The sequence below is a fragment of the Eretmochelys imbricata genome, chromosome 2, assembly GCF_965152235.1.
Source record: "Eretmochelys imbricata isolate rEreImb1 chromosome 2, rEreImb1.hap1, whole genome shotgun sequence".
Taxonomy (NCBI): domain Eukaryota; kingdom Metazoa; phylum Chordata; order Testudines; family Cheloniidae; genus Eretmochelys; species Eretmochelys imbricata.
The window spans coordinates 192,400,571-192,664,693 of record NC_135573.1 but is presented as its reverse complement, the minus strand read 5'-3'; the positions used below and the strand labels follow the sequence as shown (position 1 = coordinate 192,664,693).

General features: G+C 43.3%; 3 protein-coding genes and 2 pseudogenes across 6 annotated transcripts; 2 read left to right on the top strand and 3 right to left on the bottom strand.

Annotated features, from left to right (window-relative positions):
* Window positions 1-55,114: 55,114 nt before the first annotated feature.
* Window positions 55,115-71,400, top strand: GGCT (gamma-glutamylcyclotransferase). Its single transcript, XM_077811215.1, has 5 exons — window positions 55,115-55,209; window positions 55,936-56,103; window positions 62,207-62,352; window positions 66,136-66,271; window positions 69,345-71,400. Exons 2-5 carry the CDS (start codon window positions 55,936-55,938, stop codon window positions 69,492-69,494), a joined length of 600 nt encoding a protein of 199 aa, XP_077667341.1. The 5' UTR covers window positions 55,115-55,209; the 3' UTR covers window positions 69,495-71,400.
* Window positions 71,401-73,116: 1,716 nt separating this feature from the next.
* On the top strand, window positions 73,117-118,281 carry NOD1 (nucleotide binding oligomerization domain containing 1). Of its 4 annotated transcripts, XR_013345317.1 has the most exons (13): window positions 73,477-73,677; window positions 86,392-86,729; window positions 90,123-90,297; window positions 94,987-96,790; window positions 98,808-98,891; window positions 101,915-101,998; window positions 102,945-103,028; window positions 104,177-104,260; window positions 109,967-110,050; window positions 110,983-111,066; window positions 112,870-112,953; window positions 114,803-114,982; window positions 117,614-118,281. XR_013345317.1 is itself a non-coding variant. In XM_077811213.1 (12 exons), exons 2-12 carry the CDS (start codon window positions 86,514-86,516, stop codon window positions 114,873-114,875), a joined length of 2,856 nt encoding a protein of 951 aa, XP_077667339.1. In that variant the 5' UTR covers window positions 73,117-73,231; window positions 86,392-86,513; the 3' UTR covers window positions 114,876-118,281. The 4 variants fall into 4 exon arrangements, 2 of the variants coding, with proteins under 2 accessions (XP_077667339.1, XP_077667338.1); XM_077811213.1 differs by lacking the exon at window positions 73,477-73,677 and adding an exon at window positions 73,117-73,231 and having other exon boundaries at window positions 114,803-118,281; XM_077811212.1 differs by having other exon boundaries at window positions 114,803-118,281.
* A 10,668-nt stretch (window positions 118,282-128,949) lies between these two features.
* ZNRF2 (zinc and ring finger 2) lies at window positions 128,950-212,904 on the bottom strand. The gene is given in 6 exon segments (XM_077811211.1): window positions 128,950-134,878; window positions 136,448-136,530; window positions 137,330-137,435; window positions 157,116-157,211; window positions 212,326-212,754; window positions 212,757-212,904. Coding segments are annotated over 5 exon segments (837 nt in total). The 3' UTR covers window positions 128,950-134,878; window positions 136,448-136,472.
* Window positions 160,772-161,219, bottom strand: LOC144260616 (small ribosomal subunit protein uS13 pseudogene; annotated as a pseudogene).
* Window positions 212,905-246,367: 33,463 nt separating the features above from the next.
* Window positions 246,368-246,715, bottom strand: LOC144260615 (small nuclear ribonucleoprotein F pseudogene; annotated as a pseudogene).
* Between the last annotated feature and the right edge of the window lie 17,408 nt (window positions 246,716-264,123).

Genomic DNA, 264,123 nt, shown 5'->3' with positions numbered 1-264,123 from the left:
TCATCTGCTACCACTGAGAACAGTCTAGAGCCATCCTCTTTGGAACCCCCTTTCAGGTAGTTGAAAGCAGCTATCAAAGCCCCCCTCATTCTTCTCTTCTGAAGACTAAACGTCCCCAGTTCCCTCAGCCTCTCCTCATAAGTCATGTGTTCCAGTCCCCTAATCATTTTTGTTGCCTTCTGCTGGACTCTTTCCAATTTTTCCACATCCTTCAATCAGTAGTCCACATGGAAAAAACAGGAGAGTTGGTAGGTCTAGACATGTGCTAGGTAGGCGGGAGGAGGCTGCAAAGGGCTGGGTGGGCACCGTAGATACTAATATATCAATAATTATATTATCTTCTATAGTGAGTTCCACCCAAGAAGTGCAAAACACTTTACAATATTAATGGATTTAGCCTAAACACCACCCTGTGAAGTCAATATTATCCAGAGCTGGGTGGAAAATGTAGGTATGTTTCACAAAAAGACAAACAAAATGAAAGATTTTTGAAATTTTTTTTAAACTTTTCTTTTTGTAAAATTCAAGGCTCTCTTGTTTTAAAAAAAATCCCCCTTATTTATGGTTTAAAAATTAATGGAGGGGTGAATAAAAAAGTGAAAGGAAGTGGTTGTTGTCCCCCTCTTTCACTTCACTTTTTTCCATCTTTTTCCAATGTAAAAAGGGAGTTGGGAAGAGAGAGAGAAAATGGGATATTTCCCACAATTTCAAAAAGAAAACTTCTGAATATGTCTAAAAATTAATTTTTGTAGAAATGTTTCATTTTGAAATTCTAACAATGAAAAATTTCTGTCAAAACAAATTTTTTCTACGAAAGTTTCATTGGTGTCAAACCTCCATTCTTCATTGAAAAAATGTCAGCCAATTCTAGTATTATCCCCACTTTATAAATGGGGAACAGGCACAAAAGTTAACTCAACTGAGTGGGAAGTGACCTGCCCCAGGTCACACAGGAAGTCTACGGCAGAACAAAATTCAGAGAAGGGATTTTCCTCACTGCTCTGGCCCCTTTACATCTCATTCACTGCAGAACATGTACGCCGTGTAGCTCACATCGTCTATGTAAATAACTTCCATGAACTCTGTCTAGCATACACAGAGGAGTACACATTCTTGGAGAAACCACATTGTGCATCTAGGTTGCAAAAGAAAATGTACATCTGACAATCAGGGTCGAAGAACCCTCTCAGGAGAACGGAAGATGAAACCCCCAAAATAAGCAGTGAAACCAGCTGATTGTATACTATGTTATTTTACTGTAAGAGCATATCAAGTAAGATCTTTTATGAAAGCTTGTAATGCACTGAATTTAATAGTCCTTATGTGTCTACATAGTAAATTGTAATTGTAACTCTGGTGCAACTTCAGAAGCATCTCAAACAGGGCAGTGAAGCTATCAGGCAGGGAAGGCCTCCCTTCCCAACCAGATGTGACTGTCTTCAAGCACTTAACCTTTGTCCAGCCCAGGAAAAACAATGAGGAACCAACAAAACAAATGGCAACAGCTTGAAACTGAAAAGAAAACCTTTGGGAACTAAGCAAGGAGGGTGTTTTTCCCACTTTTCATATCTATAGTGACTAAAGAAAAAAAACTGCAAACCCTTTTAGACCATGTCTACACTGCAAAATTATGTCAACCTAACTTAGGTCGGCATATAGCCCCTGCAGTTGTTAAATTGCTTGTGTGTGCACGCTTGGCTCCTTGTGTCGGTGGTGTGTCCCCTCACCAGAAGTGCTTGTATCAATTGTATTGTCAGGGTGGGGCATTGTGGGACAGCTCCTGAAAGCCAGTATCAGTTGATGAAAGCACTGCAGTGTCTACACTGACACTGCATCAATCTAAAAAGAAAAGGAGTACTTATGGCACCTTAGAGACTAACCAATTTATTTGAGCATAAGCTTTCGTAAGCTCAAGCTGTAGCTCACGAAAGCTTATGCTCAAATAATTGGTTAGTCTCTAAGGTGCCACTAGTACTCCTTTTCTTTTTGCGAATACAGACTAACATGGCTGCTACTCTGAAACCTGTCATTACTGGTCTTAGTGGCCCTCATAACAGATAGTGGCCTCCATAACATCACAATATGCTATTGTTGTATTTGAGATACAGGATGTGATCATGTGGTTAAAAACTATATTGCAATGTCTGCACCTGGAGGTGGCAGAGTGAAGGTTGTGCACACAACTTTAAGTTGGCATTTCCAGATTTGTGAATGGTTAGCGGTGCAACCTCAACATTCTCTCGGGGTAGGTTTTCTATGGAGTTAGTTGTGATGTTTTTATCTGCTTATTTTTTCTAGTTACTTCCTTAATATCCTAGAATAAATCCTCATTTTGGTATCATTATTTTTGATCCTTCATCTTGGTTCCTCATGCTGAATTTTGGGAGAAATAGAACATGAATTGCATTTCCAGGCTGTAAAGTTGAGAGGAAGCAATAAGTTTATATAGCGTGCTATTTGTATACCACACAGCATGCATAGTTAGGAGACTTGATTTATACTTTATTACAACTATTCTCATCTACAGTTTTTCCTCCTTTCTTGGCTCATAAATCTACATATTAAAAGTGCTGAGCCTAGTGTTTTTAACTTATTAGAATCACATACAGTAGAGTGAATGTGTTAAGTGTATAGATGGTGTTCAAAGAGCTGCACTGAACTAATAGCCAGCAGGTGTGTTTCAACGTACATTTAAAATACAGGGTCTGCTTCTCATCATACTAAGGCCCTTTACGCTGCTATAGTAGTGTAAAGGGGCCTTAAAGTAATCTACTCCCACTTTAAGGTCCCTCCACATTTTTCCCTTTTAATATAAATAAGACTTGAGCCCCAGACATTTTACATTTGGAGAGCACCAGATGGTTTTACATCACAGCAACGCAGCCACGCAGAGGGCAAGTCAACCGATGTGCAGCACTCTGCACTATAAAGCAGGCATGAAAAGTTCTGCCCAATGACGCCAGGGCAAGTTCCCTTACAAAGAGCAGCCCTGGGACCTTTAATGTCCATGCAGAGGGACAGAACCTTGGTTTTTAAGTAAATTGCATGGAATTCAATTTACCTACATTCCCCGAGTGAGAAGCTGATTTAGCCCTGCCAAGAATTGAACCTTTAGTTCCACAGAGCCTAGGTCATTCAAATCTGCGGCTTCCGGCCCAGATTCAGCAAAGCACTTAAGCACGTGCTTAGCTTTCAGCACAAGTCCCATTAGGATTTACAGTTAAGTACATACTTAAGCGCTTTGCTGAAATGTCCTCTCCAGATGCCAAGGAGGACGAAGATATGACAAAGGGGAAGCAAATCATCCCCTCTCTTTGCTCTGCTATTTGTTTGCACATGCCAGAGAACAGCACAAACTGTTCAGCAAGCTGAACAGCATGACACAGCCTGTGGCAAAAATGCAGCCTCCCTAGAGGATTCCTAAGAAAACTGACCATGAACAATCCACACAGTTCAGATATTCCGGCTAACAATGCCCTTGAAATCCTCTGGGCCTGCTGCCACAAACATCAAACTTCTAGGGGCAAGAAACAGGGATGCATAGTGCATCTACAGCTAACAGAGGACAATCAACACCTGCACATTCAACACAGAAACAAAATGACTGCACTAAATCATAATGAACTAATACATTATTTGCGGTGATAAAAAAGAATCATGCTCTGAAGCACTTGAGATTGTAAGAGAAGACTTACAAAATGAGAGGTGGGTGCAGTGAGAGATCCTGTACTGAATCATTAGCCTTCCCTGAAGAGACATTGGAGAGAGATAGAGGGGAACTCGAGAATTAAGGCCAATGGCTGTTCTTGGAAGCTGACACAATAAATATATTGTTGATGAAACAAATTAAGTGGGAAGAGAAGAAATGCTGTGTGCCTGATGGAAAAGAAAAGCACGTTTGTGCCCAGCACACAGGATAAGTAGTTCCAAGAATAGCTCATCTGTGTGAGAATGCAACCCCTTACTGCTGCCAAGAGCAGTGAAACATGGTGATTTATGGATCAGCTTTCATTTAGGCCCCTAATATTTCCAAGATTAAAAAAGCCAGAGAGAATTTGGGTCAGTTACTTTGTTGCTCTTTTCTCCTCTTCTGAGAAATGCATGTCTCCATCCTTTGCTTTATACCTGGAAGCAATCCAATATGCTTACCACATGACCATGAGGAAGAATAGCAATTTTGCCTAATTTGAAGAAGGCAGCCACATACTGTCACTTCTTCCATTCAAACAGCATATAAAGTCAAAATCTGCAAGGCATAAAGAAGAAGAGAACCCTCAAAATTGCTTTACTAATATTTATTTACAATCATTGCTTGATTGTTTTCCGAAGCAAATTTACTTGACTTCCATGAATTTAGCATCCGTTTACAAATTATTCCATCAAAACACGGTATTAAAAAGATCCTTAGATATACTGGGGGAGGGGGAGCAAATTCTCTACAAAAATAACTCCACTGCTTTTAATGGAGTTATGCCAGTGGAGGCTTTATAAAATGAAATGTTGATACAACTTACAGCCATCTATTCTGTGTGAAGCATCCTCAGAAATTAAAATTAGCCATCTCAAGTAATTAGCTCATAAAACACATTAACACAATTATTTTCATGTTGTGATAGTTAAGTTTGCATCAGGACATGCCCCCATCTACTCAACACCTTAAAAGCAATGGAAATCAGAAGCTAACGGGAAACGTTTTCTGTATTTTTTGCCACCTGTACATTGCCTATAACACACTCCTACAACACCGTTGATAATACACACCAATGATCCATGAGTAGGGCTGTTGAAAATTTCCTGTCTAAACTGTTCTTAAGGGGAGCTTGGGTTTTCAACGATGGGACACCGGCGGGCCAGATGCCAGCTCTTCTCCAGGCTGCAGGCATTAGCTAAGGACTGACAAACTTACAGCTGAAGACCAGTCCAGTTCACCTGTATGCTAGTTTTGCTCAAAATAGGTATTAGTCTTATAAGAATGAATTTGGTGTTTAGGCTCTATGAAATGCTTGTAAGTTGCTGCACGAATTAATTTCACTTGCAATGTCTGTATTCCATGCTATAAGAAAATAGTTAAGTTTTGCTTTATAACTTTGAAAATGTTTGCTCTGAACTTGTGTACAGGAATCATCCCCCCCAACCCCCATCCAGAAGGACTATCAAAAGCAGATGGATGGGTCATCAAGGAATATCACAATACAAAGGATTGGTTAATGGCTCTATTGCACCTGGGAAATGCTACATGCAAGGAAGCTCATCCTGTGGACTTAAAAGCTGAATGAAATAAAACAAAGCCACAGGGAAATTTTCCATCTCTTTGGCTATTTGAACTTGGACATGGCCAGAGACTCTGAACTGAAACCAAAGATCCCCAGGCACAGCCTCCTGGGCAGAGGTGGCGCATTGAGCGGCAGGCAGGACCACATGCCCCCACAGATTGCTTGGTTACATGGTGCAACCAGGCCCCCTCCCTGCAGAGCAGCTGAGCTGGAGAGCTGCTCCTGGCAGGGAGAGAGGCAGAGGCAGGAGCAGAGAAACAGCTGGAAGCTGCTTGGATGTGCCACTGCTTTCCCAGAGGGGGGCTGCTTTCAGGAAGGGGGAAGGCTGTCAGGAGAAGGGGGCATGACTTGAGCTGTTATGGGGCTGTGCCCCCTCACTGTCAGCAGGCACCAGCCACATGGGTCATCTGTGCTCCTGGGTCTTCCCTGAAAGACACTTTGAATTGACAGATCACTTCAACTCTGTCACTCTTAGGATTTAGATGGTAACTCTTTTGTGTGTATATATTTGCTTACTTTAACCTGTAAATAACACATTTCTTTTTCCTACTTAATAAACCTTTAGATAGTTTATTACAGGATTGGCTTCAGGTGTAAGCGACTGGTCTTTTGGGACTGGAAGCAACCTGAATGTGGTGTGATCTTTGATGTAAGTGACCATTAATCACTAAGTCCAGTTTGTCTGGGTGGCAAGATAGACTGGAGAGTCCAGGGGACTGACTGTGACAGGTCCACCAACGAGGGCTGAGCAAAGGAGGCAATTGCCCAGGCGGGCTGTAGGGCACCAAGGCATGCGCAAAAGCTCTGGGGCCAGGCCCCACGTTTTGGGGGGCCCCACAGGCTGGCATGGGGTCAGTTCCAAAAGTGACAGATAGGCCCCGTCCCCCCTAAGAACGGCCTTGGCCCTGGGGCCCAGAATTCCTGTCAGCTGGCCTGGTCTGTGACTCCATGATAAGACTGTTTTAGTGATTCAGGAATTCAGGTTTGCTATTGGCTTGGTGAAATCTAACCAGTTTGGAGTGTGTCATAAATATAAAGGGAAGGGTAAACAGCTTTAAATCCCTTCTGGCCAGAGGAAAAACCCTTTCACCTGTAAAGGGTTAAGAAGCTAAGACAACCTCGCTGGCACCTGACCAAAATGACCAATGTAAGATACTTTCAAAGCTGGGGGGCCGGGGAGAAACAAAGCGTTCTCTCTCTGTGTTGTTTTTTTTTGCTGGTACCAGAGCAGGAATGCAGGTCAGAACTCCTGTAAAGGGTTAATAAGCAATCTAGTTAGATATGAGTTAGGTTCTGTTTTGTTTAAATGGCTGATAAAATAGCTGTGGAATGGAATGTATATTACTGTTTTTGTGTCTTTTTGTAACTTACGGTTTTGCCTAGAGGGATTCTCTCTGTTTTGAATCTGATTACCCTGTAAGGTATTTACCATCCTGATGTTACAGAGGTGATTCTTTTACTTTTTCTTTAATTAAAATTCTTCTTTTAAGAACTGGATTGCTTTTTCATTGTTCTTAAGATCCAAGGATTTGGGTCTGTGTTCACCTATGCAAATTGGTGAGGATTTTTATCAAGCCTTCCCCAGGAAAGGGGGTGTAGGGCTTGGGGGGATTTTGGGAGGAAAGATGTTTCCAAGTGGGCTCTTTCCCTGTTATTTTTGTTAGACACTTGGTAGTGGCAGCAATAAGGTCCAGGGACAAAAGGTAAAATAGTTTGTACCTTGGGGAAGTTTTAACCTAAGCTGGTAAAAATAAGCTTAGGGGGTTTTTCATGCAGGTCCCCACATCTATACCCTAGAGTTCAGAGTGGGAAAGGAACCTTAACAGGGTGTCTGACCTGTTTCTGACAGTCTGCCCTGAGGTAGGCACTCACAGTCATGAGCCACTCTCGACAGCATGACAGACTATATGAAATTTTCCACAAAAAGTGCCTTCTTATCTCCAACTTTTTGTTGAAAAACCGCACATCTGAAAATCAAAATATTTTCAGTCTAGGGCCAAAACCTGAAAGTTTCAATCTGGAAACTGTGAAACATTTTGAAACATTTTCAGTCAAAACTAAACATTTTGACATCATCAAATTGAAAGATTTAATTTAAGCTCAATTCAACATTGAACCACATCCTCCTGAACCACTGCAGCAGCTCATGGGAGTTGTCATTTTGGTGCCTGATGGCCCCCTACTTCTCTATAGGCTGGGCTCCCCAGCCAGACTACACCTCCCATGTTACACTATAGCCATGTGGTTCCCAGGATGCACTGCACGATGTCAGCAAGAGGGAAGGCCATGATGTGGCATGGGAGATGCAGTATGGCCAACCCATAGGGAAGAATGGGGGCATGAGCCATCTGAACTCCAACTTTCATGAGGAACCATGGCAGCACAGGTGGATGTAGTTAATGTCAAACTGACACGCAATTAAACATTTCTATTCAGTTTGATAAATTGTAATATTTTAATTTGGGTTGACCCCATCCGAAATAAAATATTTTGGTTCGATTTTCCCAACAAAAGCTTTCAGTTTTTGGCCAAAAGTTTTCAGTTTTCAAACAAAAGGTCAACATTTGCCCGCCTCCACCCCCCCTCCCTCAAAAATTCTGACCGGCTCTATCTGCAAGGCTTTCATTTGCATTGCCAACAAAAACTGAAAAGCAGCACAGACCCCAGTTTCGTCAGATTTGCACTCTGGCACAGAACCTTAACGGCAACCTCAAATGGTCTTTTAACTGATCGGTACCTCTGACTGTCACGCATTCCAAGTATTTGGGAAGTTAATCTGAGTTAAGGGGCTCCTGAACAGGCTGCCAGCTGCTGGTGTAGGCAACGTGGTCATGGCTACTGTCAAGAAGGGCAAGCCTGAGCTCAGGAAGAAGGTGCACCTGGCAAGGGTAATTCGGCAGTGGAAATCATACCGGAGAAAAGACGGGATGTTCCTGTTTTGAAGACAATGCGGGAGTGATAGTAAATAACAAAGGGGAAATGAAAGGCTCAGCAATCCCAGGCCCCGTGGCTAAGTAATGCGCAGATCTGTGGCCCAGAATAATCTCCTATGCTGGCAGCATTGCATAAACCTGCTCCATCCTCGTTGTAAAGATAAAATAAAAGTGGTTGCACCAAAAAAAAAAAAAGAAAAAGAAAAAGAAAAAGCCTGCTGTTAACCCATCATTCACGAAACCACCATGAAAAATTCAAACACTCAACGTTTACATCTCATGTTTTGGTGTTTGCCTTTTTTAATGAGATTTTTTCAAAATACCTGTTATACTGAAAGCTCTAACTCAGCCTAAACTATGTATCACGACCAGCTGCAATTTGATAATAAACTGTTTACTGGCATCAAAAGCAAATAAATAGTGCCTCCCCCTCAATCTCTGATGTCAATTAAAATCTTCACCCTGCACAAAATGTCCGGGAAAAGAGATGGCTCTTGCAGCACAAGTGGAATATTAAAATATAGGCTCTGGCAGACCCAGGGGTTGAGTGACCTCTAGAGCTGAAGGGTCTTCACAGAGAATCCCCTGCCAACCGTTATCTCCTCTGTATTGCAAGGGAGCTCCAGCTCAGGGACCTCTGGTGATCACAATGGTGGCAGTACGGCAGAGGCAGTCCCTCAAGTAATCAAATCCCAAACCATTTAGAGATTTAAAGGTTAAAAACAACACCTTGAATTGCACTTGGAAACGCATGGGTTCCCAGTACAGCAATCACAGCACCAGCGCAGTGTTTTGCCAGTGTGATACTCCACTGAAACAGGCCCACCATGTCCTGCTCCAGTTTCAATTTTCAAGTGGTTTCAAGATGTAGCTCCATGTAGGGTGAGTTACCATAACTTAATCTAGAAATGAGAAAGGTGCAGCTGAGCACAGCAAGGCTAGCATTTGAAAGAAATGGTCACACTGACAAGCACCAAAAGCCAATGGGAAAAAAGCCTTTTTGACTCCATCTGCTATTTACACATCCCCTAGCAGCCTTGGGTCTAACCAAATCCCTAAACTGTGACTAGTGGCACATTCACTCCCTCAGTCAGGGATGCTGATAAAATGTCTGCTACCTGTAGGCAGAAGCAGATTAAGGTTTCCTGGGATCGAGCAAGTGGGGGGCCCCTCCCCACCCCTTCCACCTGTGGCCCCGCCCATTCTGCCCCTTCCGCCTGCATCCCTGCCCACAGCCCCACCCTGTTCTGCCCCTTCCCTGGGCTGCCCCATTTTACCCAGGATCCCCCCCATTCCACTCCCCCACTTCAACCCCGCAACCCCTTTTGCTCCTTTCTGCCCTCGCCCCTACTCCCACCCCCCCATGGCCCCAGGACTGGAGAAGCTCTATCCCTGCACCACAGCCCGGGGCCTCAGTGGGGAGTGAGAGCTCCTCTAGTCTCAGGGCTGCAGCGGGGGTCTGGGTACTGGGGCTTCCCCCACCCCCCATGCTTCTGCAGGGGACCAGGGTCAGGATCGGGGGCTGATGGGGAGGGAGGGACTTCCCTCCAACTTGCCATCGTTATCTCCATCTTATCAGGAGGCCCTTATCCATGCCCCAGTTTCTAACAGACACTGAGTTACTCATTCCAAGGCCTCCACACGATGAGCTGAGTTCAAGACATTTAACTTAGAATCATCCACATACAGGCAAGACCTCACTGCATGTCTCCTTACTAACCCCATTTATATATGCCTTATATATGCATTGAACAAGAAAGGGGGCAGACTGGATCCCTGAGGTACCTTCCACAAGACAGCCCTTGATTTTGATGGACAACCAGCCACCACCCATATCTCCCTGCTGATTTCTCGCTGCCGAAATCAATTCACTCCAAGACAATTCCATCCACTCCCAGCAAGGATTGCAGATTTGCCAACAGCACTTCACTGTCAGTGGTATCGAAGGCAGCACTAATAATAAAAAAATCAGCATGGACCTCTTACATCTGTCCATTGCTAGGAAGAGGTCATCAACAGTGTCACCAATGTAGTTGTAGTCCCAGACACAGCTCCAAAACCAGACTGACGGACGTAAAACAAATCAAAACAAACAAAACACACCCAGAGGTTTCTAGGTTATGACAGATTTGTTTCACCACTATCTTCAGAACAGGCTTTCCCAGAAATGGGTTGTTTGATACCATTATTAGCTAGTAAGGTCATCAATATCCAGGTTACATTTTCTTGAGTAGAGGTCTTGTCAATGCGTCTTGGAGAACATCTGGCACCCTACCCTCCAGTAGAGAAGTATTAACAGCCTCAGAGGGCTTTGTGTGTCCCCAGTGGCTTTTGCCAGCCAGGAAAGACAAGGATCCAATGCAAGGACACTTCATCAACACATCTAGAACATCAAAAAGTGATACTAGCTAAAACGTAATCAGGGAAGACTTTGGGTTTATCCCATTATGATATGGGTCTGATCCTATGCACACTAACTCTTGGTCCTGACCTGAGTGATTTTAGCTGCAAAGTAATATGAAATTTTCTGGCAGCATGAAAGACTGGATTCTTTACCCCAGTGGTGACCCCAGGGGTTAGCCAGGCTGTCCCCACCTGCAACTGCTCTTCTGCAGTGGAGGCAAGAGAAGATTCTTTGGCTCTTACACAGCTGCAGTATAAGAGATTAAACATTCTTGATGTTGTCACCAGTCAGACTCGGCAAAAGACTTCAGTCACCCATGGTTTAGCCATCTCATTGCTTTGCCTTTCACTGATCTTCTGCAAACCAGAGTGATCTAAGAGAATGAAGCCAGAGGAAAGGACATTTAAGGGCCTCTGTATCATTGAAGGTCAAGGACTTACGACCATTATAAAGTCCCAAAAGAGCAGGTGTTGTTAAACTTTTCCATCATGTGGACCACATTTTAATATCGTGATTGTCTCATGGAAACCTCCCTTCCTATTCACATTCACTATACAATGCTTCTGTGGCAACTGCAGTAATCACTTACATGAACAAATAATATAAGGAAGTACTGAAAGTACTGGCTGTATTCACTGTTTAAACAGTTGGAAATGAGGAGAGACTGCACCTGGTGACCAGCCAGCTCTCCGTGGACAACCAGCAAGTGCTCTGCAGAGCATCCGTGGTTCATAGACCACAGTTTGGAAACTTCTGCACTACATTACCTCTACCAGCAGCTCCTTGGGGCAGGGATGGTCTTTTCGTTCTGTGTTTGTACAGAGTCTAGCACAACGGGATCCTGGTCCATGACTGGCGCAATGATATTAGTAATAATAAATAATACAAGAGTGGTGACTCTGTTGACATCATAGCAGATTTCTCAAAGTGCAGAAGGGGAGTATAAGCCCGGATGCCTGTGCTGTGGATACTGGTCATGGACCACATTTGTACAGCCTGTGGTAGCCCCTTGGTGAAGGGCAAGCCACATATGGTTGGAGTTGGACTCGGGAGGTGGCTTTATAGCAAATGAGGAAGAGACCTTCAAAATAAATTAAATTTATTTTTCCCCTTAATGAATGATAGTGAATTTTACCAGTGATTCTTTCTAGAGATGTCTTGTATATTTCATCTTTGCCTATCTTCACTTTTTTCAAATCAACAAGCAGTCTGAATGCAATCATGTATTGAACACAGGGACCCCCTGGTGGTGAATGGTTTAAAATCCTCTCCCGCAGATGCAATGCATCCGGAGTCTGTAAAATTGACACATTTTCCCTGCCCACCCTGCTGCTGGGACCATACTGTGTCAACAACACTGCTTATATGTCAATTTCACTGTACTGGGGACAGCTGATGGAAGTGAGGGAAGGGGACAAACAGTTGATGGATTTGGGAACAGGGGGCTGGAAAGACAAGACAAAATATAGCCAAAAAACCCCACCCCTGGAACCCATTTTTGTTGCTTTTTTGTTTAGCCATAGTTTATTTTTTTTATAGTGCAGTTTAGCTTATCGCCCCAGACTGACCAGTACCAGTTTGTAAAAATATCCATCTGAAATACTTCCAGCATGAAACATTTGCCCCAGGGGTGAGCAAAAGAGTATTAAACAGACATGTAGTTATTGAAGGATTGTTATTCCACAGGCAAAACATCTGCTTTTCAGAAGTATTATGAGCCACACAGAGATTGCTCCCATCTCAGTAAGGGAAATCATCCCAACCTACCTTTCAGTTCTGTGACAGAATTTTGGTAAGGGCTGCTACTAGAGTCCCAGCTAGTACCTCACTGTACATGTCACATTTGCCTTCATAAAGATTGTGTAGACAAGCATGTGGCTTTTTTTCACTTTGGTACTACTATACAATAGCCCAGTCAATGAGTCTCTGTCCATAAATATATGCTTGACACTAGAGCTGGCCAGAAAAATGGAACTCCCCTCCCATGAAAATTTTGATTTCTTTGGAAAAGTGTTCATGATGAAAAGACAAACATAAATTTTGCATGGGAGGAAACATTCAGAAAGATTCTATTTTTGGAAAATGGACACAAAAGACAGCTTTGCAACTAAGCGGGCAGCTGCTCCCTGGGTCTGCCCAATTCCTCAGGGACCTGGAGGATTGAGGAGTCAGGCAATCTCTGGAGGCAACTCCGTGGGAAGTCAGGCAGCATGGGAATGCAGCTCCCAGGGAGGCAGCTGCCCTGGGAGCCTAGGCTGGCAGGAAACCAGGCATGCAGGCACTCTGGCCAGCCTTCCAGGTTTCCATTTAAATTTTCAGTGGAATGGAGACTCTGACTGGTTCGGTCACAGAGACACCCTTGGGACTGTCACCTGATGTGCTGAATTTACCTCTGAGTTTTCTCTGCCAGCTTGGGACTTTAGAACCCTGTCTTGTTGATCCAGACGTGCCAGCCTGCTGCAGCACAGACCCAGGGTCTGAACCACACACCCAAAGCTGAAGACTTAACTGAAAACAGCTCAGCAAGTACTCCTATCTCCAGCACCCAGACACCTAGCTCCCAATGAAATCCAAGCCACAAATAAATCAGATTTACTCTGTATAAAGCTTATACAGGGTAAACTCATAAATTGCCCACCCTCTATAACACTGATAGAGAGATATGCACAGCTGTTTGCTCCCCCAGGTATTAATCACTTACTCTGGGTTAATAATGATTATTAAGTATAAAAAGTAGGATTTAATTGGTTTCAGGTAATAACAAAGACAGAACAAAGTAAGGTATCAAGCAAAATAAAACAAAACACACAAGTCTAAGCCTAATGCATTCAGAAACTGTTTACAGGTAAAATCTCACCTTCAGAGATTTTCCAATAAGCTTCTTTCACAGACTAGACTCCTTCCTAGTCTGGGCCCAATTCTTTCCTCTTGTACAGCCTTTGTTAGTTCCAGCTCAAGTGGTAACTCGGGGATTTCTCATGACTGGCAGCCCTCTTTGTTTTAGTTCCACCCCCTTTTATAGCTTTGGCACAATGCAGGAATCCTTTGTCTCTCTCTGGGTTCCCACCCCTCCTTTTAAATGGAAAAGCACCACGTTAAAGATTGATTCCAGTATCATGTGACATGTTCACATGTCCTGTGAGCCCCCCTCCATTCTTTCAGGACTGGCCCACAAGTATGTAATGGAGGTTTGCAGGTAAACAGAGACATCTACAGTCAATTGTCCTAGTCAATGGGAGTCATCAAGATTCCAAGCCACCATTAATGGCCCACACTTTGCATAGTTACAATAAGACTTCAGAGTCATACTTCATATTTCTAGTTTTAGATACAAGAATGATACATACATAAAATAGGATGAACACACTCCTTAGATTATAATCTTTGTATTGATACCTTACAAGAGACCTTTTGCATAAAGCATATTCCAGTTACATTATATTCACACTCATAAGCATATTTCCATCAACATATAGAGTGCAATGTCACAGAGACAGTCCCGCAGGATGTGTCAGTTCTGTGGAATCACCATCTTCTAACAGAAAAGTATTCCATCAGAAATTTTTTTGACCAGTGCTACTTAACACTGCTTTGTGTAGTTGCTTTCTCCAACATGCAAATGGATTCCTAGGAATTAAACTTGCACTCACACTGCTGCTTGCTCTGCAAACAGGAAAAAAATTAATGCTCTGGACTCATGCCAGCAGGCACCAAGCAGACTGGAAGTGGTAGGCACAGTAGCTAGTGAAAGAAACAGGTCATACTTTGCAGCAACAAATTAGCTAAATTAGGGTGACCAGATGTCCCGATTTTATAGGGACAGTCCCGATATTTGGGCTTTGTCTTATATAGGTGCTAATTACCCCCCATCCCCTGTCCCGATTTTTCACCCTTGCTATCTAGTCACCCTAAGCTAAATATAGGAGGCACACTGATGCTATTGAAAGATAGAGCTCCTTCTTTTATACCAATAAAATAAAAACCAGCAGGATCTTATTAAAGGGGAAAAGGCAAAATGCCACATTTATTGTGAATACAGAAAAAATCATAGAGAACAGTTAGTTATAGCTATAACATTCCATTCAATTTCATATTTATTCACACATTCATTCATACACACACACACAGGTTCTGCAAGGTTGTTATCATAGTTTCCAGTCTTAGAGTTGCTCGTGCCAAGCCACTGGCCAGGTGGCCTGGACACGAGGAAGGAGCAGGGCCTTGTCAGATGCACATCTGATGCTCCTGGAAGTTGGTTTGCAGAATCAGACTCCAAAGTTCTCAGTTTCTAGAGTCCATTTTTATAGGAATTTATTCCTATGCCAGTCTATGGGAATTGCTTCATCATGCTGTTGCTGAATCAATCAGCAGATGGCACATTCCTGATGGCTCCATACTGCCAGATGTTATCTTGTTCTTCGGTTCTCCTATCCTTGAGGCTGTTGGATGGATTCCAGTCCGCCCTCCGGGGGTTCTCTAGTTGTTTCCACTTGACGCCTTCTTCGGCCGATTGACACTGGATTCTTAGGCTGGCACCTCCCTGATCATTCATTTATTATCCACACCAAGCATCCATCCACATACATCCTCTATCTCTATTTTAATCACAATTGTTAACAAAGCGAGATAAATACAACAAAAGGGTGGGGAGTCTCTGTGCGCTGTTTCTGTTGTTACAAAGTGTCTCTTTGAGTCTCTCTCTGTGTGAGTAGTAGTTGTTACAAAGTATTGCTCTGAGAACAGACTCTGTTTTAGGATGTGCTAACACAATTAGCAGCCAAAAACCAAGAGACCTCCCTCTTAATTAGTAATACCCTGGAATTTAAACTATGGGGAATCAAACTCATTTGTGATTTTAATACAGAACTTCTTTAATATGATCCAACTCTTCTTCCTACCCCAGCAGGAAAAGGATTGTGGAGGATGCAGCAAAAGGAAAAGGGAGAACATTAGAAGACACAAATGGGAGGGGTCAAGAACAAATTGGGATTAAAAAATTTGCTTGAAGGGTTTTGCAATGAAAAGACAGAATCAAGAACTGCAGCCATTAACTAACACAGAGCTCTTTAAATTTCCCCCTGGAAATAAATGTGGTTTATTATGCAGTAGAACTATGAGCAAGATTCCCAGCTGCTGTAAATCGATGTAGTTCCAAACCAATAAGATAAATTGATTGACATAAGCTGAGAATATGGCCTGATGTATGGCTGTGGGCTGTTTTAAGGGAATACTGTGCAGATCCAGGAAAAGCAATCATTTATTTTTTCTTGTGCTATTTATGTATCTTCTAGACTTCCTCTGGAGTTTGGTGTTCTCCACATCCCCAGTAGATTTACATGTTATCCCTTAAATAATAATAAGTGTAATGATAATACTTGATGCAGGTGGAAAATGGGAGTTCAGTGGATGAGAGGGAGGCTGATTTGCCTATTTATTTATTTTTTTCATTTTGCTCATAGTGATGCTGTGACCACTTGTTAACACAATACCATATTTAGGTAGGAAAGTTCTCTCACAAACTCTTGTGAGCCTCTGCTAACCACATCAATTGCACTTTAAAGCAAACCAACCTATACCAGACACAAAAAAAGAAGGTTGACATCAGATTTGGACCTGTGGGTGGAGAAGGAAAAATGAAGAGTTAGGATGTACTGAGATAAATCTTTAGGATTGGCCCAGTATGACTAATAGAGGGCCTGATCCATAGCCACTTTCCCATTAATTTCAATGGGCTTTGGATGAGGCCCATACTGCACTTGCTATATATAGCTCCTTTCATCCTAGAATCTCAGAATGCTGAGCAAATATGAATTAATCCAATTTAAATGAAAAAACAGTTAAGGGCCCAAACCTGCATTCTTTGTTCCCAAAATCTGAATAGGAGTTTTAGATGTATAAGGAATGTAAGATCAGGGCTTTAATGTGGTTTTTTTGGAATTTGAGGAAACTTTAATGCTATATATATTGTATTCACTCTATTGCTCATATTTCAGTGCTCATTTGTCCAAAGTTTAAACAACAGCTAGATTTCCTTTGATCAGACTCTACAACCATTCAAGCAGTGAGTTGATCTATGGTATTCTTGGTAGAATAAATCTTATTTTTGTACATTGTTTTAAAAATACCCACTTCAGTGTGAAATTTCCCTTTCCAGACACTGGTTCAATGATAACAAAACTGAGCTATATGCACCACAGGAAAAGATAAAAAAGAATCAATGTCTAAGCAATTTCAACAGTATCTTTTGATTTTGATGTCTAGTTAATTAGTTTATATCATGATGGATCTGTGGTCCTATTTTAAAACATTCTCAGTGAGGTACATCCTCTCCCCAATTGAAACGCTTCCTAATTGGAAAGAAACCAATACCAAGAAGAGCACAATTTACCTTTCCAAAATTTAGTTATGCTCATCACGTGGATTATTAAAATATCACCATTAGCCTGAGGAAACCTTCTATAAAATGGAATGTTTTAAAAAGTCCAGTGCGGCAAGTGTAGTCTCTAACAATTCATCTAGAAAGACAGACATTACTTATTCAAAGGATGCGGGGGGACGCCCCAAAATTTAATCCAATTTTAAATTACTACCATAATCTGACTGTGAAAGTGATCTCCCGCATCTTCACAGATTTTAGATATCACCTTATGATTAACCAGCAAGAAGATTTTCTAGGACCCTTTCCCATGGGTCATGGAAGGAGACCAGCTGGCCAGAAGATAGTTTTCCAGCAGGGTGATGAAGAAAAATGCAGAGACAAGGGAAGCAAAACAAGGGCAACCTAGAAGAAAGATCTGGTATGAATCCAGGGAAGAACTAGGAAGAGCAACTTGGGGAAAGAGGAAAGTATGAGATAGTGGACTTGCGTTGTTGACTTGGATACCAACAATTAATACAGGTTTTTCAGCAACCGAGCTGCTAAAATAGAGATAATATACTATCCTTTAAATAATCCATTCAGACAAGTGTGGGATTCCCTGGTTTTGATCAATCATGGATGCTTTCTTCATTGAACTGAACCTGGGAAGCAGAAAAGAGGAGTACTGCATAAATTACCACATGTGATAGGGCTGGGGAACTCAGGATCATTGGTGCTAATAAATATTTTCAAAATTATATTTAGGATTAGTAAACTTGATTGTGGTTTTATTTGTTTTTAAATCAGTTTCCTCTGAAATCCTACATAGGTTTTATGGTGACCGCTACTCATTTTTGAGCCTCTGACCATCTGTTTAGAGCAAACATTTGGACAGAATGTTTGGTCCAGAACAAAAGGAAAGTTTCTCATTTCCTTTTTTGCCATTGGTGGTCAGAGAAGGTTCATGATGCCTCAAAGTTCAAAATGCTGATCAACTCCTTGAAATGCTATTCACTTGAGAGGTATGTTTCTGTGCCACATGAGAAATGATGAGTATGGAGCAGACTGTAAAAGGGGAAAGTCAGTAAAACTCAGAGAGAATGAAACTGCAGGTATAAAATAGAAGTCTCACATTTTCTCAGTGAATTGTAAGGTGCAAACTGCCATCCGGTTCCATTGTATCCTCAGCACGCAGAGCCGAATACTGAGGTCCTTGTGTGGTAGTCCGTACCCCTGTATTCACCCTTCACACTCCATTGTAAAAATCTTTGTACAAGGTATGACTTGTGAGGTATCACTTGAAAACTCATACTTTGCTGATCATTATTGTACTGGTAAAATATGTGTGGCAACATTGTATGTAAAGTTATAAGATTCCACTGTATGATGTTACTAAAACATGTTCCAAATCTGGGGAGTGGCCAAACAAGCTCCTCAGAGACAAAAGACAAGCTGATGCCTCAGACAGGTGTAAACAAGGTCAAATGTGTCATCACCTGCTAAGTGGCCATTCATTGGCAGGAAAAGGGACATGGGTGAAAATCATACATTTTAGCAAAGAAACAGCATGGAGTTCCTATCCACACAGTCTGCCTGTCACCATGTTCCCAGCTGGAGATGCTTCTCAAAGGAAGGAGAGGACTATACAAAGGAGGGGCAGCCATCCCAAATGATTTTTCTGTTTGTCTCTGCCCATGGCACTCATGACAGCTGAAGAACAAGGGAGGGAGGAGGGATCCTGACTGAAAGAAGTTTAGCCAGTAGAACTGCTGAAACATGTGGTAAGAGAGACTTTGCTTTGAATTTACCTCAGCTTTGTTAAGGGCACATCTACGCGTACAGAACTGCAGCTACACCAATGCAGCTGCGCCACTGCAGGGCACCTAGTGAAGACGCTTTATGCTGATGGGAGAGAGTCTCTTGCTGGCATAATAAAACCACCTCCACGAGCGGCAGAAGCTATGTCGGTGGGAGAAGCTCTCCTACCAACATAGTGTTATCCACACTGGCACTTATGTCAATGTAACATCTGTCATTCAGGAGGGTAGTTTATTCACCCCCCTGAGCGACATACATTCTGCCAACATAGGTTATAGCGTAGACATAGCCTAAGTTAGGAATTAGTTAGCATTAGACATAGCCTAAGCCCTGGTCTACACTAGGACTTTAGGTCGAATTTAGCAGCGTTAAATCGATGTAAACCTGCACTGGTCCACACAATGAAGCCCTTTATTTCGACTTAAAGGGCTCTTAAAATCGATTTCCTTACTCCACCCCTGACAAGTGGATTAGCGCTTAAATCGACGTTGCCGGCTCAAATTTGGGGTACTGTGGACACAATTCGATGGTATTGGCCTCCGGGAGCTATCCCAGAGTGCTCCATTATGACCGCTCTGGACAGCACTCTCAACTCAGATGCACTGGCCAGGTAGACAGGAAAAGAACCGCGAACTTTTGAATCTCATTTCCTGTTTGGCCGGCGTGGCAAGCTGCAGGTGACCATGCAGAGCTCATCAGCACAGGTGACCATGATGGAGTCCCAGAATCGCAAAAGAGCTCCAGCATGGACCGAACGGGAGGTACGGGATCTGATCGCTGTTTGGGGAGAGGAATCCGTGCTATCAGAACTCCGTTCCAGTTTTCGAAATGCCAAAACCTTTGTCAAAATCTCCCAGGGCATGAAGGACAGAGGCCATAACAGGGACCCGAAGCAGTGCCGCGTGAAACTGAAGGAGCTGAGGCAAGCCTACCAGAAAACCAGAGAGGCAAACAGCCGCTCTGGGTCAGAGCCCCAAACATGCCGCTTCTATGATGAGCTGCATGCCATTTTAGGGGGTTCAGCCACCACTACCCCAGCCGTGTTGTTTGACTCCTTCAATGGAGATGGAGGCAACACGGAAGCAGGTTTTGGGGACGAAGAAGATGATGATGATGAGGAGGTTGTAGATAGCTCACAGCAAGCAAGCGGAGAAACCGGTTTTCCCGACAGCCAGGAACTGTTTCTCACCCTAGACCTGGAGCCAGTACCCCCCGAACCCACCCAAGGCTGCCTCCTGGACCCAGCAGGTGGAGAAGGGACCTCCGGTGAGTGTACCTTTTAAAATACTATACATGGTTTAAAAGCAAGCATGTGAAAGGATTACTTTGCCCTGGCATTTGCGGTTCTCCTAGATGTAGTCCTAAAGCCTTTGCAAAAGGTTTCTGGGGAGGGCAGCCTTATTGCGTCCTTCATGGTAGGACACTTTACCACTCCAGGCCAGTAGCACGTACTCGGGAATCATTGTAGAACAAAGCATTGCAGTGTATGTTTGCTGGCATTCAAACAACATCCGTTCTTTATCTCTCTGTGTTATCCTCAGGAGAGTGAGATATAATTCATGGTCACCTGGTTGAAATAGAGTGCTTTTCTTCAGGGGACACTCTGAGGAGCCCATTCCTGCTGGGCTGTTTGCCTGTGGCTAAACAGAAATGTTCCCCGCTGTTAGCCACAGGGAGGGGGGAAGGTTGAGGGGGTAGTCACGCGGTGGGAGGAGGCAAAATGCGACCTTGTAACGAAAGCACATGTGCTATGTATGTAATGTTAACAGCAAGGTTTACCCTGAAAGAGTGTAGCCACTGTTTTATAAAATGTGTCTTTTTAAATACCGCTGTCCCTTTTTTTTTCTCCACCAGCTGCATGTGTTTCAATGATCACAGGATCTTCTCCTTCCCAGAGGCTAGTGAAGCTTAGAAAGAAAAAAAAACGCACTCGCGATGAAATGTTCTCCGAGCTCATGATGTCCTCCCACACTGACAGAGCACAGACGAATGCGTGGAGGCAAATAATGTCAGAGTGCAGGAAAGCACAAAATGACCGGGAGGAGAGGTGGCGGGCTGAAGAGAGTAAGTGGCGGGCTGAAGAGAGTAAGTGGTGGGCTGAAGACAGGGCTGAAGCTCAAATGTGGCGGCAGCGTGATGAGAGGAGGCAGGATTCAATGCTGAGGCTGCTGCAGGACCAAACCAGTATGCTCCAGTGTATGGTTGAGCTGCAGCAAAGGCAGCTGGAGCACAGACTGCCACTGCAGCCCCTCTATAACCAACCGCCCTCCTCCCCAAGTTCCATAGCCTCCACACCCAGACGCCCAAGAACGCGGTGGGGGGGCCTCCGGCCAACCAGCCACTCCACCACAGAGGATTGCCCAAAAAAAAGAAGGCTGTCATTCAATAAATTTTAAAATTGTAAACTTTTAAAGTGCTGTGCTTAAAGTGCTGTGTGGCATTTTCCTTCCCTCCTCCACCATCCCTCCTGGGCTACCTTGGTAGTCATCCCCCTATTTGTGTGATGAATGAATAAAGAATGCATGAATGTGAAGCAACAATGACTTTATTGCCTCTGCAAGCGGTGATTGAAGGGAGGAGGGGCAGGTGGTTAGCTTGCAGGGAAGTAGAGTGAACCAAGGGGCGGGGGGCTTCATCAAGGAGAAACAAACAGAACTTTCACACCGTAGCCTGGCCAGTCATGAAACTGGTTTTCAAAGCTTCTCTGATGCGTACCACGCCCTCCTGTGCTCTTCTAACCACCCTGGTGTCTGGCTGCGCGTAACCAGCAGCCAGGCGATTTGCCTCAACCTCCCACCCCGCCATAAACGTCTCCCCCTTACTCTCACAGATATTGTGGAGCACACAGCAAGCAGTAATAACACTGGGAATATTGGTTTTGCTGAGGTCTAAGCGAGTCAGTAAACTGCGCCAGCGGGCCTTTAAACGTCCAAATGCACATTCTACCACCATTCTGCACTTGCTCAGCCTGTAGTTGAACAGCTCCTGACTACTGTCCAGGCTGCCTGTGTACGGCTTCATGAGCCATGGCATTAAGGGGTAGGCTGGGTCCCCAAGGATACATATAGGCATTTCAACATCCCCAACAGTTATTTTCTGGTCTGGGAATAAAGTCCCTTCCTGCAGCTTTTGAAACAGACCAGAGTTCCTGAAGATGCGAGCATCATGCACCCTTCCCGGCCATCCCACGTTGATGTTGCTGAAACGTCCCTTGTGATCCACCAGAGCTTGCAGCACTATCGAAAAGTACCCCTTGCGGTTTATGTACTCGGCGGCTTGGTGCTCCGGTGCCAAGATAGGGATATGGATTCCGTCTATAGCCCCACCACAGTTAGGGAATCCCATTGCAGCAAAGCCATCCACTATGACCTGCACATTTCCCAGGGTCACTACCCTTGATATCAGCAGATCTTTGATTGTGTGGGCTACTTGCATCACAGCAGCCCCCACAGTAGATTTGCCCACTCCAAATTGATTCCCAACTGACCGGTAGCTGTCTGGCGTTGCAAGCTTCCACAGGGCTATCGCCACTCGCTTCTCAACTGTGAGGGCTGCTCTCATCTTGGTATTCATGCGCCTCAGGGCAGGGGAAAGCAAGTCACAAAGTTCCATGAAAGTGCCCTTCCGCATGCGAAAGTTTCGCAGCCACTGGGAATCGTCCCAGACCTGCAACACTATGCGGTCCCACCAGTCTGTGCTTGTTTCCTGAGCCCAGAATCGGCGTTCCACAGCATGAACCTGCCCCATTAGCACCATGATGCATGCATTGGCAGGGCCCATGCTTTCAGAGAAATCTGTGTCCATGTCCTGATCACTCACGTGACCGCGCTGACGTCGCCTCCTCGCCCGGTATCGCTTTGCCAGGTTCTGGTGCTGCATATACTGCTGGATAATGCGTGTGGTGTTTAATGTGCTCCTAATTGCCAAAGTGAGCTGATCGGCCTCCATGCTTGCCTTGGTATGGTGTCCGCACAGAAAAAAGGCGCGGAACGATTGTCTGCCGTTGCTCTGACGGAGGGAGGGGCGAGTGACGACACAGCTTACAGGGTTGGCTTCAGGGAGCTAAAATCAACAAAGGGGGTGGCTTTACATCAAGGAGTATTTCAGGCAGGACTTCACGGAGGGTTCCAATAAGAAATGGTGCACCTAAGTTATCGTTCTTATTGGAACAAGGAGGTTAGCCTGGCCTCTGATTGATACATGGCTAGATTTACCTCGCTGCACCTTCTCTGTGAGTGACTGCAGTGTGACCTAGAGGAATGAGTCCCCTAGACAGGGGAGGAGGCAAATGAGTACAAAACAAATCTGGTCTATTTCTTGTTTTGACCCACTCCATCTATCTTTTACATCTTTGGCTGGCAGCAGACGGTGCAGAAGGACTGCATGCCATCCACATCTCATGGCTGCTTGGCAGAAGATGGTACAGTACGACTGCTAGCCATCCTCATCTCTTGCCTGCCTGGCAGAAGATGGTACAATACGACTACTAGCAATCCTCATCTCTTGCCTGCCTGGCAGAAGATGGTACAATACGACTACTAGCAATCCTCATCTCTTGCCTGCCTGGCAGAAGATGGTACAGTACGACTGCTAGCCATCCTCATCTCTTGCCTGCCTGGCAGAAGATGGTACAATACGACTGCTAGCCATCCTCATCTCTTGCCTGCCTGGCAGAAGATGGTACAATACGACTACTAGCAATCCTCATCTCTTGCCTGCCTGGCAGAAGATGGTACAGTACGACTGCTAGCCATCCTCATCTCTTGCCTGCCTGGCAGAAGATGGTACAATACGACTGCTAGCAATCCTCATCTCTTGCCTGCCTGGCAGAAGATGGTACAGTACGACTGCTAGCAGTCCGTATCGCCTGCCCGCTCACCATAAGACGGTTCAATAGGACTGACTGCAGGACTAAAGAGAATGACCTGGTCAAGTCACTCCAAATTTAGTCCCTGCTCCCATGTCTGCCCAGGCGCTCCCAGCTGACGTGGCCAGGAGCACCTCGGACACGACGAGGACGACTACCAGTCGTATTGCACCGTCTGCTGCCAAAAGGCAATGGGTTGCTGCTACTGTTTAGCAATGCCGTACCGCGTCTGCCAGCACCCAGGAGACATAGGGTGACGGTTACCTGAGCGGGCTCCATGCTTGCCGTGGTATGGCGCCTGCACAGGTAACTCAGGAAAAAAGGCGCGAAATGATTGTCTGTCCTTGCTTTCACGGAGGGAGGGAGGGAACGGGGGCCTGACGATACGTACCCAGAACCACCCGCGACAATGTTTTAGCCCCATCAGAGTGCTCCATTGTGACTGCTCTGGACAGCACTCTCAGATGCCCGATTGTTTGCCATTGCTCTGACAGAGGGAGGGGCGACTGAGGACACGGCTTACAGGGTTGGCTTCAGGGAGCTAAAATCAACAAAGGGGGTGTCTTTACATCAAGGAGTATTTCAGTCAGGACTTCACGGAGGGTTCCAATAAGAAATGGTGCACCTAAGTTATCGTTCTTATTGGAACAAGAAGGTTAGCCTGGCCTCTGATTGATACATGGCTAGATTTACCTCGCTGCACCTTCTCTGTGAGTGACTGCAGTGTGACCTAGAAGAATGAGTCCCCTAGACAGGGGAGGGGGGGAAGCAAATGAGTACAAAACAAATCTGGTCTATTTCTTGTTTTGATCCACTCCATCTATCTTTTACATCTTTGGCTGGCAGCAGACGGTGCAGAAGGACTGCATGCCATCCACATCTCATGGCTGCTCGGCAGAAGATGGTGCAATAGGACTGCTAGCAGTCCGTATCGCCTGCCCGCTCACCATAAGACGGTTCAATAGGACTGACTGCAGGACTAAAGAGAATGACCTGGTCAAGTCACTCCAAATTTAGTCCCTGCGCCCATGTCTGCCCAGGCGCTCCTGATCGACCTCACAGAGGCGACCAGGAGCACCTCGGACATGACGATGACGGCTACCAGTCGTACTGTACCGTCTGCTACCACAAGGCAAGGGGTTGCTGCTACTGTGTAGCAATGCCGTACCGCGTCTGCCAGCACCCAGGAGACATAGGGTGACGGTTACCTGAGCGGGCTCCATGCTTGCCGTGGTATGGCATCTGCACAGGTAACTCAGGAAAAAAGGCGCGAAACGATTGTCTGCCCTTGCTTTCACGGAGGGAGGGAGGGAACGAGGGCCTGATGATATGTACCCAGAACCACCCGCGACAATGTTTTAGCCCCATCAGGCATTGGGATCTCAACCCAGAATTCCAATGGGCAGCGGAGACTGCGGGAACTGTGGGATAGCTACCCACAGTGCAACGCTCCGGAAGTCGACTCTAGCCTCGGTACTGTGGAAGCACTCCGCCGAGTTAATGCACTTAATGCACTTAGAGCATTTTCTGTGGGGACACACACACTCGAATATATAAAACCGATTTTAAAAAACCGACTTCTATAAATTCGACCTTATTCCGTAGTGTAGACATACCCTAAGTTAGGAATTAGCATTTGACTTTTATTTTTCTTGTAACCAATTTTGGCTTTTATTCCTCATTACCTGTATTCACTTAAAATCTCTCTCTTTGTAATTAATAAACTTGTTTTATTGTTTTATCTAATCCAGTGGGTTTAAACTGAAGTGTTTGGGAAAGTCCATTTGGGATAACAGAATTTGTGCATATTTTTTCTATTAATAAAACGACAGACTTTATATGAGCTTGTACTGTCCAGGAGAAGGCTGAGCAGTACAAAATACAAATTTCTGGTGGAAAATCTGGGACTGGAAGTGTGCTGGGGTCACCCTGAAGTGTGTTACAGGCTGGTAAAAGCCTGGGTGTGATTGGCAGGTTGCAAAGGCACAGAGACATAGCTGGGAGTGACTTATATGTTAGAGGCTGTTGTGAGCAGTCCAGGAGTGGAGGAAACAACAGCAAAGCGGTGTCAAGGGCACCCCAGATTAAACAGTAGGGGTGACACAGTTACTCACTAGTCTAGATTTTACCCTGGGTACATCACTCCTTGCATAGGGTCAGACTGAGGTGTTTAAGCCATGATACATGCAGGAGAAGACACAAGAGGGATCACACTGATTTGGCCTATATTCCTTTGGAAACCCCAGGGAAACAGGTCAACCCCACCACACACACACTTCCTCTCCCTGCACCCTTTTTAGGTAGCTGGTGCCCACAGCGGTGTTAGAACGGAACCGTGCCTGCTATTTCGACTGCCCCTGGCTCCTGCATCAGAGTGGTGGGGAAGGTTCCTTTTTGCCCTTTCCCACCCTTGCATATCTGTGCAGGGCCGGCTCCAATCAAGCTCTTAGTGGAAAGGCTCACTGGATTCAATAGGCGTTTGAGTGGAAACTGAGAAAAGATCTGGATTTAGCCAATGATTAAATTGTTGTGGGAAAATAACTTCACCCTCAGAGTTTCACTGTAAATACATTTTGGCATCAGTGAGCTATTTAAGGAATCAGAGCAAACATAACGTATTTCCTTTACTTAACAGTTTTGATGGCTCACTTCTATGTTGCAGCTGAGAAGCTACCAAAATGGGCTCAGTAACTTTTCATGCACAGCATTCTCCATTGAATTAAAATGCCCTTATTTGGGACAGCTATTTTACTGGGATATTTCTCAGAGAATCAATTCAGTCTAATGATATCGAATGGTAATGACTGCTGTTTAGTCAGAACAGTGTTAGGAAAAACTCTACTTCATGGGGACAAATTCAGCTAGTTATACCAAGACATTAAGGGAGATTTAACTAGTCCTTATGTAACCCTTCTGCCCATCAGAGTTGGCAGCAACAAGGGCCGGGTCCAGTATCTAGGGGTTCCATTTCAATAACACAGTGCAAAACCGGCTCAAGCCAGTGACATGGGGCACCTCTAAGAGGCAATACTTCCCCTCTCACAAGCACAGAGTCTGAGAGTAGCAAAAGCCTTTTAAGAAAGGAGGGAAACAATGCAGCATTATGTTGGGGAAACATCACAAACAAGATTCATAACACAAACCCTGAGCCAAAGACCCACGCCAAGTAAGTTTGGCAGTGTCCTGTTCCCCTCAGAGTCTTAAGTCTAGCAACCCAAAAGTCACACAACTCACAGATGCTGTCCTTGGTCAGTGCAGCCCCAGAGTTCAGAAGTTCATCTTTAGATTTCACCCTCCCGAGCCTGGGTGGAAATGGGGGAGGTATGGAGGCACCTTACACTCTCCACTGCTTGGGCCCTCAGCGGCTGATTGCCACACCTCTCTGTGGGGTTCTGCTCCAGTCCTCTCTGCTGGCCGCACCTCTCCACTAACCATCCCACTGGCTGCACCACTCCACCAACTGCTCACCAATATGTCTTCAGCCCCCCCCCGCCCCCCCCCCCCCACACACACACACAACTCAGCTCTCAGCTGTTAGTAGGGAAGCCTCACTGCTGGTGCACCTGGATAGTCTTCTTTCATCAGAACCACTAGCTCAGAGTAGGTCTAATGCTTAGACCAAGGTATTTCAGCTCTGCTGCACATAACAAGACTCCTATTTGAGTCTAAATTAGCTGTTATTACACAGTGGAGAGAGGCAGGGTCAAGGTGGCATTGAAGGGGTGGGTAGGGGCATACTACCAAATACAAATACTCATCTCCAACCTCTCTGAATTCACTGGGCTTTGGAACCCATGTCCCTTGCCTAGCAAGTGCTACTTAGTTGAGGGTGAGTCCCTCAGTCATAAAATGCCAAGTACAGTTCTACTGTCCTTGATTCACATAACCAGGATAACAACCCTTTATTACTCCTGCCCCAATAACAGGGAGACTGGGGATCCCACAGCAGCCAAAGTGACCATTTGGGCAAGCAGTCCCATCATGCTAGGCAGTGTGGGTGTGCCCAAGCAAAAGAGATCAGCCCCTGGAAGTCCTTTTCCACAGCTCACCGCCAGACGTCAGGGGAGAGATCATTCTGGCTGCTTAAACTTAAATGGGGTGAAATTCAAAGGTTTGGTCTTTTTGTAGAAACCATCTGATATTACCAGCTACAGTTAAAGGTACAAACTAACCATATGGGACTGATTTTTTTTTTTCTGTTTAATCTCTGTTTAAAGGTAATTTTTTTAAAAGGTTGTAGCAAAATTATTTTAGTGTTTTATGAGTTCACTGAACTAGGAGAAACAATGCACTTTTCCCAACTTCAAGAATCCTAACCACAGTCTCTGAGACAGGACTACAGCCAAGACGTCTATGGTTGAAACAAACATAGTTCTCAGTGAACACCAGGCCTTTCATAGGTTTTAATTAATCTGGTTTTGATTTACCAGACTTCTGGCCATTTAAAATGACTATGCATGGCTCATGAGCAGTAGACATTCCTATACAGGCCACTTTTATATTGCCCTTGTGTGGACAATATAAAAGTGGACTTTGTGGATGTTGTCTTTTTTTACATTCCCCACCTCTGAGTGCTTAGCTTTGGGATCTTAAGACTAGACTCTGATCCCCTTACTCGTGCTGAATACCACCGTATTCCATGAGCAGTGCCACTGACTTTGATGGGACTACCCATGGAGTAACATGATACTACGTGTGAGTACGTCTGCCCCTTAATGTTGCACTAGTGTAATTTTTAAAATTTAATCTCCTACTTTAAAAAAGGGGAGGGGGCAGGGTAATATGTAGGAAAAAAGAAAATACATAAGTTGTCTACCAAGCCAAGGACCACTGATACCAAATATTTTCATTAGACAACACCAGATTTGAGTACCAGCTAGCCAAATGAAAGTTACTTACCAGTGATTCTGTGCATCCTAATTTTCTTTTCTCTCTTCCTGGTAGGTGGCAGGCACCCTTTGTCCTTTACTGACAGTTCCTAGGGTGGGAGAGGAGAAAGAGATCTAAGTTAATCAATATCCTTAAAGATATTCTAAACTAAATTTCAGCCCAGTCCCTTATGAACTGACTAAAATTTTAACTTCTAATATTTAATTCATTAAACTAAGATGCAATTCATTTTAGACTATGAGCCTTATCCCAGTCAGAGTTTTGCCTGTGCAATGGATGTAGGATTGAGCCCTATAAAATGCAGGCGCTGTAAGGAACATGCTGACTATGCATCTACAATTGTTGACTATTGCATATTTTTTTCTCAGCAAAGTTGAATGAATGACCCTTTCAGTCACTCTGTTGCCTGCCTTTCTTTGATCACATTACAGGGGTTAAGCCAGATGACAGGTTCACATTAATAGCACATATTAAGCCTGCCCACTAAATCTTTAAGCATATGGAATGGGCTGCAACAGTGGCTCTCAACCTTTCCAGACTACTGTACCCCTTTCAGGAGGCAGATTTGTCTTGTGTACCCCCAAGTTTCAGCTCACTTAAAAACTACTTGCTTACAGAAGTGTCACAGCCCACTATTACTGAAATTTTAGTTTGTACTGACTTCACTAGTGCTTTTTATGTAGCTTGTTGTAAAACTAGGCAAATATCTAGATGAGTTGATGTACCCCCTGGAAAACCTCTGTGTAGCCCCAGGGGTATGCATACCCCTGACTGAGAACCACTGGGCTGGAGAATACACGATGTTGTCAGGGAGTTACAGGGGACGGAGGAATCCATAGAGGACGTTGAAGAATAAGAGTGTGATTTGTGCAAAGTTCTGAAGACTACTGTAGAGCTAGTCTGAAGCTAATAGAGACTTCTCAGAATGAGGCTCATTTGCTCCAGTCTCTAGGTACAGAGACAGCGTGGCTGTGATTCACCTCACTTACATTGGTGTAACTCCATTGACTTCATGGCTTACAGCTATGTAAGTGAGAGACTAATCAGGTCCCATGTCTTTGTGGCCCTCTTAAAGTATTTTTTTAATCTAGTTGCTTCCTGATTTACTCTCCATTAGTGATTATCATCGCTGTGGTAAGGATTTATAGTCCAGAATGAGGAAGTCTGTTTGCCATTGGGACTGTATTTTCATGTACCAAGGCCCTTTACTTTACTTGTCTGCTTTTCTAGAGACCAGACAGGGTAGTAAATTTACAGGAACCCGCTATGCTCTTAAAAGAGCATAAACATTTATTCAGGTCCCCTCAGAATCAAAAAGACCATTGGTTAGGACACCCGAGCCAGGAGCGAGACATTGACATGGATGTGCAAAAAACAGAGGCTCTCATTCTAGACCCTGGGTGGCATTTTAGCACTGGTAGCCATTGTTTCACACTTCTTTTATTCAGGAAAGATCACTTTGAATCTGACATACACTTTGCCACATCCTAACAGGAGCATGAATTCAGGAGAACAGTGTGATTTAGCAGCACAGACACAACAAGTGGGCAGTAGACGAAGTTTGACTCTGCAAATCAGCAGCAAACTCAGCTTCTTCTATGGAAGGTATTTAGAACAAGGGAAATGAAAACATGCTCACCAAAGTCTTAGCTGGGATAATTACTTTGCATTCTTGTTTCACTAAAGTCACCTGATGATCCTAATGTAATGCAGTTGCTTCCACTCCACTCTAGTAGCTTTAACCCCACCATCCCTGTTTAAAATGCACACTCACTATCTGAAGAATGGTGGTGAGCACACTCTGATAGCAGCCATTCTTCCACCCAGATATTTATATACAAATCTGGTTTGATCTGTTTTCTGATCTAATTTACATCCTATGCTTTAAAACAGTCACTAGTTAAAAAACAAAATTGCCAATGAGTACATCTGGAAGGCCTATTCAAGCAAAGGATTACAGTGGATGATATTAAAACAGGGCTTTTTGGGTGTTGGGAGGTTGATTTAAGAGGTTTACAGGAAGTTCAAGGCTCTAGATCTATTTTGAATGACTTCCCTGAGGCAATCCGGTAAGTGAAACATAATCACATAATGGAATTGTTCTGGAAAAACTACTGGCTCGGGAGGCTTGGAACACAGTAGGTCCAGACCTGTGACCTCATTTTTAACATCTTTATTAGTTATCTGGGAAAAACATAAACAACACACTCATTACACTGGCTGATAAGGGTCTTATGTTTAAGGCATAGATGGCATTATTTAGTCTAGAGGAGCGTTTCTCAACCCCTGAGTCGTGACCCAAAAGTGGGACGCAAGAATGTATGAAAGGGTTGAGAACAAACTTTAAAAACAGATCATATTTTGCATACCATGTTTTTAAATAGATGCCACTTAAACTTCACCTTCTGTTAACACTGTGGATACCAATCACGTTATTAGAACATGGAGGTGCCACCATTTAGCCAATTGAATGCAAGGTGTGAAGAGTTATGGGAAAGACTGAGCTAGGGAGAGGGGGTCTCATGTCCCAGCCCCCCCAGATGACTGCCTCGGGTAGGGATTATTGGCCTGCTAGCCTATTTCTGTGGCCTCTGCTGGCACCCACCTGCCTCACAAGCAGCCCACCGCGCTGCTTGGAGGACATGTAGCAACTCTGGGGAGGCAGGTGAGAGAGCAGGAGACGGAGACCTGTAGGCGAGGAAAGCAAGTGCAACCCAGCAGGAGGGAGTTGCCTGGGTCTCCTGCCCAGACCCAGCACTGTCCTTGGGTGCCGCTGAGTAATTTTTGGCACCCCAGGTTCATCACCCGGGTTTGAGCTGTAGCAGCCCCAAGAGGGAGGTCACCCCCAAGCAGCCCCTTTCCAATCCGGGGCAGCTGGTAAGCACTGGGGCGGATCAGAAGGGGGATTATTCCTGCCTCACAAAGCAGTGGCAGATAGTGGAGTCCCAGGGGGCTGGAGTCGCAGAGGAGGTGTAGGAAGGGGAGAGTCTCTGTGGGGTGCCTTTGCAGCCAGTGCACCTCGCACTCTGCAAGTGACCTGGCCCCGCGGTGCCCCACATGTGCCCATACAAACTTCCCCTGGTGCTCAGGTTGCTCGCGGTGGGGCTGGGGTTGGCCATGCACACTGTGGACACACGGGCCCTGCTGGTAGCGGCATGGGGGCTCGCTTGGGGGCTGAGCACACCACGTTCAGCCTTTCCCGAGAAGTTGACAGAGTTTGACAGCTCAAGGCAGCCAGGCCCAGCACCCTGCAGAGTGCTGGGGCAGTAGAAGGCAGAGGTAGAGGCTCCAGGGCTGCTCTCCACTGTGAGCTGGTACCCTGCTCCTGGGAAGGCTGCACGGAGCACCAAGGGGTGGGTGAGGAAATAAATTGGAGGGAGGCTACTGTGATTGCAGGGTCCAGGACAGAGCTAAGGCTTCATGTGCAAGACAGTGGGCGGGAGAGGATGATGGTGCTGCGTAGTGGGTAATAAGTATTTTGGGGGCAAAATACTTGTGTGTTTTCTCCTTAAGCTATTTCCTGGGTCAGGACTGGCTATCAATGTTTACACCATGGAACTCCTGGGGGAATTCTGCACCAAAAGATTAAAAATTCTGCACACAATATTTTAAAAATATTCTGCAAAATTCTGCAAATGTTATTTGTCAAAATAACACTATATAATCACACCAATTTCAATTATTTTGGTAATTTATTTCAAAATACCTGTCAGCAAGTAGGTCTGTAACAATACAGACACACAAAAAATTTCCCCCAGGAGCAGAAAGTTAAAGAAACCCCACGACAACCCAGTTCCTGTTTCTCTCCCCACCCCTGAGCCCAGCAAGGGGTCCAGACACTCACATCCACTTTCCCCTAGAGCCCAGCCTCATTCCCGCCCCCCCCCCACCCAAGACACTCACAAACCCTACCTTCCTAGAGCTCAGGGATCCAGAGGAAGAAACTGCCTGATGCTGGGTCCTGGGCTTGCACGGAGTTTCCTGTGATCTGCCGCCTCCTTCCTTCAGGGTGTGCTGTGAACCTTACAGTTCCCTCCCGCAACACCTGGCCTTGTCTGCTATTTGCGAGCTGGGCTCTGCTGGGTCCAGCAGCCCCTGGTGGCAACCAACATCTCTGCAGCCTATTTCTGTGTGGGGTGGAGGAAGAAAATTCTGCATACCCAACATTAATTTCTGCAAAATTCTGCATTGTGCAGTGGTGCAGAATTCCCCCAGGAGTAAAATGGGTCCTGGTTCAAAAAAGTTGAGAACCACTGGTCTAGAGAGAAGTCGGTTCAGTGACCTGGTGGGAGAATTCAGACTATATGGGTTAGTATGAAACTCAGCATGATACTCTATTTGAGGTAATTGAACAGATGAGAACTAAGGGCACAAGAACAAAGGGGCATAGGTTTAAGTTAAGGGAGAACAAAGAATTTAAGGGGATAATGGAGTTTATTAGTATTATTAGGTATGTGTTAAAAGTTCTCAAAACCCCAAACTCACCTGAAATCAGGAAGGTTGGATGTCCTGCTCAAACATCAGGTCAACAAAGCTTGGCAAACCTGGGCACAGGCTGTTTATACTGCCCTCCCTTCCCCACCCTATCTTCAGGTGTAAGGGATAATGCCATGTCCTTCCCTGTCCTTGATAGGGTCTAGTGGTAACATCAAAGAATCTTCATATGGCAACTCTCACTGTAGCAGGATCTTTGTGTGGCAGATGGGTAAGTGCTATTCCCCCATGGCTAATGCAAAGTGTTTTCATGGGCTGGGTTAGAAGGAGCCTGGCCCTGCAATATGGCCGCAGGAGGAGGGAGACTGACTGCGTCTTGGTCCTAATGGACCAAATAATTTGAAAGTTGTCCCATAGGACAGGACAAAGGCTAAGAGATCCAAGGGAACTGTGCCCCAACTGTCTTGCTTTCATAGTCTGGGACAGGCAGAGAAGTGTGCCCATAGGGTTGGGAAACTCAGGGAAGCTGAGCCGAGAAGACTAAGGCTAGATTAGTGGTCAAGGTCTAAGAGGTATGTATTCACTAACAATAACTACAAAGATGGTATTTAATAACAAAATGTGATGTTCATCCTTCTGAACCAAGGAAGAACAGGAGTTAGCATGTGTGAACCTTGCCCCTAGGTGACAAGGCCATTTTCTGTCTAGTTGCCTCCTAAGCTGATGGAAAATTCTCCCATAGAATGGAAATTTAGTCAGCACTTAGCAGTAGCGTGCAATTTTATGGAGCCTGGGAGATGCATTACTGGAAGAAGGGGAGCAATGAACAGCCCCAGTTACAGAAAGTGCTGCCCAGAAAAATAATAAATTCAGGACAAAAGAACTGTTCAGAAGATGCTCGCAGATCATGGTGATGAGTGCAGTATAAAAACCCTAGGTAGATTAGAGAGACAGAAACTCCTTTTTACTATGAACACATTCAGAATGTGCAGTCGTATTGGCTTTTCTTTAAAATTCAGCTTAGGAGCTACAGCTCGGCATCACATGTAATATATTCTTGGTGGAGTGAGAGTGGCACCCGGTGGCCACAGGGCTTCATCAGCAGCCATTGTCTTTGTGTTCCTTTTGCATGTGCAATACAGTAGACGTGACAATCTGTGGCACTTCTTACTGCAGTACTGATATAACTTGCTTGGCTAGATCAACAACTGCTGGCCACAATTATTAGTGTAACCTACACTTCTTCTGAGCCCCCCATCATGCTAATTATACCCTGTCAAGGTTCCTCCCCCACTCTGAACTCTAGGGTACAGATGTGGGGACCTGCATGAAAAACCTCCTAAGCTTATCTTTACCAGCTTAGGTCAAAACTTCCCCAAGGTACAAAGTATTCCACCCGTGGTCCTTGGAATGGCCGCTACCACCACCAAACTAATACTGGTTACTGGGGAAGAGCTGTTTGGACGCGTCTTTCCCCCCAAAATACTTCCCAAAACCCTGCACCCCACTTCCTGGACAAAGTTTGGTAAAAAGCCTCACCAATTTGCCTAGGAGACTACAGACCCAGACCCTTGGATCTTAAGAACAATGAACAATCCTCCCAACACTTGCACCCCCCCTTTCCTGGGAAATGTTGGATAAAAAGCCTCACCAATTTGCATAGGTGACCACAGACCCAAACCCTTGGATCTGAGAACAATGAAAAAGCATTCAGGTTTTTACAAGAAGACTTTTAATAGAAAATAGAAGTAAATAGAAATAAAGAAATCCCCCCTGTAAAATCAGGATGGTAGATATCTTACAGGGTAAATAGATTCAAAAACATAGAGAACCCCTCTAGGCAAAACCTTAAGTTACAAAAAAGATACACAGACAGAAATAGTTATTCTATTCAGCACAATTCTTTTCTCAGCCATTTAAAGAAATCATAATCTAACACATACCTAGCTAGATTACTTACTAAAAGTTCTAAGACTCCATTCCTGTTCTGTCCTTGGCAAAAGCAGCACACAGACAGACACAGACCCTTTGTTTCTCTCCCTCCTCCCAGCTTTTGAAAGTATCTTGTCTCCTCATTGGTCATTTTGGTCAGGTGCCAGCGAGGTTACCTTTAGCTTCTTAACCCTTTACAGGTGAGAGGAGCTTTCCCCTGGCCAGGAGGGATTTCAAAGGGGTTTACCCTTCCCTTTATATTTATGACACGCCCCCCAAATCTCAGCTAGGGTGAAACACTGGCTGGGATTTCTTCCTGGAGCTCTAGGAAAAACAGAGTTAATAAGACACATGCATCTCTAAATATACTACCAAGTACATAAAGACTAACAATATTTTCCACATCTCAAGGACGATTTTAACCAGTTGATTCTGGGAAACTTTCACGGGAGAGTGCATCAGCCACTTTGTTAGAAGCTCCTGAGATGTGTTGGATGTCGAAATCAAAATCTTGGAGAGCTAAACTCCACCGAAGAAGTTTTTTGTTAGTTTCCTTGACGGTGTAAAGCCACGTCAGTGCAGCATGGTCGGTTTGCAGGTGGAAACGCCGTCCCCAAACATATGGGCGTAGCTTTTCCAGAGCGTAGACAATGGCGTAACATTCTTTTTCAGTGACTGACCAGTTGCTTTCCCTCTCAGACAGTTTTTTGCTGAGAAACACTACAGGGTGGAATTCTTGATCAGGTCCTTTCTGCATTAAAACTGCTCCCACACCACGCTCGGATGCATCTGTGGTTACTAGGAACGGTTTGTCAAAGTCTGGGGCCCTTAGTACAGGGTCAGACATGAGTGTCGCTTTAAGCTTGTTAAACGCCTTCTGACACTTTCCGGTCCACTGAACAGCATTTGGCTGTTTCTTTTTGGTTAGGTCTGTCAGTGGGGCAGCGATTTGGCTGTAGTGTGGTACAAATCGTCTGTAATAACCGGCCAAGCCTAAGAAGGATTGAACCTGTTTCTTTGACTTTGGGACAGGCCACTTTTGGATAGCATCCACTTTGGCCTGTAGGGGGCTGATAGTTCCTTGACCCACCTGGTGTCCAAGGTAAGTCACTCTGTTTAGGCCTATTTGACACTTCTTAGCCTTAACAGTTAGTCCTGCCTCCCTTATGCGCTCAAGGACTTTTTGTAGATGTTCCAGGTGGTCTGCCCAGGAATCCGAAAATATGGCCACATCGTCAAGGTAGGCGACTGCATATTCTCCTAATCCCGCTAGGAGACCATCTACAAGTCTTTGGAAAGTGGCGGGTGCATTTCGCAGCCCGAAAGGGAGTACATTAAATTCATACAGCCCGAGATGTGTGATGAAGGCTGACCTTTCCTTGGCAGATTCATCTAGCGGTACCTGCCAGTACCCCTTGGTTAAGTCCAAGGTAGAGATGAACTGGGCCCGTCCCAGTTTCTCTAATAGTTCATCTGTGCGTGGCATTGGATAGTTGTCTGGGCGAGTTACAGCATTTAGCTTACGGTAGTCCACACAAAAACGTATTTCCCCATCTGGTTTGGGAACTAGAACCACTGGAGATGCCCATGCACTTTCAGAGGGGCGGATTACACCTATCTGTAACATATCCTGGATCTCCCGTTCTATAGCAGTTTTAGCTTGAGGAGACACCCGGTAAGGTTGGACCCTAATTGGGTGAGCATTACCTGTGTCAATGGAGTGGTATGCCCGTTCAGTCAGTCCTGGGGTGGCTGAGAACGTTGGCGCGTAGCTAGTGCACAGCTCCTGGATCTGCTGTCGCTGCATACGCCCAAGGGTCATGGAGAGGTTCACCTCTTCCACACCACCAGCACATTTCCCTTCGTAGTAGACACCTTCAGGCCACTCAGCATCATCTTCTCCCTGGGCTGTAAACTGACAAACCTTTAATTCTCTGGAATAAAAGGGCTTTAGAGAATTAATATGGTACACCTTAGGCTTTCGGTTGGAGGTGGGGAATGCTATGAGATAATTAACAGCTCCCAGGCGCTCCTGGACCGTGAATGGCCCTTCCCACGATGCTTCCATTTTATGGGCCTGGAGCGCCCTTAAGACCATGACCTGGTCTCCTACTTTGAAGGAACGCTCTCTGGCATGTTTATCATACCAGGCTTTTTGCTCTTTTTGAGCATCCTGTAAGTTTTCTCTAGCAAGGGCTAAAGAGGTTCGGAGGGTGTTTTGTAGGTTGGTTACAAAGTCCAGAATGTTAGTTCCTGGAGAAGGTGTAAATCCCTCCCATTGCTGCTTCACCAACTGCAATGGCCCCTTAACCTCACGGCCATATACAAGTTCAAATGGGGAAAACCCTAAACTGGGATGTGGTACAGTTCTGTAGGCAAAGAGCAACTGCTGCAACACTAGGTCCCAATCATTGGAGTGCTCATTTACGAATTTACATATCATGGCCCCCAAAGTTCCATTAAACTTCTCCACCATGCCATTTGTTTGATGGTGGTAAGGAGTGGCAACCAAGTGATTTACCCCATGAGCTTCCCAAAGGTTTTTCATAGTTCCTGCCAGGAAATTAGTCCCTGCATCTGTGAGGATGTCGGAGGGCCAACCTACCCTGGCAAAAATGTCGGCTAGTGCCTGGCACACACTTTTAGCCCTGGTGTTGCTTAGAGCTACTGCTTCCGGCCATCGGGTGGCAAAATCCATGAAAGTCAGTATGTACTGCTTTCCTCTGGGTGTCTTTTTCGGAAAAGGACCCAGAATATCCACAGCTACTCGCTGAAATGGAACTTCAATGATGGGGAGTGGTTGTAGAGGGGCTTTGACCTGGTCTTGGGGTTTTCCCACTCTTTGGCACACCTCACAAGACTGGACATAGGTAGAAACATCCTTGCCCATTCCCTCCCAGTGGAATGACCCCCCCCAAACGGTCTTTGGTCCTGTTCACCCCAGCATGGCCACTAGGGTGATCGTGGGCTAAGCTCAAGAGCTTGGCCCGGTATTTAGTTGGAACTACCAACTGTCTCTGAGGATGCCAGTCTTCCTGGTGTCCACCAGAAAGAGTTTCCTTGTATAAAAGTCCTCTTTCTACAACAAACCTGGATCGATTAGAAGAGCTGAGAGGCGGTGGGTTGCTCCGTGCCGCCGTCCAAGCTCTCTGGAGGCTTTCATCTGCTACCTGTTCGGTCTGGAACTGTTCCCTTGATGTTGGAGACATCAGTCCCTCATTGGATTGTGGACCTAGGCTTGGTCCCTCTGGAAGCGATATAGGGGATGGAGCTGTTTCTGTTGACTGTGAACCGCTCTCCGCTGGTGCACTATGTTGGGATTCAGGCTCCGGCTGAGCCTCTTGTGTAGGGTTATCGGCTGCTGCCAGTTCAGGTTCAGTGGAGCCCTCTGGTGTTGAGGTTGCAAGTACTGGATTCAGTGCTGGCACGGGGTCTGGTGTTGGTTGTTTGGCTGGTTCCGGTTCTGGGACTGGTTCCGTCTGGGTCTCTGGGACTGGATCCACTACTGCTGTTGCAGACATTGGCCTGAGGTCCAGGTCCATCACCTCTGACTGGGTCCTGATAGCAGTTTCCGGAACAGAGCTAGGCCTCATGGCTTGTTTAGCCTGGCTGCGGGTGACCATTCCCACCCTCTTGGCCTGCTTCACATGATTGGCCAAGTCTTCCCCCAACAGCATGGGGATGGGATAATCATCATAGACTGCAAAAGTCCACATTCCTGACCAGCCCTTGTACTGGACAGGCAACTTGGCTGTAGGCAAATTGAAAGAGTTGGACTTGAAGGGTTGAATCGTCACTTGGATCTCTGGGTTGATCAAACTGGGGTCCACTAAGGAAGCATGGATAGCTGACACTTGTGCTCCGGTGTCCCTCCATGCGGTGACCTTCTTCCCGCCTACACTCACAGTTTCCCTCCGCTCCAAGGGTATCTGGGAGGTATCTGGGCCTGTGGACCTCTGGTGTGATTCCGGTGCAATGAACTGTAATCTGTTGGGGTTCTTGGGGCAGTTGGCCTTTACATGCCCAGCTCGTTACACTTAAAACATCGTCCAGCTGACGGGTCACTGGGGCGAGGAGGGTTGCTGGAGAACGGGGTGGTGGGACGATAAGGGGTCTGGAGGGTTCTTTGGGAGGTAGGTGGGGCCTTGGGCGGCCCCCGGTAATAGGGTGTGGTCTGGGGTGGTCCCTTCTGGTCTCCGCTCCAACTGCGACCAGTTTTCTTCTTCTCTGCCACCTCCACCCATCTGGCTCCAATCTCTCCTGCCTCAATTACAGTTTTGGGTTTCCCATCTAGGATGTATCTTTCTATTTCCTCAGGAACACCCTCTAAGAATTGTTCCATTTGCATTAGGAAGGGCAAATTTACTGGAGATTCAACACTTGCTCCTGATATCCAGGCATCCCAATGTTTCACAATGTGGTAGGCATGTCGGGTAAATGGCACGTCTGGTTTCCACTTTAGGGCTCTGAACCTCTGACGAGACTGCTCGGGTGTTATCCCCATTCTGACTCTCGCCTTGGATTTAAACAGTTCATACTTGTTCATGTGTTCTTTAGGCATTTCAGCTGCCACCTCAGCTAAGGGTCCACTGAGCTGCGGCCTCAGCTCTACCATGTATTGGTCAGTAGGGATGTTGTACCCAAGGCAGGCCCTTTCGAAGTTTTCTAAGAAGGCCTCAGTATCATCACCTGCCTTGTAGGTGGGGAACTTTCTGGGATGGGAAGTGGTACCTGGAGAAGGATTGCTAGGGTTTGTTGGTATATTCTGCTGGGTCTTTATCCTCTCCACCTCCTCCACATGCTTCCTCTCTTTTTCCTTCTCCTCCTCCACATGATTCCTCTCTTTTTCCTTCTCCTCCTCCACATGATTCCTTGCCTCCATTTCCCTCTTGTGGGCAGCCTCCTGTACCTCCTTCTCCAGCCGCATGAGTTCTATCTGTCTTTCATGTTCCCTTTGTCTTTCCTCAGCCTGAAATTTGGCTAATTCCAGCTGTAGTCGAGCTGAGGATTTGGTCATTCTAACCTCTCTGTTTTTAACTAACTTTACACCCGAGGTTTAGAAATAAACAAACAAAACTTGGCTGTAAAATTTTGCTGTGCTGGAATAGAATACCTATTCTCTGATAGTGATTGTCAGCCTACAGAAAAAGACAATTCCCTTGTCTCTGCTCTGGGCCCAACTTAAAGCAAAAAACCTCCAACTACTTGGAAACCTGCTTACCCAGCCCAAAGAAAAAGCAAATGGGTAGAACACACACCCCCTATTTACTTTTAGGAAGAAAAGAAAAAAAAAAACCTCTGGGTTGGAAGACTGTGAATTTCCCTGCAGGAGTTAAGTACCCTGCCTCCAGGCAAAGAAAACCTGCAATTCACAAAGATAATCCCCTTTTGTCTCTGCTTGGCCACAGTTTCAGCTTTCAGTTTCAGCTGCTTTCCAAAGGAAAAAAAAATTTCCTTTTTAAAATTTGTATTTCTAGTTCAAAAAATCCCAACTGGATCTCAAAATGATTTCAGGTTAATCCCACCGCTGCCACCATGTCAAGGTTCCTCCCCCACTCTGAACTCTAGGGTACAGATGTGGGGACCTGCATGAAAAACCTCCTAAGCTTATCTTTACCAGCTTAGGTCAAAACTTCCCCAAGGTACAAAGTATTCCACCCGTGGTCCTTGGAATGGCCGCTACCACCACCAAACTAATACTGGTTACTGGGGAAGAGCTGTTTGGACGCGTCTTTCCCCCCAAAATACTTCCCAAAACCCTGCACCCCACTTCCTAGACAAGGTTTGGTAAAAAGCCTCACCAATTTGCCTAGGAGACTACAGACCCAGACCCTTGGATCTTAAGAACAATGAACAATCCTCCCAACACTTGCACCCCCCCTTTCCTGGGAAATGTTGGATAAAAAGCCTCACCAATTTGCATAGGTGACCACAGACCCAAACCCTTGGATCTGAGAACAATGAAAAAGCATTCAGGTTTTTACAAGAAGACTTTTAATAGAAAATAGAAGTAAATAGAAATAAAGAAATCCCCCCTGTAAAATCAGGATGGTAGATATCTTACAGGGTAAATAGATTCAAAAACATAGAGAACCCCTCTAGGCAAAACCTTAAGTTACAAAAAAGATACACAGACAGAAATAGTTATTCTATTCAGCACAATTCTTTTCTCAGCCATTTAAAGAAATCATAATCTAACACATACCTAGCTAGATTACTTACTAAAAGTTCTAAGACTCCATTCCTGTTCTGTCCTTGGCAAAAGCAGCATACAGACAGACACAGACCCTTTGTTTCTCTCCCTCCTCCCAGCTTTTGAAAGTATCTTGTCTCCTCATTGGTCATTTTGGTCAGGTGCCAGCGAGGTTAGCTTTAGCTTCTTAACCCTTTACAGGTGAGAGGAGCTTTCCCCTGGCCAGGAGGGATTTCAAAGGGGTTTACCCTTCCCTTTATATTTATGACATACCCAATTTAGACTTCCATTTAATATCAACTTGGAATTTGGCCATGAATGCCACTTAGTCATAGGGCAAGTCCATTGTACAGTATTTCCTATCCACACTCTTACAGGGGAATTCCTGTTTCACCCTATTGAAAACTTTATTTTAATCTTTTCTCCCACAAGGTTAAATGTATTTCATCAATGTTTGCCATTATGCCAGGGATAGTATGAATTTATTTAATCCGTTACCAAGGCCACAAAATGATCAAAGTCACAATTGTCTTGGAAGAAAAATATTTTATTCTCCCTCTGTATGTTTAGGAGATCTCCTCTCCTCCAGCAGGAAATGAATTCTGCATCTCTCTGAGCCTTGTGTGCCCCATGCATAATAAAATATTCTCTGAGGCAGAATTTCAGCCAGCAGTATTCCTCAGATCACTGGCTCTCGGAGAGGAGGAATTTTTGGTGTGGAAGGTCTCTGTGTGATAGAAAGAGAGAAAATAATAGCTGGTGATGCTAACCTCCAGTCCAGCTAACAGTGTCTTCTCATTGTCAGTGCAGAACACATATAATATATGATACAGTATAATAAATATCTGTAATATAATAAACAACTGTAATATATTAAACAACAACAACCAAGAGAGATCTTGCAGCACAGTCATTGGGTTAAAGAAGACTTTGAAGGGTCATCAGGGCAAGAATGAGCAAGATGTTGCTGTGTACCAACTTACCATGCTACGTGGATTTAAAGTAGACTTGTCCACTGGCATCCACTAAAATGAACAGAAGGCTAAGAAAGAGGGATTCTATTTTGTGTGAGCCTCTGTGAATCATCAGGCCATGGGGATCTACAGGAACAGCTCATACATGAAAGAGAAAGCAAAATAATGTTTCCTTGCCTTTTCCACTTGAAGTCTCCTGTGGCTTAGGACCTTGAGCCCTTCCATCTAGCAGAGGCGATCACAGAATTCACCCTGTAAAGCCCTCAACACCTCCTATGAAGAGCTGAGTGCTTGTAGTTAGAGCCCTGCAAATCTGCGGATACCCACGGACCCTGTTTGCGTATCAAATGAGAATATAAATGTTCTATCCACGCAGGGCTCTACTTGTAATGCTTGGCAGTACCAGGTCCCTTATGAGGAGTGGGGAACCATGCATTCAGTGAGGTAGTTGTTTGGCAGGCATCTGTAGCTGTCTGTGTGTGTGTGTGTGTGTGTGTGTGTGTGTGTGAAAATGGCATTGTTTGCGATGGATTGGCATGAGTTTGGTCTCCCATAGCACCCCTTTGGCGTGAGACAGGACCCTGCACTCACCTAGCCCCCGGCACTCAGTGTTAGGACAGCACAGAGCCAGATGTGGGAGACTCAGCTGAATCCCATGGGAGTCTCCCCTTCTGGGGCTAACAAAGGTCCAAGAAAGGGGGGGACCCCAAAACATCTAACTGCCAGAGGCAGGCCTCCCTCCTTTCCTTTGAGGACCCTCCAGCAGGCCATAGTCCAGTCCAGTGCCCTCAGGCACATCACTCATCAGTTCTAAAGTAACCATTCTGGGTCTGGCCCCCCACCCATCCCCTCAGGCATCTCAGGTAGACAGTGATCATGTAAGCAGTCATCATTCTCAGCCACACCCTTCTCCAGGAGTTGGATTTTGATGACGTTCTATTTCCTTCCTAGGGCAGCTGTTGACTGAACTGTGTTTCTGCTTTTCAGGCCCTACGCTTCAGGCCTGACCGTGCCTTGAAGATGTGGCGGGGCCAGGGCTGCGTGAGCTCATAACAGTTCCTTAACCTTCACCTGGCCGGTGTGGGATTTGTACACCCTGTCACATGACTAGATAAGGTAGTACCAATTTCTGATTTTCTCACTGATTGGAAGGGGGTGGGAGAATGACAGAGGTAAGGTCATTTGGACGTCTTGTTTGCAACAGTGCAGCCTTACCTCGGCTTTTCACACATTTCTAATTTTTTTTGTTATTATGGACGCTAACATTCTGGAAGGCAATAGAACTTTCAGACCATTCATATGTGCCTGCAGTCTTAACTTCCCCTTGATGAAGTTTGGATCTAGGACTTTAAACTTGATTCATGCTGAATGATTTTCATCCAGCATGTCCCATGGAACTATGTATAACTAAATGTACATTACATTTCACTGATTTTTTTTAAATTAGTGAAAATAGTGAAATCTGACAATTTTTTCAAAGGTTAGAATATTTCTTTAACCTTGCTGACATTGACTGAATGGCTTAGATCCCCAAAGGTATTTACAGTAACTCCTCACTTAAAGTCGTCCCAGTTAATGTTGTTACATTGCTGATCAATTAGGGAACATGCTTGTTTAAAGTTGTGCAATGCTCCCTTGTCGTTTGGCAGCCGCCTGCTTTGTCCACTGCTTGCAGGAAGAGCAGCTCTTTGCAGCTAGCTGGTGGGGGCTTGGAACCAGGGTGGATCGGCAGCCCCCCCATCAGCTCCCTGTTCTCCTAAATTCCCTGTGCGGCAGCCACCCAGCAGGCTATCAATTGCCGGCAGTTCAGCTGTCCCTGCCCCCACTGCCATGTGCTGCTCCTGCTCTCTGCCTTGGACCTGCTCCCTGGAGCCTCCTGCTTGCTGTGCGGGGTGGGGGGGGAAGAGGAGGGCTAATGTCAGGGTGTCCCCCTGCTCCTGCACCCCGCTTACCCCATCTTCCATAGAGCAGGGGGAACACACAACAGGGCTCAGGATGGAGGGAGCTTCCTGGCAGCAGCTGCCATCTCAGATTGCTGATTAACTTAACAAGACAGTGTACTTAGAGTGGGTCAGCATACTTAAAGCAGCAATGCGCATCCCTCTCACACACACAGGGTGTGTGTTTCTGTCTGCCATGCTGTCTCCCCTCCCTCTATTCGTGCTGCCTTGTAGAGAGTGAGGATACATTAACATCAATGAGTTAATCCTTGAGGGCTCAGCCAATTGCTAGTTCATCATTTAGCAGTAAGGCATCCCCTGGGAAATATCCCACCCTCTGACTTTACCACCTCAACCAAGCTTCACAATCATCATCACTGTGTGTCAGTATTAAATTGTTTGTTTAAAACTTGTACTCTGTGTGCGTGTGTGTGTGTGTATATATATATAGTCTTTTGTCTGATGAAAAAAATTTCCCTGGAACCTATCTGCCCCATTTACATTAATTCTTATGGGGAAAGTGGATTAGCTTAACATGGTTTCGCTTAAAGTCGCATTTTTTAGGAACATTACTACAACATTACGCGAGGAGTTACTGTATTTAGGTGCATTGATTTCAGTGGGAACTAGCACCTAAATGCCTTTGAGTATCTGAAACAACATCTTTCATGATGATAAACTGTGAAACTAATTGCTGAAGCACATAATTATAAAATGTTGTGACTCCTATTGATTCAAGTTAACAAACCAAATCATATTCTGATTCCGTCTAACTGATCAGCCACAGAGTCTGGGCCACAATAATTCAAAGAACTTGGATATGAAGGGGAAGAAAACCCTTTAAAAATTATATGCAGTTAGACAAGAAGCTAATGCAAAGACTTTAAGAAGAGAAGGAATGTGCTCAGACAAATACCTGTACGGATCCTAATTGTTGCATTCTGAACTAGTTTGGTATAAGTAAATGGTCCTGAAAACAAAGAATTTTCAGTAATTTAATAATGAAAAAACAGGCGTATTTGTCAAGTCTGTTTAGCTGAGCACTGGTCTCAACAAACTAAGGTTATGTCTACACTGCACTTTCGTCTGTAAAACTTTTGTCGGCCAGGAGTGTGAAAAAACACATCCCTGACGGACAAAAGTTTTACTGATGAAAAGTGCCGGTGTGGACAGGGCTGTGTCGGTGGAAGACGCTCTCCCACCAACAAAGCTACTGCCCCTCGATGCAGGCGGTTTTATTTTGTTGGCAAGAAAGCTCTCTCCTGTCGACAAAGAGCGGCCACACTGTGTACCTTACAGCGGCATGGCTGTAGCAACACAGCTGTGCTGCAGTAAGGTGCGCAGTGTAGACACCTAATGCTCCAGAGGTGGTAGAAAGGAGTTTTGATAAAGGACTCAAGATACCTGTCCATCAGAAGCAGTTGAGTGTTATAATGAAGTGCTAACAAAGTAACTAATCCTGGGAAATGCTTAGCACCTACAACTCACATTGCCTTCACTGGAAGCTGTGGTTCAAGCCCAAAGTGTGTAGAAAACAACTTGGGCTTTGTCTACATTTGATACTAAACTGGGAGGAGTGGTAGATACGCTGGAGGGGAGGGATAGGATACAGAAGGACCTAGACAAATTGGAGGATTGGGCCAAAAGAAATCTGATGAGGTTCAATAAGGATAAGTGCAGGGTCCTGCACTTAGGACAGAAGAATCCAATGCACCGCTACAGACTAGGGACCGAATGGCTAGGCAGCAGTTCTGCGGAAAAGGACCTAGGGGTGACAGTGGACGAGAAGCTGGATATGAGTCAGCAGTGTGCCCTTGTTGCCAAGAAGGCCAATGGCATTTTGGGATGTATAAGTAGGGGCATAGCGAGCAGATCGAGGGACGTGATCATTCCCCTCTATTCGACATTGGTGAGGCCTCATCTGGAGTACTGTGTCCAGTTTTGGGCCCCACACTACAAGAAGGATGTGGATAAATTGGAGAGAGTCCAGCGAAGAGCAACAAAAATGATTAGGGGTCTGGAACACATGACTTATGAGGAGAGGCTGAGGGAGCTAGGATTGTTTAGCCTGCAGAAGAGAAGAATGAGGGGGGATTTGATAGCTGCTTTCAACTACCTGAAAGGGGGTTCCAAAGAGGATGGCTCTAGACTGTTCTCAATGGTAGCAGATGACAGAACGAGGAGTAATGGTCTCAAGTTGCAGTGGGGGAGGTTTAGATTGGATATTAGGAAAAACTTTTTCACTAAAAGGGTGGTGAAACACTGGAATGCGTTACCTAGGGAGGTGGTAGAATCTCCTTCCTTAGAGGTTTTTAAGGTCAGGCTTGACAAAGCCTTGGCTGGGATCATTTAGCTGGGAATTGGTCCTGCTTCGAGCAGGGGGTTGGACTAGATGACCTTCAGGGGTCCCTTCCAACCCTGATATTCTATGATACATCAGCACTTTTGTTGGCAGAACTTTTGTCCGCCAGGGGTGTGTATAAAAACACATCCTGGACCGACATCAGTTTCACTGACAAAAGCACCGGTGTAGACAGTGTTGTGTTGGTGGGAGAGGGTCTCCCGCCAAAATAGCACTGCTGTTCCTTGGGGATGGATTAATTATGTCTCTCCTGCCAGCACAGAGCTTACCTGTGTCGCTGTAAGGTCTGTAGTGTACACATAGCCATAGAAATAGTGATGGTTATAGGATTCAGAATGCTACCAGTCAAACCACCACTGCGTGACACAGTCCAGTCCAGATTTAAGAGCACAGTGATATTGCAGGACTGGAGAACATAGACCATCTATAACTAACCTTATCTGATCATTTTTCTGTAATGAAAGATGACAGAGGGAAGAGAAAAGCATAGCAACCAACCTCGCACTGACCTACAGTCGCTAAGAGGATGTTGAGCAGACAAACATACACTAAAAAGAAATGGCAGAACTGCTTGGAGACAGCAGGATACATTAGTTTAATCTGTCCCCATGGATTCATTAGTAATTGTATTTACTCCAAAAATGCTAAAGTGTATTACAATACTAAAAGACAAACTGCCTGATCCACCATGACACAGCGGAAATGTCAAAGCCAGAGAATAGGCAGTGGTGTTGTAGCCATGTTGGTCCCAGGATATTAGAGAGACAAAGTAGGAGAGGTCATATTTTTTATTAGATCAACTTCAAAAGTAAGCCAGAGAAGAAAGACAACCAAAACTGATTATCTGAAAAGGAATAAATCCATTCTGTGGCAAGATATGCTAATGAGGAGAGGTTCTAAGACAACTCATGCTAAATATTGTCCTAATAAAATAACCTTGATGCACAGCAAACTAAAGTATCTCAGTAAGTGGGGAAACTAACTTTACAAAATCTTCAGTAACCATTTGCTTCTCACCATTAAGGAAATATTATCATTCAAAGGAGCTCAAAAAACAGAGAGGACAAAATACTGAGTTGCTCCCAATGTAAAATGAAAAGGAGCCAGATTCTGTATTTATTTACTCTGCAGTTCAATAGAATTACTTCTGATGATTTACACTGGTATAAATGAGATGAGAATCTGGCATTGGGTAGCAGCAGCTGGCATTCTTTCTTTGCAAACTAAGGTGATATAGGGCAACACTTTCAAAACTAGCCACCAAAGTCATTCTTGTGAGGTAGGAATGCCCGTGTTCAAATGAGTACTTTTGAGTGTAAAATATGCACTTATGTACCAAAATTGAATTACTGCGAGAAGAAATGGATAGTTTCATGTGTCAGTATCTATTTGCATGAGCAGTCACCTGTTTTACACACATGCAATTATCTGTTTGCATCTGCACTCACAAATTTTGGCAGATGCAATTTGAGCACTTATTGTTGAAAATTTGGCCCATAATGTCCTGGGCCTGTAAGAATTAGAGGAACTATGCAAAGTTTGCAGGCAGGGATCTAGTTGTTGTCTCTGAATCTGTGTTCTGTACAATAAAGGGCAGAATCAAAATGCAGTGATGCAGCCCCCTATTTTCAATACATTGTCCAGAGAGCCACTGGTATTCTAGTGTGGCATATAAAGGGGATACTCCTTCCCCTTCTGCTCCTTCTTCCCCATTGAATGGATCTTCCATCAAAGGCCAGATTGTGCAGATAAGGCACAGGATTGCACTGGGTGTGATGCAGAACCGGGGAAACTCTGGGAGGCCTATCCTTTAGGAGAATGCACCATGTGCTACTCCAAACAGGGCTAATGTAAGGGGAAGCACAGGAGACCACAGTTTCTCCTCTGCTGAAATCAGGGTGAGAGCTCCCGCTCTTCTTCCTCTCCCTGCCTTGGAGGCTTTCAATGAGAGCTGGTGAATCTGAAGTTGGGAAAAGTAGGAGTAGTAGTTAGTTGGCTGAGGAGTTTCTAGAACTTCCATCCTTCCCACCAGTACGTGGAGTAGCAGCAGTAACTGACAAGGGAAAAGGAGGTGTCCCAGCCAGATGTCCCTAAATAGATAGATTTTGCAATAAATCTCTCTTCTCAAAAGTCCAGATATGCAGGAAATTGCAGCAGGCTTTTCAAAAATTTCCAGAGAAGAACCATTCCAATTTTTATTTGTTTTTACAACAATATTGATTATCTATCCTGGCCGAAATTGGGTTGGGTAGTTCCAAGGATGTGGCTGGTTGGCTGTGGTTTAAAAGCACAGTATATAAAGCCATGGAAGCTCAGAATCAGTGAGTACACAATTTGTTTACTTTTTTTTCCAGACTTGATCTACTATATCCTAAATAACTGCACACTTTATTTGTGGAAAATTTTAAAATCAGAATACCTAAGCTAGAGATGTTTCAGTGGATTCACTGAATTACTCCAACGAGCCACTGAATATTTCCACTCAAAACAGATAAAGGGATTTAGTTTGCTCAGGATTTGAGTTCTCGTGTAGGCTTTGTGCTGGTCCTCCGCAGAGGGGTGAACTTCACCCAATGGGGCACAGCAACGTAATGACTCGCTGTAAAATAAGTTATGTTCATTTTACACAAGCATTAATTTTCTATAGATCCCAAGACCTAACATTGTATTAAGAAACTACCATCACTGTAACCATCTTATGGCATACATATGTAGCCTCAGCAGAATTCTGTTTTTAAAATTTTAACAAATAATATGTTTTAATCTATTTTTTATCAACTTAAATTTTCATAGTTGTGGGAAATTTATGGAGGGGTCCGACACAGGAGGTTCAGACAACAATTATTTAATGACAGGAGATGCTGAGATTCAAAGAGTTAAAGCTTTATAACCGTTAAAACACAAATCACATGACAAACTATACAAAGCAAGAATCCTTAAATCAGACTCTAAGTTCTGACACAAGGTTTTGCCTACTTTGCCTAGCTGTAAATTTCTATTATTGTTGATGGAAATATTTTTTATTGGTTTGTGAGTGTCTGGCTAAATCAATGTTCCAAGCGTACAAATATGTATCATTTTAATTAAGTAATAATGGCAAAGCACATCCTGATAGGAGTCTCTAGAGGGGAGGTATATATGGACATACTTAATTTAATTTGTTGCCCTTATTCGCCCGAGTATTATTTTTTTAAATGTAAGCCTCCTCTTTATAGCAGTCCCGGATGCGGAATTTTCCACCACTAGATGGCAGCCTTTAGCTGATCTAGCTGATCCCACTGCCTTGGCTTTTTGGCCTACCACAAAGCAGAAGAGAGAGCGCAGGCATATAATGTGTGGTGCATCTATATTCAGAATGATACTTCTGAATGAGATTACATTCTAATTTGTTTATATAAAAACCTATTTATTTTCCCCATTAATTAGCCATTATTAATTGTGCATATCAGAGCTCTTTTTGATATGAATCATCAGCCAATAAGATCTCAGTTGAGACAATAAGTATAAAGGATAGATTGTTTCTGTGTTATTGGAATGTTCTGTACTTACAAAGAGGATAAAAACGATTACTGTTTTAGGCGTCAAACAAGTGGACCATAGCACTGTGTCAGCTGTTCTGGCGATATTTTGAAACATCCAGAATTGATTTGCTTCTAAAAGCAGGTTTCATTTAACAGCCTAACCTCTAGGGGAAGTTAATGATCACTGACATGGTTTTGAATAAACCAAAAATATAAAATCCAATAACATCAACAAAGCAGAGGTTACTTAAGCTTAAATAATTATAGGAAAGGTTACTTTTATCATTCAGAAACTCTATTTCAAAGTAGGCTGCAGTCCAGAATGCTCATAGTCATCTTTTGCACTCTCAGATAATGCTTGGCAATTAACATGTAGTTTGTACCTGCTGAATCTAACTCCAGTTCTTGCATTTCTTACTCAAAGAATGGTTTCATCAGATAAAATATTCACCGTCAATGTGACATCAGCTACACAGAAATGAATCTTTCTCTAACCTGGATACCAGCATGTCTCAGGGTATATGAGAAATAGGATTAGATACTTAACCATGTTGATTTATTGCTCAATGCAGTGGGTTAAATGAATGCCCAAATTTGGGGATACTATTATTTATTTGTATTACAATAGTACCTAGAGACCCCAGAAAAGACTTTGTCCCAGGTTTTGTACATACAGCTGGTAAGAGACCTGAACAGGTCACAATCTAAATAGACAAAACAGACATAAGGGAGTTGGGACCAAATTGTTTTCTACTTCACATTGGCATGGGATGTAAGAAGTGTTCACCTTCCTATGGAAGGGTATCTGTCAGCAGGTGATTGAGCAGTGGTTTGGACATATTTCCTTCTTTTAAATGTAGGCCAAAGATATTTTTTGTTCAATTCAGGTCAGACAGTTCAAAAAACAAATGGTGCTTTGCTCCCTGGATCTATCCATGATCCAAGCTGCATTCCCTAATGATACTACTCATAGTACCTTCTCACAGTAGATTGTCACGTTCTTCATACTATGAGCATCACTCTTCTTTTATGTGTTTTGGTCAGTAATGAAACAGTTTTAAAAGTTGACATGTAAATTACTATCATAAGGCTGCAGAGCTACCATGTCACTGAAATGACCTAGGTACGTTACAGGCTCTCTGCACTCAGATTCCATGTTTCCATTAACCTTTTCTGTGAGCTGCTGAGCATCGCTCAAATAAATTTGTTAGTCTCTAAGGTGCCACAAGTACTCCTTTTATTTTTGCGAATACAGACTAACACGGCTGCTAGTCTGATACCTGAGCATCCCTTGTGAGTTACCCTCACCTCCTATTGGCTTAGAGTATCCACCACACATTTGAATGATATATAAAGAATATATATAATAAACATGATTAAGGGTTTCTTTGCACCCACAGGGACTAGATTTCTTTTTTAAATGAAAGCTTAGATTTTGGGCCACAAGATGGCAGTCACCAGCACCCTGCAAGCCAGTCCAATTCAGCCCCTGCTGCTACCACACTCATAAATATTTGAGATGCTAAATCACTGTTTGTAAATTGTCACAGGCCATGCATGGAATGAAATGGACTTCAGAAATGTAGTTTGATCAACTCATTTAAACTAAAAATTAATATGAATACTGTAAATCAAGCTTTCATTTATGTAGCATTTAAATTAGTATTATGATAAATCCAGAATAGGTAATGCCAGCAAATTTCACATATTACTGTGTGCAATACAAAAATGCTCTGGGGACTATTGAATACTGTTCCTTGGCTTTAAAACAGATGAATTCATCAGTTCATTGAGAACTGATTAACCCCATATATAGATAATACCAGACGAAAGGGACACCATGATAGAAACAGAGTTGTAAACTCCTCAATTGATTAAATAATTACAGTTTGAGGGGGAAGCAGTGTTTTAAATATATTCTGTTTCAGCTTTCACAAAATTGTCCCCAATCCTACCACCTATTCCACACAGGCAAAGGGGATTGCCTGCAAGGATCCAGCTGTAGGATCAGGGACTTGTTTTCCAAATCTCTCATTCATTTCACACTGTCCTTAACATTTGGTAACATCAAAATCTGACTCCCTGGGCTTAAATCTTGACTTCGGAACTCTTCTCTTAGTTAACTAATGCATATATCTAAAATGATACAAATACACTTTTTGACATTTCCCATTTATTTATTGCTTTTCCTTTCTTCTATATACCAACGTATAAGGATTTTCTGGGGAAAATCTTGTTTTATACTGGTCCTAAATAAAGTTTACAAGAGAGGCCTCTTAATGTACATGGTTAACGTGAAAACAAACCATTCCTCAGGTCAGTTTTAATTAAAAGGATACCCTCTGAATTTATTTGTCCCAAAATTCAAAGGGTGAAATCCTGGCCCCAATGAAGGCAATGGCCAAATTCCTATTGACTCACAGGGTTCCATCCAAAGATCATAAGAACAAAACTTCAATGAAAACTAGTTGTTGTTAAACAAATAAATATTCCTCTACAAAGCAATAAGCCAAAATACTGTATCAAAGGAACCTAAACGTGAAATTGTGACTATAAACAAAAGTGATACTGACTTCATTGATTTTCATCATCTAAGCTGAGAGAAATGCAAAAGGTAAACAAAGAGCATAAAAAGGATGAATATATTAGACTGGGATTCTGCACCGCTGAAGACTCAATGCAAGGGTGGCACTTGGAGGTATAAAATGTTGTATTTATCTCAATGTGCTGTTAAATCTCAAACCTAGCTATTACAATTAAATATCAATATATCTGAGTAAACTACTGATGGTTTTAGTAAAAACATCCAGCATGTGTGCTTATCCCACAATCCCAAACGTATACCATAGCTTCCTAGGTACTAGTAACCCAAATACTCAACTGTTAGACAATTTCTACAATACACTGACAATACCACCATCTGTGGCATGTTGAAAAGTGAAACTGTGAGGATAGCATAAAATACACTGAAATTAATAGAAAAATAAATAATATAGAGGCTCCTGTACTGCATGTATTTTTCATTTTCAAATCTCATGCATCTCAATTAAAATATAGGTTTTAGTGAAACTGTCGAAGAATTTCCTATCTTCTGCACCACAGTGCTGCAGAATCCAGAGATTTTGCTGCAGATTTTGAATCCAGCTTGCCACATTGTATGCTGCTTGCTATTTTGCATGAAGCTACTTGTGGAAGGAGATAGTCATAGGAAATGGAACTCTATTAGTTAATATTTTTTGTTAATAATATCTCTTGGGAATGTATTTTATATGCTTGTCAGCAATCTATATTATAGTTCTCAGTGGTACTTGGCAGATGTATCCTTCTGACAAAATCTATTAATGTATTATCTTATGAAAAATTTATTCTGTTGAATGAATAAAAAGCTTTGCTTAGTAATCGAATATTGACAAACAATGAACTAGGTTATGATGTGTCATAAATATGCTCCTTAAGTCAGCTTTCTGCTTACACTCAAGAAGAGTATTAATAACCTAAATAAAACATGCCCTAGAGTGCCTTTATACAAAAGTGAAACCTTTCTTTAATGGATCACCTAGGGGACCATCAAAAAATTGATTGCTTAATTGTGCTTAACAAATGGCTGATCCAAAGTTTACTGTAAAGTTGAAAACCTTGGAAATGCTCTAAAGCAGTGTCATCAAAAGCAGAGCTGCCCACTGGACATCTCGTTCCTCCAAGCAGGTTTCACTTCAATTACCCTCTCCCATTTAAGACACTACCAAATAACTTTTTGCCACTGAAACCCAGGTTGGGCCCCTAAGATCCAGCTGTGAATCATTTGTCCACACTTAATGAGCAAAAGTGATTAACTTAGAGAGATAGCAGTGGGTACAATATGGTCTTTTGGTTTTCCGGTAAATAGCTTATACTTCTCAAAAAATGGTCTGAAAATTGCAGGCAGAAATGCTGTCTGCCAGGTTCCCATGTAACAGTTATGCCAGTGCTACCATGACCCTCTGCCCTTTACAATAAGAACATAATGGCTATATTGGGTCAGACCAATGATCCATCTAGCCCTGTATCCTGTCTTGGACTGTGGCCAGAGCTTCAGGGGAAGTGTACAAAACAGGGCAATTTTGGAGAGATCCACCCATCCTCCCCTCCTGGCTTTGGCAGTCAGAGCTTTAGAGTTGCCCTAGGCATAGGGTTACATCCCTGATCATCTTGGCTAATAACTGTTGATTGACCTATTCTCAGTGACCTTATCTAGTTCTTTTTTTAACCCAGTTATTCTTTTGGCCACCAAACATCCCATGGCAATGAGTTCCACAGGTTAGTTGTGTGTTTGTGAAAAAGTAGTTCCTCTTGTTTGTATTCAATCTGCTTCCTGTTAATTTCAGCAAGTGACCCCTAGGTTTTGTATTATGGAATAGAGTAAATAACACTTATCTATTCACTTTTTCCACACCACTCATAATTTTATAGACCTCTAGCCTATGCCGTTCACCCCCTCCCCCATCTTCTCTTTTCTAAACTGAACAGCCCTTATCTTTTTAGTCTCTCCTTGTACGGAAGCCATTCCATGCCCTTTATCATCTGTGTTGCCCTTCTCTGTTCCTTGCCCAGTTATTGTTTTTGAGATGAGGTGAGCAGAACGGGTCACAGTATTCAAAGAGTGGGCACACCATGGCTTTATAGGGTGGCACTATGTTATTTTCTGCTTTATTTTCCATCCCTTTCCTAACACTGCCTAAGAGTGTTCGCCTTTTTGACCACTGCTGCGCATTGAGCTGAAATTTTTGGAGAACTATCCACGGCGATGCCAAGATCTCTCTGGAGCAGTGATGGTGAATTTACACCCCACCGTTCTACCTGGCATCATTTTTCCAGATGTGCATCACTTGGCAAGGCTCGCTGCTGGATTTCAATGGGGCCCAGGGGCCTGCCCTCAGCAGGGAGGTAACAGCAGCCCCCCCGCTCCTTGCACCAGGCCCCACTTCCCCCAGCGCCTCCCCTCCACCCGGCACCACCCCCCAACAGCCCATTGGCCTAGGCCAGCAGCCCACAGGGAGCAGGTCGGCAGGGGGCGGAGCGTCCTCTCGACGTCACTCCGTGCCGCTCCAACCAGCCAGCGGGTGTCCCCCCCTCCCCGCCCCGAGAGGGGAGTCGCTCCGGGGACGCCCTAGGCGGCGGCCAATGAGGAGCGGCGGCACGCCGGCAGGGCACGTGGCCAGTGGGGAGCGCTGTTACGTGGCTGCTGGCCGGCGGGCTGGGACCGCTCTCTCTGCTGCGGGATCCGTGGGGCCTGCTCGAGCGGCAGCCGCGCGGCGCCCTCCTGGCCGGGAGGTGAGGCTGGGACTCCCGGGCCGGCCGCGCTGGTCAAGGCGGGGGCGTCCTGGCTGCTCATCACGGGCACGCCGGAGTGCGGCTGCAGCGGGGCCCTGCGCCGGCCAGGGGGTGTCCCCCTGCAGTGCCCGGCCTCTCCTCCTCCTCCACCCTGGGGCTGCAGCGCCCCGGCGTAGCGCCGCGCTGCTGTGTGGGGAGCCACGGGCCTTGCGCCGCTCACCGTGGCTGCTGGGCGTGGGTCGCCTGCCGGAGCCGTGAAAGCCGCCTGGGCAGGGAGGCGCCCTGCACCGCGCTGGAACCGGCTGCCGGCTGTGCGGGCGCTGGAGCTCCCCTCTAGCCCTGGGGCGGAGATCGGAGACCCCTGGAGCCGGAGCAGGCACGTGGGCCTTCTGGCAGCGGCATTGACCCTGCCTGTTCTCCACAGCTCTGTCCCCAGCAGTGGGGTGGCCGCCCCCACCGCTCTCGGAGGCAGCGATGGAGCCGAGTACAGCGGAGTTAAGACTTTTCCAGCCTAAATATGCTTTTACTCCTCCATCCGCCCCAAGAGAGAGAACGGGAGCAAAGGGGAAGGGCAAATGGGGGTGTAGCTGGTGCAAGAAAGATGGTGAAGGAGCCACGGAAGCCACAAGGCCAGGGGGAGTGAGGAAGGGTATAAGTCATGTTCATCAGCAACCGCTGCTGAGATTTCCTTTAACACTTGCTTTCTTATTATTCTCTGTATGGTAGATGGAGACTCTCAGGAGCTGTGTGTGTACCAGGTCTGGTGGTGGTTTGGGACTGGGTACCTGTGGGGAGGACAGTTTCCTGTATTTTGCTTATGGCAGTAACCTGCTTCGGGAGAGGATCCTGCTAAAAAACCCATCTGCCACTTTCTATGCTGTAGCCAACTTGCAGGTCTGTATCTATGGGAGAGATGGAACCCTGTATTCCCCTATCCTTTAAGGCTACATTTCTTTGGCACATATAATTCTGTGTTTTAATTATGGTTTCAGGAATTTGGGGAGGAGGCATAGCAGCTACATTAGGGAAAATGTTTGTTACATTTCACTAACACTTTTAAGCCTGTAGAATATGGAAGTACGCTTTGTGAAGCTCTAAGCTCGTGTCTGAACGTGACCTGAGTAGAGCTGGTGCTGCCTTCATCCCACTGCTTCATAGGCTACCTGAATTGAAAATACTTTTGGCAGGGACACTGTGGGCACCAAACCTGAAAAAGTTCTGGGTGTTTAGAGCCCCTCCTAGATAGCCTTAAATGCTTTACACTTATACTGGCCACTGGAGGCTCTCAAAGCACTTGGCAAACATTACTGAATTAAGTCTCACATGTATGAGTGAGAGAAACATTATTATGCCGATGGTTACAGACGAGGAAACGGAGGCAGAAAGCCTTAAAGGGACTTACCCAAGGTCACCCAGGAAGCTCATGGCAGAGCCCGAATGTAAAACCTGGATCGCCTGACTTCATGTCCAGTGTTCTAATGAGATCATCCCTTACCCTTTATAATTCTGCTTATTTATCAGTTCTAATCTGTTTGACGTTTGGAATGTAACCCCATTGCCCCCAAAATCAAGTTTTCCAGTCATCTTGGCTATCATGAACTTGTCATCTTTTAAATGCATCTAAAACTGGGCATCCAGTTGATATCAGACCCAGAGTCAGGGTCATGTAGTTTATCCTCCAGTGGGCAGACTGGAATCAGTTTTGGTGAAGATCTTTGCATTAACCCTTTGAATGAATTTCAGAAATAATAATGGAAGGTGACTAAAACTTTACAAATCCTGATTGGCTAAGAGTTGCATCCATTTTTTTAAAAACAACCAGTGTTAGCAGATCAAATGTTGTTAAAACTATGAGGAAAATTGTGCTGAAGATGTACATTTAGCAGGTTCTAAACTATCAAACAGCATAAAGTATAATGCAATGAAGACTTCAAAGAGCTCCTTGGAAAAATATTTTGCTACATAAGGGCACTTCTTCCTGAGAGAAAACTCCCACTGAAACCAGTAAGAGTTTGGCTGAATTAAGAGTGCTGGTTAGGACTTCATATGCCAGGATAAAGAGTGCCAAAAGATGTAAATGAGACATCTGAAAAAGAGAGCTTATTAGACCAAAAATTTTCATTAAGAGCTAGATAAGTTCTCAGAATCAAGACATTTTTACTTTAGTCCATCAAGTTACTAACTTCTCATTTTTCTTATGCCTCAGTATTGGAATATGTCTGGTATTCTTTGAAGGTTCTGCCATTCAAATTGATGCTGCACACACATGTCAACAAATTGCACTGAGGCTGGAATTACTTACTCTGCAGTTTCGTCCTGGACAAACTGGTGGCTGAAAGGAAACTGGGACAACTCAGTTTTCTGGCAGATAAATAGACGGGAGCAAGTCTCTCCTTCCCCAGGGATAGGGTGGTTTTTAGTATCTCTTTCAGAGCCAGGCCTAGCACAGTTCAAGGCTTTTTATGCTGTCTTGTCTGGGCATAAAGGGAGCTTTTCGTCAGTGAATTGCAACTTCACGTTTCTTGCAAAAACATGGTTATTTTGCTGGCTTCACTGGAAGCGTGAGTGGATTATTTGTGCATCTTTGAAATGTACTGACAAAGCCTTGTTGGGAGAGCCTATTAACCTTAGCTGAAGCCAGTACTGCTATCACTATCTGACATCTGCAGGCAATACATTCGCTCATAAATGTGTCATAAAGTAAGAGTTACAATTTGTTTTGATTTTTAATGTTTCCACAATTTTTAAAAATACATTCCCGTGGAAATAGTTGCTTTAACAACAAATATACTTTCCCTTGCGCGTCTGAAACCCAGATGTTTGTAGCGCTAGGGATGTGAAAGTGACTGCACTCCAAACTGAGAGAGAGCCAAAAAGTAAACGGAACATAGTGACACGCGGGTATTTCTTATAATTTTTACTTTGACCTCAGATTTTACTAGTAATCTTGGTACTGAAATTGATTTGTTTACAATATCTGACTTAATCTGAAAGTATCACTTTAATGTTAATCACCAAAACTCAGGCCATGTCTACACTGACACTTGTGTCGGCATAACTTTTTTTGTTGCTCTGGAGTGTGGAAAAAAAACAGCCCCGTGAGCGACATAAGCACTTGTGCACAGCACTGTGTCGGCCAGAGACGCTCTTCTGTGGACAGAGCAACCGCTGCTCGTTGAGCTGGTTTTATTATGTTGGTGGGAGAGCTCTCTCCAATCGGCATAACACAGCTACACGAGCGCTCTTATAGTGGTACAGCTGTGCCACTGTAAGCTTGTAAGTGTAGAGGTGGTTTTAGTGACCATGCCTTCCATAATTTTGGGATGCAGTAATCTTAATGGTCTAGCAGCTGGGATGTATTACTAAATTTTCATTGAATTTGCTGAACAGCTATCAAATGTTAAATATTGTGTAAGAAAACTTTATATACTATTATTTAAAGCACCTTAGTGTAAGAATGTAATGTAAACTCCATGACAGTTAAATAAACTACCTTGCTCATTCAGATTTAAGCTACTGATCTAAAGATTTCCAGTATAAAAGATCTTAACAGTTGCATCCTTTGTTCATATCAACATATCTATTTGAATGACTTGTGCATGGTGGTCTAGTGCCAACTGGAGAGAAAGGTGAACTCTATCAGAGGGTGTCTGAAAGTTCCAAAGACTACTGTGATTAATATCAAATATATGGTCATAAGTGTACTCCTTCAACCACCAGTCTTCTGGCAATTAGAGCCTGATCATCTGAAGTGCTGAGCACTTTCAAATATCACTGATAAGTCAAAAATGCTCAGCACATCAGAGGCTTCTCAGCACCTGGCAGGATCAGGCCCTGAAGGAGAAGATGAAAGTAGCAAAGTGCAGTATCTCTAACAAAAGAATGTTGTGTGAAACTTTTTGCTGAGTTGCAACCTTCAGTTTGTTTACTGACTTTCAGGTTATGCAGTAAGTATGTTATGTAGCAATGCAAGTTAACTGTTCTGATCTGGCTCCCAATTTCTGGTTGTTTAGAACAGATCTATGAGCTGTGCAGTGTGCTAACACAGGCTGCTTTTGATCCATTGCTCCATTCTGATTGTTATACTGTGTTTCAAAAAGAACGGAGATCTCAGAATGAAAAGGCATTACACAGATTAACAGTTGACTTCTGATAATTTCTGTACAGTGAAACCGGGTAAGGCTGATGAGACAAAACTAGCCTTGGAATAAAAGGTTAAGAATGCTGACCAGGAGTGTTCTCTTTCACAGAGAGAAGTAAGATATCAGTGTGTAAAGTGAAGCAATCTGAACTTTGGGGGCGGGGCTGAGGGAGTGGAAATGAGTGGTTATGGTAAATGGACAAGAGAAAATAAGGAACACAAGCAAAAAAACAACTAAAATTGGATCAGCATTTAGGAGAGGGGCAAAAAAATTAAGGGCATGAGCCCAAGTCGTGCCCAGAGCCTTTATTGCTGTTAACGCCCATAGGCACAGGAGATGCTGAGCATCTTACAGAATGAAGTCCAAAGTGGTCTTAGAACAAAACAGGAAAAGCTTCAGAAAGGATCGAAAAATAATTAATTTTTCTTAGAGTATCATCAATGGGCTCAGTTCTGTACAAAACCAGAAAGACCACCTCTTTAAGGGAAGGAGGGCTCAATCCTGCAAACATTTGCCCATGTCTGTAACTTTATGCCTGTGACTTCAGTGGGATTACTGGCGTGCATGCAATTACTCATGCTTGAGAGTTTGCAGGATCTAGCCTGGAGTCTTGAATGATATACAAGAATCTGGTGACCCTTACACTCTGAAATCAATTTGTAGCAACTCATGGAATGGCTGAGGATTAGCATTCACGTAGGTATATTTCTGTTTTAGAGAGCATTTTGAGAAAAATTGCCTTTTGGAGGGTTTAGTTGCACCCTCTTATATATGGGGCATATTTTGTAAAACCACCTGTTGCATCCTCATGGCTTATTGAAGATCAGACAAGAACCTCCAAAGTGTAGAATTTATTTATTTTTAAGCCCTTCAAATTTCAGAAATATTTTTAAAGATTGAAAAACATATTTGAGCAGATCTGTAAGCGGTAGCTCACTTCAGAAATTAAAAACCTTAACAACTAAAAACACTTTAAAGGGACATCAATTTGAAATATAGTCACTTTAAATAAAGGAGGGGGTCGCAGCTTAAAAGTAGTTTAAAGAACTTTGCTTGTTCTTGAGTGACCTAGTCACTGGTGTTGGTACCATTATTTTTCTTACTTTTCTTTAGAACGTCTCTCTACACTGCTGCTGGATGAAAGGTCCACACAAACTGGAGACTGGCTGACAACTGATTAGTCACTCACCATTTCCATGATGTGCTGAGTGCTGTCTGATGCCCAAAGTAAAACTGAAAAAAATAGAAGAAAAAGTTTTTCCTGTATTTTATTTTACAGGAAACTTTATAGCAGGGGTCTCAAACTCCGTTTACCTTAGGGCCAGTGCCAGTCCTCAAATCCTCCCGGCGGGCCAATAATGTCACTGAAGATGGTGTTCAGAAAGAAAACGTTTATATTGTATTTTTTATTTCGAATTTCTTAGAAATAATAAAACTGTCCTACAAGTTTATACAATTCCTCACCTGCTAGAGAGTTTTTAGTGTTTGCCAGACACCTGGCAACACTTCAGTTCTGTCAGTTTGTTGATGTTTGGCCTTAGTGATTGAGCAGTTGAAACCTTCAGGATTGCAGAAAGGTGTGCATCAAATAGTTCCTTTCGGTATTTTGACTTGTTTATATTCACTGTGGGGGAAAAAAGTGACACTGCCTCCATGGCTGACTCTGCCTGGCAACTAGTGATGCTGCCTCCGTGGCTGACTCTGCCCGGAGACTAGTGATGGTATCTCTGTCCCTCTCCCCCAGCCAATAGGAGCTGCGAAGGGCAGTGCCTGCAGCAGACATTGCCGGCAGCGTGGCTGCATGTGTCTCCTCTGCGGGCTACAGTGGGGAGGTTCTCCGGCCACAGACGGCCCGTGGGCCAGGACTTTGAGACCCCTGCTCTATAGTAAAATTAGGTTTTACTTGTGAAAACAGGAGGTATGTGAGTTCTAAAAGAATCTCAATTTTGCACCTACAATGGGTTTAAAAAAAAAATCAGATGAAAATATCCCTTAGAAGTCTCTCACCTATTGTTCTTACAGGTAACACCCAAGAATATTCTAACTGAAGAATTAGAAACTTTTTTCAGTTTACTTCGTGCATTTGATAGCACTTTCTGCCTACTCGCTTTTGGTGGTCAGTTTCAGTTCCTTTCTTTTCTCATATGCTAGCATGATGACTTCTCACATGCTGGGGCAGCTCAGATGCATGCTCTTCCTTACGCCCTTCAAGAGGGTGTTCACAAGTAACAGCAGCACCAAAAGCTGAGAAGGAATAAGCAGGTGACAGGCATGTACACGGAGAGGAAGGGAACAAAGAGGAGTACTGGGCCCTAACAGGTTTGGTGCTGTAGCTCTCAGGCTCACCCAAAAAACCTTTCTAAACCTTTGATGGGCAGCAGAAAACCATTACAGAAACAGGATTTAACTTCAGAGAGTCACTGACATCCCTTTAACATTACTGTATTGTATTTAATGTAGAATGTATCTATTACATTGAGATGAGGTTGTGGCTCTTTCTCTGCCAGTCCCATTTTCTAGCAACTCTTGTTAGTTGTTTGGCCTAAAAAATAGAGAGATACCCAGATCTGGGCTCAAATTTCACAGTGCAGCTCCATCATCACTAATAATGAACCTACCATCCCTTTCTTCCTTCCTCAAACCCATTTTTTTTCTTGGGGCCTGATGAAACTCCCACTGAAGTCTGCAGAAAGTATCCAGTTGATCCCAGTCAGAGCTGGATCACATCCTTAATGAAGGAAAAGTAACTCTGCTGGCTCTTCTTGTAGACTTTGCTTAAGCTCGTAATTTGTGAAGAAAACCTATATCACTGAGTTTAAGTGGAAATTGATCATTTGTATTGATTTAATTTGCAGGATTTTAAACTTGTTTTCGGCAATCATCAAGGCAAACCAAGTTCTTACTGGCATGGAAGTACAGCTACCATTGTTCAAAGCCCTGGAGATGAAGTGTGGGGAGTAGTGTGGAAAATGAACACTAGCGATTTAAATTCGCTGGATAAGTAGGTGCATTCTAATGTCTTGTGTCACTTTAGAAAGCAAGCCAAATGCAATGGTTATTTTTCAGTAATCAATGTGGTGGGTTTGTGTTGGATCAGGGAGAACATTGGATTCTAAAACACAAATTTAACTCCAAAATTATCTCTAATGCTTTGGAAGCTGATAAACTTAACATTGCTTAAACTTGAGAAGCAAAAAAAACTTTAAAGAAGGGCTTTGATATGAGGAGAGGATTCTGAACTGTTGGATTGAACTTAAATTCATGTCAGTCACTAAAAAATTGTTGTAATCTCTTTCCATATTTGCTAATTATCAAAGCTCTTTGAGCAAGGTTTTCTGCCTTTGCAGCCCAATATCTGTTTTGTTCTGCAGTGGAGAGGAGATGATACTGAGTTTGACATTGTGATTTCTATGTCAGTAGACTGATATGAGCACCATATTGGGACTTCATCTTGGGCTCCAGCAGGAGGAAGATGAACTGGGCTGTGTAGTAGAGAACTAGCTCTCCCATGCTAGCAAAGGGAGCTCTTGGAAAAGCCACTAATACAGTAATTTTCTAAGTTTGCAACAGATTTCAAAATGTTCATTTTGAAGTTAGTCACAACTATAAAGTAACTAGGGAGCAGAATAGGAATCTCTTGTGGCAGTTAAATGAGGAGCATGGGAACTGTGACGATTCAGTTTTCCCTCCCAGCGCAAACCTGTCCTTCCCCTGTTCAGTGACAACTTAGATAGCTCTGTCACCTATCAAATTGCTTGCCTGCCTGCCTGCCTGCTGGAGAGCATTGAGGCAGTACATGGCTAAGAACCTCAGAAAATCATCCCTCTCTTTTGCAGATACCTTAATAAGGATTTAGGAGCCTAACTTTAGACACTGTTTGGAAACTTTGGCCAGAGTTCTGTACTTGTTTTATTACAGCTCTTAGTGGCCTAGTCTATAAAACTGAAATTTCAATTTGCACGTTAATGGTGTGTGAGTCTGAATCTGCACGGGGCTGAGTGCTCTCAGCCGCCATTGACTTCAGCACCTCACAGGATCAGGCCCATTGTGAATGCTTTCAGGATTTGAAGAATAAAATTCATGTTACAAAGTTTAGTTTGGAGACATTGGAATTAGATTAAATCTGAGCAGTAAATTACCTTGTGTACTTCTCACTGGGGAGAAGTCCTCACTCTTTCTCCTACCCAATTCTCTGCACCTTACTGCTCCCACTAGTGATCATACTATAGATCCTGTCTCTTTTCTACAACATCTTAACTTGCCATGCGTTCCTGAAACCTAAAATACTTCACAGAGCTAAAGATCCCACTATTCCTGTCTGTGAGGGAAGATACTGCCTTACCAGCACCGTCAGGAAAGAATAGGTTGATTAGTAAATAATTGTAATTTGTACTGTGGAGTTTTAAATCACTTTTAATGCTAGTGAAAGGTACCTGATTGGCAGCCCTGGAGACTCAACTGTTCTGACTCAACAAAAAAGTTACAGGATGGGCATTAGCATTGCTGGCTTGCTCCCCCAACAGTTCACGAATAGGTCCTAAAGGTGATCTTCGAAAGGAAAGAAACTGGATTTGTCCTCTTTGCTTCTTTATGACCTATAAAGAAAACATGATTTAAAAAAAAATCTAATGCTAGTCTTTTCACTCGATATTCAGGTTTGATCTACCCCGTCTTCCTAGTGATCTGGTATAATTATGATGGAGTAACTATGAAGTGAAAAGTGATAGGAAACTATTTTTATCAGATGTTAAAAATTTGCTTTTTGTGTGTTAATGTAAACTTTTTCCCTTTCTGCACTCCTTGCCCTCTAGAAATAATTACTAGGATTTCTACCTGTTAAAATGCTTATGTTCGCTTTTGTTCTGATAACATGGCACTGTTTGCAGGATTGGGGCCATAGTCCTTAAAGGCTTACATTATGTCTACACTATGGACCTTACAGCGGCACAGCTGTACCGCTACGGCTGTGCTGTTGTAAGGTCTCCTGTGTAGCTGCTCTTTGCTGACAGGAGAGAGCTCTCCTGCCAGCATAATTAAACCACCCCCAAGGAGCAGCGTTAGCAATGTTGGAAGGAGAGGCTCTCCTGCCGACATAGCACTGTCCACACCAGCACTTTTGTCGGTGAAACGTATGTTGATCAGGGGTGTGTTGTTTTTTTTCCACACCCCAGATCGACAAAAGTTTTGCTGACAAATGTGCTAGTGTAGACAAGGCCTTAAATGTGTAGAGTTAAGCACAGACATCAAATAGTCCTGCTGAAATCAGTGGGACTGTTTGCACTTTGTAGTTGCACACATTTGTAAGTGTCTGCAGGATTGGAACATAGTTATAACTCAAATAGATTAATTTTCCTTATATTATGTTGGATTATTAAACCTGAAAAATCCAGTTTTGCTTTTTACTGTGTGTGTTCACTTTTTCTCAGCATGGACAATGAAAGTAGTCTTTGTTACTTCTGTTTTTGGATAATGTGTAGTCAATTTCACTTTTAGCTAGTAAATGAGGAACTAAATCATACAATGCTTGGATTGCAAACAAAGGAGAGGGATCTTTGTGTCTTTGCTTTCCTTGGTATTAAACTTCTTGGAGGCACTTCTCTTGATTGTAAGTTTTTGGAGGTTTTGTCTTAGCCTAAAATTTACATTTCATAAAGTTTTTTTGACCTGACACTTTTTCTTTTAAATCCCAGCAAAAGACACTATTGGCCTTTCATCTTTTTCCCCCTGCGATGACCCAGCAATCTGTTTCTAAAGTTTACATTCTGTTTGTTTGTAGACTGCAATCATACTGTTAGTTTCATGCAGGCATATGGGTCTGCCTGCAGTGAGCCAGCTGGGGCCATACTCTGCTAGTATGTTAAATCACTTGTAAAAGTGAATAGATGTTTTCATTTGAAAATATAATTTGTCAGGTACTTGGATACCATTGTGATCAATACTGTTAAAATTTAGGGTATTCTAATTGGTCACATTTTTACCTGTCATGTTCAGCTAAGCAGTTAACTATCTTATCTAAATTCTGTCCCTGATCTCATGACACTTCAACTAAATTCACCTATTACTGTAGCCAATTTATTTAGATTTGTATTAGAAGCTAATTTTAACTCTTTAGCACTTTTTTTTTTTTAATCCGCTGTCCTCCCCTCGCCCTTGGGCAAATCTTTCTTTTGAAAGAAACTAGTTATGACAGGTCTTGATATAATCTTGTAGCTCATTACTATTGTGCAAGTTCTACATACAAATTATGAGGTCTGGGCATGTTATTGGCAGTGCTGGGTTGTTCACAAGGATGTGCTTTGCCCGAGAACTTTAGGAGTTTCCTCACTTTAGAATGATCTCTCTTTAAAAATAATTAAAGGGGCAAGGTAAAATTTTGCAATTGTTTCATTATCAAAGTGGAACTGACTGATCCTGGCATTGTCTTTAATTCTGATAATTTCATTGTGTGCATATTGTGGATTATCAAATTTTATTTATATAACAAACATTAACTGATTCACAGGAGGTGTAGAAAGTAATGTTACTGTTAACTTGCATGGTTTGCTGTTACACTATTTGTTCTGGATCTAAAAAATAAGCCAATGGTGGTATTCACTTTTTTATTTCAGTACTCCGAGATACAAGTACTGATCAAAATTATTGGAATACATTAATATTACTCAGTACTACAGCTGAAAAGCCACCTTGCATTTAACATGCTAAAACTCACCTATTCAAATACATGTTAGTTTTCTCCCCTGTATTGGTGGTTCAGAATGAAAAGAAATGTTTTGATTCTTTACAGGCAAGAAGGAGTTGAAGATGGTATTTACATTCCAATAGAAGTTAACCTTCCAACGCAAGAGGGAAAAGTACTGACCTGTCGAAGTTATCAGATGAATGATTGTGTTTGTGATCTCCCATCACCACAGTATAAAAAGGTAGGCATCATCTAAAAAGAGCATGAACTGAAGTGGATATTGTATTACTACTTGCCACTTAAAATAGTCTCTTACAACAGGATTTGCTACATAGCATAGTCCCTTAAAACAGCATTTCAGTTCTTTCCAAATGTATCAAACCAATACATCCCTAGTGTTAGTCTGCTGACTTTAGTGAAACTAAACCAAAGGTAAATCTGGCCTATTGTACATAAAGCATGTGCTCTCACCCATGAATTGCTTCATCCTCAACTCATTTGCAGCCACCTGGGAGGTGGCGTCAGTTGCTCAAAAGCACTCAGCAACTTTACAACATAGTTTGGGACAGAAAAGATCACTGTACTCAACTGAAGCCACAAAGGGAATTTCACTGGACAGAACTTAACGTCCTGACTTGGAATCTGGCAAGGACATAGATATTAGTATCTCCGCTCTTGTAGAAAGTGCCATAGAATCTTTAATGACTACAGGAAGTTAGTCTCTTGGCTTGACCCCTCCAACATCACAGGCCCTGTAACACTGTTCTGGGGCATTGGTCTAGTACTCCTTAGCATATGCACAGCGTGCTTCAAGTGGCATGTGACCAGGATTCATCACTGAATTTGGACTGCTGGTTGGATCATTCGCTTCCCTGGTTTGGGCCGGGAGCGTGACATGTACACTGATCTGTCCCCCCTGCTTTAGTACTGATTTGGAAGAAAAAGTTCCATGTGCGCAGTCACCAACACCACTCTGCAGCACACTGATGCTTTTTGGAGGTGTGCCTAAGCACTGAGCAGTCCTGACTTGCTTAGCTGGTGAGGTCTGAGGCCCTATCCAGAGATGGTGTGGCTACATGTCTAGAAATGTTTAGCTAATCAGAATTACAGATAAAATCAACAAGTTATCATAGTGACTTTCTACTGCAAATAACTAACTGGGCTTGATTCTTTAACCCCTATGCATATGTCACTCCTTTTGACCCAGGGGTCCGTCCATATGGATCAGCTTGCAGGATCAGAATCTGTTTTTTGTGAAAGAACGCTAACCCACGCACCGCTATTGTGCTGGCCAGCCATCGCTCCCCCTTATTTTTCTCCCAGATGGATCTTTTGGCCTATTTGAAGAAATACAACTATGCTAATACAAACATCAAGGTTGATAATTTATATATAGTCTGGGGCTCTCCTTGCCATACTGCATGTATACCAAGATAATGGAAAAACTGATCTTTTATTTGTCAAACAAAATTGCCCCTTACAAGTAAAACTTTACAAGGCAGTCATCTAACTGTACACACTGTAATATAATATAGTACTACATATGTACAGTTAGTCATGTATTTTTGTGACAAAACTGAAACAGTTACGGGAATTGTAACTTCCTGGCTTGTGTATTTAAATTCTCTGCCGTATGCTTGTTAACCTAGTCATTGTCATCACAATAGTATCTTGCTGCCTGAGCTTTTAAAACATGCATATATATCTGTTTATATTGGTAATTATATCTCACTGGCTCCCCTCTCTCAAAACAATTGTATTGTCCGGGGTTCAAACCAAATTTGACTCTTCGTTGTAGTCACATCAACTCTGACGCTGCCTTCTGTAAGGGAAGTGTTCTCTCGGTCTAATTTCTTAGTTTTTTTTATGGTTCTACCTTTTTCTTCTATATAAAAGGATTATATTTAAGAGGACGAGTAGGGCTGTTCATGTCATATGGCTGTGTCAGTGACTAAATGTGCTGTGTGTACATGTGTGTGTACCTGGGATAAGGGGTTTTTATTTTTGTAACTTCCACCCCAGTAATTTCCTGTATTTTTGTTTTCACTTCCCGTAAATAGTTTTGGCTTATACAACACACTTTCATTTATCTTATGTGGGGGAAGGAAAACTTCAGTAAAATAAACAGTAGAGAAACTGTCTTCACTTATGCCACATCTAAATGGCTTCTTTGCTACTGTAGTTCTTAGTCACATTCACCACCGTCCATTCAAATTAGAAAGACCCAGCAGCTGTTGGTGCATCATCTCAGGATTTTTTTAAATAACTCAAGCGTTCTAATTATTTCTCACTTAGAAGAACTTATGCTAAGGCTGGTTGAAGACTGAAATCCTATAACTTGAAGATGGAAATTAATTTACTCCTGGGGGAATTTTGCACCAAAATATTAAAATTTTTGTGCACAATATTTTAAAATTCTGCATATTTTATTTGTCAAAATAATGCAGTATAATCACTCTGGTTTCAATTATTTTGGTAATTTACAATGGATGGAAAATGGGAGTGGGGAGCATTGGAGGAAATCCCCAAACACCCTTGCCTAATAGTAATGTAACTAGGTTTCACGCTTTATTTTTAAAAAAGAAAAGGAGTACTTGTGGCACCTTAGAGACTAACCAATTTATTTGAGCATAAGCTTTCGTGAGCTACAGCTATGCTTAAATAAATTGGTTAGTCTCTAAGGTGCCACAAGTACTCCTTTTCTTTTTGCAAATACAGACTAACACGGCTGTTACTCTGAAACCTGGCTTTATTTCTAGTTACTAGTCAACAAATATGTGCAGCCATATGCTCAGTGTTACATCATAGGTAACTAAGGAGCAAGTGAGGACTGGGGAATCAAACTCTCAATTTATATTGGCTACTGACCATTTCCAGAAAAGGAAGTGGAAAACAATTCATGGAACACATTTTGATAAGAAATTTTTTCAGTCCAAAAAGTTAGACCAATTTTAATCACTAAAGGAACTTAAGCATTTATAAGGCCATACTGTCCTTTACACCACTCTGGCTATGTAAAGGAGTCTCTTAAAACTTTTACACCTGTTTTATATTCCTGGGGGAATTCACTAGGCAGGCAGGCTGCTACATTCTGCTCTGCTTGAGGGGACAGAGCCTGTCCCACATCTACCTCCTCAGAAACACTCTGAAGCCCTGCCCTTCCACGCATGCTACAATAGTGAGCGAGAGGCACAGAGTCTGTGTGTGTCTCTCTCTCCCATCACCTTAAATGGTACTATTTTTACACAAGTAGAGATTTGTGTGATCTAACTCTTTCATTGTAAAGTGATAAGTTTTTTTTCTTTTAATTGTAGGTCATCTGTATGGGTGCAAAACAGAATGGCTTGCCAACTGCCTATCAGAAGAAATTAGAAGCTATAGAAACAAACAACTATGCAGGACCAGTATCAGTCTTTGAAGAAATTGAAGCTGCTATTAAAGAGAAGGAAACAACAACTCAGTAGAAAAGTATCCCCAAAATATTTCGAGTTCCATTTCCTTGCCTGATTTAATTCTATGGCCTGTGTTATACAGGAGGTCAGATTAGATTATCACAGTGGTCCTTTCTTGTCTTGGAATATACGAATTTTTCATTTTGATTTAGGCATCTGTCCTCTCATTATACTGATTAGCAATAATTTCCTTCTTTGATAAAGAAGGGCAAACTTGACACATTTGTGTAGTTCAGTAAGGTATTGGATTGAATATGCAATTTAAAGTCCTGTTCTTGCAAAGACCTATATATATGGTTAAATGTATGTATCACATCTAAAGTTAAGCATGTGTAAATCTTTGCAAAGTTGAACTTAACTTTCTGTAGTTCTCATACAGTGCTGGCAAAGTTCATATAGTTCTTTAATGCATCTATAAGCAGAAAGAACTAAAGAGAAAAGCCAGCTTGATAGTCATGTGCACATGCTACTGTGTTCTAGGATTAAGAGTTGCAGGATCAAGCTACAGTTCTCCAAGCAGGTTTAAAAAAACTTTTTTTTTTTCCAAATGTACATAAGGTTCATTGGGATGCAAAGCTGGGAATTAAGCTGATACCAATTTGGATTTTTACATATCTAACTTCTGTAGCAGGGGTGCTGAGAGCCATTGAACCAAACTGTAAACCCTGTATATAATGGAAACCTCTTCAAGCTGAGGGATGCGGAAGCACCCCTTGCACCACTAGTTCCAGTACCTATGTTCTGTAGAGCAAGATTTTTTTTCTTTGTCCAAGAGGTGTATCCATTTGATTTTAAAAGTTAATCATTGGCTACTCTTTACCTTTTAGGTGTGCAATCACCCCCTGTGTACCAATATGTCATGCCACTGGATACTGGTCACTTAAAAGCCAGTTTAACCAAGAAAAGAAAGGAATTTAAAACACAAATATTTTCCAACACATGCCCTTAAGGAAGTTACCAGTGAAGCACAGCATCCTACCTGTAATGGTGTACTATTTTGTGGTATTGCTAGGAGTGGATGAACGAAGTCAGATAAAATAACTCTCCTGAATGGATTTTTTTAAAAATTCTAAAGAGTTGGCTAACTACTTAATTTTTTTCTTTAAATCATTGAATGCCTTGAACTTCCTGACTTCTGCAGGAAGCAGACCTAAGGCTTGATGAAAGCCCATAGGAATCTTTTCATTCACCTCACTGGGTTTGGATCAGGCCCCAATAAAGAAACACTGAAGTCTCTCTGAATTGTAGCTGCAGCTTAGCTGGAATCAGAATATTGTAAGTCTTGCACAAGTTCCTAACCTTGTGATACTTTCAGACTAAATTGAATGATTACTTCTGGGGAGAGGGGGCAATTGAACAACTTTGGGAAACACAACAACTGAATATTTTTTCTTTTGTATTTAAGATCTGTATGCAAAGGATTTGTCCTTGATATAAAGGGGATATGAGTTATCTTCAAAGTTACTATGTGATTGATTATGACATCTGACAATATGCACACAGGAACTGATAATTGACCTTGTCTTCCCCTCATAAACTTCCATATTGGACACGTGCCATAGCAGTGCACTTCACGTCCGCATGTCATGTGAACATCTCCAAAGTTTATGCATTTCATTTGGGCCCCATCTAATTCCCATGTTCTCTGTATGTAAAATATAAATATGTATGCACTGAAAGTTGGAGTAAATAAAAAAGATTGCAGTTGCCAGATTACTTCTGTGTCTATACAGTGCACGGAAAATGAAAATTCCTCTTGATTCAAGAATGCTCAGTGTAGCTTGTGTAGGCTAAAGCTGTTTGCATGAATGCGTAAGTGAAAGTTGCCATATTGGGCATTGTTTTTCAATGCAACTGTAAATTAATCTATGTGCACTCTGTTTTTTTAAATAAAGATTCTTCATAACTGTAAGAATCATTTTTGCTTAAGATTGTTTCATTTGAAATGTCCATCTTCAAAATTGTTACTTTAGTACAGGGGTGGGCAAACTTTTTGGCCTGAGAGCCACATCTGGGTATGGAAATTATATGGTGGGCCATGAATTGCTCATAAAATTGGGGCTTGGAGTTCGGGGGGGGATTCAGGCTCTGGGGTGGAGCTGGGAATGAGAGGTTTTGGGTGCAGGAGGGTGCTCTGGGAAGGGGGTTGGGGCATGGGAGGATGTCAGGTGCAGGCTCTGGGCAGCGCTTACCTAGAGCAGCTCCCAGAAGCAGTGGCATGTCCCCCCTCCAGCTCCTACGCAGCGGTGTGATGCTGGCCAGGCGGCTCTGTGTGCTGCCCTGTCCGCAGGTGCCACCCTTGCAGCTCCCATTAGCTGTGGTTCCTGGCCAATGGGAGCTGCAGAACCGGTGCTTGGGGTAGGGGCAGCGTGCAGAACCCCCTGGCTGCCCCTACATGTATGAGCTGGAGGGGGGAAATGCTGGTGCTTCCGGGAGCCACGTGGGGAGGGCAAGCCCCTGACCCTGCTCCCCAGTGGGAGCCTGAGGACTGGATTCAAAGGTCTGACAGGCAGGACACGGTCCAGGGGCTGTAGTTTACCCACCCCTGCTTTAGCAGCTCCAATTAAATGATTTTTTTAAAATGTACAACTTAAATTGTTTCCAAACAGTGTACCACCATATAGGATTAGCTTTATTACTAAAGATTAAGGCCAAAATAATTGTCAAGAGGAAGAAAAAGGAAACTTTCAAGGGACAATATAGTTGCAAATCATGTAGAAAAGGAGTAGTTATGCCACTGGCACAAGAGCTCAAAGATTTATATGGAAGCAAGGGCAAAAATGCAGTTATACCTCTACTATATTTGATTCAAGGAACATGCACTGACCTACCAGTGTCCTCATTTATTGATTTAACTTAGCCTAAACTGTGCTATATTATGAAAAATACTTTTTGAAATCTTTATTGTAAAAGTTTTACACTTCAAGCTTGTGTAACTTTTTTGTCTGTTCCCTGTCTTTAAAAGGCATGGGTTTTTTTGCAGGAAGAGCAGGACAGCTTGTAGGCTGATAGCTAAAGGTCCTGTTTTTGTGGTATCATCCCAACAGTTGTGATAGCTCTTCAATGTGGCAAATGCAAACCAGTGGCAGGGAAGTTACCACCTTCTGCATTGTAGATAATTGTAGGAACAACAGTATCAGGTTGCCCTGCGCTAAAATATATCATTCTTCTTGCAAGTCCAAGTGTATAAGCAAAAGTTGAGTAGTACTAATCAGCCCTATCTTCTTGCGGGCTCGTTTTTTTCCAGATCTTGGAAACGTTGGATGCAGTAAAGCTGCTTCAGCCATTATTGTCCTGTGTGCCTCCAGCCCTTCCAAACATCTGTTTCTGGTCACATCTCGTGACGCCAGACATAATGGCCTGGATACAAATATCTTCGAAACAGCTTTAAAAAGTGAAACAGTGTTTGTATGGAAAAGGACCTCGTGTCTCTCCCTCCAAAGCGAGCCAGCCCTCGCTGCTCTGCCCAGCTCAGGTACTCTTGCAGAATCCCGGAACCACGGAGTAGAAGAGACCACAAGGCTCCCGTAGGGTGACCCCCTGCCCAGCTGCAGGATGGGTGGTGGCTGGAAGGTGGGGGTAGCTCTTCCGTCCCGAGTTATCCCCGCAGGCTGCATGGCTCACGCCGCCCGCTGAACGTGTTCCGCCGCTGCTGGCCGCGGGGGCGGGGGAGCGCGGCCCGGGCTCCAATTTCAGGGGCCGCCGCGGGAGCGTGTCCCCAGCGCTGCCCGTCTCTCCGAGAAGCCGGCGTAGGTGATCTCCTCGCTCGCAGCCGGGCAGCGGCCAGGGCTGGCCGGACGCTAGGCACCGGCCAAGGGATGCGCTAGGGCCTGACCGTGCGCGGAGCTGAGCCCCGGCAGCAGCTCGCCCTGGCTGGAGCGCGGTGAGCCCGGGCAGAGTCCGCTCCGCCGCCGCCCTCGGGGGAGGGGGAGACGCCTTGGGGTTGCGACACCGTCTCGCCCTCGGCGGGGCAGCTCGCTGAGTCAGCGTCGGGCTCCCGCGTGGTGCAGCGAAGGGGAAGCGCCCGGCCGAGCCGCTCTTCCGGTTCCCGGCCGCACCGACCGACCGAGCAGCGCCGCGCTCCGGTCCCCGTGTCCGGCCCGCTCGGGGCGGCAGCAGCGCCGGGTCCCGGCCAGGCGGCCTCGCTCCTCCCCTTTCCCTCCGTGTCCCCGCGCGCGTCCTGCCCGCCGCCGCGGTGAGTCCTGCGCGAGCCGCGCTCACCCTGCCGCCCCTGGGGGCGGGGGGCTCGCAGTGCTGGGGGCGGGGCAGATGCGGGGGTCACAGTGTTGGGGGGGTCGCAGTGTTGGGGGCAGGACAGATGGGGGGGTCACAGTGCTGGGGGGGGGACTGTCTGGGGCAGGAGAGCGAGGGGGATCACAGTGCTGGGGGGCATGTCACACGGTTGTGGATGAGGCCTCGGTGAGGTGAATGAGGCCAATGGCTGCAAGGCTTCTACAGCTCAAGCCTCAGGGTGGCTGGCTGGGTTGTTCTGTGGCTGCCCCCTGCGTTTCCTTTCCAGAGATCTCATCCCTGTAGTAGGTTTTGAGATGCTGCTGCTTTATGCAAAATAAAGAGTTGAGCATCTGAAAACAAATGCAGTTCTTCTAAAACAGTGACGGGGCAGACTTCCTTGGCCAAGTGGGCCAATGGCCATTTGCAGAGTTGTCAATGAATGTAATTTGGATTTGGCATAGGTGTCCCTCAAAGTAGGGTTGCCATCCCTCCAGGATTGCTCTGGAGTCTCCAGGAATTAAAAATGAATATTTAATTAAAGATTTTGTCGTGATGAAACCTCCAGGAATACATCCAACCAAAACTGGCAACTCTACCTCAAAGATACCTATTAACTGCAAAGAGGTGGTTGACTTAAAACACGTTTCAGAGTAACAGCCGTGTTAGTCTGTATTCGCAAAAAGAAAAGGAGTACTTGTGGCACCTTAGAGACTAAAACACGTGACTCCAGGATTGAAAGCCCTCAGTTTAGGTTGCCGGCTGCCTGACGACTATGTGTGTGTGAGAAGTGGGAGAATTTTCTTTACCCCAGTCCAGTGGCCCACAAGTCTGGCCCGGTGCTGTGTTTCCCACTGTTAAGTATGTGCCTCTTTACTGTCTCTCTTTGCACGGCTTTACCAACATTGAATTGTTTTATTTGGGATGGTGGTGGAAGGAAAGAGAATGATTCAAAGATCCAGAGATGTAGGAGCAAAATATTTCAGGTAGCCCAGGTCTCAGAAATAAGGGGATATAAGAGGGAAAGGAGCAGGAAACCAAGGAGGTATCAGATAATGTGGGATTAATTTCTTGGGAGATGGTCCAGTGAAGCAAGTATGCAAGAGGGGAATAGTGGGACAAATGGGTTAGTGGAGTTGAGAGGAAAGGCAGAGAAATGTACAAGGTTTAATTAATGAAGTAAAGAAAAATTAACTAGCTGTAATTGAATTTTCCCTGACATTCTGGGAGGTGTATTGTGAAATCCTCTCATTCAGTCCAGATGTGTCCTCGTCTGGAGTTTGGTCTGTGAGATACAGCCAAACTCAAATTACTAGGTGACATGGAAACAGTAATGTTTTCTATAGCTATGGTGTACCGGCATTAAGTATTTATGATTCTTATTCTAGTTTTAAAAAAAATTTTTTTTTTTAGACTAGGCTTTGTTTGTTAATCTAATATTTGCACTTTGTAAATCTGTACTCAGGCTGTGTTCCTAAATTGCAAGGGTTGAGTTTCATGTTTCTTCAGTGAGAGACACTCCCATTCCTCAGAAATTTGGCAGAGGACACATCACATTAGGCAGGGCTTGAAAAGTGTGCTGAGCAACTTTTAGGTAGAGAATTAAACATAACAGCTAGAGGCTAATATGGGAACCCCACTAGCAAAGGCAGTAGGAAAACCCAAACCCAGCTGCTCCTCCCCAACGTCACCCCCTGCTGCTGGCAGAGGGAAGGTTCTGCGGGAAAACAGTACACCTACATTACCAATAGCAGATCCTGGGTTAACTCTTTTTCCTGCATACCAGTGGCAAAGCCAGAATGGTCAGGCCTTACACATGATCCCTGTAAAATGGAATATGACCATCAACAGCCTGACAAAGGAAATGCAAGAGGGCCCTATTGAGCTAGGTGTTGTGTACCCACTTAACAGTGAGATGATCCCTGGCAAGAATTAGTTTTACTCCAATCCTTAAGAGACCAAGCATGGAAAATTTCTAGGGCTGTCAATTAATCACAGTTTACTCACATGATTAATTCAAAACAAATTAACTTGATTAAAAAATTAATTGTGATTAATCGCACTTTAAATTGCACTGTCAATAATAGAATACCAATTTAAATTTTATTTAAATATTTTGGATGTTTTTCTACGTTTTCAAATGTATTGATTTCAGTTACAACACTGAATACAAAGTGTACAGTGCTCACTTTATATTATTTATTATTACAAATATTTGCACTAAAAAGCAAGAAATAGTATTTTTCAGTTCACCTCATACAAGTACTGTGGTGCAATCTCTTTATGGTGAAAGTGCAATTTACAAATGTAGATTTGTTTTTGTTACATAACTGCACTCAAAAAGATTTCATTTGAGAAGAGGATGGTGTTAGGAATAGCAAGATCAAAATAAGCAGAGGCTATATTATCAAGAACAACAAGCCAGTATTGAGAATCACTTGTATAATCGTGTGTAAAAGAGCTTGCCTTAAAAGAAACAAGAGCCATCAATATATCAGTTGGCACAAATAATATCTTCTCTCCTCTGCGTTCCTCCAGATCTATTGTTCTTCAAACTACCAGGAATAATTACCTAAACTTACTCTGATTTTAAAGTAGAGAGGGGAAAAAAACCCCAAGGTCAGATGCTGCTCTCAGTTACACTGGAGTGAAGCCAAAATAACTCCAGTGAAGCCACAGGAGGCACTTTCTGTCCCAGGCACTGCAACCTCTGGGGTCCCAGCACCACTCAGGTTTGACCCAGCCATCATGATGACGGGAGTCCAAGTACGCCAAATTTGAGTGAATGGCTCTGTAAGCCCATGAGCAGGGTCACAACTCCACTCTCACAAATTTGGTACAGTCAGAGGGGAGGGACCAAACCCAAGCCACACTGCAACCCCGGAGATTGCAACATTTGGAGCAGAGAGCCAAGCCCAGTCAGCCTCACAGCACAGGAGTTGCAGGAGCCGCCACTGTGGGGTGAATGCCAGGAAGGACCCCGTGGGGCGGGGGGCAGGATCTGACCGAAACCAGCCCAGGGCCTCCACCCTCAGACTTTACTGGGTCACGACAGGCCATAAACATTTATAAATGGGTCCTAAGCCCAAAAAGGTTGAGAACCATAGTTTTAGGGGAGGCTGAAATAAATATAAACTCTCATATCACCAAGGCAAGCCATTTCATTGGGATCCTGACTTTTAGTCATATTAGAACATATCTGTAGGAATTTTGCAGGACTGGATTATAACCGTATTTTATCTAGAAAATCTCTCCTCTCTCTATTGTCAGGGGGATATCCTTAATGTCAGACAATTCTAATACTCTAGTGGAGCAGTGGACATAAATTCTACCCCTTGTTAGCATGTAATGATTATGCTTTGGGTTTTTTGTTTGTTTGTTTTTCTTTATAGCACTGCTAAGCACAAATATAGTTATGTTGGAGGAGGCACTTTCATAAATCTGTGTTCAGGTTCTGGAAAATATTACCAGTATGCTGAAATGTCTCATGCTATATACACTGTGACAGGTTTCAGAGTGGTAGCCGTGTTAGTCTGTATCAGCAAAAATAACGAGGAGTCCTTGTGTTCTAGCCCACGAAAGTTTATGACCAAATAAATTCGTTAGTCTCTAAGGTGCCACAAGGATTCCTCGTTGTTTATGCTATACACTGTAGATTTTTTGTTTTGTTTTAAGACAATGGAGTGTAGTAAAATTCTGTGTGGATCTTTTGTATGAATTGTCAGTGTGGAAAAGAGTGGCCTTCACTTGTTAAAAATGTCTGCAAATGCTGCTGCTGCTTTTTCTGTCGGTCTTTCTTGGCATTGGGGTAATTAAAAAATTAGTTTTAAAATTCTCCATAGACTTAATCCTCAATAGTGGACAAGAGCCATTGACGTGTTGTGCTGAATAGGGAGGAATTTTTGCAAGTACTTAAGTGCTTTTTTGGATCAGGGCCTAAGTGCTAAGGGTTCTGAGACCTGAGTGGTGTTCCTGGCTCTGCTTCTGTCTTGCTATGTGACTGTGGGCAGTTACTTTACCTCTCTGTGCCTCAGATCCCCGTCTGTAAAATGGGGTGGGGTGTAAATGATGCTTATCACAAAGTGCATTTAGATCTATGGATGGAAAATGCTGTATGAGCACTAAGGATAGTATTGTACATTGGGCAGTTGTAAAACAGATTTGAGAATACTCCAGGGTTCTCGTCTGTTGGTGGGGCTTTGAAGTATTAATGGAGGTGATACTCTCTCTTCTCTTCCCGTGGGGTGGAAGTGGTGCAAAATTCCAGTGGTGACGGTGACAAACTTTTTAAATCTGGAATATGTATGTATACATACTATATAATTCTGAAGGGAAGCTTTTGTTGGATTGAGTAAAAGTCCATGTTGTTAAATGTTACTCCTGCTTTCACTGCTAGGTACATCTTATTTCTTTGGGGAAGATGGAAGAGAAAGCACACACCCATTATACACCATTTGTCATTCCCCTTGCCTCTTAAGTAGTCGTGAATATTCTGAATACAAAAGACAATCTAAATGCTGTTGAAGTACAGTATGCCTAAATGTAGCTGTGCAGGAAGGCAGAACTTTATTTGCTGTGGGGAACTATAACTACCTGAACAGCTTGACTCTTCATAATTTAAACACAACCATAGTGATGCATTAATAGATTTTTTGCTACTGTTTACTTGGTTTTAAAGAAAAAAACCAAAACCATATATTTAAATTGAAATACATACTTCATGGACTACGTGCGCTTGTCAGCGTTACCCTGTGAAATTATGGTATAAACATACTATGGGCCCAATCCTGTATGCCTAACTAAACCAAAAGCCCCATTGACTTGCACAGGAGTTTTGCCTGTGCTAGGAGTGAGGAATCAGTCCCTGTATGTAATTAACAGAACATCTAATCACTCAGATACATCTGTGTATGGAATGCCAGATATTTATAGACTGGTTACAGGTATGCAGTCTAGAAATCAACAGTACAGTATGTTTAAAAACATAAGGAAATATCATATACTATGAACTTGCCATGTGCAATTTTTAAACATTTACATCTCCTTTCAGAGAGTCAGTAGGAGTGGTTTGTTTTGGACAGTCAGAACAGAACTAATATGGGTTGGATTTTTCATTTGGTTTAATTCTTTAAAGAGAAACCATCTCAGTCCTAAATTAGTTTTTCCTTTACTTTAAAAACTAAGTGACCAAGGGAAAACCTGCTGTTCAGACTGGTTTTGCTTCCCCATCTTGTATACTCTCTGCCTGTGAATAGCCAGTTTAATCAGAAGCCAAACTTAATGGATTAAATACTTTTCATGCTCTTATTGCAGCCTTCACCCCTTTCCCTGTTGCATGTAAGTTAAGAGGCTCCAATAAGATCCTTTGGCAATAAGTATTTACAGTATTGATGAACCATTTACAGTATTGATGAATATTCTTCACTACCGGATTAGGTGAGCTTCTTGCATCACCAGGCAAGGGACTGGCAGGCATGAGCAGCAGTTGTGATGAGATTTGAGGGAAACACTTTGAGGAAAAAAGAGGGTGTGAACAGTAGAAAGCAGAGCCAATATTTTCTGGCTGCACAAAGATAACCATTTTAAAGAGCTGTTGTAATCAGCAGACTGACTACATCAAAATGGCATCATTTTACTCATCCTTGTGTGACTCCATCTCAGTGATTATACAGCACGTCCTCCTTGACCCATGTCCCCCTTTCATTTCTCTCTTGCCCCAGTCCCCTCCCATCTTTCATTATCCCCAGCAATTCATGCTCCTTTCCCTCTGTTTCCCCCTTTCCCTCTGTTTCCAGCATTGCTATTGTTTCCCCTGTCCTACAGATCCCTTCCACCTGCCTATTGCTCTAGTTCCCTTCTCTCCTTTGCTTTTAAACTCCTGGGATGAGCAGTCTTCTCCCTTGATTGCTCCTCCTCCAGTTTTTTGAGCTCATGCTTTCTGGCTTTTGCCCTGTTCAATCCACTGAAACTGCTGTCCTCAAACTAACAGCCTCTGCAGTCAGTTACTCCATCTTCCCCTCCTCCACAATCCTCATGGCTGTTCCATGGTTATGAGGCTACACATGCGTCATATCTACACCCAAGGCTCTCAAATCTCTCTCTCCATCTTTTTGGTAACCTGTACAGTCCCACATCTCTGTCTGTCTCTGGTTATTGTTACGAATTATACCTCACAGGTCACACATATAAACTGCTGCGAATTATACCTGATAGGTCACGCACAAGAACTGCTGCGAATTATACCTGATAGGTCACGCACAGTTTGAGTCTAGGCTGAGGCACACAAACAAAGTCCACAACTGCAGAGTTCCCAAAGACACTAAGTTTATTATGCTCGAGCGTGGTGCCCCCCTGCTAATCAGGAGGGGACCCCAAATGCAGGTTATACAGAGATTATATACTTTTTAGCAAAGCATGTTGCCCTCATGCATCGGAAACCTTAGTCAATAGACAAACCCTTCCTTTATCTACCACCTATTCCTGCTAAGTGCATCCCCTGTGCTAAACCAATACTTCAACTACACAAATGGTCCTAAAGCAATGCACCAGTAGCCTTTCTTATCAGGATGGGAGGTTCGCATCAAGGCCAAAAGGCAAGGAATTAAAAACAAACAAAGAACAGAAACCGGGAGTCGAGACAGGCTGAAAACAAGAGGGGGGTTTTCACAGGAATGCAGTATCTAAGGAACACTCCTCCTGGTGCATAATGTGTTTGCTTTTAGACAATGGTGGGCCCCAAACCAAAATAAAGTCACATGTGCACATACGCTAACTTTTCCTTAACATTATCTTCTTTCAGATGTTTCTATCCCACCTCAAGCTCTGTATGTCTCAAATCAAACATACGGTATTTTTTACCCATACCCTTGCCCCTCTGTCACTTCGTTACCCGGGTTTGTGGCTTTGTAAGCGAGTGGAAAGTTTAAGTCCAATAACAGTTCTAAAATCCACCCTTTCTTCTCCATCCTTGATAAAATCCTGCTCTTTGTCTTGGTTGTAATTCTACCTCCTCCTTTCTGGGTGTTTAGGCTACTCAGATCTAAGTATATATGTATCTCTGTTTTAGTTAGCCCATACTGATGTGTTCATCTACTTATCAGAGAAACACACGTTAGCTGTACTTGCAGGCTGTAGTGGTGGTGTTGCTCGAGGAGGAGTTCCATTTGAGTATCAACTGAGTGATGTCTTTCGATAGATGGATCCTAAAATAGCCACTACCGGTCACAAAACAATCCTGAGGTTCAGAGATCACGTGAAGATTGTTTGTATTCATTAACCCTGTCATAAATGCTACATCAGTTAACTAAAACATTTCTTGACTCCAAACATTTTTTAAAGCTATTCAATATACTAAAATACCTGCCATTGCTTTGTACCCCCAAACGTTTCCAGCAGAATTCCACATGCTGGAGAATTGCATTGGATCTGGAGCCAGCAACTGGAGTGGCTGAGATGGATGCACCTCTGAGCTTAGCAAGTGGATTCTTTCAGCACCTATTTCTAATCTGTAAAAAGATTCACACATCACCTTTAAATGTAGTGTGTGTGTAAATTTAATTAATAATAAAATGAATATTGCAAGCTTGTAATGACAAACACACAATACTTCATAACAATACAAGACAAAGTAAGACACATCTCAAAAGACGTAATGGTAGATCAACTGTGTCAGATACTGTTCCTTCTAAAGAAGCGGCCCATGGACTTGCAAACAAGTGTATAGGTACGATGATGTCTCCATACTAGCCTTGGGGTTTAAGCAATGGGTGAATAAAGGATTAGGTTAGCAAGAATTGTACTACCTAATTTCTAGTTGCAGGCTCTTCTGAACAGTGACTTTGTGTGTATAGCAACTGCCACAGTGGATTTCCAATTCTGACTGGGGCCTTTGGGGCATTATCACATCTTGAGGGTTCTGTTTTAGTAAGATTATATGGTCTGTTTTAGTAAGATTGTGCAGCTGCTTTAGTTTACGAATAGGACTGGAAGGTTCATTACACGCTAATACAATGCTCTGCAATACCTATTAGCTATTCCAAGAAGCAATAAGTTAAAGGTTAAACCTTGTCCTGATGTGACATTTGACCAGTTTATTGTGGTAGTTGAAGACATTCATTTTTACTGTTTAATTAGACTGATACCTGCTTTCCAGAAAACCCAGCACCTGCATTCTTTCAGGGTTAGCCTCACCACTGGACACATCAGGACTAATCAGTGTTGCCAACTCAAAATTTTTTCATTAGTCAGGGAAACTCAGGCTCCCCCACCTCCTGTGAATAATGGGATGGCTCTTCTCAGTCCCACTCCTCCCCTTTTCCTCCTTGCAGCACCCAACCTGGAAAGGGGGAGAAGAGGGACCCTGCTGCACCCCAGGCCTGAGAGATGGGTTGAAGAACCCCAGCAGTTGCAGGAGGAGCAGAGGTGGGGCTGGGGGGCCAGAACTGATTTAGGGGCTTGGGACAGATGTGGACACAAGGTTGATTTGGGATTGAGGGCAGAATTATTTGTTGCTGAACAGGGGAATGAGCAGACGTGGAGGTGAAAGAGCTGCAGTGGGACCTAAAATCACATTACTCTAATAACTTGGGAGAGTGGGCAGCACTAGTAGCACGTGTGCTGGAGTGGGCAGGCGAAGTTCAGAGGACCCAGCATAACCTCTTTTTAAAATGCCTCATGATTCTGGGACCAATCTCATGATGTTTTGGTGTCTGAGTTTTTTAACCTTTGGGGTTGTCACTACTGCTCCTGATTCCTTCAGCAACAAGTTACATCCAGTTGTCATATTCACAGAATGTTTATATGGCTAACTAGTCCTGGAGGGAGTCATAATTCATATTCCATGATTAATATCATTCAGCATCAGACCCACCCCTAAAACTTTGTGAGAAGAGTTTGCACGTAATCAGCCAAGTAATGAAGCTATTGATTTGAAATTTGTGCAGGCACTGGCTAATCCATTGCCCCATCCATTGTTAGCTGGAGACACAATGTGATCACTAATCCAGATGAGAGAATTGTATGCTAAGAAAAGGCCTGTTAAAGAATACAAATCTTGGTCTCATTGCTATAGCCAATGTGGCTTAAGGGAAAGTCAGAACTGTACATCACAGCATGCATTAAATCAGCCAGGCTCCATGCATTAATGTTCTATGTCCTTGTTGTCTTACACTGATGGCGATCAGAGGCCCTTTTCATCTGGATAAGCTAGTGACATTTCCTCGATCAATATGTATGGCTATGAGGTTAAAGATACCTCTGGGGAACAGGAATGAACTGCTCTTATTTAACCAAGGGCTGTGACTATATAATTGTATTTTTTGAATATCAAATATCAGCTATTGTATCCATCAGAGAACTGACAAAACTGGTTTGTAATTAATTGCAGTTACTTGAACTTAAATAGTAATATAATAAAATATATGTAATTACTATTTTGGTACAAGCACTGAACCTACATTTAATTTACTAGCTGAGAACCAGACTTCTTACAAGATCACGATCGGACCCATTCTAAATACCTTTTGAGAATTTGCAAATTGAACTTGAATTGCATTCCTGAAGTATGCCCTACAGGTCCAAGGTGGAAAATGATGGGTGAAACCTTGATGCAGCAGTTCCAGTGAGATTTTTGTGAACACTTTCAGTTTTCTAATTGTAGTAACAGTAGAAAACATCTCCCTCGCTTCTCTGCAAGAAAGCCAGTGTAGCTGCTTCAAAGTGGATATAATTCCCCAAGGCATTTACAATGCAGAAAAGCTTTCCACAGCCTTCTCACCCTCTTTCCCTTTCCAGCTATAAATAAGGCTTTATCCACTCTGAGGATTTCATCCGTAGCGACCAGACACCTGTGCAGGCTCTCAGCACTTTATGTATCCGCACTAGAAGCTGCAGTATGCACCAATGCAGCTTATCCTTGCTTGAAACTGGGGTAAGCTGTGATTTGCACTAGTGCGGTTTGTAGTGACTTTGCCTATCTACACTAAGAGCCAGATTCGCAGCTGGTGAAAATTTACATAGTTCCACTGTCCCCCAATATGCACCTCGCCAATTTACACCAGCTGAGAATGGGACAATACCACTTTGCACAAGTGCAGCTGTGATAGTGATTGGTCATTAATGGCTAAAACTGGGGCAAATCCCTAGCCTAGACAAGTTCTAAATATTGCACATTCCTTTAACTGAATGTAATGACACCTAAATAGCCTGACTAACATTTTCTGCCACAAGTAAGTGATCTGTGTCTATTAGATAAAACCATCTTCATTACACCAACCCCTGCAGCTGGGCTGGCTGGTTCCTGACTCATTTGGCTTCCTGGAAACCATGTTGCCATTTCTTTGTGTCAGAAGAATCTCATTGTGTAATAATATGAACCTTGATGACTAAACCATTTTTCAAACACCACTTCATTCTAAAGCTTTTGCAAGCTTTCTTTAAAGAGACACTATCATCATAAAATATGGTCAATAAAAACATCTGTAACTCTTCTAAGGTACTATGCCCACCCCTGAATCCCTAGGTCATTTTTCTTGTAATATTGTATTATTATTATTCTTTTGTATTGCTGTAGTGCCTTGGAGCCCCAGGCATGAACCAAGGACTCCATTGTGCTAGGCTGTACAAACACAAACCAAAATGACAATCCTTGCTCCAAAGAGCTTACAATGGAACCATATTTTTCCTATTGTGGGTTGTCTGGTTTTTTTTTTTTTCTTTTCCTGTTTCCTTGAAAGAATCACGCAAATGCTCATGGAAACTTATCAACTGAGTGTGTATACACAAGTGCTGTCACATGAGCAAAACAAAAGAACAGGGAGCGATGTGTTTTTCTTTAATCTCTTTCCGTTCTATTAAATTTAAGTGCTGCTTATAACAATAATAGGTAGAACATTTTCAGGCATAAGTGACCTTCTTTTAAAGAAAAGAAAATCTATAATGAGTAACTATTCATTCTAGAGGAAAAGGTGCACAGTTTACAATAGAAAGGGGAGAAGAAATACAGAAAGGAGAAAAGCTGTTGTTTTGTTTTAAAGGAAAAGAAAAGGGCTCAGGAGAGGAGAGAGACTGCATAATTTCTGCATGTGCCCACTTCCGTACAGAATATGGTCCGTGTCAGGAGATGGACATATACACGTATGGGTTTTCTCTCTCAATTCTCTCATCTTCCAGTTGGTGTCATGTGGAACTCGGCTGGTAGGTGGGGAACGGATAGAGAGGTCTGAGGAAAAAGTGGGAGGGGCTGAGAAAGGGACGAGAATTAAAATCAGATGATCAGCCTCCTCCAGCACTGGTTTGGTTTTCGCAGATTTCTTGGTATGGATGTATTGTTAGGATGGCAGACCCATGAATTACAAAGTATATGTACCAAGGAATGCTGCTTCACAGCCAGCAATCATGTGGTAGCCAAATGCTTCATTAAAGTGATAAGATCGCCAGTAACAGACATAAACTGAATATCCAGCCAGACCATCTTAAAGACCTAGCTAGAGACAGCTCTGGGTGGTGCTTGATCTATAAAAAGAGGCTACGTCAAGGGAACCAGAAGAGGGGGGCTATGCCCTCCCGCTTTTTACCTGCCCTAAGGGCGAGCAATGGTGGGGAGGGTGTGGAGATGAGCGAGCAGGGGATGAGGTCTGGGGGGTGGGGAGAGGCAGCGCGGGAGCAGGGCCCGGGGTTTGGGCTCTGGTGGGCCCCCTTCCCTTTTAGGAAGTTTCTGCCACTCCTGGCTATGTCCCTTTGGGATTTGCGGTGATGGTGATGTGCTCAATTAGAGGGCCTCAGTTTTTGTTGATCCTTATAGGTGGGATCTTTTGTGTATTCTGTGATTACACAGCTACTTTAGTCACCCCTGATCAGAACATTGTAATCCAGGATCTAAGCTACTGTGTTGTTAACCTATATGGTAACTTTGCAGAGGTAACTTTGAAAAAATGAACCAAGTCTAAACCAATGCAGTGATATTTCCCTGAGTCTGAGCACAGTGTGAAACAATAGTTCTAAGAGGCATGACCTGCCTCTTGCATCTCAATTGGGTGTTAATTCTGAAACCTACAGGAGATCATTTAATTGTCAACATTATTGTTTCACTGCTGATTGCTTTTGCAGAAACATCCAACACTGTGATCTTCCCACCCCAAGTTGCCTCCTAAATCTACCCAGATGCCAACTCCCCCATTTTTAATGTATCTGAAGCTGTCACAGGTTCACAAGGCCTTGTCTGTAGGCAAAATTTTAAACAGATTCTTAACTTTTTGTAGTAAAAGAGAACTGACCTGATCTGTACATTATGATGCAATATCACTTTGTTTCCTTTCTGTCCTTCCCAAAGACTTTTGGACAGATGCCCTGTCTTATCTGCTGAAGCATAAAAAGATAATATCAGATATTCTACCAAAGGACAGCAGATAAAACTGACAGCAATGCAGCGCAAGACAAAATACACTACACTCTTTATTATAGCCTGCTGTGTGTGCTTTTGTTAGTCTTGACCCTTCGGTAACCCTTTGCCAAGAGCAGTGTGAGTTTAGGTGCTGGGGTAGGAAGCCAGTGTTCTTGGAAGATGAGATTAGCAACTGTATTCTTGAAAGACTGGAAATGTTTTGTTTGATTGGTATTTGAGGAGTAAGTCTCTACAGTTGAATGTTCTTTTAATAGATATTCCTTACTGTTATCTGCACAGGTCCAATAGTGTGAAGAACAATCTTTGTTTCACTTGAATTAAACTCCATGCCGATTCCACGCTGCAAATCTCCAGTCGCTCAAAGATGACGTTAGAAGGAGCAGCCTCTTGCTATCTTAACAATGGAAGGTCAGTCTTGTGCTAATACAAAGATTATCCAGCAAGTACCCTCTGGATCAAGTCCTCCACCCTTCCTTAACTTGCTGAAAATACATCGAGAACTTTTAGTCAGCAAAATCCGAAACACCCAGTGTTTGATTGACAACTTGATCAAGAATGAATACTTCTCTACTGAAGATGCAGAGATTGCCGCACAGTTTCCTATTCAAGCCGACAAGGTATATCCTTATTTCACTAGACAGCTTGAACTTTTTATTAGCCATGTAAAACCCCACAAGTTGAAGTGTATCTGGTAACTTTAGCTCAACTATCTTTCAGACTTCTATTGTGTTTGATACACATTGGGCTAAGTTCCCATCTCAAGTATCACTGCCACTAGTTGGCACTCTAGAGGGTAGGCTCAGCACAGAGGCTGAGCATTGGCCTGCTAAACCCAGGGTTGTAAGTTCAATCCTTGAGGGGGCCATTTAGGGAACTGGGGCAAAAATTGGGGATTGGTCCTGCTTTGAGCAGGGGTTTGGACTAGATGACCTCCTGAGGTCCCTTCCAACCGTGTTATTCTATGATTCTGTGAATGGGTAGGGTGACTGAACAATTCTCTCACACCTAGAGGTGACCCTGCCAATGAGGAGGGTCATTGCTGAGACAATCTAAGGAAGTTTACACAGTTGCTATCTTTGCTCTGTGGATAACCAGAGAACACCAGGCAGCAAGGCTGCCAGTCCAGCACCTTTGACAAGCACTGGATTCACATGGAAAATAAATTAATGTTTCAAGACCATTATATAGGGTTGAAAATCATTGGTGTATTTGAGCAGTTAACAGCACGGGGGTGGGAATGGGGTAGCTAGACTACTCGGTTACCAACAAACCGAGGACGTGAATGTCAAACTACAAAAGCAAACCCTGTGGGATGGGACTTTCAAAAGCACTCAATGTCGTCCAACTCTGATTTTGTTTTCTTTACCATCAAGACCCAGTATTCATTTAGGGTTTGAGCCAACTCCCACTGAGGTCAATGGTAGCCTTTCTGCTGATTTTAGTGGGAGATGGATTGTGTCCTCATGCCCTGGCAATTAATCTCTGTAAACCTGTTTGTGTGCAGTTATAAGAAAAGCTCTAAGGACATAAATTTACCAAAAAATCGGTGATATGAGCATATTTTTAATTGTACACCTGTACTCTTTGGAGCATTGTTACCCTGCAAAATACTTAAGAGGGACGCAGAGTTTATTTCACTGTGACACAGGAGGGATCATAAATTGGTCCTAGTTTAAAGGGGGGAAAGGGTTCATTTTAAAATACTCTTCTCTTTAAAGACCTAAGTGCATTCTGTATCCTTCTTCATGAAATTGGAAAAAACCTTGATATCCTGACACATTTTGGTTTTAGATCTCTGTCTCTGGGAGCAAATATTAGCAAAAATTGCTTGGGTTTCCAATTCTTCCACAAGAGAAAATGTTCTAGGCATTTTTTCCTGTTATAGTGATTTAATAGACTACCTGACTCTGACTTCCCTTATGAACCAGTTATGCAGCTTTAGAGGTTTCAGATGTGTGTCACAGCTAGAGAAGAGTGAACGACAAAAGATGCAGAATCCTGGGCTTCATCAATGTGCAGATTTCCCTAGGATAATAACTCTTGTTGGTTAATGGACATTGTAACTGTGGTGCTTACTCTGTGTAGCTAGCCAAAGCTCGGAGTTGAAGGGTGGTGCATTGTATGATCATCTTGGGTTCTTTTTTTGTTCAGTAGTATAATAAAACAGTCAGTCATTTACAGAGGGGAGCTCTCAGCAGAGGCAACGTGTACTTCACAGGACCAGGGTGAAGTTCAGTTTTTGGGCCAGATCTCCCACAGAGAATCCTGCAGAAGGGGCCAGAAGTGACTGAAAACTCAGGGATGGAAAAACCCACAGGAGGCAGCTTGGAGGGAAGGATCCAGTGAAGCCCACCCCACCCGCTCCATATTATTTGTCAGGGGAGCAGGGTTTGACCCCAGAGAATGAGCTGCAGGACCATACCTAGACCCTGTGGTGTTCATGGGCATCTACAAGAGGCCCAGCCTGTCTGCATGGAGGACCCATGCATCCATTACCTCTCTGTGCCCATAGAAATTCCTGACAGTGCAGTTCCATTGGGCTAAACTATCAGGAACTCCTTCCCTATGGCTCCCTCTTACGCCCCGCTTCACCAGGATTTTCCTTAAAGGAGAATCCCCACTATCGAGGGGTCTTTGTGGAAGAGGCTAATGCAGCCCCTGGAGTTGTTTCCTGATGCGACCATCCACGTTTATGTTTACCAGGGCTCCATTCTTTGTTCCTTTTCTTTTTGAATTGAAACGATTTGTAACTGTAAGCTTTGTTCACATGGAATATCTCCTATTTACAGTTTTCTTATTGAATATCTGAGGTGGAAGGAAAAAACTGATTGTCTGAGGAATGTTTGCTGGCTACAAGTAGGTTTTATAGATGTTCTGTCATAAGAGAGTTGCCCCACTTTTGCAGATGCTGAACGAGAAGGTGCAGATTTCCAGACCAGAGGATTTGGGTGAAGGTCTCTAATATCTAAAAATCCTCTTTTTGCTGTGCTCTGGTATATTCTATCCTGCATTGTGGGCTCTCTAACTCATGAGAGGCCAGAGAAAAGTTGCCTCAGAGATTAAGGAATTTGGAAGTCCTTTGCCTACTGAAGAAATTGAGCTTGTGACTAGCAGGAATGGAATCCAGTCCATGGAGGAGTATCCTTAGAATGAAGGCTGTACTCTCTAGAAACACTTGCACTAAGGTTGTCACATGCTGATTGTACAAAAATCAAACTAGCCCTGGCCCTCTAGATCTACCCACCAAACCTAACCCCTTCCATCTAGTAGCTGGAGTCAAACTTTTGTTAGTGGGTGTGAACATTAACTCTCCTATGGCTGCGGAATGAGAGGGGCATAAAGCATTGCGTGCACACGCACGCTCTCTCTCACCCCCCACCCAATCCCCCATAGCATGAGCAGGGAGAGGTGACCTGGCAGAGTTAAACTGCTATGCTTAAAGAAGGAAGAGTGCTTGTTTGGTTCTGCATTCAAGTCCAGGGAGACATTCTGCTGTCCACACTGCTATTCAGGCTAGATTCTGATATAAAATTAAATAATGCAATTTAGCCTCAGAAATCAGAGGACCAGGCCAGGAGGTCAAAAATCAGTCCTCTGGTTTCATTTAATATGGGCAAGATTTGAAATCTCCTGCATGACTGTGGTGACCACCCAGACCAGGAATTTCCTTTGCATTCTACACTATGGAGCACTGTGTCCCTTATCTTTATGGCTGGTCTATGTACATACAGTAGCTGTAGTGTTGAGCCCAAATTAAAACCTCTGATCCAAACCAGATCAAACCAGAGTTGCAGATCCAGCCTCTTTGTAATGCCAGAATCCAAACAAACACACTGAAGTTTGGGATAGTTCAGGTTCAGATCCAGATTCTGACATCCCAGCTTGGGAAAGTAGACTCTAGGCTTTGATTGGGGTCCCATTTCCAATCCTGAAGCATCTCAAAGCATTTCATAAATGTAACTGATCCACAATCCTATGTATTGCTAACATTCTACATGGTATTTCTTCAGGTTCGTAAAATTCTGGATCTGGTTCAAAGCAAAGGAGAAGAAGTTTCAGAATATTTCATCTACATCCTGCAAGAGGTCTCTGATGCGTATTATGAACTACAGCCTTGGTTGGATGAAATAGATTTCCACCCTTCACAGAATATTCAAAATAAACCTGTTGTAAATACAGATCCAGGTAGGAAGAGGTGTAAGAGCCAATATGCAAGTCAATTCTCTGTAGAAAACATGTCTCCAGAGAAATGTGTGTTAATATTAACCAGGTTAATTTTGTCTATTGATTAGCCTCACTGTTTGTCCTGATTTTCCCAGCCTCAGGAATCAAGCTTTAAAAATATGTAACCAGGGATAAACCCTACATTGTGGTTCTTGTTTTCAGTCTGAGTAATATGGGGTGAGATTTTTATCCCCCCCTACTATTGTCTGTGGCAACATACAGGATCTGTAGAAACCAGAGCGCCAGCTAGGGAAAATACCATGGTGAATGCATTGTGTAGGGCAGCTGTAGGCTTCCTTATACAGGCCTCTTTACAAAGGTATATAGGGGGCAGAGCATCTAGAATGCAGCACTGTGGGGATCCTGCATGGTGCTGAGACAGGCTTCTGGAACTTAGAACAGCGCCCTCTGTTATCTAAGTAAGTTATGCTGAAGGCCATTTTAGACCCCAAAGCATGGCAGAATCATGAGGGAATACAGGTGGATTAAAGTCACCTTAGTCCTCCCCGCATAGCGCTGCAAGCAGTACAGTCATGTGTACCACTCCCATTTAAATATTTGAAATTAATTCACTCCAAAAGTACTCGGTTTTAGTGATCAGCTATGGGCAACTTTTAAATAAAAAATACTTAAAACAAAATAATGAGAGAGCTACCTTACTGAAGCCAGGAGGGGGGAAAAAGGAAACATTTCAAAAAGCTTACCAGGGAGTCAGATGAAACAGCTACACTGTGGTACGTCTGTGACAGGTTCCCTGCAGTGCAACCTGGAACTGGGATACCGCTGAGCCCTCTGTCCCACCAACCTGGATTCCCTCTCACACTGTGATGCTGTGACAAGCTGCAAACCGCTCCAGGTCCTGCATGTATACAGCTATCCACAGGCAGGGACACACCCAGCTGAGTTACATGAATGCTTTCCCCAGCCACTCATGAACTAACAATAGAGAGGCTCCAGCTAATTCCCCACAGCTCCCCAGCCTAGGACCCCAGAGCCGTACTGTCTTGCCCTTGTTAGAAGCCCGGCCAGTGTGAGTTTATTACCCAGTCTGCCCTTCCCTCAATGTGGAGAGGACATGCACCAGCTCTTTTTACTGAGCAAATTTCCCAAGCGCTTCATCCAAAACGCACTGGTTTAGATAGAATATAAAATAGATTTATTAATTACAGAAAGATAGATTTTAAGTGATTATGAATAGTGAGTGTACAGATCAAAGTTGGTCACCTAAGAAATAAAAGTAGAATCACAATCTGAGTTCTATAAGATAGACAGGATTTGAATCAATCAGTGTCTCACCCTAATGAGAGAGTTCCCTCATACACAGGCTGGGATTCCTCTTTTCAGCCTGGGACCACCTTCCCTGTTCAAAGTCTTTGTTCTCCAGATTTGTTTCCTGGTGTTGAGTTGTGGGAGGAGAGAGGCCAAGTACTGGTGTCACTTCCAGCTTGTTGGAAAGATCTTTTGCTATGATGTGAGTCAAGCAATCTCCATTGTCTATGTGCTTTCTCTGGGATGTCTCCGCTGTATACAGTTCTTGGTGTAGTCCTGATGAGTGTGGATTCCCCTTAATGGGCCATCATCAGTGTCTGGCTGCTCCATTGTTGTACCTGAAAGACTGGTTGTAGGTGTTTCCAATCTTACAACGTATTTAAGTAACACACACATAGCAAAACTTTGTAACTTCACATACAGTGATAGCACATACAATCCAACAGGATGTAATATTCAACAAATCAAGACTTTTAAAATGATATCACACAAGGCATACTTTGTGCAAAACCTATCACCATGATAAATATGGGGTGTTAGGGTGCTGCTTTGGGGTACAGAGTATCACAACATCAGATCAGCATTTTCAGGTTAACTGGAGCTTTCATTTTAACCATGTAACCTAATGACAGCAGTTTAAGCATCAGCATTAACTATTTCACTTTCAGTTGTTTTTGCAAAAACGTCCTGGGATTGTAGGTGGAGCTTGAGTAGTATGCCACCATGACTCCTGAATTACCCTTATAGATAAGAGGTTCTAACCAGGTAATCCTGTGATAAGAATGCAGTGAGCTGTGTATCTAGGATCATCTCTAAAAAGAGGCAAAGAGTCCTGTGGCACCTTGTAGACTAACAGATGTATTGGAGCATGAGCTTTCGTGGGTGAATACCCACTTTGCTGGATGCATGTAGTGGAAATTTCCAGAGGCAGGAATAAATATGCAAGCAAGAATCAGGCTAGGGATAACGAGGTTAGTTCAATCAGGGAGGATGAGGCCCTCTTCTAGCAGTTGAGGTGTGAACACCAAGGGAGAAGAAACTGCTTTTGTAGTTGGCTAGCCATTCACAGTCTTTGTGGGGGGAGGGATAGCTCAGTGGTTTGAGCAGTGGCTTGCTAAACCCAGGGTTGTGAGTTCAATCCTTGAGGGGGCCATTTGGGATCTGGGGCAAAAATTGGGGATTGGTCCTGCTTTGAGCAGGGGGTTGGACTAGATGACCTCCTGAGGTCCCTTCCAACCCTGATATTCTATGCTTCTATTGTGCATTAAATAACAAGAAACACATGCACTCTGTAGGGTTTGTGCAAAAGCAGCCAAAGAAAACGACTATGTAAACACTCAGCTGCTAGCTGAAATATCTTAACATTAAGTGTAGCCTGACAGCAGCCCAGCCACAATATTGGAATACAGCCCTGAGGGTTTAATTGAACGTGTATATTTTGTATACGTAGCTTTTATTTGTTTGTTTTTTATATATCCAATAGTGTTGCATCCCCGTCTCCGATCAGCCCTAGAACTGATTAGTCTTTAACACACGGCACAAAATAACTGCTCTGTGATTATCTTTGGCAAAGTGACAGTAGATTTTTAGTTATATTATTAAAGTTCAAATATCACATTTTTAGACAGCCCTTCATCTCAAAGGATGCCAAAGCATTTTCCAGACTATAAATACAAGACTCTTACCCCCCACCCCCTTCTGAAATGTAGACTCCTTTGCAATGAAAACACAGGAGCATTGCCCAGTGGTTATGGTTTTTATTATTCTATAAATTGTTTTTTAATCTGTTGAGGTGCCTAGAGCCTGGGATGATGATGATGATTATTAACAAACTAACAAATAGGCAAGGAGCAATGAGTGACAAAGATGCTCAAGGGGATGGAACTCAAGACATATGAGCAAAGGCTGAAGGAACTGGGTATGTTTAGTTTGAAAAAGAGGAGACTAAGCGGGGACATGATAGCAGTCTCCAAATACTTGAAATGTTGCCATAAAAAAGATGGAGAAAATTTGTTCTTTCTTGCCGTTGAGGGCAGGGCAAGAGGCAATGGGTTCAAATAGCATAGCATAGCAGGTTTAGATTAAATCTCAGGGAAAACTTCCAAACTGTAAGAACAGTAGGACAATGGAACAGACTGCCTAGGGAGGTTGTGGAAGCTCCTTCACTGGAGGTTTTCAAAAGGAGGCTGGGTTGACATCTGTCTTGGATGGTTTAGACACAACAAATCCTGCATCTTGGCAGGGGGTTAGACTAGATGACCCTTGCTGTCCCTTCTAACCCTGCAGCTCTAAGAACAACTCAGTTAACTGACAGGTTTCAGAGTAACAGCCGTATGCATCCGATGAAGTGAGCTGTAGCTCACGAAAGCTCATGCTCAAATAAATTGGTTAGTCTCTAAGGTGCCACAAGTCCTCCTTTTCTTTTTTCAGTTAACTGAAACTGCCAGGGAAACTTACAGGGAAGAGGGTAACCATCTAAATTGTCTATGGCTTGGACATCCTGACCTTTGAAGAAAGGGCGGTGGGGTCTTTAGGCCTCATCCAAAAGATGGCAGCATCAAGCAACACAGTGCCCCCTAATACAGTGCTGTGCCACTGGGTCAGTACTGTCCGCAAGGGAAGCGGGTTTCCAGCTGAATCACCAGCACCATGTCCTAGGCAGCATCCTATCAAAGTACTGGCAAAAAAGCCCTCTTGAGCCTGTAAAATGTAATTACACCAGGTCAAGACTGTGGGGAAAGCATTGTGAGCCAGGAATTCTAAAGGCACTCAGGAACAGCTAGCAATCAGATCTTTGCAATCGTCCTAATCTTTTAACTTGGCATGTAGAAAGTACCTGATGCTGTAAAAATAACTGCTCTTAGTTTGTTCCTTTGGACTGAGAAATCACACCCAAACCTGTTAGCCAATTCATGACTATCCAGAAAATAAAGCATGCAGTTGGAAAATGTTGCTAAGCAGAAATTATCTTTCTTATCCTGACAGGAGCTTTGCTAGTGCCTCTCTCTCAGATTTGTGCTGGACACATGCAAAGAAGAAAAAAAAAGTTGTTTCCCCTCCAGAGAAACACTACTTGTCATTGAAAAAACCCAAAGAGCCTCTCTGAGGGCCCTGACGTTGCCTCTCTAGAAACTGTACAATATCAAAAGTCTCACCATTTCCCCCCTGTTTCTAGAGAGGCAACTTCAAGACAGCATGTATTTGATAAAATGTAGGAAGGAGTTAGCTGTAGCCTAAAACTCTTATATACCTAAGAGCCACAGGCATAAGCGTTTGCATATAGCCAGTCATTCCTCCTTAGTTCCGAAGCATGGCAAGACTTTCTGTACTGTAGCCCTTATGTTAGAGTCGATCTCTTTTAATAATTAATTCTCTCTTTAGTCAGCAGGTACCGTCAGAAACTCAAATATGAATTGGCACGAGACACAAAGTTTGTTATGTCGTATGCTCAGAAGGAGGAAATGCTTCTCGAGGAAACCTATGCTGCTAGTCTTATAGAGCTGGTCAGTTATACCAATGAGAGCCTAGGCAAGGTGAGCCGCTTAGAAGATCTGTTTGATGATAGAATTGGGTTAATTAACGAAGATGGAGAGACGATCTACATCTTTGGTGATGCAGGTATTGGAAAATCCATTTTGCTACAAAAGATGCAAAATCTTTGGGCCAGAGGCGAATTGGATGTAGGTGCCAAATTTTTCTTCCGGTTCAGGTGCAGGATGTTTAGCTGTTTTAAGGAGAATGAAGCCATCTGTTTGAAGGATCTCCTGTTCAAATACAACTGTTACCCAGATCAGGACCCCGAGGAGGTATTCAACCACATCCTGCACTTCCCTCATACAGCCCTTTTCACATTTGATGGTTTTGATGAGATCCATTCCGACTTTGACCTGAGCAGCATCCCCGAGATCTGCTCACCCAATGAACCTACCCACCCTCTTGCCCTGTTGGTGAATCTTCTCAGCGGAAAGGTTCTTAAGGGATCCAGGAAAGTTCTGACAGCAAGGACAGGAACTGAGATCCATCAAAACATCATTAGGAAGAAAGTACTGCTCCGAGGGTTTTCCAGCAGTAACCTGAAGGAATACACTAAGAATTTCTTCAGAGATGAGGAGTGTCGGGTATTGATGTCGAACCAGCTGGAAGCAAACCCCAGTCTCTGCAGTTTGTGTTCAGTGCCTTTGTTTTGTTGGATTATCTTTAAATGTTTTGAACTCCTCCGTTCCATGTTCGACAGTCATGAGCTTCCAAACTACTCAGTTACACTCACAGATGTTTTTTTGCTCATGACTGAAGTTCACTTGAACCGAACTCTGAAAACAAATTTGCTGAAGAAGAACACCAGGAGCCAAGTGGAGACATTCAGGTCGAAAAAGGAAACTCTGTTCTCTTTGGGTACAATAGCACACATGGGGATGGAGAAGTCTCTCTTTATCTTTGACCAGGAGGAAGTCACATCCTTGAACGTGTCAGAGCAGGATTTGCACCTGGGATTCCTCAGGACGGTTCATGACTGTGGTGGCTATGGAGACCAGTCCTCCTGTGAGTTCTTGCACTTGACCCTGCAGTCTTTTTTCACAGCTTTGTTCCTAGTTACTGAAGAGAAATTGGGTACAAAGGAGTTACTGAAGTTTTTCTCAGAGTGCTCTTCCACTGACACTGCTCACTCTACTTGTCTCCCTATTTCCTGGTTGCGCAAATGCCCTATAGGAGAAGATCCTTTCCGAAATAAAGAACATTTTCACTTCACCAATCTTTTCCTCTGTGGTCTGCTTTCCAAAGACAAGGAGAAGCTCATCAGACATTTAGTTTCACCTGCAGCCATTAAGAGGAAAAGAAATGCGCTCATTACATATCTCTTAGAAAGCATGAAATTTCAAATGCAGAGCCTGATGCGGGCAAGACTTAAGGGTTATAAACAGATTCAGGTCATGCCCAATTTTGTTTGGATGCTGAGGTGCATTTATGAGACTCAAAGTGAAAAACTAGCCAAGCTGACTGTCAGGGGCATGAGGGCCAACTACATCAAACTCACCTATTGCAATGCGTATTCGGCAGACTGCAGCGCCATTTCCTTTGTGATGCAGCACTTTCAGAAGCATCTGGGTCTGGATCTAGACAACAATAATATCAATGACTATGGAGTAAAACAACTTCAACCTTGTTTTAACAAGCTTGCAGTGATCAGGTAGGATGTTGTGCCACGTGACTGTTTATCTTCGATTTATTACACAATATAAGCATTAAACTTACAGAAACTCTTTAGCGCTTGAGAGGGCTAAAGGCATCTTGTGCTCCTGGAAATAAACTGTGTTCGGCTTTTAAAGCCTTGTTTCAGAACGATCACCTCAGTAACTTAAGAGGAGGCAGCCCCAAGCAGCAAAATTTGCAGGGCTTTGGAGTTGTGCTCCGGCTCCGCTCCAGCTCCAGGCAAAAACCTGCAGCTCCACTGGTCCGGAGCTGCTCTGCTCCAAAGCCCTGAAAATTTGGATCAGAATTTTGAACGTTCCAGAGTTTGCCGATTTCAGATCTTTTTGGGTGGGGTGTGTGTGTGTGTAAGGTAGGATAGCAATAGGGAACAGCTGTGTGAATTTTGAATCCAGATTGCAAAAAATGCCACCAGAAGTTCGGGGTGTTTAGGTCTGTGGTCTTGATTTGGGTCCATCTCAGATTATGTCTTGAAAGTGGGCCAGGTTCTGTGAAGAAAACACAGGAGGTGGGGTGGGGGGAGCAGGGAAGGAGAAGTACTTGCTGGTAGTACTTCCCTTACATGAAAATTTGCTAGAGCCTGTCCTGGCTTCAAAATATGGCAGCGGGAGGAATCTGCCATTCAGAGCAACTGCTGATCAGAGCAGTGTGCCTTTTGTGTTAATATGGCTCATCCTGGCATGAGGACTATCATTTCCATTTGTTAATTCCTGTAGGACAGAAAATGACATTTGTAACAACCCAAACCTAATTTCACAGTGAGTAATTTGAAAAGAAGCAGACTCCTCTGATCTGTAGAAATTGAGCCAGATTCCCTCTACCGATCAATGCATCTCAGAGTGAGCAAGCTACCAATCTCCTGGAAAAAGCAGGAGTGGTTTGGCGGCAGGGTGTTCTTAAGGCTTGTCTGCATGGCACCACAGCGTGGACTCTGGGGTTGTGAATTGCATAGCATGCAAACAGGTTGTGCTGTAACTGCCCCGTGCAGACCCTGCTAGCATGAAAGCTACCTGCTTCTCATAATCTTTTAATTTATGTCAGCAGGATCTGCATGGGGCAGTTACAGCACAACCTGTTAGTGTGCTCTACAATTCACACCCCTAGGGCGTGCAGCTATGTAGACAAATCCTTGGCATTGGAGCTTGCTTCAGGAATGGCACTGGTCAAAAATTTTCCAGCGGATCAGTTTTATGTCAGAAAATGCGGATTGCTTGAAATCGAAATGTTTCACAGAAACATGTCGATTTTTGATTACGTTTAACAGAAAAACTTCTAAACTATTCATTTTGATTAGGTCAAAACAATTCATCTTTATTCCTTCAACTTTTGTATTATAAATTTATAATATAAAAAAAAAGTTTAAGATGTTCTGATTTTTCTGAAACAAAATATTTTGGAGTATTTTGTTTCATGAAAAAATTCAGTGTTTTGACTTTGTGTCACAATTCAGGGCAAAAAAGAAATTTCTAAATTTCCTATGGGATGGAAATTCTGTGTTTTGATCACAGTTCACTAGAGCATATATGTCATGGCTTTCAGAACGTGCTTCTATACTTGCCTGTTTTCTAGCCTTTCACTGAGTATGGGGAGGGATGGTGAGATGACTGGTGGCCCGTTGAGGAGCTGGGTTTTGCTGGAATAGGTATCGTTGTGGGGATGCCAAGTAGAACATCTCCTGTAATTATAATAAACTGTGGGAAAACGGGGATCTATCTGTGGTCTGTTGATCTACTGAATTTTTTTGTTTTTAATTCTGTGTACAGCATACAGAGCATTAGGTGGGAGCTCTATTTTTTTAAAGTGAAAGTTTTAAAAACTGAATTAACATTTCTGTTAATGGCCTTAATATATTAAGGTCTGATGCTCTGTTAAAATGTCAGAGGAAAATGTGTACATCTCCAGCAATCTATGAAGAGGAGGCCATAGAATATCCTGTGGCTGGTGAACCCTTCATAATCTGACCAATCAGCCATCGATTCCCTTCTTTCTTCTTTCAGGCTGAGTGTTAATCAGATCACAGATCATGGAGTAAGAGTACTATATGATGAGCTCTCCAAGTACAAAATTGTGACTTTCCTGGGGTATGTATCAGTTCGGAACAGCACAAGAGATAATTGTTACATTACAGCACCTTTCATCCTGAATGGTCCCTCAACACTAACAGTTGGAACACTAGCAAGTACAGGAAGGAAACCCAGGCCCCTTTAGGGTATGTCTACATTGCAGTAAAAGACCTGGGGCTGGCCCAGGTCAGCTGACTTGGGGTCGCAGGGCACCACCTGAGCCTGAATGTTTACACTGCAATTTTATAGCCCTGCAGCCTGAGCCCCTGGAGCGTGAGTCAGCTGACCCAGGCCAGCCACAACTGTGCCCACGGATCTTTTATCGCAATGTAGACATACCCTTAGTTTACTGAATCTGAACATGGCAGGTTTTGTAAGGCATCGTTTTGTGGCATAGTGTAGTGAGATGTGATGCAGGTATCTGTGTGACAGCACGGCCGGAGCGGGACAGGGACAGCCAGTCCCCCATACAACAGTTCTTCTCCTGTCATAGAATCATAGAATATCAGGGTTGGAAGGGACCTCAGGAGGTCATCTAGTCCAACCCCCTGCTCAAAGCAGGACCAATCCCCAATTAAATCATCCCAGCCAGGGCTTTGTCAAGCCTGACCTTAAAAACTTCTAAGGAAGGAGATTCTACCACCTCCCTAGGTAACGCATTCCAGTGTTTCACCACCCTCATAGTGAAAAAGTTTTTCCTAATATCCAACCTAAACCTCCCCCACTGCGACTTGAGACCATTACTCCTTGTCCTGTCCTCTTCTACCACTGAGAATAGTCTAGAACCATCCTCTCTGGAACCACCTCTCAGGTAGTTGAAAGCAGCTATCAAAGCCCCCCTCATTCTTCTCTTCTGCAGACTAAACAATCCCAGTTCCCTCGGCCTCTCCTCATAAGTCATGTGTTCTAGACCCCTAATCATCTTTGGTGCCCTTCGCTGGACTCTCTCCAATTTTTCCACATCCTTCTTGTAGTGTGGGGCCCAAAACTGGACACAGTTTTCCAGATGAGGCCTCACCAATGTCAAATAGAGGGGAACGATCACATCCCTCGATCTGCTGGCTATGCCCCTACTTATACATCCCAAAATGCCATTGGCCTTCTTGGCAACAAGGGCACACTGTTGACTCATATCCAGCTTCTCGTCCACTGTCACCCCTAGGTCCTTTTCCGCAGAACTGCTGCCTAGCCATTCGGTCCCTAGTCTGTAGCGGTGCATTGGATTCTTCCGTCCTAAGTGCAGGACCCTGCACTTATCCTTATTGAACCTCATCAGATTTCTTTTGGCCCAATCCTCCAATTTGTCTAGGTCCTTCTGTATCCTATCCCTCCCCTCCAGCGTATCTACCACTCCTCCCAGTTTAGTATCGTCCGCAAATTTGCTGAGAGTGCAATCCACACCATCCTCCAGATCATTTATGAAGATATTGAACAAAACCGGCCCCAGGACCGACCCTTGGGGCACTCCACTTGATACCGGCTGCCATCTAGACATGGAGCCATTGATCACTATCCGTTGAGCCCGACAATCTAGCCAACTTTCTACCCACCTTATAGTGCATTCATCCAGCCTATACTTCTTTAACTTGCTGACAAGAATACTGTGGGAGACCGTGTCAAAAGCTTTGCTAAAGTCAAGAAATGATACATCCACTGCTTTCCCTTCATCCACAGAACCAGTAATCTCATCATAGAAGGCGATTAGATTAGTCAGGCATGACCTTCCCTTGGTGAGTCCATGCTGACTGTTCCTGATCACTTTCCTCTCATGTAAGTGCTTCAAGATTGATTCCTTGAGGACCTGCTCCATGATTTTTCCGGGGACTGAGGTGAGGCTGACTGGCCTGTAGTTCCCAGGATCCTTCTTCTTCCCTTTTTTAAAGATGGGCACTACATTAGCCTTTTTCCAGTCGTCCGGGACTTCCCCCGATCGCCATGAGTTTTCAAAGTTAATGGCCAATGGCTCTGCAATCACAGCCGCCAACTCCTTTAGCACTCTCGGATGCAACGCATCCGGCCCCATGGACTTGTGCACGTCCAGCTTTTCTAAATAGTCCCAAACCACTTCTTTCTCCACAGAGGGCTGGCCACCTACTCCCCATGCTGTGTTGCCCAGCGCAGCAGTCTGGGAGCTGACCTTGTTCGTGAAGACAGAGGCAAAAAAAGCATTGAGTACATTAGCTTTTTCCACATCCTCTGTCACTAGGTTGCCTCCCTCATTCAGTAAGGGGCCCACACTTTCCTTGGCTTTCTTCTTGTTGCCAACATACCTGAAGAAACCCTTGTGTCCTTGATCACAGGATGGATTCCTACAAACGGCAAAGCTTGCTCATGTTGCAATGCTGATCAGATGTGTTCAATTTTGCAGCTCGTACCTGACCTCCTCTGTCTTTATCCACCTCTAGTTAAGTAATTTCTTTCTTCTATACAAAGTAAATATGGCTTACAAGAGAGAAGAGGAGTGGAAGGGTCAACTTTCAAGGGGTCATATTTATTGGATTCTTTTGTATAACCACACTTACCCATGCAGGAAGCAGCGATTTCCTTAAAGACCTAAAAGAAAATTAGTTTTTTGTCAAGTTTGGGGTGGTGGGCTTGTTAGCCTTTACTCGCTACTTTTGGTTAAATAGTGGCATAAAAATTACTTTATGAAAAATGAACTTAAGTCCCAAGAATTACCTCCTTCCACCAATGCCCTATTCCCAGTGTACCTACTCAATAATCTAACCTTGCAATGAAAGGAACAGGATGTGTTTCAGAGAGCTTTTATGAATCTAATAAAAGAATGAGCACATATTTTGCGTGGTTACTGGGTCATTAACTTTTACATAAAAGTATTTTCATATTGACACCAAAAAATGGCAGCTAGGTTTGCTGGAAGAGCTCATTTACTTCTTTTTAAATATAAAAATAAATATTTAAATCTTTGTACAGGACCCTCATAAAGATAGATACTCTGTGTGTATCAAAAATATCCAGGTTGTGTATATTCAGGTAACAGCAAAAATAATCTGTTTTTACTAATGTGATTTTTCTTTAAGCTTGTACAACAACCAAATTACTGATGTTGGAGCCAAATACGTTGCAAGACTCATTGAAGAATGTTCAAGCCTCACATATGTTAAGTATGTCCAGGATTTTTCCTTATTATGCTCCATGGTACCATAATTAGGGTACATCAACTTTAAAAGGGAGAAAGAGAAATGTTTCTTACGTGAATAAAAGAAAACACATGTAGATTGAACAAAAGGAGGTTTGCAAAGTTATGTACTTCCTTATAATACTCTGACAATGACTGCTCTGCTTGCATTCCTTTAATGCTTAATCTTTACTAAAGATTGCGTTGCCCAGTGGGATGCATTCACCCTGATGCAGAGGGTCAACACAAGACCTGTACTCTACTTATGTCCTATTTTGAGTGCTGGAGAGGAACTTTAGTAGCTCATAAACCTTGTGCTGGGGCCTCTGCATAAGGATACATTTCCCTCATTGTAACTAATCTCAGGTTTGTGTAGGCCTGACCTTTTCCTGAGTAAAGGGAAGGAATGTATGTCAGTATCGTATTTCAGTGAGGAATTACCAAAAGTCAGATGGTGAACCATTACCGTTGTTTACAGGGAACTTCCGCAAAGTTAGAGTGCCTAGCCATGCACAAGGCCAGTTTTCATCCTAAGGTTAAGCCACATTAACTTGTCGCTTAATTATTTTTACCACAGAAAGTGAAAAGAGGCAACAGAAGCCATGTGAGCTAGTGGAGTGAACACCGTACTGGGAGCCAAGGACTCTTGAATTCCGGTCATGGCTCTGCTGCTAACTTGTTGTGCAGCATCAGGCCTAAATTTTGCAGCCTAAAATGATTACTTTTGGTCCGATACCTTGTAACCAAAAGTTTAAATGTGTACAACATTTTAGTCCATGGAAATTTGCAATAGCCATAATTGACCACCATTCTCTTCCATAGGAGTTGGCTGCCTGGGTCAGTGTCTAAGCTGGAGTTCAAATATAGATGTCTAGATAAGTTGTGTGTTTTTTTAAGAGCTGCATTTTACAAGTGAATATATTTTTATGCAGAATAGGAGCAAACAAGATAACCACTGAAGGAGGGAAATGTCTTGCCCTTGCTATCCAGAGGAGCAAAACAATGTTTGAAATTGGGTAAGTAAAATTAGTTACTCCCTGGTGGAAGTCTAAACATGACGTCAGCTGGGGCTGGCAAAGGAGCTATGACAGTTTGCAGCAGCTGAAGGACTGGCCCCGAGTATAGAAATAGCAGCTTCCAGAGGGCCAGGGTCCGATTAATATATAGGCAAACTAGGCATGTGTCTGTGGCCTAAATTCACATGGAGGGCCCAGAATCATAGGCCAGTGTCCTTTGCTGCACCTGCCTCCTCCTTGACTTGCCCAGGGGGCATCGACCACCTGCAGCAGCACCCTCCATCTCAGCCTGGTGCGGAGGGGAGGCCCCAGAGTTGTGGGAGGGGATGAAGAGTGAGCCCCCTCTGTACTCACCCCACTGCAGCAGCTTCTGTCCCACAGGGCTGGGCCCAGCTCCCTGCTCTGGGCATTGTGACCTGATGTGCGGGGTTTGGCCCAGCCACAAGGAGGAGTTGTCATCTCAATAGCAGACTGCCAAGGGAGGTTCCCTGAGATTTTAGTCGCCCCAGTGGCAGTCTGCTGTTGAGATGCTAACCACTCCCCTGGGCTGGTGTGATAGAGAATTATCACCATTTTATCTTCACACGTTACTGAGGATGGAGAGCCTGTGGGGCTGGTTTAGTATCCGACTCCACTCGGGGCCTGGCCCGTGCACTGGCGTGGAGCTGGGTGGGCACAAGAAGCTTCTCCCTGCACACACATCCTGTGTGGGTTGGGTAAGGGCCAGGTACAGTGACAGTCTCTGCATGCAGGGTGATAGAGAGACTGCACTAAGCACCCCACAGGGGGCAGGGAAGAGACAGGACGATGGTCCCTCCACACACACCAGCTCAGAGCAGGATCAGCATGCATGGGAAAGTATCCCCTAAAGAGGCGTAGCTGCAGATGGCTCCCCAGTACAGTCCAAGAGACACTCCCACTGAGGCAAAGTATCTCCCAGTGCTCCCTTTGGCCTGTGCCTTTACAGCAGCATTGAACCCTCATGGCTCAGCCCTGCAAGCGGCTGGGAACGGAACCTGCAAGGGTCAATGGGAGTGAAGCTTGGATCCCTGATCAGTGGGGTACAGTCACTGGGGAGGGGGGAGAGTGTGACACAGGCGGCACTAGATCCTTGTTCCTTATTTCTCTCTGTTTTCTTTCCTTGCCAGGATGTGGGGTAACCAGGTTGGAGATGAAGGAGCGAAGGCGTTTGCAGAGGCACTGAGGAATCACCCCACCTTAACAAATGTGAGGTAATAAATCAGCTTTACAGAACACCTGCCTGTTTAACGGGCTTTGGAATGTGAGCTGATCTGGAGAGGCTTTGTCTGAGACGGCTGTTTGGTAAGGCAGCCTTTCCTCTGTAGGCTAACAGGACCCTGAGTCAAACAAGAGGCTAGCCTGAGGTCTGGCATCAGGTGGGATTTTCAGTCACAACACAGGTTGTCATTTGTAGGTCTGTCATTTTCTCTTTTTATAATGCTCCAAGTTACGGCCTAGGGCCTGCTTCTCTGTAACCTTGCACCATCAATGGTCCCTTAAACCCATTTACCATTCTCATTTGGTAGCACTTGGCACCTGCTTTGTAATGGTGCAAATGACTGCACAGGTCGCAGGGTGATGGGGAAATAGGCCCTTGGTGTGCTGAATATTAGTAAAGCATGCTCTCTTGAGGAGAAACAAGCAGCCTCTGTACTGTTTCTTAGGCTATGTCTACACTAGAGACCTTACAGTGGCACAGCTCTACTGATACATCTGTGCCGCTGTAAGATCTCCTGTGTAGCTGCTCTATGCCGACGGGAGAGAGCTCGCCCGTCCACATAATTAAACCGTCCCCAACGAGCGGCGGTAGCTATGTCGGTGGGAGAGCGTCCACACCAGTGCTTCTGTCGGTCACTTATGTCGGTCAGGCAGGTGTTTTTTTCACACCCCTGGGTGACATACATTTTACCAACAAAAGTGCTAGTGTAGACATAGCCTTAGACTGTAAACTCTACAGGGCAGGGATCATGTCTTGGTTAAGTGTTTGCACAACAGGGTTGCCACAATATAAGTAATAGTGATCCATTAGACAGTGTTTGTAATGAAGTTCAGCTTGAAACTAGTATCTGAAAGCACTAAAATGTTTGAAGTTGGCAATGTGGTATGAGGGGAAGCTGGCATTGTAAATCTCATGACTCAACTCATACCTCTTTGCTTTAATGTTTTCAATTCTTGCTGTGAATTTTAAAATCATTTTCGTGGCCACTTCCCAGTTTCAGTGCATGGTCCATACCTCCCCCCCCCTTTTTTTTTTTTGGCTCAGTTACTTTCATTTTGTCTCCCAGTTATACTAAACTCCATGACCCTCTCTTGAAAGAAAGAGCAAACACCCTTGCTTGCTTTCCCCACAAGATGGTGCACTTCACTAGTTTCTTCAGTAGAGAAACAGGGAGTGTGGCGAAGACATTCGGGCTCTCTGGAGAGCTCACGGCTGCTGTCTCAGACTATCAGTGATTTCATAGCTAGAGCTCGGCCCTGTTTTCTCTGGGCAGATGACTGCCTGAAACAAAACAAAATGATGAACAGCTGCATTTTTGTTCAAATGGAAAAGCTACCTGAGAGAGCCACCTTCTCCTCACTGCAGAATTCCTCTAGAAGTCTTATCTCAGGTGTGATCCACCTTGAGCCAGCACTAAGCTGGGTTATGCTTGCCTGGCCCTCTTGCTCAGGAACAAATTTGGTTTTGAATTTAGTGCTTGCCAAAGCAAATATGATGATGTGCACAGGCCAGCTCCAGTCATTGTGTGTATGCGTGTGCAGTCTGAATTCTGCCATTGCACCCGCACCTGCCTCGTTCTTAGAACCATGGGGCTAGAAGGGACCACAAGGGTCATCTAGTCTAACCCCTTGCCAAGATGCAGGATTTGGTGTGTCTAAACCAGCCAAGACAGACAGTGACTCAGCCTCCTTTTGAAAACCTCCACTGAAGGAGCTTCCACAAGCTCCATAGGCAGTCTGTTCCATTGTCCTACTGTTCTTACCGTTAGGAAGTTTTTCCTGAGATTTAATATAAATCTGCTATGCTGTCATTTGAACCCATTTCCTCTTGTCCTGCCCTCTGTGGCAAGAGGACAACTTTTCTCCAACTTTCAAGTATTTGAAGACCCCTATCCTGTCATCCCTTAATCTCCTTTTTTCCAAACTAAACATACTCAGTTCTTTCAGCCTTTGCTCATATGGCTTGCATTCCATCTCTTTGATCATCTTTGTCTCTGGCCTCTGGATCCTTTCCAGTTTCTCCACGTCCTTTCTATACATTGGTGACCAAAACTGGACACGCTACTCCAGCTGAGACCTTACCAGCACTGAGTAGAGCTGTACTATCACCTGCCATGATTGCATGCTATGCCTCTGTTAACGTAGTCTAAAGTTTCATTTGCTTTTTTTGCAACAGCATCACATTGCTGACTCATGTCGAGGTTGTGATCCACCACAAATGCCAGATCCTTTTCAGCAGTGCTGCTGCCAAGCCAGTTATCCCCTATTCTGTATTTGTGCATTTGGTTTTTCTTCCCTAAGTGTAGCACCTTACGTTTGTCTTTGTTGAATTTCAACTTGTTATCTGTAGCCTAGTTCTCCACTTTATCAAGATCCTGCTGAATTCTAGTTCTATCCTCCAATGTTTTGGCAACTCCTCCCTAGCTTTGGGTCATTTACAAATTTGATCAGTGTGCTCTCTATACCAACATCCAGGTCATTAATCATTCTTAATTTACAGTTCTTAAATTAAGAATTTACATTCTGAATCTAGAGTACTTTAATCTTGTTCCATCTATTGAATACCCATTAGTGTCAATGGTGGTTTTTATGCAAAGTTTAAGGGTGGATGAAGATAGCCCTAAAATAATTTGTTTCAATCTTTTAGCATGTCATCCTTGTACTTAGGTCCAGGCATCACAGATGCTGAGTACCTGCAGTTTCCACTGAGGTCAGTCGGCGTTGCAGGTGCTCAACACCTTTCAGAATTCAGGCTCTTTACTAGACTAACTACTAATCTTCATGGACTTTAATGAAGACGTGTGCTTGCTTGCACGTCATTGGAACATAAGAATCACCTTATCAGGCCAGACCTTTAGTTCGGAATCCTGCCTCTGGCAGCAACTAATAATTGCTGCTTCAGGGTTTGTCTACACACAGAAGTTGCACTGGTCTAACTTACGTTGGTTTAGTTAAACTGCTCCACTTATCTGGTTCGTACCAGGGAAATTGATAATTCAACCAAGGAACCGCATTCGAAGGCCTTTGTAGGACTGAATCTCAGCCATTTGCCAGCCGACGTTCCCGATGCAATGCCTCCCCCCAATGTTTGAGCCATCGGGCTGGCCCTGAGAGTATTGCAGATAGGTATTGAGGGATTGTTGGCAGCCAAATGCAGCATCATCAGCCATTCTTGTAACTGACCCAACCATGCGTGTACCTGGCTTTGTACCGCTCATGGACCCTTCTGAACCAGTTTTGAACAGTGAAGGGTCAGTGTGCACCCAGCTTTTACACGCAGGGCTAACAAGAGGGTCCCAGGTGTGGTTGTGGCCCATGCACACAATGTCACACATCACTGACGACTGCCCTCTGACCAGATTTGATGGTGGTCAGAAGCCTCTGGTGCTTGGCTGATGAGGCTTCTGCAAATAGGCTTGGCAAGCTCTGCACCCAAGAAGAAGAAAATCAACCAGCGTCACTTGTGTGTGGGGCTCCTCTTGTATCGGTTTAAGCCTGCCTTACAGAGCTTAGCTTGTACCTGTACAGGAACAAATTCCATAGGTTGTCCATGGGCCTGGTCCAAAGCCCAGTAAGCCCCTGGAAAGACTCCTGTCGATTTCAGAGGACTTTGGCTTAGGCCCTAAATGCTGTGTACAGTAGTGTGGTCTTGTATTTGTTCTCCCAGGCTTGTCCTTCCATTTCATTGAGTGTCAGAGCCCAGCATGCTCATGGCTAGTTCGGAGTCTTGATTGCTGGTGATTGGGAATCAGCTGGAAGGCCTGACTTTGCATGGTGGTGTTCTCCCCCACTCTGCCCCTGTGCTTTCCTCACTTCTTGCCTCCTTACTGGTGTTGTGTTCATAGGCACCGACTATGTGGGTGCTCCAGGGGTGGAGCACCCATGGAAAAAAAAGATGGGTGCTGAGCACCCACCAGCAGCCCTCCTATCAGTGCCTCCTCCTCCCCACCAGTGTCTCCTGCCTGCTGTCGGCCCCACCGATCAGCGCCTCCCACTTACCACGATCAGCTGTTCCACAGCATGCAGGAAGCGCTGCGGGGGGGTAATAAGAGGGAGGAGCAAGGGCAGGGCATACTTGAGGGAGAAGGCAGGATGGGGATGGGAGCTTTGGGGGAAGGGACAGAGTGGGGACGGGGCTGGGGGGAGCACCCCCCAGCCACATTAGAAATTCGACACCTATGGTTGTGTTTGAATCCAAGGAATAAGTTGCGAAGGATCAGTTGGAAATGTAAGTAGTTAGTACATTCTCCTGGTTCTCCGCTCCAAGAAACAGCCTCCTCTGCCCCCTGCTGTGTTAACTGTATGAATTCAGTTTACTATGTCTGATGTAAAATGTATATATGTGACTGATTTGAATTTGGGCTTCATTGGTACCCAAGGAAAATAGTGGGTGAAATTGTGCAGAAGGCAAACACAAAGCCTTTGTGCACTTACATCCCCCAACTGCCCTATTTTGAACACTCATATGAGAATTAAGTGGTTACCTAGGCCTTGTGCTAGCTAGTTGCCCAGGACTGATCTCACGGTCATCCCTGCAATACTGCCAGCTCATGTTTGGCTTCCAGAGGGACTTAGAAGAGCTGCTTTTTGAAGATCTGAAACTTGGAGCTTAGTATTAGACAGATAGGCTTACCAACGTCTAGCTGAAGATAGAGGAAAAGATTTAAAAAGCCTCTGGTCTGCACTGAAAACTGTGTGTGTGTGTATAAGTAAGGCTAGGTTTTAGTCATAGGTATTTTTAGTAGAAGTCATGGGCAGTAAACAAAAATTCACCGCCCATGACTTGTCCATGACTTGTACTATATACCTGACTAAATCTTGGGTGCTTTGGGGTGGGGGGAGGGCGGCCCGGGTGCTAGGCGGTGAGGGGGTGGTGTGTGGCCTGGGACCCCCACTGGTGCTGGGGGAGGTAGGGGTGTGTGGCAGCCCGAGACCCCCACTGGTGCTGGGGAGGGGGCAGCAGTGGCCCGAGACTGCCCCAGGGGCGGCCAGTGCAGCTGGCCCAGGGGCTGCCCGAGCTGCTCGGGTAGCCCCGGGCTAGATGCACTGACTGCTGCAGAAGCCCTGGAAAGTCCCGGAATCCGTGACAGACTCTCAGCCTTATGTGTAAGCCTACATTTCCATGGGCAGTTGCACGCATCTCGGAGATTAAATTCTGCAGGTACAAGCTATAAATGACCAGCTCTTACCTAGGGTTGTGGTAACTGCATTGAACACAGATACATTGTTGAGCACGTGCCTCAGACAGGGCTGATTTTAGGAAGTGGGCAAGCAGAACAGTGACTTTTGGGGGCGCTGTGCTGCTGTTTTTTTTCCTTGTGTGTCTGGTGGTTTGGGGTGCTTTTGGCTTAGCTATTGGTGGGGGTGGCCCTGGTGCCAAAAACATTTTCCACCCTGGCACTCAAAGCCACCAATCACAATTGTGCTGTCAGTCCCCTAAGTACCACTCTCTGATGCCAAACCTTGTGACCTGTGTAACTGAGGGCAGAGTCAGACCCAGGCTGTACGACAGTAACAGAAGCATGTAGTTAAAATGCTTCCGCTGGTAAAGGCTTAATTAGTTACCGTTTGTAGAGCCCTTTGAGCATGTAAATCACTCTCTAAATGCTACGTATTAGGATTGATTTAAAGACAAGTCAGGCTTTTTGTAAAATGGAGATGCTGGCTATTTTTACGTATTCCTCTCTCTTGTTTCCCAGTCTTGCATTCAATGGCATCACGACAGAGGGAGGCAAGAGCATTGCCGAAGCTTTGCAGCACAACACCACCGTGAAAATATTTTGGTAATCTGTATCGGTTCAGTCTGTGGAAATATCTGCCCCCTTACTCATTGTTAATGGGTTGGAAAGGAAAGCTGCAACTTAGTTTTACACTTTCGCATTGGGAAGTAAGGATCATTTCACTTTAGAACGGGGGTGAAGGAAAAGGACGATTACGTGTTCTTTATGACAGGTCTTTTCCAGAGCCATGTGCTAGCTCTTATCTAACCGGTGCAGGCACGTCTCCTCCAGCTGGGAATCACACCCCCAGCTTGAAGTACAGATGTACCCTTAGGCTAGGTCTACACCACAAGCTTCCACCAATGTAACTGCGTTGCTCAGGGGTGTGAAAAATCCATCCCCCTGAGCAATACCAACCTAACGCCAAGCGTAGCTAGCGCTGTGTTGATGGGAGGGCTTCTCGTGTTGACATAGCTACCGCCTCTTGCGGTGGTGGATGAATTGCCGATGGGAAAAGCTCTCCTCCTGGCGTAATAGTGTCGTGGATGGGGTGCTACAGCAGTGCTGCTGCAGCTTTTTAAGTGTAGACCTGAGTCTCGTCTCCTATCACTTTTGTCATCCGAGACAAGATTTTGTTTGTTTGTTCCCACAGCCTTCATGGCTTCTCCAGTGCTACTGCCATGTCTGGACCTGTCCATGTCTTCCAGTGCATTGTATTTACTCTCTCATACACATCCCCTTCCCAGTCTGCAAGGCCCACACCTGCTATCCCATGTCAGTGAAATATCATCACTGCCCCCTCACTTAAAAAAAACCAAGTAGGCAGGCTCTGGGCCTCTCCTGTGTTCTTGTGTCCAGGCTTTGGAAGCTGCTCAGGACAGGAACTGTTTGTGGCTTGTCCAAAGCTTAGTGCGCTGTCAGCACTTAAATAATTGAGTAGCAAATGTCAAAATGTGAAACAGAGTTTCTGAACAAACTCTCTCTCCCCTAATTAGGTTGACTAAAAATGCGATAGATGACGAAGCTGCAAAGAGCTTTGCAGAGATGCTGAGAGTCAACAAGAAGCTAGCACATTTATGGTGAGTTAGTTACATTTAGGCAAGCGTGGCTCTTTGTCACCCATCACATTAAAACTGCAACTTCCAAGTCTATGCAGGTCACAGCGAGCCATCTCGGCAATGCCTGGACATGTTCGGGCACTCCTGGACTAGGTGGGTGATAAGGGAAACGAAGCTGCTGCTTTGCTTTTTTATTTTATGTATTTTTAAACTTTTGAAAAAACATTCATCAAGTTGGGCACCTGAATCTGCATTTAGGTGCCTCAGTAAACATCCTGCAAACCTGCAGCGTCTATTGCAAAGAGTGGACGCTCCGGGCAGTCAGCACCTCTGAAAGCAAAAAGGGGCCTTACCTTTTCTGCAGCTACATTTGAACATTTTGGCCACAGTTTATTATAAATCTGCCTGAAAAGAGCACGAGCTCAGCACCCTTTGGCCTAGAGCCAGCACAGCGGCTCAGTAAAGCACGGGTGCTACTGCCAGTGGACAAGTTTATATCCTGGCTTTCTTGGTTAAGCCACCTGATGCTTTGAAATGGCAAACTGACCAGGATAGAGATTTGTACTTGAGACTGAGCCAAACGTTCTTCCAGTGGCTGAAAGCACTTGCAACATCTCAGTTTGTTGATCACGTTCAGAAAGTTCTTCAGGGCAGTTCTTCCCTTTTTCCCCCCTGAGAGAGATTTTTGAGAATTAACTTGATTTTCTAGCTGAATCCTGAATCTCTGCCAATCACGGGAGCTTATAGAGCGTGTGGCATATCATGACAAGCTACCAGGTGGGTGGTGGTTACCTCGCCTGAGTATCTTTATATTATTTCAGCAGGGAGTAGTTTTTAATTTGAGACAACCATTCTACTCTAGAACAGTTAATGGGGATCCCATGCTGTCTCCATTTCTATTCTTGTGTCTTTTGTATCTTTCAATTTCAACTCTTATATCAAGTGTGGTTTGTCCAGTGCGTGAGCATCTTACCTAGATATTACTGCAGATACATTTCTTCATAATCAAACCATAGACTAGACAGAACTCTACTTAAAACTAATATCTGTAGCTCATGACTAATTTGCTGGAAGGGTCACCCTGTGAACAATATGTGGTGCTCACTTTTCCCCCTTGGCCCATCCAAGGGGGAATATATTGACCTTATTTCGTCCCTGGCCTAAGCAGTGGCAACTCCCGTTGACTTCATTGGGAGTTGCGCTTGCTTACACTAGGGCTGTTTGATGCAGTGTCTCCACAGAGATCCCAATCCTCGCTGGCCTGCTATCAAGAGACTGCCATTTAGAATTTCATTTGGATTGCTCACATGGCAAATAGTGACCACTAAACACCTGGACTGTCCCAGGATTTATGCACAGAATTGGTCTGCTACTCCTTGAAGAGTCCTTGTTAAGTAGAAAATATAATTACGATGGACTAAAGCAACAGAGTGAAGAACTTAATGTATCAATGGATCCAGTGTTCATAATTCCACACTGATAGTAACCAGCTTCCACTTATCAGACAGCACATGTATTATCAATTGCATAATTCAGCTCACTAACCCTGAAACACACGCACACATACTTTAAAATCAAGAGGCTCTTGGCCTTGCAGCTGGTAGCAGATCTGGGGGGAAGATTGTCTGATGCTGGCACGCCCTCCATGCAGATGGTAATCAGAAACTACCTCTTCTTGGCAAACAATCAACCCTGCTCATCAGTGTCAAGCAGAGCTTAACTCCCAGTGTTGATTTCTGCATCAAATACACTGAGTGTGCAAGAGAGGGGATGCTACAAATCAGAGCTAAACAGCTTGTTTGACTTGAAGTGCTTTACTTTTAGGCTTATCCAGAATCAGATTACAGCCAAAGGGGCCAAATACCTCAGTGAAGCTCTCCAGGAGAACACAACCCTGAAAGAAATCTGGTAAGATCCCACTCCTCAGAAAGTCGCTTTGTACCTTTATTTCCTTTCAAACGCTTTGCGCATATGACACTTGCAGTAAATCAGAATTTAGGGGGGGCTCAACCTTTTCCTTTCTGAGGCCCTCTTCCCCCACCCTACCCAAATGTGATAAAAAATTCCATGGCCCTCTGGTGCCACAACTCTTTCTCTGCATGTCCAGTAGATGAAAAGCCAAGGCTGGCATTAGGGGGTAGATACCCTGGGCGAAGCTAAGTTGCTTGTGCTTCAGCCTGGGTGGTGGGGGTTGGGTCCTCAGTCCCAGACTCCTGGTTGAGAACTGCTGATTTAGAGCAAATTTCCAGCAGGGGATGTTGTATTTCCAGCCTGGAGGATCCAGCTTTTGAAGGACCCGCTCATTCCAACACTTACACCTCTGCTTTGCTCACAGGAGCAGTCCCATTGGCTTCAATCTGATCGTTTTCCTGCAGAAAGCAAAGCACCTGTTCGAAGAATCAGGGCCTGAGTTCTGCTGGATCTGAATATTTTTTTCAAGCTTTCTTCAACATGTTTCTGCTACCAGTGAGCCAAAGCCAGACAAGCAGATGATAGCTGCATTTAATTAACATTAATAATTTGGTTCACAGAATTTGTGCTTTGATTTTCTTTTTTCAGCCAGCACTCATGCACAGTAAAGGGGCTAAGCTACAAGGAGCTTTGCTTGGTTTAGATGAGGTGGGCATCACATGGCACCTGGGTTTGGAGGCACAAAGCCAAAGACCGTTCCTTCCGCTAGCTCTGAAGCATGGACTAGCCAGTAGAATTGGGTTATTTTTACTGCTACTGCTTTCAGGCTGTGATTTTGTACAACATTGGTTTAAAAAAAAAAATCTAAGGTATTTTTCTTAAGTGCCAGGCCGTGATGTTCCTACTTTGAAAGCTTGTCAGTCACCACCTGTGTTCCACTGCAGCAGGCCCATGGGGGAGGCGTTCTGTTACAGAGCTGGGGTGTGTGTACACAAGTTTTCTCTCTGTCACCCACTCCCCCTTCGAATATTTTCAAACCAAAGGAAGGTTCCTAAAATAAAATGGTTTGTTTCTCAGAGGTGGTGAGCAGCGGTAGGATTTGTGAGTGCTCAGCCCCTCTGAAAACCAGGCTATTTATATACAGAAGCCTAACTTTAGGCAGCTGCATTTGAAAATGTTGACCTAAAGCAATATCACTATTAAAAGAAACATACCAGCAAATTAGGTTGCCCTTAGTATATTTTGCCCTGCTCAGGAGGATATGGAATAATGAGGGTGAAAGCGTGAACAAGTCTCTGTTCATTTGGTTACGCTAGATTCCCGCACATGGGGAACCTTAGTCAGCTGGATCCCTTTTTCATACTGGCCATAATATAATCAAACATACTGTTCACCTCCTGGGCAGTTCAAAGCAGTATGGGATTGTCTTACTCCAAGTGCAAAGTCACCTTGACTAGCATAAAGCTAAAACCTCTAATGCTGGCTGCCTACATTTAGCCTTCTACCTCTACAATGAGGCTTGGGCTCTCAGGAGCACCAAGCACCTAACCAGCTCTGATTCACTTTAATGTGCTGGGCACGCAACAGCTCCCACTTGAGTACCTAGAGATAAACTAATTTTAGACACCAATTTTTGAAAAATCTTGCCCCACATGTCTGTAATCAGAACCCATTTGGGGTTTGTGCCCAGGTATGAATATTTGGTAAGCGAGTAGCACACAGAATCAAAGGAAACTGAGTGCCACTCCAAAAAGCTTGAAAAAGCAGAAGACATGAAATTATCAAAAAGTGCTAAATATAGTAGGCGCAAACTCTTCATTTTCCATTTCCTTTTCCCCCCCACCAGCTTAAATGGGAACCTGATCAACCAAGAAGAGGCCAAAGCCTTTGCAGATGAAGAACGGATTATTTGCTTTTGAGTGTGTTTTTTCCAGTTTGGACAAGCTCAGTATTACAAGTATTGTTCCAGCACTTAGCGACTGCAGGGTTACCAAGGCATCCGTCTGTACTGGGGACGTCACTGCATGTAAGGGAGTCTGATTAACTGGCTTTTTCAGAACACTCTGCCCTTCCCCCTCCAGTAAGGTGCCTGTGTTGTTACTCCACACTTTTGCGGAGTGTGACAGTGCCTTACAGGACTAAGTGTTTGTACAGTGCTTGGATGATTTAAAGTGCCCTGTCAGTGTAATCAAACCCACCCCCCCCAGCAGGTCTATATACTTTGATACATCTATATCCATGTATTAGGTAAATAAGTCTCTTTATAGCTTATTTATATGTACAATTAAGGCTGCAAGATCTCGTGGAAGAGCCACAAGCTCACAGCAACATCCCCAGTGGACCGAGGAAAAGCTTGTGAGCATTTGGAGATCCTGAGTAGAACTGTAAACCATCCATGCAGGGCATTTTCTGTGCTCGTGCCTGGGGTCTAATTTTCCCATCAACTGTCAATGGAGCTATGGGAGCTTAGCACTCCTGAAAAGCAGGATCTTAGACTTTAGGCTTTCATTATTTTTAATACTCCTTCCTCCACATTGGAGCTAATTCACACAACTTCCCCCAGATACCCAGCAGCACTCCTGCCATTTTGTTAGAATGTTGTGTGGTCAGTATAGAGACAGCCCCCTGTAATTACAGTGTTCAGTTTTGGGGGATTCTGGAGATAAACCTGAAGAATTGGCCACTAGCCTCAGATATTAGACAAATTTAGACTGGACTTAAAAGGTATACATTTTTAATGAGAATTAGCAGCTATGGGAACCATTTACACAAGGGCATGGTGGATTCTCCATCACTGAAGATTTTTAAATCAAGGTTGGATGGCTCTAGGAATTATATTAGGGGAAGTTCGAGGGCCTGTGTTGTACAGGAGGTCAGACTAGATCAGGGTTCTCAAACTGGGGGTTGTGACCCCTCACAGGGTTGTGAGGTTATTACATAGGGGGGAGGGTCATGAACCGTCAGCCTCAACCCCCAAACCCTGCTTTCCCCCAGTATTTATAATAGTGTGAAATATAAAACAGGTGTTTTAATTTATATGGGGGTCACACTCAGAGGCTTGCTGTGTGAAAGGGGTCACCAGTAGGAAAGTTGAGAACCACTGCACTAGATGACCACAATGGTTCTGTCTGGCCTTGGAATCTGACACGCTGCTGCTAGCAACACACCAACAGCAAAGAGCAAGGAGAACAGAAGAACTAACTGAATTGAGCAGAAATCTCTTTCCCAGCAACAGGGAAGTGTTAAAAACTGTTTGCGAACGTAAGACTTGCATGCCAGTCCTACCTGAATTAACAGAACCATTGAAAGCATCAGTAGGAGATTGGAATGACAAGCCACAATCTTGAGCTCGAAGAGTTGAGAAGCAAAATGATTTTCAGTAGGAACTAGTGATTTTGGGAGCCTAATCTGAGCTGCCTTAAAGAAGCCTGATTCTCAGAGGGCAGGTGTGCAGTACTTTGAGAAAATCAGGCCTTTTTTAATACATCTCAAGCTTTGAAGCACCCAAAAGTATTAAACACTTTGCAAAAGCTTGGTCAATGTTCCTTAATTTTCCTTTAGTTAAATAAATTTTCATTCACTAGATTAAAAAAACAAACACATACACCAATACACCTACCTGTATGTGTGCTTGATTCTCTATTTACTAACTTGCCCACCGACCCAGGTGGGATGAAGGAAGGAAGGTATGGTATAAATTCTAGTAAAAACAATCTTAGATCTCCACAAAGTTAAAATAGTTAAAGGGTTTTCTTTCTATTTTAAATCCACCCCTACCTCTTTTTGGTAGCAGCACCCTCCTGTTTCCCACCCCCATTTATTCCTTTTTTCTCCAAAACACACTTTCAAACACTGTAAAGAAAAATATTAGTGTTTGTTATTTTCAGTGGGCTTTTCTCACTGGCTGTTACGTCAATGATGTGGCTCTGCTCCCACTGCGGTGAGGTGATGACACTTCCATGTCTTCCTAGAGAAATCAGCTAACTGGAATGATTGATGCATCTGGGCCACTTGTTTACTGAAGCAAAGAGGTGCAGAGTCAGACATGCAGTATATTTTAAGCTGTAAAAACATCTGCCAACACAAAATATTTAAAACGGTGTTATAGTCTATTTTTAGAAAAAACCCACACTTTTCTCTTAGGCTATGTCCACACTACACTTTCATTGTTAAAACTTTTGTCGCTCAGGGGAAGTGAAAAAACACCTCCCTGAACGACAAAAGTTTTAGCAACAAAAAGTGCCCATGTGGACACCGCTTTGTTAGCAGAAGACTCTCCCGCTGATGAAGTTACCGCCCCTCATTTGAGGTGGTTTTATTTTGGCCTTAGGAGCGCGCTCTCCTGGTGACAAAGAGCAACTACAATGGCACAGCTGTACCACTGTAAGGTGTGCAGTGTAGACATAGCCTACGTCATACTAAAGTCTTCCCAGTCCCTTGCAGATACAACCGCCACCAAAAAAAAAGGGCATGATCCTGAGAGGTAGTGAGTCCCCTTTGTTCCTACTGTGCTCAGCACGTCCCGGGAGGTATTGATAGTAGAATTAAACCCTACAGCATAAGAGGGAAAAATGCATTTTCATTATTCCAAGTCACTGATGTGAAAATACAAAATGTCCATGAATTTAATATGCTCATTTGGGGCTTTTCCCTTCAGCTTCTTCTGCACTACGGTTTAGAAGAGGGTTTGGCACTGATCCTGGTGCAAACTCTGTTACATGCATACCTGTTACAAAGCATGGGTCCAATGCTGCATGCACTTACTGTGGGGCATAGTGTTCACTGAACTGCTCAGGGAAGCAAGCACTGCATTTGACTGGAACAGGCCTTGCGTTAAGAAACCATGTGCTGTAGACTGTGGGCCTATTAAACACTCCTGTCCAACCAACCCTTAGCATCAAAGGAGGATCCACGTACAGAGAGCTCAGAAGACTGCGCCTTGGCTGTAGTGGTGTTGTTACTGAAGCCGTAGCCGATTTCTGCTCCAAGTGGAGCCATGACAGCGATTTATTGCCCACATTACTTCATAGCTTCAGCTTGGGGAAAACACGGCTGCCATGTGTGGAGAAGCTTGAATTTCCCACCACAGAGTTTTGGGCTTCACTTTTTTCTTCATAAACTTAATGGGCTATTTGCAGTGAGCTCCCAAGCCATAGCTTGACCACCTACAAAGGGGACCTTGTTACCAGAATTCAGGTCTCCGAGAAAGCCCTTAGATTGTAATTAAATACATATTTTTAAACTTGGAATTAATAATTTACTTAAAGTCCTTTTTACAGAACCATGTATTTTTTCACCCCTTGTTAATAAACAGCTTTCTAAGAGCTTCTCTAGCCTGCTCCTGTGATTCACTGGGGTTTATTTCAGTCCTGTCAGGCAGACACTGGGTAGATTCAGCCCTGGATGTGACAGCATAGCTCAGACTACAGAATGCCATTAATGAAAATTCTTCATCTGGTGGGAAGAGCAGTTACAACTGCTCAGTGAGTGCACAGTCAGCTCTCCTGGAGGGGTCCTACAGCTGGCCAAACTGGGGGCAGTACTAGCCAGGCAGGGGGCATGGGCAGAGCAGCTCAGACTGCACTGTTAGGAGTCCTGGTCATGAGATGACCCTAGCAATCGCTCTGTGCTCCCCTTCATTCCCTAGGTGTACTCCCCTCTGGCTCAGGAAAGTGTCATTTGTACTTGGCTGGCACAGGCCTAGTAGGTTTGTTAGACACACACATGTCCCAGCTTTGTACAAAGACTAACGCACTGGCCTTTGGAACAACCCAGTTCAACTCAGTCACACACTTCTGCACTTTCACTCCTAAGCTTGTGTTCGGAGCCAATGTTTAAAAGATGTTTTAATGCCATGAACAAGCTGACATAAGTATCAACCAGAAACTGTTTTTAAAGAAGCATTTAACAGTTGTTTCTTAATATACAGTCAGGATGTGTGAACAGCAGCACTGATCAGGCCTTATAGTGTCCGGTAAACACTCTCCTTCATGTTGATAGTTGCTACTAGAAGGACAATGCAAGGGGTGAGAAGCCCCCAGGAGTCTCCTGTTGCTCTAAAAGCCAGTATATATTATGCCCAGAGCATTGCCCCTGTGCTCCAGGACACACCACTTCTCTAGCATGAGTGAAACTGATGTGGATCTTTAACAGTTTGATTCTGTTCCTAGTAATGCCCCTATAAAGTTACTGTATGCATCCTTCTGCCATTTTACACAGGAGCAGCACAGAATCATTGCCAGAACTAAACCCATGAATTTTACAGAATGCTAAAAGCAGGAGAGCCCATTTCTGTCCCACGTAAGTTTCTTTTTATCACCTTGGCTACCTGAGCTAGACTCCGACACTCTTAGCAGCCCCTGCCTGTCATAAAACCTTGTGCCATAGACAACAGCCAAGGACTTATAACTGAGCACACCCAGGCCAAAGGCACTGAGGCTGCAGAAGCCTGGAAAGGGGATAGTAACAAACGGGAAGTAACTGCAGGAAGTAACAACAAAACATACATTCAAGTCACTCTTGACTTGAAGCCTTTAAATCATGATTTGAGGACTTCAGTAACTCAGCCAGAGGTTAGGGGTCTAGTACAGGAGTGGGTGGGTGAGGTTCTGTGGCCTACAATGTTCAAGAGGTCAGACTAGATGATCATGATGGTTCTTTCTGGCCTTAAATCTGAAGAATCTCAGTCCAGTGCCTAGTGGCCAAGTATTTGATCACAAAGCCCCACAGTTTACAGTCTCAGCTGAGATCAAGAACTGAATAGGGCATAGCAACCAAACCCTCCTCTCTGTCCTATGGAGGGTCCCTGCAGAGCAGAGTTGTGCATATTAGCCAGGCAATAGGGGTTGCTTACCCTGCTGCCACCTGTGCTGTACCTCATTGGTGGCTAAATGAAGGACCTCAGTCACCATGACTAGCAGCAGCATCATTCACCCACCTCAGATGTTAGTGGCCTGAGACAGGATGAGTACCCGCAAAGTTAAAGGAAGGCAGTGGAGGCTGTGGCTGCTCAGTACCTTTTGGATCAGGCCACAAAAGGTTTATACTGATCACAGCAAGCGGGGGGTGGAGGGAAAGCCTACATTCAACATTTTCCTTAAGAACTCAGTGCGGAGTTCTGGAAGCCCCCTTAGCACTAATGGACAGTTACACAAGTTCATCACCTGAAAAACAAAGCTGAGGTATCTTTGCATGGTCAATACCAGCTCAGCAACTTCCCTTTTGGGGAACTGAAGGGAATTCATTCAAGTGTCACTACAGAGAAGGGCCAGGAGCCACTTCTGTTAACTGCTAGCAGAGCATTCAAATGTGGTGCCAAATGACGGTCATCTGGTATTGGCTAAGAACCTGGGCTAGTGCCAGATGGGTCTACACAAGCTTCCCAACAGACTGCGTCCAGTCGGTAACAATAGGCTGGGAAGGTGTAGTTCAGCACATTAGGGTGGGAAAGACGGAAAGAGAAGTTGACTGACTCAGAAGAGGGAACTTCAGAGTTACTCACAGAGAAGCAGCTTTATTGCTCTAATTCATTAGTCCCCAGGGTCTGTTAGCTCTTCTTTTCTGACTTGTTTCTTCCACCTTCCTGTCCACAGCCTCTCAGGGCATGCATGACCATGCTTCTGCTCTCACTGCAGCATCGCCAGCACCTCTAGAGCCTGCACACTGTGGGGTGCTGCTGCTTTCTGAATGATCCCTACATAGAGTTAGAGAGAGAGAGAGTCAGCAAGGTCAGCTTACATGTAGCCTGCTCTTAAAGTATTCACACGCAAATAGCAGGGTACCAGCTCTCACGGCATCTCCAATGCTTATTCAGCCCATGATTTTTCTGCAGAGGCTGCAAATTATTCTCACTTCATCAGATGCATACGGTGGAAAATACAGAAGATGTTTTTATACACACAAACCATGAAAAAATGGGTATTTATCACTACAAAAGGTTTTCTCTCCACCCACCCCACTCTCCTGCTCTTCTTGTTAAACCCTGGATTTGTGCTGGAAATGGCCCACCTTGACTATCACACACATTGTAAGGAGAGTGATCACTTTAGATAAGCTATTACCAGCAGGAGAGTGGGGTGGAGGGAGAGAAAACCTTTTGTAGTGATAAACACCCATTTTTTCATGGTTTGTGTGTATAAAAACATTTTCTGTATTTTCCACAGTATGCATCCGATGAAGTGAGCTGTAGCTCACGAAAGCATATGCTCAAATAAATTGGTTAGTCTCTAAGGTGCCACAAGTACTCCTTTTCTTTTCACACATGGAAGAAAGCCAGACAAATGCAGTAATAGGAGACCCTCTGCAAACAGCACTGGATGGGTGCATGGGTTTCAATCAGTCACCTCCTCACTTCCTGGGAATTTGCTCCTCTTTTAGTCTGACAGAGTTTGCTCTGCTCCTGGGGATGCTGGAAGGTCTAGTTATACAGGCCTTTTTCTGAGCAGATGGGTTTGGTTTCTGTCTTAGGCAGTTACACTGCTGACCATCACTGCAGTATCTGAGCGCCTTCCACAGAAAATTAATTGCAATAGTGAAGTCGCTAATGCTCTTCATGGAGGCTCTGGCATGTCTCCTTTCTAGAGTCAAAACTCTGCTTGGCGTAGGAGCTGTAGTTTTGATTATTTTTAAAATATTTTAATTCATCTCCTTTTTGGTAGGGTTTAGGTGTTGGGGGTGGGGGAGGAGTGGCACTGTTGAGAGTTTTCCTTTGATAACTTCAGGCACCACAGGCTGTAATTTTCAGATGTTTCTCTTTCGTGTTGTGTGCCCGTATTCACTGAAACAGGCACTGTCTCTACATTACAAAAATAAATGCTAGATGTACTGGTCAGGATTACAAACAGAAGATCAAGATACAGATCAAAACAGGGGAAAATTCTGGGGGTGGTTCCTTCTTTCCACCTTTTTCAACCAGTGTTGTCACCTCCGCTTGCTGTTCTTTGCCTTAACCTAGATTTTAAGATCTTCAGGGCTTGGGCTTTATCTTCCTATTCATTCTTTAAGATTTCTTTGTTATTGTGCCAGATACAGGGGGTTAGAGTTGCTTTCCTCCCTTATATAGTTACCAATATCAGAAAATGTATTCTAAGGACAGTTTTCCACATAGGCTCGGGTCCTGAGAACTGGCCCCTCATGGGGCTTCCCCATGTGGCTACTTTCTGCTCCTAGCCTGCCCCTTCCACTGACCTCTGTATACAGGTTTCTCCCCCAGCAGCAGCTCAGAGGTTCCCTCCCCTGGTCTCCGTCTGCCAGTCAGCTCTCAGAAACAGCTCCAGCACTCCCTTGCTGGGAAGAGCTAAGACAATGGTTTTCAATGTGTGGTCCGTGGACCCCCTGAGGTATGCATACTAAGATTTCCAGAGGGGGCCACTTCTCCATTTGAAATTTTTTAGGGGCCTGCAAATTAAAAAAGGTTGAAAACCCCTGAGCTAAGAAGCTGCTGCAGTGGGGAGGGGCTGTTTGCTCGGAGGAGCAAAAGCCCCAGGGCAGGGAAAGGGGCTGAGCACAGCAGCTCAGTTTAGATAAGATGCTTCCTGCTGCCACATTGTCCCAGGACATTGGCTAGGATATCTGGGATACCAGTCCCTGGTCCTTTCACGGCTATGGTCTCTATTCCCCAGCTATGTCAGTTATCTTTCGAATACAGAACAAAAATTCTAGTTGAGCCTGCTGACATGGGATAAGGGGACACTGTCAGATCACTAGAGGGCAGTAGGCGTGCGCTGCTTAGTCCATTATAAACACAACCCTGGGTAATATGGCTGAGACCATCTCTGCTTAAATAAAGCCCAAGAGTGCGCCCCATCTCTCTTTGACATGCTGTGTTTTCTCTCTGCCAGGGTGAGTCAGAGCAAGTCCTTGGTTTTCAAACACAGGTGTGGGTTTGCTGGCTGCCAACCTAAGTGGGGGGAAGTCAGAGGTGGAGCAATTTAGCATAGGCTCTCCTGGGAGGCTGGTTAGGTTTCTCTCTGCCTCGTTCTTTGTGAAAATGTGACATCTGAACAGGAACAACACTGACAATGCTCAGGGAAGTGATTTGTGAATTTTGGACACATTCAAACGGACAGATCTGTAACGGGGGAAGGAAAGCTACACAGAAGCCTGACACCAAACATCACTTAAATAATGGGCCAAAGCCTGAGGCACTGAGTGCCTGCCATTCCCACTGAAATCAGTGGCAGCAAGAGACTGAATCCAGTCAAATCTCATTTATCTTGCTGTCTTTAGAGGGTTTTATACAATTACTTATTTATGGCAAGCCCGCTCTGCTAACAGCCCCTCCCCCGCACCCCGATCTCATCCCACTCCAAAAATGGAGGCTTTATTACATGACGGCTGGAGAACTCTATTTCGAGAGGGAAGGGATGGTGTTTGACAGGTTTCTTGCTATTTCACATTTGGCTAGTAGTGAGATAGTGTATGTGAATGGAATGGAAAAGCCTCAGCGAGCAACATCACAAATCATTTTGCTACAGACTCGCCCAGCTCTGGAGCAAGATAAATGCCCATACCAATAGCGACACTATACAACATTGCATGAAGCCAGATGCATAGCTGCTGTAATTCTGCTTTGACAGTAAATGTCAAGCATGTCCTATGACTTTGTTGAGTTCTCCTGACTTTCCCTCATCCCTCTTGTGAGGAGCAGAGCAGATGTCAGAGCAACAGCAGCAGGGTCAGTGTGTGCCTCTTGAAACACCATCATATTAAGGAAATCCAATAAGCACAGCCTGAAAATGAAACATATTTCTCCAGGGCTGTCACAAGGCTTATCTGGAGATGCAGATTTCATCTGCAATAGCCAAGAGAATAGGCCTTCAAAAGCAGTGAGATACTTGGTCCATTTGACTAGAGCTTCCTAAATCCTAGAGGCAACTCTATGGGTAGCAATGATTTCTGCCATGCTTACAGTGGAATGGGGAGCATCCACAGAGAAATTTGTGCCCGTCTCTTGCTTGGTTTAATTATTTAAGGGACAAGGGGACAGTCCCAATGTCCTTCAGGAGGACACTGATTTAACCTGCATTCTTCCTTGTCCCTACAACTACCACTCTCCAAATCAGAACTTGCCACATGTATTACTTCCCAAAGCTGAGGGCATGTAGGACACCCAGGCTAAAGGAAGAGGCACTGCACTGAAAACAGTATTACAGCCTGTGCTGAAGGAGCAGAAGCCATAGCTAGGACAGGCACCAATCTTTGCCTTGCTGCTCTCTGCAATCCTATTTTTGAAAGGACAAACTTGATTTATCAGTACAGGCTATGGCACAGCCTGGGCTGCTAGAGCAGGGAGAGCGTGAGCTGGGAGAGGGGCAGAAATCTCGTCCCTTTTTCCATTTTTGTTTTTGCAAACATCACAGTGATGACATGGAACAAGTCATTTGTAACAGAATCCTTTATCATCGCTCCACTTCCCTAATACAAACACCCCCTCGCAGTACTCAGGGCTCGTGAAGGACACTTTTTGGCAGAAGCCCGTGGCAGATGTGGCTGAGTTCGGGTTAGTCAATGGCTGTCCTTGCCCTGGCTGCTGCCTGGGACCTCAATTACAGCTTCCACTATGGGATCTTCCTTCACACATCTCTCAAGCCCCTCCTTAGACAAGTTTATCTCCAGTGAGTCTGCAAGGACAGAAGGGAGACACCGCCCCACAATCTGCTGTTTGGGGACCAGTCTTGCTTTCTCTTCACCCCAGCAGAAATGCCTATGGTACATTTTAAGTACAAAAACTAGCTGGCATTCAAAAATCACCTGGATGTTTACTACAGAAAACGTCACAGGGGATAGGAAGACATTAGCGATTAGCCATATCTGAAAAATCTCTCAGAGCTTTCTCTACAGATCCTTGGCCATCAGAGAGTTGGGAATTCAGCCCTTTCTACTGGAACTATTTATCCATCTTAACTATTTATATGGCTCCCATAACCATACTGCCTGAGCACCTCACAATCTTTAATCTATACATCCTCACAATAACCTGGGAGCAAGGGAAGTGCTATGACCACCATTTTACAGATGGAAAGCAGAGACCAGAGAGGCTCAGTGATTTGTCCAAGGTTACAGAAAAAGGGAACTGAGACACAGATACACAGAACAGGGTCTCCCGAGTCAGAGCCTTCCACTAGATAATCCTTCCTCTTCCTTCTCTGGGCCTGCCTGGTCACCACTGAACTCCTTTAGAGAGAAAAGGAGTACTAGTGGCACCTTAGAGACTAACCAAGTTATTTGAGCATAAGCTTTCGTGAGCTACAGCTCACTTCATCGGATGCATTCAGTGGAAAATACAGTGAGGAGATTTATATACACACAGAACATGAAAAAATGGGTGTTATCATACACACTGTAAGGAGAGTGATCACTTAAGATGAGCTATTACCAGCAGGAGAGCGGGGGTGGGGGGGGGTGTACTCCTTTTCTTTTTGCGAATACAGACTAACACGGCTGCTATTTTGAAACCTGTCCTTTAAAGAGCCTTTTCCAGCTCTCTTCTGGTCCTTTAAATCTAGGAGAGGAATGCAGTTGCCTCCCTAAGGTGGCCATTTGACATGGACTGCTGCAGGCTACTCCTTCCCTTCCAGCTGGTAAGTAATTTTAGCTCTTATTAGGTTCTCCCTCTCTCATCCATAACACACATGTATGGCAAACACATAGGCCAAAACGTAGCTCAAGCCTCACATCAAGGCAGACAAGTTTTACCGCACCTGAACTTTGGGACCAGCTGTAGACCATGCAGCACTAACATTTCATGCCAATAGCCCCACAAAAAAGCCCCTTCATGCACTGTAATCCCTCGAGCACCTGATTAACATTCTGGTACAGGCATCTACGGTAGATTAAGTGCCAAGCCCAATGAAGCACAGCTCTACTAATTGAAGGCAGAGCTGATGTGTTCTAGTGATCCGTAGTCAGGCAGAGTATGAAACCAACAGATGCCACCAATTTAAATGCAACACATGAACTTCTGTACCTGCTGGACTGGAATAATTTCCAGCAGAATTCCTGTTGCTAAGCAGACATGGTTATCCTGACTAATTATCAACTGCTTCCACAATAAAGCCCTCTTTTCATGTGTCCAGAATGGAGGGGGCGGGGTGGGGAGAGAAGAGCACAAGCACTAAGGACAACGAGGGAACTAAGGCTTAGCAAAAGCCAATCAGGAAAAAAATCACAGTAGCAGAAAATTTGGGCACATTTCATTGTAATTATAGCCAACTCTCTGTTGGTGAAGACATGAGTGTGAATAATTCATGCATTAAACTCTATGGACTCCCCCAGAAATAATCTTAGCGGTCATAAACGGTCATATTTCACTGACTGGCTGGGCTTTTATTTCTTTACATTGATTGCCCCAGAAGGTCTCCACAGAAAGGGGGGAAAGGACATTCACCATGGCATGAGTCCTTTTTCCACTGCATGCATCCAATGAAGTGGGTTTTAGCCCACAAAAGCTTATGCTCAAATAAATGTGTTAGTCTTTAAGGTGCCACAAGTACTCCTCATGCTTTTTGCTGATACAGACTAACACAGCCACCACTCTGAAACCTGTCATAGTATGGTGGTGGATGGCTTTTGAGAAACTTGGGCTAAAGCCCAGAAAGAACCTGAGAGTTTTATAGGTCAGTTTTTCTTAATAGCAAAGAGCTTTATATAGCCCCATGCTGCCATTTTTAACCATTTTCCAGTTTCAGTGAACTTGTTTGCAAGTAGCTGGCAAATTAACTCTGATTTGAGTATATAATAGGAGAAACCTGGACACTGTATATATTGTGCAAACCTCAGCCTGGGGCTATTATTATTATTATAATAGTGCCTAGAGGCCCACACTGGAATTGGAGCCTTGTGCTTCAAGGCACAGGCACAAACACAGCAAGAGACAGTTCCTGCCTTGAAGAGCTTACAAGCTAAAAAGGAAAGATGGGAACAGGGAGCAAAGGGGAAACTGAGGCACAGAGAGGCAAAGTGACTTGCTCAAGGTCATGCAAGGGGTCAGTGGCAGAACCCGGAATAGAACCCAGGTACCTGGGCTTCCAGTCCAGTACTCCACACATCAGACCACACTACCTCCCTGGCCAGGAGGCAACGTAGGCCAGGAGTGGGAGGAGGGAAGGAACAAATTCTGCTCTCACTCAAACTGGTCTAAGTTTGGAATAACTATTGGCTCCCATGGAGCTACTCAGGAGTCCCACCTGTACCACAACAAAGCACCACCCGGAACATAGCCACAAAACTGGCATTTGCCAGAAAGTGTTACTGCCCCTAGACAAATTGGTTTCCTCACCCAAACCTTTTAGAACCTCTCTTGGCCATGCTGAAGGGAATTAAACAACAACGCAACAGAGGGCTTGAGAAACTCTTTCCAGAAAGGGGCTTTTAACTGCAGCTGCCCACTCTTTAGGCTCACTTTTCTCCAATTTGAGAAACTGTATGCTGCAGTTACTGTGGATGTTTTGTTCCAAGTTTCTTCCATACACTGCAATGAGTTGACAGATTCAAAAGAGAAATCTTTCCAGCAGCAGTGTCATCATGGAAGGCCCCGAACTCAGTAGATCCCATGTTCTTTCACCGCATGAATGGTACAATCAATTCTGTATCCTTGAGCACCACAACAGCTGTTTGCAACAGCCTGGGTGCTGGTTTGGGAGTGGATCAGGATATAGGCTGTAGAGAAATGTCTACATAGAAATGGCCAAAACTGATCACCAGGAGAACAGCATGGGAGTCTCATGTCCTGCTGGCAGTTTGGGAGTGAATGGGGGAAAAAAAAGGATTTTGTTCCCTCATCAAACCTGCTGTAGTTCCCCTGCAAAAGGCCCCTTTATTGTGATTTTGCGCGGAGTATGAGGAGTTGGCCATAAGCCACTGTCTATGCTAGTGAAATTTGGTGTGCCAATCACTTTTTGATCTCCCTAGCATGCTCGTATCACCCCACCACATGACCATGCACCTAAATGTTCCCAATGGTGCACATGCAACAGCGCCTCCGTCCGTATAGCCAGCATGTGGTCAACGTTACTGCAGATGGGAAGTGCTGGTATGATAGCCCTAATGGCATTGTTAGTCTTTCCATCACTACCTCACAGAGCACAGCCCAGATAAGTCGCCTGCTCTTTTATCTGCCCTCTTCTAACAAGGGATTAAATTTGCAGAAGCCACTTACCTGTACAAATTGCTCTACCCTCACCAGATAACTCATTTGTATGCTGTTTTGCCAGCATCTGCTTCTTCTGCAGCACTGTCTGGAGATCAGCTTCTTTAGCAGCAAACGTGTCTCCAGGGAAGCTTTCCCATTAGCATTCTGCCTGCTGGTCAGAGGTAGATGTGGAGCACTGACGACCATCTGGGGGAATAAGGAAACCACTCACAACTGAACTGTGGATATATCAATGAAGCATTAAATGTTAAGTGAAACAGATGAGTTGTAGCACAAGAGTTTGCATTAAATGACCATGTACTAACACATCATGCTTCACCCTCTGGTCTAGCTGAGACAAGAGACACATAAAGGAGGCTTTCGCCACTTTTACCACCCCCATCCTCCTCTCACCTCCATTATTCTGAGGCTGGACAGTAGGTCTTAGGGCTTCTCCAATTTGTACTAATCCCAAAGAGCAGTTACGCCATCCAGGGATTACCAGAGAATACAACACTCCAGTCATGTTCTTCCTCCAGCCCCACACACGACACTAGAAGCGGCATAGCGTCAGCTACCTCAGTTCTATGCGGCCAGGGGAACCTTCAGCTGTCAAGTTATGCTGGCTTTACATCCTCTTTGTAGTACAGGATCCAAAGGGGCCATATCAGGAGCCAGAAGCTTGCACGATACGTCTGAATTCCTACCTGTAGGGCTATAGCCGCCTCAACGATGACTGTTTCTCCTGTATTTATGGGGGTTCCATAGTATTTAATAGAACATGGAGACAACAACTCTGCCCCATCTACAGCATTATTCTATCAATATTAAAGTCACCTGGAATCGTGACAGAAACTGTGGCTTCAAAAGATTTATTACATATATTTGTACATATTTTACATAAATGGAATGTTAAACATTTAACCTAAATCAATAAAAAAAATATTTAATTCATGATTACATATTGACAGACCACCAAAAAATGTACCTCAACACAAGTCATCTTCCAATCATACTGCTCAATTACAAAATTTACAAACATGTTTTACATTGCAAATTACATTCTTACTTATGCTCAGGGTAATGAAGGAAGACTTCTTGTCCATTACCATTACAAATAATTGTAGCATTCATAAACTATTACAGAGTTCCATCTAGCACTTTGTGGACACTTAATTTTGTGGAAACAGGTATGTGAACCGGTGGCTACACTTCATCTTCTACCATCAGATTGCTACTTAATGGTAAGAAGAGAGTATGAGAGTTTCTCAGGCAAGTGGAAAGGTTCCAGGCTGAACCACCACTTGTTAAAATAGGTTGAAGTTTTTAAATTAAGACATTCATTAAAACATCCCATCAATAACTGAGCTGCCCCCAGCTCCTCAAGTGCAACAGTTTGGCAAAGTCAGCGAGATGAGTGTTATCTGCTATACAACGATCAACACTTCAGCTTTATTTTGACATGTATTTTAACAGAACCCCTTATATACACGGCCATACACCTGGATGTTCCCATTAATTATCATAACCCTTGGGAGCTTGTGACCACCTATATTTACCATTCAAATACTTTCCCATATAACAAAATAAGGGTTTAAAAAAAAGAAAAAAGGAGAGCTTCTGAGGAAACAAGAACTATTTACTGGCGGGCGGACAGATTTACTGACATTTGAAACTCTGCCAGAGTCTACTCAATCTTATCATTGAAAACCTTTGTCAAAGCAGACCCCAGGGCAAAAGTCTCATACAAACATGTTAATTAGGAGCTGATACAAGGAGATGAGCAAGTAGCAAACAGATAGGCAGTAGGCACGGTAGCTACTGTACATTGGCAACTCATTAGGGAAAGGATCATCGATGCCAGAGCCAGCAAAGGCATACAAGCCAATCAAGTCCAATCTCCTGAAAATGCAAATATGCTATAGTTATTTATCGGAGAAAATCTTCCATTAATTAGTAATGCCTCTCATTAAGTCAGTTTACAATTTATTCAGTCGGTGACTCCAACATACCCATTAGGAAAGTAAGTTAGCCTGTAGTCTTTAGAACACTATACAGTGGCCTGAGAAATTTCTGGAACAAGGATTTCAAAACCTCAGTTTCAATTTCAGAAGCACAACCAAAAACCAGACAAATGCACACCTAAAGCACAGTCAGGGTCCTCCATTCCAACAGGGAAAACATCTTGAATGTTTGTCATGACAAAGCTAATTTTAGAAGTGAGCAATGCACTTCTCTATTCAACATGTGCAATAGAGCACAGTGCCAGTTCTTAAAGAATTCCTCAGTTCTTGAGGAATTTCATACCTCATAAAGAAAGCGTGGCCACTGTTTTGTTCAGAATCTCCTAACTCAGGCCATTTCAGATGGCAAAAACTTAACTGATGCAAGCTGCACCCACTGACAAAAGCACCTTAGAAGTGGTTGAAACAAGAGTTCTGACAACCGTTCCTCTTCCAATGAGATGATGTAATATATTTCTAACTGACATCAATGGGAGCTTTGTCCAAAGAAGAGGGGTAGAATAAATTCCTAAAAATCATATAGCATGTTGGGGTAGGAGGAGGAGGAAGAAAAGAAGAAAGTTTTGAAGCTTATGCATAAAGTTTGAGGGACCGAAGCATGAACAGCAAAATTTTGCCCTGGTCAAATCAGAGCTGAGATTACCCATTGGCATGGATAAATTGGGAATCTTCATGTTAGCATTTCTGTATTTGGTCAGAAAACTCCCTCTCTACCACAGAATTAGCAAATACGAACAGCTACACTGAATCTAAGTGGAATCATTATATTCCATGTGATAAAGCAGCTCAGATTCACAGAGACTTGGAAAGGAACTAAAAGCAACTGCATTTTAAAAAATATTGTTTGTCCCTGTTTCCTTAGAGATATCAAGGATATTATGTTTTAACTTTTTCCTCTGGAAGATTGAAGAGGGAACGTCTTAAGCCCTCAAATAAAAGAGTAGTCATGCTCAATCTTCCAGCAAGAAAGCTTTTCTCCCAAGTTTTTGTCAGGAGGAGTTAGATATGATAACCAAAATGAAGTTTCAAAAGTTTGGACGCAGAATTCTTTTTCCCCACAATTGCTTAGGTTTTAGTCTTTTGTGAGGTCATAATCTTACTAGCTCTCAAGTCCTATAGCAAAAATGGAACTCAATCCAAGATACCAGTAATCTTTCAGGGGAGTTTGTTTTTTTAAATCATAAACCCCCTTTACATCATAAAGAAGCAAAAAAGATCACAAAGAATTCACTCTCACCATTGTGGGTTACCTTCAAATGCCCCATTTAGAAATACTGCAGTACACTTCCCCTTGCACACTAGAATTGGGAGACGCTCTAATTTATAATCTATTTAAACTCATTTTTCCCCAAAATAAAATACTGCAAATCTGAAGTAGGCTCACCATCTTTCCTTTTACATTCCACTCAAATCAATGTCTAGAGTACATGCACAGGGAAAACTAGCTCACTTTTTAAAACGTAAGTGATAACAGATGCATTAAAGATACAAAAGACAGGATAATCACAGTCCTGTAACTGTTAGCAGCATGGCTCTCTGATACCATATGGGATGATCATATAAAACCCAAATCATAACCACTCCCTATCACCTTTAAACAAAGCTTTTACTTGAGACATTTGTTATATAATGAGGTTTTGAAAAACTTCACATTTCATGTCTTTTCTTCTCTTTCCGGTAAGCAGTTTGTATACGGCAAACCTGAGTATGGGAATTAGTTCACTCTTACATACTTGGGCAAGATATAGGTCAGATGAAAGAAAAACTGAAGCAATATAAATTGGTAATCTATATATTTACAAGCAGAAAATGTGGCACACCTAAATTTTATCATAACCTATTGGCTTCTAATGTGTGGAAGTGTGGTCTTCCTCTACTCAAAGAGTGAACACTTTTTCCCCTATTGAAGCACAGTGGTCCAAGACCTTGGAAAGGGGATATTTTTAAAATGAGGGTAGGTTTAATTATGTAGTTATGTGTACACAAATTTTTTTCATAATATTGACAAAATAGTTTGAGATGAAAGCTTACATATATGAACTTCCACAAGGAGTTCTGAATACAAGCTTTTGTTTAATCTTTCCATATTGTTCCAAGCTTTGTCCACATTAAGGATCTAACCCTTCTTTCCTTGGCTCAGCCAAAACTTCCATTGACTTCAGAAGGTGTTTTGGATGAACCAGGAATATAGGATTAGGCCCCAGGACTGAAGCCATCCTAACAACCTCAAACAGACCAAAAAAATCCACTCTCTCCAATGGCCGGGGGGCAAACCTGCAAGCAACCACCATATATAAAAGTGACAGCTGCTGGCATGTTTCAACTACAGCATGGACGGTGGCCTTAAACTTCTGACAGTGATATAAATGCTGGGAAGTTTGTCCTTTCAACCGTTTACTTATTCATTTAAATCTAAAAGATTCAGGTTTTGAAAAAGCAGCAGATGAATTGAAAGAGTGAACTACTGAAATCATGCGTAAATGGTAAACAGATTCATGTTTAAATACTGATCGACTTAATCCCTAAACCAAAGACTACCTACAACCTTGAAGCACAGGACACCAAAACACGCCAAACTTTCATTGTAAATTACAGAGGAATTTCTGCTCCAGCAGTTGAGCCCATAGTTCGTTGTGGATGGAGGATGATGAGCACTAAAGTGTATTGTACACTGACATTGTATGGCATGAAGCCAACAACAAATGTTAAGTCAATATAAACGCAAAAAAACTTACTTTCAGAAGATGTGATTCAAAATACCAGGAAAGTAAGCCTCTAGGTAACAAGGTCCCTAGTAAAATATTACAGCTGCTGTAACTTTTTCTCCTTAATACAAGGAAGCAAAACAATTCCCTGCAACAACAGAACCTATACTGGAAACTACTGTCATACATTTGTCAGGAGAGCTTGTTTGATGTGACTTCACAGTTTAAAACACGCCAGAGTCTGATCCTGCTCCCACTGAAGTCAAAGAGAGTATGATTGGGACCTATAACTATAGATTCAATTGAGAATGATTATGCAAGGAAAAAAGGCCCATGGAAACTGTACTGTCAGTTGTCAGCATTAACCAGTTTTGATTGCGTCAGATTTGCAGCATAGCAAAAGGCATTTCATAGCATAAAGTTTAAGGGAAAAGGTTTTCTAGACTAAAGACATTTGACAAGCAAAATGGGGGATTCTTAGTGTGCAGTGCACTAATTCTTCTGGGTTGCAGCAGTTGCTCCTTTACTTGCCCTTTTTAATATGAAACAGCAGCAACAGAGGAGAAAAATATAGACTTAAGAATACAATGCAAGCCAAATTGAACACACAAAACAATACTTAGACACTTAAGAAAAAGGTGTTGTGTAATTTATTTTTGCTGTTGAAACTTAACTAAAAATTGCAGTCACTAATAACTATTCATAATCTGTCCCTATAATGTGAAAATTCAGAAGCTGCTACATATCTGTCCTTGAAATAAAGTAATGTTTTCCTTCTCAGCCATGATATCTGTTCCATTTTGTTTTGTTTTTTAATTATGATGTTTTATAGGAACTAATATTTATCCACATTTTGTTTGCTGTTTCCCCCTATGGATATCCCATGTTTGATAAGCCCTGGTAAGACAAATATAGTAATATAGTAATAAATTAAACAAATGCAGGTGCATGTTAAAAATACTGCCAATGCTAATGTCCACATAAACAGATAAGTGATGTTAGGTGCAAATTACTATGGCTCTGCTATCAAGAAAATTTCAATTAAAAAAATTACGTATAAAAGTGTTTCAAAAGTTAATGCAAATCCCACCCCCATGTAATATCATTACTCTAATGCCTAGGAAACTTCACCGTGCCCATTTTCGCAGTTATTCCCCTAAACCTAAAGAGGCAGCCTGGAGATGAAAGTAGTACAATAAAATAATTACCTGAAACATTTAAAAAAAATACCCGTTAAACAAATTACCTTAACTGGCAGCACTTAAAATTGGTAAATTCTCCCATTAAAAAAAATTGCATAGCTGCAAGATTATGCTTTGCTGCATTTTTTAACCACAAGCTGTAAAACAGAGAAATTTTAGTACACTTAAATAGCAATACAGCATACAGATTTCAACAATTCTATAGCTCAATCAATATAAATTAGTCACCTGCCTTGGTTTTACTCTTTGGACAGCATTCTGACAAAGGTTTAGTTAAAAAAAACTTTGAAATACAGTTTTCCTACGTGGAAGTAGTTTTCATTTCCTGTTCTTGAAGGTGAAGAATGTACCGAGGACTGGGTGTGAATTCAGTGAATAAGGTCACACTGCTAGACTGCTTGCCATTTACTCTTCTTCAGCCTAAGAGAAGATTAAAACACTTCCACTCAAAAATATGGTGATCCTCATGAAAACGTTTCAGATAATGTTGATTTAGAATGCATCAGTTTCCATTTGGGTAAGAAGAGAGACAACCATAATCTGCTTCGGCAGAGAACTTAAAAGTTACACTGAAATTAGTCACTTTGGCCTTTCAAGTACAAATCATCAATAATATCTGTGGCGAGAAGATTGTTACAGGATGTGCAGCATTTTCAAAATCCTGCGTGTCCTTTATATGCGTGTTTGGTATGCTGACTCTACTGGCAAGCAATTGGACTCTGCAGTTTTTGTTCCACACGATTGTCTATGGTTGCCTTTTCCAGATACACAGGAACACAAGTCGGAAGCCAAGTATGTTCTCAAATTTGTGTTCAAAGACAGAATCTCAAATCCTCTACATTTTCTTATCCATGTAAGAATCTGTGAGAAAACCAATAAAAATAACAAACATTGCTTTCCCAGCTAGTTCAGTAAATTATACACAGTAAGGCATTACTTGCTAAAACAAAGAAATCCAAGGAAAAATCTACTTTTCCCTACTTCATATTTCCGAGTGTATACTCCTATCTTCTACAATCTAAACACATTTGATTTAGCATCCTGAAACATCCTTAAGTATTTTCAAAGATAAACATCATTGCAAACAGCATCTTGTGCTTCTCCTGTAGTTCAATACACCAGGGACAATACGTGATGCTCTATGTACCGTACATATCCAAGTAAAAAATTAGTCCTAGTCTTGTGCTAAGGGGAAAACAGTTGTCCCTGCAGTAATGTGTTCTTTGGCAAGTGTGACAGTGTATATAACCCTTGCTAATACGACTGCAGTGTGCAGGGCCTCCCCGAGGATTCAGGGGGCCTGGGGCAAAGCAATTTCGGGGGCGCCTTCCAGTGGCGTAGCCAGGTGGAGTGAACAGGGGAAGCGGAAATAAAAAAAAGGTGCCAGCCGCTTGTACTCACCCGGGTCTTCAGCAGCACTGAAGGACCCGCCGCTGAAATACCGCTGAAGACCCGGAGCGCCGCTGTGAGAGTAAAAATTAAAAAGGCGCCAAAAAATTAAAAAGGCGCCACTTGTGCTCAGTGGGAGAGCAGCCGCTACACTACTGGCCCCTTCCCTGTCTCAGACCTCAGACTTCAGACATTCTCGTGGGGGGCCCCTGTGGGGCCCAGGGCAAATTGCCCACTTGCCTCCCCCTTTTGGGCGGCTTTGGCAACGCGAGCTGCAACACATACTTGTGAAGTAAAATAGAAAGCAGAACACTGAAACAGTGCTTCAAAAAAACACTATATTGTTTGGGGCAAAGAGTTCACATTCCATGATTGCCATAGTGTTTAATATAAACCCTAATGTGTTTTGTAATGGTTGGAGCTGGTAGTTTAGTGTAAGCAAGATACCTGGAAGAATAAAAATGCCCCTTTTGTCTTTTGACTCTAACTGGTTTCTAATCTAAACCATTAATGCACACTACTAAAGCAGGAAAGCTTTGTATCTGTGTGAATGGGGATGGGGCAGGCTGGGTTGTAACATTTTACATGCATTGCAGAAAAAACAATGAATGATCAAATGTGTGTTAAAAGTAAAAAGCAGGATCTCACTGAAAACTATGTAACATCCCAAATGAAAAAGCATATTTCAATCCAGAAAGAATGGTCATTCACTAAACTATCAAAAATTCTGGGGATTTGGTATTTTAAAGTAGGTTTAGGTTACACAACAAAATAATCTTAAAGATAATTAAAATTTAAATGGCACTGCTGCTTGTCACTTTGCAGTAGTTAAACTGCAATATATCATTCCAGACTACTGGATGTGAGAGTGCAGAAACCATTTATGAATTCTAGTAATTTAAATAGATAGTAAACATACTGGAACGACAATGAATTTACCAATTATTTTGGTCAAACTTAGATCTGAGTGCATATTTAATGTACTTATTCATATAGTTCTTATTACTGAAAAGATCAATGAAATATGTAAAAAGAAGTTACCTACAAAAGAGGAATCTTGTCAGTCTCAATCTGAAGGGTGTTCAGGACAAGATCTATTTACTTCAAACCACTCATCTATGCAGCTGTTGGAACATAAAAGAATAAGTGGAAGGTAAGTATATTAATTACAATTACCAACAATTGTTATGTGTACTAAATAATTTTATCATAGTTAAAATGAAGTGACTAGAAACATTTGAGAGCGGTGGAGGGAGGGAGAGAGAGAGAATATGTTTTAAGACCTAAGCTACTTTAACTAGAATGCGTGGAACAGTACTTGTCAACATTCACTAATCATTTTTAACATCCCAAAATCCCAATAAAGAATATGGTGCTATGTGTTAAACATTAGAGAAATCAATGTATACATTGTTGTAACTGTTTATTTCAGAAGTTTTAACAAATTTACAAATTACTTTTTGTACTTTTCATTTCTTAAGAGGGACACCATCACCCTGATCACACTGCTGCCTGCAACTTTTGCCCATTGTTACAAACACCATCTAAAATGAATATAACAACGATCAGAGAAAAAATATACATTTTTCAGTTTTAGTTTGTGCAGTCAACAGAATGTGTGTGCAAGTATAGTGATTTTTACTGTTTCCCCTGTATAGAAAATTTCCCCCTTTTGTTTCTGGGAGTTTTTCAAACAGCAACAAGAGAAAAACATAAAAGAAAAATTTGACTATAAGAGCAAATATATTTGGGTAGGGGAGGATAACTCAAGATGCAGTACCTCAAAGTACTTTTAGTTAAGTTTTGTTTTAAATTGACGAGATGTTAATTGTACCTTTAAAAAACCCTTATAAAAATTACCCAACTGATGTTGGCATATGGCATTTTATCTGGGAAGAATACAGCATGAAGAATAATACTTACCCTTTATGATATATGCATAGACAAGGCAGTCGTGCTATAGTATCCCCCTGCTGCAGCTCTTCCAGGCATATTGCACACTCCCCAGCATCTTTACTCAGTACATCCTCTGTAGAAACAGGGCAGTTTTAAATGGTTAAAAAAATCACTTAAGACAAAACTTTCATAGCATTAACACAATTATACAAAAAAATTTTTTTAAGGTTCCCTTTCAGTACAATATGTGAAATTAAGCATGTTTATAATGTCTGTTGATGTAAGAGGTATGTTATCAGGAGTCTTAAGAGATCAAATTAAACTATGGCTGTGATCTAGTCTCTGACTAAACGCAGTTCTACAACAAAGGAAAGAACTGTAGGACTCTTCCTCCTGCCCAAGTGCACATATTCTGCGTTAATTACACACGTGAGCTAGAGCAGCGGTTCTCAAATTTTTTTTTTTTACTGGTGAGCCCTTTCACATAGCAAGCTTCTGAGCGTGACCCCCCATATAAATCAAAAACACTTTTTAATATATTTACCACCATTATAAATGCTGGAAGCAAAGCGGTGTTTGGGGTGGAAGCTGACAACTCGTGACCTCCCTGAGGGGTCCCGACCCCCAGTTTGAGAACCCCTGAGCTAGAGGCTAAGGCTGAGCCTGGACAAGTGGCTTTTCTAAAAAGAACGCTGCAGACTGACACCTTCTACATCCTCCATCCTCAAAATAATTAACTAGGTAGAGACCCCATTGGCATCCTCCCTTTAAGTATCCAGTCCCTCCTCCTGCTTCCTCCCATTCATCCCTCCACTGTATGCCTGACACCTTCCCCACCAGCTCTCCTGTGAGTACCTGGTTCTCCTGTTGCCTCCCACCTACCCCAACTATCAGTCTGTTTCCCATCCCCACTTGCTTCCCTCCAATTTCTATCATCCAGCCCTTCGAGAGGAACCAGAGTTCTCCAGCACTGCAAACTGGTGTATGGTATGGCTCACAGACGCTAAATTCTGCAAGGTATCCTGATTTTGTGGAATCAATACTACGTCCCATAGTTAATGGGGAGATTAGGCAGTTGCAAGAAATGCACAGAACACACTTTTAAAATGGAAGTTTTCATGAAAAATATTAGAGTGATATAGTAAAAGCTGTATTTTCTGGATACTTTTTTTAGCAGCAGTGGATGATGCAGAATTCAGCATCGGTACAACACAGATCAAGAGGCCTGACTACCCGAATTTAGGCCCATTGTACTGTAGAGTACAAGACATAGCCTAACGTGGACTTACACAGTGCAAGGACCATAACCAAAAGACACATTCAGGGTGTCACAGCAGAAGAGCTGGCAATCCATGGCAGAGCTGAATGATACACTCCTAAAAAAGGTACATGTGTGCTGAATGCTCCTTTTGACTAACTGTTTAGGGTACTGGTTTTCAAAATGCAGGGCACAAGGTTATCACAGGACCAGGCAACAGCAGGGAGAGGGTATGGGGGACAGCCCTTCCCCAGCAGTAGCCTGCTGCTCTCCCCACTTCTCCCCAAGCTGGGAACTCAAACTCTGCATGCTTGTCCCAGCCCAGCCATTCGTACAGCCACAGCCATGTGTATTTTACGTACTTCAGAGCCTGCAGAAGCAAGATACTCTGTGCTCAGTGGGGGAGGAGAAAGAGAAGAGGGTGTGGGAGTGGAAGGAGAGGAAGAGATGAGAAGCCCCAGTCTGCGCCATGCTGCCATGAGCTCCTCTAGGGATGGAACCAGCGAGGTTCTGCTGCACTCCTGGCATAAGCCACCTACTTCCCTTAGTAAATCACTTTCTACCCCGGTCGGGTGGGGAAGGGCCTGTTATGCAACTCCCAAGGAGAAGAAGGAGGGGTTAGCAAAAATGTTTGGGAACCTCTGATTTAGGGCATTCAGCACATCACTCCAAAATCATGAGATTTTTAAAAAATGTAGGATTTCATGATTCTCAAAAGAGAGAACACTCAAATCTTTAAACTGTTCTCATAGGTCTTTCTATAGTGCTCATCATCATACTAGCTACATGCTGCTGAAAATGACAAGCATGTAAGCCTAATCAATGAAGCAAAAGATCAAATATAGAAACCAGGATGTAGATCTGCTGTGTATCTGCACAAAACCACAGCAAGTCTGACTTCCTGCTTCTTAGGTTTCTTAAGAGCTGAACTGCTTAATTTCAAAGTCTTTTGACTCTGACATAGTAGTTGGTTATTGTGAGAATATTATTATTTCAGCGTATTATAGTTTCATATGGAAAATAGGCAGCATGAGTACACAAACCAATTCTAAAGAAACGACATATTCTAGTAATGAAGAAAAGGAAAAACGCAGCATATATTTGCACTGTTTGTAGGCGGTCTAAAAAACAAAAAGGGGGGGGAGGGTATTCCAGTTGGTTTCTGTTGCTCTTTAACAGAGAAGTGGAACTTTTCATGAACATTAGGGGCATTTACTATTCTCAAGTGATAAAAAGATGGAAACAGTGCCATATTATCTTGCAGAATCTCACATTTACTGCTGAAACTTCCATCAAAGACATTAAGAATTTGCCCAGAAGAGGGTGCTAGGGGTACACATTTTTCACTTGACCTCTTGAATTAACAGACATTTTGATAACTGGAAGAAGAGGCGGGGGGGGGGGGGCGGCAACAAAGACTATTACATTGGTCTGTTTCACAGGGGGATTCTAAGCTTTTTCCAATGGTTTACTCCTCTCACTGCTTCTCTCCCCCTCTACTCCTCTCTTTACAGGTACTGCGGCAACATGGCTCTCTTGGTCCTCTGAACATGTCTATTGTACCTCCTCATTATGGCCATATAAACAAATGCTGTTAAAAAGAGTTCACATACATATATACCACACACACTCAACGGGAACATTTTTGTCACAGAACAACTTGGCTCTAATCAGAGGTTTCACTATATTCAGAGTTGCAACTGGCACACAGAACCACGGACTAGGTTCTTCTCCCCCAGTACACTCAAGCATGGTGTCACTTTAGTAAGTCCCAAAACTGACTGCAGGAGTCCTGCAGGCTTTTGTGTAAAGTACTTTTAAAACAAACATTTACATAACTGAAGACAGTCTTACAAGACACAAGGCCAAATACCTGCCCGTTTAAAAAAAAAAGTCACTTAAGATGCTTAAAAGGCTCCTAAGATATAAAAAATGTATATGAACTGCTGTACGCTCAATTCTTTACATTATACGCCTGGGTTATTGTATACTGCACAAACTTGTATTCCATAGTCTTGATACCAGTTTTCTGTATCTTTGCAATACTCTGGGGTAATACAAAGGCAGACACATCTGGTTCTACAAAAAGTGTTCTTTTTCTACCTGGTACCCAAAGATACTATTAGACTTTGTAACAGGTTATGAAGTTTCCAATGTTTGTATGCTCCCCATTCCAAATATATTGTGAGCAAGTCAAACTTCTTGCATTCCCTCACCCTCCCACCCACCCACTCATGTGCCCAAGGAAAACACCTGTCTAAATCTTTAAGATGTCTAACTGAAAATATCCAACTATTATAAATGCACAACTTGGCACAACATATTAATAGATTCCAAGCCAACATAAATTGCTCTCATATTTGATAACATTTACAGAATGACAACAGCGAAACTGGCTGTAGTCAGGGACCCAAGAGACTTCATATCTAACTTATATAAAAGCGATGAAATGTAGTCAAATTAGCAGAACTGGATAAACCATAAAGATTGAAAAAAAATCTCATGCCTTGATCCAGTCAGAATTCCCAGCTGTCCCCGTTATACACAACCACCCAGGGTACCAGCCATAGATCACACCAGATGGAAGTCAGTTTAAGGTACATTTAACACTGATTTTTAAATGCATTTGTCATGGAAACTAGTGGCTAAAATAATATTTTGCTGATCCACTGCAGTGTGCAGCAGCCAGTTACATTTCTCATGTTTCTCTGGTAGTGAAATGATTAAACGATTCCACACTAACAAAGAAAGGGAAAATAATTGAAAGTCTTTTAAAAGGTTTTAAATCATAACATATGCTGATGTTACTACATTACAGGTATTATAAAAATGGAGGTTAGGGGAAGAGGGAGAAGAGTGGAGACATATTTTTCATAATGAGGAAGTGAAGGGGGTGAGGCAAACTCATCCTCCCTTTCAGCTGGTAGAGACACTACTAGCCAGAGTCTGATATAAAAGATGGAGCATCCAAGCAGGGTTTAGTGTTCTTACCATGATTTGCCCAAGTCCCTATCCTTATATTTATCTACCTCTGGCCAACAGGATTAGTATTTCAACTAGTAGGTATATGGTAGATTTTTCTAAAATCTTATCATGGGATTCATGGAGTACAGTTTACACACCATCCCCGCATTTAGACCAAAATATTTAGTACTGGATGAAAGTACAACCATCACAGCAAGATTTCACACACTGTATCAATTTAAAAAAAATACCACCACAGCTTTTTTGAAACTCCCCAGATACAATAATTAATTATATATACACAATTATATATATATTAAATTAAAATAGTTAGCAGAGATTGAAATATTTATACTCCACCACCTATTAGCCCAAGGATTAAAGCTTACTCACAAGGGTGAAAAAATACCTGATGACAGCCCCTTCAAAGGCCCCGCCTACCCAAATTCAAACAAACAAAACAGCTGTGTATTCTGCTTTTAATTAGAACATTGACAGTCAAGTTATTTAATCAAATCAAGTGTAATTTGCTATCAAGGCTGACCAAATAGTACAGAAGAACATTAGAATAATATATTGTTCTAGAAATACAATTGAAATTTGTCAAAATAATCTATCTATCTATTCACTGAATAGTATTTGACCAACTCTAAAATTGGTTGACCACCACAAATAAGTATTGCCAAATCAACATATTTGTGAAAATTCATTGAATATATTTATTAAATACTAATTTATCAGTCTATTTTATTACATCTTTCTGGCTTGTTATTTTCTGCCCTTCCCAGCTTCACTCTATTTTCTCCTCTCCCTTTCCTACAGAAGATCATGATGTATCTTTACTGAAATCTTATCCAAGCAGCAACAAAACAAAGATCTGATTATTTGCTGCTCATAGGGTTCTCCAAGTATCAGTAGCAAAAAATGAGATGACCAGTCAGTTGTCACTCCAAAGCAGAGTGACTCTGCTGCTGCTCATAGCTTGCCAACAATGTTGCCTGATTGCAGTCTTAGGAAGGCAGCGCTAAAACAGTTACATTTGGTTCACATGTGGAAAGTTTTCTTCAAAACTAGGAGGCGGAGAAGCATTTTTTTTTTAAAATGAAAACTTACATTCTGCAAAAGTTACTGGCTCTTAATCAGGACACTGATGGCTAATCACAGGCAAGTGGAATTTTCAAGCCTGGGTATTATCAATTGCTTCTGCTAAAATTCCCTATAAAATATTGCATTTATTGAAACCACAAGGACTTCTATATTAATGCTACATTTGTAAATCTAGAAATTCAGAGTTAAGGTTGCTTGCAAAATCTTAACTTTACCCCCATCCTGTATCCTTTAACAACCTACCACTAACATCCCAGTGGTACCAAAACATATTCACATTGTGCCTTTTCAGACATTGCCATAATGCAGCACATAACATACATCACCTGTCCTTGCTATTTTAGCCCATACTCTAATGAACAAGCTGCAGTTGGAGCCACCTACGAAGGTACAAAATTCATCATTCTGTAATGAACCTGCTACAACAGTTTGACATTTACCAGATGCCAAATACGTGTCCCTCCCTCTCCTCTATCTACTCCCGTTTAGTAGAGATATCATTTTTATATCCCACCATCTAAGTATTGTTCTCTAAAACTATCACTAACACATCACAATTTTCTACGTAGAGTACAAACACTATATCTATTTTCCCTCTCCATGTTGTTCCGACACCAGACATCAACATATAAGAAGATATCCACTGTGACTTAAGTATACTGTACAAACACTGGTTACCGTACTCAGTTCTGCAACCTCATTCTCAAAAATAAACATATAATCTTACCAATACTACATACAGAACAAAGGTAGAAAAATTTGAAAAAGTATTTGAAATAGCACAGAGGCTAATCTACAGACACGCATAATGCATACGTCGTCTTCTCCTCGACTCTCCACAAAGTCCTGTTGCTAGTCTCAGAACTGAAGCACAGCAAGCTTGCCTACTACTTTTCCACTTTCAGAAATTTACCAGATGACTGAGGCATCTCTGCACAAGCCTGGAATGGGGTTAGATTTCATGTAGTGTCGGTACACTCAGGCTACACTATATATGGTGGGAGTGAACGTTGCAATCTGGGGATTACTTCAGTTTCTTAGTCTAATTCATGGTTATCAACAGAAAGCTAAAATCAAAAGGCACAAAGTCGCTCCCTGAAAAACCTTTTTCCTGAAATCAGTGATTAGGCAGACAGCAGAACGGAGGAAACTAAGGTGGAGATGCTGGTGCCAGAAATCTTTGCATATGGATTCTATAACTTTTGCGTGACTGCCAGGAGACAGAACTAGGCTGAGAGTCCGCACTAGTGGCAGCCATGGTGCTAGAATTAGGTTTTGCAAGTACAGTTTAGATTGAAGCAAGAATCAGAAAAATTAGGGCAGTGAAGCAAAGTCACTGCAAAACATTTCCTCAAGATTATTTCTCCTGCTCAAGGCAAACGACTCTGCAAACTACTCCTATTCCAAACCTAATTACGTATATAAACGTAATTCAAAGTACACGCTTCAGATAAAGGCCAAAACACCCTCCAACCTCAAATTAAAATGTAAAAAATGCTGGATTTATACTGGCCTGCTTTACATTAACTCAACCTACTGTAGTCCTCTCTACACTAATGGTCAATAGCTCAGGCAATTCTGGCAGTGACAGTGACCCAGTGGTTTCCCCTACATTATAAAGTCACAGAGACAAAACATTCTAGTTCTTTGATTTCAAAAGTAATTTTCAAAGTTTCTATCACCAATCTAGGAGAAATAACAGCAATGACCTAGATAACCAGTGTCACTATAAACAGATGTGAATCAAACACTCTGTAAATCAACCTATAGACTTAAAATACGTTCACAAAGTATTTGAACAATTTTGAGCAAAATTCATAATTCAAATACTGTTTGCGAACAAATAGCTAAATAAATATTTTGCTATGAATAGTTCACTCAACTATTCAAAACTCAGAAGGGCGTATATGATTAAATGTGAATTTTGAAGAAAACTATCTCCTCTAATCCAAGACTAGGATATGAAATTTCAGGCCAATTTTTGTTAACTTAATAAAGGTATCAGGGGAACGCAGGGTTAAAATGAGTCTTTGAATGGAAACTGTCCTACAGCCTTAACTATGAAGTTTTAATGAGTTTCCATAATGTTAATATCATTCAATTGTAACATTTCCCATTACCATGAATGTAGCAGGGCAGTATTTCATACTTCAGTTTTGTACTAGTACTGTAGGTTGAATTCCTTAGCAGAACAAAATATAGCCAAGTAAGACTGAAAATTATACAAACTTTAGAAAGAGAAAGAATTCCATTACATACTGGCAATACATTAACCTAATACTGTCACTATATAATCACCAAGTAGACACAGTTTTAAAACTATTGCAGGATTATTGGATCTAATTGCAAATAATACATAAAGCTGGTAAATATCTCCTATGTAAAGACTGAGGATAATCCCAGATTTATATATACGAGAGGACTTCGCTCTCACTACTACATATAGTCTTAATTTATTTTGAGACAGTGGTTAAAAAAAAAATTTTACCACGAAAATCTCCTGCAAAAAAAATAAAAATAAAATTATGGATTCTGCATTGAAGACTCAGTAGTAAAAGAACAGCAAGATATTCAAATAATTGAAAGTACAACAGATTTTGAAGTGATGCTGTCATCTGAGGAGAAAAAAATATCTAACTCTAGTTTAGACAAAGCCCTTAAATATTCTACATGTTAAGGAAATTCTCTGACAGCAAAAAGCATTGCTCATTATTTTGTAGGGTTTTAGAAGAAAAAATTCTAAATACGAGCAAAAACTCTTCTAGTGAGGATACTGCAGTGCCAGTATAACTGTTTGGAAGATTACTAACCTAGAGTTATTCTTCAATCTAAGTAAAAATTAAAAACCTAGAATCTACTTTTTAAATCTAGTTTTAAAATACTTATACCTCAAAATCCAGACTCATGGACAGTGTTCCTAGAACTAGGAGACTGAGTGAAGGGAAAGCTATTTTCATGGATACAGTCTCCACAGATTGACTCCACAAAATAAGTCACTTCCCTTCTAACAAAATGCTAAAATATCCAATGTTTTAGGAATATCAAATTTAAACACAGCAGAAATGACCTGAAAGACAAGGAGCAATGAGTGTCTGCCCTGTAGCAAAATTCCCAGCAGTCACAAGACTGCAGCAGTTGCAGACACTGATTTAGGACATCCTCTGAATGACCTCTCAAAACTAAAGACTGATTAAGTGTAGGACGTGATGGGTAGTTCCTATCCAGGTGGATCACATGATGCAGAGTGTAATGAGTTTGCATTTGCTACTGGGCATTTATACAGCATTTCAGGTTTCTGCAGCTCACTACCCAGCACTTTCATCATATAAAAGCAGTGCAATGGATGCACATGTATAAAAAGGAATGTAGCAGAATATAAATATTTTCTCTAACCTGCTTTGAATGACTTTTTTCTGAAACAGTTAAAAAAAAATATTCTGGACTACCTCACAGGTATATTCTTAGTTTTGAAGGGCATTCAGATACTACAGTGATGAAAATATTTACCTTTAGCACTTCCTTTTATGGTCAGTACCAAAACAAGATAAAAAGAAATTAAGTATGACGAGTAAGCTTAGAAACAGTGTATGAAGGGAAGAAGTAAAAGTCACGGGAATTTTCGTTACTTAATATATGGATGACTTTTCCTCTAAGACTTTCAGCAATACATATCAGATTTTATTGGTTCTACATGCTCTCTCAAAAACCTAGATTGATTTGTCCCTTGCTGTGTGCAGATCACTACTGTGGGATGGGTTAAAGGGAATTACAGCTCGTTGAAAAGAAGCCAGTGTTCAGCCCTCAGCATTCCATGTGAATCACAAAAGACAAAAAAGGGTCAAGGATAAAACATTTCTTATGCAGAATTTTTTTTGGACAAGTTCTTTTGTACCAATATGGAAACTGGAAGGCCTTTCTTACCAACAGATAGACACAGTACAAATTCTAAAGACTTAGAACCTAAGAATGGCCATGCTGGGTCAGTCCAATAATCCATCTAACCCAGTATCCAGTCTTCTGACAGCAGCCAGCACCAGATGCCTTAGAGGAAATCCACAGAACAGAGCAATTTTGAGCGCTCCATCTAGTCATCCAGTCCCAGCTTCTGGCAGTTGGAGATATAGGGATATCCGGAGCATGGGGTTGTGGCTTTGACCATCTTGGCTGATAGAATAATGCCTCTGTTAACCTAGCTACCATCACTTGGGAAGGTTGAGTTCCTACCGCAACAGAAAAACCCTTCCATCAATGTAGTATGCATCCACATGATGGGCTTCCATAGTTATGCCATACGCATGCCACTATAGCACCCATAGTGCAGGCATGGTCTTGTACCATCTAAGGCAGAGGTTCTCAAACTGTGGTCCGCGGACCACCAGTGGTTCACAAGCTCCATTCAGGTGGTCCGCAGACAGTTCCCTATAAGGTGTGCGCCTAGGCAGCCGCACACAAGACAATGAAGGAGCATTCACCTAATTAGTGGAGCTGGGCAGGCATGGCTCCACTAATTTAGGTGCCTGGACCCTGGAGAAGATGCACACGTGTCACGGAGTCCCCAGGCAATGCTCTGGAACTGCTCCCTACGAAGCCAGTCAGGACTCTGGTGAAGTCTCCTCTCTGTGAGCAGACTGTCTTCAGGGCAAAAAGCTCACACAGCTTCTACCTTCCTAGGTCTGACCTCTGAGCATTCAGCATCCTCTGCCCCTCCGTGCGCTTCCCACAGCAAGTCCGCCCAGGCGGGGTCCTGGGGAAGCCAGATGGTCCTGCACCCCAACTTCGCAGTCAGACGTGACTCTCAGCCAGACAGTAAAATGGAGGTTTATTAGAGGACAGGAACACAGTCTACAAACAGAGAACAGGACCCCGCAGCCGGGTCCATTTTGTGGGGCAGTGAGCCAGACAACCACGTCTGCACTTCACTCCACGTCCCCAGCCGGCCAGCCACAAAATTGACTCATCTTCCACCCCCTCTTCCTTTCAGCTTTGTCCCTTTCCTGGGCCAGGAGGTCACCTGATTCCTTTGTTCTCCAACCCTTTAGCTATCACCTTGCGGGGGGAAGAGCCCAGGCCATCAGTTGCCAGGAGACAGAGTGTTGGCCATTTATGTACACTGGCCTTTTGCTCTGCAATAATTACACCCCCTTATCCCACTACCTAGAGACTTAAGAAATGCAAAGGGGAAACTGAGGCACCCCTACAGTATTCAGAGGAAACATTAAGAACAGTCCCACTTCGTGACAACATGTAAGGTGAGGTGGTGGCCTCAGGAGTAATAGGAAGCAGGTGGGAGGGGGCAGTGGGGTGAGAAGAAGGGGTGGGGGAAATTTGGGACATGCAGGGCTGCGGCGGCCAGAGAAAGAGGTGACTTTCCCCAGCTCCCGGGCTGCGGCTGCCGTGGAGAGATGGTGGAAATCCCAGCCTCAGCTCTGAGGCTGCTGTGGCGAGGGAGAGACCCCCCTCCTTCCCATCCCAGCTTGGGGCCTGCCCCGGCAGGGGAGACCCCTGTCCTTCCCAGCTCCAGCTCAGGGGCTGCTGCAGCGGGGAAGAGAGGGCACATCCATCGCATCTGAAAGGTAAGACTACTGATATTAAAATCAGAGTTGTGTGCTTTTATTTGTAGAACAAAAAAACCGTTAATTTTTTTAAATATAGCACTTAAATATAGCCAAAGCGATTTACAATAGTTAGCGAAAGGTACAAACAACATTTGGAAAGATCATGAAGTGGTCCATCAAGACCCTCAGCAATTTTCAAGTGGTCCGCAAAAAAAAAATTTGAGAACCACTGATCTAAGGGCTACGTCCATTAACAGCTATTAACCAAGATGGTCAGGGAAAGCAACCCCACGCTGCGGTTGTCCCTAAACGTCCAACTACCAGAAGCTGAGACTGGATGACAAAGGATGGATCACTCAAAATTGCCCTATTCTGTTCATTCCCTCTGGACACAGTCAAACAGGATTCTGGGCTAGAGGGACCATTTGGCTAATCCAGCATGGCCATTTTTATGTCTAAGTTATGCTGCGAGCCCCTTCAGCCTGCAGAACATCCCAGGATTTGGAGAGCACAAACAGGGCTTAAAGCCACCTTAATCCCCACTTTCTCCGGTCAGAGTTCTGTGCTGTGCCTTTTGGGAAGAAGAGACAGACACTCACCCAAACAATTTAGGCAATATTTTTGATTGATCTCTGAGAACAAGTCTCTTGAAGAAACAGCTTGACAGCCAACCTGGAGACACACCATGATCATGACTTTCTGCATGCCGCTTCACTTCTATCCCTTCTTAAGGAACTGGTACACACAACTTGCAAATATTATAGATTAAAGAAACTCCTCCACTGCATTTGAATTATGTAAATGATCATTTCTATTTTAAAGGACATATTCCAATGTACAGACTGTATGTCTAGCATCCAGTAACATTTATTTTGAGACTGACCAAAACTGACCCTCTCTTTTGCTCGCCTTCAGAAATGCAGAATCAGTGGAGGGCTGTTGGGGTATTTTTTTTTTTTTATTATTGTTAGTGGTGGTGAATTAAGCAATGACCTTTGTCCAAACAGCTGCTTAACTCACTTAATTAAGCTTACACCTGAATGACAGTATGCATCCCATTGGCAGGTCAATCAGGAGAGCCTCAGAGACTGGATCAACATCTCCAGCAATACATACGTTCTCAACAGCTTATTAAAACACTTTGACAGAAAGATTTTGCAAACAACCGTAAGGCAGTAAGCCCATCTTTTCTTGAAAAGTGGGTTTTGAAAATCCCAAGCATTTGGATAAAAGAAAAGCAGTAGTGTTATTTAGTACTTTAATGTTGCTTAGAGTCATTTACACCAGCCCCAACTCCGTCCTTGCTAGTCAACACAGCATTCAGAGTGTGTATATTAATGAAAATAAATAATTAAACTGATCAAGATGCTGATTACTTTTAATTCATACAGCAGGTTTATTACTTACACAGTTTCAACTCAGGATTCTGGGCCAGTAACCCTCTTACATACAGGCCTGAATATAATCAAAAGTCAGTTCTACTGCTCTCTCTCCGTGGAAGGAACTATATCATGTGTCTGGAACAGTACAGAATAGGAAGAAAAATGAGGATGTATATTTGTACAGTTTTCCCCTTCCACTCTGCTTTCTTTTATTGTTAATTAAGATCAGTTGCGCTGCTGTGGCTCAAATCACTTTGAATGCTGCTTTACTATATTGGAATATTGAGCCATGTGTATGCTCTATTTGGCTCAAACACCACTACAACTGATTGTAATAAGATAATATTGACCTTTATTTTCCTGGTTTTTCCATCAAATATTTTGTTACTTTAATCTTCTACCTTAATTTTCGAGATCATTGAATATAAAAGCAGTAGCCACATACGATCTTATGATTTAGAAAAAACCTGAATTGATTTTAAATATAAATCCAAAAGCCATAGACAATGCTATATATAGTTTAACTGTTGAAATGTCTCTTTGGATGACAGTGCTCAAATTTCACTTATTTTTGTAGCTGAACAAATGAATATCAAAGTTACCTGGAGTAAGAAAATGTGCAACACTAAGTTTACACACTAAATGCCTTGACATTCTCCCTTTAAAAATTACACTAACAATTAGTCAGTCTAAGCAAAATCTTTACTACCTTGAAAAAATTCTCTACGTCTAGTGTGCTTGACGATAGAGGAAGACACTGACACATTTTGATTTCATCTAATTTAGACCGATAGGAAGGAGGAAGAGAAAGACTCAAAGGACGCAACAATAGGTTAGGGAGAAGAACAAAGACACCAATGGAAGGCAGAAATGGCTCATTAAAGAGGAATACAGAAAAGTGAAGTTCTAGCCAAGCTTCTAGTGTTTTGCTACTTCAGTTTGAGGCACAGTATTCTCTGGGGAGAGCTCAATGGAAGCCAATCAATTTTCCTCACCAAAACTAGAAAAGTTCACCCAATACATTATTTAAATTTTCTGCCAGTTATAGCTTCCTGATAGGGAAAAGGGAAGACATATGAGGCACCTTTCTCTTCATTTCTTGCATCTTCCCCACTCCACTTAAAATCTGTCTTCAGTACTTAGGTAAGGGGCAAAACAAAATTTTAAGGAAGGTACCATTAAGATTGTTTAAAATCTCCCATTTATACAAAGTAATTCAGATTGATGTACAGAAACATACAGTGATAAATTAACCCCAAAGGATTACTGTTCAATTTATTCACATCAATTTGGGAACAGACTGTGACGATAGCAATAAACTTGTCTTTGGTAACCAAGTTCTCTTATGAAAACGTTTAAATTTAATTACATAAATGTCAATTTTCTATGCTCCTTCTGCAATGACAAAAATAGCGTTTTAAATACACGCTATATTCCTACAAAGAGCCCATCCTCTCTTCCTGCTTCATCCCACAATTAAGTTGATATGGAATGTATGATTATGCAGTAGTCCCAATTATCATTCATATTTTTATATAGTGCCTATCACTGTGGAGTCCAAGAGTTTCATAAAAAAAAGAAACACAAAAGGCCAGAACAAATTGCATTTTCTTGTCCTATGCATCATTTATAAGTGTATGACTATACAGAATCCGTGGGACAATTTTTTGTTTGTTTTATCAATAGCTTTGATTCTTGGGAAAAGTTTTATTGTAAAGGCACATTCTTCACCTTGGCTGATCACCAGGCTTGTGCTCATTCTGATTTGATCAGGATTGTACTCATCTCTGGCAAGGAGTTCCATAGTTAGATACATCAGTGGGAGCAATGCTTGATATGTCAAAATCTGGATCCATGGCTCAGTTTTAAAATGCTGATGATGCTTCATGGAAAACCAATATAGAAACAATTAAGATTCAGAAGTTTTCACAGTTGTGTTGGTCTTCATGAAGTTTTAGTCAGTTTAAGAGGACTGAACAGGACCCATCAATGTCACCTCAAATTTATTTGAAGAGCTGTTGTAGTGCTTTACAAGACACCCCTGTTCCCCACTTGTAACTGGGAACACTAAAACACAGCACTTCAGACATCACTCTCATGTAAGTGATTTTCTTCAGCTGCTTTTTCTGAAATAAAATAACTACAGTCAAAATAATTTACAAATATAAAAAAAAATTAAGAGGAAAACCAGCTGTAGAAACAGAGGACTTCTTAAAATTTTTAGATTCTCTAAGAAATAAAGAGGACTGGAAGTCTAACATGATAGCAAAGATTATTTCAAAACAGAATTAAGGTTGCAAGGTTTGTCAAAAAAGGAATCGGTTTCTCTGAGATGCAATCTAAAACTAGCTCAGTGCCAGAGACATTTCTTTTGCCACTCCTTTTCCTTAATTTTTTTTCCCTTCAAAGGCTTTTGGAAAATATTCTGCATGGATTACACATACAGTCTATGGTCATTCATGTATATTACTCTCTGAAGCACCTATACTTTAATATTGCCAGAAAGATAAGAGGTTCTGCAGAGCAGTCCTCCCTTCCATATCCATGATTCTCCAAGAGCACAAAGGCAACACAAGAAGGTCATCCAAGTTCTAACCCACAAAACATGGACACCATTAAGACACTAAGTCCTGGTATGTTTTTTTTTTTGTTTGTTTAAAGGAAGGATTTTTGGAGGCACAGGGCGTGAATGTGCACTACTAAAGGAAGTAGTTGGCAACTTCATGCTCATGTGAGGAAGGAGGACATCTTGTGAACAGAAGCAGTTGGATGTTGTCCCAGCTTTATCAGAGTCAGCTGGGCAAATATGACTCTTGGCCTCTGCCATGGCATAGAGCAGAGGTTCTCAAACTGTGGTCCGCGAGCTCCATTCAGGTGGTCCGCGGAGAGTTCCCTCTAAGGTGCGCGCCTGGGCAGCCTCACACAAGAGCCACCCACCTAATCAGTGGAGCCGCGCAGGCATGGCTCCACTAATTAGATGCCTGGACCCTGGAGAAGACGCACATGTAAGGTGAGGTGGTGGCCTTGGGGGCAACAGGGGGTAGTTGGGAGGGGGTAGTGGAGTGAGAAGTGGGGGTGGGGGGCATTTGGGATGTGCAGGGCTGCAGCGGCCAGAGAAACAAAAGAGGCGACTTTCCCCAGCTCCGGGGCTGCGGCTGCCAGGGAGATATGGCCCTCCTTCCCAGCCTCAGCTCTGTGGTGGGGGAGAGACCCCCCCTCCTTCCCAGCCCCAGCTTGCGGGCTGCTGCAGTGGGGGAGAGAGGGAGAGATGCCCCTCCTTCCCAGCCCCAGCTTGGGGGCTACCGTGGTGGGGGAGACAGGGCACATCCATCACATTAGAAAGGTAAGACTACTGATATTAAAATATGGGTCATGCGCTTTTATTTGTAGAACAAAAAAAGTTAATAATTAAGGGGTTTTTTTTTAATACAGCACTTTTATCCAAAGCGCTTTACAATAGTTAGCTAATAATACAAACAACATTTGGAAAGATCATGAAGTGGTCCGCCGAGATCATTAGCAATTTTCAAGTGGTCCGCAAAAAAAAAGTCTTAGAACTACTGGTATAGAGCACCATGCAGCAAGCAGAAACATCTCCTCAACTCTAATTCCGCCCATGGCTAAAGCCTAACAAACCGCTCATCAAAATGTCCATGTTCCCAGGCATGCACACTCGAACAACAGATTAGACTGTTAGATTTTTCCTGCTCAGCAAAGGAACAAGAAGAGTTCCATTTTCTAGCAGAATTTGTAACTTTTTACTAGGTCACAAGTAAACCTTTAGTAACACATCCTGACTACCTTTGTCTTATCAAGCTTTAAGAAATAGCTTCTTTCCAAAGGACAATGGACATTACATTCTAAAATCTAAACAAAAAGATCAACACTTTTGAAAAAATCAAAGCCTGTCAAAACCTAGGATCTTACCACAGAACTCTTGTCAAATACCAATAGTAAATATGTTCAGTTCTTAAAGGGGTTAGGATTCCAAATAGCATGGCGGAACTGTTCACATTAGCATTGAAAACTGCATTTTTAAATCCCTGTATTGAAAGTTTACCCATTGTTTACTCAAATTCTGATACAGTAGTAAGTGTTCAAGCTAGGTGACTTACCAAATACACAGGGTTCTCCAAATATATTGCTCCTGCCTGTCCACACTGTAAGGAGATGTGGCCCCTTTTTCTGTAAACCACATCTTTTACTAATACTCAGAAGTAACCATTGGCTGGCATAAGGAAACATTCTGCTCCCTTTGGATGGATTTTGTCAAGACAGCAATGGTTAAATATGGGAAGCAAAGGAAAATACCTTTCCAGAAGCAATTTGATGGAGAGATTAAGCTGTACCCAGGAAATAATTACAACAGCAATGTAAAGGCAGGAAAGCAAATTCCATTACTTACACTTCCTTTAAACTCATTATAAAAAATTATATATCACACTTATAATCCTTCTTTATTTAACTCTGGCTCCCTTCTATATGGCCTTGTAGAGTTGGAAGTCTACTTGGGAATACAGGGAACTTGCCCCACCACCAATAGGTTATACATCAGTGCCTCATTAGATAGGCCATGCCTACACTAGGAACACTTTACTGATACGCTGTACCAGAAAACCATGCGTGGTCGGGCGGCCACCCAGGAGTGATTCAAGTGCTGCGTACTTGATTAGCAGAGCGGGGGGGAGGTGCTAATGTCAGGGTCTCCCCCTCCCCCTGTACCCCTTCTCCCCAGAGCAGGGGAGAAGGTACAGGGCTCAGGATTCTGAGCAGGAGAGAGCTGCTGCAACAAGTCTTCCAGGCAGTGAGTGAGTGAGTGCCTTAAAGAAACAGCACACAGAGTCTGTACTTTGTGTCACACACACAGTCTTTCACATTCACCTCACAACACATACTTGTATTATTGTTGTTGTTACTTCTTGGTACTCCCTGCAATGAACATATATCCTCTGTAATTTTATTCTTTCAAAGTATGTTATTTTAGTTTATGACTGGTCTATGCAGTTCATAATTTTTATTTCTCTCTTGCACTTAAATTTAATTCTTTGAGTAGTGTTAGGCATTTTAGAACTCCTGTCCTGGCTGGAGTAATTATCCCTATGGTAACATTTAAAAATATATACATTATATCTAAGTTTTTTTGTTTCTACTGGTGGCGCACATCCGCACATAGAATTTATTCCGCACCTGGATGGAAAAAATTAGAGGGAACATTGCTCCTGGTTGCAGCTATACCAGCAAAGCTGTGCTTTGTACAAATATAGTAAAGCCACCCTTAATAGGGGAACAAGCTATACTTGTAAAAGAGAAGTTTGGCCAACACAACGGTGCCTACACAAAGGACTTCTACCAATACAGCTACATTAGTCTGGGATCACATCTCATCAACGCCCTTGACTTACCAATATCAGCATAAGTCTTTAGTGTACACATATCCTAACTTTAGCTGTGCTGTGTTATTTGAGTCCTAATACACACACATAAAATGCCAAGATGAGAGAAGAAAGATTCTTACAAAATAGGAGATTTTCTCAGCTGATTCATGATCAAATGTAAATATAAGTAGAAGGACAGATTTTTTTTTTTTTAAATCAGAACAGAACTGCCTTAATATCTAACTATTCGAAAATGCCCACACCACACTAGGCTACACTTGGAGTTTCATGACATTCTTGAAGACTGGGAAGGACCTAACTTCAGATCTCCCTCACCCTATTTCCTTCTTTGCTACAGTTCTAAATTCTAATGGTCTCCCTGGCATGATGGGAGGAAAGGAAGGGAATGGCAGGGCAGGCATGAAGCAAATTAATTCCCAGGCAGACACTGGGATGGAGAGTCACTGTCAACCATCTTTAAACAAATTTCTTGTTCAGCAATTAACGAGCAACTCAGGAAGTCCTACCCTGGATTGTGGCACACTAGACAAAGCAAGGGAAGTGACATTTCGGACATAGGAAAGACAAAGAACTGAACTGGGTCACTGCTCCCATGATGTGTATGTAATGCTACTTGATCATATTAAAAATTCCAATGGATGTGGTCATCCTTTGGAAAAAGTTTAGTAATACTGTTATTGCAGTTACTTAACTTACAGTAACTGTTTCAAGTTGTGTTGTCCACATGGATTCCATTTCTGGTGAACATGTGCCGTATACATGCAAGGCCAGATTCTTTTGGCCAGCAACATCCATTGATGCTGCTTTGGTGCCCCAGATGGCCTCTCACAGCCTCAGGTGAGAGGCGGGCCCAAACATCCCTCAGGTCCTTTGCCAATACAGAATCCAGATGATATAGGGCTCTTTAGTAGTGGGGAAGGAGGGCAGGTTGTGGAATTCATGTGGACAACGCATCTCGAAGAATTACGGTTACTATAAGGTAAGAAACCTATTTCTTCTTCAAATGATCATTTATATGTATTCTGCTTTTGATAACTATCAACCAGTCACTTCAATCAGGAGGTGGGTGCTTGAAGTCTTATTTAAATGATGATTGCAAGACAACCCTGCCAAACTGGGCGGTTGAGCTGAAGTCCAAAACTAGGAAGTAGTGCAGGGAGAGAGTGTTGACTGGTCTTCTTCTCTCAAGATTATATAAAAGAGCCCTAATTGAATCAAGGGTGTGCCAATTCCCCCTGGTTGGAGTGTGGCTTGGAAAAGAAGACTGGCAGATAGACAGTCTGATTTAGATGAAAATTTGAGACAATCTTTGATAAAACTTAGGGTGAGGTCCTGGGGAGAGTGACCTAGACCAGTGCTCACTGTGGAAATAACATTCCTTCCTACCCTTCTCAGATGACTTGGGTGGAGGACTTCACTACTTTGCCAGTCATCATAGATGAAAATGCATGTGGTGAGCGAGCCTGAGAGCTCAGAGTTGAACCACAATTGATGGGAGCACTGACCAAGAAAGCCTGTTCAGGATCAGTAGGCCCTTTTTACTCCAGTTCTGAAGAAGCTCTCATTGAGTGCTCCAGGAAGAATAGTTCATGACAGGCCTCTCTTGCCTTCTGCATCTTCTTGGAGAAAGTGTGTCAGACTGAGCTCTTTTCCCAAGACAAAAAAGATATGCTCTTTTCCCAAGACAAAAAAGGCACCTTGAGTGCCTGTCATTAAATGGAATAGCCACATTGCAGGAGATGAATTGGGGACTTGTTTCAGCTGTAACGGATATATACTGGTTTGGGGATGTTTTTAACTAATAAAAGTTTTTGGTATTTGGGGATTTTTTAAAATATAGCTAACACAGTAAACACTAATATTACTATCTAATTGTGACAAAAGATTTCTGTGTGGCTCAAAAGCATGTCTCTTTCACCAACAGAAATTGGCCCAATAAAAGATATTACCTCATCCACCTTGTGTCTCTAATATCCTGGGCTACAACTACACTGCATACATGTTTAATTCATTTTTTATATTATATATATATAAAAATCTACACAAACACACACAAAATCAGAAAAGCTTCTCAACAGCTAAAATAAAAGAATGTTTATCCCAGTTAAACAGTTAAAATGAAGAATAAATATTGGGTTACTTCTTACTTACCATTGTAGGTTATCCTTGGCTTCGTCAAACACATCACAAGATGCAAATCCATTTCATCTGAAGATACAAACTTTGAACATACAGGGCACTTGAATCCTATTAAAAAAATAAATATATAAATATATAGAGCTACTGACCACAGGAACTATTTGGATGGAAAGCTATATATTTGTATTGGATCCAAAATTTTACACACCTTAAAAACCAAAGTGAACCAGTAGCTTTTATGGATTCAAGAGAAATAAAATGTCTGACATTTATATAGTTCCCTGGATTCTGGAAAATCTCAAAGAACATGGGTGTTCAAACACACCACTATTTTTGGAAGGCACAGTTTTGCACTCAGTGAAACTGACCCTATTATATCAGTCTCACACTTCATGCATACTTTTTCATGGCAATGCTTTGCAGGTGCAAATCCTGCAGGCACAAAATAGTGTCTTCAAAGAAAGCCCTCAGGCCCTGTTTGAAAATCAGGCCCCAAAAGTATTTAATCTTTACCTATAATGTATTGGAGTCTCTTCACCTACTACAGACATACCACTGGAATGGAACATGACAGTTGTTTAATAACTCAGAGCAACTTTTAAAACAGTTCAGAACAGTAGGTGGAGAATATCTTAACCAACTGAAATGGCTATGGAAATTAAAAGGTAGACAGAATGTAGTCACTAAAATTTGAATTTGGACAGAAGCTCTGAGTTAACACCTTCACTCTTACAAAGAATGTATGGAACCTTTAGTGACCACAAGCAATTAGGAACACCAGACTGCAGCTTCAGTACTACCACATCCCCTAATACCACACACTGGGGTAAAGATTTAATATTAATTCAGAGGTGTCAGCTCATCTACTGAACCACTGATATTGCTTCCTGCAGCAGAGTTTTAATTTGACTTCTCTCATTGAAATACTAACCAGGTGTGACTCTGCTTAGCTTGTGATTTGAGCTGATTTGAGGTAAGGGATAATTAGACAGTCTGGATGCAATGCCATAATGGTGTATGACACTTTGCTTAATGCTGTAATATCTGTGATTACCAATGACAGTGGCCTTCTAACTAAAGAACAAGGTTGGCTGGTCAAGTTTTGGAACCCACATCCCAAGGAAATTTCAAGTGGCAGACTGCTTTTGATCAATGGAATTGGTTTGCTTTGCAGTGGAGCATAAGCTGTCTCAAAGAAAAAATACTCATCGTAAGGTCTAACAGCTTGTTAATGAGTATAACCACTAGACAACATACAGCAAAAAATATGTGAACCTAAAACATTCAAAGCTAGCCTTCAGCAGTCATCCTCTGCTAATAGCGTAAGAGGAATAGGAAGATGAAGATGAAGAAAAAAGGAATGTGGAGAGCAATTATGGAGGTGGAGACAGTTAGACAGTCTCCCATCTCCATGTCCAGCTGAACATGGGATGAAAAAAGAGACAACTGAGGAGAGAATATGTTAAGAGGTCTACATAATCATGAATGGTGTGGAGAAAGTGAATAAGGAAGTGTGATTTACCCCTTCACATAAACAAGAAACAGGAGTCAACCAATGAAATTAATAGGCAGCAGGTTTAAAACAAACAAAAGCAAGTACTTCTTCACACAATGCACAACCTGTGGTACTCATTAACAGGGGATGTTGTGAAACCTAGAAGTATAATTGAGTTCAAAAAAGAATTGGATAAATTCATGGAGAACAGGTCCATCAACGGCTATTATCCAAGATGGTCAGGGATGCAACTCCATGCTCTGGGTGTCCCTAAACCTCTTACTGCCAGAAGCTGGGACTGGATGACGGGATGGATGCCTTGATAACTTGCCCTATTCTGTTCATTCACTCTGAAGCATCTGGCATTGGCCACTGTCAGAAGAAAGGATACTGGGCTAGATGGATGATTGGGTCAGACCAATATGGCTATTCTTACGTTCTTATGAAGGACTGCTCCCAGGCTTTTTGCAACATTATCCCTCAGTGGTACTCCTAGTTTTATCTCTAGAACTAAATCATTCATAATGCAGAGAAGTCAGTCAAGGATATCAAATGACTTGATGCCACACTTTTAAGCTAATGATTCCTACAAGTTTTGATCTGTTAAACATAATACAGATGTGGAGTCATCTTTTCAAACATCATTATTTACTTCCAATATTGCGCAATGGATTTCTTCCTGCTGTTAAACTTCTCTTTATACAAAACACTATTAATTTTTGGTGCAAGATACAAGGAGGCAGAGATTAAAATTGAAGACAAATAAGTGACTGTTGATGGGTGTGATGAGTTCAGAACACCAAAGACTGAACAGCTTTAAGAAAGTGATCATGTGAAGTCTCTTCAGTCTTGTGATTTCACACAAGAGGAAGTGTTCTCTACCAAGTGATATTTATAAATATGTACTGAGCACATCTTTTCAGCCACTAACCAACATGAAATGGTCTGTTTTCCACGGCAGTGGCTCTCAACTTTTCTAGACTACTGTACCCATTTCAGGAGTCTGATTTGTCTTGCCTATCCCCAGGTTTCACCTCTTGCTTACAAACTTCTTGCTTACAAAATCAGACGTAAGACTACAAAAGTATCCCAGCATGCTATTACTGAAAATTGCTTGATTTATAATTATATGGTAATGAGAAAGTAACTAGAATATAAATATTGTACTTACATTTCAGCATATAGTATATAGAGCAGTATAAACAAGTCGTTGTCTATAGTACAAACTAAAGTTGCATGACTTTGGTAGTACTTTTTATGTAGCCTGTTATAAAACTAGGCAAATATCTAGATGAGTTGATATACCCCTGGGGGTATGCAGAGGTCTTCCAGGAGTACGTGTACCCCTGGTTGAGAACCACTATTCTACAGGACAAGTCAGTGTTTTTCCAGAATTTCTTTGTTTTTGTCATGACAGTCAAATTCTCCTAATCTCAACCGATAACTTAAACACCTATTGCTATTATCTCATCAACCATGTTACCTCTAACTTTTCTCCCTCTTGATCACATTTTGCTTATAATCTCAACTCTCCAAATCATACCAGATTTCCTATCCATCCTTGCCTTCACATCTGAAATCTATTTGAAATCACGTCCTCACTTAAAAAGTCATCTCCATCAAAACAATACTCCCCTTTGTCTTGGGGTATCATCCTCTAAAACAACTACTTACATTATCAAATATTTTCATTTTCTGAGCCCATTCCCACATCCATTAGTCAAATTCCCTCTCTACAATGATTTTTCGTCCTGTCTCATGATAGGGTTGGGCATTTGACTGGACAACTGGTCAACTGATCAATCAAATATTGTCACAAATGGTCAAATATTTTAAAGCACTCATTCGTTAGACCAGTAACAGTAACATTGAAGATTAAGACTTTATGGTCAGCTTAGCCTTAAAAAGATATGCCTACTTACAAAAGTTACTTGACTGATTTAGAATAACTCAAAAATGTGAAACAGTTGAATCAAGTTCTAAAAATGAACTTTTGACTTTTCTACCAATGTTAGGATAGCAGTTCAATGTGAATGGTATTCAAGGCTGAATAGTTAGAATAGAAAATATAAATTAAACAGAAATAAGCCAATCACATAGCAACCACAAAAAAAAAAAAATTTTAAATGCACTTCTCGGAAAACAGAACTTTATTGCAGACACAGGGCAGACACTACTTCTTCTTGGAGACACCGACGGTTCTGCCGCAGCGCCCAGTCGTCTTGGTGTGCTGGCCCCACACGTGCAGCCCCCAGAAGTGGCGCAGGCCCCGATGTGCCCGGATTTTCTTTAGCTGCTTCAGGTCCTTGCGCAGTTTGTTGTCCAGCCCGTTGGCCAGAACCTGGCTGTATTTGCCATCTTTAGCATCCTTCTGCCTGTGGAGGAACCAGTCAGGGATCTTCTACTGACGGGGGTTCTGCATGATAGTGATGACACGCTCCACCTCATCCTCTGTCAGCTCCCCCGCCCTCTTGGTCAGGTCCATGTCCACTTTCCTCAGCACCACGAGGACCCACACCCTTGACGGCGGTGATGGCAAAGGTGATTTTCCGTTGCCCATCTATGTTGGTGTTGAGCACTCGCAGAACGCGCTGGAATTTCTCAGGGATCACAAGAGACATGGTGACTACTCCGCACTCCAGTCTCGCCCAGTCCAGCAGGCCAACTCTTCAAGCAGCTTAATGACTGTGCATATTTTCTTTGTGTTGGGGGCAGGAAGACTGTGAACCCTTCTCTCCCTCCCCCATTCCCTTTTCAGTTAATTTATTATGTATGTTTGTGTAGTCAATTTAGATTGTAAACTCTTCAGGGCAGGGACCATGTCTAAATTTGTTTGATGTGCTTTGTAAACTGCCCGAGTATTGATGGCATGGTATACAAATAAAGACAAACATATGTTTGTTCTAGAAGGACTCCACTCAATCAAGATGCTCATCTTACAATTAATGTACCTTTTACCCCAGAGGTGGCATTAGCATGTAGTAAAATGAGTGAGCAAGACACTGAATAGGCTTGCTAACAGTAGACAGCAAAATGATGCAATCAGAAAGGTAGGCCACTGCTTACACCAGGGCATTCTTGCTGCAATCTTTGATATTTAACCAGGGCAGTAAACTGACATTAATTGACCAGCTTGCCAAGCCTACCTCATGTACTCCTGGGTGAAATTCTGCGCCACAATGTGCGTGCAGAATTCATGTCCCCTGCAGATGTCTTTGCTTCCCCCAAAGAAAAATGACTGACAGGGAAGCAAAGGGAAGCTGCAAGAGCAGTCACGCACTCCTCCCTAGCAGCACAAGTACAGTAACTCCTCACTTAACATTGCACTTATGTTCTTGAAAAATGCAACTTTAAGCAAAACGATGTTAAGCGAATCCAATTTCCCCATAAGAATTAAGGTAAACTGGAGTGGGGTGGGGCGGGTTAGGTTCCAGGGAAATTTTTTTAGCCGGACAAAAGACATTATATACATATTGTGACAAAGTTCCTCCTCTACCTTGGTGGATCTTGTGCTTAGTGGTGGATTTGCTCACCTCAGGAGATTCACGGCAGCCCTCAGTTTGGCCGTTTTCATGAACCCACAGTCCAGGTCAACTTCTCCTGTGTCTGACCAGGACTTGGGAGGTTTGGGGGGAACCCGGGCCCGCCCTCTACGGCGGGTTCCAGCCCAGGGCCTTGTGGAATGCAGCTGCCTAGAGTGCCTCCTGGAACAGCTGTGCGACAGCAACAACTCCTTGGGCTACTTCCCCATGGCCTCCTCCCAACACCTTCTTTACCCTCACCATAGGATCTTTCTCCTGGTGTCCGATAATGCTTGTACTCCTCAGTCCTCCAACAGTATGCGTTCTCACTCTCAGCTCCTAGCCCCTCTTGCTCCCAGATCCTCACACATGCACCGCAAGCTGAAGTGAGCTCCTTTTTAAACCCAGGTGCCCTGATTAGCCTGCCTTAATTGATTCTAGCAGCTTCTTGATTGGCTGCAGCTGTTCTAATCAGCCTGTCTTGTCTCCAGAAGGTTCCTCATTGTTCTGGAACCTTCCCTGTTCCCTGGGTAAGGTACCTACTTAACCTGGAGCTAATATATCTGCCTTCTATTACTCTCCTGTAGCCATCTGGCCTGGCCCTGTCACAATATACAGTATAAGCTTCAAACAATTCTAACCAGAGGATTATCTGGGGACCTGCTCATGAGCTCCCTGAGCAACCTAAACCATGTTGATATTAGGTGGGATATTTCCCAGGGAATGTCTTCCTGTTAAATGATGAACTAGCACTCGGCTGAGCCCTAAAGTTGTTGTTAATGTAGCCTCATGCTCTACAAGGCAGCACTGAGGAGGCCACCTCTACAAGGTAGCACTGAGGGAGGCAGGAGGGAGGAGACACAACAGATGCAGGACAGTGGCTGCAAACACTTCCCTGAGGAAACTGAACGTGATGATGAACCCATGCTATCCCTTTGGAGCGCACCACTCCCTCTTCCGGATGGCGTATGCATGGCTGCACAGGTGTTGATTTTCCAGAGTGCCAGGGGGAGTTCAAACCCCGGCTCTGCCCCAGGCCTACCTGCACTCCCTCCCTCCCTGTGTTTGGGGGAGGGGGTGAGGGAAGCTGCATGCCTCCCCTCCACAGCAATCAGCTGTTTTGTAGCGTTCAGGAGGCTCTGGGAGAGAGGGAGGAAGCTGTGCACCATGTCCTCGCTCCTCCCCTGTCCTACCCAGAGCCTCCTGAACACCCACGATACAGCTAATTGCTGCGGGCGGGAGGTGTGGGGTGGGAGGGGGGAGTTGCTGATCCGTAGGGCAGCCGGGAGGAGGGAGGCACTGGGAGGTGTGTGGAGGGGAGCTGATAGTGGGGCTGCCGGCCCACCTTGGTCCCAAGCCCCCAACGCCAAACAACAATATAAGCAAACATTGCACAACTTTAAATGAGTATGTTCTCTAATAGATCAGGGACATAACAAAACGTTAATTGGGATGACGTTAAGTGATGAGTTACTGTACATCGTTTCGGGCACCCGGAGCAGCCAGTGGAGAGGTAAATCATCACGGGGCCAGGGACACCCTAGCCAGTGGCTCCTACTCTGCGCCAGGATCAGCTGTTAGTCCCGGCTGGGCTGGAGGCAGGAAAGAACAAGACTGCCTCTTCTTCTGCAAGGAGCAGACAGAGCTGGGTCAGACGTACCCCAAGAAACCTTCCCTGTCTGCAGGAAGCTCAGCATGCTCCCCTGTTTCCTGCCCCCATTGCTGTATGGGAAGCTGCTCCCCCATCTGCCCATGCATTTGGACCCCCCCCATACCCAGACCCCCCCACACACCAAGCCTGATCCTGTACATCCAAAAAAACCCCAGCCCTCCATACCCAAACCCTACCCCACTAAACCTTAATCTCTGCATCTGGATCTCCCACACACCCAGGCCCCCTGCCTCCTGAAACCCATCACTCCCCCTGCTCCTGGACCACCCCGATGAGCCCTCCACACCACACTGAGCCCCAACTAGCTACATCCAGACTCCCCACCCCACCAAGCCCCACGCCCCCAGCACCCAGACCCCCTCGTTGAGCCCCAACCACCTTCACCAGAAACCCCCTACAGAGTCCCATTGCCCCTGCACCTGGAAACCACACCACCCCCCCCAAATGCCCGTGTATCCAAATACCCCCCACTGAGCTGCCCACACCAAGACTGTCCCACACAGAACCCTCTCACCCCCACACCAGGATCCTGCCTGGTTGAGCATGCCTGCCCCACACCTGGTGCTCCTGGAGTGGAGGGGCAGGGCCCCAGGGTGTTTCTGGGGCAGGCCCAGACCTTGCATTGTGTCAGGGTTGGGTGCAGCTTCACTACCGAGTCCATGTCCCAGGGGGAGAAGGCTGCAGGCTGATCTCCCACCTCTGTGCAGCCAGCGGCCTGTGCTCCCCACTGTCATGCTGAAACTTCCACATTTATTTATTGACAAATAAAACTTGCAGAATTTTAAAATATTACGTGCAGAATTTTTTGGTGCAGAATTCCCTCAGGAGTACTCACATTCAAAACAGTTGCCATCAGCCCTCTCATAAAAAGTCACTTCACCCATCTTTCTACAGCAAGATTACAAAAGCAATCCTTAATCTGATCTCTTCTCCCTCTGGGGCTTCTCATTACAAGTGTTAACCTTTAACAACACTGTACTTGTAGATTTGGGTATTATCCACCTATATCTTCATTAGTTCAGAAAGAAAGAAAGAAGGCTCAAATGCCCTATAAACATTATGCCAAATGTTTCTATGGCAAAGCCATAATAATCTATACCACTGGAGTTCATTTGACAGATCCAAAAGCATGTATGAGAAACAATTTAACAAGTTACTACTTTAAGTTGCTTTCAGCCCAGTTTTGACAGATACAAATAATTAAGGATGAGACATATAGGAGCAGACAATCTTATTTGACCAATGGTGGTAGAGGACTTAGAAAGGAATTGCAGACTATATATGAAGGAGAGGTGGGAGTATAATGAAGAAATAATGCCTGAGATCTAAATTTTAAACTTCAACTGTTTGACTACCAACCCAATAATAGTTGCAGAGTTGAAATAAAGCCTATGGTGCTCATCACTATCTGCTGCAGCAGAGAATGGGTAGCAAGGAGGGAATGAAAAGATTTGACTCAATATCACAATCCATCTCCTCCTCATTGTCACCAGAGAGAGAGGGTGAAGCAGCTGACAGAAGCTACAGCAGCAGAGATTTTTAAGGGAGCGGTCTTTCTCCAATCTAGCTATTGCTTCCTGCTACTGAAAAAGCCTTAACCTAGTCTTGAAGAAGTTTAGAGCCTCATTTTCAATCAGCTGCCTTTAAATAAAATATATATATTTTACACACACACACACACACACACACACACACACACAAAGGGTTGTTGATTAATCGCAGTTAACTCACATGTTTAACTAAAATTATTAATCACAATAAAAAAATTAATCGCGATTCATCACAGTTTTAATTGCACTGTTAAACAATAGAATGCCAATTGAAATTTTGGATTTTTTCTACATTTTCAAATATATTTACTTCAATTACAGCACAGAATACAAAGTGTACAGTGCTCACTTTATATTATTATTACAATTTGCACTGTAAAAATGATAAACAAAAGAAAGTATTTCAGTTCACCTCATCTAAGTACTGTAATGCAATCTCTTTATCATGAAAGTGCAACTTACAAATGTAGTTTGTTACATAACTGCACTCAAAAACAAAACAATGTAAAACTTTAGATCCTACAAGTCCTACTTCTTGTTCAGCCAATCGCTAAGACAAACAAGTTTATTTACATTTACAGGAGATAATGCTGCCCACCTCTTACTTACAATGTCACCAGAAAGTGAGAACAAGCATTTGCATGGGACTTTTGTAGCTGGCACTGCAAGGTATTTATGTGCCAGATATGCTAAATATTCGTATGTTCCTTCATGCTTCGGCCACCATTCCAGAGGACATGCTTCCGTGCTGATGATGCTTGTTAAAAAAATAATGTATTAAATTTGTGACTGAACTCCGTGGGGGAGAATTGTATGTCTCCGACTCTGTTTTACCTGCATTCTGCCATATATTTCCATGTTATAGTAGTCTCGGATGATGACTCAGCACATGTTCGATTTAAGATCACTTTTGCTGCAGATTTGACAAAACGCAAAGAAGGTACCAATGTGAGATTTCTAAAGATAGCTACAGCACTGGACCCAAGGTTTAAGAATCTGAAGTGCCTTCCAAGATCTGAGAGGGATGAGGTGTGGCGCATGCTTTCACATGTCTTAAAAGAGCAACACTCCAATGCTGAAATTACAGAACCCAAACCACTAAAAAAAGAAAATCAACCTTCTGTTGGTAGTATCTAACTCTCATGATAAAAATGAACACACATCGGTCCACAACTCTTTGGATTGTTATCAAGCAGAACTCATCATCAGCATGGACACGTGTCATCTGGAATGGTGGTTGAAGCATGAAGGGACATATACATTGTTAGCACATCTGGCACGTAAATATCTTGTGACGCCAGCTACAACAGTGCCATGCGAATGCCTGTTCTCACTTTCAGGTGACACTGTGAAGAAGAAGTGGGCAGCATTATCTCCTGTAAATGTAAACAAACTTCTGTGTCTGAGCGACTGGCTGAACAAGAAATAGGACTGAGTGGACTTGAAGGCTCTAAAGTTTTACATTGTTTTGTTTTTGAGTGCAGTTATTTTTTTGTACATAATTGTACATTTGTAAGTTTAACTTTCATGATAAAGAGATTGCACTACAGTACTTGTATTAGGTGAATTGAAAAATACTATTTCTTTTGTTTTTTACAGGGGAAATATTTGTAATCAAAAATATAAAGTGAGCACTGTACACTTTGAATTGTTTTGTAATTGAAATAAATATATTTGAAAATTTAAAAAACATCTAAAAATATTTAAATGGTATTCTATTATTAACAGTGCAAAAAAAAAAAAACCACACAATCCTTTTCATCACTTGACAGCCCTAATATATATTTAAAGGGGAAAAGACTACAGTAGAACTTCAGAATTATGAACACCAGAGTTACAAACTAGCCAGTCAAACACACCCCTCATTTGGAACCAGAAGTACACAATCAGTCAGGAGCAGAGACCAAAAAAAGTACAGTACAGTACTGTGTTAAATGTAAACTACTAAAAAATTATAAAGGGAAAGTTTAAAAAAATTGACAAGGTAAAGAAACTGCTTCTGTGCTTGTTTCATTTAAATTAAGATGGTTCAAAGTAGCTTTTTTTTTCTGCATAGTAAAGTTTCAAAGCGATATTATGTCAATGTTCAGTTGTAAACTTTTGAAAAAATCACCATAACATTTTGTTCAGTTGCCAACATTTCAAAGTTATGAACAACCTCCATTCCGGAGGTGTTCAAAACTGAGGTTCTACTGTAATTGTTTTATCAACAACTTGAGTTTGAATAGTACTGAATGTACTAAACAAAAAAGGTGAGTTGGGGGGGCGGAAAGGTAGAAGAACTTCTCAGAAAGCAGTCCTTCAGTGACTCACAATATATAAATAACTCAGAGAACAAAGGATCTGCTGTGCTATTGCAAGGAAGACCCAAGGAAAGCATTTATGGCCTTTTGCTTTTATCACCAGCTCAAGGAAACATTCCAATAACCAATTCCATAAGAGACTTTCAGGTGCCTAAAGTCATTCTCAATGAAGCAATCAAAGGAAGGTTCAAATTGGCCTGCTCGCTAATAGAGTAGCAAGTCCTTTGTGTTTAGTAGATAAACTGTTGTCAAGAATATAAATGCAGACACATCAGGGCAACAAAGAGGCCAAAATCAGTTAATATGATATCAAATTCATTAAGAGTACATACAGCTGCTCTTCGGTAACCACAAAAGAATCTGTTACAATTAAGATGGTTACAGAAAGGTGTGTGATTGATTTTAAATAAAGCTTAAAAAAAAATAGTAACTAGATATCCCTAAGCAGATAAGAAAAAAAAAAGCCAGAGCCATTACATATATTTATGTAGCCACATAACCCCTCACCATACTATCTGAGAACCTCACAAACTTTGATGTATTTATCCTTACAACATCCCTGTGAGGTGGGAAAGTATCACCTCCATGTTAGGCAGCTTGCCAAGATCACGCACAGGAACTCCATGGGAGTCAGGTATTGAAGCCAGGACACTGCAGTACCAGTCCAAAGATGTCCCTTCCTCCTAATACAGTAAATAGACCACTGAGAGACACAAGGTAAATCTGGAGATCCTCCTTCCATTTCAGAAATTAATCCAGCACATCAGAAAATGGTACCAAATGTATATCTTGTTCTTATTGTCTAACAGAAACAGATGTTATACTCCTGGGGAAAATTCTGCACCACTGCGCATGTGCAGAATTTATGTCCCCGCAGATTTCTTTGCTTCCCCACAGAAAAATGACTTTCTGATAGGGAGGCAAAGGGCAGCCACAAGAGTGGTCATGTGGCCCTCCACAGCAGTATATTTCAGGTGCTGAGGGCAGCCAGCAGAGAGGTAAATCACTGTGGGGCAGGAGCTGGGAAAGAAATGGCTGGTGACTCCTCCCTGGCAAGGGCATCAGCTGCTAGTCCCAACTCGGCCAGGGAGGATGGGACTTCCTCTTCCCCTGCACGGCATCCGGGGCCAGGTCAGACCCACCCCCAGATTTCTTCCCAAGCTGCAGGAAGCTCTGCAAACTCCCCCCATCCCTCCACCACTCGCTTTCTGCGCCTATCGCTTCTCAGCTACAGGGGGAGGGATCCCCCATCCACCCAACCCCAGTGCATCCAGACCCCCTCATACCTCACCAAGCCTCACCCCCCCACACACACTCAGAACCCCCCCAATAAGCCCCACTCCCCCTGCACCTGGACCACTCTGACGAGCCACCCGCACCCAGATCCACCCCACTGAGCCCCAACCACTGCACCTGGTTCCCCACCCCACTGAATCCCACTCCCCCAAACATCTGGAACCCCCACTGATACCCACACCCAGAGCCCTCTGCCAAGCTCTATTCCCCCACACACACACCCAGACCCCCTCCTGCTGAGCCCCAACCACCTTCAACTGGACCCCTCTGCAGTCTCATTACCGTTGTACCCAGAACCCCACAACAAGCCCCTGTGCAGCCAGATCCCTCCCAACACAAGACCCTCTCAACCGACATCTGGATCCCCCTCCCCCCCACACACACACTGAAGCCCTCCACACTTGAATCCGGTCTTGCTGAGCCTGCCTGCCCACACCTGGTGCACCTGGCATGCAGGGGCAGGGCCCTGGGTTTTTTCTAGGGCAGGCACGGTCCTTGCGCTGTGTCAGGGTTGGGTGCAACCTCACCAATAAGTCCGTGTCTCGAGGGAGGGACCTGTACAGTGATCTCCCACCTCTGTGCAGCTAGTGGCATGTGCTCCCCAATGCCATGCTGGAGCCTACACATTTATGTGACAAATAAAATTTGCAGAATCTGGGGGGAGGAGGGGCACAGAATTTTTGATATTTTTTGGCACAGAATGCCCTGAGGAGTAATTTTAAACTGCCACAAACACAAGCCTCAAAAAGAAAAACAGCAAAGAGTCCTCGCCCAAATACTCATGCCCTTATGACCTGATTTTGAAAGTTTAGCATTCTAGTGAAAGTAATTATTATGTAAAACAAAACATGAGCTTGGAAAGAGTACAAGGGCAAAGACACAGAACAACAGAGCAGCCAGAGCAGAGTAAACACAGTACAAACCGTTTTAAAACACTAATAAATCAAAACACAGCTATTTATGCATAATAAGACTTCAATAAATAAATAAAAAAGATCCATCAATGAAAAGTCAATCTTTGTTTTCTTGGATACACAGCTTTTCCTTAGTCTCTCTGACGACTATTCACACATTCAGGAAATGAAACCATTGCACAGCTCTGCAGGCAGGTTTTGACAGTTGTTACATCTCAAACACGTCTTGAAATTTTGACCTATCATCCCTTCACTGCTGCTGAGTTGCTGTGTAGGTACTCCTCATCACTCTGCCATCTTCAGCCTTCCAGCAACATCCTTCTAGGTCTGCCTTACTTTCCTGCCAATTTATACAGCTTCACTGTGCACCATTCAAATTGCTTCAGTGTAAGAGGGTTGGTTTTTTTGTTTTTGTTTGGGGAGGGTGGGGGGAGAGGGAGTAAGTGAAGATCCACCATCTGGATCCCTTTAAATGGAAACTTTACAAAAAATCTTGGACCCTATACATTTTGCAAGAACATTTAACATTTTTTCTGGAATACCTTGTGACACTATGATGATGTCATAATTATGAAGCAATTTGTACAAAATGAGTGATGTAAGGTGTCACTGGAAAAGTTATGATTTGCTGAATATGATTATCCTATTTGTATGCATGTGTCATTTTTGTATCTGAAATTATGGACTATGGTCTGTATTTCAAATGGGCTTACTCTGGAAAACACCCACAGCTAGCTTTTCATGTGCAACAGTGATGAAGCTAGACAGTCATAATGGCTCATTAGCCAAGACACTGGGCTATGAAAAGGACTTACCCTTCCTGTTAACGTTTCAACCAGCCTGTAAATTATGGCTGCTATGATTCAGCAAGGGCATGTAACTAGTCCACATGATACGGAACTCCATTTTGGGTACCTGTATTTTTCCACAAACTGGGTGGGAACGGAGTCTGGAACAAAGGGTTCCGCCATATGTTAAGGTTATATAAGGTGGGGTGTGACATCAAATGGCCTCACTCCCCACACACAAGGACACTCCTTGAAACACCTGAGAAACAAAGACTGAACCCCCGAGAGAAGTGCTAGTCCCAGGCTAAAAGGATTTCTAGCATAAAATAGTTGTAAAATGTTTGGTTAATATTGTTAACACTGGCCAAAAGCCCATGAACAAACCCAGAAGGGCCACACAGAGGACACTGTGGCTCAACCTGATCAGAATACACTTATAACAGAGCAAGTCTCTGGCAGAACACCACAGAACTCAGGCCAGTTTGAACGTATATGGAAAAAAATCCTCAATTATTTCAAAACAAACATACTTCCTCCTACCATAAAGATTTTATATCCCTTGGATATTACTACACAGATACATTAACTTTGCTCACAATGTAAAAGGTTGTTGAAAACAAAAGCAAAGCATTACATACTTGTATAGTCCTACAATAAAATAAAAAGTCTGAAAAAAAAAAACAGCTGTAGAAAGACCATACTTGTGCTTATTCTTCAGCATTTGGAGAATTAATGGTGCATACAATCTGGATTTATGACTACCAATCAAAAATGACAGATTTGCAATAAGATCACCCACATAAGGTCTACTGTCATTATGTGCAAGGCAAATCCTTTTTGAGTGTAATGAATTTAAATTTAATTGTAGAGTGGACCAGTTATCAAAAGGACAGGGAACTAGGAGGACCAAAGGAACTAATTCTAATTCTTGCTGAGCCAGACACCTCGAGCAAGTCACTTGATTACTTTGAGCCCTAGTTGGATAAATAAAATTCCCCCAAATATCCAAATAAAAGTAAAAGGGAAGAAGAGTATAAATCCATCTCCAAACACACACCGAACTGCACATCTTCAAATCTTTATTATTTCTGAAAATATATCCTTTTAGCAAGAGTTCTAATTCCTCCCCCTGTAACCTTCCCCCACCTAACCTAAAGGCGAATACAAACCTGTTTAAATTAAATGTCAGAACACAGAAGAAAGTTGAGTTTGTAGTTATTCCTAAAAAAGTCATAAGGGAGTCAAAAGGACAAAGGATTATTACTAACGGGCCACCTGCCACCTCGGGATTGCCAGAGTACAGCATGCTCCTGTCATGTCTCCAACACCAAAAGCTGCATGGGGTGTGGAAGAGGATAAATCTAGCACTATGCCTCCTGGAACTCCCCAAAATTAGAGAAATGCCCAGCTAAAATGTTGCCTGTTTTCTGTCCCCTTGTGTATCCAGCTCCCTAATCCAGAGAGGATATAGCAGGGGTCAGCAACCTTTCAGAAGTGGTGTGCCGAGTCTTCATTTATTCACTCTAGTTTAACGTTTCACATGCCAGTAATACATTTTAAACGTTTTTAGAAGGTCTCTTTCTTTTAGTCTATAATATATAACCAAACTATTGTTGTATGTAAAGTAAATAAGGATTTTCAAATGTTTAAGAAGCTTCATTTAAAAAATTAAATTAAAATGCAGATCTTATCAGTTCAGTGTGATCCTTGCCCTTGCTTTTCCTTGCTGAGTTTTCCAATGTCTGGCACGTATTTGGATACTTTAAGCTGCACACAGGCTTCTGAGTGATCAGTTGTTAACCAGCTCCGAGAGGGACAGAAGACAGATTTCATGTGTCCACACAGGTATGTGGATCCAAATGCTGAAAGCATTGCAAACGCAATTTTCTTCGAACAATTACATTTCACTGGCAGGGAGGTCCAACAGGTCAGAATAGAGGCTCCATGATTTCTCTCAGTAGCTTCAAGTGCACTCTACAGATCTCCAAACTTTGATGCCCACAATTCTGAGCTTTTTAACTGAATGAGCTGCATTTCAAAATCTTCAACACCCATCCACTGAAATACAGACAAATCCAAGTCGCTTTTGTTGAACTTTTCAGGTTTAATTGGAAAAGAAAGCAATGGGCCAAACTGCTGGAAATCTTGAAATCTGTCAGAAAATTCTGATTCCAGTTCTTACATGTACATTCTAATCTCAAAGTCAAACGCAGTGTGCTGTTCCACATGGCGTGATAGTGATGTAAGCAGCAAATCAGGACTTAAAAATATCCCAGAACAGTGGAACAATTTTTAAGGTAGGGGTGCTGAGCTGCCCTCCTTTTGCCCCATCTGCACCCCTCACTGCCCCAGGCTGGGGCCAGTGGGCCACAGCTGGGATCGACTGCAGAGCCCTGGGCTGGTGGTCGGGACTCCAGGCCGGCAGCAGAGTCCCCCGGACCGGTGGCCGGGACCCAGGGCCGGCAACGGGCTGAGCGAGGCCAGCGGACGGAACCCCAGCTGGCAGGGGGCTGGCAGCGGGTACCCCAGACCAGCAGCGGAGCCCCCCCGGACTGGTGGCCAGGACCTGGGCAGTGTGAGTGCCATAGGTTGCCTACCCCTGGGATATAGCATCAAATAGAAATTTCCTTAAAAGTTAAACAGGTGGAAGTGAATCATCTCCTTAGATTTCAGAAGGGAAGGATCGAAAACCACAGCAACCATGGAAAATCATGCTAAGGTTCTACAGCAAAAATATTGTTATAAGTTTTCTAGGAACTGCAATATGACCAGATGATGCTTAGTCCTTCCATTAGGTAGACTTTTGTGCTGATGTCCTAGTTTTCCCCCTTATTTTGTGCCTCACAAGAAAATGAAGTAGACCATGTATTGAAGGCAGAGATGTGGTAGGCAACAAAGTACTAACTGGTCAAAAACTTGTAGGGACAGATCCTCAGCTCAGAGCAGCAAAGAGGCCTTAAAAGTTGTCTAAAAAGAGCATCTGGGGAGTCCATTTGGAGGGGAAACCCCTACTGATATAAAGGTATTGTAGTCAGCATTACCTTTCCCACTTAGGGAGCGGGATGGGGGATTAGCAAGGATATGCCCAAACCGCAGTAGTTGCTTTAACTTGTACAAGAGGCCAGTTTAGCCCATGGATTAACCTGGCAGAAAGGTGGCTTAAACTTTGCTTTATCCCTGCACTATACCCACACGTGCACACAGCCAAGTATGAACCCAGCTATCTAGCTGCAGCCTTCTTGCCTGCATTTCCTTATTCAAAACTTCCATAGCACTCAAGAGAAAAGACAATTGTAAAGAAGAGTCAAATACCACCCTTATTTAAAAAAAGTTTTGAATAAAGCTAGGAAAAGCTACTAAATAAGCAAACAACTGGAGGAACTTGTTTAGAGAATACTTTATAAACTAAGTTAACATTTCTGAAAGATAAAAAAAAATCTTACTACATGAAATTCTTTTAATCCTCTCCTTTTGTTAACTGGGGAAAATGGGGTCTTCAATACCAAACACTGAAAGATAGCATAAGAGACAACAGTGAAAGGAAAGAAAAACTGGAGTGAAGGGAGAAAGGAAAGAAGTTGAACACGAAATTTTTTTTATATAGTGAAACAATCTCGTACATCAGCTGTGTACATTTGGTCGTGACTCCATATGACCTATTGCCAAAGTCGTGTACTAATGGTGTTCTTTGACAACTTCACATTTTTGGAAATTGAAAAAAAGTAAAAATAGCTATTGCAGAACAAAAGTAAGCGCAAACTACAGAAAAAGACACTCAGGTAGGAGAGAGTTCTGGAAAGTTTTTAATTTTTTTTAGATTATTTTACATCTTAAAATGAGGACAGTTGTGATCTGAGGAACTGCTTTTCAAGAGGTAATATTTTGGTCCAATACAAGCATTTGAAAAAAAGGACAGACACACACACCCACACACACATCCTTTCAACTCCAGAAGAGAGGACAACCTTCCAGATAACCTGCATTAAAAGGTAGATCACTTTCTGGACCAATGGCTTCTGTGTCTCCTTTCCTAAAGATGATACAAATTTTTAGATTGACAAGATTGATGATGAAAGCAACGTTAATATTGAATTTACCTGTAAGTCGCTACTTCATCCTTTAACTTCCGCCTTTGTATATTCTCTCTCTCTCTCATACTCACACACACCCACTTACTTCTCAGAGAAAAGATCACCCTATAAAATAACTAGGACCATTTATAAAGCAAATGAAGAGTCGATACAATTAGTTTCCCTGGGTTTAGTATATTTTTATACGAAAGTAAAGCAAGCACAGGACTCTTTCCTTTTTAAAAAAACAATGAACACAATTCAGAGATTCTAGCCCAACATGAATAAGAAATGTACTTTCAAACAGGACTTGACTCACTCATTTGCCTACGACAATTAAACATTTTTTTTAGGTGAGTGCCATCAACTTCTACAGACTCTAAGATTTTATTTAAAAAAAGAATTAAGTCCCTAATCCTTACAGTTGCAAAGAAAACCTTCCAAAATGTGAATCAAGTACAACCAAGGCAGGGAGACCACCCTAGTGGCATCACAGCTGAAGAAATTGGAAGACAGAACATATGAGGCTCGTTTTCAAACATCTTCCAACTACAGTATTTTCAATTAAAGGTACCTTTATATAGTATTTTATCATTTATATCAGCGTTTCTCAAACTGGGGTCCGCAAGGGTACTCCAAGGGTCTGCGAGCGCCACTGATCAACACCTTCCTCTCCCTCCCAGTGCCTCCTGCATGCCGCAGAACAGCTGTTCCCTGGAGTGTAGGAAGTGCTGGGAGGGGGCAGAAAGATGCAGGGAAGAGGAGGGGCAGGGTGGAGCAGGGATGGGGTCTTGTGGAAAGGGGCGGAGTGGGGGTGAGGCCTGGGGGTCCACGGCAAAATTTTAAATCAAAATGGAAGTCCTCGGGTTACTAACGTTTGAGAAGCATTGATTTATATAATTCTCAATCCTCCTAGAATGCTACATAAACATTAAGGTACAAGAAATTATTGTTCTTCCCTATAAGAAATAATATTTTAATGGAAAGAATGTGTACAAATCTAATTCCTACGAGATACGTAACAGAAAAGAAAAATCCTAGAGAAGATAAGTGGAAGATTTGAGCACTTAATTGCTGTTGTTATTCTATTACAAAGCCAAACCAGACAAAAAAAACTCAGCAACGCAGTGCCGCTTCATAATTGCACTCCTGAATGGCTGAATGGATGCACAGGCAGAGGAGTCCAAACACTTTTAATATACTTGACACTGTGAACTGTATTTCAATAAGTACCTGCATGTGAGTTATCATTTTTAAGTATTATCAATACATTCCATTTAAACAGATCAAACATGTGGTGTTTTGTACATACTAGCAATATACCATCTAGCATGAATTTACAGGTGCTTCAAATACTGTTTTGTAGCTGAAAATATTTTGTTTAATCCATTGCAATATTTTAGGACCATGAAAAGTTAAAGATTTTTTTTAAAAAAAGTAAATTAAGACTCAACACTCCCAGTGAAGCTAGAATTATTCCCTTTTCAAAAAGCATACACTGAGGCACATAAAAGTTAAATGACTTTTACAGACAGCATGCTTAGTCCTATACAAAATAAAAACAGCATCATGCTGAGTTTACAATCTAAAAAACAAACAATTACACGGCTCTGAAGCATCTTATGCCAAATTGTTACTTTCATTAACAAATTCTTGTAATCACTAGATTTGACAGATGTAATGGCAGCATACCAAAATGTGCACAAAAACGGCCATTGAGCAAAAGGATGGCCTAGTTTCACGTCAATGAAAAGTTGCATATCAATGAAACAAGATGGGATTTTTCAAATGGCTTAACATCAATTATTTTTCTAGAGTAAAGTTAATACAGCATCAAAAATTACATGGATTTTTAAAAAAAATTCAGTTGAAAGTTAATGTCATGTAGTTTAAGAGGAAGGATGGAAAGAATTGATCCAAGATAAGAAGAATAAAGTTCTGATTAACAGAAAGTACAGAATTAATATCTTGAAGACTTAGTACAGTACAAGACAATAATGAATAGGATGAAGATTATATGAAGCAGGACAAGAGGGGGGTAGAGTGAGAACACCATGCTGAGCAAGTCTACTCAATGGAAGAGTCAAAGGAAAGAAGACATAAAATGACAAGACGTGAGTGACAGTTAGCAAAAATTACGTATAAAGGACTTGATCAAACATCCTCCCAAAAGCTGAAGAATCTTATGAGCAGACTGATCAAAACATGTATAAAGAACAAAAATAAATGGGGTAGACAAAGACATCACACTTAAGAAAAAATGAGCAGATAGAGAAAAGAACAGGCTCCAGAAGGCATCATCATAGTGGACCACAAAGAAATGGATGCCACTTGACAGCATGCAGAAGACAAGGTATCTCAGAGTTTTAATACTACTATCATCATTCTACTAAACAAACAAGGTGATAATGGAGACCTGAGAAAGCACAGTTAACAGACTATTGTCTGTAGTCTACAAAGTTTCCACCAAAAGTAAGGAAGTGTAAAAATTCCTCACTAGAGCAAAAACTTTGTAAAATCTTATTTAATTGACATACTTACCAATAACCTATTGGTTCCTGGAGGAATAGAGGTAGCAGTGATAAAGAAAAAAGGAAAACCAATCAACAACAAAAAATAGAATGCAATATTAAGATGTACATCTGGGAGGAAAGACAAAGTGAGAGAGAGAGAAAGAGAGATTAAAGTTAAATAGTTATGTGGTCTGCTCACCAGAGTTTAAATGTTGTATATAAAACTCTACATTTGTCATTCTATTTAACAAATAAAACTACTCAGTATTTTGCTAAGAATTAAAGTGTCACAAAACACTTCAAATATTATTTAAAACATATGTCCATTTAGAAATGGGAAAAGCTGGAAAATGGCTAAAAAATAAAATTCCTTGAGAAAAAATTATATGAACTGAGCAAGATAGCAGACCTCTTCTATATTATTACATACTTCAATTTTCCCTCCCCAGTTTTCCCAATTTAGCTGTTCTTTATACAACAACATCCCCAGAAAATATTAATTTCTTAGATCAGCCACAGCAGGAGGTGGGCGAGGGGATTCAGCCTACAACCTATTTCACTTTAAATCAACTCTTCTGGCCAGCTTGAGCTAAGTGTTTCTCTCCTTCAGATAAATGATAGTATGTTGAGGTCAGTAGAAAGATCTGTGACTGGAGAGTATCTACATCTTCATCACTGTCCTTGGCCCACAGGAATCCAGTTGCCCAAGAGATCCTTTTTAAGGAGCAAGATCATATTCACTTACAGTAAAGCATCTTCCTTTCAACTCATTGGGTGAAACCTTACAGGAAAATTCCAAGCTAACAGAAAGACCATGCTGGGTCAGCGAATTCTCCATTATCTTGACTAGGAATATAATTATCCTCATGTATGGATTATTAATTGGAGAAATATTCTTGTATTTTGTAGAGTATTGTGCTATATACTTCTTAGAAACTCCCACCAATATACAATTTTTTAGGAGAGAGAGAATATGGGAAGACAAAGGGCAACAAGAGGAAGTTTCAGCACACTATGCATTGATTTAGCCATTTGGCTCTCACGGGTATTTACAGACTTCAATGAGATTTCAATTCCAGTATGACGTGATGAAAATTATGCCTAATTTGAGACTAATTCTTCAAAGAGAGTCAAGTAATATTTCATTTACGAGACTCTGTACATGTTATAAGTAATGAAAAACAGTTTGTGGAGGAAGAACTAGCTTTCCAAAAACTCAACATCCAAAATGAACAGCTATATAGAAAGATCCTTTTTAAGTCACTTTTCTGCTATTCTAAACAGTTGCCCATGTGCAAAAGGAATGTGAGGGCTTGTCTCCACTTACCGGGGGATGGACGCACAGATATCGATCTACCGGGGGTCGATTTAGTGGGTCTAGTGAAGACCCGCTAAATCGACCGCCAATCACTCTCCTGTCAACTCCGGTACTCCACCGGAATGAGAAGCATAAGGTAAGTCTACAGGAGAGTTTCTCCCATCGACCCAGCATGGTGCAGACACCGCAAAAGGTCGACCCAAATTATGTCGATTCCAGCTACATTATTCACATAGCTGTAGTTGCATAACTTAGGTCAACTGAGCCCCATAGTGTAGACCTGCCCTGAAATGCAATGTGTCATAAGTAAATGTACAAAAGCTGCTGCAATGGATCCAGAAGGTTTACATGCTTGAACACTATTGCTTTCATGTTAAAAATAATGCCAAACCATATTCAAAAGATGTTAAAAAACCAAAGTATCTATATATTTGAAGCTGAACATTTGAAACTTAAAAAAATAAAGATTATCATCCAGAAGAACACAAAAACATATTAAAGTACTTTTGAGTAGGACTGCAGAAATCCTCGGCTACAGCTACTGGGGAGTTTCTCTCTTTAACAAGAGCCATAATGCAAAAAACTTTCATAAGAATTCCCTCAAATAGGGGCATCACTGACATTATTAAATAACCTTTAGTAGAGATTTCTTTTTTTCTTCCCCAATAATGGCAGTACCTATCAGCATGAATTAAACAAAACCTTCAGGTAACTGTATGACAATCCAAGTTTTCTTTAATGTTATCAAATGAAAAGAGGAATGGAAGCTTGTTGTAATATTAGACTGTTCTTAATTTAAAATCAGTGTTTCATATACAAAAAGATGAATACACAGTGTAACACATTGGTTATTATTACTTTCACAGCACACTTTTGGTGCAGGGTGTTTTAGATAGTTCCCAGCAGAGCTTAAAGCCCTTTCTAAAACAAACATTACTTTCTGATCAATAAATCCAAATACTACAGCAAGTGACAAGACAGTCAGTTTTAAATATATCCCTGCATTTGGCTGCTAGGTACAGTCTACCAACTAAACTAGATTGCTGAGAAATTTGCTAGAGGTATTACTTAAGTTTCTATTCTTAGACATTTGAGTATTTTGTTGTTTGAAATTTGATGTTTATTTCCTCACAGTAACTGGATCATGATAATTACACACACACACACACAGAGTTTATCTATACATGATATATACACACTTCATGTATATTGTTCAGGTGAACATGAACATATATTTACACTCACATACACACACTAACATGTATTTTGACATTTCAGCCTTTCAAGAAGAGGTATAATAATAAAAACATTTCAATCTGCACAATAATTAAAGCTTTCCTGAAAAGGAATAAAAAGGATGTATTTAATCATAATATTTCATAATATTTCAAGTAAGAGCAGCTATAAAAAGAGCTTTGTTTAAGAGTTATGTTCACATATCCACAGTGCTGAAACACTGACAGCAAACAAAATTTTGATTTACATAGCTGTAATGTAGTATATACATTTAAACTCAGGACAGTGTCCAGTTTTCAAGCTCACAGATATAATCAATATGAAACTAAAATATGTTAATCACCTCTGAGCCTCCTCCCCTATTAGAATCAAGAAAAGGCACACTATACTGAACGGAGAAGCAGTATGTGTATAATTATTGTTTGTATTAAAGTAAAGCCATAACAGGGTCAGCATCCCATTGTGTGAGAAGCTGCACTTACATACAGTGAGAGACAGCCCCTTCCCCAAAGAGCTTACAATCTAAGTAGTGTGACGGGGCAAGGCCGGATGGCTATAGAAAAGTAGTGGGAAACAGATATATATTAGCTCCAGGCTAAACAAATCCCTGGTACCAGGTTAAGTGAAATGGAAGCTGCTCCAGGTCAATTAAGACACCTGGGGCCAATTAAGAACTTTCCAGAAGGCAGGGAGAATGCTAGGTTGATTGGGACACCTGAAGCCAATCAGGGGCTGGCTGAAACTAGTTAAAAGCCTCCCAGTCAGTCAGGTGGGGGTGCATGTCAGGAGCTGTGGGAGGAAGATGCACTGTTGGAGAGGCTGAGAAGTACACACCATATCAGGCACAAGGAAGGAGACCCTGAGGTAAGGGTGAAATGAGCTTGAGGAAGTGAGGGCTGCTGTGGGGGAAGTAGCCCAGGGAATTGTACATGTCATGTTTCTAAAAGGTCAGCTACCATAGCTGATACTATTAGGGTCCCTGGGCTGGAGCCCGAAGTAGAGGGTGGGCGCAGGCTCCCCCCCCACACCTTTGCCCCCTGATTAATCACGGAAACTGGGAGACAACAGAGACTGTGCAAGGAAGGATAACTTCTCCTCACTTCCCTTGCTGGCTTATGATGAAAATGGCTCAGTAGACTGTGATCTTTGTCTCTCGAGAAAGAAGGGTTACATGGAGGGTCACAGTGAGCCTCTGAGGCTAGCAAAATCTGCCAGGAAATGCGGGACCCACGGAGGCAAGGACAGAGCTTTGTCACAGTAGACAAAGCAAAGAATGGAGAAAAAGGAAGTATTATCCCTGTTATACAGATGGAACTGAGGCAAAGTTTCAGTTTCACAGAAAATTGAGCAACTCATCCAAGATTACGCAAGACGTTTGTGGCAGAGCCAGGAACCAAACTCAAATCAGAGTTTTAGTCCAGTGCTTCAACTGAAAGTCCATCCCTTCCCTCATAACCCTGCATGACCCTGAACCAAGACCCACAGAAAGATCCAAAAAAAGATGTGCAAGTATTTAAATAATGACAAAGTCTTCCTTTTTGTTCCTCCTCAGGAACTAAAAGGAAGTCAGGAGGTAACAAATCAGAATGAGTTTCTTTAACAAAGAGAAAAGTACTCACCTTACGCAGTAACTGAGGTTCTCCGAGATGTGTGTCTCTGTGGGTGCTCCATTTTAGGTGTTTGTGCACCCCTGCACTCATACTCTGAGACTTTTGGTAGCAGTGCCCAGTGGTACCCATCTCATGCGGCTTCAGGCAGTTAACTGATGCTGTGCGACCAACCCCCACTCTGTTCCTTCTCTACTGCAGAGGCTGAGTAAGAAACTCCAAAGTAGAGGGGAGGAGCGTGGGTTGTGGAGCACCCACAGAGACACACATCTCAAAGAACCTCAGTTACTGCACGAGGTGAGTAACCTTCTCTTCTTCTTCAAGTGCTGTCCCTGAGGATGCTCCATTTTAGGCGACTTCAGAGCAGTGCCCTCCGGTGGAAGGAGGGGGCTTTGGAGTTGAAGTCGTGACAGATGACAGTACAGACAGTCCAAATGAGGTATCAGATGTTGCCTGTTGGTCTAATGCGCAGTGCAGTGTAAAGGTATGGGCTGAGGCCCAGATAGCAGCTCTACAAATGTCCATGATGGATACATTGTTCAGGAAAGCCGTGGAGACTGACAGAGCTTTGGTGGAATGCATGCAAATCCCCTTCGGGGGCTGGCGAGAGCACTGATGATAGCATATATTTTTGCAATCAGAGATCCACTTGGAGAGTCCTTGTTTAGATATGGCACTCCCTTTGGAACGTTCGATGATGGATACAAACAGTCTGGGTGATTTACGAAATGGCCTTGTTCTGTCTATGTAAAAGGCTAATTCCCTCCCTACATCCAGAGTATGAAGCATGGACTGCGTTCTATCTGTGTGGGGTTTGGGGTAGAATGTTGGTCGGTAAATGGGTTGGTTAAGGTGGAACACAGATTACTTTTGGTAAAAACTTGGGGTACGGTCTCCGGGTTACTTTACCTTTAAAAAAGGCTGTGTATAGGGGATCTGCCATGATGGCCCCCAGCTCTACTACACATCTGGCAGATGTAATTGCCACAAGGAATGCCACTTTCATGGAAAGGTGTAGTAGCAAGCATGTTGCCATGGGTTCAAATGGGGATCGGGTGAGGGCCTGAATGACCAGGGTGAGGCCCATGGTGTAGTAGGTTCGCGTACTTCTTGGTAGAAGTTGTTGAGTCCTTTGAAGAAACGTTTGGTTAGCGGCTGAGCAAAAACAGAATATGGATTCACCTTGAAGTGAAAGGCTCTGATGGCGAATAGGTGAACTTTTATTGAACTCATGGAGAGGCCTGACCTTTTAAGCTCCAATAGGTAATCTAATATTAAGGGTAAGGAGGGTGAAATGGATGCCATCTGACGACACCATGCTTCAAACTGCTGCCACTTGAACATGTACGTATGACAGATAGTTGCTCTATGACTATTTAATAATATGTTTTGTACGTCTTCCAAGCAGGTCCTCTCAGATCCTGTGAGCCATGGAGGAGCCATGCTCTGAGATGGAGTTTTTGTAGGTCTGGATGCAGGACACAACTTGAGTCCTGGGACAGCAGATGAGGCTGAACTGGGAGTGTGATTGTTGGATGCACAGCCATCCTGAGGAGGTAAGGATACCAGGGTTGGCTGTGTGGGGTCTATTAGGATTACTGTGTCCCCATCCTGTCTGATCTTGTGGATCACTTGGGTCAGGAGAGGGATGGGAGGGAAGGCATATAGAAGGGGAGCGTTCCACTCGAGGAGGAATCCATCGCCTAAGGACTGTATGCCAAGACCTCCCCTGGAGCAAAACCGAGGGCATTTGCTATTTTGTGCGGTTGCAAAGAGGTCTATTGTTGGGAACCCCCACTGCTGAAATATGTGCAGAAGTACTCTGTTATTGAGCTCCCACTTGTGGTCCTGAGAAAAATGCCTGCTTAAGGCATCTACTATGAAGTTCTGGCATCCAGGTAGGAAAGACAAGGAGATGTGGATATTGTGTCTGCTGCACCATTGCTAGAGTTTTAGGGCTTCCACACATAGGAAGTGTGATCGTGCTCCCCCTTCTCTGTTTTATATAAAACATACAGGCTGTTTTCTGTAAGGATCTGAATGGTCTTGTCTTCGACGAGTGGTAGGAAGTGGGAGCAGGCATTGTGGACGGCTCGTAGTTCTAATACATTCATATGTAAAAGGGATTCTGCAGAAGACCAGCGGCCCTGGATAGAATGTGTATGCATGTGTGCTCCCCATCCCAAGAGAGGCGTCTGTAGTGATGGTTAGTGTCAGCGTCTTCTGAAGGAAGGGCAACCTTGTACATACGCTGGCTGTTTGTGTCCATCAGAGTAGGGAGTCATTTATTTTGTCCAGCATCATAAGACGCTTGTTTATGCTGTGTCTGCATAGGACATCATTCATTCAGAGCCATCCTTGTAGGCAATTCATGTTTAATCTGGCATGTCTGATGACAAAGGTTGTGGCTGCCATGTGACCAAAAAGTTATAGGCAAGTCTTGGCTGATATCTGTGAACTGTTTCATGCAGTGGATATGAGGCTGGTAAGAGTCAGAAACCATCACCTTGGTAGAGAGGCTATGGCCTCAGTAGAATTGAGATGGAGAACAATGAACTCCAATGAACTCCAACTCCTGCACTGAAGTTGGGTGGACTTTTCGGTATTTATCTGGATGCCCAATCTCGTGAAGAGGGTTACCGTCTGTTCAGTGGCTTGTATTGCTGCCTGCCATGTTGATGCTTTTAGCAGGCAGTCATCCACGTACAGGAATATCATAATTGCAGTTCTGCACAGGTATGCTGCAACCACAGCCAGTACCTTTGAAAACACTCCAGAGGCAGTAGAGAGGCCGAAGGGAAGGACCTTGTATTGGAAGTGATCCTGTCCAATGACATAACGATAAGAGGGATGTATTGTTACATGAAAATACGCATCCCGGAGGTCAAGGGCCGAGAACCAATACCCTCTTTCTACAGCTGGGATTATGGTGCCTAGTGTGACCATCTTGACTTGTTGTGTTTTGACAAACTTGCTGAGTTTTTTCTTGGGTTTGGGTGTATAGATTCCCAATGATCGGAGTATCGCTCGTGAATTCTTGAGTGAGTGGAGAGAGTCATCTGTCTTTAAAGAGTTTGGGACCCTCGAATGGCAAATCCCCAACTGCGGATTGCACCTCCTTAGGGAAGCTGGAGCCATGGAGCCATGAGGCCCTTCTCCTTATGACAGCCGTTGCCACTGATCTTGCAGCTGTGTCTGCAGAATCAAGCGTGGCTTGCAGGGCTGCTTTGGAGATGAGTTGTCCCTCTGATACAAGTGCTGTGAATGGTTCTCTTGTCCTTGGAAATAAAAAAATCAATCAGTCTATTCAGACATTTTTGTGTAGTTAATGTAGTCAGATTTCGCCAGTAATGCCTCGTAGTTGGCTACGCAGAGGTGTAGTTTAGCTGAGGAATAAGCCTTGTGGCCGAAAAGATCAAGTCTTTTCCACTCTTTGTTGTGAGGTGTGGTTTTGGGTTGTTGTTGCCTACCACGTTCCTGGACTGCGTCCACCACTAGGGAATTGGATGCTGGATGTGAAAAGAGGAACTCTGCGTTCTTGGCTCGTACATAATATTTTTTTTGTCAGACCTCTTGTAGGTTGGAGGAGCAGTTGCAGGGGTCTGCAAAATGGTTTTGACAGGGCCCATCAGCGCATTGTTCACAGGTAGAGCAATTTTAAACGAAGCAGATTTATGCAAAGTGTCCCACTAGTTTGTGTTGTGTCCCTTGGACCTCCTCAAGGGAGATGCCCGGGGAGCTAACCACCATTTTAAATAGATCCTGGAATAGTCTGAAATCGTCCCCTATATTAGGGGGAGGAGGCATAACAGTGTCATCTGTGGATAGTGATGACAAATGGGTAGGTGATGCCCCTTCCAGGATCAGGGGTTCTTCTTCATCTTCCGCCAGTTCCCCTGCCGCCATCAAAGGTCCAGGGACCGAAGTTGCAGGTGACTGTTGTGTGCCGGGTCTGGATGTGGCAGGCAGTCCCTGTTGTGTGGGGTATGCCACCTTTGGGTTCCAATATGCCCATTGGGGTGGGGGAGGTTTAGGAGGAGCCCCCAGACCATACCATTGAAATTACTTGGGATCAGTGTAATATGTCCCCTGAGGGGGTCCTGAGTTAGTCGGTTCATGGTAGAGAGGGGATTGTGGAGGGAGATCTCCTTCTCCTCACTCTCCTCCTCACTCAAATAGGGAGGAGAGGACTGTATTGGAGACGTGAAGAGACTCTGTGCCAAGTGTGACATGTTCGCCTCTGTGCCAATGATAGTGGAGTCGGGGCAGAGCCGGCTAAGAGATCCTTTTGTCTGAGAAACTGCTGCGATGTCTGTCGGAGCCAGCTCTTTTATAGTCCCTGGCTCTAGCAGCACCAGGTGGTCCCGCTGTGTTGGCTTCCGGTGCTGACAGTGCAGTCGGTGCCAGTGCAGAGTGTCCACTCGCGGAATGGAACTTCTAATCCAATTCTTGCATTGGGAATATAGGTGCCTGCCTTTTTGGCAGGTTGCTCAGACGCATGGGTGGAAGAGAGACCCCGTCAGAAGCCGTGGTCAGCGAAGTTTGACCCGGAGGGGTCCAGGCTCAGGAGCAGGTCTGAGAGTCTTCTCCATAAGGAGGACCTTTATCTACAAATCTCTAGCTCTTCTTGTCCTGGAAGTGAGCCTGAGGCAGTGCTGGCACTTCTGAGTTGTGTGTGTTTCGCCTAGCCAGCAAACACACTGATCATGGCCATCTGAGACGGGTATAGCAAGCTTACAGTTGAGACAGCATTTAAAGCCCCGGAAACCAGACATTCCTGTCAGGGGGGAGGGTGGGGCTTTCGCCCTCAGAGCGAAAAGGAAAAAGAAAAACAAAAACAATGTAAACAGCTGCTAATGAGGAAACTAAGTAACTGTTAAACTAAACAACTACTAAGTAGCAAGGCACTGATGATTGCTCCCACTCATACCCATAGATACGTAGAGTGGGGGTTGGTCACACAGCTTGGGTTAACTGCATGAAGCAGCACGACCATGCATGTGCAACCCAACCAGTAACTGCTATCAAAAGTCTCCTAGTACAAGTGCTGGAGCACACAAACAGCTAAAATGGAGCATCCACAGGGACAGCACTTGAAGAAGAAACTTGGCTACGTCTACACTACAAATTACTTCAGCAAAAATTACGTCGCTCAGGGATGTCAATAATCCACACCTTTGAGCAACAAATAAGTTACACCGACCTAAGTGCCAGAGTGGACAGCACCATGGCAGCAAGAGAGCTTCTCTTGCTGACATAGCTACTGCCACTCGAGGGGGCTGGAATTAGTAAACTGATGGGGGAGCTCTCTCTTACAGCATCTTTACCAGAAATGTTACTTTGGTGCAGCTGAGCCACTGTAGCTGCTGTAGTATAGACTACGCCTGGGGGAATTCTGTGCCAAAAAAATTAAAAATTCTGTGCCCAACATTTTAAACTTCTGCATATCTTATTCAATCAAAATAACACAATATCATCATGCTGGTTTCAATTATTTTGGTAATTTATTTAAATTACAATACAGTGGATGGAGAATGGGAGTGGGGAGCATTCGAGGAAATCCCCAAACCTTCTTTGTCTAATAGTAATGTAGCTAGGTTTGACTCTTTATTTCTAGTTATTAGTCAACAAATATATGCAGACATATGCTCAGTTTTACATCACAGGCAACTGAAGAGCAAGTGAGGGCCAGGGAATCAGACTCTCAAATTTATATCAGCTACTGGCCATCTCCAGAAAGCTCAGTAGCAAACAGTTTCTGGAGCATATTTTGATAGGAAATGTTTTCAGAAATCTGCAGGTGACATGAATTCTGCACACGCACAGTGACACAAAATTCCCCCAGGAGTAACAGACATAGCCTAAGCTGTTTTGAAATTATTTATAACAGACATTGTCTATGTGAAAGAAAGTGAGGACACTTAGTGGGGTGAAAGGAACCATCAAAATCAGATCACAAACCTCAGTCCTTGGGTAAACAAAACAGAGCATCACATAGGAATCTGTCCTTCCAAAACCAGGAACAGATTATATGGAATGAGAGATGAATAGAAGCAAACATGATATACAGTAGGTGCACAGAACCAATGAAGAGTTTAAAGGGGATTCTAGAGAATAGGGATTTTGTAATTTGAACTTGTTTACTTTACTTTTAGGACAGACTGAGGATCCCACATGTTGACTCTGCATTCCTTTTAGCTCTTTTAGAATGAGTTTGCTACTCACTGTTAGGCCAGCCTATCATTTCACCACACCTTGCCCTGGTTCTTACCAGCAAGGCAGTAGACCTATTTATTCTATCCCATTGCGCTACCTGTACTAGGAAACTATCCAAATAGACGGAATCTACAGGAAAAAACAAGCATGAATTTCTCTCCTCAGGTTCTTCCATGGGTGCAACAGATTGGCCTCACCTATCCTGCCACATTACTGGGCCTGCAAGTAGTTCTCCACAGAGCAACATAGTATGGTGAAGTAGCTCCAGAGAGCTAGAGTTGGAACTCCGGTAAAGCACATTCTAGTCTCTGGGAACCAGTCTGCTATGCCAGTGGACAATCCAAATGGCTGTGATTCTGTAGTAGAAAAGTCAGTTTAAAGAGAAAAGGGCTCCAAATGTGTCTCATTCCTGTATACCCACTTATCCGTACACAGTGCATGTTAGAGCAAGGAACTCTTCCCTAAATGCAAATACTTCTGTCCAGTAACCCATTCTTCTTGAAATCATGGATGGCTATAAATTCCTGCATACCTCTGACCATTCAAGGTGGTCATTAACTAAGTCACCAGCAAACAGCTGTAAAAGTTTTCCATCCCTCTCAAAGACCTTTCAAGTCCTGAGGTAAGAATACATCTAATGTGCTAATGAAGAGTCAAAAGGGGACTCATTAAATACCAACATTTTCACATTGCAGCCTCTTCCCCCTTGGGGCAAGACAAGCAAGAGTTTTACCTAAAATGTTCATACTTCCCACAACAGGAGTCAAATCTCTTATGAAAAATACAAGTCAATTCCCCACAGAAGTTTGGGTTTAAAAAAAAAAAAAAAACCCCAACCATTCATATCATATATAAGGCTGCGAGTTTGTCATGGATTCCGTGGCCTTCTGTGACCTCTGACTTCTGCAGCAGCCACTGCACCTGTTTCAGGCAGCCCCTGCGCCAGTCACGCCAGCTGCTGCTGGGCCAGTCTCAGGCCACCGCCCCACAGCAGCAGCGGTAGTTTGGGTGTGGGTGAGGGCAGAGGGTTGGGGCACGGGGCGGGGTGAGGCAGGCTCTGGGCGATGCTTACCTAGGGGGCTCCCTGAAAGTGGTGACTTCCCCCTTACTCAGCTCCTAGACAGAGGCTTGGCTGGGCAGCTCTGTGCACTGCCTCCGCCTACAGGCGCCACCCCCGCAGATCACATTGGCCACAGTTCCCAGCGAATGAGAGCTGCAAAGCTTTCATTCTGGGCTGAAGCAGCATGTAGAGCTGCCTGGCCATGCCTCCACCTAGAAGCTGAGAGAGGGGGAGGTCACCGCTTCCAGGGAGCCCCATGGGTAAGTGCCGCCCAGAGCCTGCTTCACCAATCCCATGCCCTAACCCCCTGCCTCCTGCCACACCCAAACTCTGCTGCTGGGGGGAACGCAGAGCCAGGTAGGGAGCCTGCTGGCCCCATCAACCCTCTCTCCCCCTCCAGCCCCAGCGGGGATACCAGGCTGCTGCCCTCACCCCCCAACGAACCCTGGGCAGCCCTCCCCCCCCCAAAGTTTTAGTCAGGGGTATATAGTAAAAATCATTGACAGGTCATGGGCCGTGAATTTTTGTTTACTGCTTGTGATGTGTCCGTGACTTACTAAAAATACCAGTGACTAAAACGTAGCCTTAATTATATATAATCAAATGGTTCAAATATAGTTATGGTTATGTAGGAAATGGTTAACTCATTGAGAACATTTCTACACGTACATAATTAAAAATTTAATAGGAAAAAAAAAAGGACCCGCAACCAAATGCGTGTCTTACTGCCATGTTTTTACTGCTGCAATATTTTTACAGTATCACCTTTCAAAAGACCAAATACAAAGAAAAGTATATGGAAAAACCTAGTTCACTGCAGGCATTTTCCTGTGTTTTCCAAAGTAATTCCAGCTCCTAGTCTAGGCCATTGTCAGTCCTAAAAGATTTTAGTTCTAACGTATCGAGACGGTACTTCCAGTGCTTTTGAGGGGGAAAAGTTACAATACCACTGAGCTCCTTGCTCTCAGCAGTCACCTCTCTTGGGTGGACACGGTGTCTCTCCCCTTCCTGTCAAGGGGTTTTAAGGTTTCTCAGCTCCCTGTATTATATTGTAATATCCACAACAAGCCAGTCTGCCAAAAGGCTAGCATCTGTGCTTTGCTTTCTCTCCAAGGACTATGAATAGTGTATTACCACACAGCTCTTTCTAATCTGCAAAACATTTTTAAGGCAAAAACATTAGTAGAAAACATAAAAACAATAAAAGTTCCTACACACATGCTAAAAGCTCAGAGGTCTTATGGGGCTCTGGTAGGTCAAAGTCTTTCCAAACCTTCCAGAAGGGCTGGGGTCCTTGGACAGAAGGTCTTGTCCACTTGCTAGATCAGAATGAAGGTCCTGAGTCAGTTTAACACTGCCCTTTCACGCCCAAAGCCCTTTCTTTGTTTTCCTAATCTCTGGAAACCCAATTTGAACAACCGTATGTGAACCTGTACTGGGAGTGGTAACTCTCTGGAAGTGTTTACAATAAGAGTGATTCATTTTAATCACCCACCACTGTTTTAGTTCCTAAACTAGCTGTGGTAAACCCTCTCCCACGGAGTAGAATACCAGCATACATACAACCCCTAGCCCACAGTAGTACATAAGCTTAATATAATATGTTCCCCCAAAGATCCTTCACGCAGTTGCAATATCTGTCACAACAGACCTTAGCCTTAATCCACTCTTTGTGTCATTGAATATGCCTCCAGAACTCCAAGCATCTCACACAAGCGAGTACAGCATCAGTGTGGATGCAACAACCTTTACAGTTTTTCAGGTGCTCAGACTTGGTGCTGATCACTCAAATTAACTCTACATAACCTCAGAGACTCTCCAATTTCTCATGGGTAGCTTCTATTAAGGATTAAGCCACAAATAGCTAAAAGGTTCAATCCTCCACCTCTATAGTCTTCTGCTTTCAATATTAATAAAATGTTTGGTATTTGCTTTCACCTTTGTAACACTGCACCTGATATTCTTCGCAGTAATATTATTATATTATGATGACAATTAATGTATTTTATGCAAGACAGGTCACGTGAGATCATTTACTGAATATGATTATCCTATTTGTATGCATGTATCATTTCTGTATCTGAAGATAGGAATATTGACAATGTATCTGTATCACGAATGTGTTTACACTTGGGGAACGCCCACTAGGCAGAATGCACTAAGTCTAGATGGCTGGCTGGGAAGGGTCGATTCAGGTTGATGAGCCATTAGGAGAAAATAATAGGCCTTAGAAGAAGTTTATCTCACACCACAGAGTCTTCCTGAGGAGGCTACAAATGGCCTCTAAGCAATGGCTGCTGTGGCACTACAAGGACATGTAACCAGTGCCACCTGGTACTGGACTCCATCTTGGAATACCAGTGTTTTTCCACTGGCTGGAGTGGGAACCAAGCTTCGAGACAAAGGGTTCCCACCATATGCAAAAGCTATTTAAGGCAGGGGAGTGACATCATTGTGGTTCTTCACTGTCTCCTCACCCAAAGAGACTCCTGGAAACACCAGAGGAAAAAAACTGAACTGAGAAAGGAAGTGCTGGACCCAGGCTAAAGGGATTTTTAGCCTGTGAAAGGAATACCTGGGGTTTTTAAGCTGTAAGAAGTGTAGATGGCCATTAAGAATCTCCGCAGCCTGCTTGAATCATCATTTAGGGTCAGAATTTGCTACTCATATCCAATCTCTTTAGTATATTAAGCTTAGTTTGTATGTTTTGTTTGTTTGCTAGGTAATCTGCTTTAATCTGTTTGCTATCCCTTATAATCACTTAAAACCTATCTTTTGTAGTTAATAACTTATTTTTGCTTTGTCTAAAACCAGTGTGTGGGAGGCATAACTTGGGGCAGAAAGCTGTTGCATACCTTTCTCCACACCGAGGGAGGGGGTGAATTTCACGAGCTAACGCTGTAGAGACCTCTGTGCAGCGCAAGACAGTATAATTTTGGGTTTACACGCCAGAGTGGGGTGCCACTTGGGTAGTTGGGCAGTTCCTTAACTATAGCCTCCCCACGTAGAGCCGATCACAGCTCTGTATGTACTGCAGCTGGGTGTGTCCCTACCTGTATGTGTGCTGGAGCCACGGAGAGGGCTTGACAGGCTGGGCACAGCAGTACAGTGTAAAGCAGGGGTGGGCAAACTACAGCCCTGGGGCCACATCCAGCCCTTCAGAAGTTTGAATCCGGCCCTCGAGCTCCCGCTGGGGAGCAGAGTCCGGGGCTTGCCCTGCTCCGCACATGCTGTGGCTCCGCGCGGCTCCCAGAAGCAGCAGCATGTCCCTCCTTCGGCTCCTACACCTAGAGGCAGCCAGGGGGCTCCGCACTCTGCCCCCGCAGCTCCCATTTACTAGGAAACCGCAGCCAATGGGAGCTGCAGGGGTGACGCCTGTAGACGGGACAGCACGCAGAGCTGCCTGGCCATACCTCCGTGTAGGAGCTGGAGGGCAACATGCCGCTGCTTCCGGGAGCTGCTTGAGGTAAGTGCCGCCCAGAGCCTGCACCCCTGACCCCCTCCTGCACCCCAACCCCCTGTCCTGGCCCTGATCCCCCTCCTCCCCTCTAAGCCCCTCGGTCCCATCCCTGAGCCCCCTCCCACACTCCAACCCCCTGCCTAGAGTCCCCCTCCCACACCCTGAACTCCTCATTTCTGGCCCCACTCCAGAGCACTCACACCCTCCTGCACCCCAACCCCCAATTTCGTGAGTATTCATGGCCCACCATACAATTTCCATACCCAGATGTGGCCCTCGGGCCAAAAAGTTTGCCCACCCCTGTCGTAAAGGGAGCCTAGGCTAGTGGGTCAGGGGGGCTCAGTGGCACCTCAGGGGGAACCCATCACAACTGTCACTTCACATCTCCAGCTTCTCTTGAACAAAAGCTATGAAGAGAAAAACTGCCAGTGGAACTGTGACATTCTGAAAGTCTTCACAAAACCTTTAAGCCTCTAGTGGAGGCCTCACCATATCTTTTCTCTCTCTTATAGCAACTGCATCAGCTAGGAAAGTAAATGAGTTGGGAGCTCTGCCAATTAAAAAAAAACAAAACAAACATCTTCCTTTTTTCCTCAAGAAGAGAAAATATGCAGTCCAGGTCCTGAGTTTGTGCAGTCAAAAAAGAACAAAATTCCAATTAAACCAGTCTATTTCTCTGCCTGAAGTGTTTGCCTGTTATACCTTTTATTCTAATAATCTACAGTAATTTTATTAATGTTTTCTACTATGTGTAGTTTCAGTTCTCCTTAGGGGTAGCATGCAGTGCTACAGCAGACCAGGAGAGGGAATCTGAACTCACTGGAGGAAGGATGGATGCAGGGCATTACCCTAAATTGCTTCCACTGTAGGGAAATAAGCAAGTCTAACTCCCAAGTAGTCTCCAGACCAGGGGATGCCCTCTATTTTGAATAAATGTTACAGGTAAGGAAACTAAACTTCTCTTTCATCTTTCAGGTGGATCCTTGTTCAGTACTGAAGATCATCAAATAAATGCTTCACTTATTCATAGAATAAGTTCCTTCTACAGTGCTGTCAATCTGACACTTTACACAAGCACAGGACTGATTTTAAACAGAGAACAGCAATCTATCCTACTGAGCTGAAATGCATAAAAGCCACCAAGAAAGTGGCAAGAATACAAATAAAAGCAAAACAGAAGCCATTTGAGGGCTTACGTCACATCCACATAAGAACTTCTGGAAAGACCAGTTACAGTAAAAATGAAATCAACATGCAGATTTTCTTCTTTCACTAATGTATGCACATTACATTATTATGTCTTGGTTTCACAGACATTCAGAACTACATTATAATTAAGTTTCGTTCAATAGAAAAAGTTGTCCGCTTCTACATTTGAAGAACTATGCACATATAAATATCTTTAGGAAGGGAAAGAAACTAACCAGTGCTTTAAATTCATTGGTTTACTACATTTACCAAGATTTGTTAAAAGCCAACTGAATGTGAAAATAAGATTGCCCTGTTTACATAATGTAGGCAATAAGCTAGTTACTCCAGAAAGTCAAGCACAGAAGGCTTTTTATTTAGTTATATATAAAAAAATTCACCTGAGGTCTTCAGATCAAAGGTTTCAGACTGGCCTATGTACACTGAGATTTGCTAGATTGCAATCTCCACACGCCAATTTACCTACAGTATCCAAGATACAGAGGATTAAAATGCCAATGCTTATAGCTTGCTCTACTTCTAGACTAGCTGGACATCTGACAAACCTGATAATGGTAAAATTCAGCACTCAAATGCCTAAAAAAGCCAGGGAAATTGTTTGGAATTACTGGGAAAAGTTCAGTGGTTAAAAAAAAAAAAAAAGTAGTAATTTTTTAAGCAGATAAAAGGGCAGTACAACTTTCTATTCTATTGTTATTTGGAAAAAAAAATAGTATATATGACAAGTTTGAGTGTTCAGGAAGTGCCAGAACTAGTGCAGTAGTTACACAAACGGATGCATAGTTTTATAATCAACTAAGTTCTTATGCACTAGCATTTTAGCCAATTTTACAAAACATGCAGTACCCTGGTATAGTAATTGTTGTGTCAGCATTTCTATTTTTGACCCCTATTTTCAGGGGTGCCCTTCTATCAATAATAATTTTAGGGAGGGAACTTGCTATTCATTGGTCACCACTTCACCATCTCAGCAACGGCAGCAACGGCTCACCACCTTTAAAAGTAAAGGTGTTTCTCCCTTCCTCCCTCCCCTCCAAGTGAATATAAATGCCTCCTCCAAGTTATAGGCTCAGTACATTTTGTGAAAATATAAACAATAAAAAATGACACTGTATACCTATTCACCACTCAATAGAGCTAAACAAAAATACTAGTAAAATAATTCCACCTACAAAAATTTAAGGCTTTTATCAATGCATTACTTTACAAATATACCGTAATACTGAACTGGATTTCAGAGTTTCAAAAATTATGTGCAATAAAGAAATTTAAGGTGACAGGAGTATTTCAAAAAGAAAAAACTTTAAATGCTTCACCAGCAAATACCAAATAGTTTTGCCACAGTTCCCAAGGTTATCTGGCAGACATCCAACCAAAACAAAGCACAGTTGGGGAGCCTTAGTTACAGTTCAATTACATAGGACACTTAATTGGCAGTGCAGCTTTTACAATGCAATGAAAAACTTTAAAACTCATTTTGTTTACTACTGATCTTTCCATTTTTGTCAGGAATAGAAATATCTATATTCTATTTTAACAGATTTTCCTGAGATGCAGGCGATGTCTTCCAATAAGGAAAAAAACTTAAAATGACTTTGTAATCTGACAGTAAACAGGGAAAAGCTAAATGTTGTGTCAGAAGCAACAACCTAACACAAGTCATGCACAGACACAGAGGAGTCTTTAATGTAGAAAGAGAGAGAATATTTACCATAGGATTCAGATATCCAAAAGACATATCAAAAAATATTTGTAAAAAGCTAACATTAAGCAGAAAAAGTCTACTACACTATCTTAAATAAACTCCATTTAACAATGGAAAATATTCAGGCCTCTTAGTTTTTTCAAGGCAGGGTCATAAAGAGAAAGGGGAAAAAAGTCAGTGGAATATTTACACGTCCTGTGTTCACACATCTGAGTCAAAGTCTTACCACGTTTTCCATTTCTGCTTCAAAAGCTATTAAATGAATTAAATATTTAGTTCTGTGTTCTTTCTCCTTCCTCTATCTTTGTATGTTACTTTCAGCTTCACTAGATGCAAAATTGCCTTTACCTTAAAGTGACTATTTTAGAGTAGATGTTTCTAGCTTCTTGTCTGGTAAAAAATGTTTGTTACTTAAAGGTTAATCTCACTTTCAGAGAACTTCCTCATTGCTCAAGACTTCTCCCCCACATTAATTCAAACAGTATATCAGAATAATGTGCTCTGAAGTTCCTCCAGATTTATTTCTCTCAGGTCAAATAGTTAAGTGTTTTCATTTGAAAAGTGTGTGTAACAAACTGTACAAAGGGAGTTGAGCAAGTTGTGTGAAGAGAAAGGGTCAAGGAGGGTAGCCAAAAAATGAGCACCCGGGGAAATGAGTTGCATAGGGCCTTCCTCTTCCCCCATCAGTTGGAAGGCAGAAACTAGCAAGGAAAATCCAGATTAAAGGGCAAGCCGGACAATACCTTGGGCAGAGAATTAGGAGCACTTATCCAGGTGGAAAACTTAAACAGAAAAGAAACATAGGACAGGGCAGCAACAATGCCAACAAGGAAATCTACTTTCCAGAACCAAAGCTGAAGACATACTGTGGTAGCAGGTTCAAAAGAAGGCAAAACCTGAAGAAGCAGTTAAAGACGCATGAGGAAACTGAAGACAGAAGGTATTCAAGATGGACAGCAACTTTGACTAAGGTGACCTTCCAGAGAAAGGCCATATTTGGTGCCCTTCAGCACTGCTAAAGTTACTTCCTACATCTAAAGAGACCTGGAGAATAACTTTGTCCAAGCCAACTAAAGCAACTCCAGTCTCTGAAACACAGGATCCCCTAGCCCTACCCTAAGACCCCCCCAAAAAACCCCAACAACCACCTACAGCACATGATTCTTGGAGGTACCTTGCTTTCGAGAGGTTAGCAAGGAGAATCCCGTCTGACAAAGCCTATGCCTTGGAGCAGATGCTCATGAACCAATCTTAGAGTTTGAGCTGTCCAAGGTCTAGGTGCTGAATAGATATTTGGACTAGGATGTTCAAATTTCTTTCTTGTTGTTTTTATAAAGGAGACTGTGTGTGAGTGTGAGAGAGAGAGAGAGAGAACCTGACACTATTTCTCCTATAGAAAGCAAAGGAAGATAAAGTGATGGTTATTTCTATTTTTAAGTGCTTGCAGTTACTCAGATTCTGAAGATATAAGTAGACAGGTTAAATACATAATTTAGATCTTGTGCAGCCAGGCCATGATCAGGCATCTTTGGTTTTTATGTTTACTCTCTGGGGAAGTAGTCAGTATATATAGCCATGAAGAATGTGGATGGCCTCCGTTAGGGCACTGTTAGGAGGGAGCTCTTATCTAAAGTAGTCAGATTGTGGCAATTCCTGGGAGTTTCAGAATTTCTAGCATAAAATGAATCCTTTGCAAGAGAAGAAGCCTGAAACTTTCACACATAAAGACGCAAAAATAACTCCCTTCCTCCGAGTGAATTTTAAAAAGGGAGAAAAATCACCAAGAACATCTCCTACTAGGTTCAAGTTTGGCCAGACAACCTTAACTATAATTTGACTGAGCTTTGAAAAGAAATGTGTTCCAGATAGTCATGTCACGCATTTCAAGTTTTACAAAAGCTGCATCTCGCTTTACTACGGATACTGGAAAAAGCAGCGTCAAGTTTACCAACTAACAAAAAGAGTTGTCTGGTTATACTATATATAGGACGGTCTATTTTTTTTTTTAAGAAGACTGCCTTATTGATCCATCCTGTTTTGAATGGAGCACTGGAAGACAGCACTGCTGGGACATGCAACAGCAACGGAGACAAATCAGGTATTGAGATACACAAAATGCCTTAAAACAATGCAGCCTGCTTCATTCCCACCAGAGCCCTTCCTCAATAGAAACAGCCATCAAACTGGGCTTACGGAGATCCAGAAAGCTTTCTGTTGTATATTAAATGCTCTGAAAACTGAGAGATAAGCATACATCCCAAAAAGCACAGCTTCTCCTTTAAAACAGATCTTAATGCTATATTACAATTCAATTGCTATTAGCTTATTTAGGCCCGGTCTACACTGGCAAGTTTCCGCGCAGTAAAGCAGCTTTCTGTGTTGTAACTCCCAAGGTGTACACACTGCCAAGCCACTTAGTACACAGAAACTGCGCAGTTGTAGCGCTTTTAAAAAAAAAAGCCACCCCAAACGAGAGGCGTACAGCTTTCTGCTCTGTGACTACAGCGTTGCGGTGCCAGTGTAGACACCCTGGTCAATTACAGCGCTGCGATTGGCCTCTGGTAGGTGTCCCACAATGCCTGTTCTTGCCTCTCTGGTCATCTATTTGAACTCTAATTCCCTGCCCTCTGGCAGGGTGGATAAAAATCAATGACTTTTTATTTAAATCAGATTTTTTTGATAAAATGATTTTTGAGGAAAAAACCTCTAAAGATAGTTTTAATTAAAATATTTTGTATCTCAACGATAGCTCATCATGGAATAGGGATTATAAATTCTAATTCTATAGTATGAGACAATATATTCATGTAATGTTTAAGAAAAATTTTGTAAATGAGTTCCAACAGTTTATGGATTAGGGACCCAACCTTATGGGATTCCAGGGGCTTCTGTATAGATTATTTAGGTTAATCTTTCTATCTACCCAATGGGACTCGGTATCTTCTGGACTGAGCACCATCAGAGAGGCTTAGTTTTGCAGTTCTCAAACTGTGGATTTGTGTCTCCAGAGATAACATGCTTGTTAACAGCAAAAATGTTTTAATATATTAATATAAGGTGAGAAACAACAGAGCTCAACCCTATTGTCCCTCTGTAAATTTGTGTACCCAGAGTCAATCCCTTACCTCTCTAAAAGTGAAAAGTTTCAAAAAGCTCAATGAATAGAAGAAGATTGTTGGGGACGGAATAGATCTGGACAAGAAGAAGAAGTCTGGAGATAAATGTGAGAAGGGAGGGACAAGCAGTAGAAACAAAAGTGAAACTGTTTGAGCAGCATATTCCAGAAGTCTTGAGGTCTTTCTGAGTGTAGTCCTCCATTGACTGGAGATCTACCATACCATTCTCTCACTAGAAGGGAAAACCCATAATGGCAACAGGCCATAGAAGAGACCCAGTTTGGGAATATTTTAATGAAGTTCCTCTACCTGTGTGTAAGACAGGCATGCGTACAAAATGCAAACAGTGAAACAAAGAAATGCAAGGCCTGGTTGCCTAAATAAAACAACATCATGAGAAGTGTTCCTTCTCAGGAGGAAGCAGAGTTGAAGGTGATGAAAGGAACATGTCTGAACATGCAGGATCTTCAGGTTGGTAAACTTTTTTATTTCATACTTGGACTACCTGTCTTCCTTCTGGACTATTCTTGAATTCTCATGTTTGAGCAAAAATATATAGTCATTACTCTATGGTACTATTATTTTAGATGCAGTTGTGATAAAAAAAATAAATAAGTGAAATAGGCAGATTTTTCTTTTACAATTTCACTTTTAAAGTAGTACTTAGTGTCAGTGAATGCAATGAATAATATCAAATGAGCAGTATGGTAATAATAATTAAATAACGGCACTGACCTATTTTGTTTAGGAGAATCCATCCTCAACCTACAGGATTCTGAAGACTATCTACCTTCAAGATCACTGTTATTTTCTATAGTTTCAGAGTTATCTGCCATGATAGTGTTTCAGTCATATCATGTATGTCACAGCCACAGTATATCACCTCTAGCAAAAAGAAAAAAAAGATATCTCCATCATCCAGAAACAACCATAGATAAGTTTGTGAAAAGAACCAGCAAATTACAAAAAGAGGTAACTGATGAAAAAATTGCTTGGTTTGTTTATGCAACAAATTCTCCTTTCCGTATGATTGAGAACCCACACTTCATTAACATGGTTCAGTCATTAAGACCAGGGTACAGTCCACCCAACAGAGCAGATGTTGCAGTCATATTGCTGGATAAAGTGTATGAAAGAGAAATTGAGCAGTGTGCAAAAGGTCTAGAGGGTGAAATTGTTAACCCGAGTCTTGATGGGTGGAGCAATGTCCACAATGATCCTGTTGTATATGCTTGTGTGACAACAGAAGAAGGGAATGTCTTCCTTACAGAAACAATTGATACATCAGGAAATGCACACACAGCAGAATACTTACAAGACGTAGCAGTAAAAGCTATAACAAACTGTAGGAAAAAAATTTAAATGTCTAGTATGCAGCTTGGTCACATACAATGCTGCAAATGTATCCAAGATGAGAAGAATTTATTTAGAAGAGAGTCCCAAGCTAATAACATATGGTTGCAGTGCTCATCTGATGCACCTCCTAGCCAAAGACTTCAGTGTTCCAAGAATACAGGCTAATGTTGTTGAAACTGCAAAATAATTCCATAACACCCACTTTGTAGCAGCTGCTCTGAAAAAAGTGGGAGGAACCAAGCTAACTCTCCCACAAGACGTGCGATGGAACTCAGTAGTGGACTGTTTTGAGCACTATATCAAGCACTGGCCGAATCTGATGACCATTTGTGAACAAAATCATGAAAAAATAGATGGCACTGTCACAGCCAAAGTTCTTAACATTGGGCTTAAGAGAAATGTTGAACACATGCTGAGTAGCCTGAAGCCTATTTCTGTAGCCTTGAACAAAATGCAGGGAAATAGCTGTTTTATTGCTTTCGCTGTTGAAATTTGGAATGAGCTGAGTGAGATCTTAAAAAGAGAAATATGCAATGACAGAGTTAAATTAGAAGCATTATAAAACGAATGGAACAAGCACTATCTCCAGCTCATTTTCTTGCAAATAGTCTCAATACTCGGTACTAGGGTTAAACCTTAACTGCTGAAGAAGAGGAGCTGGCTATGACATGGACATCCAGCCATCATCCCTCCATAATGCCAACTATAATAAACCTCAGAGCTGAGGATGAACCATTCAAGAAATCTATGTTTGCTGATCCATGATCATGTTTGCTGATGACGCTTTAAAGAAAGTCACCCCAGTGAACTGGTGGAAGTCACTTACGCACTTGGATTCAGAGACTGTTGAAGTAATAATTTCACTTTTAACAGCCATAGCTTCTTCTGCCAGAGCAGAAAGAATATTTTCTACCTTTGGACTAATTCATTTTTAATTGAGAAACCGTTTGGGACCTGCAAAAGCAGGAAAGCTTGTTTTTCTTTTCCAGATTATGAACAAACAGGAAAATGAAGGTGAAGACGACCGAGTTAGCTGCAGAAGCCAATATTTTAAGTTTCTCATGTTGACTTGGCTGACAGTCTATTTAATTATTTTTTTAATATTTCATTTAACTATTTTAGTTAACACAATTTTAACAAAAACAAACCTGATTTTAAAAAACTTGAATGTTTAGCTAAATTCAAAAAATCATGTGCTTGTTTGGTTAAAATATTATGTGTGCTGTGGAAGAAAAAAAATCCAGAATACATAACGGTTGTTGTTTTAGTTAAAAAAAAAACAATGTAAATGTCTGTCTGGTGATGTTCTCCTCCTAATACAGCATGGCAAAAAAATCCTCCAAATATTAATGATTAACCTGTTGAATTGGAGATAGTTCACCTCCCAATGACTTCATAAATATCTGCTTTAGTTACTTTTGGTAAATGAAATAACCAAACAATCATTCATTTTCTGATATAGCTGTAAAACTAATCTGAAAAGTTTTCTAAATGAATCACTTGAAAAATGTATAGTGTGTACCTTCTAAAAATGAAACCTACATCATCTCTGAGTTGTGAAGAATATATATTAATCACAACTTGCGGCCGATTTCCAGTGCAGTTACTTCTGGGAACCGTTCCTTTTTACAGACCTAGGATTTTGCTGATGGGTGTTGTGCTTATGAGACAGAAGAGACTTTTGGACCTTCACTGGCAGGGGTTCCCCATCCCCTTTAGTATCCTCTGTCCCCCTCACAGGAGGCGAGGAAGAGGACTTAGATGAGTGAGTTGATTCCTAGGGGTAGGCTGAAGAGAGTCCCTCCTGATTTAGGGGTTATATGGTAGGAGCCCTGTAACCCCACCACTTAAAATGCCAGGTATGAGAATGTCTGGGTGCCAGAAATTGAGTAAGTTTTAGAAAGCAAGTACCATTATTTCTGAGAAAATATGGGATCATTTTAAATTTTTTAAATGTTTTCCTTTAAAGTAAGCAAACTGCATTTTTGAAGATCTCTCTCAAAAAATTCTTCCAGGCACATTTCAGCATACAGCAAATCTTTATCAAGTTATAAATACCTTTCATGAAACCAAAGTTCACAATGACAGTCATCACACAACTTCTGCTATACTAATAGAAACTAAGGGCCTACTTTGACACACTTTAACAGACAAACACTCTTTATTGAAAGCCACTCCGAACAAATGCAATGCTCTCCCAAGATGGCTCAAGACAGAATTTTTTATTATCACCTCATCCTTTTCTTTTGGCAAGCTGATTTTCTTGAGTTTTAATGGGACTTAAACAAGTCTGTTTACTGCATGTACCAGTAGCCTCAATAACGAAGTATGTATCTATCCCAAACAAATTTAAACTTGAACACCAGATTTACAAGGTGCCATAGAATCTTTCACAACAACAGTAAAAACACCATTTCAGCAACAGTGTCCATAAATACCACATGCTTAGGCATTGGTTCAGTACTGACAAAAAGAAGAGTACTACTTTACTGAAATCAAAAATTCTGCTTGGAGCACCTGTATGTTTAACTAGCATGAAAGCATATGACCTTCTTTCGCTTATAAAATGTGATGAAATCACAGTACAAAATGATTGCTGCAGGTAATAATTTCAGTCAGAGTGGCTAGCAGGGATGTGTCAACAGCATTAGTTTTAAAACATTTACAAATAAAGGCTGCTGCCATATGAATCCTTTATGTAAACTCCCTATTCATATATGAGGGAGAATAATTTACAAAAGCTCATCTTTTTGTTGTTGTTGTTTTTTTATATATTTGTCAATTAGAAGAAATGTCAAGTGCACGCACTACATGAACTCCAAATTTATAGTACATTTAAGTCAGTCAACACAATAGCAGAATCTACTAAAAATCTCCACCATCATATGCAGCACACCCACGCATTTGGGACTGGGCAAGGCTTAAAAAGGAGAGAACTCCCAGATAAGTCAGCTGCCAACAGAGACAGGAAAGGTGACAAAGCCAAATCTAAAGCAACACTTGTGTTTTGTTTGTGAGTTGGAATCAGCCATCTCAAACCCCTAGGGGAAACCCTGTAGGTTTCCTGATCTTTTCAGAGCAATATTAATTCTCTGCATATGCATAGGGAACAGGGACACATGCACTGGTAATGAGTTGAATGTTCATTTCAGGTTGGAAATAAGTCTCATGGATTATTTTGGTTGGTCTTCCCACTTTTGTGAAACCTGTCAGGTAGCCAGCTAATGGGAGCCAGCACTTTTGACAGTCAGGATACTAATATGGCCTTTGAAGCCTAACTTTTAGTGCCTGTTTTTGAAAAATGTGAGCTCAACACATTCACAACTGGGGTAGTTGAGCAAAAATCATTGCTCATACACCTGATTATGAACATTTTAAACTTCAGGAATTGTGCGTTTTAGAAGATTTCTTTTTCCTTGATCCATAAGAGGCAGATACTCAAGATGCTCAAAAATAAGTCTCAGAGTGCAGAAACCAAAGGCTATCCACTCTGTCTTTTCACAGAATAACATCACTGTGAACAAGAGCAATCTGCTCCATCCCCATTGTAAGTGAACACAGCCTGTGGAAATTAATGAAGGGGATTACAGCAAGTAATTAAACCATTAACAAGATGCAGGAGCATTTCAGAAAACTCTAAATAAAGCATTATTTGGCTCATGCAGCTGCAGTTACAGGAGAACTTCAGTAGAAAAAAAATCTCACCTATGTACAGAATTATTCAGAGGTTAAAGGCTTCAAATGTGGCTGTATAAAAAAAGACAGTGAATCAAGAACATTTATGTGGTAGGGTTCCCTAAAATGACTGGCAAGGGCTAGGGAGAACTTACCAAAATAGTTTAAAACCTTTGGTGCTCAGCCTGCTGTAGAATTATTTGAAGTGTATTCAGATTCCTACCAGTAATAAAAAAAATCTTCTTTATGAGATGTTTAGAAAAAGACATACCACTTGGAAGGCTGCTAGAAACTAGAGTGTAATTGTGTGCAAGAGGACACATGGAGAGATATTTGGTCAGGATTCGAGCAATTATTCCAAAATTAGGAAACATCCTAGAAGAGCAGGATTCTTCATTTCTATTATGCCAAGGAAGCAGGAAGAGTGTATGCAAGTGAACACAAATTATGCAGGAGTTTTTGTTTGAAGTGACAACCCAAAGGCTCAGATATTACTGTTACATTGGTATCAGAAGAAACAATTACACACCCTAGTAAAATTAAGCAGTTTGCTTCTCTCCCCAAGACCAAATCTTTGCATTTGAGTTTCTCCCCAACCCTAGTTACAGTACTGCCCATTCTATTATTTGACTCCTCTACTTACTTCTTTGGGAGAGGAAGGAATGGGCGGGGGGGGTCTTTTCAAACATGATCTAATTCCCATTCTCCCCTTCCAATCACTTACTTGGCCCATTGCAAAGCCACCCTATCACAGTGGCTCCTCTCTCTTCAGAGATCTGGACAAGGATTCCTGTGAAGCTCACCAATACTATTTCCTTCAGTAACGGAGATGAGGGAGCCAAATAACATCAATGTGAAATGCTTCCCCAATTCTTTTAGTCACAATTAGCGCCAAGAGAGGAAATGAAATCTGTCCTTAGACCCTCTCCAATGCATCGTCCCCTTCCCCTATTTGAGAATATAGGGAGTACTTAGAAGGGACAAAAACATAATTTTATTTCTTATCCTTTCTGACTTTAAATCCCTTCCCTCTATCCACCTTCCCTTGATGGTGCCTATGCCTCTAGTGTCCAAGTAGCAATAACATGAAACTGACATGATCCTTGTGAGGTTCACAGTTCTAGGGCTCCACTATACACAGAGCACCAGAACCACACACATCTGATAATATAAAACTGCAGTGTTTTGCCTAACACCAGAGCTGAAGCAGTTTATCGTACATTAGGGCCAACATGAAACATAGCAGTCCCCCTCTATCCAGAGACAATGCCTTGCTAAGGAGCCAGCCTCAGCTGTCAGGAAGATGGAGGGTATATGGTCCTATGAGGGTGATGTCCCTGGATACTAGCTGGAGGACACCACAATTTGTGACTTAACTCTAGTTAATAGGTTTGCAATACAAGTAAGATGTCCCAACCTCCGCCAGCCGCTGGAAGGAATCAGCGCTCTCTGCTCCTTCACCTACACATTCTACAGCCCTTAGGAACTGCAAAAGGTGGCTGCCTCAGCTATTCTATTCCACTCCCTCAACCCACAGTCACTGCAGAAAAGCGTGTGTGCACATGCACATCTTTCTGTGACTATCCACTTCCAACTTTGCGACTATTTTAACCCTCTTTCGCAAACAATAGCTCCAGGGCTGCCACTCAGAGCTTTCCAAAGCTGAAGCAAAGCAACATGGACATGATTCTTGCCTGTTTCACTGCTGCCCACAGGGTTTTGAAAGCAATAATCGGAAGTAACAAGACTGGTCAGTCTTCACTCAGCTGCAGTTTGGGAACGCTACGAGCAGCAGCAATGGAACTAGATTTGTCTGAGAACACACAGATTATCTCTGCATACACAGCATTTAGAAAATTATTAAATCAAAAGCTTAATTCCATGGAGAATCTAATGGCATTGAAGCCCCTCAATAACCAGGAAAAGCTTCCTATTCACCAGAGGAGAGTAGCTTTTTCAAGCCCTACCAACATCTTCATGGCTGAAACAACAGCAAGACTTATAATGTGATCAATTTTAGTGCTTCCAACAGTATTCCCCTCCCACACACAGAAAATCAAGACAGTAAATGTCCAGCCAGCCAGGTGTACTTTGCACCTCTGCTCCCAAATCAGAAAGCAAAATCACCCATCCCTCGCTTTGATGATACAGAGTGACAACAGGAATGAAACTGACTCATCTTAAGAGTTCTATCATCACTGCTACCTGCATGATTTTGGGGAAACAGAAATTTAAGCTTTTTGCCCTTCCACAAAGCCAAGGACAAGAGACAAAATATAAGCTGCCCCACAAAATTCACCAGTCAAAAGCAGGTTTGGGATGAAAGAAAAAGATACTTTCTCTCCCAGAAGCTAGAAAAGTGAAGGGAAGGAAAATAAAAGGAAGCATAGGAACATGCCCAAACGTACTGCATACCTACACAAGTCAGCTTAAAAAAAAAAAATAAGTGGCCCTTCAGGCAGAGTAACACCTTGGTGGGAACCCAAAAACCTGCCCTTTCCTTTAACGAAACTTCACATCCCTCTGCTATCAGCATCCACCTAGTCCAGCAAGCATTTCAAGCCTTATATTCTGCTTTCCTTCAATTCCTATTGTAAGTTTAAAGGAATTTATTCTTCACTTCTTACTCTTAAAGGTTAATGTATAGCGTTGCTGGTGCAAAACAGCTGCATTGTTATACACGAGAGGTGTCTGCAAATCAGTGGTGGCCATTCCTATACCAGCGGTATTCTATAGAAAAGTACTTTTTACATAAGCTTTCCCCTTCAGAATGGTCAAAAAAGATGACACCAACACACAGTTTAATTTATCTTGAAAGGACAATCTTTTTTTTTTTTTTTAAAGAAAGACAGAAGTGACTATTTTAAACAATTGTAGTTTCAACACCTAAGGTTCTAGAATGCAAATATCACAAAAAATAACTTATTCAGTAAACTTTGCGCATTTGACAGCACTGTGTGTATAGTCAGATTCCTGTGTCATTTGTGCAAGTTTATATAACAAGGGAATAAATTCCAATACTAAAAAAATAGCATAATACAACCGCAGAGCTAGTAAAAATGCTAGAGAGACTCAAGGATAGGTGAAGTACCTGAAACTACTTTTAAATCATTTTTTGAAAACTACTGTGTGATGTTGGCAATCCAGGTGCCAGCTCTTGCCAAGCTTTAGGCCACAGCCAAGCACGGACAAATTCATTAATGGAAACCAGTCAGTTTCACCTGTGTTAGTATAGTTAAGGTGGGTATTGAACTTATAATAATGTGTTTAGTGTTTAGACTTAATGAATGCAGTAATTTACAAGCATTTCAGAAATCTCACTTATAATATCTTTATCACGTTAAAGGTAAATATTTGAGTTTTTGTTTATAACTATAAAAAAATTTTGCCCTGAAACAGTCAACCTGTCAGAAGGGATTGCCTCTTTATCACTAAGAAGGCTATCAAAATTAAATGGGCCACTGTGGGACATCACAAGACTTTATTAATTTCCCCTTCACACCCATTAAGAGGCTACATATAAAAGGGGTCATCCCATCAGTTTGAATTCTGGAAGAAGGAAATAGACAATGAACAAGAAAAATTTTCCTCTCTTTTACTGTCTGATCTCTCAGAAGGCTGGAACTACAAAACAGAAGCAGACTTCCCCAGGATCAACTTGGCTTATCCCTAAAAGATATTCAGCGCTGACAGTCTGCTATAATTCTATGACCTTTTGGAACCATATATTATAACTCATTTGCGTGGATATGCTGGCCTGCTTTAACCTGTAAATAGTTCTCATTTCTTTCTCCTAGTTAATTATTCCTTAGTTTATCATAGGATTGGCTACAAGCGTTGTCTTTTGCGTGAGATCTGAGGTACAAATTGACCTGGGGTAAGTGACTGGTCTCTTTGGACTGGAAGCAACCTGAATCTTTTGTGATCTTTGGCATATAGCAACCAGCCATCACTAAATCCAGCTTGCCGAAGGTGGGAGCACTAGTGGAAACAAAATCCTAAGCAGCTGCTAGTGTTTTTAGATGTGCACAGAGTTGTTGTAGCTGTGTTGGTCCCAGGATATGAGAGAGACAAGTTGGGTGAGCAATGTCTTTTACTGGACCAATTTCTATTGGTGGAAGGTACAAGCTTCTGAGCTACACAGAGCTCTGAGTTTTAGATGGCCCAGGGATTAAACACAAAAGCAGCTGCCTGGATCCAGAAGTTATGTATGGGGGACACACAGGGTCACATTTCCCCTCTCCCCCACCAGATTTCTGGCAGGGAGGGAGTCAGGATGAGTGCATCCCAGGGAGATGTGCCCGTGAAAGTCATGGACACCTAGCACTCCTGCGGAACCCTGCTAGGTGGCGGCCGGAGCAGGGAAGCGGGACGGGACTGCCAGCGCACTTCTGTGGGAGGGAGCAGAAAGGGCAGAAAAGCCCGCTGAGACCCATTCCTTCCTTGCCCACAACCCCAGTTACCCGCTTGACAGTAGGTGTGCAGAGCCCACTCTTTCCTGCACCATGCACATGGGGAGGCAATGGGAGAAGTGAGTGAGGAGCTGTGAGGGGGCACGGTGGTGCCAGCTTGGAGCAGGTATGGGAGGCACAAGGTGAGTCGGAAAGGGGCCAGAGGCAACACACAGGGCGATCAGGTCCGTCTTCCTCCCACCCCCGCCTCTTTATATTGTACCCTCTCTCCAAGAGTTACCGATCATCTCTGGCCCTGCCTACCCTGAAGCTCCTACTGTTGGAGCTGAACCAGCTGTTGCAATAAAGGGAAATTTTTGGCAAAAAATCTTTGCATATACAAAGCCTATCATAGAAACTCTGGTACACTACGAGTTAAACAGGATACACCTAGACATCAGTCTTAACCAGAAATAGAAAGTGTTGAAAACACAAATTATTTAGTTAGGCACATAAATTTAAACTGTATTCACTCTTTTCAAGGCCAACGATCAACTTCTCCCCTTCCCTCCCAGTGCCTCCTGACTGCTCTTCTCAGCTGTTTAGCGGCATTCGGGGGGGTGGGGGGGGAGAGGGGAGGGAAGGTCCACAGTATACATCATTTCAGTATCCGTCACCCTTTTCAAGAAAGTAACCCCGACATACACTGGGACCCCCCCTGTATTCACAGTGCATAAAATTAAGTATATGCACAAGTCTTTGCAGAATCAGGGCCTAAATTTGTTACTGAACTGAATTGGCTCTGATAGTTAATCACAAGATATATAGAAATATTTGATCATAAAGGATAGTAAGCCTAAAATTAGCATGAACACAAGATCGTCTTAACCCAAAGGAGAGCTATGACTTTGAATGAATTATTTTTTAAACATTACTACAGTTTGTACCAAAGAAATATAACAGACTGATCATACTTTTGCACATCTCAGCATATAGCAGTGTTTAATTTTTTGCATTTTAGCATACAGCTAGTACTAATCCCATAGTTTATAACAAACAGATTAGATAGCTAATATTTAAACACTGTTCTGGGTAATTCAAAAGTCACAATGGAGTACAATTCAATAAGGGCCAATTAATTATAGTAGTCCTACAAGTGCAACATCCATGTGTTATTGATTGTCAAAGCCAAGCATTCTGCCAGGAAAATACAGTTTAATCTTTATATATTAAACTAATTCTCCAAAGAAACTGCTGAACTGATTCTCAAAATAAACTTCTGTAGTTTTCAGTTAAAAAACACCACCACAAACTGCAGTCTACAAAACAAGGGAGGGTGCTTGAAGCACGCTCACAATACGCATAGTAACTGCCAAGCACCATACCTAGACAAGCTTAAGCTAGTCAGAAACTGCTCAAAAGCAGTCCTCCGAGTTATTTTCCCCCATGGACAGTCTTATGAAATTGTGATCTACAACAGGGCCATTGTTTGAACCAAGCATCTGAATACTATATTGAATTTTTAAAAAGTGTATAGCTATGACATTTACTATGTTAATTGCACTGGAAAGTTATTATGCCACCCACATTACAAAATATTTAAATTGCAAAAAATATATAATAGGAAAGTTTGAAATGTACAGGTCCTCCCCTCCCTTTTTAAAAAAACTAAATGCTAGGATTAGCTTAAGCAGCCATTCATTTTCATACGAAAAAAGAAAAGCTACTTCAGACTGATTCACAGATAGATATTAGATTTTTGATGATGCAAGATGTAAGCAGCTTTGCTGGTCACAATCTATATCATTTATATCTGACAGCCATCATCGATTAGTCACCTTACAATGTTAAAGATTATTGCATAAGTGGAGGGCATACATTCTATATCATTTCTGTCAATAAGTAGTTAATATTCTGCACTCTGGTTTAATAGATTCATGAATAAGAAAACATAGGGTACTACTTAGCAATTATGTAAATTATCACCTGAAACTGTAATGAGGAAAATATGGTCTGTAACTGATCTAATTAAGGCTGTGATGCAAGGTTTAAGCAAGGACTCCTATTTTTGAGTAACAAATTCGCAACATGCTTTAAGTTTTAATGCTTTTCTCTCATTGTATATAGACTGTTAATATGCAATAGCATAGTACCCTTTGATTGCAAAAGGAATTGCACACACCGGCTTTCACGCATACTACTCTGATAACACTGCAGCCATCCTTGCATCAAAGCTCTGCTACTCTTAACTAACAATTAATAAACATGCAGCAACTCAGCACTATAAGAACACTTACACTTAAGTTCGCCTTCTCAAGGGCAAATGCTCCTTGTTAAGGTAGGCTTGATGCTCTCCATTAGCATGTTCAATCAGAGCACTAGGAGCAGCCAGTAGCGGACTTAGGAGTCTTCAGGAGACCAGGACTGTCTTCAGGTCCACACACACAAAAATGCAACTGAACAGAAATCTGTTTGTAGGGTTGTCTGTAACATACATGACAGGTTTCAGAGTAGCAGCCATGTTAGTCTGTATCCACAAAAAGGAGTACTTGTGGCACCTTAGAGACTAACAAATTTATTTGAGCATAAGCTTTCGTGAGCTACAGCATGTGTGCATCCGATGAAGTGAGCTGTAGCTCATGAAAGCTTATGCTCAAATAAATTTGTTAGTCTCTAAGGTGCCACAAGTACTCCTTTTCTTGTAACATACACGTTGACCATCCAGGAAATGCCAGGACTGGAAAAAAAAAAAATCTTAATTTGACCTACTGCTCTTGAGTCTATGCCACTTACATTGAAGGCTAAAAATCTCAAATGTAAAGCTACAGACATTTTATATTACAGAACTACATTACCACACTGCTGCAAATAATGCTCTCATTTATCACTATCAAAAGTGAAAGTAAGTTCACACAGACAGGCACCTTGCATCCCTTCCCCAAAAAATGACATTTCATTCTATTTTTAATTCAGAATTTACACAAGCTATAACACACATGTATTAAGTGCTTCTAGACAATTACAACAGATATCAAAAAGATATAAAAAAAAACACACACATTAACGGACAGTCCCTTTGCACCTTAGTGTTTACTCATATGAGCAGTGAAACCTTTATAATAAATGTCATTGAAAGAAATCAACTCAACAACCTTACCTAAAAAATTAAAAATCTACACTTGAAAGGGAGATAGAAGAGTGCATAATACTTTATGCAAAATACTTTATCCAAAAACTTTAATTTAAAACAACTGTACAATCTTCTGTGCAGAAAAAATTGAACAAGTTCATCTTTTTCAAACTATTTACAAGCGTTTAACTTCATTCTTAATAGATTCAATATTTTGCTCCTCCTCCTCTATTTCTACCACCTCCAGGAAACGTACTGCAGTCTTTAGGGGGAAAAAGTGCTATATTTTCTTAAAGATTGTTTTTTAAAATACCTCCCCTCATCTATACATTTTCTTCTTTTGGAAAAAAATAAGCTAATTCAAAGAAACTTTCCATTACAATAACTTCTATTTTATTAACCAAGTTTCAGTACAGACAATTCAGTGACTGAGAAACAGGAACAAGCTGCAGACACATTTTAATCAGTACCTAAAAACAGATTTCAGTCTGATTTAAAATAAACTGCATGCATACTTGATCCAATTAAATCCTAATTATGTAAGTAGTAGGTAGGCATATTTACACAGGCACAGATTACAGATATTAAAGTCTAAAGTGGCAAGACAGAGAGGGTCTTTTTTCCTTTTTACTGTGTGAACTACATTGCAGGGGAGTTATTTCATTATTAAATTCCTTCCTTCTGCTTTCAGACCTCTAATTTTTTTTTAAATCTACATGGCCAAGAACCAGCAGCGGAAGCATGTATAGATAAAACTGAAGCCTGGAGGAACTAGAAAGCTACCCCTTTCACAAAATGATGATTCATTGTAATCCCCTCGAAGTCGCAAACTACTCTCCCAAGAGCAAGCCAAAAAAGCGCTATACAAAAAACACTCACTTCACTTTATAAGTCTGAGATTTACAAAGTATTCAGAATGCGGAAACATGGAACAGAAAATCAATCAGTTCTTCAGTTAACTAAGAAAGGTACACTGAAATGAAAGAATATATTGTCCTTCTAACATTAGGGTAGTGACCTAGAGTCAAGCCCGAGATTTCCCTAGGAAGAGAAGAGTAAAGCCTCCTTTGCTAACCTCCCACACACACACACACACACACACACAAACCCCACAACACTACCGAATCGGCTCCAAGGGGGGTACTCACTACCTCAACCCCACCAAAAATAGTGCTACCCCTCAAATCTGTTCCTGGACCATCACTAAGAGTTAGAGACCTACTCCCATAGCTGCTGGAACCAGGGGTGCTGGGGGAGTTACCACCCCCCCCTCCATGGGTTGAAGCGGTTTCCATCATATACAGGGTTTACAGTTTGGTTCAATGGCTCTCAGCATCCCCACTATAGAAATTGTTGCAACACCCCTGCCTACTCCCTACCCCCACCACACACATTTGAGGTACTGTATAATGTGTAGGGTCCCCCTGTCTGGGGAAGGGCTGAGTGTCTCACAGTCTCTCTAGCCCCTCTCCCCCCACGCCATGGACAGGGCCGGAGTAGCACTAAGTGTTACAGGTCTCCCCACCCCCACCCCACCCCACCCCACACACCCAGGCAGGGGTAGCACAAGAGGTGGCAGTCTCCCCCCAAACACACACAGGGGCACGGGTGGGTACTTCACCTCCGAACAGGTGCGGTGAGAGGTGCGCTGGCAGCGAGCCGATCACGAGCCGGGGCCCGCCGTGTCCTCCGCCCCCTGCGGGCCGCCCCCGGCCGCCCTCCTCGGCCGCGCTGTTCACCGAGTCCTGCGAGCCGTAGGGGCCGCTGCTGTGGGGGATGCTGAAGGCTGACTGGGCGGCCCTGGCCCCGGAGGCTGCCGCCCCGCCGAGGGACCTGCTCCGGGGCGCCGCCACGGGCGCGGCAGCCGCGGCTCCCGCCGCCGAGCCCGCGGGGGCTGCCTGGGGCGCCACCGGCGCGTATCGCCCGCCGGCCCCCGCCGAGCGCCCGCCAGCGCCGCCGCTGCCGGAGGGCAAGTCCCCGCCCGAGTACGCCCGGGTGCGGCCGTCGGCGGCGGCCGGGCCGCTCTGCTTGGCGCCCATCGTCCCGCCGCCCTTCGCCGCTGCCCTGAGGCGGCCCCGGCAGGAGCGAACCCGCGAGGGGAGGGGAGCGCCGGGGGCCGGCCCGCGCTGGGTACCGCCGGGATCCGGCTCAGCTGCCGTTGCTGGAGCGGCCGCTGCTCTCGGGTCTCGGGCGCCACCATGAGCCGCTCAGGGCGCTGCTGGCTCCGGCGGCTGCTCCCGCTGCCGCCACCGTCCGGGGGCCCAGCCCCGCCGCCGCCATCCGCCGCCCACCGCTCGCTCTGCCCGCCGTGCGTGGCTGTGCCGAGGGCGGGCGCCGCCCCTCCTGTGTCGCCATCCTGGGGGCGGCCCCGGCGCGCGGCCGGGGACTGGCGGTTGGGGCGGGAGCCGCCCCCGAGCTAGGCACAGCCTGGGCCGCCCCCAGCAGCGCCGGGTAAGCCCAGCCCCTAGTCACGCCTGTCGCCTGCTGCCTCCTGGAGACCCATCGCGGCCCCGGCCTCTTACCCCGCCGGCTGGCCGGGGCTCGCTCGCTGCGGAGAGCGCAGGCCGGGCTCCGTGGTTGCGGGAAGCGTGGCCCCTTCTCGCAAGGCAGAGAGGCGGCGGGAGCAGACCCCCCCCCTCTTTGTTTGGCACCGGGGGATAAACAGGAGCTGCCACTGAGTGCCCTGACTAGAGGCCCGAAAGGGCTGCTGCGGAGTTAGCCCACCTGTTACCGCTCCCGATCCCAGCTGCTGCTGGAGGAGCGGAGCTCAGCTTGCTAGCGGGGCACAGCCAGCGCTCGGGGCGCCAAAACAAATACAAAAGCTATTTTCCAAGTATGTTGCAGCAGAGGTAGGGCCGCTGCGGGGCCCCACCGCTCAGGGTTCGTCCCCTTTCCTCTGGCTCTTGAAAGGGCAATTAACATGTTTTGAAGCTATTTACTTAGAATTCATTGTTGCCCGGATTCCCGATGGTGGTGGGTTGTTTGTTTCTTGGGGGAGGGGGGTTGTTTTTTGTTTGTTTTTTGAAGGCCCAGCAATTGGAAGCATGAGATTAGGGGAGAAACTCATCTTTCATTTAAAAAAAAGTTTCTAACGTTATGGCTGTCGAGAAGAGACTGACAAGCATGACCCTTGTGCTTGGGACTTCACGAAAAGCTAGGCAATTCAGACATCAGTGTAGTTGCACTGGGATGAATTTAGCCCTTGATCTTTAAAATTTAATAATCCAGTTCTAGTGCATGCCATAAAAGGGGAAGGTAGTTAAAAAGCACAGCTACATGCATTAAGATAGCTGTCAGTTGTGTGCAGCAATGCGGAACTGCATTGGCTGCTGTGTACAGAAAACAGTTGTATACAAGTGTGTACACATGGGACTACACCACCTAAAATGGAGCAGCTATGAATGAATACTGTTATGTCAGCATAGTGTTCAAAGAAATTGTGTGGGCAGCTTCCATTCTTACCAGGCAGTTTTTACATGAATGAAAATCTTGCCTAAGATTAGTGAACTTTCCATTGAAGTGTATCAAACACATAATTACTCATTGCAGTTACTACGGTATAGACATAGCTGAGTGCCCCTAGGGGTTTGGTTTCTAGAAAGAGGATCATTAGAAGGTTCAGGAGGCAGATTCCCCCCTATGGAAAAACGAATACCTAAGAATATAGTGACCATTCATTTTGGACCCTGTGGAGGAACAAGTTTTAGATAATCTTATTTTGATCTCTGTAAAATTTGAAAATTTAAACAGCAACTACATTTTAGCATAACAATGACATCATCTATAATCTTTAGCAACAGGTTTATGGAGCACAACAGATTCTTAGAGGACCTGTTTCCCACTCAAGATACAGCTGTAACAACAAGTAATATGATTTTAATGGTCCAGATTTTCTCCTGCAACAAGATCTGTTTGTTGCAGGAAAGAGTGGCTTATCATTAACCTGATTCTCAAATATGGCTGCTACAGCAAAAAGTTAAAGGGGCCTAGGGGCTACTGAGATGTACATAGGCTGGCCATGGTCCCTAGAAGGACTACAACTATTCTGATCATTCTTAGTTGGCATGTTCTATCTCTGCCCAGCCTTCAGTACATCCTTTCCTGCTCCTGACACTCCACCTGCAATAGAGTGGATGGCTGTGGTTGGCATAGAAACAGATTATACCAGTTGAGAAATTTCCCAGGCTGGAGAAATTCTTATCTGAGCACTTAAGGCCTGATGTCAGTCCCTTTGTACCACCTGAATGGTGTAAAGGGGAAGGAAGGGGGGTAGGATCTTGTCCCATATGCTTATTTTCTGGGCATGTGAGCAAAATCCTAAACCCCTTAGTCTTTTACTCAGACAAAACTCCTATTGACCAATGAGAGTTTTATATAGGGGAGGACTGCCAGATTTGGTCCTATAAATTGAACCCTATGAATAAGTGGTTCAATCTCCACCTGACAGTTCTCATCAGGATACAAAGATCATTTAATATTTTAAAAATAGAAAGATGATGTGATTGAATATGTCATGCATTGGATCTATAAGTAGGATTCCTACAATCAATCACCCAGCATAAACTGTTGTCTATATGGATGATTGTCTGGGATATAATAGGGTACATCACTGCGAAGCTTTTCTATAAATCAACCCAAGGCTCTCATGTTTCAGTAAATTCTCCAGCGTTGCACATCTGAATTACTCCAACCAGCTATGTCCATATCAATAATAGCACTAGTGGAATAACTACTACCAAAGATTATTTAACTGGGTTTTAAAATGTTCTTTAACCTTAAAATTTCTATACAAATATTACACTGGTGCTGACAACTTGTATGGTGTTTGAAGCTGTGATTAGAAGCAAATAAGATTTTTAAACCTAGCCATAGAATATTGCTGTGCATTTAAACCATTAAAGTCAATGGGGCTTCAGATGGGCAAAGGGATCTGCCATAGTAGAGTAAGTTGCGGGATCAGAGCCTTAGTGGTTTTGTGAGCCATGGCAGGAAATACCCTGAATGAGCTACATTGAGCATTTTCAGGAATTCTGTACTATTGGTCTAGTACCCCTGCGGCTCACCCTGTTCTAGCAATGATAGGAGGTCTAGTGTTAAGTAGGCATAGGCTTGCTTTTTTTATTTAGGCCACCATGTTGTCCAGCCCTGCTCAGAGTAAGTCTAGATAACACTGTAGTGTGAGTGCTTACACCTGGTTCACACATTCCTAGTATCAGTACAGCTGCAAGAACAATGGGGGAATTCTGAAAATATTTTCTGAGAAAGCTCAGTGTAACAAAATATTTTCAGAAATTCTCCTACTGTTGATCTAACAGCTGAGTGTTCATTGTTGATAGGAACACTGAGTTTGGCTCTCAAGTGTATTCTATTCCATTTAATTTAAACAATACAGCCCATACAAAAGTTTAAAATGTCCCAACAGTTAATTAGATGAACAATCACAAAATAACCTCCTAGCAGCGTAGAATTAGTCAAGTACAGGAAACAATTTCAGCTCAGTCAGCCAATAAATCAGTGGTACTCGATCCACAGGTCACTTGTGGCCCAATCAGCTGCAGCCTATGTGACATCCTCAGAGCCATACAGGAAGTATATGTATATTGTGGGGATGTGACCCACATAACACACAGAAACTTAGGCTCCTGATAAAATTATGACAAACATATTTTCTGGTCAGATTCCAAATTAGAGAACCAGGTTGTCATTGGAAGAGACACCTTCACAAATTAGTTCTAGCCTGCAAGACCTTTTCCTAATATGGCAACTTTACATTTTTGTAATTTTAGATTTTACAGAATTATAGCTAGCATCAGACAACCACCACTCCTTGGATATTGAAAATGGGGGATTTAAATGTTCAATTGCTTGGAGAATGAAGCAAGATAGAACAGCTGCTTCCTTCTAAAATAAGAAATGTAAGATATACAGGAGTTACATGTTAACATCAAATATTGAACCAATGTCAGGTTGGCCAGATGGGTTTAAGATATGTTCGTATCTATACTCCAATGAAAAAGCTCCCATACTGTATCATGCCAATACCACCACATGTGCTACACATACCCATCTTAGTTTTGAGTTTTCTGCTATTCAGATTCCTACGTCTTTCTCCAGCTGGCAACTGATATTTTAATTACATCATGCAAATTAATATTTCAAACATTACTGGCATACCTATATTTCAGATAGTTTGATATATCATATATACTCCAGCTAAAACAAAAAGTGTACTGATGTCAAAATATCATTAAGTCATAGTTTTGCAAATGCATCTATTGTTATCTGGTATGAACTAAATTAACATTGCTTCAGGTAGTGCCCACAATACACTACATGTACAAGCGTAACTGTACATCACAATCCCAGCCCCAAATATCTTACACTCTAACAAGACAAATAGACAACGGATATGGGTTAAAGAGGTACCACCTTAAATAAAGGTAAGTGATCGAGGTGGTGATTGGCCAAATCTCAATAATATGCATTATATGTAATTCCAATGTCCTGGATTTATACCAGAGATTAATTTTACTATGTAGCGATAATTGGTCCTAATCCTGCAAAGATTTGTGAATGTGCTTAACTTTATGTAGTGTGAGTAGTCTTCACAAATTCTAAAGCTAAGCATGTGCTTAAATCCTTGCAGGATTGGGTCCTAAAAGGTTTATTCTGGAAATGTATGGATTACTGATGTTTATAGTTTCAAATTTACCCTCTTCACAGAAATCTGAGTTACATTCTGCCAGTCATTGTCTGTCTGCACTCTGTATCACGTTGTAAACAGAATATATTGTACTTTATGTATTTTGACTATCCAAATTTAAGAATTTTTATCACAAAAAACAACATACTTTTAAAAATAAAATCACCATTTGGGGCTAGATGTCTTGTTTTTGTACCAAAAATAAAAAATCTGAGCAAGTATTTTGGAATGGGTTCTCAAGAAATGTCTAGTTTTCTCTGTGCAGATGCTGTAATTTAGTAATATTTTAAGAAATATTGTATTGTAACAATTGTTATAAAGTATGGTGAATGTTTATTTTTTCAAGATATTCTACACAGATTATTGGTATCATACTCCATGACCCCATTATGCTAGGCACTATTAGATATGCACTTGTTGTTTTAACTGATAATCAATACAAAATATTTTGTTGCTGATCCTCCCCCTTAAATCATGGTTGAATTAATTTTGTTCCCCATTTGCTCTATGACTAGGGCTTGCACACAAACCACATTGCACAACACATCACTTCTCCCTCCTACTCTTGTGTGCATGTTTGGTTGCATCTCTGCTCCCTCTATGCTGCCTTTCCTCAAAAGGTACTGTGTTGGCCATTGCTACCATAGACAAAATATTGTATAATAGAAGACAAGCAATGGCTCAAACTGTGGCCCACTCTACATTAGATATTTGTACCAGTACAAATTTTTCTATTGTAGAAAAGGCCTAAAAAAATTACAAATCTCTGCTTTGAAGATCATTCCCCATTTATTTAAACAGCTGTAAGTTATATTTGCTCTTTCCTGCACGTGTTTTCAGATCCGGACTTGTCAACATCTAGCAATCCCTGCTAAGTGCTGAGTTTTTTTAACAACACAACTCTCTGCTGTTGCTAAGGAATGAGACAGTGGTATTCTGTCAAAATAAAATCTTGCAAAACATCTTGTCTTCTCTTACAAGTTACAAAGTGCCAGACTGCAAACCCCAAACCTTGGTGACAGTTGCTCCCATTGGCTTCAGTGGGACTTCCTGGCTGAGGACTGCTCCCTATTATGAGTACAGATAGGGTTTGCAGTCTGGCCCAGAGTGAATATTATTGAATTAAATCACAATCTTGGGAAAGGGTTCGAACTGGATGCAGACAATTTCAAGTCAAGCACATGTTCTTTTACAAAATGTACATTTCTTTAGGACTGCAAATTTCTTGAATGCTACATACCTGTTGCATTTTTGACAGGGGCAAGTTGCTGCTTGAAAGTAAAGGGAAAAAAATAACATTGCAGGAGCAGTAAAAAAAGGGAAAGAGATGGACGATCCCCAGGAGGTGGGAGATCTACAGCACTAGGCTTGCCAAGTACAACATGTACTCTCTCAGTTATAGCATTATCTGCCAATTATTACCTTAATCCTACTTCCCTGAGTCGCAGGGAGAAAAATGCCTTACTTCCTTGTCTTTTCAACATATTTGTTAAGACTTTTAATCAATAGTTTTTAGCGTTAGACTTTTAATGTTTGTATAGCCTCCCACTGAAAGTCTGCCACTGATTAGCCTAGGACTCAGACACAAAACCAGTAGATTGCTGCTGCTCATGTGGTTTTTTAACTACAGCAGTTTGTGCAATAATGGCCTCTTGAGGCAGAAGTCTACACACCGATGCAGTAACCATCTTGAAGTATAATGAGAGCAAAGTGTAATAGTTTGCACAAGGGTTCTTCTTCTTGATGAACTGTTTATAGTAAAAAAGAAAAGGAGGACTTGTGGCACCTTAGAGACTGACAAATTTATTTGAGCATAAGCTTTCGTGAGCTACAGGTGCCACAAGTCCTCCTTTTCTTTTTGCGGATACAGACTAACACGGCTGCTACTCTGAAACCTGTTTATCGTGAAGACACAAAAGGCCTGCAGCTGGATTTTCTTAACAGAGCCCTAGACTGTGACAAGCCCTGAATAAGAGCTGTACTGCCCCACAAGGAGCACCAGGGTGCTCAGATGGCCTCAGCTTTTAGGTTGGCATAAAATGCTCCCTTGGAGGCATCAGCTCTGATCTACTGGCTGGTGTATGAGGGCAGTGAAGGGGGAAGGGTATGGGGAAACCAACACTATCACTCTGTCTCCTTCCCACCCCAGCTTGTCCCTTCCTAGCCTCCCAGTCTTCTTTGGGTAACAGGAATAAGCAGTCCCTGTGCTTTCCAGAGTGTTGCCCACACAAGGGATGGTTTATGCTCACGCCCCTACTCTTCCACAGCAGCTTAGGGGCCAGGCACAACTTGGCCCACAATGATTACATTTCTTAAATCAAATGTTTTAAAGCAGGGCAGGAGCTCAAATCATCAGTGTAACCAGTTTAGAAGTCAAGCATACTTGCTGGGGAGTTCAAACTGTTTTGCGTTGTCTCCAGCAAGTGTCAAGCAAACTAATTAAAACCGGTTCAAATTAGAATACTACTTGCAACTGTGTGTTTGTCTTTTGCTGTAACAACACACTTCCAGATAACAGGAGAATAATTTCCATGGATGCCCTGTGGACACATTGAGATCATTAACCTTTTAATTACTGGATTAACCAACAGTGTAAAGCACATATGGCACATTACCCTGACAGAACTGCTCATTACAGTTTATGTCTGGAGAAGTCTTAGTTCTTCCTGTGGTTCTCCGTGGACTTCCACACCTGGTTTTTACTCAAGAGTCATGGTGGATGCTGTTTATACTAAAAATGATCAAATCAGCAGAATGGATGGGAGTTCTCATGATTGTATTGATCATCCAAATCAAAGAAATAGTGAAAGCACACATTCTGTTTAGAGAAAGAGTGAAGAAAGGATTCAGGTACTGGTTTGTGCTGGAGGAGACGAGGGAGACTATTGTTCTGATTCAATATGTCAATTCTTCCTTTCTTATGAAAGAAAAACATACAGGACAATATGACATTGTAAATGAGTCGATGGTGACATCTAGTGATAAAAAATTGCACTTACTCAATGCTGAAGTATGCATATCTATGTGTCTTCTTTTTAGTCTTAAAGAACCAAAATGCACGATAGATCTTTAGGTGGGAAGACTGAAGAACAAAGGAATTAGATAAGAAAATATTGGTGTATTTTAATCTATTCTCTATTTTCTGTGTGTGGAAATTTAAAAAATAAAGATGCAATAGATCAGGAACAAGAATAATTTCTTTATCTTTCCAAGCATGACTACCATGCACACATCCCTCATCTCATGGGGGGAAATCCTGAACACATCTGGATTAAAACCATGCATTTTAGTGACCTCAAAGTGCTGTATCCATCTCAGCACTCCATAAATCATAATAAAAGTGCAAAGAGCTAAGGGCTGATCCTTTATTTGATTGACTTCAGTGGGCTTTGAATCCAGTTCTAGAAGAAGAGCACAACTGTAGGAGTCTCTTTTAAAGAGATTTTAGTTCAAATGTTGCCAAGCTGGCACAGAGAAGTTAAGTAGAGAGGCATCTGCAAAGAGGAGGGTAAAAGCAAAAGAAGAAGGTTGAGGAAGTTAAAAAATAAAGTCAAAGCAGCAGCAGCTACATCCAAGAATGATCAAGAGATGAGACCTTTCTTAATGACAGGTTTCAGAGTAACAGCCCTGTTAGTCTGTATTTGCAAAAAGAAAATGACTTAGCCACTCCCAGTCTCTATTCAAGCCTAAATTAATTGTATCCAATTTGCAAATGAATTCCAATTCAACAGTTTCTCGCTGGAGTCTGGATTTGAAGTTTTTTTGTTGTAATATCACAACTTTCATGTCTGTAATCATGTGACCAGAGAGATTGAAGTGTTCTCCGACTGGTTTATGAATGTTATAATTCTTGACATCTGATTTGTGTCCATTTATTCTTTTACGTAGAGACTGTCCAGTTTGACCAATGTACATGGCAGAGGGGCATTGCTGGCACATGATGGCATATATCACATTGATGGATGTGCAGGTGAACGAGCCTCTGATCGTGTGGCTGATGTTATTAGGTCCTATGATGGTGTCCCCTGAATAGATATGTGGGCACAGTTGGCAATGGGCTTTGTTGCAAGGATAGGTTCCTGGGTTAGTGGTTCTGTTGTGTGGTATGTGGTTGCTGGTGAGTATTTGCTTCAGGTTAGGGGGCTGTCTGTAGGCAAGGACTGGCCTGTCTCCCAAGGTTTGTGAGAGTGTTGGGTCATTCTTCAGGATAGGTTGTAGATCCTTAATAATGCATCGGAGGGGTTTTAGTTGGGGGCTGAAGGTGACGGCTAGTGGCGTTCTGTTATTAGGCCTGTCCTGTAGTAGGAGACTTCTGGGAACTCTTCTGGCTCTATCAATCTGGCTCCTACTCTCCTTACAATGTGTATGGTGGTCGGGTTGGGCCATTTCCAGCGCAGGTCCGGGTTTTCTCACCTCCCCCCCCCCCACGCACGCAGACCCACTCTCCTGCTGGTAATAGCTTATCTAAAGTGAGAGTGGTCACTTTGGATGGGCTATTGCCAGCAGGAGAGTGGGTTTTTGTTTTTTTTTTTTTGGGGGGGGGGGGGTTGAGAAAACCTGGATTTGTGCTGGAAATGGCCCAACTTGATTATCATACACATTGTAAGGAGAGTGATCACTTTAGATAAGCTATTACCAGCAGGAGAGTAGGGTGGGAGGAGGTATTTTTTCATGCTTTGTGTGTATAAAAAGATCTTCTACACTTTCCACAGTATGCATCCGATGAAGTGATCTGTAGCTCACGAAAGCTTATGCTCAAATAAATTGGTAGTCTCTAAGGTGCCACAAGTACTCCTTTTCTTTTTCCTTTCTTAATGGAGTTCTTAACTGGAGAGAGGAATCATGGTGTAAAAAGAGAAAGCATGGTCCAATGGTTAAGGCACTAGCTTAGGGAGAACTAGGTTGAAGTAGAGTTGCCAACTTTCTACTCGCACAAAACCGAACACCCTTGCCCTACCCCTCCTCCAAGGTCCTGCCCCTTCTCCTAGGCCATGCCCCTGCTCACTCCATCTCCCTCCCCCCCCAGTTGCTCACTCTCCTCACCCTCACTCACTCATTTTCACTGGGCTGGCTCGGGGTTGGGGTGCAGGCTCTGGGGTGGGGCCAGAAATGCATTCAGGGAGCAGGAAGGGACTTCGGGCTGAGGCAGTGGGTTGGGACGTGGGAGGGGTGAGGGTTTGGGATGCAGGAGGGGTCTCTGGGCTGAACAGGGGGTTGTGGCATGAGAGGAGGTATGGGCACTGGGCTAAGGGTGTGGGCTCTGGGGTGGGTCCAGAAATGAGGGGATCAGGGTGTGGGAGGGGGCTCCAGACTAGGGCAAGAGATTAGGGTGTGGGAGGGGATGCAGGCTCTTGTGTGCAGCTGGGGATGAGAAATTTGGGATGTAGGAAGGGGCTGTGGGCTGGTGCTGAGGGATTCAGAGTGTGGGAGGGGGCTCTGGGCTGGGACAGGGGGTTGCGTGTGGGGGGGAGCGGGCTCCGGCTGGGGGTGTGGGCTCCTGGGTGGGGCTTGGGATGAGGGGTTTGGGGTGTAGGAGGGTGCTCTGGGCTGGGACCAAGGGGTTCAGAGGGCGGGAGGGGATATCAGGGCTGTGGCAGGGAGTTGGGGCACAGGAGGGGTGCAGGCTCCAGTGGCACTTACCTCAGGCAACTCCCAGAAATAGTGGTATGTCGCTTCTGCAGCTCCTATGCGGAGGCTCAGCCGAGTGGCTCTGCACACTGCCCCATCTGCAGGTGCCGCCCCCTAAGCTGTCATTGACCACGGTTCCCAGCCAATGGAAGCTGTGGGGCTGGCGTGTGGGGCGGGGACAGAACGCGGATCCCCTTGGCTGCCCCTATGCCCAGGAACTAGAGGGGGACATGCCACTGTTTCCAGGAGCCACAGGGAGCCTGCCTTAGCCCCACTGCACCACTGACCGGACTTTTAATGGCCCGGTCAGTGGTGCTGACTGGAGCCGCCAGGGTCCCTTTTCGACTGGGTGTTCCATTCGAAACCCAGACACCTGGCAACCCTAGGTTGAAGTCCCTGCTCAACTACAGACTTCTTGTGTGACCTTGGGCAAGTCACTTAGCTTCTTGCCACCTCAGATTCCCATAGGTACTTCCCTATGTCACAGGGGTGTTTTGAGGCTAAAATAAATTAAAAGATGGGAGGTGCTCAGATACAACAGCAAATATTTGATATTATGTACCTAGATACTAAAAAATGAGTTACACCTAGTAAGAGACAAAGAAGGCAATAAGAAGAGGTTCTATAATTACATTAGGAGCAAGAAAAAAATGAAGAAAAATGTAGGACCTCTACTTGGCAGGGAAGCAGACCTAATAACAGACGACAACAAGAAGACTGAGTGTTAACACCTATTTTGTTTCAGTCTTCACTAAAATCATTTATTTCAATCAGATACAATTAATATTAACAACAATGGGAGAAGGAACAAAAGCCAAAGAGGTTAAAGAATATTTAGATGTTAGATTCAAGTCAGCAGGTCCTGAAGAAATTCATTCTAGGGTACTTAAGGAACTAGTTGAAGCAATTTCAGAATCGTTAGTGATTATCTTCGAGAATTTGTGGAACAAGTGAGGTCCTAGATAACCGGAGAAGGACAAACATAGCGCCTATCTTTACAAAGGGGAACAAAGAGGACCAGGGAGTTATAGACCAGTCAGCCTAACTTCAATACCTTAAAGATACTGGAACAAATTATTAAACAATCTATTTGTAACCACCTAGAGGATAATAGGATGCTAAGTAACAGTCAACATGGCTTTGTCAAGAACAAATCAAGCCAAACCAACCTATTTTCTTTCTTTGACAGGATTACTGGCCTAATAGATGGGGCGAAGCTGTAGACATGATATATCTTCATATTAGTAAGTCTTTTGACACAATTCCACATGATATTCTCAAAAGGAAACTAGCGAAATATTTTTAGATGAAATTACTATAAGGTGGGTGCACAACTTGTTGAAAGACTATACTTAAAGGGTAGCTATTCATTGTTTGCTGTTGAACATGAATCACCAATGTTATGCAGTTGCAAAAAAGGCTAATATCATTGTGGGGTGTATTAACAGGAGTGTTGTTGTCACATTCCAGGGTACAAGCCAGACCAATGAGGGGTTGTGTCACTGCTTGCCCTGCAACCTTGGATGACTCAGAATGTTTTGCTGTTGTAGCTCCTAACTTGGATTACTCACAATCAACCTGCCAGCATGTAGGTCATACCCTGTGGGTCTGTATATAGCTGCAGGCCTGGTCCGGCAACTCTGACCCCATCAGCCTGACAGCAACACTCTGGCTTCCAGCAGCCTTGGTTACTACTTACAGGATGTCCAAAACACACCCTGTCCTGAATTTTCCCAAAAACATGTGTTCTGCACTGTCTAGCCTTCTCCTGGACATTTTAGATACAGTATTACAAGTCTGTTGTTCTATGAGAAATATTGAAAACAAAGACTGGGGGGGGAGGGGATGACTTGATAGCCCTTAACATATTTGAAGACTGTTGTTATAAAGAGGACTGTGATCAATTGTTCTCCATATCTACTTCTTATCCTACATTTAGTGATCAGCTTCATCTGCAGCAAGGGAGATTTAGGTTGGATATTAGGAAAATCTCTCACCATAAGGATAGTTAAGCACTGGAATAGGCTTCCAAAGGAGGTTGTGAAATCCTCATCACTGGAGGTTTTTAGGAACAGGCCAGACAAACACCCGTCAGGGATGGTGTAGGTATACTTGGTCCTGCCTCAGTGCAGGGGGCTGCACTAGATGACCTCTCGAGGTCCCTTCTAGCCCTACATTTCTGTGATTCTATAAGCTGAGTGCTTTCGTAATGCTCATGACAGAGGTCATAGAGAGACACCAAGTTCGCCAGAATTGTGATTACGTACAGTTTTGTTTAAACAGTACTTATTGGTGGTGTACCAACTTGCTGGCCAGAGCAATCAGGAATGAACCATACTATAAGCAAGTTCTACAAAAATATGCAATGAGTTCATACAGCACAGGTGTCACTGAAAACTGCATCCCAGTAATATTAGGTCACATATACATTCTTTAGGTCAGCAACTATACAACTGTAAGCACATACACTCAAACAGGGCTACTATGCAATCCAGTGGCATACATTTCAGCATCTTAGTGGGAGAGATTCATCACAAGATCTTAGAGCATTGATGTAATAGCACTGACAGTCTTCTTAACATCCCTGTGGCAGGGTGCAGAAGCTGTACCAGTGCATTGTCAGGTAGGGAGATCACTCTTATTAAAGTCTCTTGCAGGCATCAAAGCTGAAGTAATGAGACAGAGTTGAACTTGGAATTCAGGGGCAACCTAGAGCTTACTTTATAAACAGTTACATAGTAATCAGATGGGACAACTACTGAGAATTAAAATGGTACATCAGATGAAAGCAACTTTGCCTGTATTAAGCAGGGCCTTTTCTCATTTGCACACATACAAAATGGGAAATTACTGCCTACGAAGGAGTACTTCAGAAAGGGATCTGGGGGTCATAGTGGATCACAAGCTAAATATAAGTCAACAGTGTAACACTTGCAAAAAAAGCGAACATCATTCTGGGATGTATTAACAGGAGTGTTGCAAGCAAGGCATGAGAAGTAATTCTTCCGTTCTACTCTGCGCTGATTAGGCCTCAACTGGAGTATTGTGTCCAGTTTTGGGCGCCACATTTCAGGAAAGATGTGGACAAATTGGAGAAAGTCCAGAGCAGAGCAACAAAAATTATTGAAGGTCGAGAAAACATGACCTATGAGGGAAAAGAGAAAACAGAGAGGGGACATGATAACAGTTTTCAAGTACATAAAAGGTTGTTACAAGGAGGAGGGAGAAGAATTGTTCTTCTTAACCTCTGAGAGTAGGACAAGAAGCAATGGGCTTAAATTGCAGCAAGGGCTGTTTAGGTTGGACATTAGGAAAAACTTCCTAACTGTCAGGGTGGTTAAGCACTGAAATAAATTGCCTAGGGAAGTTGTGAAATCTAAATCATTGGAGATTTTTAAGACCAGGTTAGACAAACACCTGTCAGGGATGGTCTAGATCAGTGGTCACCAACCAGTCGACACGATTGACTGGTCAATCCTAGAGGATCTCCCAGTTGATCACGATCTTTGGTGGTGCAGTGTGGCTGCCACTAAGGCAGACTCTCTACCCCGGCCCCACACCACTCCCAGACGTAGCCAGTGCGGTCCCGGGGTTTGGGAGGCAGGGCTCTCCCTTTGCACGCTGCTCCTGCCTGCAAGCACCGCCCCCGCAGCTCCCATTGGCTGTGAGAGCTGTGGGGACAGCGCTTGCAGAGAGAGGCAGTGTGCAGAGCCACGTGCCCTCCGCCTCCCTCAGGGACCACAGGGGCACATTGGCCCCTTCCGGGAGCAGTGTGGGGCCAGCTTAGGCAGGGAGCCTGCCTTAGCCTCACTGCGCCCGCTGCTGACTGGGAGCCACCGGAGGTAAGTGCTGCCCAGTGGGAGGCTGCACCCCAATGCCCAGCCCTGAACCCCCTCCCAGAGCCAGCACCCCATACCCCTTCCTGCACCCAGAACCACCTACTTCACCCCAAGCCCTACCCTGAGCACCCTCCCGGAGCCAGCACCCCATAGCCCCTCCTGCATGCTGAACCCCCTTGTGCACCCCAAGCCCCTCCCTGAGTCACCCCCAGAGCCAGCACCCCAAAGTCCCTCCTGCAACCCAATCCCCATCCCTGACCCCCCTCCCAGAGCCAGCACCCTGTGCCCCCTCCTGCACCCCAACCCCCTGCCCCAGCCCAGAGCCCCCTCCTGCACCCAAACTCCCTCCCATACCTTGCACCCCTTGCCCCCTCCTGCACCCCAACACCCTGTCCCAGGCTCAGCCCAGAGCCCCCTCCCACACTGCGATCCCCTCGGCCCCAGCCCAGAGCCCACACCCCCTCCCCAACCCCAACCCTCTACCCCAGCCCGGTGAAAGTGAGTAAGGGTGGGAGAACGTGAGCGACGGGGGGAGGGGGGATATGCAGTGGGCAGGGCTTTGGGGAAAGGGCGGGGCCTCAGGGAAGGGGCAGAGTAGATCCTGGGTTACCCTTAGATTCAAAAAGTGATCTTGGGCGTAAAAAGGTTGGAGATCACTGGTCTAGATAATATGGTACTTAGTCCTGCCATGAGTGCAGGGGACTGGACTAGACGACCTCTCGAGGTCCCTTCCATTCCTATGATTCTATGATTTTTAAAAGGGAGTGTTGTTGTTAAGGCTGATTAACTCCATAGGCAGACACGAGAGACTTGGGTGAATAGCTCTCTCTAAAAATCTCTAAAGGTGATTTTTATTTTCTATTGGATCAGGTTCATTGACACTGCAAACTCACACTCAGCAGGTAAGAGTTTAGTCATTGTAGGCTATTGACTTCACTGTAAATTGCAAGTGATCAGGGTTTTCCCCTGTGATTTCAATTCTTAGGCCGTGTCTACACACAGTTTGAGCAAAGATTTATCTAAGGCCTTAAATGATCTTCATAGAATCATAGAAGATTAGGGTTGGAAGAGATCTCAGAAGGTCATCTAGTCCAACCCCCTGCTCAAAGCAGGACCAACCCCAGCTAAATTATCCCAGCCAGGGCTTTGTCAAGCCTGACCTTAAAAACCTCTAAGGATGGAAATTCCACCACCTCCCTAAGTAACCCATTCCAGTGCTTCACCACTCTCCTAGTGAAATAGTTTTTCCTAATATCCAACCTAGATCTCCCCCACTGCAACTTGAGACCATTGCTCCTTGTTCTGTCATCTGCCACCACTGAGAACAGTCTAGATCCATCCTCTTTGGAACCCCCCTTCAGGTAGTTGAAGCCTGCTATCAAATCCACCCTCACTCATCATTTCTGCAGACTAAATAAGCACAGTTCCCTCAGGCTCGCCTCATAAGTCATGTGCCCTGGCCCCCTACTCATTTTTATTGCCCTCCGCTGGACTCTCCAATTTGTCCACATCCTTTCTGTAATGGGTGGGGGGGGCGGGGCAAAACTGCATGCAGTACTCCAGATGTGGCCTCACCAGTGCCGAATAGAGAGGAATAATTTTCACTTCTTTTCTGACCCACAAACTAAAGCTAAATCCTCCTATTAGATCTTTTTTCCAGAAAGGCTGAGGTAGCTGAAAAGCAGGTCAGTAGCCTTTGTTGAAAAACTTACTAGGATTCCCTTATAAAGGGGCATATGATTGAGATGGAATCTCTTAATGAGGGTGCAGCCTGGCATTTGTCCAATGAGTAGGTCAGTTGGGCAACATTTGCAAAAAATCCTGGATTACAGCCTAAAATTCAGGGTTCTTGCAGAGCCCATTGGATGTTTTCCCCCTGGCTCTTCCTTTAAGATCTGGGATACATGCCAAACTCTTGAATCTCTCATGGTTAAACGTGTCTGAAAGCAGTGCTATTATTGGGAGGCCTGGATATCTAGTATATGCCAGATAACAGACGTGTCTGGAAGTAAAAAGCAATTAGCTTTACATTGCTCTAAACCTGAGCCATCTGGAAAGAATTCTTTCTGAAGACTAAAGCTTTCAGATAGGAATTGGGATGTTACATTATCTTTCTCTGGCAAGTGAATATCTGAAAGGACTGAAGCCATATTTTTATTAATCATATTGACCTTCATAAAAATAGAGGAATATGTTATTTCACCTGTCTAGGGAAGTCTTGAAGATATCAGTTCCTCAGAGATGGGATATATCTTTATTTTAGTAAGGCTTTTGACATAGTCCCAAATGACATTCTCATAAGCAAACTAAGGAATTATCTCTAGAGGAAATCACTGTAAGGTGCGTGAATAACTGATTGAAAGACTGTACTCAAAAAATAGTTATCAACAGTTCACTGTCAAACTGGGAAGACTAGTGCAAGTCCCACAGGGATCTAGTACTATTCAACATTTTTATTAATGACTTGGATAACGGAGTGGAGAGTATGCTTAGAAAATTTGCAGATGACACCAAGCCAGGAAGGGTAGCAAGCACCTTGAAGGACAAGATTAGAATTCAAAATGATCTTGACAAATTGGAGAGCAAATCTGAAATCAACAAGATGAAATTCACTGAAGACAAGTGCAAAGAAGAAAAAAAAATCAAGGGCACAACTGCAAAATGGGGAATAGCTGGCTTGGTGGTAGTACTGCTGAAAAGGATCTGGGGGTGATAGTGGATCACAAATTGAATATGATGCAATGGCAAAAAAAGGCTAATATCATTCTGGGGTGTATTAACAAGACTGTTGTATGTAAGAGATGGAAGGTAAACGTCCTACTCTACAGGTGAGGCCTCAGCTGGAGTACTGTGTTCAGTTCTGGGTGCCACATTTTAAGAAAATTGTGGCCAAATTAGAGAGAGTCCAGAGGACAGCAACAAAAATGATAAAAGATTTAGAAAATCTGACCTATGAGAATAGGTTAAGAAAAACTGGCCATGTTTAAGTAAAGAAGACTAAGAGGAACCTAATTACAGTCTTCAAATATTAAGGCTGCTATTTAAAGGACTGTTGTGATGAGTTGTGTTCACAGGAGGTAGAAGTAGTAGTAATGGGCTTAATCTACAGCAAGTGAGATTTAGGTTAGATCTGAGGGAAAACTTTCTAACTATAAGGGCAGTTAAGCTCTTGAATAGGCTTTCAAGGGAAGTTGTGGAATCGCCATCACTGGAGGCTTTCAAGAACAGGCCAGACAAACACCTATCAGGAATGGTCTAGGTTTATTTGGTCCTGCCTCAGTGCAGGGGCTGCACTAGAGGTCCCTTTCAGTGCCACATTTCTATGATTCTATGATATTTTGCTAAGGTCCCACATAATTAGCCTTTTCTCAGAGTATGCGCTAGGTTCTCTGGATTCTAGAAGGCCTGTTGATTTCCCTGGTTAAAAAAAAAAGTATGTTTCAAACATATAGTACAGCACTACATTATCATTATCAACAGAATGAAAGTCTTAAAGCCTTTTCACACTTAATTTAATGCATAAAGAAAGCAGGTGACAGTATACATTTCAATACGTGTGATCACACTTTTCTGCATGCAGCATGTGGCACAGTTGTTATTTGTATGTGCAGAGGCTACAAACTCTCCTGGAAAGCATTTTTGTGCATGGCAAGAAACTAATTTTCAGCTGCAATTGTTCTTGACTAATTTGAGTTTTGATGCGCAAATAGCAGCAAATTCAAGGCCTCTGATTTTTAGATTCATCATATATATTCTGCAGGGTTTAGCCTCCCGGGGTATGTCTTCACTGTGGAGTTAACTTGAGGGATCAGCACCAGGGGTGGCCTAGCTGAGGGTAAGCATGCAGACTGCAGAGCTGCATTGAAGCATGTCCACTCAACTGTGTACACACGGGTGCTGTACTCACTTGTGTGTGTTACTAGGAATTCTGGGGCACATCCAGTGGTTTTTAGCACTGCAGTAAGATGGACCATTCTATAATTCTTTCCCAGTGAATTGTGGGAGAATTGGTCTGTCCTGGTAGGCACACAAAGGAATCATGGGAAGGCTTTGGAGGACTATCAGCACAAAGGTGGTTTAACCTGCATTCTCACTGCAAACTGGGCAGGTTACTAGCTGGAATGTTAGCAGCACTTGGGCTTATGCCTACAGCCCAGGTCAGACCAGTTAGCCTGAGTGTAAAGTACCGCCGCACGTGGGTGAAAGTGTTATATGTGTAGATGGGAGCTGGGTTGTGGCAACATCACAGTAAAGGTCCAAGTTAACTCTACAGTGAAGACAAGCCCTCAGAGTCATATATGCACAATCAAATGGGGCACCTTCTTGAGCCCCTACTTTTTTGGTTATAAATATATGGCTAACTGATTGCGTATTGTTGTCTGATTACTGTCAAAGCTCATCCCAAATGATGCCTGCACTGCCAAGGAAAAAATCCTAAGACTGGCTCTGCCTGCAATGAGTAAATAAAAGCATGTTTGCATGCTGCGACATGTGGTGTCCAGCCTATCCAACATGGACTTTAATCTCTGATTTGGGTTCTGTATATATGCTGTTTAAAGATCTAGCTCTCTGTCTTGAGCTACATATAATGGGCCTTCCTTCACTTGTATAGTAATGAAGCACTTCTAAAAGAGGTCTATTCTGATTTTTATACAGCAGTCGTCCCTGTGGTTTCTGAGTTCCTGGCCCTACAATAGAGCAGCTAACGAACACATGTGCAACACTTGGGAGAAAAGAAGAGTAGGTCAGCAATGCTTATTTGGGGAGAAATTTGCATCTGAAAGGGACTGCTGCGAATGGGTGATGTGCCAAAGAGCAGGGAGGAGGAGGAAATAGAATATACATGAGGGAATATTATCTATGATCCAGGTATGGCTTTAACAAGAACCACCATTAAAACCCAAACTGAATCTTTCACTTATTGTTAGTGAGCGGCTGGTGATGTTCTGCTGCCTGCGTCTTCTCCCAGGGGTCGAGGCCTACATAGCTTTTGTGAGTTGACGGTGCTGCGTGGGTGCCACCAGCCCACATAGATGCATTCAGTGGAAAATACAGTGGGGAGAGTGTGTATGGTAACACCCATTGTTTCATGTTTTCTGTGTATATAAATCTCCCCACTGTATTTTCCACTGAATTCATCCGATGAAGTGAGCTGTAACTCACGAAAGCTTATGCTCAAATAAATTTGTTAGTCTCTAAAGTGCCACAAATCCTCCTTTTCTTTTTAAGTTGGGGAAGGCCATCTTCCCCACTGAATTTGAGCACTCACCAGTGCCAGGCAAACTCTAGCCCCAGATTAGCTTTTCAGTATGGTACAGGTGGGGTTTGGGGACGCTGTGCAATAAGTTTGGTAACACTAAATTAACTGACTCTGGCAACAGGCCTGGACTAAGAGAGTTTGGGATCTGGATCTTAACCTTCACAAACATCAGAGAAAGCGGCAAAGAGTCCTGTGACTAACAGACGTATTGGAGCATAAGCTTTCGTGGGTGAATACCCACTTCATCGGATGCATGTAGTGGAAATTCCAGAGGCAGGTATAAATATGCAAGCAAGAATCAGGCTCGGGATAATGAGGTTAGTTCAATCAGGGAGGATGAGGCCCTCTCCTAGCAGTTGAGGTGTGAACACCAAGGGAGGAGAAACTTCTTTTGTAGTTGGCTAGCCATTCACATCAGAGAGTTCACAGATGGCAGTCCAGTTCAGGCTTATCTCCAGCATCACTCTGCTGACTGAAAAGAAGAAAGAGCAGTGACTGATATGGTAATGCAGAATCTCCAATGCCAAATGCAGCCGCCCCTAAAGCACTTTCCATAACCAAACACACACCTTGTTTTGCACCACAACAGATGTGGGAATGAGATGTGATAATGAGACAGACAGATGCATCTCGGACACCTGTGCACTGGCAGTGAACATAAAGACACACACACACACGTGCACGCGCAGTCTCCCGTAATTCTTTCAGTCATTACCCAGAGCAACTCCAGATCCAAATATTAGTATCAGGTTTTCCGACCTTTTGTCCTAGCGCTGCTGTGCCATGACATTTTTTCACCTCTTTGGCAAACATGTGGACCCACAACAAATGACCCTTGAGTTGATGGCCTGTCATGAGGTGAGCCAACGGTAACAGACGCATTAATAGATTTTCCTTAGGGACAGAACGTCAAGTCAGACGGGCATGCAGCGGTGGCAAGTACGAGCAATTCTCATTGCCATTTTAAATGATTGTTATAAGTGTCCCTAGAAGTGGGGACGACAGATGTTATTTTACAGGAAGAAGGGTATTAATTCCATATTAGAAGATACCGGTAGACGTGCCAGTTCTCCAGTGACAGCTAATGGGTCTGATCCTTTGAGGAGAACCCCCCGAGAAGTCAATGGGAGTTCCAAGCGTGGAGATGCAAGATCAGCTCCAAGAATGTTTTTCCATGAACATTTCATTTTGATGAGCACTCTTTGCTTTCGTTATTTCTTCAGAGTTGACAGCCCCACTGCGTATCTACTCTGGTTGAATGCAAAAACCTTGTCTAGTTCAACGACAGCAGCTGTGCAAAATGGGGGATTTGATTCATTCCAGCTGCCATGGTGGATGCACATTGCACCCTCCCCTCCTACTACATCATCAAGGTCCACTGTATCTGCAGGTTGGGGTTACCAGGCCCACTTCCCTTTCTCCCCAGGAGAAGTTAGGCAGAGATTATGCATTAATGCTCCCTGTGAAGTTTTCAGCTTGTGTCTGGAGGTGTGTTGGCCATGCCCCCTTCCTGAACAGCGTAGATCAGTTTGGAAGCTGTGTTGGCGGTGGTCCATGCACTGGAGTGGGAGTTGTGGCTGCCTTGTGCCACTGCAACCACTTTTAGGCAAACCTTTGTCAGCAGGGGTCTGCAAACTATTATTTGTGAGCCCTTCAGGGGCTGTGTGTGTGAGGGAAATACTGGTGGGACCCACAGATGATGAAGTAGTTTCACTGGCAATACACTACTGTGCATGCCTTTGTGTGCTACTCATAACACGCGCTCGGATCGTCCTGGAATGGTTTCTCTGACAACAGATAATTATTTCTTAATATAAAACAAGCTCATGAGACCCATTACCCATGCCATTTGCTGAGGGCTGGATGAGCAATTTTGAAATAGAGAGCAAAGAAAACCCAAGCTGCTGTGTTTATAGAACTGGAGCTAAAGAGGTTTTGGAATAGATTAGATTCCTTGTTTTCCTAGACAAATGTGCCTTGGTTATAGGGTATTTTTTTCTTATATTGTGGAGAAGATGGTAGCACAGGAAAAGTTGGCGCAATGGATTAATACACTATTCTTTAAACTCTAGACATGGAGCCAAACCATCAACACTGTTTCTAGGAGCAGCAGGGATGAAAGATACATAAACACTGGCCAAGAGTAGCTAGAGGAGGGGGAAAAGGCGCTTAAAAGGCATTCATCTTCATTTAAACTTGCAGAAGCCCCTTTGAAATGCCCCGGATTGCGGCATTTGGGAAGGCAGATCTGAGGGTCATTTACTCTTCACAGCACCATTCCATTGCAAAACTGGGGTCATTCCTGCTACAGCTCTGCATTGTCCTGCTCTGTGCCCAGCCTCCTTAGGTAGGAAGACCATTGCTACCTTAGGGAACCATGCTGGCAGGGGATGGGGTCCCTGTGAAGTAGCGAGGGAGGCCAGTCCTTCAGTGATGCTCTGGGATTTCCCTTTAGATCTCAGGACAGCTGGACATTTGGAGGGCCATCTCCTCTGCTCGCTGCTGCAAATGCCTCCCCTTCCTTCCAGGAGGAAGGTGTGTTGGAAATTCCAAAGGCTTTGACCCTGTAGAGTTCAAGTGTGATGTGCTGTGTAAATAAACACACATAAAAGTGGGCCGCACAGAAATACGTCAGTTCTGCATTAAGGAGAGCGCTGCTCTGCAACAGCCAAGTTATTCCTGCCTAATAGCAAGAGTAAGATCAAAGACAGTGTGGGAGGGAACACAATTAATTGCTTCATTAGCAGGATGATTCCATCAATCCCCATGTCTCCTCTGCAACACTCACTCAGCCCCCGCCCCGCCCCCACCATTTTATCTTGCACTCAGAAGAGCAAGGGAGCAAGTTGGCAAGAGGCCTGAAACATAGTTCTGCATGCTTCAGAAGGCTATGCCTGCTGCTTAGGGTTTCTTGCCCCCAATAGGTGGGTATTTACCAAGCAAAAAACTATTAGGAGAACTGTCCGTTTCAGGAGAAACTATCACTGAGATTACTTGTCACTCAGCTGAGAGGGCTGTTGAAGGAGGATGTAAAACAATGACGTAACTCTTCTCAAGTGCTTTGTATAGCTTGATTGTACAATTGTGTCATTTAGTGAACAGGGTCTGATAGGACTTGGGTCAGATTTTCAAAGGAAAGAGGCAGATAGGCACTTGTGGGATCTTCAAAAGCACTAAATACTTTTGAAAATCTCGCCCTTGGAGTACAGAAAAGTTAAGTTTCTCTTTCTCTTCAACAGCTTATTCTGATGCTTGTTCTTTGGTAATGAGAATAACTGAGTCCCCCTCTTGTTGTTTCAGACCATCTGCAGATTCAGGAAGATAACACTGCATTGGTTTATGCTTGGTTTGGGTTCAGAAGGTTTTCTTCACAACCACGTGGCCTAGAACTTATTTTTGTTTTTAAATGTACGGTTAAATTCTACAGAACGTGGCTGTTCCACACAGACAAATATAGCAAGTGGTTTGGGTGTTTTGCCACCACATATTAGTAGCATTGTGGTAGCACCTTAGAACCCCAATCATGAATCAGGATTCCACTATGCTAGCCGCTGTACAAACACAGACCAAAAAGATGGTCCCTGTCCTAAGAAGCTTACAATTTAAAGAGAAGACAAGAGAACAGGTGGTTAGACAGGGCAGTCAGATGGGGGTGCAAAAAGAAAGAATGAGACAATATCAGTCAGCATAATGGGCACTGCTCGAACATAATATCCCAACATTTAAACACACCAGCGAGTGAAAACTAGTCAAGCCAAAATATTAGTTTATTACTTTCCATGTTGGTGACCCCAACTCAATATCCCACACACCTGCTAATTATTCATCTTCTCACTGTCTCTAGGCACTGGACCAATATTCTCCATTCTTATAAAGTCAAAAGGCAGATAAGTCCATATTTCTCAAAATGGCTGCCTGTCAGGGATGCCGAGTCTCCCCTACACACTGCAGGCTTGTACTCTAATATTCTTACCTTCTGCTGCTACGTCTTCAAAAGGATTCTTATTAATTTAACCAAAGACAGAGGCCCACATTTCAAAAGAGCTGTACATCTAAGTGAACTTGCCCAACCATCCCAACACACAAATTCAAGTTGGTTCTATGCACATAACGACTTGAATGCGGTGTGCACCTCGGCGGGCGGGGTTGTGTGCCCAAGCAGTGTGCATGCACTTTTTGAAAACACCATCCATATCTTTGCTTCAATCAGCATGAATATCGTAAGTAATTCAAATCTGCTTCAATACCAATAACAATGTGGCATTCATGAAGGCTGAAATTTATTATAGCCAAGTTTCCATTTGTTGTCTGAAGTGTATTGATTGTTACAGTGATCAAGCCATTGCACCTTTTCCAAACAGATTACTATTTACGGTATTTTCATCTTATGGAGTCTCCAACGTATTACGTCAGCTCTGAGTATCTTTGCCGCAGGACCAATTTCTCCTGCAATAATGAAGAAGCTGGTTTACATTGATGAGCTGTCAGCACCTGGCTACCTGGATCCACACTGCAGCATACACTGGAACAGTCAGATTGCCAGTGTATAGCCCTTAAGTGTTGTCAGAGGGAGGCAAGATATTTAATAAGAGTAACATACGAAACCAGTCAATACCTATCCCTCCTAAATCCAAACATTTCTTTTAACCCATTACAAAGTTCACCATTTGGAAGGAAGGGAACAAAAAATGAATATACAACATTAAGCTTGACTTTCTCTGGGTGAAATAACCTGATGGGAGCAAGCTGAGATTCTGCTTCGGGATTCATTAAGAAGTGACTCAAAACTAGACAGGGTGGAGGAGCAGGAATCCATGAATCAGAAGGGGTGGAAAGAAATCAACAAAAGCAGTGGATGCCAGGAATTGACAGGTATCCAGGGCCTAAACTGCATGGATCCCCAGCCAAGTGAATAGTTCTCTAAACTAACTGGACCCCACCATCCCAATTAGCTATGGCATGCATGGATCAGTAGCTGAGTAAAGATTGGCTCTCATCTCACAGTCATGTACTCAGGAGTCTTTGCCTTTTGCTGGTTTGTTTCCTGTTCAAGGTCATCTGCTCTGAGTATTGCACACACCATCTATTTTTGGATCATTGCTTATTGGCGCCTACAAGAGTCACCTGGTATTTAACATCTTAACATTGGGCCTCATCTTTGAAGATGCTGAGGTCCTCCCAGTAGTGACTGAACAATTAGACTTCCACTGAAGAGAATGAGAGTCAGCAACTAGCTGGATTGTGCCCTCACGCTGCAGGTAATAGAGGTGCTGATAAATGTCACCCTGACGTAACTGTTCCATAGCTTCCTCCTTTTCTAGCTGCCAACAGATCACAGATATGAGTAACTGCAATGCATTTCATGAAACACTGCAGCGAGGGAGAAGGGCTCGTGAGCATTGCTTGACATGTAGGATGCATTATTAGGATTTTCAACCCACTTATCAAGGTCTATTGGAAAAGTCAGTTTAATGCAGTTGCCAGTGTTGCAAAGCAGTGTTCTAATTATCTATCAATACACTTTTCTTTACTGTGCCAAAGTCTTCCCAGAGGGGAGTTGTGCTAGCACGAGATGCTCCAGTAAGGGACTCCAAGACAGCAGTGAAGGCCCAAAAGCACTGATTCAGCTTACCTCTGAGCAACCTCTTGCAGAGGAGTTCTGAAGTTACCCTCTGTAATGATGCAGCCTTTGGTGGGACACTACTGAGAGTAGCAATTCAGGACAAATTGCTTAGCGCAGGGCAGTCACAGCCCAAAGATGGGTGTCCTTTATTACTAAGGCGCACCAAACCAGCCAAACAGAGAGGACTTCGGTTTTACCCCACTGGCTAACCATAAGTCACACAAGCAATTCTCTTAGACACTCCAGTTTCACAGTATCACCACCAGCACCGCTCCTTATTGGGATGAGTAGTTATGAAAACCAATACCCCAGTAAAAGAAAAAAGGTTCTCCCGATCCCAAAGGGCCAAGCCCCAGACCCAGGTCAGTATACCGGTCAGATCTTACCCACAAATCATGCTGTTGCCAATCCTTTAGAATCTAAAATCTAAAGGTTTATTCATGAAAAGAAAGAAATATAGATGAGAGTTAAAATTGGTTAAATGGAATCAATTACATACAGTAATGGCAAAGTTCTTGGTTCAGGCTTGTAGCAGTGATGGAATAAACTGCAGGGTCAAATCAAGTCTCTGGAGTACATCCACATCTTGGATGGGTCATTCAGTCTTTTGTTCAAAGCTTCAGTTTGTAGCAAAGGTCCTCCAGAGGTAAGAAGCAGGACTGAAGACAAAATGGAAATGATGCAGCTGCCTTTTATAGTCCTTTTGCCATGTGGCTTGTGCTTCCTTTGTTCCAAACACAAGCTATCCAGCACATGACATGGAAAAACCTTAGAGTTCTGTCCAAAGGCATGTACCTGCATGCCTTGCTGAGTCACAAGGTATATCTGCTTTCTCTCATTGGGTCAGTTGTATAGCTAATGGTCCTTAATGGGCCATCAAGTAGGTTAGGCAGTGCTGATGCCAAATTGTCTGGGGAGTCACCCATAGCACAAGTTTGAAATACAGTCAATATAGACCCAATACTTATAACTTTAAATACAAAAATGATGCATGCATACAGATAGCACAATCATAACCAGCAAATCATAACCTCTTCATGGACACCTTACATGACCTCCTTTGTATAAGATTTGGTGCCACTATATGACCTTGGTCGCAACAGTGACCTATACAGTCAATGTTCATGTCAATAACGTCACACCCTCTGTGACAGAATCCCAGAGGAGCAAACCATGCAAACCGTGTCTGCCCTCCCCTACAACATAGTTCCCTCAGAGGTCTGAACAATTATGGCCATCTCAGGAAGAATGACTGTCTTTTGCCAGAGATGATCTGTCCTGTGGTCAGTTCTTGTAGATCAGTTTCTCTTCCCCTTTTCTTCCTGTCTGAAAAGACTGGCCAGGGCACTCTTTTGGGGCTAATCCGACAGTTTTGGTTAAAGCAGAACTCCCTATGAACTGAAGGACTAAAGAATCAGGACCTATCTCTGTCCTTTCTGAACTTCCTTTACAGAGTTTGAGAATCCTTATCACTGGACACTGCTTGTTTGGGGTTAGGAACCTGAAGGAATCATTACTGGGCACTCTGACCTTGCTCCTTTGCCTGCTCCTCAAGCGAAGACAGAAACAGGTATAAACCTGCTCAGGGTATTCTGATGGTTGAGTAGGATCCTGGGAACCTCCAGAACATGGTTGTAAGGTGGCTGTATACTGCAGTCTGTCAGGAGGTCACCAGGGCAGGCCCAGGACAGCCTCAACGGCTGCAACAGTTACCACTGATTGTGCCTAACTTGTGAAAGCACAGGAGGCATCCATGCCTTAGGCCTCAGAGCCCAGAGGAGAGGGGGTTTTGTTCATTATCAGACAAATAGGTGAAATTAAGCATGAAGTTAAACCTGGTGCCCTCATTCCTGTGGCACGGTACGTTACTGATATCAGTGGGACCCCTTGGGAAGCAAGGCATTGTTCATTCTGAGTGTGGGCGTCAGAATCTGGCCCTTTCTGAACCTGATCCTCCAAAGCTCTGAGTGCCTCTTGAAAGATGCTGAACAACCATAACTCACTGTAAGCACTGGGAATGGATGGTGCTGAGCACCTTCCAGGGTCAAGCGCTAAGAGACATTTCTGGGAGCTCCTGGAATGCCCCAGAGTAGTTAAATGGACTTGGGAAGAACAGGCCCCTGCAAGAGAACTGCTGATTCAAGCCCTGAAAAGAGCTAGCCTGAGACTTCCTAGACCTTACTAAAGAACACTGAACTAAAATCTCCATTTTGCAGTTAGTCACAATTTTAACAATTTAAAAGCCCTGGTTTTATTTTGGGACACTCAGCAACTTGTTGCAGAGTCATGTCTGCAACACAATATTGAGTGCGTGACACAGCGCAACTGTATTGTCACAGTGTGATGTCATGTCACATGATATGTGACTTCCAAGAAACAAAGACACAAGTTATTTGTTTCACAGGGCAAATTCAAGATGCCCTGGCTCACGGGGAGAAGTATATTGCTTAGTTTTCCTTTGTTAACTATAGTCCATGAAAAGAAAAGGAGTACTAATGGCACCTTAGAGACTAACCAATTTATTTGAGCATAAGCTTTCGTGAGCTACAGCTCACTTCATCGGATGCATGTAGCTCATGAAAGCTTATGCTCAAATAAATTAGTTAGTCTCTAAGGTGCCACAAGTACTCCTTTTCTTTTTGCGAATACAGACTAACACGACTGCTACTCTGAAACCTATAGTCCATGAAGTTATGCACATGCATAAGTGTTTACAGAACTGGGCCTATATTTAGTAAAACTTCCTTCAAACTATACCTGAAAACACTTTGCTACATTTAAATTATACAATATGACATGTGGAATAATGAAAGCAATAGCCTTGTGAGGACATTTCATGGTAAATAAACAGAAGAGTTCACTAATATGGAAGGCTAATGGTAGTAGGCAAGGGAAATTAAAAGCACAAGAGATTTTTTTTCAGAAGACATGATCGGTTAATTGGAGAGATACAGGAAGGCTGTGCCAGGGACTGCAGAAGAAGAGACAAAATAGAGCACTAAAAGGTATTTTACATTGTAATATAGAACGGCTCTGGTGGGACATATCCTCTGCTGGTGTAGACTGCTATAGCCCCTTTAAAGGCAATGGAGCTTCACAATCTGAAGATGGACAACAAAATGTTGTTGTTATAAGCTACGTGTATAAGTGACCAAATAGGTTATTTCAGCGTAAATTATTTTGCATTAGTAAAACCGTGTCTAAGGGCCAGATTCAGCCACATTGATGCCTATCCATTTTGAAACCCACTAACCAAATCAGCATAATTGCTTTTGGTTTTTGCACAGATTTATTCAGAAGCACCATAACGTCCAGCAAACTACACACAGTGAAGTAAAACACGTCATACATGTCAAGTCAGTGGTAATAACAACAAGCTGTAAATAAACATGAATTATGCTATCAACAGCCACCACCCAGGCCTGCCTTCTCTCAGCAGAACATGTGCAGGGGTTGGAAGAGCCTAAAGCAGGTAGGCAGCACTCCTGGATGACATGCTTCATCTGCTCTGGCTATAGCTGCTACTATCTGTCCATTGTTTCCAGAGGTGCAGTAGCAAGCCATTTGACATCTGTACATACTGGTCAACCAATTGCCTCAGCGCTCACAGCATCCCTATCTTCTCCCAGGGTAGGCCTGCTTTGACTGTCTCTCACCCAGCAGGTGCAATTAGAGACAGAGATCCAGCACTGTGTGAAGACAGGGCTTAATAACAACTTTAAAGAGAAGCACAAACCCTGCTAGTTTTCCTGGGGACAATATTTCTTGTGGCAATGAACGGTTGCACTCCATAATATACATGACTTATGTGTCTGCCTGTGACAGAGCAGCCAAGCCATCTATCACTGAGCAAGAATAGAACTAGCCATAAGCACAAGATATTTCTTGGGAGCCCAAGGGCTCCTGTGCAGATTCTCAGGCCACTCCCATCTCCACCCTCTGAAGCATGAATAGAAGGAAAGAAATGCTCAGTCCGATTTTTTCCTCCCCTCTCAGCCCCAGCAGCTTTGTACTCTGCATATCAGAAGCCAGGCCCCAGGCAAAGCTCAGCAGTGAGGACTGACTGAATCAGCTCCACAGGTAATGGATATATACGTACCCTATAAGTTGTAAGGCTCACTGTATTAAAGCAGGTTTCAGAGTAGCAGCCGTCTTAGTCTGTATCCGCAAAAAGAACAGGAGAACTTGTGGCACCTTAGAGACTAACAAATTTATTTGAGCATAAGCTTTCGTGAGAGACAGCATGCATCCGATGAAGTGAGCTGTAGCTCATGAAAGCTTATGCTCAAATAAATTTGTTAGTCTCTAAGGTGCCACAAGTCCTCCTTTTCTTTTTGTGTATTAAAGCAAGCCACTCTGTTCATCTTTCTCTCTCTAACTGAAGCTAGCACCTGCCTTTGTGTGTGTGCAGCTCTCTCCTTTTTGTTTTCAGCCAAATATCCCTTTAACCATATAGAAACCCAGTCCCAAATACCAGTTTGTGTGAGGTGGAATAGACTTCCCTGAGACAGCCTGGCACAGCTGTATTTCCAAGTACCAGGACAAGCTTTGGGGAGAAGGAGAAATAAGCATGGTACTTCTTGTACACACCCCTGGGGATGTTTTTTCTTGTGTACCCAGTGAAATGCTCTGAATATTTTTAGATCTCCAGATAGCTTTTTTTCATTTGTTGGATTTAGTGCCTGTTTGGGATGTTTCATTTGTTCTTCTGATAAATAAAAAGTGCAATTGTATCAAGTTTGCCCTGGGAGATTTTTTTCTCATCCTTTTCATGGGCAGTTTTCAGACACAAACTCCTCTCACTCACATGTAGCGGTGACAATTGTATGATTTAGCAGTATGGTCCGGAATACGGGGCAGAGTATAGCTGCTCACTCAGGCTCTCTCTAGCGCTAGGACACAACAACTGAGGGCTGCTAGTCCTCCAACACCTTCCCGTAATCCCTCATTCCATGGCTTTTTCCTGCCCTCTACCTATTCCCTGATCAGAAGTTCCCTACCGCTGAGAATAGGGCTGTAATGACTTATTCCCCTGATTTGTAATGAAAGGAGGCACAGAGGTGATATTGCCTGCATTCTATCTCCTCTGCCATCCAGGGAGAGCATTCTTCACCTACTGCTACTCTTGAGACAGAGCTGGGAAACAGAAGTTCATGAATCATACTCCCAGCTCTAACATGAGCAAATCACTTAACCTCTCTACCTCAGTTTCAGTACTAGTGTCAGTGAGCTCATAACACAAACCTACCTCACGGGGGTGTTTTGAGAAGTGAAGTACTGACGAGGAAAATTCTAACGAGTGTCACTACCTTGGCTATGGTGGAGTGGGAGAAAGCTCTTGTCTGTTAGTAACAGTGGAAGGGAAATTTGTATTAAAGCTAACGTTAAAATTAGATAATACTCAGGTTAAGGAAAGAGTGTCTATACATCTGAGTATAATGCTTAAATTATCCAAAAGTACAAAGTTTGATTTAAAAGTCATACATTTCATATAGTACATAATCTGCAATATCCTAAAATAAGGTTAATACATTCAGCAATACAGTTAAAGAAGTAGCATAAATACAGTACATGTCCAGCAAGTAAGTGCCCAGTCCTGCAAGGCACCAAACACCCATGGAATTCCAAAGACAGTGACACATGCAGACTACCCCGGAGATCCCACATATAAAATGTAAACTCTTATATAGCGCTTTCCCTCAGTAGATCTCAAAGGACTTTACAAAGGACATAACTATACAAGAATACTGACATAAGTGAATTTGCAGACTTTCCCATTACTCATCAGACACATACGGTGACTTTGGTGGAATGGAAATGGAAGCCCTGTTTGTGGTGCTAGTCCTGGCACCAAAGCATGAATGGGATGACTAGATAAAATACATGCATACCACAGGGAAATAGATCAGGAATTCAAAATGGGAATGCCCAGCATTTCTTAGCCATTCCTTTACTGTTAGGGCTAGATTCTGCTAGCTGATCCATGCAAACACATACTGAGACCCCAATCCTTCGTCTCTGCATGGGTACAAGTGGCAATAGCATACCAGATATAAAAATGAGAAAAATAACAGCATCCAAAATAAAGCATAGACATTGACACAATAAGTAGAGACAAGTAAAACCATCACAGCTAAAAGGACTCCATTACTTTCACACATGGCAGAGTTAGAGTCAGACAGGAATCCCGTCTCCACCAACAGTAAAGGGACATAATTACTGATATAAAACCAAGGAAGCTGCTAAATCAAATATATGTTACATCACATATTTTGTCATATGCATTACCTATAGAGAGAGTTAATCAGTTATTATCAGTAGTTAGATAACATCTTTATACCATATCTGATTCACACTGGCTGTGCGTAACCACAAGAACGTCATAGCACCCAGCCCAGACTCTGTCTGGAAAGCTCAGTCCTTAAAGGCACAGGCCCTAATCTCAGACTGGGGCCTAAGACACTACCATGTATCACGACCACAGTAGGAACACTGGTATCCTGTATTGTGCTATAACACTGTAATCCATTGATTCACGTTTGTTTCTTTTGCTTTCAATTTACAATAATATGTACATTCAAACTCCACCAAAGCTAAAGATGGTACATTTACACTGATAGGTGGGGAGATGATTGGCAGCAAGCACAACACTTTGTTACGATGTCAAGGATTTGGCAAGCTACCCGGTGGGAAAATAAATTCCATCACAACATATGGTTTCCCACTGACTGACATGCTTATACATGACTGGCTCAATGCACAAACTGTTTTTGGGGTCTATCCATCCCATGCTGACATTTTGCATTCCCAGAGAATAGCAAACAATATGGCACCTTTTCCGCTTTTTTCTTTCGAGTGTTTCCAATACATTAGTTCAGTGCTCCCCAACTTGTTATTGTTACCCCACCCCAGTGATGGGTTGGTGGAGAGACACTCCCCCCACTCTGCGCCCCTCATTGCACATCCTGACTTACTTTGTCTCCCCTTTTATTCTCTCCACTCCCTCCTGTCGCTCCTCCCCACTCCCACTCGTTTCTTTTCCTTTGCGGTGTAGTTCCCCCCCACCCCCCAACCTATTGTATTTGGGATTTGTTCTTTCTGCTTCCCTTCCCCCATTCCCCCACTCAGCCAAAGGCTACATGCTGCTCAGGGTGTGGGGAGGATATGGCATCTACAGGGGCTGTGAGGCACATACTCTCATGGCTGATGAGTGGGGAGCAGAGAGGAGCTGCCCCTCCTCTCCCTGGCTTATCCAAGCAGCGCTTCCCCTCGTCCTTAGCTGATGTGAGGAGATTGGGGTGTGATTGTTTCAGCTTAGGCCCAGCCTATACAGTTTGTACCAGTATAACTATGTGGGTTGGGGGTGGGATTTTGCTACCAAAATCATTATACCAGCACAACCCCTAGAGTGGATGCAGTTACACTAGGATAAACGTGCCTTTTATAGTATAGCTTCTCCCCCACCACACCATCACGATACTGAATCAGCCCTTTTCTACCAGTATGATGGTACCCCGACTAGAGGCTTGTACCTCTTTAATTATCATATACTGGTGTTGATAAAGCAGTATGACTTTTGTGTCTAGAGAAGCCCTTACTTTAACCACTGAGTGAGCACAGAAAGGCCTGGGGTGGCAAGCTGTAGCCTCAGCCCATGGCCCTGTGCCTGTCAGCAGCTCCTAGAGCTAGTTCATTAAACGGCATTGCAGAAGGAGAGAAGGAAGGCAGGTGACTTTCAAGGACTCATGAACCCATCTGCGTGGAAGCACATTTTCAGTGCATGTGTGGGGGAAGGATCCAGGGAAACATGCAGCTTCCTTTGCCCTCTGTCCTTCTCTCCTCTGCCTCCTCCCAAAGTCCTTTGGGGCCCAACCCCAGGTTAGAAGATGTGAGTTAGTGAAAAAATTCTACCTTAGAGTTTGAATTCACATGTGTTTTTGTTTTTGTTTTTTTTTTGGTAAAGGCTCCAGGTAAGGAGGTCTCTTTCCAATACATGACCTCACTGCCTGTGTGCTTGCCCACCTATTAGGGACTGGAACTTGTGAACCCTACTCACAAATGTAGTGCTGCAAGTGAGGGCTACTCATGGGGGCAAGGAGTTGCAGGTTTGGGCCCGAGGTGACTAGTTTTTCTAAACATGGGCATAATCACCAAATTAATATTTAATTTCCCATGGAAAAGCTTTACGTTCAGCCGCTCAGAGCATTTGAATAGATTAGTTAAGTTGAAGAGGGCACTTGCTTTCTTATTTGCATATTAATTTCTTTGCCTCTGCTCAGGTGGCATGAATTAATAGCTTTAGCAACCATGGCACAAAAGAATCAACTGGGGGTGAGAGAGTGGCTGGGGATGGGGAAGGCTGCTGCCTTACCAATAAAGCATGGAGTTTATTAGGAAAGGGATCAGATGTCAGACTACCTGAACTCAATGAGGTGTGTTAATGAATCCTGGTAAAGCAGTAACTGAAGAAAGGAAAGATGGGCAGGAATTCACAGATACTTAGAGCCAGCTCTTCAGTGATGGATCTTTACATATAGCTCCACTGTTTTTTTGGTTTTTGGTTTTTTTTTTTGGTGAAAACTGATCTTTATTTTCCAGAAATATATAAACTTATTCTCTCATTTCTCCATCTTCTTCTTCTACTCCTCTGATGTACAGGACAATGTTACATCTTATCAGAACTTCACCAAGGTGTCCTGACAATGCAGCATCTATGTATTCTTCTGTGTTTGCAAGCTGCATGTTCATGTAGCCATCGACAGACACCAGGTAGCCCTTGTACTCCATCCCCCACTTCAGCTTCACCATCACTGGCTTCCCTGTCAGCCCGTTCAGGAGGGGCTTGGGGTTCAGGGGCAAGCTCATGGTAATGCGGCCTGGCACAAGGCAGCGGTAAAAACAAAAATTACTCGCAGGGCCGCACGTGCACCCGCTGGAGTCTAAGAGAAAGGCAGGAAGTGACGCCCACGCCTCCACTGGTTGCAAGACAGTTACACCTGTCCACACCAGCTGAGGATTTGACCTTCAGGGTGTGATTTTTCAGAGGTGCTGAGCACCTGCAGCTCCCACGGGAGTTGAGGGAACTCCATGCTCGTGAAAAATCAGGCCCACACTGTTCCTTTAGGACTTAATCCCACAGACTCTTACCTCAGCCATGTAATCCCCTGGATTTTGCTGGGATTGGGCATGGGAGAAATTGTTATTGGAGTAAGGGGCTGCAGGATTGGGCCCTTGAGGAGCAGGTGTCTCCTGGCTGTGGCTAGGATGTTGATCTGGGCAGCCTTGAGCAGTGAGGATGGCAGATCTTAGCCAGAGGAACAGCAGAGCACAGTATGTGGTTACGCTTCTGGTACACTGCATCTTGCCATGTTAAATCAAAGCCTTTGGTCAGCCAGTTGTGAGTTAACCGTGTGTGACATGAGCTATCAAGACAAGGGATTTCTTTTAAAGTCACTTAGAAATAGTCCCCTCCACCCCAGTGTGTTCATGGTTTTTGCTTCCTAAATCTTGATCAAGGGCAGGCCGTTCCCCATTCTGTTAAATGAGTCCGTTTCATGTGGCTTTTCAAATTACTCTTTTGTGTCTTAATAGCATAGTTCCCTGCCGCAAACAGGTCAGCGGGGGTTGTCTGCTATACAAATACACATTTTTCAGTCTTCACGCCTTCACCCTGGGAAGCAACAGTCTCATCTGAAAAGAAGTGGTTGAATAGCTGCCATAAAGAGCTTAATTTGATTTGTCCAGGAATAGTTTTATCAACTCTGAATTATACTCCCATTCTAAACCTACATTATTTATCTTAAGTTTGCAAAGTAACTAATCACGTGCATTTATCATAATTAACATAGAGCCTAATTCTAAAGAAATAGTGGGCCTGATTCTCAGTTACTAAGTTTCTGTGACAGGGGTAGGGACAATGCCAGGGTGCAAAGCTGGCCAATTTTGTGTTCCCCCTGAGGTGACCAGATGTCCCGATATTTAGTTATTTGTCCCGTGTCCCGACCAATGTATAGTCAGGATGCCATTTGTCCCAATATTTTGCTTCGGCAGCACTCCGGATTTTTTTTTTTTTGCTTGGGGAGGCAAAAAACCTAGAGCCAGCCCTGGTGGGGGGCGGGGGAGGGGGATGAGCCTGTGGCTGCCCCCCAGGCGTCCCGATATTTTGTTCTTGTCATCTGGGGCTTGCCCGTCCTCTGGTGCAAGTTAGAGTGGCCTGAGGACATGCTTTGAGGCCGCTCAATTTATGCTTTGCTTTCCAGGCGCACCCCTTCCTCCCACATGGACCCTGGAAAGCAGAGAATAGCACGGAATGCCCCTAGTACACCTACAATGAGGGTTTGGAGCAGGGGCACTGTCTTATGCCAGCTCTATATCTGCCAGCGAAACCCTCTGCACAGGGGTGTGTTCTCAGGGGAGGATTTCTGTCCCCTTTCAGGTCTCTACACCCCACCGGCAGTGTAACTGTGACTCAGGCCCATTCCACGACCATATGGTCACACATATTCCAGATCTGCACATCCAGGCTGAGTGCAAAAGGCCAGGAATCCTGGCTATGCTGTTGGTAGTCAGTGAAGAGGAAATTTGGGTTAGCAAGTAAAGGGAAGGGAAGGGAAGGGGGGAAGAAACCTAACTTTGCATTTACAAGACGTGGGGCTGCTCTGAGAAAGGAAATTAGCAGCTGTAGAAACATACCTGGGCTGAATAAGTCTCTTGCATGTTGTATGGTGTATAATAGAGCCTTCTTGTCCAATTCACCTTTGGCAGAAAAGATTTGATATACTGCAATTCTGGTTATTTGCCCTAACACCATTACTATTACAGAAACAATCAGAGTAGATTGAGGATAAATCAAAACAATTTCCTCTTCAGCATTTCTACCATCACTTGCACGGAGCATGAAGAGCTCCCGTGGTGCGGACATAACATTCAGACATTTGTATTTGAATTCCAGTAAAGCTACATCCCTTAAGTTCATCGCCGCTCATTGGAGTTGGTAGGTTTTGGATGTCCAAACTATGCAACCTAAAACCTCCCTGACTGCGTGTTTGCTTTTGAGCAATCTTTACCCCATTCTCTGGTAGGTGATAGGAACACAGTTTCCCTTTATAAAATAAATTTAAAACTCTAGTAAAGCGAGAATTAGGCTCCCGGTTTAAAGCATGTGCTTTCATCCATCCCTATTCAGAAACCACTTACGTCTGTGCTTCAGTTCCATCAGCTTTAATGAAACTTAAATGTGCTTAAGTACTTTACTGTATAGGGGTTGTCAAGGTTCCTTCCCCACTCTGAACTCTAGGGTACAGATGTGGGGACCTGCATGAAAAACCCCCTAGGTAGTATATTTAGAGGGGTGTGTGTGTGTGTCTTATTAACTCTGTTTTCCCCTGGAGCTCCAGGAAGAAATCACAGTCAGCTTCACCCTATCTGAGATTTCAGGGGCGTGTCATAAATATAAAGGGAAGGGTAAACACCTTTAAAATCCCTCCTGGTCAGAGGAGAAACCCTTTCACCTGTAAAGGGTTAAGAAGCTAGGATAACCTCGCTGGCACCTGACCAAAATGACCAATAAGGAGACAAGATACTTTCAAAGCTGGAGGGGGGAGAAACAAAGGGTTCTCTCTGTCTGTGTGATGCTATTGCCAGGACCAGAAAAGGAATGGAGTCTTAGAATTTAGTAAGTAATCTAGCTAGAGATGTTTTAGATTCTGTTTTGTTTAAATGGTGTCAAGGTTCCTTCCCTGCTCTGAACTCTAGGGTACAGATGTGGGGACCTGCATGAAAAACCCCCTAAGCTTATTTTTACCAGCTTCGGTTAAACCTTCCCCAAGGTACAAACTATTTTACTTTTTTTCCTTGGACTTTATTGCGTCTAACAGATATATAACCGGGAAAGAGCCCGCTTGGAAACGTCTTTCCCCCCAAAATCCTCCCCAAACCCTACACCCCCTTTCCTGGGGAAGGCTTGATAAAAATCCTCACAATTTGCATAGGTGAATACAGAACCAAACCCTTGGATCTTAAGAACAATGAAAAAAGCGGGGTGACGGGGTGAACGGTTGAATCAGGGCCTTAGTGAGAGAGGGATTCTTCTACTTTTCTCCTTGTAAATGGCATGAGAAAGATCTCTGGAATTTTCAGATTTCCCTTTTCTGTTTTCTAATGCTACTGTAGCTTTAAAAGGGCTTAGCAGCATTTTGCTCTGGGCAGATGGAGCAAGGGACAGTCAGTCTTATCTACTTAGCTTCAAGCAGCACATGGGAGGTTATTCCCTTACTGTTTCAAAATGAACATGCAACTTCCAGCCACACTGGAGTCAGTGAGTAGCCAGAGGCTCTTTGCTGCTGTTGATTTAGGAATGCCCTACAACCAAGTGACCGGGAAGGGGGAGGAGGGATATCAATCTACTGAGATTTATTCAGGGGGGGCAGACCCTATACTTGTTCACCATCCTTCTCAGAGGGTTGTGGCCACTTGTCCCGACTGCCCAAGTATGTTCCGAAAAGCTGTGGCTTGGTTTTTGTAGTGTTGCAGCTGATGACCGAGATGCTCTGGGGATTAACATTTGAGAACAGAAAGTGCTGTTGGCACAAGTAGCCTCCTTATGATGGACTGATTTATAGAAACAAGACAAGTGGCAAACTGATGAGTTTTTATTCTCTCAGGGGTCCTATCAGACAGGCCAAGTTTATAGACATTTAGGAAAGGCTGGAAAGAGGCAGGGGTAGAGACTGAAATTTGGAATACTTTTAGAACCCAGTCCTGCCACCCGTACTCCGACAGAACTGAAAGTGGTTTTCAGAGGCGTTTTGTGGGAGGACTGCAGAATCAGGCCCTTGCGCTGCTAAAACAATGAAGGATCAGAGGGGTAGCCGTGTTTGCCGCTTTTACAGATCCAGACTAAGAGTCCTGGGGCACCTTATAGACTAACAGACGTATTGGAGCATAAGCTTTCGTGGGTGAATACATGCATCCGACAAAGTGGGTATTCGCCCACGAAAGCTTATGCTCCAATACGTCTGTTAGTCTATAAGGTGCCCGAGGACTCTTTGCTGCTAAAACAATGAAGGCATCCACAGGCAGGTATGATCATCCCCATTTTGCAGACAAAAACTGAGGCATAAAGCGATTTGCCTGAGGTCACACAAAGGTTAAATGCAAAGGAAATCTACAGAAAAGACAGCACCCGATACTATTCCTCACCACTGGTGGGTTGAGACTCCTTTGATACAATGACTTCATATTCTTCAGGCCGTCATTCTCAAGGAGTTCTCTCGCCTTCCAGGGTGATGCCCTAATTATGGCTGCTTTGGCCATATATGGGCAAACACCCTGTCACGGGGCGATGACTCGCTTGTCGCTGGCCCACATATCCCTCCCAGACCCCGGTGCCCTTCTAGATTAGGGTTCTACCCCCTCGCAGTACCCCCTCAGCCTGGGTCTTCCCTCCCAGGGGAGCCCCCAGTCCTCTATCCCTCCCTTGCCTCAGTGGCTCCTGCTAGTCATCATCTAGCCCCCACTCCCTGGGGCAGACTGCAGTCTATGAACCTCTCATTATCGGCAAGGGGGGTTGGACCAGCTGCCCCTGCGTATCTCTGGGCTGCCCCTCTGCAGCCCCAGTACCTTTTTATAGGCCTTTAACTAGGCCTGCAGCCTGGGGTTTTGCTAGGCTGGAGCTCCCAGCTCCCTCTGCCCTTCCCCAGCACTGCTCCACCCTAGGTACCCTCCTCAGCTTCCCAGACAGCCAAGTCCTTCTCTCTCAAGAGGCTAGAGAGTCTCTTTCCTTCTGGCCCACCGCCCTCTTATAAGGGCCAGCTGGGCCCTAACTGCACTGGCTACAGCTGTGACTGCTTTCCCAATCAGCCCAGCTTTTCCCCTGCCACAGCCCTCTCCCCGTGCTGTTTTAAGCCCTTCAGAGCTGGAGCAGGGTAATCACCCCGCTACACACCCCTTTTAAAGGTCTCCGTAAACCCCATGATGCTACTGCCATCCCAACTTCAAGCATAGAAGTCCTTTGCTTGAGGTAAGGCAGGTTCACAATTCTAACGTATACAGGTAAGTCAAGGAAAGCCATCTTTGTAACAGGTTTGTTTAAAGATCATAACACAGCAAGAATGTTTACTGTCTGTTTAGGATGGAAGTAAATATGTGAGGCCAAGGACTCAAATGTTTAGCTGACAGGATAGAAAAATCAATAAAGAAAATAACATTAGTCAAGGCAGGCAGAGCCTGCCCAGAGTTGGATTATATCCACTATAAACTCTGCCTGCAGATGCAAACAGCTGTTACATGTGTGCTGAACGGATTCTGAGGTTGTTTGCAGAAGCATGACATTCCAGTAAACTTGCAGGGCTCTGGGAAAAGACTGACATTAACACAACTTGGATGATATCTCTTCAAGTCAGTGGCAGTTCACAGGGTATGCATTTTGCAATAACTGGAAATCCAGAGAGAAGGACCAGATTAAATCTTTTTCTTCCATTATTAGTCTGTGATGACAGAGAAATCCCAATACCCATGGTTCCATGCAAACTGCTAATAAAACCCAGAGAACAAGATCTGTCAAACCAGCCATGGATTTCTCACTCTCCTGTGCGGGGAGCAGAGAAATCCTAAATACTAGTTTGTACCTAGGACTCAAGACCAAGGCTGATCCTGCAAGGCACTGAGTGCCTCCTGAGAATGGATGAGCACTCAGCATCTTTAAAGATCAAGTCCTACAAAGCAATTAAAATCAGAGCCAGTGTAACCCTGCAAGGAAGTAGGCAGCTCTACACTGCCACAGTACCTAGTGTATGAAAATGCCTGAAACATCCAGTGGCTGGATGTTTACTTCACACTAGCAGGAAGCACAGCAAGCACTAAGCTGTCTGTACATGGTGAAGCAGCTGGCAGCACATCTTCAATTTTTAACTGAGACCTGATCAATGAGAGTTAATAGTCCTGTTATATAAATATACCCAACCGTACATTATGATACAACCTAGCTCATCCACAGCACTTATCTGTTGATTTCAAAGCACTCTACAAGGAGGTCAGTCTCATTATTGTACAGATGGGGAAAAAAACTGAAGCACAAGGTAGAAGTGCCTTGCCCAAAGTCACCCAGCAGGCGAGTGGCAGAGCCAGGAAAAGAATCCAGGTCTCCGAAGCCCCAGTCTAGTGCTCTATTCAGTAGGATACACTGCCTCAGCAATGTTACAGAGCTGCATGGCTAAGCACCAATGAGTCAGGAAATGTCAACATTAAGATTTTCTGCACAACCTAACTCTTCCAGGTACGCATCAGGATACTGCCTTACATAATCCCTAGTTCTGATGTAACGCAATTCCATACACAGGAAAATATGGAAATATTTAAAATATCAGGCTGAATGAGACAGGGCCCCATGAATCTCAGCCTCATTTAGTGCCCATCTTGAGGATGGGGCTAGAGAGAGGCGGGGGAAATATCCCAAGCCAGTGGTTCCCCCCCCCGCCCCCCTTCAGACACGCCTTTCTGGTAGAGTTCAGGAGAGCAGATATTTTGTGGCTGCTCTCCTGCAAACTCCCCGAATTCCCTTCCCAGGGCTCTTCCTCAGCTGCCAGATCAGTGTTATCCTACTCAAGGAATACCCATGGGCTCAGGGAGATGATGCCACAGAGGAAAGCCAGGGCACTACCAGTCTTGCTACTGTAACAAGCAGCCTTAATGTGGAAAAATCGTTCTCCCTTCTGTCATGTCCAATCCCTGTACAAATCAGTAAAGCCAAGCATGTACTGAAGATACAATTGATACTGCATGTCAATGCTGAACTAAACTAACTCCAGTTGCTAGAATCAGTTCCATTCCCCCTGCCTCCACCACTGATTGAACACGAGACATTTTAACTTAAGACACAGGCTGAATTTTCCAGTCAGAAATTTTGATATATTTTTTTCATTATTTTACCAGATATTCTTATAACTCAGTTTAGATAGGGGAAAAAAAAAACCCTAAACCTGAAAGTTATTTAATGTAATCACAGGCTTGTAGGGGGTTCAGACCCACTGAAAAGTTAAGTTGACCCAGCTACATCGCTCAGGTATGCAAAAAATCCATAGCAGTTAAATTGATCTAACTCCCAGCATAGACAGTGGGCAAGTCTACACTTAAAACACCGTGCCGCCGTACATAGATGACACATGCCTGATAATATGGGGCGGGGGAAGACAATGTAAAGGGGGGAGCCACATGACCACTGCATGTGTCGCCTCTGGGAGGAATCTTCCACCCCACCTCCCTGAGCCAGGGCAGGCAATCCCACTGGGGTCACAGGAGAAGGGAGCATGTGCTGTGCCTCTGGGCCAGACCTGCTGACTCCGGCCTGACTAACACAGCACTAGTGTCTCCCTGGAGATCCCATGCCCTCAGGGACACCTCAGCATGGGTAGGGACATGGGCAATGCCCCTACCTCTGGCTGAACAGAGGGACTCTGCTCCCGGCACCTTCCCCAGCAACCCCCTGCCCTGCGTCCAGCCCAGGGCATCTGTGCTCTCCCTGCCCCCCAGAGTTACCTGCGGGGGACTCTGTCCTTCTCCTACTGCGCCCCCCCACCGCACTTTTCCAGCGCTCTTGGCCTAGGGTGACCAGACAGCAAATGTAAAAAAATCACAACAGGGATCTCTGTTGGGACACATGCAAGACCCAATTGCTCATCCTGATGTAACAATCTAAGGACAAGATTCGTAAGTGGGACACAGATACCAGGAGAGAGGGGACAAATCTGCCAGTTGTTTTAAAGGCTGAATGAATTCCCCTGAATTATAGTTTGAACTTACTGAAATCAGATACTTCTAAAATTGTATGAGACAACATTCCACCTGTGGCCAGGTATTCTTATTGACACAAAGTAGCCAACCAGTTTCAGGTTCTTCAGGGATGGTGGTGGGGAAACCATGCTGTTCCTGTCCTTGGTCTGCCTCCTCCCACTCTGTGAAGCTCAAACTCTTGGGAGTTTCCAGAGCAGCTTTAATGAGGAAACCGTTCTCAAAAGTTTGATCTGCCAAAGCCCAGTCCCCTCAGCTCATGAAAAGGATACCATGGCTGGTATTTACTTACCAAATGGCCTGAATGAAAGCTGTGATGTGATTGGCTAATGAGGTTTCCAAGCCTTGTAAGTATTAAACTGAGGCACCTCATAAGACTGAGTGGTGAAAAGCGCTAGTCTGATCCCACTTGAAATCCATTGCAAAATTCCACTGATATGACTTCAGCAGGAGCAGATCAGTCCCTTTTGTTTGGCAAAACTTGTTTGGATAAGCAGTCAAGCTGTGGAACCTTTTCAGACTCCTGCTTCCTCCTACTCTGAAACTGTAGGCTTTGCCCCCTTTACCCTCTAAAAACCTTCTTCCATCCCCCCTCACCCCAATTCATCAGGCTGCATCTCTTCATTAACACCCACACTCACCACTTCAGGGCATGCACAACTTATACATGCAGTGATTCAAGGTCCCAACTGACAGGCTGCCTCCTCTGTCCTCAGGTGGCAATGTTCACATACAGACCCAGGCAGGTTTCAGGGAGACAACTGAGAGCAGCTTATCGTAGGCCAATAGTCTATTGGAAGGCAGAGGAAACCTCTAACACTCAGGCTAACTTGGAGATGGGGGTAACAAAGTGGGCTATGTGGTTGGCCTACTCCAGCATCAAATGGCATTGGCAACACCTCCCTAAAAGGCAGGCTCAGCCCAGGCTCCACCCACTCACTCTGGGGATGGGACATCAGTGAGGCCTACTCCTACACACCTGGGCCCACTGTCCAGCTAGCTCACACAGGTCTCTAGTCTAAGGCACAATCTAGCCCTTACGTGTGTTTTTTTTTCCCCCTCTGAGACAATTTTAATTAGTAGCTTTTGGTCCTAGTTCTAGCGTAGTTGCACAGGGATAACTAAAGGCAGAATTTGCCCTGTGGAGTTCAAATAGTTACTGTTTCAGAGACCATAGGAAATGTAACCAGGATAGCGGAGAGGGCCTTGCTCTCTAACATGGATCATCTAATCCTCTGCTAGCAATAACATTATTTATTATTGTGTCATCTGGCCCAGTTCTCAAAGATTCATAGACTCTAAGCCCAGAAGTGTCCATTCTGATAATCTAGTCTGACCTCCTGCACAGACCAAGCCAGAAAACGTTGTTAAGTGGCTCCTGAATCAAGCCCGTCCCTTCTGGCTGAGCTAGCTCACACCTTTTAGAAAGCCAGCGAGTCTTGATGTAAAGACTCCAAGTGACAGTGAATCTTCTGTCACACCACTGTAAATTGGACCTCACTCTACTAAGTCAGAGGAGTTAAATCAGTGGAAAATGGACGGCTGTGAGAGGACAATCAGGCTCAGTGTTTTTCCATGAGGTAACAATCCAAGTAGCTGATCACAAGAGACAGGTGCTGCAGCATTGGGTGGGGTTTGGTGTGCATAGTTCTTTTTTTTTGGTCATGTGTCTAAATTCTTTTCATAAAGCAGATCATAGCACTCAGGGCAGTTAAGCCCAGATCCTCAAAGGCATTTAGGCATCCAACTCCCATTGAAATCAATGGGAGTTAAGCAACTACATACTTTGGGCATTACTGCCTTGAGGCCTCTCCAGTAGCCCAAATCCAGCTGAAGACAGGATTTCAACATGCTCACTTGTATCTAAATTAAATAGTATGCTTGCACTGGAAACAAAGGGTCTGATTTGTTCTTACTTACCCCATGTGTACCAGGAGTAAACCCATTGAAATCAATGGAGAGACAATGGTGTAAATGAGAAGACAAGCAGAATCATAGGCCCCAATGATGCAATTGGAAGGAGCCTGCAGGGGAGCTTTACACCTAAGGCCTCCATTCACAAGGATACCTGGACCTGAATAGAGCCTTGCTGATGTCAATGGGTCCCTGTGCAGGGGGCAGTTGCAGGATCAGGGCTTAGGTTAGCATTAAAAAAAAACAAACAAACAAACACAAAACACAAACCAACAATAACACTGTAAAGGGTCACTCTTCAACCTGGAAATGGCTCAGTTTAAAGTCTTTTTTTTTTTAAATGTCGTTTATGGAACTGCCCCTGTCCCTGACCCTGACCCTGACCCCCTTTCCACCCACCCCCTGACATGTTTTGTTGTTTTACAATCACATTTTCCTATTTAAAAAACAAAAGCAAAACATGTTTCTCCCCCTTGCTGGTGGTTGACAGACCAACCCAAGGGACATGGGTAACTGACCGTCCGAATAGTGAAGTTAACTCTATACAAAGTGCTGCCAAATGCACAAAGTAAACAGTCTGAGGATTTTTTTTCCTTCTTAATCTCTTTCATATCTAGTAAAGTAGGTGTTATTAGGAACAAACTTCTCTGACAGAGTGATGTTTAAGTGGGGAGTGTCCCTTTAAACTAGATTTTTCTAATCAAATACATAATTTCATCAAGCATCCAATATCCAAACTGCTTAAAGCCTCATTATCAAAACACACTATTTCCATCAGCTTTTATTTCCCCTTGAGGGCTTTCATAGTAAAGCAGGCTTTGGGTTTTTTAATTAGCCCTTTTCACGTGGCCAAATTACCCTGGAGTCTTCTACTTGATTTTCCAGTTCCCAGGGAAGGTTTTTTGTTTGTTTTTTTTTAAACTGTTCAATACTGGACTAGAAGTGTATTTTCTACTAGTCTTTGCTACCAGTGAAAAATAAGGCAGTATTAAAGACATTCTGATAATTTAGAGATAGAAAAGCAGAGTAGAAACTTCAAAGCAATAGCTTTGATACTAGCATCTTATTAATTTCCTCAGTTACACCAGACAAGTTAGCAATTCAGGAGGGTGAAATTCACTCATGCAGATGGGGCTGTGGGAGGCCTCCACTCAGCAAAGCCAGCATGGCTGATTGCATCCATTTTGCAGCCAGACTGTGGGCAGGGGAGCTGGGTGTGAGCAGTTAATGTATTTTTATTCCCCTCCTTGGCTTGTTTTGTTTTAACGTTCAGTATTATTTATCATTTGTATTACCATAGTGCCTAGGATCCCCAGTCATGTGCTAGGCCAGGGGTCGGCAACCTTTCAAAGAAGAAGAGGCATTTTTTTGTTTTTGTCTTTGACCAAAATATTTTGAGCCACATCACATGCAAAGCTACTTGTAGAGTTAGAATATAACATATTAAAGTTATTACTATTCACCAATACTTTTAATGTGACTTCTGCTGTTGGACATCTTCAGAGAGAGTTGTTTAATGTTCGGTGAATGCCATCATTTTCATTTTCAAGAAGGACTCAAGACTAACATCTTGCAGTTAGCTCCTCAGTTTGTTCTTGATGAAATTCATATTAGGAAACACTTGTTCACAGACGCACGTTGAACTGAAGACTGAGAGAAGCCCAAAGGCGTATCTCTTCAGCTGACTATGTATCTGGTAGATAATTCCAAGTGTTGAATATAATCTGGTCTTGCCGTTTAAGGTCATCCATTTCAAACCACTTGTGTTGTAGCCTCAGGGTCGAATGCTGCCTTTCCAGATTTTCAAGTCCAGTAACGATCTTTCAATTTTGAATTCCATAAATCCTTGCCTTGCGAGTCCGCTAATTCAAGTTCAAATTGCGCTCGATTGATTCCCGCAAATGCTGAAAAATTCAAAGCAGAAATGTCAGCTTCAAGTGGTTTCAACAGAAATGACAAAGTGGCCTTTCCCCTTCTGAAGTTGTGAAATTGGTCAGCAAATGCAGCTTGCATTTTGATTGTTTCTGCAAAGATCCTAACGTCAGGGTCAGTCGTTTGTTTGTTTGTATTTCTTCAATGTTGGGAAATGCACTAACATGCCCATCTCAATGTCCCTTACAAACAAAGACAGCTTTCGTTTAAACCAAAGAACTTCTTCCAAAAGTGAAATTGCAGTATTTCCTTTTCCCTGGAGCTTCCAGTTCAACAAGTTTAAATGAGAAGTTAAATCCACCATGAAATAGAATTTCTGCAGCCAGTGAAGATCCGTTAGCACCACATATTTAAGGCCCCTTTCTCAGAGGAACACCTTAATTTCCTCAAGACATGATGCAAACCTCACCAGGACAGCTTTCCAGAGGTGCAATCTTACCTTGTTATACATGAGAAGATCAGAATATTGGCTGTTAACTTCTCAAAGAAGCTCGCAAAACTGCCGATGATTGAGCGCGCTTGTCATTTCGTTAACAATCTGCACAACCATTTCCATTACTTTTGAGATTTCCTCTGGAAAAATTTCTGCACACAGCGCCTCCTGGTGGATTATGCAGTGAAATGAAATTATATCATGCTCCATACTTTGTTTTTAAGTAAAGAAACAAAACCTTTGTGTGCCCCCTTCATACTCGGTGCTCTGTCTGTAGCAATAGAAATTATTCTCTTGATGTCAATATCATTTTGTTTCTGACATTCAGTGACAGCAGATGCAATATGCTGAGTTTGTCCTTTGAGTGGCAATAATGTGATCAGCTCTTCTTGAGGACCTTGATCATTAACGTATCTGCCGAGTAAGGCAACCTGAGCGATGTCATCCACATCGCATGTCTCATCACAGGCAATAGAAAAACCAGGTGCTGATCTAGTGTCACTAACCTGCTGGTTGGTTATGACTGTGGCCATCTTAATAGTTCTGTCCTTTACAGTCTTCGCAGATAATGGCATTTCTCTACATGTTCTTAACTATTTCATCTTTGTTTTTAAAATCACCGAAGAGGTGCTCAGGTGTTTGAATGGAACATTCTTTCACCTATTCTCCATCTGTGAATGGCTTCCCTCGTTTGACGATTTCTTGAGCTTTCACTAACTAGCAGTAGTGGTTCCGCTTGGTGCCTTCATCCATTTAGCAAACGTACATCTTGTCTGCTCGGCTTTGCGTCGGAGCTCCTCTGTTGCTTTCCCCCTCACATCACCAGCTGGACAGGTCTGAGCAAACCTCCAATGTTTCTTTTCAAAATGTTTTTCTAGGTTTGATTGCTTATTGTTGGATAGTTTCTCGTTGCAAATGAGGCACAACGGGAGTCCGGCTGAACTCACGGTAAAAGCATAAGACTCAGTCCAATCATTTTGAAATCTCTGTTTGGTTGTCATTTTTTTTGATTGAAGATATTAATCTGCTCTATTTTATTTCTGACTTTAGACTTTTTCAAACTGTGGGACGTTGGGAACCGCGGGGGCAGTGCTTGCGGGCGATGGCAGCACACGGAGACCTGCTACCCCCCTTCCCCAAAGGGGCGCGTAAAGATGTGCCAGCAGCCGGCCGCTTCTGGGAGCAGAGTGGGGCCAGGACAGGCAGGCAGCCCATCTGAGCCCTGCTGCTAGGGTGACCAGACAGCAAATGTGAAAAATTGGGATGGGGGTAGAGGTAATAGGAGCCTTTATAAGAAAGAGACCCCGAAAATCAGGACCGTCCCTACAAAATCAGGACATCTGGTCACCCTACCTGCTGCGCCGCCGGCTGGGAGCCACCTATAGTAAGCGCCTCCTGGCCAAAGCCTGCACCCCCTCAAAAAATGGCTGCCCATAAGGAGGCAGCCAAAGAGCCACATGCGGTTCCAGAGCTGCAGGTTGCCGACCCCTGTGCTAGGCATTGTACAAACACAGCCCACAAAGACAGGCCCTTCCGCAAAGAGCTTACAGTTTAAGTGTAAGACAAGACACAACAGAAGGCTACAGACAGAGTGAGGAGTACAAAGAAACAATGAGACTATATTGGTCAGTGTTACAGGCTGTGGTTTAAGCACCTTGCAGTTTTGCCCCCCTCCCTACTATTTAATGCTTTCCTCAGTGGGATTATTTCAAGAGTAAAGTAATACTGGATATGAGTAGGGGTATCTGAATTGTGCCCCCATCAATAATACTGGGCATCCTGTACCAATTAGACTATTCATTTTCATATTCCAGGCAACAAAAGGCCTCCATTTTTGTATTTAAATTAAGCGGCCAAGGAATTTCTAATGTAATCCACCAATACAGTGCTCCAGATGCCATGGGGCCTTGCAGCAGAGTTCCGGTCCATCTTACTGGCTGTACTGCACCAGCCTTGGATGTACATACTTTCCTTCCATCTCTTTGTGCTCACCGCTACTGAAATAATTGTTACTGCAAATATCGGGGTTTCTTTTCCTAACATTTCCATAGGATCGTGCCACAGGGGGGCCCACCTGCTGTTACGGGAGAGGGAATCCTTTGCAGCACATGCTCCCCTCCAGTGCAGTTCCTCACAGCGGGGACTCCACGGCAGTTGGGGCAGGGCCCACGGGTTGGAGGGAGAGGCGCATGGACTGGATGCACTCTGGGGCACAGTCCTTTTTTGCTTTAATTCCCTGTTGATGGGCCACCCCCCCCCCCCGCCCCACAACTGCTGCACAGCAAGGGTGGTCTGGCCACCTCCTCTGCAGTTCTCGGCGTGCCCTTCCTCCTGTAGAGCCCCAGGATCTGAGAGGTTGAGAGACCTTACGGCTGTGCACTCCAAACCGTCTGCTCCCTCCCACTACAGTGTAGTTTGTGGAAAGTTCACAGACTTCTCTTGTTCCTCTGGCCTCCTCCCGTGTGTTTCGCCACAGGCAGGGTGATTTGGACCTAAACATTTTAGTCATCAACTGGGAGCAGCAAGCTCCAGTGGACTGAGAGTCAGGAGGCCTGGATTGAAATTCTGACTTCAAAGAGGCCAGTGGAAGTTTTGCCGTGGGGCCGAGGATTTCACCCATGGGTTTTCTTCCTGGCTCTGTGCTTCGTTCTCCACAACTGTAAAGAAGCAACAATGTTCCTTAATCCTCCTTTGTAAAAGTACGTTAAGATCTATGGATGAAACGTACTCTAGGAGAATTAAGCATTAAATTCCTGCAGCGGTGAATCCTTTGACCTCAACATCGAACCTGTTTGTTGAATTTTTTTCCAGCAGACTTTGTTCTGCAGAGATTTTTGGCACCACATATTAACGATTAATGGAGACCTCTCACATGTTTGTGAGAGGTTTGGAGCAAACTGATCTAGTGACCATTGGGAACTGCTGCAGAGCTGCCTTTGATTTCGAAGAACCCCGCTAAAGCAATAATACGTGGTGTGAGTAGCTGTTTTGCCTGGCTCCAGGATCTATTCTGCACTGATTATGGAGGGAGCTTTAGTCTAGAATCTCTGGATGTAATTTTATTTATATTTTTCACCCATGTTGGATTAGATGGCAAGTGTCAGGGTTTTTTTGTGGCTGGAGCTGCATATGTACTATACGCTGAACCACACTAGCTAATGCTGCACTTGGAGGTAAATGAAGCTCTGGTGAGTGCTGTACCCCCAGCCACTGAAATGGCAAGTGTGCAACAAAGCCAAGTGAAGGACTTCCTTCCACCTTTTACCTAGGGTGACCAGATGGCCATATTTTATAGGGACAGTCCTGATTTTTGGGTCTTTCTTATATAGGCTCCTATCCCCCTCCCCCAACTCGATTTTTCACACTTGCTGTCTGGTCACCCTACTTTCACCTGCTAGTGGCTTGCCAAATATGTGGTTTTGCTTTCAGGTAATAATAGCACCTAGCTCTTACACACTGCTTTTCATTCTCAAGGGAGATATCACAACAATATAACACCAGAGTGAGAGGAGAATCAGGCCAGGAGGGGTAATATGACCTGCCCAAGGCAAATCAGCAATTCAGCTGTGAAGTTGGGATTAGAATGCAGGATTTGCTGACCCCCAACCATTAGCCCATCTTGCCTCTCACTACAAGGATTTCATTTTGCTTTGCAGTAAGAAGGTGGTTTTCATTTAATTTCTATTCCATTTCTTCCTATTCAGTGCTCACTTCACAACCCTCTGCACACCAGGCAAGGAGTTGTGTGTCAGACAAGCAGGTTTCCCCAGAACACACCCCTTTATTGGTCAGAGAACCATAGCAGAATGAAAAACAGGATCACTTTAAGTTGTTAGCATCACAAGTGGCCTTTTTATTTATTACCTGCCAGACTAAAACAACATGCGAGCACCCTGTACATCTGGAAGGAGAACAAACCATGTGACTAGATACCAGAGGCTGTCATCTTATCTGCAGAGAAACAAAAGCTCCAGGAAGCCAGGGCTGTCAGGAGCTACGGGGAATGTGCAGCAGGAAGGGACAGCTGTTGTAGGGAGCAGTCTTGCAACTGTCATCCCCTTGTTCACTTACCTCATTCCACCCCTTCTCTATCAGATCTCCCCCTTCTTTTTCCCTCCTTGTCATTGACCAGCTGTAATGGGCTGTGCTCACCACAGTGGTGCCTGCTGCTTGTTGCTCCAGGAATTAGCTCTGTCCATCAGCAGGGCACCCTCCTCTTGTGGTGTCTCTCTCTCCATCACTGCTTCTCCACCATCTCCACTGTCTGTAGGGACCCACGCCCAGACCGCAGCATCCACAGCCCTCTGGCTGTGCCCCAACTCCATTGTCTCCCCCTTTCCGGGGGAACTGGCAGTCCTTCACCTGGCCTCTCACCGCAGAGGCCAACTGCAGCCCCTCGCTCGGGGCATACTGCAGTCCTTTGGCTGGCCACTTCCCTTGGCAGCCAGTGGGGCAAAGGGGGGCACCCAGGCCCGCTCGCTACTCTGGGCCCTGACCTAAGGACCCTGTAGCTGGCAGCTGCTCACTGCCTCTCCTTCCCCTCTGCCACTACCTGCTTTTCCTGGGCCACTTCCAGTAGCCCCAGCACCTACCCAGCCCCTGTATCAAGGCCTCAGTCTGGAGCTCTGCTTGCTCCTCTGCCCCCTGCTACTTCTCTCTACAGGCAGCTAGTCCTTCTCCCTCAAGCTCCAGGGAGAGACTGCCCTCCTCTCTGCCCTGCAGCCCTTCTTATAGGGCCCAGGCTGGTCCTGACTGGCTGCTACTAAGTCTTTCTCTGGTTAGTTGGGTTCTGTGCAGCCGCTCCAAGGGCTGCTATTAACCCTTTGCCAGCCAGTGAGGGGCAGCTGCCCCATCACACCAGCCCTGAGGAATGTTCACGTGAATATCCTTTGTCATTTACTGTAAGCTGTTCCTTTCAAATGAATCGGAAGCACTGTCTTGAATTAGGATCAACTAGAAGCTTCACGCCATTAATTAGACATACTTCTGCTATTTGTTTCATTTTTTCCTTCCCTAGAAAGCTGATTTGAAATAATCAGCCAATTTCCCACACCCCTAGAGGTGTCATTATTTGTGACCATTCCACAGAGATTAGAACATGTCCAAAAATGATTAAGTCAAACATTCGTCCTTGGCACCATTCAGTTGTTCCGCTGGTTGTTCTCCACTGAACTCTGGACAATAATCAGTTTAGAGATGAGGATATATCCCCTATACAAACAGGCTGAGGCTGATTCCATAATTTTTTCCCGTAAGAAAAAACTCCTTGCTTCGAAATTCCCATCTCCCCCCGAAAGAACAG

What these genes read in the sequence shown, in the direction of transcription:
- GGCT (XM_077811215.1), top strand. Translation starts at nt 55,936, where the DNA reads ATGGAGACTCTCAGGAGCTGTGTGTGTACCAGGTCTGGTGGTGGTTTG. An exon ending in GATTTAAATTCGCTGGATAA is followed by an intron (nt 62,353 to 66,135) that starts GTAGGTGCATTC and finishes GATTCTTTACAG; the next exon opens with GCAAGAAGGAGTTGAAGATG. An exon ending in CATCACCACAGTATAAAAAG is followed by an intron (nt 66,272 to 69,344) that starts GTAGGCATCATC and finishes TTTTAATTGTAG; the next exon opens with GTCATCTGTATGGGTGCAAA.
- NOD1 (XM_077811213.1), top strand. Translation starts at nt 86,514, where the DNA reads ATGGAAGGTCAGTCTTGTGCTAATACAAAGATTATCCAGCAAGTACCC. An exon ending in AAAATTGTGACTTTCCTGGG is followed by an intron (nt 98,892 to 101,914) that starts GTATGTATCAGT and finishes TTTTTCTTTAAG; the next exon opens with CTTGTACAACAACCAAATTA. An exon ending in AAAACAATGTTTGAAATTGG is followed by an intron (nt 103,029 to 104,176) that starts GTAAGTAAAATT and finishes TTTCCTTGCCAG; the next exon opens with GATGTGGGGTAACCAGGTTG.